The 262,115-nt window shown below is 37.8% G+C and overlaps 18 protein-coding genes and 3 long non-coding RNA genes across 34 annotated transcripts; 12 read left to right on the plus strand and 9 right to left on the minus strand.

Moving 5' to 3' along the window:
- Positions 1-5,353: 5,353 nt before the first annotated feature.
- On the minus strand, positions 5,354-18,263 carry ripk4 (receptor-interacting serine-threonine kinase 4). The gene is made up of 8 exons (XM_056239620.1): positions 17,945-18,263; positions 12,054-12,345; positions 9,527-9,675; positions 9,348-9,397; positions 8,290-8,448; positions 7,770-7,882; positions 7,044-7,287; positions 5,354-6,640 (listed from the first exon to the last, which is right to left on the minus strand). Exons 1-8 carry the CDS (start codon positions 18,124-18,126, stop codon positions 5,358-5,360), a joined length of 2,472 nt encoding a protein of 823 aa, XP_056095595.1. The 5' UTR covers positions 18,127-18,263; the 3' UTR covers positions 5,354-5,357.
- A 1,418-nt stretch (positions 18,264-19,681) lies between these two features.
- On the plus strand, positions 19,682-34,698 carry nsun5 (NOP2/Sun RNA methyltransferase 5). Its single transcript, XM_056239614.1, has 10 exons — positions 19,682-19,947; positions 20,384-20,503; positions 20,591-20,762; positions 29,661-29,769; positions 29,884-30,022; positions 30,112-30,227; positions 31,382-31,560; positions 32,007-32,208; positions 32,295-32,450; positions 34,517-34,698. The coding sequence occupies exons 1-10, from the start codon at positions 19,855-19,857 to the stop codon at positions 34,677-34,679; spliced, it is 1,449 nt and encodes a 482-aa protein (XP_056095589.1). The 5' UTR covers positions 19,682-19,854; the 3' UTR covers positions 34,680-34,698.
- A 1,979-nt stretch (positions 34,699-36,677) lies between these two features.
- pom121 (POM121 transmembrane nucleoporin) lies at positions 36,678-55,384 on the minus strand. 2 transcript variants are annotated; one of them, XM_056239607.1, is made up of 13 exons: positions 54,778-55,384; positions 53,408-53,617; positions 53,060-53,224; positions 52,802-52,882; positions 52,525-52,699; positions 48,572-48,663; positions 44,413-44,492; positions 44,118-44,242; positions 43,934-44,033; positions 43,468-43,851; positions 41,781-43,187; positions 37,425-37,526; positions 36,678-37,325 (listed from the first exon to the last, which is right to left on the minus strand). In XM_056239607.1, the coding sequence occupies exons 1-13, from the start codon at positions 55,329-55,331 to the stop codon at positions 37,231-37,233; spliced, it is 3,570 nt and encodes a 1,189-aa protein (XP_056095582.1). In that variant the 5' UTR covers positions 55,332-55,384; the 3' UTR covers positions 36,678-37,230. The 2 variants fall into 2 exon arrangements, with proteins under 2 accessions (XP_056095582.1, XP_056095583.1); XM_056239608.1 differs by lacking the exon at positions 54,778-55,384 and adding an exon at positions 54,477-54,634.
- A 5,996-nt stretch (positions 55,385-61,380) lies between these two features.
- ypel2a (yippee-like 2a) lies at positions 61,381-73,028 on the minus strand. 2 transcript variants are annotated; one of them, XM_056239660.1, is made up of 6 exons: positions 72,742-73,028; positions 71,617-71,947; positions 66,560-66,799; positions 63,571-63,614; positions 63,343-63,451; positions 61,381-62,079 (listed from the first exon to the last, which is right to left on the minus strand). In XM_056239660.1, exons 3-6 carry the CDS (start codon positions 66,665-66,667, stop codon positions 61,990-61,992), a joined length of 351 nt encoding a protein of 116 aa, XP_056095635.1. In that variant the 5' UTR covers positions 66,668-66,799; positions 71,617-71,947; positions 72,742-73,028; the 3' UTR covers positions 61,381-61,989. The 2 variants fall into 2 exon arrangements, with proteins under 2 accessions (XP_056095635.1, XP_056095634.1); XM_056239659.1 differs by lacking the exon at positions 71,617-71,947.
- Positions 73,029-73,625: 597 nt separating this feature from the next.
- smg8 (SMG8 nonsense mediated mRNA decay factor) lies at positions 73,626-77,838 on the minus strand. Its single transcript, XM_056239615.1, is given in 5 exon segments — positions 73,626-73,992; positions 74,113-74,982; positions 75,069-75,112; positions 75,115-75,201; positions 76,286-77,838. Coding segments are annotated over 5 exon segments (2,739 nt in total). The 5' UTR covers positions 77,811-77,838; the 3' UTR covers positions 73,626-73,779.
- An 898-nt stretch (positions 77,839-78,736) lies between these two features.
- Positions 78,737-82,346, minus strand: prr11 (proline rich 11). The gene is made up of 10 exons (XM_056239661.1): positions 82,215-82,346; positions 82,031-82,140; positions 81,417-81,558; positions 81,184-81,306; positions 80,897-81,100; positions 80,713-80,799; positions 80,510-80,619; positions 80,366-80,425; positions 79,261-79,357; positions 78,737-79,068 (listed from the first exon to the last, which is right to left on the minus strand). Exons 1-10 carry the CDS (start codon positions 82,227-82,229, stop codon positions 79,027-79,029), a joined length of 990 nt encoding a protein of 329 aa, XP_056095636.1. The 5' UTR covers positions 82,230-82,346; the 3' UTR covers positions 78,737-79,026.
- A 215-nt stretch (positions 82,347-82,561) lies between these two features.
- styxl1 (serine/threonine/tyrosine interacting-like 1) lies at positions 82,562-84,780 on the plus strand. The gene is made up of 8 exons (XM_056239630.1): positions 82,562-82,762; positions 82,878-82,939; positions 83,047-83,146; positions 83,236-83,369; positions 83,450-83,595; positions 83,728-83,825; positions 83,917-84,029; positions 84,494-84,780. The coding sequence occupies exons 1-8, from the start codon at positions 82,660-82,662 to the stop codon at positions 84,623-84,625; spliced, it is 888 nt and encodes a 295-aa protein (XP_056095605.1). The 5' UTR covers positions 82,562-82,659; the 3' UTR covers positions 84,626-84,780.
- Positions 84,781-85,827: 1,047 nt separating this feature from the next.
- Positions 85,828-105,437, plus strand: tmem120aa (transmembrane protein 120Aa). 2 transcript variants are annotated; one of them, XR_008804409.1, is made up of 13 exons: positions 85,828-86,004; positions 86,693-86,811; positions 86,896-87,012; positions 87,303-87,362; positions 87,532-87,627; positions 87,816-87,905; positions 88,002-88,067; positions 88,931-88,992; positions 89,082-89,174; positions 89,259-89,323; positions 89,600-89,668; positions 89,790-89,957; positions 105,428-105,437. XR_008804409.1 is itself a non-coding variant. In XM_056239628.1 (12 exons), exons 1-12 carry the CDS (start codon positions 85,927-85,929, stop codon positions 89,898-89,900), a joined length of 1,026 nt encoding a protein of 341 aa, XP_056095603.1. In that variant the 5' UTR covers positions 85,828-85,926; the 3' UTR covers positions 89,901-90,185. The 2 variants fall into 2 exon arrangements, 1 of the variants encoding a protein (XP_056095603.1); XM_056239628.1 differs by lacking the exon at positions 105,428-105,437 and having other exon boundaries at positions 89,790-90,185.
- On the plus strand, positions 91,174-105,239 carry pora (P450 (cytochrome) oxidoreductase a). 2 transcript variants are annotated; one of them, XM_056239625.1, is made up of 16 exons: positions 91,174-91,254; positions 92,632-92,829; positions 95,875-95,923; positions 96,056-96,184; positions 96,305-96,454; positions 99,480-99,604; positions 99,720-99,809; positions 100,176-100,274; positions 100,510-100,626; positions 101,920-102,038; positions 102,196-102,377; positions 102,915-103,064; positions 103,147-103,414; positions 103,499-103,644; positions 104,578-104,663; positions 104,918-105,239. In XM_056239625.1, the coding sequence occupies exons 2-16, from the start codon at positions 92,660-92,662 to the stop codon at positions 105,060-105,062; spliced, it is 2,025 nt and encodes a 674-aa protein (XP_056095600.1). In that variant the 5' UTR covers positions 91,174-91,254; positions 92,632-92,659; the 3' UTR covers positions 105,063-105,239. The 2 variants fall into 2 exon arrangements, with proteins under 2 accessions (XP_056095600.1, XP_056095601.1); XM_056239626.1 differs by lacking the exons at positions 91,174-91,254; positions 92,632-92,829 and adding an exon at positions 94,518-94,717.
- Positions 105,438-106,253: 816 nt separating the features above from the next.
- Positions 106,254-109,616, minus strand: rhbdd2 (rhomboid domain containing 2). The gene is made up of 4 exons (XM_056239627.1): positions 109,308-109,616; positions 107,871-108,275; positions 107,573-107,723; positions 106,254-106,866 (listed from the first exon to the last, which is right to left on the minus strand). Exons 1-4 carry the CDS (start codon positions 109,486-109,488, stop codon positions 106,446-106,448), a joined length of 1,158 nt encoding a protein of 385 aa, XP_056095602.1. The 5' UTR covers positions 109,489-109,616; the 3' UTR covers positions 106,254-106,445.
- Positions 109,032-113,255, plus strand: LOC130074104 (uncharacterized). The gene is made up of 4 exons (XR_008804410.1): positions 109,032-109,208; positions 110,813-110,983; positions 112,222-112,304; positions 113,209-113,255. It is a non-coding gene; the product is annotated as an uncharacterized LOC130074104 (long non-coding RNA).
- A 404-nt stretch (positions 113,256-113,659) lies between these two features.
- LOC130074123 (adhesion G-protein coupled receptor G2) lies at positions 113,660-125,360 on the plus strand. The gene is made up of 25 exons (XM_056239666.1): positions 113,660-113,702; positions 113,809-113,887; positions 113,976-114,017; positions 114,110-114,180; positions 115,171-115,260; positions 115,344-115,381; positions 115,484-115,608; positions 115,923-116,028; positions 116,178-116,279; positions 117,250-117,383; positions 117,467-117,584; positions 117,814-117,989; positions 118,249-118,468; positions 118,675-118,831; positions 119,547-119,717; positions 119,913-120,035; positions 120,628-120,673; positions 120,757-120,860; positions 120,970-121,091; positions 121,392-121,663; positions 121,778-121,877; positions 122,331-122,614; positions 124,781-124,882; positions 124,975-125,112; positions 125,227-125,360. The coding sequence occupies exons 2-25, from the start codon at positions 113,854-113,856 to the stop codon at positions 125,334-125,336; spliced, it is 2,985 nt and encodes a 994-aa protein (XP_056095641.1). The 5' UTR covers positions 113,660-113,702; positions 113,809-113,853; the 3' UTR covers positions 125,337-125,360.
- On the plus strand, positions 116,391-116,770 carry LOC130074111 (uncharacterized). The gene is made up of 3 exons (XR_008804413.1): positions 116,391-116,442; positions 116,548-116,606; positions 116,727-116,770. It is a non-coding gene; the product is annotated as an uncharacterized LOC130074111 (long non-coding RNA).
- A 482-nt stretch (positions 125,361-125,842) lies between the features above and the next one.
- Positions 125,843-126,373, plus strand: LOC130074110 (uncharacterized). Its single transcript, XR_008804412.1, has 2 exons — positions 125,843-126,100; positions 126,132-126,373. It is a non-coding gene; the product is annotated as an uncharacterized LOC130074110 (long non-coding RNA).
- A 669-nt stretch (positions 126,374-127,042) lies between these two features.
- gabrr3a (gamma-aminobutyric acid type A receptor subunit rho3a) lies at positions 127,043-159,625 on the minus strand. Its single transcript, XM_056239641.1, has 9 exons — positions 159,456-159,625; positions 158,122-158,234; positions 148,048-148,115; positions 147,270-147,493; positions 133,739-133,821; positions 131,879-132,016; positions 129,192-129,344; positions 128,350-128,543; positions 127,043-127,425 (listed from the first exon to the last, which is right to left on the minus strand). Exons 1-9 carry the CDS (start codon positions 159,596-159,598, stop codon positions 127,123-127,125), a joined length of 1,419 nt encoding a protein of 472 aa, XP_056095616.1. The 5' UTR covers positions 159,599-159,625; the 3' UTR covers positions 127,043-127,122.
- A 5,287-nt stretch (positions 159,626-164,912) lies between these two features.
- On the plus strand, positions 164,913-170,975 carry hhla2a.1 (HERV-H LTR-associating 2a, tandem duplicate 1). Its single transcript, XM_056239643.1, has 7 exons — positions 164,913-165,000; positions 167,971-168,246; positions 169,463-169,741; positions 169,867-170,193; positions 170,319-170,408; positions 170,498-170,560; positions 170,680-170,975. The coding sequence occupies exons 1-7, from the start codon at positions 164,931-164,933 to the stop codon at positions 170,745-170,747; spliced, it is 1,173 nt and encodes a 390-aa protein (XP_056095618.1). The 5' UTR covers positions 164,913-164,930; the 3' UTR covers positions 170,748-170,975.
- A 554-nt stretch (positions 170,976-171,529) lies between these two features.
- Positions 171,530-177,246, plus strand: LOC130074107 (uncharacterized). Its single transcript, XM_056239640.1, has 7 exons — positions 171,530-171,958; positions 173,493-173,801; positions 174,827-175,102; positions 175,198-175,524; positions 175,612-175,719; positions 176,571-176,633; positions 176,712-177,246. Exons 1-7 carry the CDS (start codon positions 171,811-171,813, stop codon positions 177,137-177,139), a joined length of 1,659 nt encoding a protein of 552 aa, XP_056095615.1. The 5' UTR covers positions 171,530-171,810; the 3' UTR covers positions 177,140-177,246.
- Positions 177,247-186,790: 9,544 nt separating this feature from the next.
- On the plus strand, positions 186,791-207,352 carry phldb2a (pleckstrin homology-like domain, family B, member 2a). 9 transcript variants are annotated; one of them, XM_056239631.1, is made up of 19 exons: positions 186,791-186,924; positions 190,024-190,140; positions 194,484-195,445; positions 197,193-197,525; positions 199,756-199,893; positions 200,842-200,979; positions 201,360-201,488; positions 201,595-201,621; positions 201,815-201,970; positions 202,072-202,182; positions 202,933-203,022; positions 203,130-203,306; positions 203,421-203,520; positions 204,121-204,313; positions 204,915-205,005; positions 205,118-205,234; positions 206,057-206,276; positions 207,035-207,120; positions 207,210-207,352. In XM_056239631.1, exons 2-19 carry the CDS (start codon positions 190,086-190,088, stop codon positions 207,348-207,350), a joined length of 3,264 nt encoding a protein of 1,087 aa, XP_056095606.1. In that variant the 5' UTR covers positions 186,791-186,924; positions 190,024-190,085; the 3' UTR covers positions 207,351-207,352. The 9 variants fall into 9 exon arrangements, with proteins under 9 accessions (XP_056095606.1, XP_056095610.1, XP_056095608.1 ...); XM_056239635.1 differs by having other exon boundaries at positions 203,130-203,276; XM_056239633.1 differs by having other exon boundaries at positions 199,759-199,893.
- A 6,193-nt stretch (positions 207,353-213,545) lies between these two features.
- On the minus strand, positions 213,546-216,344 carry si:ch211-244c8.4 (APC membrane recruitment protein 2). The gene has a single exon (XM_056239656.1). It carries the CDS (start codon positions 216,152-216,154, stop codon positions 213,551-213,553), a length of 2,604 nt encoding a protein of 867 aa, XP_056095631.1. The 5' UTR covers positions 216,155-216,344; the 3' UTR covers positions 213,546-213,550.
- Positions 216,345-220,450: 4,106 nt separating this feature from the next.
- Positions 220,451-237,989, plus strand: zdhhc20a (zinc finger DHHC-type palmitoyltransferase 20a). 2 transcript variants are annotated; one of them, XM_056239623.1, is made up of 14 exons: positions 220,451-220,775; positions 222,320-222,346; positions 222,582-222,676; positions 223,866-223,986; positions 229,185-229,254; positions 229,720-229,752; positions 229,855-229,975; positions 231,345-231,380; positions 231,983-232,115; positions 233,214-233,340; positions 233,530-233,613; positions 233,889-233,998; positions 234,224-234,271; positions 237,860-237,989. In XM_056239623.1, the coding sequence occupies exons 1-13, from the start codon at positions 220,658-220,660 to the stop codon at positions 234,265-234,267; spliced, it is 1,119 nt and encodes a 372-aa protein (XP_056095598.1). In that variant the 5' UTR covers positions 220,451-220,657; the 3' UTR covers positions 234,268-234,271; positions 237,860-237,989. The 2 variants fall into 2 exon arrangements, with proteins under 2 accessions (XP_056095598.1, XP_056095599.1); XM_056239624.1 differs by lacking the exon at positions 231,345-231,380 and having other exon boundaries at positions 220,454-220,775.
- A 3,143-nt stretch (positions 237,990-241,132) lies between these two features.
- smg6 (SMG6 nonsense mediated mRNA decay factor) lies at positions 241,133-262,012 on the minus strand (the record flags this gene model as incomplete). The annotated part of the gene is made up of 18 exons (XM_056239667.1): positions 241,133-241,351; positions 241,981-242,062; positions 246,334-246,551; positions 246,632-246,776; positions 246,905-247,072; positions 247,232-247,399; positions 249,628-249,844; positions 249,928-250,102; positions 250,560-250,676; positions 250,788-250,933; positions 256,281-256,342; positions 257,174-257,386; positions 257,469-257,579; positions 258,400-258,478; positions 258,734-258,840; positions 259,016-259,126; positions 259,458-259,650; positions 259,809-262,012. Coding segments are annotated over 18 exons (4,647 nt in total), but the record flags the coding sequence as incomplete, so codon positions are not given.
- Between the last annotated feature and the right edge of the window lie 103 nt (positions 262,013-262,115).

Below are 262,115 nucleotides of genomic sequence, written 5' to 3' on the forward strand. Positions count from 1 at the left end.
CCTCAGTAGCTCACTTGTCTTAAGTAAAGTCGAGGCCACGTTTTTTATTTTATTTTATTTTATTTATCACAATCTACCACATAAGAACAATCACATCGCCTCGAGCATTTGCGCACTCGGGGAATTCCAAAAGGGAATTTCTCTTTCCACAACACGTCAAAGCAACTCGCATCTATTGCTTTCGATTCTCCGTTCCACCATCCTTCCACTGTAGTCTGTGAAGTTACATCCTTACATAACTGAAATGGCACTAGAAACCAACGCGCCTTTGTGAATGCCTAATCAAGACAGTTATTCTGCTGAGGATCCCATTATCGTCACTCTATTCTGCATTGATATAAAAAGAAATGGCTTCTGCTTTCATCATGTGCCAGTTTCCATGGGCCCTCATTTGGCACTCAGCATCTGTGTCATCTTCATAGACAGATTGTCTGTGAGTGCTCGTGCCAAAATCCCCTCTTGTATTAACATTCTCTGTCCATGTGCATAACTGTCTTTAATAGAGTCATTCTGGCAAATGATCGGAATAATACAGCTATTAGAAGCACATTTAAAATATAGAGACTCGTTTCATAGATAAACATGCAGGGAAATGCTACACAACCATGTAGCACATCCTAATCTCTCACAGTTTTGATCCACTTCTTAAAGGGATAGTTCACCCAAAAATGAAAATTCTGTCATCATTTACTCACCCTCATGTTGTTCCAAACCTGTGCAGCACAGTCATTTATTTCTTCTGCTGAACACAAAAGAAGATATATTGAAGAATATGGGTAACCAAACAGTTGATGTATCCCATTGACTTCCATTATGAATAAAAAAAAAATACTATGGGGACAAGTCAACTGTTTGGTTACCCATATTCTTCAATATATTTTCTTTTGTGTTCAGCAGAATAAAGAAATGCATACAAGTTTGAAACAACTTAAATGATGACAGAATATTGATTTTTGGGTGAACTATCCCTTTAATTGTCTTTGCAGGTTTAGTAATAAAAAAAGGTGACATTTCTGATGCAATGTGTGATTTTGTATTTATTTTTTGGTAATGCTGGTGATAAGGTTTAATCTGCTTTCCTCTGCTTGTCAATGTTGTCCATTTAAAAAAAAAATTTAGTCTATTTATAATTGTATTTATTATATTCATTTATTTATTTGCTTTAGAGTGTTTGTTATTTTCTTTTCTGGTGAGTTATATTCTTTTTTATATGTGAATTTTTTTGTAGATGTACTTAAATGTTCTGCTGAAGGTGTTTGTATAGCCTCATTTCTGTTTTCTTAATAAAAAATAATAATATAGTCACTTTCTGCAGCCAGAAACAAACCATTAGCACCACCATCTGGCCAGATAAGATACTGCAACATTGACTCATAAACATTATTCACACATGTATACTGTAATCTGGCAGCCACAGCTATAACCATTAAAGACATCCATTCATATTAAGTGGTCACATAATGTATTTGATCAATTACTTTTTTTTTTTTTACACAGTATTGCATATTTGGTAACACCCTTGCATGCAACAGTAGCCTATATCCTCCAGAATTACATGGTACATTTTCTTCTCGTTTAATAATTAATATGCAAGCTATTTTTATGACTTTATTTTAGCTATATGGATTTTTTTTTTTTTTTTTTTTTTTAGTCAACAGCACCATTTAAGTGAATTGCAAAAATGGGATTAATGGTGAAAAGCTTCTGACCAGTTCTAGCACCTCAAAATTATATAAAAATACTTTCCACATAAATTAATATACATTAAAAAAAAAGACAAATTATAAAAAGCATGCCAAGTGTCCCGGGACACTGACAGTTTAAAAGTTAATATTGTGGAAAAAGTTCATATTTTAATCTGTGCAGAAATGTTATTAACAGAGGCACACACACACACACACACACACACACACACACACACACGCTTTTGGAGCAGAAACACCTTGCAATCAAATTAGTAATCAGTGATCGATCGCAACAAAATACCACTTCCTTATTTTAACAAAGAGAAATTTAAGATATGTATTTCAAAATGCATGCATAAACTAAGGAAGACAGCATGTATTTACGGAGTAGCATATATCTACTTTTATTTTTCCACAAGGTGGGGCATTGGAGTGGGAGAGATTCGTTTCATTCTGGCTGATTCATTTGTGTGTTCAAGGAAGAAGAATGCATTTCATGTCAGATCTTGCACATCTCATCTCACAGCACGATGTCCTCAAGGAAACACCTGTATGTTCAAGGCGTCACAGTGCATTACTCACCCTGACATCACCCATTTCAGAAGCTTGTTTTAACAATTTGCTTTTTATACTTGAATTCGATTTCATTGCTTCTGTTGTATATTTGATGGAAAACAATACTCTTGCATTGCTGTATTAAACGGTTTCTCATAACCCTCTGTTGAATTTCAAAGAGCAATGAAGTCTTGTTTTTTTGTAATCTTTTCCAAATGCTTAAGTATGACACCATACACTAAATCCGGTGAACCTTTCAGACTTTTCAGTTCAAGCATTCAGGCACATTTTTATGCAACAAGTGAGAACTGGGCCACAGACAGTAGCTAGCAGATTAGGGGAACAATAACTATATTCAGCTCTTTCCTGTTTGCAGAACTAGTCAATGAGTAACTTTCCATGAGATCAACAGTACAACTGTGAGTATATGCTGCACATGTCTGACACCCGCTCATAAATCAGTGAATTCATCTGCTTTCTGCAAACCCTTGTTCTCCTATACTGAGTGATGTTTGTACGTGTCCACGTGTGTATTCATGCACGTTTGAGCCTGTCGCTGGCTTTAAAACACCATCATCCCACAACCTGCCAGACGAGTCCCACCAGTTTTGTAGAAAAAGTGGAAGAGGATTCATATCGTGCATGGCCCGCCGTTGTCTTTTTAAGATAATGTGGTGGAGGTGTGTGTCATACACTTATGAACAGTAAGGTATTGTTTTAACTTTGAAAAACGTTTTCCATTCCCCTCACTATATTATGTCATTTTAGGCATTAGATACAATCGTCATGGTCCTGCATTCAAATAAATGTTACAATCACTCCACACATCATGCTTTTTTGGCAATAAAATCTCTATGAACTTGTGACAAAAAAGCATGGACTAAAAAAACATGGAAACAAAATATTTTAAAACATTTATGGTTTGACTCAAAACAAAACAAAAAGATGCCGCTCATAAATTGGCTCAATTTCAGAGGTTTCCAGCCATTGCTATGCAGTTGAATTTGTTTAAATTCATTTTTCCCACCGGGATTTTAAAAATAGTCTTTGTTAAAGGGATCTTTGTTTCTGACTGATGTTGGTTTCTGACGTCAACCCGATTTTCATTTTCAACCACAATAGCCTACGTCTGTCCAACGTTGGAGATTAGCGTCAATCTGACATTGGATTCTGACATCAACCTGATTTTCATTTTCAACGTTGGGTTTGGTCTTCTTAAAGGCTAACATATTCATCATACTAAAAGCCTAAAAACTTTAAATAGGGCACTATTTGAGGGAACAGCCATTTGGGTTATATTGAGTGCACTTATTCAATCTAACATTCAATCTGGAACTGTATTCTAGAAATAAATTTGATATTGATATGAGGCACATAGAAAAACACAGCTTTTCACCAGGAATTCCACTGTTAAATATGATTATTTTAAAATTAAGCTGAAAAAAAGGCAGACTAACGGCTTTAGCTGAAACAAATACCATTGATTAACAACCTTGCAGCCTACTGTGGGTCTATCTTTAAAGATTTATATTAGTTATAGATTTCCTGAATGGAGTTTTTACTTTCAGAACCCAAGTGTTACACTATTGCTATGCAGTTTCTAGGGTGGTCTTGGTGGTTACCAGGGTGTTGCTATGTTGTTGCTAATGTGTTCTTGGTGGCTTCTAGGGCTATGCTATGCAGCTGCTATGGTGTTCTGTGTGGTGGCCAGGGTTTCTAGGGTTTTCTGGGGTGTTGCTATGCAGTTCCTAGCATGTTCTAATTGGTTGCCACCAGCCAGGTATTGCTAGGGTGTTATGGGTGGTTGCCAGTGTGTTGCTATGCTGTTGTTAGATGTTCTGGGTAATTGCTCAAGTTTTTTTATTTTACCCGAATATTTCCCTGATTTGGGAAAAAAGTAAAGGTTAAACAGTAGTAATGGTTAAGTCTGACTAAGGTTGAAATATGCAACAACAGACAACAGATACTTTACATACATGTGATGCACTTTAATTTTTCATCAAATATAAAAGTGTGCAAATATAAAACTGTGCAAACACTATGGATAACTGAGAAATACCTTTTTTGTGTACAAAGGGGAAATGGCAAGGCAGCTTTATAAACTAGGCCAATTACAGAAGTCAAGGTGAAACCTGCAGGAGGTGTTGACAATGGATTACTACGGAAGTATGCTACGGAAGATTATTTATACAGATGCAAAAGCATGGATAACAACAACAACAACAACCACAGAATCACAGAGTTCAACAGTAGTTTAAAGACCTGGCAATTAACAGGCTTTCTGTTCCAGAAAGTGAAAGGTAATGATGGCTACACCCCCCTTTGCAAAATGCAGGGCTCGGCGCAGTGGTTTTACAGAGTGATGAAAAGATAAAGTGGTCTCAGGAATGAGCCAGTGGCCTGAACATGAGGGTACATGGGATAGAGTCCTCCCCCCATACGGTCTACCCACACCTGTGATCCCCCTGAGGGCCCGTTCCCATGGTACGAGCCAAATGGGTCTATAAATGCACAGCTCTATTTGAGTGAACCATTTTAATTATATAATTGGCCTCACAACATTGCCATTTCTCTTTAAATTATAGCCAAGATTTGAACTTAAGTGCAATATTAAGTTGATATATGATGAGCTTATTCTAATATGCTACAAAAGAAAATTCTATAATACAATTTTGGGGTTGGAGAAAGCATTGCTTGCATTGCATCCATCACCACAGTACACTGGCAACAAGAAGAAAATGGTGAAATTAAAGACATACAACAAACACAGGAATAGATAAACATTGGCATGGAAATGACAGGAAGTCCGGAAGTACAATATCGAAGCTCTATTTACAGTAGCGATATATACAAGAATGCATTTCTAGTCACAAAACAACACTATTATTAAGGAGGAAAGTCAACAAGAGACCAAACCCTGGAGAAAATACCTGTCAATATTCCGATAACTGAGTAATTACAAAATGTACATTAAATCCCAATGGATAACAAGAGTCCCTATTTTAGAGCATCTATCAGTCTTTATAAAGTAGGAGTGATAAAAATAGGGAGAAAGTGTCTGGGAGCATATTGGCAAAATTTCCTGGTGTCCATGAGGCCAAAGCCCCAGTAGGACCCTCAACAAGGCGCCGATTCACACAACGAGTCTACGGGTATCAGTGTGCCGTCAATATTTTTGTGGCTGGTGAGTTTCAGAATAACCACTTTCCTCTCCAGTTTTGTCGGGGTGAGAGGATTCGGACTCTCTGGCTCCGATTCCGATGTGTAGTCAAACGAGCGCTCTCTGGCAAACTGCGGAGACAGTGGTGCTGCGTCGGCACCACGTTCCAGCAGGACGCAGATGGCATCTTTGTGGCCACCACGTACAGCCAGGTGAAGTGGAGTGAATCCAGTTCTGTCTTGAGCATTAGCGACGTCGGGGAAGCTCTGCAGAAGCTCTCGGAGGACCTCGCAGTGGCCGTTCTCGGCAGCCAGGTGACACGCCGTGCGAAGGCCATGGTTGGAGCTCTCAGGCTCAGCACCCTCCGCCAGAAGCATTTTAACCGTCGGGAGGTGGCCTCTCTGGGATGCCAGGTGCAAGGCGGTGCAGCCGATGGCTGTCCGGCCGTGAATATCTGCGCCGTGTTTCACAAGCAGTCTTGAAGTGCTGGTGTGGCCCGTTTCCGCGGCCACGTGAAGAGGACTGTGGAGGCCGTCGGAGGTCAGGTGCACGTTAGCGCCGAGCTCCACCAGGATCCGTGCCACACGGTACTGGCCTCTTTGAGACGCCAGATGGAGCGGAGTGCGCCCGTCCGATGTCTGTCCATCAACATCGGCACCTGCCTGCTTCACCAGGAGCTTCACAATTCCCAAATGGCCTTTCCAGGCAGCCAGGTGTAGTGCCGTCCAGTCGTCTTTGCCTTTGACATGGACATCAGCACCACGACTTAGCAAGACCCTAACCACGTTCTCTTGTCCGTGGTGGCAGGCAATATGCGTCGGCGTGCGTCCCTGAGAGTCTATTTCGTTAATGGAAGCGGAACGGTCTAGGAGTAAACGTGTCAGGGCCTCGTCGCCGTTCTGGGCTGTGAAGTGCAGAGGTGTGTACTGGTCCTCGTCCTTGGCGTTGACATTTGTCGTCTTGCGGCTCAGGAGAATCTCGGACACTCCCTTCAGCCGCTTTTCGGCAGCCAGGTGGAGGGGTGTGGCTCCTTGAGTATTGGGCAAATTAGGGTTGCAGTTGCTAAGCAGCAGAAACTTAACTGCTTCCTCATTTGCCAGAATCACGGCGAAGTGGAGCAGGTTGCTGCCACCCTCCAAGAGCAAGTCAACATCTTGTGGCTGGAGGATCTTCATCAGCTTAGCGATGTCCTCTGTGCGAATGGCTTCACAAAGCTTCTTCTTCTGTAACTCACTGGATTCTAAAGTAGTACATAAATGGAGAACAATAATGAGAGGGGTTTTTTTAGGGTTTACCACATTTACGATTGTAAGATTCATCAATTTTTATCTAAATCTCTTCACATAATTTTTGTTCAACATCTTTGATAATTAATAATCTTTGCAAAAACAAAAAGAAACAAATAAAAAAATGAAACAAACAAAAAAGCCTAAACAATTCAAAACAGAAAACAACTCGGAACAAAATAAATAAAAACAAATTGAAGCAAAACAAAATCGAAGCAAAACAAAAACAAAACAATACAATTAACATAATAAAACTAAACAAAAAGCAAAATAAAACAATTTTTTTTTATAAAATAAAATAAAAAGCTTTTATGTATACTGTACAAAAACATGAGTGGTAAGCTGCTTTTCTCTTACCATTCACAGCATTTTCCTTCTCAAAGGACAATGTAATCGAGCCTTGGGATGAGAAAGCTGAGTCCACAGAGGAGATGCCTGACAGTCTCTTGCTGGTGTTGTCTTTGCTCTCAAGGGACTCCTCTTTGACATCGCTAAAACTGCGTGAGAAGCCTGAGTCGATCTGAGACAGCAACTCAGAGAGGCTGCAGTCTTTCTCAGGTAACATGGCTGACTTTGGCCTCACTGGCTTTTGGTTGCTAGTCTGTATGTGAAGAAAAGTAACAGATTGTTTTCAGATTTTAGAAATAATGGAGGGAGCCACTTGGATCATACATGAATAAGTCACTGAATCCAGATGTAAACATTTCCTTCAAAGACGTAGCATTTTGACAAATGAAGGACGGCATGTTCTTCCTAAAATAAACAGTTTTATACGCTCGTCCACAAAATGACAAAAGGGTTCTGTTGAGGCAATGCAGTTTGGTGGCATTCTCTGTCACTGATGAAAGACTGTCATCTTGGTGAAACATTTGCACTATGTACTTAGACTAAAACAAACAAATACCAAAGAGTTGCCTAATTACTGAGGGGCAGGAAGTCTAAACTACATTGCGGAGGTCAGTCTTTATGAATCATATGAACATCACTTGATGGAAACACTGCTTTACGTCACACAGGGTATGAAGGCGGAAGAGGATTTGTGAACAATCATGCATAGCACAATCATGAATAATCTGATATTACCTGTTCACTGGAGGCTGGGGCAGGGCAGGGGGAACATTCTGGTTCTGAAGAAATGGAAGCTCTGGACTCATCATGAGGTTTGGTGCACAGATCCTCAGCTTCTGAAGTGATCTCTGGAGGAGAAAGTGAACCATGTTAGACACATAAATATGCATTAACATAGAAATATGCATACATATTCATACGATCACCGCCAATTAAGACATGATCCTGGAACAACATCCGTGTCTGAAAATGTAATCCTAACCAAATCCCTACTCCTAAACCCCAGCACAGAAAGGCGTCTGGGCTTGACAGAGCATATTTAAGAAAGTCTGGTATAACCATTAATAGAAAATGCTTCCTGAAATAACAAAACGTACTCATGTTTTAAAAGTTATAAATGTACTGCAGAGCATGAATGACAACATTATCTTGTTGTCTGGCATATTCTGTCACGTCACTGTTGCAATGCAACTCTGGTTCCTTCCTGTGACTCAGCATGTTCGTTACTGGTATGATGGAACCGAGAGACACTCACCTTGAAAACTGGGTCTGGCTTCAGGAGAATGTACCCAGCACTTCTGCATAAGGGCCAGGAACCCTGAGCAGGCCTGGGGACGACTGCGGGGAATAACGCTGAGGTCTGGACGAACACCCTTCACCACCTTCACCATTATGTGCAGGATGTTATTGTCTCCTATGAAACAGACGGAGCAAATAATAACATCAGTATATTTGCCACACATCAGAATGCAGTGATATAGTTAATGTAGTTTAATTACAATACCTTAATTTAATCGAGTACATTACACAAAGTCATTTCACCCCAAAGATCAACAGGAAAAGAAAATAGATTTTGCATTACAAAAAAATAAAACTCATTTTTGTGGCACTTTTCCCTTCAATCCTCATTTCTGCTACAGATCTGAAATGGTTTACTTTTGTTTTACTCATAATTCTCAATGCTGATTCCCTTCCATAAATATTGTAAATTATTTTAATGTTTTTTCTTTTCTTCTTTTTATTAAATTATAAATGAAAGGCAAAACAACAAATTCTACACTGATGTTTAAGTACTACAATTTAAATACTAATTTAAATAATATATTTAATAATATAATGAAAATGGGGATCAACAACATCCTGAAGATATTGTGTTCATTAGACAAAAAAAAAAAAAAAAAAAAAAAAAAACACTTCTCAAAAAGCAAACGGAGGCCGCTAATTTCACGTCCTGTTATTTCAACCTTCATTGTACAGTACATCAGGATATTGTATAGGTTCCTTTTGGAAGGATTGTCTGGCAGCCAATTGCTTCCATTCACTGGTGCCAAACACAACAGTTATGCCTCTCATGACTCTTTCATTCTTTCATACTGAATTCTTGTAACTGCTAGTTACTAAAAAAAGCAGTCATATATTTTTCTTCCCTTGTACCTGGAAATCACAACCCTCACAGAGTGCCAGATAGATTGAAATGAATACAAAAAATCATCTGATGGCGCACATAATAAAGAGGAGTAATAATAAGGGTTTCCAGACACTCTGTACCAATTGAATTCAACTTTGAGAGACCGATTTTACTTCTCGTCTTACCTTGATATGGCTTCTTCTGTGTGAGAATTCCCCAGATAACAATCGAAAAACTGTGAAACAACACATACGTGTTAGTCAACATTGACATAAGCATGGAAAGGTGGTTTTGAAAAACAGAAGCTAATCTCATATTTGAGATATAATTTACACAGTGAAAACAATGCACATTGTTGGCTGACCTGTACACGTCGTGTTTAATGTCAGAGATTCTGTCTTTTTCTATAATCCTCTCTGGAGGGAGGTAAGCGATGGTGCCACAAAACCCATCACGGCTAATATCGTCATTCCTGGAAAAGCCGTTCCACCTTGCTAGGCCGAAGTCAGAAATCTAAAATGAAGACCAGAAAGAAAAGGGAAATGGTTAGGTCTTTAGATTTTATGTTATCCCTAGATTAGGATTAGGTTTTATTTAAGTGTTATTTACTGTGCTTTTTTTCCAAAAACATATTTAGAGTCACCTACAGGTGCCCTATTAGGTGGGGGAAGGCATGATTTTTCTGTAAATGTGTGCACGCATATGTAGGCGTGTGTGTGCCAACCCTTCATTAACACTGCCTAGCTTTAGCTTGTTCAGACTGGTCCAGGATACATGTTTACATCCAGCCTTTTCAATCCGACAACGATTCCCACCCATCCCTCGTGACAGCTGCTTACTCATCCATGAGAAGATTGGATATAAATGGGATAAAGCATGGGAAAGCTTTTCAACCCTCAGGAAATTTTCTGGAAAGGTATGCAGGGACCGTGAAAAGAAAATGATAGGTGTACCATCCCCCCTTCATCGCTTACGAATTTTCCCGCATAGATGATCTGACACGACTGAGATTAAAATTGTTGTTCGGTAGTCAGTAGGGTTGCCAACTTTCTGAAATGGAAATAAGGAACGGGGGGGGGGGGGGGGGGATTCATACATTTTATATCATATTATAATGCAACTTATTAGGCCTATATATTTATAGAATAGCAAAGTAGGCTTAATCAATATACAGGACTTAACCACATATATAAAGGCTATCATGATCATTTTGCCACAAATGAACCATGTATTTGTTTAGATTATAATACGTTTTATTTTTAACTTAAACAAATACAACATATAACATTCGAAACTCATCGGCTTAGACTGCATTTGAAGAAAAATAAACACAACAGTTTTCTGTATCCTTGTGCGAACTTATTCAATAGAATTAGACTTCTAGAATGTGCTTTTCGGTGCAAAAAATTTTTAAAAAATTTTTTGGGAAGTTTTTCTTATCATAGCCTACAAATGTCTTCGGAAACACATTTTACTTGATTTACTGAAGCCTGTAAAATGCATTTGCAGCTGCACAGCTTGCACATTGAGCGTCTGGCTCGCTCAGGCTGCGCTGCGGCAACTGCACATCCAATGGCGTGGGCGCCTCTGACGTGCGACCAATGAGACAACTCTACGTCATTACACGTCAGAGCCCGTCAAGGTGGCGCCAAGTCCCCGAATTTGCATGCAGCGGGTCTTCGTTCATTCATCATAGTCTGTCTGACATATATATTAGAAGCTATGCGTCTGTCATGGATTTGCACTGAATTGATTCTCAAAAATACGGAACAAAGTGCGTTCCGTATCAGTTCAATACGGAACAAGCCTTTTATGTGTCAAATACGGAACGATTCCGTATTATACGGAACGGTTGGCAACCCTAGTAGTCAGCGCTGGATTAAGATTACAATTCATCATGTTGACGGGGTGTTTTCATGAACCTGAAGCACATAATCTAGATATTTAAATCAGGATGTAGCGGTTTATTTTTTTTAACAAGTGTTATTGCACTTTCGATCCGAACATCATGATCTTTCCTTTAAAATAATTTATTACCCCTTAAACAGGGTTTCCCAAAATGGGGTTCATGAATTGATAAAAAGTTAATTTAAAAAAAATTTAATTAAAATAAAATAAATCATAGAAAAAAAATGTATAATAATAAACAATGTTTACCAGCATGTCATGTGACTATTCTATTAAACACCAGAGAACTGTGAACAATGGGTTGTTAAATTATTGAAAAATTATTCACTTAACATATCAGGGGGTACTTCAAGTAATTATTTTTGGTCAATGTGGTTCGGCTGGCAATTTTTTTTAGGAATCCCTGCCTTAAAGGACACAAAAAAGACCATTGTACGGTAACAGTTTTTGTCCATAAAATAGAAGTTAATGGGGTCCATAACAACATTGGAGATGTGAAGATGATTACTTTCAACATAAGGAGAAAGACAGAGAGAGAGAGAGAGAGAGAGAGAGAGAGAGAGAGAGAGAGAGAGAGAGAGAGAGAGAGAGAGAGAGAGAGAGAGAGAGAGAGAGAGAGAGAGAGAGAGAGAGAGAGAGAGAGAGAGAGAGAGAGAGTTTTTTTAAATATCTTATTTTGCGTTTCCACAGAAGAAAGAAAGTCATACAGGTTTGGAACAACACGAGGGAGATGATTATAAAATGAACTATCCCTTGTGAGTGATAGGCAGGTAAAGCCCTAAATAACCTGTAGGTGTTTTTCAAAAGCAGTGCAGTTTACTCGGGTAGTGATGAATCACGCACACCTAAGAGCTTTGATGCAATGAATCAACTGTGATTCCTTGGAAGGTCTAAAACATGAGCAGTTAAAGTCACTACTTCATTAGCAAAGGAGTCAAGACCTCGTGAGTCGTCATGACCAGACGTGGCTCGCTCTGTCTCACCTTGATGTGGTAGTGCGCGTCGAGCAGGATGTTAGCGGGTTTAAGGTCAAGATGAAGTAGGGGCGGGTTCATGCAATGCAGGAAGTTCATCCCCACCGCAGCCTCATGGATGATACGGAAACGCAGCTCCCAGGGCAGTGGCTCTGAGGCCAGTAGAGTTTCCAGAGAGCCTGTCTCCATGTATTCCATCACCAATCCCTGCGGGTCGCTGCAAATGCCGTACACGGGGAGGATGTAGCGGAACTTAGCCGCCTCCATCTTCTTGGCCTCCTCCAAGAGTTCGGCACGCTCCCTAAACAACAAAAAACACAATGTGTTAAAAAACGCTGTGGAATGTAAATAGCATTTATTTTGTAAGGAATGTCTTTACATGGGAGGGATACAGCTGGATTTGAGCTGGATAACTGGCAACACACCCAATTAAATAAAACGATCATAAAGAAATCACAGCAAGGCACTTTTAAAAACAACAACAAGGGAAGGTACTAAAACCTGTTGGACCTGAGCACAATGACAAAGCTGACTCACTCATATTGTCCGGAAGCGTATTGTGAACAATGACACAATGTTTTTTTAGCTATTGGCTAAATTTCCATTATGAAAAAGCCAGTGCATCTGAAATAGCTTTACCGTTTTTCCACAATGCTGTTTACAGTAGGCTATATTTATCTGACATTATCTTTTAATTACATTCCAGTCTTTAACATTGATAGATATGGGGTTGTTTGAATGGCTCTCTTGTACTTTGTTCTTACAAAACTCCTTTTATTAGTAACAAGTCAGACATGTAGGTCTTATATTTTATAACTGGACTCACAAAGGACATCTCAAAGTTTACTGTTTATCTGTTTGCTTTGCACACAGCACCAACACGTCTCTCAACCATGTAACTCAAGAAATCACAGATATTAAACAAAAAGTTTGCAATGTCTGTAAGTCTGTAAGCATTTTGCTTATCACTTTATTAGTTTACGGAGTCTTTTATTACTCATATGGCGTCAACGCTTAAGCCAAAGTGGTCACGTAGTTCTCTCCGACAATTTTAGCATTAAATAAATAAATAAATCATAAAATGTAATAAAAGAGTTTAGGAAAGGGAGGGAAAGCATAACTCCTAATGTATAAATAAATACATTTAAATGTATAAAAATGAGTGCATTTATTTTTTAATACATTTATTTTTGATATTTTCTACTGCAAGAAAACTAGCTGAGAAGCCAAGAGATATCATAATATCTCCAAACAAACAAACAAATGCAAATTATTGAAAAGTAAATAAATAATTTAGTAAATAATTAATTTTTAATACACTTAGTGTCGATATAAAACTAAATCTAAGAATGATGAGGGAAAGCAGAACACTAAACAAATATAACAAACCAATAAATACAATTTAAATGATTAAAAAATAAATAATCAATAAATAAGTAATTCGTTTATTTTTAATACTTTTAGGACTGGTTTCACAGACAGGGCTTAGATTAAGCCAGGATTAGGCCTTAGTCCAATTAGGACATTCAATTAGCTTTTATAAACATGCTTTAGAAAAAAAAATCTTACTGGTGTGAATCTTGAGACATAACAATGGCACTGACATTTAAATATATAAAATTCAGTTAAAACAGCTCAAACATGCATTTTAGTCTAGAACAGGCTCAAGCCGGGGGTTAGTGTTGATATAAAACTAGCTTTAATAATGCTGAGGGAAAGCATAACTCTTAAACTCTGGTAGAAAACAATGGTGCGATTCCCACTGGGATGGACAAATGGGAGGTAAGGAGTGAGAAGATTACAGGGAGTGTGGAGGTAAACGTTTAAAACTACCCATGCTAATGCCCCACACTGTTCTGCCACCCTTTTCAGCTCAACAAAAGCCGTTCTTTTCTTAAAAAAAAAAAAAAAAAAAAACCCGGATCCGGTTCTACCAGTTCTGCAACTCTGCTAAAGCAGAGGCCTGATGGAGCACAGGAGGACAAAGCCTGCTTTTAAACCCGTGCCCTATTTAGATGGGGGAGGCAAATTAGAATTCTTCTACCTTCAGATCTCAGGTACTGATAAACTGCTGTGTTTAGGGTCACATGGAACAGCATTTATTAGATTTCAATCAGATGCTTTTGTTTTTTTTTCCTCCTCAAGCTTGGTGATGCAAAGTGACATCCACATGAAGAGATTGAAAGCAAGTTTTGTAAGAAGACGCGCAAGAATACAGCTGTATGTCGCAGTTGATGTGACCCTCATAACCAGGCCTGAAGAAATCTTTTAACATTAAGGACCTGTTGATGTTTCCCATTGTCACACATCATTGTGCTACATATCAATAGTGCCTCTGATCTGATAAACAAAGTACAATCAGGGCCTATTCTACATAAAGTTATAGGGCAGAGCAGTTGCATAACAATACAAATAGCCTGAACCCTGGGGAAAAAGACTTAATACATGCTCCTGTATTCATGTTCATCCAAGGCTATTGAAACATTTATGCCCAAAGAAAATCACATCATATCATCATCACATGAAATTGTGTATCAAAGGTCACGCAGAAGTGCAATTCAAAAAGTCTAAGCTAGAATAATTATCACAATTTTAAATGTAAATATTGGTGATTTCACGCAGACAGTTTCAAAGAGCCAGGGGGATGCTGACGGCTCACACACACTCTCAGGAACAAGCACAGAGTAACGGCCGAGCTCAGTGTTTTGACTGAATAACATGGTTTATTTCTCGCAAAACCTCATAGTATGCATCCGCAATACTTTCTATATATGGCACATGTCTCATTATGTGATACTTTTGTATCCTTTTTGTAAAGTCTCAGCCTAGTCGCCATTCACTGCCATTATATGGCGGAGCGCGTGCAGGACATTAAAAAAATTCTCCTTTTATGGTCCGAAAAAGAAAGAAGGACATAGGCATAAAACCAGGGTGAGTAAAGGATGACTTAATTTTTATTTTAGGGTGAACTATCCCTTTAATATTGCATATGTGCCTGCTTGTTTAATGGGTTGACTAGTGGCTCAAGATCTCAGCATCGCCAGGAGACTTACACAAACATCATAAGTCATTTCAAATTAATTTAACAAACTTTAAATATAAAGTTCAATGAAGAAGACTGAAAAGGGGAATACAGGTTTCTTATGTTGTTAGGGTGAACTTAGGTGAATTTTTTTAGATCACAAAGTCAATAAGTGCAGGCCCAATGTTCGTGAATATTTAATTGTTTTTAAATACACACACATATATACAAATACACTAAGAATCCTAAAAAAAAAATTACCACAGTTTACACAAAAATATTAAGTAGCACCACTGTGATAATTCAGCATTGATAATAATAATTAAAAATGATAGAATGATTTCTGAAGGATCATGTGACACTGTAGACTGGAGTAATGATGCTGAAAATTCAGCTTTGCCATCGCAGGAATAAATTACATTTTAAAATATATTAAAATAGAAAACAGTTATTTTAAATTGCAATAATCTTTACACTGTTACTGCTTTTACTGCATTTTTGATCAAAGAAATGCAGCCTTGGTGACAATAAGAGATTTTCAAAAACTTATTGTATTTTTTTTAATCTTACCAACTCTAAACTTTTTAAAGGTAATATCAATAAAATAAGTAAATATCTCACAATAACAAAAATGTTAGGGATATCGTATACCATAATTGACTGTATAATATAACCAGAAGTAAAATGTTATGCGTGTGACTGCAACATCTGTGTGCATACCAAAGCTCTGGGTAAGATCTATGTATGGAAGGTTACTGGGAAACAGAGCTCACATACAGCCACTCCTTGTCATGTCAGGACAGAGTTAAAGTGGAAGATGGATGTAATGTAAATGTAAGTCTTTAGACAGTCACAGAGTCTTAAGAGATATTCATATTGTGCATATTTGGCGAGACTGGGGGCATAATCATAGCTCAAGGCAGTATATTAGTTTCCTGACAACATGTTGAGAGGCATCGTCTTTTTGCATGTAAGCACAATAAATGTTCATTTGAACAGAATAGAGACTTAGTAATAGCCTAGAAGTAATGAATATGAATGCTCACTAATTCACATTGGACAAAAAAAAGTTAAGGAATTCTGTATTGCATTTCTGATTGAAAACAAATAATAAGCAAACCAACAAATAGCAATTAGTATCAATACAAACTGACATGAAAGCAGAGGTGGGTAGTAACGAAGTACATTTACTTCGTTACATTTACTTGAGTATTTTTTTGGAAAATTTGTACTTTTAAGAGTAGATTTAATTGTGGGTACTTTTACTTTAACTCGAGTAGATTTCTAATGAAAAAACTGTACTTTTACTTCGTTACGTTTGGCGACGTTCCTCTCGTTACTTTATTTTAATGCAATATGTTGTTAAAAGCGTAGTTTATTCTAAGCGCGCGCTCTCTCTTTTTTCTGGGCATGAGCGATGCTCAATTCACAAATGAATCACTCTTTTGAGTCGATTCTGTTCAAAGACTTCATCAAACAAGTTGGGCAGATCTGTCTAAATCGGTTCGCGAATCAGTTTGAATGATCTGTTCAGTTTCCTGCACGCACTGAATCGTCTCGGAGTCGTAACAGGAAGATTTAAGAACATCAAGAACATTGTGTGGCGGTCCATAGTCTACAGTACAGTCTAGAAAGTAAATCTGCAAATGCATCATATTTTTTGCCAGCGATGAAGATCTTTATTAGTTGAACTTGAACATCTTCGTATACTTCGTAAGCTGTCTGTGAATGAATTATTCCACACGACGATACATTCGATTTCATTCAGGTAATACATTTTACAACCAAACACATTATTACGCCATATAGCACTACTACAAAGTATGGCATTACCCTTTTTTTGGACATATACATTACTTTATACATTAAATAAGCTATCATCGTCCAGTTTATGAATGTGTGTACACACACAATGTATTCTCGGTGTTGTAGTGTCGGTATTGCGCAGTGGCGTGCGAACTCGACTTGAAAACGAATGCCTTTGCCTGCCTTATTAGACTCAGTTAACCAGTTTAAAGATGCTTTCATAAATATAGCCTACATTTAAATACATTTTGGAGAACAGACAGAAGAAGATCCGTGCATTTGATCGTTGTTTATGTTGGGCATGACATGACTGCGAGCACATGTGCAGAGTTTTAACACTTTCTAATCTGTCAATGGTTCCCATCCCTTGACTGCAAAACTCCATAGAGTCACTTTATTCCGACATTGTCTAATAATCCAAATGTAGTTGTATAAGTTACTATACTATTATACAAACCAAAGGACAGCCAATGGTTTTCAGGCTATAGATATACAGAAATAATGTTTGTCTCTTCTGTTTTTGTTGCAAAGATAGCTTATCTAATTATGATAATAATAGTCATTTAAATGAAAAAAAAATCTAAATAATATCATGTTACATATACAGTATATATATATATATATATATATATATATATATATATATTTATATATATATATATATATATATATATATATATATGCCTATGTGTAAAGTAACTAGTAACTAACTACTTGAGTAGTTTTTTCATTGGATACTTTTTTACTCTTACTCAAGTAACTTTTAAGATTATTACTTTTACTTTTACTTTGAGTAAATATTTCTATAAGTACTTGTACTTTTACTTGAGTACAGTTTTTGGATACTCTACCCACCTCTGCATGAAAGCATATCTCCAGTATGGCATACCCAAATTATGGATTTAACATCACAAAAACAAACTTCACTTGCCCTTCAGATGACTGCGGTTTACCAATACACACACGCACGCACGCACGCACACACACACACACACACACACACACACACGCTTTAAACACTCTTCTAAAGAAGTCTCAGTGAGCTGATAGTGACAATAAAAAATGAACTCACTTGTCATCTGAATGAAGACTGGGAGGGCACTTGATCGCCAGCAATGTTTTCCATTGAATATGTCGTACTTTGTACACCTGTCCGAAGCCGCCGGAGCCAATCTTTTCCCAACTCCCAAACTCTGAAGCGTCAAAAGTTTTCAGAAGTCCCATAATCCCTGGGGAATTCTCTGGGACGTCCATTTTTCAAGCTGTTAAACAAGATCCTGTGCAATCTGGATTCTCTTTTTCATATAAAAAACGTTTTTTTGTCAAAGACAAACAGGTTGTGAACTGTTCCTTGTTTTTTTCCTGTCTGTACAGACGGCTTCTGTCTGGCCCTACCCCTGTGTTCAGGTAAGAGGGGGGAGGAGCCTAATGACATCATTTCCTAAACCAGGAACACACAGAGTGGCAAAGAGTCAATTGCCCAATCTAGTCCTATGACACATATGTCCATTTATGCTCAAGGACATTGTGACGCCCATAAAGCACTGTTTAGCCACTTTTTCAACTTCACTACATCTAATACAGCACCAGAAGTTACAAACATCTCAGATTTCTGCTCAGAAAGGCTGGGAATTGTATTCGACACGGTTATCCAAGCTTAAGGAATGCTGCTTATATCACCCAACACCTTTATAACCTGAGATCACAAGAATGTGAAGACTGTCTCTTAACCCCCTAAAGAAATATACATGTTTTCGAGGATTACTCAACAAGTGTCCTGGTTATGCGATACGGCTAAAATGAGCCGTGTGGAATGTTGAAAATCATTGAACCTAGTCATAGAAGCGTTTACATTAGCCAGAGGTTCAAGTATGCGTGAACTCAATTGAAGTTAATCTAAATAACAGTTTAGTTGTAGCTTCAGGGTAACATGAACTCATTTTACATTGACCTGATTAAGTTTACATCCACCAGACCTTGCACCACAATGTTCTCATGCAAAGCACATTAACAGTGAGTCATGTTGAATATTTTTAAGATCCATTCAATGGATTATAAGTAAGATAATTAATCTTAAAGAAATGACCAATCTTTCCCTCTGGTTTTTAATGTAGGTTGATTTCGTTGATTTTTAACCCATAGGAATGTTTGCCTTTTTAACCATACAAAGCCGCCTACAGTGACATTTGATACATACATTTCTAAGGCCATGATCAAAACTTAGCTGAAAAAACTGTTGTACACAATCTTCTATATGCCTTCTGTTGTCTGGCTGAGGTGGTATTTTTCCTCCTGGAGTATAAACTCCATATTCTCACACTATCATATGGGCCATTAAAGCCTGATATGATACTATTTCATAAGAAGGCTTTACTATGTTAAATCACTTTGCATTCAAGTGAAACTCACTAGAGATGTCCATTGCTGTTTTATTGTCTTCAGGAGGAATTAAAGTGGATCCAAAGACAGGATTATTCACATGTGAAGACAATAGTTCACAGGATGCTCGATGGGTTTCATGCATAAGCGCAATGTTCAAGGGTGTCAGTTTAGAAATTAGCAATTCAGATGTGTATGAGAGAGAACAGTGGGTGAAGAAGATGTTAATATCTCAATAAATGTAATAGGAAAACCTGCATGGTTCACATTGAAGACTTTAAAAGTTACCTCTAAGCTCATTTATTAATCACATAAATACATTAGATAAATTCTTGAAGTTTGGCAATAACTACAAGTAGTTGTTGAATTGTCTTTGGCGCACCCTAGTGGGCATTCATCAGTACTACAGTTATCGTAAGACGTTCTGTATTGTCGAAAAACGCTGCGAAAACTAACCAGGCAAATATGAAAACGTGGGTAGTGCATTTTCTCCATTACAGCAAGAGAAATTGACTGGATAAAGACACTCGATTTAGTTATATGTGAATGTATTACGTTACGTGTGTTCGGTTAACTGTATAAAGTGCTTGTGTTATTTTAATCATGGCACTTTATATGAAAGCGGCAGAGATTCTTGAGAAAGTGGAGCAGAAAAAGGGTGCTGTGAAAACTCTGGTTTATGACAGTAAATTTCAAGTAAGTGCTGATATATTTGTCTCTCGGTAATCTATTATCAAGTCACTATATGGCATAATTGGGGGTCTCAAGTAGGCTATGGGCACTTGTGACAAATATGGCTTAATTGAACAAAATTTAAGTACAATATCTGTTTTACAATTGATATTTACCTTGTTTTCTTCACATATGTCTCGTAATTTATCTCAAGCGTGCGTGTCTCCTTGGTAATCAAGTATACTTAGGTTTGATAAAGCGTATTGGGACAAAATAGTCGAGTTAAAATGACGTCACGAGTCAAGACTGACGACAAGACGGTTTTTTTTGTTTTGTTTTTACTAAACATGACATGATTATGTTTGTTTACTTTTTATGCGGACTAAAATGGTTTTAAAATTATAATAACATTGATGGATTCCCTTTAAAAAACTAAACTTTATTTTTGTCTTTTCATCAGAATATCAAGCAACTCTTTGCACTTGTGTGTGAAACACAGAAATACTCATCAGTTCTGCAGGAGATCATCAACAGCACCAAGCTTCTGAAAGAAACAAAACTCCGGATCCATTTAGCCAAAGTGAACAACTGTACTTTAATCGTCACTTGTGAAGCACATGCCTGTGTTGATCAGTGCATCACAGATGTGTCATTGTGTGTACAACAGGTGCTGGTGTATGACCTGCTCATCGGCCGTGGGGTGAAATGTGGAGGTGCCTGGAAGACCATGATGTTGAAGCATCGCTCCAGATTACAATCTGCCCTGGCAAGAATCAAAATAAAAAAGAAAGTGAGTCGAAATCAGGACCTGCTTCCCTCCGGTTTCCAGAAGGCTCAAGGTAATGTTGGCATCAATTATTTGTATGAATGTATGTCATTTGATTGAATTAGTAAAATAATGTAAAAATAATGTGATGGTCATGATAATCATGTAGAGGCTATTATATTATTTTTAATTGTGTGTATATGTATATATATGTAACCCTTTCCGTCTGTGTGCTCCCCCAAATGTCTCTGCGTTGTGTTTGGATGATGATTGAATGAGGAGGACACAGATATCGTGGTCGTCACAGTAGTGAAGCTTTATTATGCGTTCTTTATCTGCATCAGCCACTATGCAGCACACAGCAACATCTTTTCACAAGGAAAATAGAACTGTTAGTAACCAATATCAAAAATAAAAATGCATACAAAACTATAAAACGAAACCGCATAGCCTTAGCTGCAGTTATATTAACACTCAAATCACGGGGGTTCACAAAGATTGGAAAAATAACTTTCCGCATATGACAATTAATGTCAAATGTCACATACACCCAAAATACAAAGAACAAATCTCAAAATACTCCGACAAACGTTAAACACCATACAATACACAGAAATATATACTCCACCACATGGAATTTACAACCCATTAAATAATATCAGAAATACAAAACCATCCATCGCAAATAACTGCACATATATGTTAGTTAACATCTTTAACAGTAATATATTTCTTCAAATTACAGGGATGGCCAATATAATTAAAGAAATTAAATAGATGTAACAGAGAACAGTGAAAACCCTCCTTACCTTTTCACAAGGAAAATAGAACTGAATTAAAAAAACAGCTCCACCCAGTGAAGAAAGGCTCACTCACACAGTGAAACACTCACAGAACACAGCTCCCCCTAAGGCTGGGAGAAACATTTTACATCTTTCCTACATCCACCCCCTCTTTAAATGATGCCGTCCCAGTCATCACTAAAAAAAAACAAAATTAAGTCAGTTTAAATCTTAAGATTAACTTTGAAGCGTCTGTGTGGGGTGTGTATGTGTGTTTGTATTGCTAAAGTAGAGCTGCTTCTTCGCTTTAGCCTTTTCCCACACTTTCCTTCCTCTCTCTACCTTCTCCTTGTCAATCTCGCTTTGGAGGACATGTATCTCCAAGGAGAGTCTATTTGGAGGGCGCCTTTTCCGCTCAGGATATCTCCTCTCTGGCCGCTCAGGATTGGAGACTTCCAGCGACGTCTGCTCCCCATGCTCCTCCTTTTCACTCACAGTCTCTTTCAATCGACTTCCATCCTGTTCATGCTCTTCGTCCACAACATCTGGCCATTCCACACTTGTACACTGTGTAATAGTGCCACTGTCTCCACTTTCAATTGTCTCCACTACTTCCTCTTCTTCCTCCGAAACACTTGAGTCCATTCCAGACACATCCTCCATGTCAGGCTCTTCTCGTACCAGGTACTTGGAGCTCACCGGGAAAAACATGCACTGGGACAGAAGATTTCGGTGGATGACTCTTTCCCTGTCACCATCTTCTTGACGAACCACATACACTGGAATTCCTGGCTGTTTCTTCACCACAACATATGGACGTGGTTCCCACCTATCAGCTAGCTTCTGTTTCCTCTCGACATAACACACTTTCACCATCACTCTGTCACCCGGTTGGAACATGTGGCTTTTGGCTTTCTTGTCATAGTGCTTTTTCTGAAGATCCTTAGCATGCCTCGACATTCGGTCTGCCTCATCATAAGCATAGGTCAAGCACTCATGCAGAGTCTGGACATATTCACTGTACTCACATGGTTCTTTTGCTGTTGACAGGCCAAAAAGGAGATCAACAGGCAGTCGTGGATGTCTGCCATACATCAAGAAGTATGGGGAGAAACCAGTCGAATCGTGTTGAGTGCAATTGTAAGCATGTGTCAGTGCGTCAATGTATTCATGCCATTTAGGTTTTTTATCAGGATCAAGTGTGCCCAACATATTCATCAGAGTTCTGTTAAATCTCTCTGTGGTCCCATTTCCCTGGGGATGGTAGGGGCTAGTATGAGTCCTTGTAATCCCTGTCAGCTTACACAACTCCTTGACTACTGTACTCTCAAAATTTCTGCCTTGATCTGCATGGAGTCTTGCTGGGAAACCAAATCGACAGAAGAAATTCTTCCACAGCACCCTTGCCACAGTGACAGCCTTCTGGTCTTTTGTGGGGTAAGCTTGGGCGAATCTTGAGAAATGATCGGTGACCACAAGGACATTCTCTATTCCTCCCTTAGACTTCTCCAGGACAAGGAAATCCATGCAGATGAGTTCCATAGGTGCATTAGTGTGAATGCTCACCAGCGGAGCCCTATTTCCAGTGGGAGTTTTCCTCAGACAACATCTTTCACACTGCTCACACCATGACTTTATTTCACACTGCATTCTCGGCCAAAAGAATCGTTCCCGGAACAGATTCAATGTACGCTCAAATCCCAAATGACCAGAGTCGTCATGAAGACTTGTTTTAGCCAAAAGTCGCATTTTCTCTGGCAAGACCAGCTGAGCAATGGACCGTCCCTGAACATCCTTAACTTGCCTGTAAAGAATTCCATCTTTGACCACCAGCCTCCTCCACTCTTTTAAGAGAAGCCGTGCATCTTTCCCCGTTTCCAATCTTTCTCCACGTCTTGGCTTTTTGTTTAGTGTCTTGTAATGTAGGACTGGCCCAATGACAGGGTCCTCCTTTTGACATCCTCTGATCTCCAGCTTTGTCATTGCAGGCAGCGCATCAGTACCCGCTCCAACAAATGGATGGGCTAGCTCGTCAACCCGGCCCAGAAACTCTCCCTCTTTGCATGCAACAGTTCTCTCCGCTTGCTCACTAACGTCTTCCTTCCTCCCTGACTCATCCCCACAGGACTGGCCTTGCTGCGTGGAGGAAATGCACTGTGGGCAGGACTGAAGAGTTTCTATGACCTCTTGATTAGACATCCTTGAGAGTGCGTCGGCATTAGCGTTGGACTTCCCTTGCCTGTACTCAATCCCAAAGTCAAACATGGCAAGCTGTGACACCCAACGCTGACCAGTGGCGTCCAACTTCGCTGTACTCATCACATATTTAAGTGGATTGTTGTCAGTCAGCACAGAAAACTTATGCCCATAAAGGTGATCATAAAACTTATCTGTAACAGCCCACTTTAGAGCCAAAAACTCTAACTTATGTGCGGGGTAGCGGGTTTCAGGTGGTCTCAAACCTCGGCTTGCATAAGCAATTACTTTTTCCACACCATCTTGAACTTGTGCAAGGACTGCCCCAAGACCCTCACCAGAAGCATCCGTTTGCAGTACAAATGGTAAGCTGAAGTCGGGGTAGCCCAGAACTGGTGCTGTAGTTAGTCCCTCCTTCAGTGCTTCAAACGCTCTCTCACATTCATCTGTCCACTCAAACGGTTTCAGAGTTCCAGAAGTTCCTTTCACCCCTCTTTTCTTCTTCTTTGGGTCTCCAGAGGTAAGTCTATACAGAGGTGCCGCCAATGTTGCATATCCCTTGATGAACCGTCTGTAGTACCCAGCGAAACCAACGAACCCTAGCACTTCCTTCACACTCGACGGCCGCTTCCAGTCTCTGACTCTCCTTATCTTCTCAGGATCTGTATGAATACCCTCCGCAGACACCACATGGCCCAGGTACTGTACTTCTTTCCTCAGTAGACTACACTTTTGAGGCTTCAGCTTCAAACCATGTTTGCGGAGCCGGCTGAACACTACTTCTAACCGCTCAAGATGCTCTTCAAAAGTCCTAGAGAAGATAATCAAGTCGTCAAGGTAGATAAGGAGGCTCTCAAAGTTCAGATCACCAAAGCAGCAGGTCATTAATCTTTGGAAGGTTGAGGGGGCATTCTGCAGACCAAACGGCATCCTGTTGGCCTCATATAATCCCATGGGGGTACTGAAAGCAGTTTTGAGCTTGTCCTGTTCAGCCACCTCAACTTGCCAGTAACCAGATGTGAGATCAAGAGTCGAGAAGAACCTTGACTGTCCCAGCGCCTCCAATGCCTCCTCTATTCTTGGTAGCGGAAAAGCGTCTCTGGTACTGCAGGAATTCAGTTTCCTGTAGTCCACACAGATCCTCAGGGAGCCATCTTTTTTAGAAACAACAACGATGGGGGATGCAAATGGGCTTTTGCTTGGCCGAATGACTCCAGCTTCTTCCATCTCTGATATGGCCTTCCGCACTTCCTGGTACTGAGACGGGGGTATTTTGCGATAAGGGAGGCGGAAAGGTTTAGAGTCCACAAGAGGTATCTCATGTTTCACAGTGGTGGTATGTCCATAATCCATGGAGTGTTTGGAGAAGACATCAGCATTTCTCCTCAGCAAATCCTGAAGCAACGCCAACTGCTCCTCACCTTCTACTGCTGCAGCACTAAGATCAACTCCACATGTCATACCATTAATGGACTCAACACTGGTAGTCTGCTGCTGACTTTGACAAGACGCTGTCACTGAATTTTCACACTGACTCGGACACATGAACTGGTTCTGGCACAGCATTTGGCACTTTTCTTCCTCTTCAACGACATTCTGAACCAGGAAAGCGTCTGCAAGCAGGGTCCTCGGGTTGACAATAACATCCTTTCCAGACAGATTTAAGAGTCGGATGGGAACACAACCTTTTTCAACATTAGCAAGCAGCCTGGCAACCATAAGGCCTTCTGGAACTCTTTTGGAGGACTGGCTCTCCACTAGAACTGTATATTGTGTTTTCTTCGGTCCACCCACAACTCTGCCAATAACATCCTGCTCCTTACCAGCTGGTATCCTTATTCTGTGACCAGCATACTGTACTTGACCAACTTTACCTGTAGCTCCACCAGGTTCACTTTTACTCACAGCAACCATTGCAGAGTGCCACTCAGGATTGGTCAACTTCACTTTGGCCAGATATTTTCTGCCATATGATGCTTGAAGGTCATTTCTGGAAACCCTTATTACATTAGTCCCAATGAGCAATGGAACACTGGATCGGTACTCCGTCACAGGGACAACAAAAGCAGGAACATTTGAGTAGACCCTTCCCAAAAACTTAAGGTTGATGCAAAGCACACCAACATAAGATACGGGTTGACCAGCGGCACCTTCAATGGGGATGTCTGATGGCTGCAATTCCTGACCACATAGGACAGAATGTCGGCGCCAGAACTCATCAGTAATTGTAGTTACTTGAGAGCCAGAGTCAATGAGAGCTTTACACATTTCTCCATTCACTCCGACCACCCCTTCATTAGAGGGACCTACCAGCGGGGTATCAGCTGGTTTCGACCTGCCCGTTTCATGTTGCTGGGGACTCTGTTGCATGCCTGTGGTTGCCCCGGTAACCACAGGCCCTAAGCATTTAAATTCTGCCTGGTCTCTGCTCCAATCTCAGCTTGGGCTGCCTCATCAGTCATCACTGTCCGACACAGACGTGCAATGTGTCCCGGTTTTCCACAACGATAGCACACTACGCCCCTTACTGCAGTGTCACTACTCTCTTGAGGTCTCTGGGTGCGAGGAAACACCGTCTGCGGTGATGCTCCAACTTTAGCCTCAAGCTGCGTCAATCTATTAAGCTGATCCTCCTGACTGCTCACCAGTTTCTTCACCATGGCTGTGAGTTCAGTAAGATCTGTGTTTTGCCTATTTCCTTTTTCTGTTCTCGGCCTTTCGCCACTCAGGTTACCACTCACTGTCGTAAACTGAGCCTGTGCATACGTCTTTCTGGCCTTTGGCTGTGTCTGAAACTTCCTTGTCTCCCGAGCCAGGTTACGAAGTTCTGCTTGAAGTTCACGAAAACTTAGAAGTCTAGGCTTCATCGGTGCTATCCTGTGAAAAACCTCTTCGTCACTCAATCCTCTCATGAACTGACGAGTCAGTTTGCCGTCCCGGTCTGGGAAAGGCTGGCCTCCATACTGAGCATCTTCCACTGAACGTAAAGTGGCCTCCAGAGCAATGGCGTATGAACACGCTGATTCGCCAGGGCGCTGGTATCTCTCATAGAAATCAGCTAATGGGTCCAGGGATGTCTGCATATCACTATACTCAGCTCGTAGTTCTTCAAAAGCTCTGCCGGCAGTCTGCTCGTTAGGAGGGAGATTCAGAACTAGCCTCCTGGCTTCACCACTCAAATGTCGCACTACAGTAGAAAAGGACAGATTTTCGGGCATTCCTCCAGCATCAAGGAGGTACTTCATATCTCTTATCCAGTCTTCAATAAGTATCCTGCAATCAGGACCACCGCTGAACACTTGCACATTTCGAACTTGATGTGTCTGTGTAAAGCTGGGCTGTGGCGTGGTCATTCCAGCGGCAGGAATGTATACATCTTGCTGATGAGCCACATGCGGAGGAGCAGTCTGAGGTCTTTGCACTGAAACGGGTTGTTGTGCATACATATGTGAACCATGAGACACCGGTACTGTCATAGGAGCATACACAGGAGGTGAGGAGGACGACACAACTGCACAATGCGAATGTAAGGTGCGCTGTCGATCACTGTAATTTCGGTGTGTTGGAACGGAGTCTGTCTTCTGCAAAAAGTTGGTTCCAGACAAAACAGGAGGTGCAGGGGGCTGGAGTGTGTCAGGTGGTTTTGAGTACATGGCATTTGGCACACCATAACAGAAGGATGGAGGAACCTGAGAGGCCGTTGGATGACCCGGCAAGTTGGTTTGGGGTGAAACAGCCATTGCATCAGGAGAGTGCAGGCCATATGGAGAAGTGTACATATTGGGTGCCTGGATCATACCTGGACAAGTAGGAATGTAAGTTTTAGGCGGCTCAGTCATCGCTGGGGGCAGGTATGGGTCATTTGGAGAAGGGGACATGTCAGTTAGCATTCTGTTGGCCACGTTTGGTGAAGCCTGAATGGTAGTGACATTGTCATGAATGTTAGTTTGGGACAAAACAGTCGGCACATTATATGGATGTGGGCTAACTGAAGACATGGGCATGGTGGTTGGAAGTCCAAAGAATGGGTTATCTAGGCCTTGGGCATGAGCTGAGGGCTGTTGTTGCACAAAAGTGCTGGGGCAGGTGCCCAACTGGTGCCAGCTCACTGCCGAGGGGGGCACATTCTCCGTATGTGCAGCTAGCTGCCTTGTCTTTGGCCTGACAGACTGTTGGGGGTTATCATTTGGCTGGGATACAGTTTCAATACTCACATCAACGGGCATGCTTATTTCATACTGTTGGATTTTGTCCTGCTTTACTGGTAACCATGGGGTGGCCTGGAAGGGCTGCCTTAGTGGTACTTGGGGATGAGGAGGTGGTCGATGAGGGGTGGTTTCATGGAGACCCTGCATTTCTCCTCCACTTCTTTCCATTTCCTCGTCTGTGCAATACACTATGTGTATGTAGTGTGCAATACCCTGTGTGTAGTGTTTGAAAATGTAAAAATATGAAAAAATGTAGTAACGTGCAAATTAATGCTGTTAGTGAATGTGTTGTATATATCTTATGTTTCCTGTAATCAGAAAGCAAATAATCATAAATGAAGATAAATGAAAAAAAAAATATATAAAAAAATGACCCACTTCAAGAGATTTAAACACACCTGAATGCACAAAAAAAGTATATTGTTTCAAAAGACACAGCAATTCACAAATGTGTTACTCAAATTAACACTCTTATAGCACAATATCAAAAGTTCAGAGACAGGGGAAAAAAAATTCTTCTTAAGCAACACTCAGTTCAGTCCACCAATATATTTAACACTGTCACTTTAAAACAAAAGTCACTTTTTTTTTTTTTTTTTCACTCACACTTCTTATTTGTCAGATTGCTTCCGTTGACGTAGAAACCAACGATCCGGGTCACGGCACCAAAGATGTAACCCTTTCCGTCTGTGTGCTCCCCCAAATGTCTCTGCGTTGTGTTTGGATGATGATTGAATGAGGAGGACACAGATATCGTGGGCGTCACAGTAGTGAAGCTTTATTATGCGTTCTTTATCTGCATCAGCCACTATGCAGCACACAGCAACATCTTTTCACAAGGAAAATAGAACTGTTAGTAACCAATATCAAAAATAAAAATGCATACAAAACTATAAAACGAAACAGCATAGCCTTAGCTGCAGTTATATTAACACTCAAATCACGGGGGTTCACAAAGATTGGAAAAATAACTTTCCGCATATGACAATTAATGTCAAATGTCACATACACCCAAAATACAAAGAACAAATCTCAAAATACTCCGACAAACGTTAAACACCATACAATACACAGAAATATATACTCCACCACATGGAATTTACAACCCATTAAATAATATCAGAAATACAAAACCATCCATCGCAAATAACTGCACATATATGTTAGTTAACATCTTTAACAGTAATATATTTCTTCAAATTACAGGGATGGCCAATATAATTAAAGAAATTAAATAGATGTAACAGAGAACAGTGAAAACCCTCCTTACCTTTTCACAAGGAAAATAGAACTGAATTAAAAAAACAGCTCCACCCAGTGAAGAAAGGCTCACTCACACAGTGAAACACTCACAGAACACAGCTCCCCCCTAAGGCTGGGAGAAACATTTTACATCTTTCCTACATCTATATGTGTGTGTGCTGTCTAATCTAACATAAAATTTTACATAATATGTGTGTGTGTGTGTATACTAATAAATATGTGTATGTACAAAGACACAACCATACATGTGTATATGTGTGTGTGTGTGTGTGTGTGTGTGTGTATATATATATATATATATATATATATATATATATATATATATATATATATATATATATATATATATATATATATATATATATATATATAAAAGATAATATACACACATTATGTAAACAAAAACTTTTAAAACTTAAATTCTTAAAAAATACCTAAAATTATACTAACATTCCTTTGACAAAGCTATTTCTAGATTTTGGTGATACCATTAATGTTCATTAGCATGTTCTGTCTCTTTAGGTAATATAATTCCTCGCTATGTGCGAGTGAACACGCTGAAAACAACTCTTGATGACGCCATTGACTATTTAAAAAGAGAGGGATTTTCATATCAAGGAACAACAATGCGGTAAGTTTTCCTCTGCACGTCACAAACTTCTCCAGAAACCTGAACACTATTCCTAAAATAACGCATTTCAAATGAAGTATTTTTGATCTGCTATTTCGTGTTTCATCATCTCAGGCTTGAGGATCTTGATCATCTGTCTGGGAAAACATTTCTGTGTGATCTTCATCTCAAAGATCTTCTGGTTTTCAGTTCAAAAACAGACTTCCACAATCACTTCCTTTATAAGGCAGGACACATTATATTGCAGGACAAGGTAAAACGTTATACTTCACCTACATTTGTTTGCAAGATGAGTTGAACCTCATGTTATTTTGCTCTCTGTTCAAATTAAATGTTTTGCAGGCCAGCTGTCTTCCTGCTTTCCTCCTAAACCCTCCGGTTGGCAGTCACGTCATCGATGCCTGTGCAGCTCCAGGAAACAAAACCAGCCATCTAGCTGCCATAATGAAAAATAAAGGGTACAGCATCTGACTATCTAATACTGAAGTATCAAGGTCTGGACATAATCCATAATCTTTATGAAGTGGATCAAAACCTTTCATCAAAGAACAATGAACAATACCCGTTCTTGTCTTTGGACAACTTTGATGAACTTTTTTAATCCACTTCAAATGTTGACTACTTTATATAAAAATATATGAAGAGTTTGGTTCCAAAACGCAATAAATCCATTTAGATTAATTTGAGTAAAAAAGTGTTTTCTTTACCAAGAAAGTGGAAAGATGAAAACCACTATTTTCTGTTTCAAACTTTCACATAGCATTTGTAGGTCATAATAACAACAACAACAAAAAAATCCAGGTTTTGTTTTTCAAAGATTTATTATTAAAAAAACGGATTGTTTTTTTCCCCAGAATGCAATAAATCAAATTTTTTTTAAATTCAAAATGCAATTAATCCATTGAATCAATACAAAAGTTTTTTTTTCATATTGAAACTGTTGAAAATACACAACAACATACGTTTATTAGTATAATATTTTTATTAAGAACTGTAAAGAAGATTGAAAACATTTTTCCTCCTCCCGAGTGCCTCATCTTCTTAATCACCTCATGTAAATGATTCGATGCCTTACGTTTCTTACCCACCGCAGAAACAACCACAGGTTCATCAATGCCGTCAAAATTATTAATTTTTTTGTTTGTTTGTTGATCGAAAAGTACAAAATAGATAAGAAAAACTAGGAAGCCGGGTGTATTTAAGGCGCTGCCGTTACTGTTAACATTGCGTGGAATGGTGCGTTGTGATTGGTTGAGAGCGGATATATCGCATTCTGCAGAGAAGGGAGACTGGCGTTTGTCACGGTCTGGAAAGAAAGGGAGAAAACATGACAGAATAACACGGCGGATATCGCATTTTACTTAAAATTAAACATTGACTTTTCAATACCAACCAGATACAATACTGATTTTTGCAGTAACTAATAATAAAAAAAAAAGGCGTTTATCGCGTTTTGGAACCAAACTCTTCATTTATATATATAAACTTTGTTTATTTATTTATTAAAAATGAATAGAATTATAAATTAATATTTGTATATATATAGTAAAATAAATTAAATATTTACATTTTATCAATTTATATTTAAATTTATTTTCTAAATGGACAACAGGAAGTTGTTTGCCTTCGATCTTGATGCCAAACGCCTGTCCACCATGAGCACTCTTCTCCTTCGTGCTGGGGTCACATGTCATCAGCTGGCCAATCAGGATTTTCTGAAAGTAGATCCACAGAGCTCAGAGTACAAGGAAGTCAAGTACATCCTTCTGGACCCCTCCTGCAGTGGATCAGGTAATTATATTGTAGAAATGAAACAAAAATCTTGTTTAGATATTTGCCGTTTGGGCTGCATTTACACTGCAGGTCTTTGATGCCCAATTCTGATTTGTTGACCATATCCAAAAAAGAAAATTCTTTGACGACCAGCTTACATCTCCTTTTAAAAGTGACCCATATTCGATATCTGCATTTACAATATACACTTGGCGAAACAACCCAAAGTAGATGTACTGACCCGGAAAAGCTTAAGGCGAAAAGGAAGTAAAAACGATGTGATTTGCAATGTTCGGAGACAAGATGATAATACAAATCATTGATTGAAAACGATTTGAGAATATCGGAACCCATGTGCCTTTTTCCTGCTTACATGATAGGTCATATCCTGTCTGTCTGAAAAATCAGAATTGGTTCACTTGAACCATTAAATGCGGCCTCAGACTTGTGCTTGTTTGTCTCAGGGATGGTTTGTCTACGAGATGAGGTCTCCGAGCCGCAGGAGGACGGGCGTCTGCAGGCGCTGGCTGCGTTTCAGCTGCACTGTCTCAACCACGCGCTGCAGTTTCCTCAGGTACAGCGCGTCGTCTATTCCACCTGCTCCGTTCACACACAGGAGAACGAGGAGGTTGTGTCGGCCTGCTTACAGCACAACCCTGGATTCAGGTCAGAAACTCAGACCAGGACACAAAATCATTAATATGTCTTTCACAGTATGAGGACAGTTTTTGAGAGTTTTTCTTTGCTTGTAGACTTGTCCATCTTCTTCCGAACTGGCACGAGAGGGGTCACAACCCTTTCACCCAGTGCCTTCGTGCGAGCACAGCAAAAACACGGACACATGGCTTCTTTGTGGCCATGCTGGAGAGACGTCCCCTACAGACAGATGGACAGAACCTCCCAATGATGTAAGTTTAATGATGACTACTATATGTGAGGCTATTGGCTATATATCTGGAAGATTTTTTGTTTTCGTTTATTTCACCCCATAATAAAATGTAAAAAAGCTTTGCATGAAGAAAAAGCCTATTTTTGGGCCATTTAGGACTTTTGAGTTTGAAAATCTAATTGATAACCAAGTACAGTAATACAGGGACGAGAATCATGCTGTTCAGATGCAAATTGTTTTCAATTATATCAGCCTAAATTAAAGGCTGTACAGCAAATACTGTCGTGATGTATAATAAATAAATAAAAATACTACTGTTAAAGCTGCTGTCCGTAACTTTTTTAAGTTAAAAATAATCCAAATTAATTATTTAAAAAAACACATCTTCAGCCAGTGTTCAAAACTATCTGCTTGCCATAGCTAGATTCAAAACGGTTAGCTTGTAATAATGATTTTAATTCCAGTGGTACTGGTGGGTTTTCGCGGGAAATTCGAGCATGTCTTTGCGTCATGACGTCACACCCGTACACATAAAGAAGGAGTTTCGGCTAGCCGGCTATACTGCGCGTGAGGAGATGTAGAGATAGGCTTTTCTCGCAGCACTTTACATGATTAAACTTATGGCGGATCCAGAAAGATCCAAACAACAATCATCAGTGTCAACTGGAGATTAACCAGTTATAAAACCCAAAAGACTTCGTACTTCGGATTTAAGGTGGAAAGAGAAAGAAACCGTCTCATGCGAACACAAGGATACACATCGGTGGGGCTTTTGAAAGGTGCGTGAACTCCCGAAGGGGTTCGAAACCGAAGATGAGACAGCTTTTTCTGCTGAACAAGACATTTCAATAGTTCAATCGTGTAACAGTACGTTTTCTTAATTCACACAGTTATGGAGTTTTCTTTGTTGTGCCTTTCTCGTTTAACGTTAGCTATTATGGAGAATATGAATTCTGAACTACACAGGTAATCATAAAACAGATTAAATAACGTTAGTCACGCAATGCTGATGTTGTTAACATGAACAATTTGAGAACAAAGTAGGCTATGATTTGCACGGTTGCTGTAAATCGCGCTGATTAAATCTAACGAAGCTTATCATGTCGAATGCTTTTCCCCCCTTAGTTGGTCAGAACAAAAATGGATGTTACTTGTTCAGAAGACATTTTCTTATGAAAATTCTTATGTTGGTCAAGCTTTCAAAAAGTGAATCTGTGATTCTGAATGACAGTATCCACACAGCGCGGTGATTGACAGCAGCACTCGCCTCAAAACAGTGTTCATCCACGCTGTTTCATGCCGATTTACAACCCACGTAAAGATGATAATTCCGCGAATCACTGCAGTTACAGATTTCGAACAGAGATGGCGACAAAAAGGGAAAAAGCTACGGACTGCAGCTTTAATAAATGTAGGGTTGGTTAGATTTTTTAAAGTCGTCTCTCATGCGTCCTAAGGGTGCATTGATCAAAAATAGTCAAAACAGTAATATTAAAATTTAAAATAACTTTTATATTTTAATATATATATATATATATATATATATATATTCCTGTGATGGCAAAGTTGAATTTTCAGTGTCATTACTTCAGTGTCACATGATACTACAGAAATCATTCTAATATGCTGATTTGCTGCTCAAGCAACACTTTATTTTAATGTTGAAAGTCTTATTTTTGTGGAAACCGTGATACATTTTTTCCCAAATATTCTTTGATGAATATTTGTGAAAGCTGTGATAATCTTTTGATGAATAGAAAGTAAAAAAAAAAAAAAAAAAACATTTCTTTGAAATAGTTTTTTGTGACATTATAAATGTCTTTACTGTCACTTTTGGTCAATTTAGTGTAACTTTGCTGAATAAAAGTATGAACTACTTTCAAAACAAAATCTTACTGACCCCCAACCTCTCTAACTGTATGTTTATATGTATATTACAATTTAAATAACATCTTATTTTTCTCATTACAGTAATTTCTTAATTGTCATGAAAGTCACAATTATATTTTATGGTAAAATCAGACCTGAATATGTTCTTGTCAGCCTTGTTTTGGTTATATTAATGTGATTTTGTTATTGTCACAGCACAACATTGCCATTTGGTGGTGAGGAAAAGCAGAACACACCAAAATCCAGTCCATCCGACGAGGAACAAGAGACCTCGCAGATTGCAAACGAACAACCTGCAAATCCAAGCTCAAAGAAGAAAAGGAGAAACAGAAAGAAACACAAAAAGCAAGAACCCTGAAGTTAGAGGACTTTTAGTATGGTGAAAATGAAAACATTCTCTGCTCAGCTAAACTACACCTGGACACTAACCCCTGCTTTTATTGAAATGTAATAAACAATATAAAGTTCATTTCAAGTCAGATTTCAGTTTTAGATTAATTGCAAATACATTCATGTATACAGAGGTTGAATAGAAATGTGGGAATTATTGAACGGTCATGCATTGAACACAATGAGTGCAACTGAAATCCACTGCAAATCAACTTTTATCCATTTTTATTCAAAACCAGCATCTCATTATCAGAGCATTTAAGCAGACACAACACAATCCGTGTGCCGCTTCATCCAGAAATCCACTCACGCTTTGAGAGTTAGTGGGAAGGGTCATTTACACACAAACTGTGAGCATTCACTTATAGCAACATCTTAAAAACAAACAACTAGGTACAACTCCTCTCAAACATTCACAGCTTGAGATATCCAGCGCACATCTCATTTTCTCAACAGTCTACACACGTCTCACTTGTATTGGTACAGCTTTCTAATAAACAGAAAGCCTGGTCCCATGCCTCCTCGCATCAGTCTGGGCATGAGGATACTTCAAAAATGTGACTACAAATTATGTTGTTAAGACCTACATGAGGAATTGCATGCAAGGGGAACTAGGATGGCTGCACCGTTCTAAAAACTTTAGCTGTCCCCAATTAAGTGTATTTTTTGGGTCAAAGAATTTTATGGGGTGAAAAAAAATACAAAAACCCTAAAATGGTGGTTTTGTGCTTCCATATTTGTGCATTGACGTACTAATTAAATCCAGTGTTTTGTGAATATACAACATTGTATATTGACTAAAAACATCAAATCATATTACACAGCTCAATCACTTAACAGACCTGAGAATATGTTAAGATTCTGATTCAGGAACGTTCTTAAGACATGCCGTTTCAAACGCAGGTTCAATATTTGCTATATCTTGGTATTTTAAAACATCACAAGCATGCACAAACCATAGGATTCATACAAAGCCAGGAATGATTCATACAAAATTCAGTAATGGTATACATGCACATAAAAAAAAAAAGGAAAAAAGTTCAATATAAATAGCATTTAAGCCTCTCTAGGTTAAATCAGATCTGAAGGTGAATGAGCAAAACTGTTTTTAAAACATTCCGCAACGCAAACGTCACATTCTCTCCATTCCTGAAATTCACACATTTTTAGGGGCACTTTAAATTGAATTTTTTGCACTTATTTGAATTGATCACAGTCAAATGTTTCATTTCCAAAACATGTGAACAAGTTATTTTGCACACTTTCACTCAAAGCTGCTCTTCTACAGAGTTTGAAGTTGGACCAAATCTCTTTAGTCAGTAATCAAAAATAAGTGAACTTGAGATCATATTCTTTTAAATCATCTAAAACGCTCTTACACATTACGAAAAACAGGCATCCGTGTCTCAGAGTATAAATCCAACATCCATAATATGCAACCATAAGCAAAACACACTAAGGCACACAGCAATGAAAGTGTTAGAAAAGAAATTAACGGAAATGAAATGAGACCGTTATGGGAGTGCCTGACAGGCAAACACACTGATGGCAGGTGCAACAGATATAAGAACATGAGGTTTTGCCTACATGCTTGCGATAAGTGCCGAATTTAAGAGTTTAATTAACAGTAATTCGAATGAGGCAGACTGCAGTAAACCAATTCAGCTGGGACACAGATGCACGTTTAAAATGGAGAGGTAGTAAAACAGCCAATGGTGTGGCGGAGAGAGGAGCGTCACACTGAAACATTAGCTTTGGTTTTAAACAGACAGAAGTTCAACGTATGCAGGAAAACAGACAAGATCTGTGTGTAAACTGCTTCTCTTAAAGGAACGTGCAGAAAAATCAGTGTAAAATTAAATTGTTTATTATGCAGCTCACTCAGGCAAAAATTCTTTTATATTTTTAATGGAACAGGAAAAATATTCACACTTTGAAGGCTTAACAAAATTGTGAAGAATCTGCTAAGCATGATGAAAAAGCATGACAAATGTATGCTAACTGCAAAAAAAAAGAAAGAAAAAAAGGTATATGTATATATTCACTGGATTTAAAATAAAGAGCATCTGATTTCTCGACCAAAAACTAAAGTCAAAAATAAGATTCTGTTTCATCCAACAGGCCTGGACTGAAATTCATGTGAGTGTCCAGATTTGAAAGTCTCTTTTTCTTTCAAGTATAATACGCTCCAGTTCGCAATCCTTCCCCAACACCAGACGTCCTAATCAGACATTTACAGACTCCATTAGCGAGGTTGTGATGAGTCTCGGTGGGCGCACCCAACAGCAGAGATGGGGCCGCCCGGTACTCTAAAAATCTACACTCTCTGAGCCTTGATCCTACACACCTGACCAGCCCTGGCAGTCTGGAGGGTTGTAGAGATGAGGTCTGACTGACAGCCTTGTTGTGTTTGGACCAGCAGCAGTAGCAGCAGTGTCTGGGGCAGGTGGGACAGCCGGAGGAGTAGTAACAGAGTCCATTTGACAATAATGAAAGGGACAGGACTCACATCAGCCATGTTACTTCTTCCTCGGGTGCTGCCTACGGGCTTGTAATCGACGAGCCCCAGAGGACTTGGATCCCGTTCCAATAGAGAAGGTAGCTGGTGAAGCACCTAAAAGATAAAAAAAAAATTATTAAAAGAGAAAAGATAGAATAGACCCAGGTTATTATAAAATATATTTTTTAAATGTGAAAGTCATTTGTTGCTTACCAACAAAGGAGGCGCCCATTGCTCCAAATCCTGGGGTTCCAGGACTGCCAAACGGCATCTGCATTCCTGCAGGCGCCTGACCAAAAGCAGGAGTAGATGTTCCTAAGATAACAGACAGAATGTAATAAGACAAACAAGGAGAATGTAAGATGACCATTTTACTGTGATTTAGCCAAATCATTAAATACCTCAAACTTTTACCAATTCTAAACCAAAACTAACAAATACATAAATTTTTAAATTCCAGCAAATTTGTATTTCACATTGGCTGTAAATAAAGAAAGACTGTAAAAAGAAAGTTTCTCTTCTAAAATTTTTGGAAATAGCACGAAATAGTAAAATAAAATAAAAATTGATATTAGAATAGAAACAACCCTAATGTTGTTTAGGTATCAATATTCTTCTTGAACTCCACCAATGTCTATTGTAACATCCTAACTGTAAAATGATATACGCTTCACATTTCATCCTAATGAATGAGTATGTAGGTTATATATCGCCGCATTTAGGCGGAAACCCCATATCTTCAGCAGCAGCAGCTTTCTTTTCTGTTACGATCGGTAATAGTGGAGCGGCTAAGTGCTTATGTTTGGCAGAATCGTTCAGTTTATGATATAAGCGTGAAAATTGGCACGAGCAGTCTCCATGGGTCCCTTGACAAGAAAATTGTCCGAGCCAATTGAAATTAACATACAATTTCAAGATGGCGGCAATTTTTCCGGATTACTGCCGCCCGCCATGTGGATCTTTAAATGATACATTTTCTCATAGATACTTTCTGTTTGTCATGGTTCCATGGCTGTGTCAGCCAGAGTCGCTGTTGCCTCTGGATCTGTTCTTATTGACATTCAGTATTAGTCATTGCTCAATTTTTTGTTTGGTGCACTGTCCGTTCAGCACCACAACTGTGCTAATTTATTAATCTTATTTTTGTTTCCCCACCTCTCCGTGTTAATTTGACATGTTTAATAACTGTTAGTTTAAAAAAAAAAAAAAACCTAGTGAAAAAGTTTGGTACTGCGCCCAAACAAAATCTTACTGAAAGCTCATTTTTTGAGATATCAACCTACAATTTGAAACACAACTTGTTCAGATTTTTGGCTTTGATTTTTTTGCAGTTTTAGAGTCGCCCAGGTTTTGAAAATATGTATTTTATATAAAATATGAATAATTAAATTTTTTACATTATACATTTTCATAAACTCAAACTTCTATAACTTTTTTTCTGTTTTACTTTCTTAATTTATTTAACTTCTACAAAAATCTGCCAAATGTCTTCTTTAAAACAAGACCAATCTTATTCTATATTCTATAGCATTCTTGAATTACAACCATTTAAGTTCGAAATGTGCATTTTCATGTATATTCAAAAAAAGGGGGGTGACACTTAAAGGGTTAATAACTGTTAGTTTAAAAAAAAAAAAAAACTCCCTTGTGACCGTAACCTTGTCGTGGTAAGGGAGCTTGTGTACCTCAATGAACCCTGAGAGCTATGCCGGTGGGAGGCAACTCCAGGCTTTACCAAACTGGACAGGTCATGGGTCAGGAGTCAGACAAAACACAGTCAAACTAACTCTCTTGACAGAGTCTCTTGAGGAACCCAATAGATTTCTATGAGAACATGTATCATTTAAAGATCCACATGGCGGGCGGCAGTAATCCTGAAAAATTGCCACCATCTTGAAATTTTATGTTGCTGTGGGCGGTTTCTTGTCAAATGAACCTTTGAGACAGCTCATTAGGGGTGTAAATCGGACAGTTCATCACGATACGATACGATATCGATTCTCTCAGCCAGCGATACGATTATTGCCGATACCTAAAAAAATTCCGCGATACGATTACGATTCGATTCGATTCAGGGTTATCAATCGATTTATCGATATTTAGATATTATGTGCCAAGTTTACACAACCAGTTACGTTTATTAACTCACAAATGCATCCAAAAATATATGAAAGTTTAATTAAACTCTTTGAAAATTGCACACCCTCTCCCAATTGGGACATTTACAAGTTGTTTGTTACAAGTTACAAGTAAAAACAGAGTTATCTGTTTTTGCAAATGAACTAACAGAAGAGGTTGTTTTGATTAAGTAATAATAACAAAAAAAAAACCAGGTAAATTATTAAATTAAAGTGCATTGAAAGTATTTTTTTATATATAGGCTATAGCTATATATTTTTTTGTGTGTGGCAAAAGCAGATAACTCCACATTTCATGTTTCAGAGTTAAACAAAGCCTAGTAATTGCTACGATACTTAATAAAACACTTAATCTTTGTAATGTTAATCTCCTCAGCTGACATCTAGACGCCTGTCAAACTTTGTTGTTGTGAATAACGTACACGCGATACAGAGAGCTTTTCCCTCACCACTAACCTGCTGTTTTAGCAAGATTCCGTGAAAAAGTTTCAGCTCTTATTTTCCTTTTACGCCATGAAGAAGATATCACGGGTTCATCAAGCTCGTTGAAATCCATCCTCGATAACTTTTAATCAGCTTTGACGAAACTCCTCTCAGCTAGCGCGTCTTTTCAAAGTGACTAGCAGGCTTGTCACCTGACCTGAATACTGCGCACTGTTTCACAAACAAGGGTCCTTGTCGTTTCTGCTGTAAAACATGAACTCGCGATGCCTTGACAGTGGAAAATACCGGCTTTTGTGACAAAGGGTTCAGTCAATCTTGTCAGGCGTCTATTTCAGCGGAGAAAAGTTAGGTGAGGATATGGAGAGTGTCAAAATAAAGGTACCGTATAATCGATATTTTATGTGTTGCATCGATGCATCGTATCGTTAGACTTTTGATCGATGTATCGATCCATATCGATGTATTGTTACACCCCTACAGCTCATAGCAATTTTCATGCTTGTGTCACCAACTAAATGATTTCTTAAGCCTAATTGCTCCACTAAGGTGGTGGCCATCTTGAAAAATGGCCACCATCTTGAAATTTCAAGTAGCTGTGGGTGGCTTATTGTCTAGTGACCATCAGAGGCTGCTCATGCCAATTTTCATGCTTGTATCACCAAATAAACCAACTGCTCCACTAAGGTGTCGGCCATCTTGAAAAATGTCTGCCATCTTGAAATTTCAAGTGGCTCGGACAATTTTCTTGTCAAGTGACCCATGGAGACTGCTCATGCCAATTTTCACGCTTGTATCATAAACTGAACGATTATATCATTTAGCCGCTCCACTATGAGTGCGTGTTAGAAATCAGGAATGATGAGAACATAGTGCTTGGTCTGTGACCAAATGGTTGCATTTTGCGACCTTATTGCCTGCTGGTGCAAATGAAATGAAAGCGGAGCAAAACCACACTTCTCGTTTGACCTGCGCAGACTGTTTATCAGTTCAGACCAATATTAGTCAGCGCACCCCGAGCTCAGAACAGGTTTACTTTACTCGTGTGCCGATCTCAATCACGCAACACTGTTACTACACAGCGCTGGGATATCCAATGAGAAAGCGTTTGAATTTGTTGCAGTATTAATAACTAATATTATTATTAGTTATTAATAAGTATTAATAATTGCTGAATTTAAATAACTCCCACTAGATCTTGCAGCAAAGTATTATGTTATAAACCATAGATATCAGATCAAACAGCGGTGACCAGGAGAAACACTGTGCCATGAATGAACAAGTTATTTAACTTAAGGCTCTCCAGTCCACAAATCACCAACGTTCACCATGGATTCAATGTAGCAACGCTAACTGTAACCATGGTTGTCGCAGAAATAGTTGCATGTTTTTACATTATTCATTTCAGGGTTCATGCAAACTTTTGAGAGTGAAATTAAGGCACTTTTCAAGGACTTTTTAAAGTGCTTCACACTTTTTTCAGCACTTCAATATTATCCCATTTTAATGTGATGATCTGTAAAACTAAAAATGTTTAAAGATAAAGGAAATGTAACAGTTCAGTATAATGGTACATTTAATAAGAGTACCGTAGAATACTACACATTACTGTTTGTTAATAAAAGTACATTTTTATCTGTATCTGAATTCAAGCCAAGTGCTTTTGTGTCAAATTTCCAATAAATAAACATTAGTAACTGCACGTATGAATCCAAAACAATAGTAATATGATTAAACTAAGCTAGGAACTAATGCCAGAAACTGTAGTACTAAATTAGAAATGCATTTCGAAATTAATCAATACGAAAAAAATTCAAAGTGAATTTGGTTTTAAAAACATTGCTAAAAAGATAGTAACCAAAGTAACTAACAGTGCATTCTGGGTTAACAGAAAAACTACAGTTGTGTCCTGAATGAAGCACTATACACTTATACACTATGCTTATAAGACCTTCTGACCTTTGTCACTTAAAAAAAAAAAAACACTTACCAAAAGCAGGCTTGTTATCCGTGTTGTTGGCTCCAAAGGAAAACCCTGGTGTCTGAACTGCAGGCCCAGGGGTTCCAAATGGTGTTGCCGAAAGTGAGGCCCCAAAGTTAAATCCTCCAGAGGCAGGAGGCGCTGGAGTACTCGGAGCAGTGTTTTGAGTGCCTGTTGATGCACCTCCGAAGCTGAACGTAGGAGCTGGGCCAGGTTGAGAGGCCACAGTCTGTGTGGAGGCCCCAAAGACGGGAGCCGCAGAAGGGGTGGTGGTGTTTCCAAATGAGAAGCCAGATGATGCTGCCCCGAATGTAGGCTGACTGTTAGTCCCAAATGCAGGCGCTACTGTGCTGGCAGCGGCTCCAAACGCAAATGGTGCTGCGCCGCTACTTCCACCACTGGGCCCAAATGTGAAAGGTTTTGGAGCAGCAGGGGCCTGCTGTGTGGATCCTGGGAAGGTTGTAGATGCAGTGAAGGTTGAGCTCCCAAAAGTGGTTTGTGTTGTGGATGCCTCCGAGGAAGTGGTGGCACTGCTGGTCATGCCGAACCCACCAAACGGAGCAGATGTGGAGTTCTGGTTCGTGGGCAGCTGGCCAAATGCGAACGTGCTTTGAGCCTGCTGTGTGGGCGCAGGTTTTGCTCCGCCGAACTGAAAAGCAGAGGTGGTGCCACCGGCACTAGCTGTGTTGGTGTTTAACACAGGGGCGGCCGTTGTGGTCAATGGTGCTCCAAACTGGAACGTGGCGTTTGTGGCAGGAGCGGATGTGGTGGTTGCAGTCCAGCTTCCAAACAGAGATTGGGAGGGAGTCTGTGTGACCGGGGCGGCAGAAGCAGCAGTCACCATTGTTGGCTGGGTACTGGTTAGTCCACCAAATAACATCCCACTGTTCTGTGCGGCCAGAGCAGCAGGAGTTGATGTCGTCGGTGTGGCTGTCTGCCCAAAGGAACTAATGCCACTTCCTGTGGTACTGCCAAATAATGGCTTGAAGGTGGGCTGGGTGGTTTTGACCTCAGCTGTGGAAGCAGGGGTGGTGCTTGCTGCACTGAAAATGGGCTTAAAGCCAGACAACAGGGGGTTGCTAATGCTGTTGACTGATGCAACCGTGGTTGTAGGTGCAGCAACTGTAGATTTAGGAGGCTCAGATGCAGGTGTGGCCACAGGTTTGATCAAACTGAACAGGCTGCCTCCTCCGCGCAGGGATGGCGTGCTTGGTGAGGATTGAAGAGGTTGGGCCAAGATCTGAGCGAAGGCAGAGGGCATGGAGGTGGCTGGCTTGGAGGCAGGTGTTGATATGGAGGATGGGGCAGCAAATGAGTTCTGAAGAGTGGCAAGGCCCGACTCAGATTTGACAAATCCACCGCTAGAGTTTGTGGAAACAGCAGGTGTAGAAAGACTGTACACAGACACTGCTGGAGCTGCATATGGAGTGACAGACACATACCAGTTCGTGTTAAAGTACATTGATCAAAGGTGACAGTAAAGATATTTATAATGTTAATTTTAAGTAAATGCTGTTCTTTAATCATCACGGTTTCAACAAAATTATTAAGCAGCACAACTGTTTCAACATTGATAAGAAATGTTTATTGAGCAGCAAATCAGTATATTAGAATGATTTCTGAAGAATGACACTGAAGACTAAAATAATGGCTGCTAAAAAATCTGTAAAAACAATATAAAATAATTTAGACAAACCTGCAGTAGTAGTAGTACTCATCATAGTGGAAGCATTGAAAAGAGGATTATTCTTCATGTTTTTCAAGGACTCCAGCAGAGGGTTTGAAATGCTTGAAGCTGGGGGATTTGGGGTGGTAGTGATGGAGGGGGCTGAGGTGAAAGTCAGGGGTGCAGTACTGGCCATGCTGGGAACAGTGATGGTAAGGTCAATAGTTGGAGCAGGAGTTGTAGTAGTGGCTGGTGTGGTCACAGGCAAAGGTGTGGAGAGAGAAACCAGAGCGGGCACAGCGCTCACAGCAGGTGCAGTCCCGAATGAGGAGGTTGGAGTTGGGTGGGAAAACGGGGTTAAAGAGGAAACTGGAGCTGGGGTGGATTCAGATGTTGGAGGAAGGATCTCTGGCTCTGGAAAAAATAAAGATGTTGCTTCAAGTACTTCATTTTGTTGCATCTATTACAGCCACTTCAAATAGTGTAAAGAACTTACCAGGTTCCTCCAGGACTTTCTGTATCTGGCTGAGTGCTGCTTTCTTCTCCATATCTAGATCTTTTGCTGTGATCGTATATCCTAGTTCAGGAGGTGGTGGCTGCAGACACAATGTTACAATGATGAATATCCATGATGCAAATGTGTGGTGGAAATGTGAATCTACAGCAGCTTTGCAACTTACCATAGAAATCTGATCTCCTCTGTTTGTGGTGACCAGCTGGATTTTACGCTTACGTTTCCCACTGCTGCCTCCAGAGTCTGATGTTAATGTTGCAACAGGTGCCTCAGATTTTGGAGTAAGTTTAGCTGGTACAAACACACCCAAATTAAAATTGTAGCATTCTTGATAAATAAATAAAAAAGGTTAATCTCTAAATTTTAATTATATTAATAAGCAATTCTGTATTATATTGAGTTATAATTAGTTAATACATAAAGAACAACGTATTAATGAAACAGCTAACATGTTTCCTCACTTGTAGCAGGCGCATGATCAGTTGTCACCTTATCCATTTTTACAAAGGATGTGGAATTTGGTGAAGTAGCATCTTCCTCCCTACAGCACACAAAATAGTTTATAACAGTAACAATGTCTTAAGCCCTGAATAATCAGACTAGTTATGCTTTTATCTGACATTTGGCAGGTGTGTTTACACAACAGAATGGAAGTTTTTAAAAGTTTAAAGGGTTAGTTCACCCAAAAATGAAAATTATGTCATTAATGACTCACCCTCATGTCGTCCCAAGCCCGTAAGACCTCCGTTCATCTTCGGAACACAGTTTAAGGTATTTTAGATTTAGTCCGAGAGCTTTCTGTCCCTCCATTGAAAATGTATGTATGGTGTACTGTGTACTGTCCAATAAGGAAATAAAAACATCAAAGTAGTCCATGTGACATCAGTGGGTTAGTTAGAATTCTTTGAAGCAACAAATACATTTTGGTCCAAAAATAACAAAAACCACGACTTTATTCAGCATTGTATTCTCTTCCGGTTCTGTTATCAATCCGCGTTCAGTGACGCTGCTGACGTGTATCTGGTGCGTCCGTGTATTCGGGTTCAAATAAATATGGCTGGGCAAAAAAATGCAAGTCTTCCTCTGTGTGGAAATCCTTAGACATGTTTGCGAAGACTGTTTTGTTTACAGTGTGCGTCTCCCTCAGACTGTAAACGAAGCTCGGGCGCACTGCAGCGTCACTGAACACGGCTCGACAACAGAACCGGAAGACAATACAATGCTGAATAAAGTCGTAGTTTTTGTTATTTTTGGACCAAAATGTATTTTCGATGCTTCAAAACATTCTAACTAACCCACTTGATGTCACATGGACTACTTTGATGAGGTTTTACTAACCTTTCTGGACAAGGACAGTATACCGTACATACATTTTCAATGGAGGGACAGAAAACTCTCAGACTAAATATCTTAAACCGTGTTCCGAAGATGAACGGAGGTCTTACGGGCTTGGAACGACATGAGGGCGAGTCATTAATGACAATTTTCATTTTTGGGTGAACTAACCCTTTAAATGTTTGGGGTCGACAAGTTCTTTTAAAGAAATAAATACTTCTATTCAAGAGTGCATTAAATCTGCCAAATGACAGGAAAGAATTAACAAATATTTCAAATAAACGCTCTTCTTTCAAACTATTAAACAAAGAATCCACAACATTAATAAGCATATTAGACTGCTTTGCAAATTGCAATCATATATATATACAGTATCTCACAAAAGTGAGTAGACTCCTCACATTTCAGCAAACAAATAACATTTTAAAAGCACTGCCTGAATCCTCCTGGGCATGGAGTTCACCAGAGCTGCACAGGTTGTTGCCTCTTCCACTCCTCCACAATGACATCACGGAGCTGCTGGCGCTTCTCCACCTTCCGCTTGAGGATCACCACAGGCGCTCAATAGGGTTCAGGTCTGGAGAAATACTTGGCCACTCCATCTTCAGCTTCCTCAGCAAGGCGGTTGTCATCTTGGCGGTGTGTTTGGGGTCATTATCATGCCGTTCGGCCCAGTTTCTGAAGGGAGGGCATCATGTTCTGCTTCATAATGTCGGAATCCATGTTTTCCTCAATGAAGCGCAGCTCCCCAGTACCAGCAGCACTCATGCAGCCCCAGAAAATGATGCTACCACCACCATGCTTGACTGTAGGCAAGACAATTTTATTGGTACTCCTTACTAGGGATGCATCGATCCGATACTCAGTATCGGTATCGGCTCCGATACTGCCATTTTTGCCGGATCGGGTATCGGTCAGAGGAGGCCGATCCAAATCCGATATTGTGCGTATTATTCTGTGTTATTGTTAAGCCCCACAAAAGGCACAAAAACATTATCAAGTACCATAAAGTTTTCGTGCACTATCTTATAAGTGTTCTGAAGCCATTATATAGTATAATGTGAGATAAAAATTAATATTTAAGTCATTAAATTCAAGACCTCGTAAACTTTTTCCCTCCGCTGCGGCTGTCAGTCATTCTCCATTCAGCATTTAACAGCGCGTCGCGTTCTGTTACGACAGGCAACACGATGAAACTCTCCAAGATCAAGATGATTCAATGTTACTATTATTATTCTTGATCTGTAGATAAAGGTCTATGGTTTAGCATAAAACAACTTTATATTGCTGGACTTTATTGCTGTAACTAAATCATGTTACTTTCTACCGGGCGTCTGTTAGATCGCAACAGAGTAGCCTAGAGTCAGAGAGCACTATAATTGTTCTTCACGCGCACAGTAACTGAAATTTAAAACTGTTAAAAGAAAAGGCTCAATAAACGATTGCATAGATACTGTGTATAATACACTACGCATCGATATGTCTTTCCTTTGTGCTTTGAACTGTTCAATGCGGATTCGACGCGCTGCGCGCTGTGACTCCGTGTTGCTTCAAGCGCATCATTCTGCGCTCGGGATGCGCATAAGCGCTGTGTGCCGCACTGTATTGGATCCTTTCATAATCATATAATACTACTTTTGCGCAATGAAAGATTATTAATAGCCTTTCTTGTTCTGTCCTATCTATCATATGTTGCTGCCTCATTAAACAGCTGTGCTATACATTTAAAACATGTCTCAATTTTATAGTAGCCTAGCCATAGGCTAGGCCCTATATATAATAATTTATCTTTTTGATTTTTGTTATCTTGTTTTTCATGAATGTATTTTACAACAATACAAAGAGCAATGTGTAATGTTTGACCAGATTTAGTGTTACACTTATTGTCTCTTATTTGTTCCCCTAAATTTTCTTCACTAAATGTTCAGATTTTATACAATTATTGTGCACTCATGATTTTTCTAGACTAAATTGCACTGCTGAATTATCCACTAATCTAGTTTATTATAGCATTTTTGTCACAGATTATGATCATATATTTTTTGGATTTGTTGTTTTTCTTTAAAATTAAGTTGTCTGTGTTAAGTAGATTGTGTTTAACACACAAAAGAGTGATTATCAGTTCAACACACAGAGTTATAGAAATTCTACTTGATTTAAAAAAAAAACTGCACTGGTATCGGATTGGTATCGGTATCGGCCGATACTCAGAATTTTGGGATCGGATCGGTTTTGAAAAAGCGGTATCGTTGCATCCCTACTCCTTACCAGGGCATTGCCACACATGCTGGACCCCATCTGAGCCAAGCAAGTTTATCTTAGTCTCATCAGACCACAGGACATGGTTCCAGTAATGCATGCTCTTGGTTGTCTTCAGCAAACTGTTTGCAGGCTTTCTTGTGAGCCAGCTTCAAAAGAGGCTTCCTTCTGGGACGATGGCCATGCAAACTGACTTGTTGCAATGTGTGGCGTATGGTCTGAGCACTGACAAGCTGACCTTCCGCTTCTGCAACCTCTAAAGCAATGCTGGCAGGACTCATGCGTCTGTTTTTTGAAGCCAGCTTCTGCACCTGGCGCACAACACAAGGACTTAACTTCTTTGATTGACCCTTGCGAGGCCTGTTCCAAGTGGAACCCGTCTTGGAAAAACTCTGTATGACCCTGGCCTGTACTAAGTAAGTTTCAGGGTGTTACCAATCTTCTTATAGCCTAGGTCAACGTTGTGGAGAGCAACAATTCTAATTCTCAAATCCTTAGAGAGTTCTTTGCCATGAGGTGCCATGTTGAACATCCAGTGGTCAGTATGAGAGAATTGTACTCAAAGCACAAATTTTAACTGCTCTAATACAAGATACATAAATTTGTATGCTCCTGTCAAGCAGACAAAAACATGAACATGATGAATAGGACATGTGGCTTTGCATGGTTAAACGACGTACAGCTATTATCACTTAGGGTGTACTCACTTATGTTGCCAGCTATTTTGACAATAATGGCTGTATGTTGAGTTATTTTCAGAGGACAGTAAATATACACTGCTATAAAAGCAGCACATTGACTACTCTAAAATATATCCAAGTTTCATTTCTATAGTATTGTCCCTTGAGAAGATGTACTAAAATGTTTGCTGAAATGTGAGGGGTGTACTCACTTTCGTGAGATACTGTGTGTGTGTGTGTGTATATATATATATATATATATATATATATATAGAACACTTTTAACATTTTTTATCAAATAAAGACAGCCTTTGCGCATAAGAGACATTTTCTTAAATTCTTTTACCTTGCTTTCTTAGCAGCTCTCTCTGGAGTCTGACACCGAGATCCTCCTGGGCTTGTGAAAGGAGAAAGACTGAGACTGGATGCTGCTCTTCTCTGTAAATACAAAATTGAAGGGCATGAGTCAATGAATACAAAAAATTAAGGATGCACGATATATCGACCACATATCGATATCGGCCGATAAATGGTCATTTTTTTATGTTATTAATCTGATAGTAAAAGTAGGCCATTGTGTCAAAGAGCACAACTGTAAAAGCATGTTGTGAATTCTTGTGCGCCAATGTTTTAGCGCGACGAGCGCGTTGTGGTGGAAAGAGTGCGTCTACGGTTATTAAAGCCATCATGACAAGCATAGTCAAGTTCACTTTAGCATTCGCAGCCTTTTGTGCCATTGTAAAATGTTTAATTTGTGTATATTATCTCTGATTAATCTCACATAGCATGCGTTTGGTTGAGTTAATGAACGATGCAGTAAAGCGCTTAATGGACTACTTGCACAAATACTTCCGCGTTCTAGTTAGTACATATCGTGAGTTTCCGGTTAGAGCATTCAGCGCACCTACATACATGAGAATGCAGATTATCACCGTTTTATGGCTGCCACTTGATTAAAACAATGCATAATGATTTCTGTATTAATTATATTGAGCCTGCTGAAATGTTCCTATAAATATTTTCTTTCCAACTGTGCATTCTGAATAATAAATAGGCTAAAAATATTTATACACTAAGCTGCAGCAGTCCTATATGCTTGTCTTCTCATTAACAGTTTTTTTTTTCTCTTTCTGACATTTCATACCTGTTGGTTTACATTTTTAAATGAAATTGACTATTAAAAGGATTGCTTGTGTGTGCGCTGGTGTTTATTCCAGTCTTTTAAAATAGTTGAACGAATGAATGCTCGCGAGGTGCCTGTAACGATGTTAAATAGGCTAGGCTATTTAATCAATAAAGTACACAGCGTAGAGGAGAATGACAGTCAACTACTTTGAATATTATAGCATTTTGGGCATAAACATGTAAATAGTGAAAAGATTGACATTGAAAAATGACACAGAATGATTAAAATATTTAATCCAAATAAATAAATGTTCGTGGTTTGTACTTTGTACTGATTTTATTCATCTGTTCTCATACACTTCAGCGTTGCGGTCACTAGTTTAGACAAACACTGACACCCTGTGGTGAAATAATGGCGTATTTTTAACACCCTCTGCTTTCTCAGATCGGCTTGAATTAAAGGGTCACTCCACCCATTTCAACATTAATCTTTATTGAAAGTGGGTTATATATGTAGTCGAAATGTAAAAGAAATTTTAAATTTGGTGCCCTCTTGACCGAGAAAAGACAGAAAATAACTTTGGGGCGCATTTGTATGTAAGACAACAACTCCCACAATGCACCATGTTGCACAGCTCCGCAAGCCACTCCCACTAATCCAGAACAGCGCAAACATCAGAGAAATCGCTCTTCCGTCTACAAGAAGGCTAGCTGCCAAATGAGTTTAAAATTCATTTCACAAAAAATGTCTAGTTAGTTGTGGCGAGCAGGACGAGGGCGAGGGACGTGAGAGGACGACGCGAGTGATAATGAATGGCACCTGTGCAGCGGTCTCATATCTCTCACGGAGGAGCGGAAGCACAAAAGGAACAGGCCTGATTTTATGTTTTGTTTCTGTTGTGTGTGGCCAGCTGGCTTATACTTTTGTTTTGTATTTGTTTATTTTACTATTAAAACGTTTAAATGTTCGCCGGTTCCAGCCTCCTTCTTCCCACAACAACGAACCCCGTTACATTGGCAAACTCATTAGTGAATTACTCGTTTGTATTTCTTTCTATATGATGAATTATTGCATGATACCTGCATGTTCAGTCAGGCGAAACTAGGATGGTTCACATCACAACACAAACGTCCGTGTGGTCGTCTGATTCAGAGATTTCGTCCAGGAGAAACTGCCTTGTTGAAATTCTCTGCAGCAGACGGACTCTATCTGTGTCCGTAGCGCACAGCGAGAGCACAGGCACCAGCAGTCCGCCCAGCTCAAGCCAGCCCGGGCTCCTCGTCCGCGACAGGCAGCCGCCTCCTGTTCCACCATCAGCCTCAGCTGCTCTTCACTATATTGGGGCTCGTAAAGATAGCCACGAACAGCGGATTCGAGCAGCAGAATTTCAAAATCCTCTTCTTCCATATCATGTTTAGTTTCTTCCGTCATTGTCGTAACTTCCTATATCCACAGCGCTTGTTAGCTTAGCTTATAAACAAGATGGCTGATATTGCTTTCAGTATCTGCAAGTGAAGTCCCACCCACTGATCTGTGATAGCTCTGTTAGCGCATTAGGTCCAACCCCCTATGGGCGGGTTTGAAAGGGTGGGAATTTGTGCTTGTAGTCTATACAGAAATCCCCCCTTTTTACACTTCCTCCTACAATGACGTCAAATGACGATTTTTGCGTCATTGTAGGAGGAAGTGAAAAAGGTAAATAGTAGATTTCTCTCGTCTCAGGGGAAAATGAAAGAATGTTGCACGACCATTCAATAGTATGACTGGTTGTCTAACAATGGACCTCTTAATGCAAATGGGTGGAGTGACCCTTTAAAAACTTCATGTTCCGATAAGTTAGGAAAATTCTGCACACAGTAAACATCAGAATATACCTTCTCCTGTCAATAAAAATGGCCACATTTTTTAAATCTTATTGCGGACACTCATTTTAGGTGGTGTTTGTTCAACTCATTGACCACAGTACATTGAAAGTAAACATAACCGGAAATAAGTGAGACGTACTATTTCCAAACGGAAGTGCGTCACGAAGCTCAGTGTAAGTGGTCCATTGTACCGGTGATCATCTTTATCTTTAGCGTGCGCAGCTCAAACAGGCAGTGCACATTTATAACTATGATTGGGACTGTCATATACATCCCATTATAATTAGAACACTATTGTAATAAAACGTTGTGAATTCTCTGGGTTTAGTTGCCGTGTTTCACCGCGTTGTTGTGGGAATAGCGGGTCTAGAACAGGGATTACACGTTCTGACCAGTACAGTCAAGTTTGCTTGTGCATTCACACAATTTTGATATGTATATAAACAATATGGTTTGATTAAAATAATTTCCTTATTGTCCGATGTCCGTGCGGAGGCGATCCCATTTTATTTATCCATGGCACATGCATTTTGTTTCTTTATTATATGCAGCCCAATGTTATCCAATGACTTGTTTGCATTATTTAGGTATTTTATTATAATTAAATTTTTTGTTAGGCAATAGATTTTTTGGTAACACTTTACAATAAGGTCTCATTTGTCAATGCATTAACTAACATGAACTAACAGAGAGCAAGCCTTTGTTAATGTTAGTTAATACAATATTTGTGTTCATGTTAGTTCACAGTGCACAACTAAAGTTAACAGATACAACTTTGGATCTTAAAAATGTCTTAGAAAATGTCGAGCTTAACATTAACTAAGATTAATAAATGCTGTAGAAGTATTGTTCATTAATTGTTGGTTCATGTTAACCAATGCTAACAAAATGAAACCTTATTTTAAACTGTTACCATTTTTTTTATAAAGAAAGTTGGCCATAGGAGTGTAAAATTAATTTTAAAAGTTAAGGAATCTTACACTAGTTCAAACTAGGCTACTGTATTGTATACGTTTGATTTATGTTGAAGTGTTTGGGACATGGCTTTTAATGGTGAGCCTTTTGTTTTTGTATTCAGGCTATCAAAGTATATCAAAATTTGAATTTAGATTTATTGGCCAATATATTGGTTATCGGCTTTCAAATGTAAAGAATTATAGGTTATTGGCCAGAATTTTCATATCGTTGCATACCTACAAAAAAATGAAAGCAATAACCATCGATATACTCACTAAATATGATCATTTTCATTACATTTCCTCAATTTACCACACAATAAATCTTCAGAAAAATAATCAAATGAAATACCTGTGGATAACCCTGTGAGGAACTGTAGGAACTGCGAATGGGATTTCGGACAGATCCAGGGACCCCACTGGGAACAGGAGCACCACTCATGGAGCTGATGGAGGAGGTACGAGAACGCTTCATAATGGACTCTTCATTGAGAGAGGAGTTCATTCCTCTCTTCATACTGCCAGGTCTGCAGAGGGGAGGAGACATAATCAGACAAAGTAACGATGAACCTCAATGTTTATTAGATGTAGAAGTAGACTGTTACAGAGGAAAGTGAACATTCACTTACTTTGGCACAAGCTGAGACAGAGCTCCATTTGCAAGAAGTGGCTCAAACGCTGACTGAGAACTTTCACTGCTGTCATGTCGCCTGAAAAAAGCAAGACAATTATTCAGTGAGATTGCGAAAACCCACAGCAAGCCTTCTGTTCTAAATTGTTCTTATTAGCATGGAAAGCTATAAAACTAACAGATTCAAAAAGGATAAGATCATGTGATGGAGAAAGTAAGGTGACTTTCGTTTGGTTGCTTGCTTTCCTTCACATACCTCCTTTTGCTCTTCTGCCCAGAGGAAGCACTCTTCTCCTCCTCATCAACCTCTCTCTTTCTGCTCTCTCGGAGCACGCTCAGAACAGCCTCTCTGGAGCAGGGGTCTGTCTGTGCTCCAATCCCTGGGGATGTGACAGCTCCAGGTGAGGTCAGGTGATTGAAGCTAGAAACAGAATGTAGCGTTCACATATTAGCAAAGCAAATCTCTCTTGATAATGCAAAAAGCACCCCAACTTAATCTTGCCGTAATCCCAAATTGGATTTCTTAATTAGACTACAAGCAGAAACAAAAGCATTTGTAATGCTAGTGCATTTAATCGACTCAAAATAATTTGAAGTGACTCACAATGATGATCGAGTGGGGTCTGGTCTGGCGATCTTCACTGTGACCGGACTGTGAACAGTAGGCGAATTGCGCTGGGTGAGAATATTCTTCTTATGGAATCCATCCCATTTTGCAGGTGGCATCACTCCAATGGGAGACGTCCCCATCTGCTGAAGGGGGTAATGTCTGTGGGGGGTGATGGCGAATCGACTCGCAGCGCCCACAGGGTCCCTGATGATAGCGAAACTTCAATTAGTTAGTTCTTCAAAAGATCTTTAACAAAAGCATAAAGTTCTATGTATATTAGGGCTGGGTGGTATATAAATTCTGTACAATATATCAATATTTTTTATTAATGATAGCAACAATGAGGCAATACCATTTATATAAATATACAGTAGTTTGATATGAGTGCATCTTAAAAATAGCGGACAACACAATAAGCTGCTGCGTGGAACGTGCATATTCCAATTAGTACTAAACATGCTTTATTTTAAGGGCTTTAAAATAACTTGCAAGATACAGATAACACCTATAATTTAAAGCGGTCTGCCCGGTCATATGCTCTGACAGATAGCTGAGATGTTTTAATGTGTTTGAGATGTAGTGTTTTCCCTCAGACAGTGCATAACTTACATTTCACAGATATATTCTCCATCTATAAATGTTATCAAGTCATGCAAATATTTCCATTTTGCTGTAATCTTAGGCAGAATGTTATGGACTGGCAGCAACAGTAACTATTTCTTATATATCCACATACACGTATATATTTGTGTGGGTGGGTATGCGTGCCTGGTGTATGTGTGTGTGTGTATATATATATATATATATATATATACACACAGACACACATTGTATGTATCAGGGGATCACAAAATGAGAAATTGTTATTCTTGTAATACTACTATGTTAATATTCAAGACTTGAGTAAAATACAAACACAAACATATACATTGGCTAAAAAAGTAATCCATTATGTTTCTAATTCCTAGTATTAGCAGTGTTAAGGAAATCAGCGATGCAAGTGCGTTTACGAAGCTGTCAAAATGCAGTTTCATATTATGTTGGAAGCTTTATGCAACCCTACACGTGTAGTGTCAGGCGTCCAAACTGGTGTAGGAGGAGCAGTGCGCCTGACCAGCTCCAGGAACTCCCACCATTTCAAATCATGGAGGGAAAACTGGCACAACGTACATGTTAGAACAACCGAGAAAGCTAAACGTGTACAAACATTAGGCTGATAGACGCTACATGTGAACTGCTAGCAGCTATAGTGTAAACAGAAGAATCTCTGATCAACCGTAAGACTGGAGCTTAAACAGAAAGAGCAGGTATAAACTAAAGTGCCTTCTGGCTGACAAGACAAAGCATTTAGTATTTAACGTTACCCGAATGACAGTCTTCTGTTAGGGGTGTGCACAGCATGATTTGGTCGGGCGAGTCTCTCCCGGAGGTGATCTCTGGGGTGGACGAAAGCCCCCGAGCCTCCAGCGGGCCTCAAGGCGGCGGAGGGGCTTTCTTCAGCCTTGGCGAGGTAACTTCCCATGAGTATATCCCGAGGGCTGAACACCGAGTCACTGAGCGTGTGGTCTCTTCTATAAAACGAGCCTGCAAAATGTCTATCGCTGGGTGACGCAAAGGAATTTCTAGCATCACTTTTACGTATCTTGTTTTTGCCTGCGGCCGGGACTCCGCTCAAAGTCCTACCCGGTAACCAGCGCAAAAGAGCCGGCGGGACGCTCAGTCCACGGCGAGGATTGAGGCCTAGTCTCTCGAAGAGCTGCAGCTCCTCCGCTTTGTGAAAATAAACAACACAAGACACGACACAGATAAAAAGTATGTACAAATAAGCTGGTATGTAGCTCAAAACGAGTAAAAGGAGGAATAAAGAGAAGACCACAGCGGAGAAAACGACTAGCCGCCGTTTATCTTCAGGAGACATGGCGGCACCGCGCCGCCGACGGAAGATATCCCATAATTCACCGCGTCCGCGCGCGTTGTTTACGTCTCGTGGATGTTCGTGACCAAGCGTGCCGTGCACATTAGATTGATTACAGAGTTTTGCCTCCCACTGTTGTATTTTAAAGCAACACTAGTCTTTCTGTTTATATTACACATTTATTGCACAAATACTACAGTAATAGTTGTATCTTATATAACTACTCACTGTATTATAGCTTGTTTTACCAACCATTTTTTACTATGAGAATTACAAAAGAACTTAAAGGGAAATGTATGCTCTAAAAATGTAACTCAATGCTAAATAATGCTTTTTTGAGTTGTTATTTAATATTAGTTTTAATAAAATTTTCACTTACCCAACAATTTTTTTATTAATTGTAAACTTTATTGGCATCGCTGTTACTTACAATATTAACAAATCAGTAATACACACAATATAATCAGTGAGAAAATAAAATGCCATTGATGCTAATTAAATAATTATATTAATATAAAATGCGATACACAATCAACAAGACGTTAATGAACATTACAAAATACGAATAGGCTATACAAGGACAACATTTGAATACGGTAAACAAAGTTTTCTGTTTTCTGAATATGTGTAGCTTAAATGATCTTCTTCTGAAATGTTAATAAAAGTATTTCAATGTAGCCTATTACTGTTTTACTTTTATTATGAAACGCATGGCATTGAAAGAGAAAGTGTGCCTGCATGCAGTCACATAGGCTACTGTTTCTTCCTTTATAATTCAGTGGCAACTAGATGGCGCAAACCGATCATACTTAGGGCTATCCTCAGTTTAATACACGCGTTGTTCTTGGAAGCGTGTACACACACACTGCACAAACTGTGTTGCCATCCTTCCCCACAACATAGGGGATAGGGAATCTACCTGAACCACACACACAAACACACTGGGTCTTTCTATTACTGCACCATAGGGTATAGCAACATTTACTTTTCCTCTTTTAGACCAGGGTTTTTTAAATTGGGGTCCAGGGACCCCTAAGGCAAACTGTAAAATAATAATAATAATAATTCAAATAAATAAATTAGATTAAAATAAATTAACATTATAACAATGCATTACTATAGTGAGTAGAAAAAATACATAATAATGTAACTTAACAGAAAATAATTAATGTACGATATTACTTTTTTAGTGCATAATTTGGCGGTCTGTGGCATCTAAAAGATTGAAAACCCCTGCTTTAAACAACGTCTAAATAATGTTTATCTTTAACAAGAGCACATATGAGATTATTAAACATCTCGTAGATGGTAATAACCCCAAAATGCTTTACAAAATAAGCTGCAAATGTGTTGGAAAATCCTGATTAGATTCTATCAGGCACAGCATGGAAAGTATGCACCTGGCAGTGCCTTTTTCAACTCGTGGGTAATGTCTGCACCGCAGGTGGCCTGTAGTTGATATCAGCTTAGCATTTGGTTAAGCAGGACAACCGTAACCCAGCTGCTCCATCATTTTAAAAGGGCAGGTGTGTTACCCAAAGCCTAAAATGCTCATTTCCATTCAGCATGCTTCAGCCGTTTTTTTTTTCTCGGATAGTGCGTGTGGCTGTTTGCCAGGGGGAGGGTCTGATTCTTTTGCTTTGAGCACTTTCATCATGAATGCATACACGCGCAGATTGGCCAGGCTACATCCAGGCACCCCCTCAATTCTCTTCATTGGCCTTATTCTCTTATGAGCTCAGTGCAGATGGCACAGACCTTCTGCTGGTCTAATGGTTTTAACCTGGCCAGGCTCAGATTAGTGGCCCAGCTTCAACCAGGAAGTGCAGAGGCCAATTACATCCTGTAAAACATTCCTCTTCTGCAAATCTGCTTTTTAGACAGTATAGGGCTCCCCACTTTAATCTCACTGTGAGGTGCTATTTAATCAAATCATCCTCTTGATCCTCCATTGTTTTTACTCGAATCAGACGAAGAGCTTTTCACTATTTTGAGGGGAAGTCAGTGAGAAGGAGCAAAGGAAACAGTCTTTTGGTTTTCTTGTGGCCAATTTCCTGCATCAGACCAGTTTTGGCTTTGTTACTAACATTAACCTTCCTCCCATTCCCCTCCCAAACCATCTGCCGCTGTGAGGGCAGCATAATTACCTCAAACAAGCCCCTTCCCCCAGACCACAGCCTCTGGGTTTCCTGATTAGATGTACCCCACCTCATATGACTCCCCGTTACCCTCTTTTCCTCAGACAAAGAAATACAAATAGCATATTTAGTGCTGAATTATAGATTTAAAGGGCCAGGAACACAAATATGTTGCCTGACTTTCTTGATATTTGTCACGTGATGTATTGCTTCATGCATATTCACTGATGGTTCTGTATGTAAACTGACCCCGAAAACAACGAAATCCCTTACATCAGAAGAAAATGATAAAATCAAAAGGTATCTGCAAGCAATTTCTTAGACTTTTCCCTCAAAACTAGTTTTCCCTCAAGTTCACACAAATAGCCCACAAGTGTATTTCATCACATTGAACATGTTACATTAAAGGGATAGTTCACCCCAAAATGATAATCATTTACTCACCCTCAAATTGTTCCAACCCTGTATGAGTTTGTTTGTTCTGTTGAACACAAAAGAAGATATTTTGAAGAATGTCAGTAACCAAACAGTTGTGGGGCACCATTGACTTTCATAGAATTTCTTTTCCTACTATGGAAGTCAATGGTTACCAACATTCTTCAAAATATGTTTCTGTGTTCAGCAGAAGAAAGAAACTCATACAGGTTTGGATCAACTTGAGGGTGAGTAAATGATGACAGAATTTTCATTTCTGGCTGATCTATCCTATTAAGGTTTAATTACCCTTTTGATATTTGTTAGATATAACGTTTCATATCCTCTTTTTAAATGTATTGCTTGAAACATGCTATCTTTCATTAAAATAAATGACCAAACAAGTGCCAAAAAATGTTATGTTGGGCCACTGCATGTATCCCAACTAATAAAACATGCCAACTGGCACTAAAAGGATCTCAGACAAGTTTGGATTCTGTACACTCATCCCATGGTGACAAACAAATGATAAACATGTATGAAATGGTCTAAACTGTATAAAAGAGAGTGTCTCGGTTATGCTAATCACAATTTTGACTAAATGTTGAGATAAATGGAACTATAAAACTTAATATTTCTTGTCTAACAGTTCTTTTTGTTAGTTCCACAAATAGTCAAGCAGATTCACTCATGATCTCTTTATCTTGGCTTGAAAGGCTTGATAATATTGCAGCAGGCAGCATTGAGCTGTGTTTGTACACAGTTTAGAAGTAATCCATGTCCAAGAAATCACACAGATGCACACATTGGTTGTCTGAAACCAGTGCAGAGATTACAGCATCCCTAATCCAAAGACTCTTATTGGGAACATTTTCTCATATGCATCAGAGTTAAAAGAGTGTTGGAGATATGATTTGGCATCTAAAATGCATGACTGTATGATTTGGATGTATAATTTTTTTTAGTGCAACTTCATGTGACAATGTCATTTAATATCAGGGTATTGCTTTATATTGGCTTTGGTGCGTCTGTCGATGTGGTTTGCTTTGGGTTATATGTATATTTGCATCCCATCTCTCTCTATCTCAGAGACACTCACTCACTCTGTCTGGGATGGATATCACATTTATTTTTAGACATAGTGGGTTTGGCCAGCAAGAAGCTTATACATCATGTGGCTGAGGCAGGCAGCTTTCGGGAGAGAGAGGGAGAGACAGAAAGAAAGAGACCTCTACCCTATCCCAAAGTTAGATACTGCTTTAAATGTACCATTCATACAATAAACCATAAAAAAACAGTGATAATAAAATTGTAAAGTATTTATTTTTCATGGTAGTATTTGTTTTACCGCCTTTTAATTACTCACCTTTTAACTACTTGTTCAATTTACAAAAAAATTACACAAAAAATATAAAATGTCTGAATGCAATACAGTATTTGGAATCAGAATATACAGTATATACATATAATAAGTTATATACATTATATATTACAAGTCAAATTATATATATATATACATACACACACACACACACACACACACACACACACACACGTACATATATATATACACATGTATTCAATTTATGTATTTTGATTTAATTGATTTTGGTGCAAATTGTGACCTGGAACATATTCTTAACAGATTGAATGAGATTCACCCTATAACAAATGGATTGTTTAATGAATTATCTAACATCAGTTGAAAGTTATATATGTAAATTCATGACAATACTATGTTTTTGTCATGTAATGTTGAAAGAATTATACTGAATGTTTGGAAAGAAACCCTTGTATGCTTTGTAGATATCCATCTTCTTTAATAGAAAGCAGTCTCTATCATTAATGTGAAGCTGTTAAGTGCTGTAATAGATGTTACAGGGTGTTTATTTCCATCAGGAGCCTGAACAAAACAATGGATTCATGGTTTTAGTGTTGCCTGGGGGGGGGAAACAATATTTGTCACTCACATGGCTGCTCCTTGTATCATGGTTATGAGAGCCTGCCCACCATCTGCTGCTGTAAACAATGTTTCCTGGCTCTGCCACCCCCAACACTCCCTGCTCTCTCTCTCACACACACACTGCATGCAGAGAAAGTGTACAAGGTTCAGCATATACAGGCCTTAGGGAACATTTGAACTCTCCTCTCAAAATACATATCCTTAATATTTGCAGCAACCCATGATTTACATAAGGCAGAAGTTTAAAAATAAGAATGACAGATAGCAGTGTTCTTTGTTGAAATGCACACCACAGTTCAAAAGTTCGATTTGATAAAATAATTGAATACTGTTATTCAGCAAGGTTGCATTAAATTGATCAAAAGTGACAATAAAGACTTTTATAGTGATACAAAAGATTTCTATTTCAAATAAATCCTGTTCTTTTTGTACCTTCTATTCATAGAAACAAAATGTGTTATGGTTTCCACAAAAATATTAAGCAGCACAATGATAATAATAAGAAATTAATCTGCATATTAGAATTATTTCTGAAGGATCATGTGACAATGAAGACTGGAGAAAAGATGCTGAAAATTCAGCTTTGCCATCACAGGAATAAATTACATTTCAAAATGTATTCAAATAGAAAGGTTATTTTAAATTGTAATAATATTTCCCAATACTGCATTTTTGATCAAATAAATCCAGCCTTGGTGAAAATAAGAGACTTCTTCTGAGTGGTAAATAATACACTCTTTAATGAAGACCAATGGCAAAAGGACATTCGTAAAATGAGAGCTTTATTGATATCAGATTAAAATACTGATTCCAAATTGATCTCACACATACTTTTCTCCTTGAAAAAAAGAATCTGAAATTATATATATATATAAAAAAGTTGGAATTGGTGGAGTGGTCCCACAGAACGATGAATACACAGATGTAAGATTGAGTGCTAAAATAATACATGATGACTGATCATAAATACACACTCAATAAAATAAGACATTATACGTTAACTTCCACAACACCTAAATCATTGAAAATCGACTTGTTCTGCACAAGACAATACAACTGAACCAAACGACACACAACGATGTGACTAAAACAGGAAATCAAACTCAGTTTGGTCAGCGTATAGTTGATGAAAGAGTCTTTGGTTGCGCCAAGGCTTTTTATTGACGAGCCCCTGCTGGATTACCTCGTTCGATGGCCACATTTACAAGCCGTCGATCTCGTTCTTCCGCAAAACACGGGGTGAGAAAGTCTGGTTTACCACATGATTTGTGGTTTGATGGCGGGAACTAATGAGACCGAATGGGACATCACAGGCTGTAAGAACGCCTCAGTTCCCCTTTCAGAGCTGCTTTTCTCAGCTGCAGCTGGGGCTAAAGACTTGGCTCTAGCTAATGTACGCGACCTGTGCCCTATAAATGGCATACGAATGCCTCATTTACTCCATAACCACATTCAAAAGGAGACAGATGACAATCTGGAGAGGAAGTGTACGTACAAGCCTCTATCAAACGCTATACGAAGTCAAAGACCACTGTGGTTGCTACGGTTTACCATACGCGTAACGTCCCTAAAACCACGTCAAAATCAATAAATATACGTATAAATAAACAACATGCAAATGATAAAGACAAAACTGGAAGAAATAAAGACACATAAGGGAAACAAATGGATGACGCTTCCGTTTTAGTATGTTTTTGCCTCGTTTAAAACACGAATGAGTAAAAAGGTGCCGTGCTAAATGGGTTCGTCTTTCACCCTTCTTTTACCATGGATCCAGCCATTAGTTAAACCTGAGCGTGGGAAAAATTTGACCTCGGCCAACCCAGAGGAAAGCAAATGTCGATTTGTGCCTCAATTTGCACTCCCTTGAATAGAATAGGAAAATACTCACATAATATAAACACTTGGTGTCGAGCTGGCACACATTCGTCCAGTCAAACGCGTATATATATATATATATATATACACACGGGATGGGGGTAGCGCTGCTGCTGCTATGAACCTTGCACCCTCAAGGTTTAGAGGTGTGTGTCAGGTAGATAGATTTCCAGGGAGGAAGTTACAGCCAGATAATGAAACTAATTATTCATATGCTGCATGTCTCTTTCCAGCGTTATGGGCCATGAGGAGGGGGAGCTCAGGGTCTTCAGTCCCACCCGTTGTCCTTGATCATATGGGCCAGCTCGATGATGAATTTGCCCTCCTTGTACTTCTGACTACTTTCGAAGGCATGCTCCTAATGGAAAGAAGGGAGAGAGAAAAACAGAAACGGTCAAGAGAACAAGCGTGTGGTCACCTCAAAAGTCAAGATCTGTTGATCTAAAAATAATGGACAGCTGCTGGGGAGCTTTTCTGGATATGTCAATCAAATATAACACCTTTAAGTAGCAGTATTAGAAGAGATGTTTCACTATATATGTGCTGTAAAACAAGTGCCAACTTCTAAATCTATTCCGATATGCTTATTCTTTAAATTGAAATGTCAATCATGTTAATGAATTCATTTGAAAATAGCCATGTCTTGAACACCTCTTTTATAATGAATTAACATTTATTTTAATATACGTGTTCAAAAACTCATTAAAAGGCTGAACAGGCAGAATCTGAATGAATGAATAAAGCATTTATATAGTGTTTTACTATGTACTACTCTACACCCCAGGCACTTGGCAGAAAAAGAAAAAAAAATTGTTATGAAAGTTTACTTAAAGTGTAAGGAAGTCGGTAAGATTTTATTTGAATGTTTTTGACAGAAGTCTCTTATGCTCACCAAGTCTGCATTTATTTGATCAAAAATAGAGTAAAAACGGCTATATTGAGAAATGTATTACAATCTACAACCGTTTTATGTTTTAATATATTTTAAAATGTAATTTATTCCTGTGATGGCAAAGCTGAATTTTCAGAATCATTATTTCAGTCTTCAAGTCTACAAATGTTGAAAACGGCTGTGCTGCTAATATTTTTGTGGAAACTGTAATACATTTTCCCCCAAGATTATTTGATGAATAGAATCTTCAAAAGAACAGCATTTATTTGAAATAGAAATCTTTATAAACTTCTTTACTGTCACTGAATATAAAGTATTAATTTCTATATTATTGAATGTCTTACTGACCCCCAACTTTTGAACATTAGTTAAAACCTAAACCTGACATTAAATAGAATTTTTTTTTTTAAAGACAAAAAGTGTTTCACTGTTTGGCCATCTGCTAGGCTGACAAGACAATAAAATTCAAAGCCAATATATTTAAATAATACTGTTTTGTCTTGGAAAGCACAATGTACTCAAAGCTTTTCAGGAGTAGATTAGTGACGTGGGAAGCAGGCCATGAGGTTGTGGAAAAGCCACTTAAAGTATCTATCTCTCAATGAGTTGTGTCCGAGCCTCTAGCATGAGTTCACACGTGACATAAGATGAGATATCTAAACTTGTAAGTGTGCATGTCCGGTGTTGAACGATCATGAGTGTTTGTCTGAGGTGTGATCCCGAACTCACGTATTTCCAGCCCAGAGTGGTTTTACAGTTCTCACAGTAGATGTCGGCCACCGCATGGAGACCGGTCAGCAGTACCCTCTCCTCCGCTGGGCCACAGCCCACATTCACCCTGATCCATGAAAAGAAGATGTCAAGATTACAACAAAAATCATGAACATTCTGAAATGATATTTTGCTTGTTGCTTTACCACTTTGTATTGCTTGGTTAGGACAAACTACAAGACTTACACTGAGTTGAAGAGGTATGCCCTGCCTTGACTCCCTTGAAACGACTGCAAAGGAAATAAAACGGACAGAAAGATTATTGAATTGTCTGGCATATGTGTTACAAAAGTAATTTAACATCATTTACTTGTACTGTGACAGCCCAATCAGGTAATCTTTTGAAAAAATCAAATTCCCTTCGCTGCCCCATTCATGAGGATAGGATTTCCCAGGCATGATGTAAAGCAGAGCCAGGCTCATAATTATGGGTGTTTGGAAGCGGTTTGGCCATATGGGCATGGATCAAAAGATCATTAGGGCGGTTTCATTTTGGCTGTACTATACTGAACAGAATAGCAATGAAGGCTTTCTTTATCTACCTTAAGCCTAAATAACCTACCTGACTGAAACCATGGCAACAATAGGTAAACACTTGAAACATAATACATTAAACACATGAACATAATCATAAACTCTTTTAGAGTATGTTGGACTCATTTTCTGTGAATCAGTTTAAACTGGCTGATCCAATACATCAAAATTAATTAAATTCAGATTCAACAATTCAGATTCAATGATTCAACAGAATTACATGATGGTTCCTTAATTGTTAAAAACATGTTCAAACACATTTTCAGTGTTTTCAGTTTTAGAGTAACCTATTTAAAGTATTTAACCTTTAAAAAAAATTTTTATATAAGATGTATACATATAAACACAAGTATATTTTAAGTGTAAGGAAAATATTTCATAAATATATTATATAATGAAAACTAACATTTAAAGGTTTGGAGTCTGTAAGTCTCTTAAACTCACCAAGGCTGCATTTATTTTTATGTTAAAATGTTAAAATATTTTGAAATATTATTACAATCTAAAATTGTATATACAGTATTTTAAAATGTAATATATTCCTATGATGGCAAAGCTGAATTTTCAGCATCATTACTGTCACATGATCCTTCAAAAATCCTTCTAATAGGCTTATTTAGTGCTCAAGAAACATTTCTTAATTATCATCAATGTTGAAAACAGTTGCACCGTTTAATATTTTTGTGAAAACTGCCTGTTTTTTAATTTAATCGATTCAAAATGATGCATTATTATTATTCTGTAATGACTTCTTGCATGAAACATGACTGTTGGATTGAAATTATAGTGGTAGTGTTTTCAGTGTTATTTTTGAGTAAATTACCTTATTTTGTATTTAAGAGCTGTCAAAGTAACACATTAATTAATAACATTGAAATATGTATTCAGATATATTGATTACATGGCATTTTCAAATTGTACATTTTAGCAATTGTGTAAATTTTATTAAAATGAACGCTATCCAAATGCTGTATTACGTTTTCTGTGGTTCTACCTTATGGTTAAAGCAAAACATTAGCCTCCTAATGTACAAAACTCTATTAACCTACTTCAAGCTACTACATTTATTATGTCGTTCCATTCCGACATGTATTTAGTATAGAGGGATTCAAACTAATTGAAATCGAATTATCATTTCACCCTCAACTCCGCCTTCAGAACCGCCTGTAGCGCTCTCACTTCACTTGAAACACAAGTAAGCCTTGTCAGACCGGATAACACTGGGTTTATTTTGCAAACTCAGTATGTGAACAACTAATGAATGTAGCAAAAACAATCTTTTCTAATCTGTACAATCTGTAAACACACACACGGTCTATCAGACAGCCAAAACCCTGGGCGCAGAATGTAGTGCTGCATTATGGGTATATGTAGGTATTCATCTACTACAAAGACATGATTACTCTTACTCTTGTGGCACACAAAAGCCCAAACGATGACCTGCTTCCCTTTATCCTTGATTTTGTGACATGTACGTCAGGCAGCCGAGTGCCTTATCGACCCACATTCTGCCTGCACACACACTCCATGCGCAGACAAAAGGCAAACTCGCACGCACAATGTTCACATTATGAATTACAGGTGCTATTAATAATCCTTGACACCTTTAGTCTCCACCCACATACATTAATGACACACACCTCACAAACAGGCCCCATATGGTGTTTTAAAAGTGTGCACATGTGGTACAATGAATTTATAACAATGTAGCTAACTAATGTTAACAAATAAAACCTTATTGTAAAGTGTTACCAAAAATATTTACCCACCCGCTCAAAAGTTTGTGGTTAATAATATTTTTAAAATGCTTTTGAAATAACAAAATGCTCATCAAGGCTACATTTATTTGATCAAAAATACAATAAAAATAGTAATATTGTGAAATATTATTACAATTGAAAATCAATTTTCTATTTTAAAATGTAATTTATTCCTGGGATGGAAAGTTTAAGTTTCAGCATCATTACTTCAGTCTTCAGTGTCACATGATCCTTCAGAAATCATTCTAATATGCTGATTTGGTGCTCAAAAAACATTTCTTATTATTATCAATGTTGAAAACAGTAGTGCTGCCTAATATTTTTGTGTGAAAACTGTGATACATTTTTTCAGGTTTCTTTGATGAATAGAAAATTCAAAAGAAAATCATTGATTTGAGATGAAATATTTTGAAACAATGTCCTTACCATTACTTTTGATCAATTTAATGCATCCTTGCTGAACAAAATCATTAATTTCTCTAAGAAAAAAATCTTACTGACCCCAAACTTTGATGTATACAAATATATAAAGATTATAATACACTGTTTTTAAGCTCACATTACACAAATACATACAGATACATTTATATCTGTATTTTAATGCAAAAACAAATGGTCAGGCATTAGTACACAGCATTGACAATATACAAATGAGCTTTTGCATTTTTGTTATTCCATGGTATATGTTAAACATTGTCTTCGATCATGTGCAACTAATTTAAACATCCCAAAAACATGTTGTAGTGATTCATGAGCCTTTAACAGGAAGTCAAGCAGGATGTCTAAAATTGAAACACTGAATTAATTGTAACTGTCCTGATCTGATGTTACGTCGTACAGGTATGATTAAGATACATGCTAAAAGAGGCATTGCTGACTACCTTTGAGATGAGCTCATCGTGATTGGCCAGGTGCGCTCGGCAGTGAATGCAGCTGTAGGTGCGATGGCAGTTGGGCAGGTAGGCCTGAAAGGTTTTGGAGCGCGTCATGGTGACCGTGGCGGGGGAGACGGCACGGGGGCGGAGCAGGAAGGGCCGGGCAGTCCAGGACGACTCACTGGAGAAACAGTGGAGCACACAGGTGAGGGCCGTGGTGAAGCTTCAGGAGAGAGGAGAGCACACCTGTGAGGAACACACACACTTGTGAATATTATTACAATCTAAAATTCTATATATTTTAAAACGTAATTTATTCCAGTGATGGCAAAGCTGAAATTTCAGCAGCCATTACTCCAGTCTTCAGTGTCACATGATCCTTCAGAAATCATTCTAATATGCTCATTTGGTGCTCAAGAGTTATTTTTTTTCCTCAATGTTGAAAACAGTTGTGCTGCTTAGTATTTTTGTGGAAAATTCAAAAGTTAGGGGTAAGTAAGATTTAAATTAAAAAAAGAAAAGAAAATTTTATTCAGCAAAGACATTAAAATGACAGTAAAGAAATTCATAATGTTGCAATATATATATATATATATATTAAATAAATGCTCTTCTTTAGAATTTTCTATTCATCAAAGAATTTTTTTTATCATGATTTCCACAAAAAAAACCATTAAGCAGCACTGTTTCAACCTTGTTAATAGATAACCATGATTAATAATTAATGATAATTGAGCACCAAATTATTATATTAGATAGATTTCTGAAGGATCATGTGACACTGAAGACTGGAGTAATGATGGTGAAAAATATATAACTTTGCCATTACAAGAATAATTTACATTTTAAAATACATTAAAATAGTTTTTTTTTTTTAATTGTAATAATATTTCACAATATTTCTGTTTTACTGTATTTTTAATCAAATAAATGCAGCCTTGGTGAGCGGAGACTTCTTTCAAAAACATCAAAAATCGTACTTATTCCAAACTTTTGACCAGTAGTGTAGGTTCAGAAATCATCATATTTATGTCATTACTACCATAAGCATATTGACATGAACATTTACATATCAAAGCATAACATCTCACTTATTTAAGATGCAATGGCAAAAACAGCTATTTGTAAGTACCAATAAGAGGAAGGAAAATAGTTATGAAATAAACATTAGGACTGATTTTGGATAAAACCAAATGTTACAAAAACAGTAGTCCCTTTAAGAAAATGCTGTAAATAAATAATGAATAAATATTAAATGACATTCTACGGTGTATATTCACACATTTTAGGTGTCAAATGATGCAGATTGATGTCCAAAACTGAGTGTACGTCAGCAAGAGACACAGACAGTGAATGCAGCAGACGTCATTCACAGGACCGTGGTGCAAATACGCATGAATCAGAGTATCTGTGAGCTGTTGTCTGACAGCTAACTGTGATTGTGGTCCCGCGTTCATCCTGCCCTCGGGTTAGAAGGGGGCTGAGCTGTATCAGAGGCGGCTTTTTAATGCAGAGAGCTGGAGACCTGCCAATGACGTGGACTCAAACACACAGAGACAGACAGATTTCAATGCTCATCTCTGTTCAACTGTTTATTCCCTAATAAAATGTGCTTAGTTTAAATATAACAAATCCATATATTATAACCAGGGCTTGACATTAACTTTTTTGCTCACCAACCACTGTGGCTATGGTTTTCCAAAGTTACTAGCCACTCTGCATTTTCACTGGCCACAATTATGACATTGATTCCATAGGAAAAATCTGCCATATACTGTGCATATTTTAACAGTAGGTATATTAGGCTGCTGTCACTTTAAAACCTGACGCACGGATCCATTATACTGATACACGTGTTTTATTTCTCATCTGTTTACGTTCATTTAAAACATAATTGACTGTTTTTACAAGAATACACGCCATGGGCGGCATTTTGACATTATTTTGTGTGTATTTGACTGTTTAAGAGCAATAAGCAGCGAAAAAGAACTCAATTTAGTACTGAGAGGCGGCTTTATGTGCGCACACTTTGGATGGGAGCACAAAATCTGCGGGAAGGAGTAAAATTATGCACAATTCCACGCCGAAATTCAAGCCCTGTAGCACCAACAATATTCATCCAGAGAAAATGAAACGAGTGAGAGAGAGAAAGACCAGCTGGTATCGTGTATCTATTCTGCGGAAAATGAGTATTGGAAGCATTTCCGATATTTCAGTATTGATATGTATCGAAAATCTAAATTTTTCACCACTACATTGCACTTAGTTTATTATTTCAGATGCCTTTTTAAAAGACTCCAGATGAAAAATGTATATTGTATACAATTCAAAAGGTGTTTTTGTCAAGCTCTGATTAAGACGAAATGTTGCTTGGGAGGTAAAAAGGAGTAGTTGATGCACTATATTCCAAGCCATATGATCAATTTCTGTGAAAATGAGACCAAAATTAAAATTTTATTCAATTGTCCCTACATCGTCGCTCTCAAATGTCCTTTGTTGTCCTTTTTGGAGCTTGACAGCCTCTGGGTCACTATTTCCTTTCAGTGTATGGAAAAGAGCAGCGTGAACATCGTTCTAAACATCTCCTTTTCAGTCATACAGGTTTGGGATGACATGAGGGTGAGTTAATGATGACAATTGTCATTTTTGGTTCAAATAATAACTCTTCAGGGTACACAAATGTGATGTGATTTCCTAAATCCAATGAATAAGTTTGAAATCTTGACTTATTTTGTGCCCTCCTTTACGTCATTGTGGCAGGTTGGCAGCTTTTCACCTGTTGAGGCAGCAGCTTTGGACGAGATTTAAGGCAGAACTAATTACTAAAAGAATCTGCAGGCATCTCATTTAATTACCCAGAAGCGCGGACAGCTATTCGCGAGATCGAAAAAGGCCCTTGTGAGTGACATCATCAGATATTCTAATTCCAACTACATCTCAGCAAACCGACGTAATTATCACATAAACAAAAGCATTTGTTGGCTGTTGTGACTCAGGAAAGTCAGCAAAAAACCCTGCTGAGGTCATAAAGCATATATTTAGAAAAGGACAAATGTTTAAATGTCTTTTACAATGTCAATACTAATGAAAACACTTAACAATAAGGTTTCACTTGTTAACATTGACCACATAGTTAACATGAACTAATGACAAACTAATTCTACAACATTTATTAATCTTAGTTGATGTTAACTAACGCATTAACTAAAGTTAACAAATGAGACCTTATTGTAAAGTGTTACCATACAAATAAAGCCAAGTGGCTGAGCTCACTCAAGGAATAAATTCTTTTTTTAGACACCACATGAACTCAATGACTCTGTGGCAAATTAAATTAGACAACTCCACAAAAAAAGGGCTGCAAATAAGGTTTCCTGGGAAGCTATTTGCAATTCTGTGATTATATTTGCTTTGGCACAGACGCGATCAAACAGGCCTTATAAAAGTACAGCCAGAGAGTATTCTAGACAGCAGCATGAGACTTGAAATCTGACTCTCCTTGGCATAATTAAGCACCATTGTGTTTGCTCTGCCATTAGGAACTCTGTATAATTTGACCAAATGATACAGCAGCATCATTTTCGACATAATTTCCTCATGCGACTTCTAACACGATTACATAGGATCCACAAAGGATGGACGCGGTGCGGGTATAAGGCTAATTGGAGGTAAAACGATTAAGAGGTAAATTTATGGGAGATGCAGGGGCTGGAATTCATTCAGATCTCGACAGATCAGATGAAGATAAACGCCTGTCGCCAATATAATTACTGAGGTCATACTCACAGAAATGGTGCCCACTCTGTCTCTGTCTACTTTATCTGTTTACCATTCCGAATTAGTCTGGAGCAGACCAACCAAACACATATAATGAACAGATCTCATTCATCAAGTGTCCAAACATGGCTGATCTTTCTTCTACTTCTGACTACACACTCAACAAACAAATCTAATAAAGACTGCGGTTACAAATTCAAGACTGCAGTTATTGCTTGAATATGAGGGGAAATGCATCTGCCATAGTGATACACTAAAAATAAAGGTTCCAAAGGAGGGGTTTTGTATAGCGATGCAATAAAAGAACCATTTTGGATTCCCCATTAAACCTTTCAGTGAACAGTTCTTAAAAGAACATTTTAATAATCTAAAGGAACCTTTTGTGCAATGGAAAGGTTTCATGGATGTTTAATGTTCTTCATTGAACCACCAATGCCAATAAAGAGCCTTTATTTTTTACGTGTATGGTGGTTAGACCCCAAACAAACTATCAAAAATAGATAATCCTTGAGATAATGGTGTTTTTTTGTTGTCTCTTGTTTATTCATGCATACAAAAAAAAAATCTAACTGATTTCCCCCAATAACTTGGGTTGTTTTCAATTGCATAATATTATTAAATCAATATCATCTCCATCCCGACGTATTATACTAACACAAATCAAACAAATCCCTGTTTTTAATAAAAATGTCTGTTATGTAACAATAACACGTGGTGGAGCAGGTACATCAGCACAAAAATCTTCTGTTAATAAATGGCTGTTTGTTTCCTTGTTTAAACTAGAACATCATAAAACGTCTTGTGCATTTCAGGCAGTAAGAGGACATCTAAACAGACAACAAGGACCCCCGGACAGGTGGCGAATCCCCCCCTCCCCAATCTTTCACATAATACACAGCAGGCTGCTCCCACAATAGCACCTTTTTTTGCTGTCCTTTGAAATCTGTCAGCACAAATATAAAAGCCCCTGCTGCGTACACACATATGCTGTGATATTTAGCTCTGATTAAATTGTCGTTTATACATCTGATGGATTAACACTTTATTTTACAGTTTCCCTGTTAAAGTAATTACAATAATACACATACAAGCGGCTCTTCAAAATGATTTAATCCGTACTGCTTAGTAAATGCACACTCAATTATGCAAACACAGATAAAGAGAGACCTAACGTAAAATAAATGTTTCAAATGGTACTTTTTAATATGCAAGCTGCATTTGAGAGCCAAATACAGAGAAAATACAAATTACCTCTAAATTAATACATTTTATATTTAATAACATACCGGCTTTCTAAAGGCCGGTAATGCGAATTCATCCTCAAGTATAACGGCACCTATGCAAACCTCTCAAGCTCATGATCATATGCTAACAGCACGGACCTACAAGAATACCCATGAATGTGCAATGCTAGCATCAACACTGAAAGGAACAGTGTTGGTAACAGAGAGGGTCAGGTGGAGAGACGGAGTGATGGATCCAGGTCAGATGAGTGTGTATGTGGGTGTCAGTGAGCCAGCTTCTATGTAGGCCATAGTAGATGCCACCAGTCTGACGGTGCAGATGGCAGCACCAGCTCAGCACCTCTGGCAATCACTTCCTTGAAAACACCCAAAGCTAAACCAATTCAGAAAAGCCAGCTTTAAAATGACAACAAGCCTGAGTGTCACTTATGTTGTGGTAACAAAACAGTGCACAATAGTGATCTAACCATCTAAGAACAATTGCTTATGTATAAAAATAGTAGGTAACATCATGAGTGTATTTAAGTACACAATAACATTGATTAACATGAACCTAATATGCAATGATCTTGTGGAGCTGCTTGCAATGCTGTTGTAATTAAATAGTTTAATATGCAATATGTGTAGCATGAACACTTACTATTTTATAAGACCATTTTCATGCTTTTTTACATGCAAACCGCATATATTTGCAAATTAAAATGTGAATTTAGAATAAAAAGTAAAATATGAATGTACTTATTTTAAATAAGCATTGTTAAATTCATAAAATATCCTTATAAAATGCAAGCCGTGTTCATGGTGAAAGACACATGTAAACAGTTATTTTTCCTCATACTTTTGTTGGTAGTGTGGCATTAGTGCTATACTAATTATGTAATAGTCTAGATACAATGCACACTTTTGGAACACAGATGCTAGCTATAATTATTGACATTTTAACTATGCAATGATGCATTGATGTACTGTATATATTATGTCTTAAATCCAGAAGTTATTATTGTCACTACAAGTTTCACTCCAAACCGAATCAATAAGTTCACAGAATTTAAAAGGTTAAATTGTAGTGAGCTGTCACGATAACAAATAACGCACATTCCATTTTTAAAAGTCTAACTTCCTATAAAGAAGCCACTATTAAAAGCATTATGATTGTACAGATATTACCTTTGAATGGAAAAGACGCGCAGGTCGAACTCTCTCCCTCTTTAAAACGGCACCTTCATGCAAAACAGGCGATCATTCTCCACAACACAAAGTTTGCAGGTATCTTCATCAGCCACGCACCTCGATAGCAGCACTCTGTAAATACAGCACCGTTGCGCATCGGGCCTCGCATTACAAGCTCCCAGTTTGATTGACAGCCAGGCCAGCCAATAAATTACACAAAGCGGCCTAGCAACAATACTCTGATTGGCCAACCTAAAAAGTGTACGGACCAATGACCAAGCGCAGAGAATATGCGGGCGAAAAACCAAAACATTCCTTATCTTTGTGATGTGTCAGTGGTAAGCATGATAAGTAATAAATAACTAAAAGCGAAAGTAAGTCTTGATAAACTTTAAACTCAGAATATAAAGTATTTTTAAGATATTACAATTGTCAGTCTGTATATTATTCTCACGTGAGAATGTCAAAGATGTACCAAGTCAGTTGGCAGATCATAACTAAATAGCGCCTCTCTGTGTCGTGTTTTTACCTTTACGCTCTAATAATTCATATAAAATTGACGCTTTTGCACCAATAGATTCATATCGCAAAATCCTTACTTAGGAATAAGTGTTTAAGCTTTTAATGAAATCTTATTTTACTCAGGTAAAAAAATATTTATGGAATAAACCTCAAAAAGTTGCAGAAAAAGCAAAAGTTGCAGAAAATCCAGTGGACACTTTTTTGCATACACATTTAAAACTTTAGTAATTTCAGTTTCAAAAAATCGTATTGTAGTTTTGCAATGACATTGTTCACCTTCTGTTTTTTTCTCACTGCATTTTTTTATTTACTGTAAACACAAAATTCCTTAATTTGATTGCTTGTATTTACAGCCACGATTGTTTGTACAATTGTGTAAAAAAAAAAAAGAACTGCCACAAGAAAATGCAAAGAAGCATGGTGAAAACAAAATGCTTAATATCAAGAGAAAATCTTGTCCTCGTCATATGGATGTCTCAATGGTGCTTTTAAGTGCAGAATCTGTGTTTTTTGTTACTGTGGTGTTGAACTAGTAGTGTTGGCACGCAGAACACCTCTCAGCACCCTGAAGTTTGCCAGCGGCTGGTTCTCCTTCGGAGGGTAGCATGGTCCACGATCTGTCACGTAGGCATAAGGGAAGCGTAGAACCCAGAGTCCATCAGGTGGCAGCACCACCTCAGGTTGCTCCGGATGGAAGATAGGACAGGGAGGGGGACCTGGCTGGACCTAGGAGAGAAGAGAAGTACAAAATAATATACTTTAATGGAGAAAATGTGGATATTATGGGTGATATTCATTAATAATTTGAGATTCAATTCATTGGCTATGCACTTTAACATATTGTACCTGTGGGTTTAGGACAATCTCAAGAGGAGCATCAGGAATGACGACAAAAAGACGAGCCAGCTGAGCGTAGTGTGGCTTTATCCCTCGTCCTTGAGCTGGAGAGGGAATGTATAAAGGCATGTCAGAATTTAAGCATCTGGTTGCAGGTTCCTTTGGTCCACCTTGCCCAAGCACTTTGACAACTTTATCAGGGCCAGAACTAAGGAAGCGGCGCCCTCTGCTGTCCTCATACTCGAAACCAACGAAAGCACGAGCTACATCATCCCGTCTGCGCCCTCGTCCAATTCCTCCAGCACTGCCTCGCTTTCCAGCGGATGCTTTATTTGGTGCTGGCCAGGAGGCTGGGCCTCCATCTAGAGGCTCAAGCGATCCCACATCTTCCTCTGATCGGCTTCGAATGACAACATCCCAGGGCAAGAGGAAAGCGGAGCCTGGGAGGAATCCAGGTTGCTCTAAACCGGTTAGACTGTTGTAGGCCTTAGCTGGACCGATTTTAACAAGAGACCAACTCGAGAACTTGGGCAACAGTCCTTTTGGGCATCCAGAATGAAGCATGCCAGGAAGATACTCCACAGTTGAGGGCTGTCTGTCCACCAAGCTTGGCCTCTTCTCTTGTCCTTCTGCTCCATCACCATATGTTCCAAGGCTGTCCATTGACTGGCCCAAGCTAAGAGCGAGACTTAGACCTGTGCTATCACCAGGTGTGTGAGTGCTAGTCTCTTTCTCCTTTAGACGATCAGTTTCGCCCGATGGAGGTACTTCTACAGGTCTGGGCACCTCTTCACTGACAGGAGCAGGGTCAGGTGTGCTGGCTTGGAACACAGGGAAATTGATCCTCTCCAACTTTCCACAACATTTCTCCTCAAGCATCTGAAAATGAATGACAGAAAGATGAAGAACAGATTTAAAACGTATGTAATGAATATTTATGGTAGAAAAAACGTGTAGTTACTGACTTGATAGAAGTCGTAGTTGGCAGCCTGGATGTCAAATGGATCTGCTTCTTACCACAGTTACAGGAACTTGTAGATCGACCCCTACTATTGTGGTATAGAATAGGTGGGTTGTGGTCCATTTCTGGCTTCTCTCCTGCAATGTGAAGAAAATAGAGGTTTAGAGATGGATATTCCATGATACGCTGTTGATTAACACTGAAAACAGTTTAGTAATCTGAAACTCACAGTTTAGTAGTCAAGTCACCTTAATTTATATAACGCTTTTAACAATATAAATAGTTTTAAAGCAGCTTTACAGTGATAATAGGAAATTAAAGTAACAGATTGTTTTGGCTTTACAGCAGCTGTAGAATAAAGTTATTGTCTAGCTAAAGTTAGTATTGATTGATTCACTTCCATCACATAGATGATTAGTTATTAACTTAGGGCCCGCTTACAAAACACTGTTTTAACTGAAAACAGAAAACCTTTAATGTGTTCTGGCCATTCATTTGCACGACAACAGATGTTACTACAAATGGAAGTAACATAACATATTGACAGTTATGCACTTGTTTTGCACAATGAAAATCTATGGAGTGTTACATCCCATATTGTTCCAATGACTTCCATTTGACATTGGATTTCTGTCAGTCAAAGCGTTTTCTGTTAGTTTTTACAAACTGTGTTAAGAGTCAAAACTATTTTCTGTGGTAATTGACAGCATTCAACAGATAATTCCATTCATGCCTTCAGCAGACGCTTTTATCCAAAGCGACTTATATTTCATTGAAGATATACATCGGTTCTTGCATTCCTTGGGAATCAAACCCACAACCTTGGCATCGCTAACGCCATTCTCTAGCCGAAGAAACAATGTTAAATTCAGAACACTATTTTAATATAAATTTAATATCAATAATCTCAAACTAACCGTATGAAATGAGCATCAGCATTCGTTGAGGTTTAACATGTGTTGAGAATTAAGTTCTCAACATTTATTTCAAGTTTAGTTCATTGATTTTTAACCAATGTAAATATAATGCAGATTTGTAAAGTAAAGTAAGAATAATCTCAATCAGAAAGAGAATGGTGCAAGCAGCAACACCAAGGTACTGGATTTGATTCACATGGAACAAATCAACAAAAACATATAGCTTGAATGCAATTCAAGCCGCTTTGGATACGTTGCTTCGTCTACCAAATGCAACTGTGATCTATTATATGTGTATCTTCACCTGGCTTTGGCAGCAGATGAAACTTGTGTACACAGTGCTGATCCGTAAGGCTGCGCTCCTCACAGAGCTGATGCCCGTTACTCCAGAACTTGTAGCAATCCTCATGGAGCTGTAAGGCGTACCTTTGAAAGGCGACTCCCCTTGCATGCTGGCTGTACACTCGCAGGGCATGTGCCAGTTGATTCTTGTGCACTGTGGTGGTGTAATTATGAGGAAGGTTTGACTGGTACGCACTGTGAGCCAGGGGCAATGCTTTCTGACACCTGTTTTCCGAAAACTTCGCATCTGCGTCAAGGAACCCCTCCAGCACTTTCAGCTGACCCTGCACCTTGAGGGAGATCTCGGCTGCGTCATCCTCACTGCTCTCTATCATGACCTGATAAAGTCTGTTCGCAACATGCACCCATTTGGAATAAGTGGGCAGCTCAAAGTGTGATGGCTGCGGATTGCGACCTACACTGTCATCAAAACCTTTCTTGGTCAATACGAGTTCAACATGCTGAAACAGGAACTCTTTTAAAGTGCAGTCCACTAACTGCCCTCCTGAGGAAAGACTGCTTTCCACATTGAAAGAGGGCTGTCTGTTAGAGTGCCTCATCTGTTGGTACCGCCTTTGCCCGGGCACAGGTGGACCACCTTCGTTCTCTCGCAGGACACAGTTGGACCTCAGGTGCCCCAGGAGAGAGCTGATAGGGTCCTCGTCTGGTCCTGGCACTACATATACAAAAGCCTGGTTGGCAGGAACTGTAAAGAGACAATTACTACTCTGGTTGGTCAGTACACGACTTTTCCTGAATATCCTGTATATCTGATCTTCCAGAGCATGCTGTAGCCGCCTTCTAGGGGAGTGTTTTTTGGGTTTATCTCCTCCAGACCCATCAGTCCCATTCCCACCCATAACAGAAGAGCTCACTCTGAGAGCTCCGTTCATCTGGAACACGAATAGCAGGCGTGGAGGGCACGGCCGGCAGTTTAACTTCCATTCCTTTGATATGGGCGAATCTTTAATCGCGGCGCGCAGCAGGGGAAGCGCTTTCTGACGTAGCGCGTCCAAAGCGCGAAACATCTTATCGTAAGTGACGTCGAACGAACACGTGGGATGAACAAGCAGAAGAACATGGCATAGCGAGAAGAGATACAGAAGCTGCAAACAGTGATCCTTCTCTGCCGTTTTCCAAAACTCATGCGCTTCTGCATGACCCAAACCCGCCGTCAGCGACTCGCACGCGCGAATAAGCTGGCGGTTGTCTAAAACAGATGTTAATACGAGATACAGCACGCGGTTCTCCTGATTATAATACGCCTGCATCGCTGTTCCTCCGCCCGGACTGTCAGTGTCGTCGCTCCCAAAGAGAGAGAAGATGTGTTTATCTGCTAAAGTGTTTATGAGAGAGTCTTTGACTGATCCAGGTTGCATTGCGCTTTTCCCAAATATGCCCAATACGCAAACGCCCTCATCTTTGTCGCTGGTGTCTTCTATTATTTCTGACTGTAACAGCGCTCCAATATTCATGGGCACCGCCATTTTCTTCGGACAGAAACAAGTGGGCGGGGCTTGTTGAACTGAGCGCAAAATAAGAGTCCGGGTGGATACATGAACCTGCAGGTAAATGTCCGTAGATTATAATTTTACAAATAGTGTTATTGTTAGCTAAACCTACACATTAAATCATTTGCGGTAATAAAATAAAACTTACTAACTGAAATAAGTTTAAATACTAAGATTACAAACTGAAATCAAACTAAATGCTGAATAGAAAAAATACACTTTTATATAACAAAAATATAAACAATATAAAAACTAAAAAAAGCAAGCACATAACAAAACTACTAAAACCTAAACTAAAATGAAAAAATGCTTTATAAAATATAAAGGCAAATCCAGCATTAGCAAATGATAGTATAAAAATGATACTAAAACACTGTTGCATAACCCTTCATCTATTCTACAGTGAATGCACTTGCTTGTAAATCAAAAAACATACACAATTTGTGTAGGTCCAGTATTTATTAAACGTTTTGTATTATTGCAATATTTTTTACATACAAAAAGTGGCTTGAGAAAAATATTGCAAAAGACCCTTAAAATAAAACATTAAGACATGGAAACATCACTTTGCTATAACACTCAAAGACCACCTGTAAACAAACAGTAAAACATAGAAATAAAACATCCAGAGTTGTACTTCAAGTTACCACAAATATAAGACATCAATGGCATATTGAATTTATGGATCAATAACTGACTTCTCACATCTGTACAAATTTCAACACAGTATGTAGTACTATATTTTACAGCTGAGTCAGTTCACACATTCCACAAATCATATTCAGTAACAGTGACATGGAGATGCATATTTAATTACTTAGTTCTACTAATTATATAATGAATAATATCTAAAAACGTGCTCATATTGATGTACATTAAATTCTCATACAGTGTGTATTTGCTGTTCTTTATGCTTGCGAGTATGTCTTAAAAAGGGTGTTATGATATAAAAGGATCAAGGAGCATTTCACATACAACAAGTATATAAAATAACAGTAGCGAGTAACATAAAATACTGTCCTGTCACTACAACAGTTGTTATAGTACCATGACAGTATGAGAACCGGTAGAAGCTATTATCACAGTTACAGTAAACATGTAAAAAAAAACACACACACACAACACAAGACAGTTACCAAAAGGCCATGCAAAACACAATGTGCAATAACACTAAAATGGTCCATTTCTTTCTTTAGAAAGGCTTGATTGGTGATAGTCCTTTTGTTAAAGCACGCTGTAAAGTTATACACAGAATAAAATAAGATTTTTCAGATAATTAATTGTTTATATTGTTAAATAAAATTATCTTCTGGTTTCATTTTATCAAGAGACTCAGAGGGTAACCTTAAAAGAATAATAGTAAAATTAAATTAAAAAAATTAAGTACTGATACTTTGATTCATTTCATGATATAGCCATTACATACCAGGTGCTTGTTTCCTAACCCTTTGGCCATCTTTGGATCCAGGCTTAAATCCGTCACATCATTCTCTTTGTTACACAGCGGTGTGCCACCAGGACTCCTGAGAATATACCATGTGACAAGCATTAAGCTAGATGTGATTGTCTTCAGTTTTAGGCATTTCTTTGCTCCAATTCAAACAATATAGCCTGGTTTCACAGACAGGGCTTAGATTAAGCCAGGATTAGGTTTTTGTTCAATTCGGACATTTAAGTAGCTTTTATAAACATTCCTTAGAAAAATTGCTTAAATAGCAGAGTATTTAAGTGTTATTGGTTCCGCCCGGACATGGCATTCGCTGGGAGTTGCCCGGGGAAGGAAGAAACGTTAATGTCTTTTAATTGATTACTTTAGTTGTATATTTATGGTATTGACTACATTTTGCTTTCCTTATCTTTATTTACTAATATATATATATATATATATATATGACTTGATTTTGATTTATTTAAGGTTGTATGTTGAATATGTAGTTAAATTGTTTTCCCTCTTAATTTGTAATGGGCCCATCCTTTCCTTTATATGCTGTTGCTTTGTTCATTTGAGCAGGTCAGGTTTAGTTTGTTTGGTTTTTGTCTAACTGTTTTTTTCCCCCTCATTTTCTGTTTGTTTGTTTCATTTTTGTTGCAAGAAATTTTTTGGGGGGTTCAAATAAAGACCCGTTTTTCATAAAAAGCTTGTGTTCCTTGTTCCTGACTTCTCGGTCCCGAAGAACCGAAAGACAATACAATGCTGAATAAAGTCATAGTTTTTGTTATTTTTGGACCAAAATGTATTTGAGATGCTTAAAAAAATTCTAACTAACCCACTGATGTCACATGGACTACTTTGATGATGTATTTATTTCCTTTCTGGACAAGGACAGTATACCGTGTATACATTTTCAACGGAGGGACAGAAAACTCTCGGACTAAATCTAAAATATCTTAAACTGTGTTCCGAAGATGAACGGAGGTCTTACGGGCTTGGAACGACATGAGTCATTAATGACATAATTTTCATTTTTGGGTGAACTAATCCTTTAAGCCTTGTCTGTGAAACAAGGGTTATAAAGTAAAGGTGATCTTGCCTGTTCAAGTTGACTTTTCGAAGCGGTACCCGAAGACTCATGGGATTTTTGGTTGGTGTCCTACAAAGAACAACAGAAATGATGAAGCAAAAACAATTGTATAGATTTACAGCAAAATAAACATTTATTTATGCAGAAAATCACCTGCCAAGCCTTGACCTAAACTTCAAGGGGAGGTCAGAATTAGAGCGTCGTAAACGGACTTTCTGCAAGTCTGCAAGTGTGACCAGTGGTGATCTTCTCTCTGGAGACATCTTTAAAAGAATACCGTCAGAATCAGATATAGATATAGATATATACTCAGTGCAGGATACTATGGAAAATTGAGGACACAATCTTTCACTCACCTGAGTTTTTTGGCCGACAGTCACTTTTTTTAGTTGTACTGCTTGAATATCTTGAAGAGTCACAGCAACAGGGCCACTTTGCTTCTCCTATTAGTGTGGGGGGAAATTGAAAATAGTGACAACTATTTCCTCAACAAACAAAGTGAATTAAATTAGATATGACAAAGCAGTAATAAACCATTACCTTTAGAGAGCTAGTTTGTGCAGTTTTTTTGGGAATTAAGGATACTTTCGGAGCAGCAAATGTCATTGGAGGAGGTGGTGGAGGTGGAGGTGGTGGAGGTGGAGGTGGTGGAGGAGGAGGAAGGGAGAGAGGCAGAGGTGTAGAGTGCTGAACACCACCAGGCATTGCACACAGACCGCCTGCACTCTTGGCTTCTCGAGAGAGCTAAAGAAATATTTGTTATGCACATTACAAGCACTGGATTCACTGGAAAATCCTTTTGATCAGTATAGCCGAAATGTTCTAACCTTCAAAGTGGAATGCAATAGTGCCAATTCCCTTTGCAGCTCCTCTACTTTTTGGTGAAGGGATTCCACTCTTTCTGCATAGCCTCTCCAGAAGAGGAAGACATTGAGGAATCCATAACAGATCTAAAAAAATAATAAAAATAATATTAATAATAAGCAAGTCAGAAAGCTCTCGCTCTCTTGAACTTTAATAAATCAAAAAAAGAGAAAACAATATATAAATAAAATCTTACTTGATTGATTATCTTTCTGCATTTTTGCAAGAGACTTCCAACTCCAGAAAACATAGCTCTAATACTCCGTGTTGAAGACAGTTTAGTGGCTTGAACAATTGTCTCCTCAATGTCAATGTCCACCTTTGTTTTGTTGTCTGGACTGGGTGGAAGTATTACCATAAAGTAATATATATATATATACACACACACAAATATACAGTTGGTTCATGTTTACTTTAATTTTACAGGCTTACAGTATATACCCCTTTGTATAAAATCTGTAAGAAGTTGTACATTTTTTTTTTACAAGTCAATGGTCACCTTACATATTCGGAACAACATGAGGATGAGTAAATGATGACAACTGTCATTTTTGGGTGAACTATCCCTTTAATTCTTACAAATAAGGCCTTAAATGTAGTAGTGTTTTTTTCTTCAATACTGCATAACAGATTAATATTAACATACTTATTTTAGCAAGTAAAATAAGGTTATTATTTTGTCTTGTGGAATATGTAAATATCAGTTATGTAAATAGAAATTATTATTTTGTCTGCAATTTTCTAATTAACTTGTGTATAAAAAGGCAGTGTTTTTGCAGATACATAAGTTATGCAGTTAACGTTACTTACACAGGGGCCGTTGGTGTGGCAGAAGCCACAAGTGGCTTCTTGCTCTTCATGGCCCAGTATCGGCTGCTGACATTTCTCTTTTTCCGCCGATGAAAGACACAACCGAGGCCCTGGACACGAATTACACATCGCTTAATGATTCATGGTAATTAAACACCGAATTAACTAATTATTAGCAACATACCCTGAATCCACCCATATCCACAGCTGCAAACAGCTTTTGAAAATAGTTCCTTATTGTTTACCCTCCAATAGGAGCGCAGCTGAAGTGCAAGGAGGCGGGTCTTACTATTCGATTGGTTAAGGAAGACGGAAAGGGTTTGCATCTGCAGCGGAAAGCTTTCAGCCAATCACCCCGGGGGTTTGTCCGTTACTATAGCAGCAGCGTATACAATCATCAAAGAGCAATATGCTGTTTGATCGTAAGCATCAACTTAGTCTAGTTGTTGGGTTTAAGACACGTTTCGAGCAGCAATACTTCAAAACCGCAAGTAAAAAAATAATTGTAAGTCAAGGCGTGACAATTTGTAATTTTTTAGCCAAATATTTTGATGTTATTGAGATATTTTGATGTTGAGAACTTGAGAGACATACGAACAGCCACACTTTCTGTGCTCAAGCTGTAAGTAATGGCTGGAAAAGTTCTCTGTGAGGCAACAAAACTGTACAACATCCTAAATCAATACACTCATCTACCAAGCCTTGCAGAGAGTAACTACCTTTGCCTGATTGGTAAGAATTAAAAAGTTATTCTTTATATACTGACAGTACATTGTGTGTTCAATGCTAATTCAAACGCCAACAAATTAATTAATTAATAATAATAATAATAGTCTTATCTCTTCAGATGCACGTGCAGCAGAATCATATAACTTTAGCCACATCATTACTGCTAGAAATGCAAAATGGGTATGTATAGATTTTGTTTTATTCCCCCCTAAAGTTTATGTTTTGTATATCCTGTACTGTTAGACTATCAGAACATCATTGGTTTATTTTGTTTGCTAATTACAAAGGATTCTGACCGAAAGTTTATTATGCCCATGGATGTTGAGGTTGAAAGTATGAGGTACATCATTGTTTATGACAGCAATACACATTCTCTGTTAGATTCAGGTAAGACACTACCTTTTCTAACATGTTATGAAATTTCCTAAAACTGTCAGTACACTTCTGAAAACCCCCTAACTGTATTTTTGTTATAGGTCCAGCTATAGACTGTGCAGACTGCTTAGAAAAAGCAAGCCGCTTTCCTGTTCAGATTCTTAATGGGGGCTATGAGAAGTTTTCTGCACTCTATCCTTTCCTAAGAACGCAAAAGATTCTTTACAACATTAGGGTAGTATTTTAATAAATTATAAAGGAAGTTTTTGTGCTGTTTATAACCATGTTTAATGATCAAAATACCTGTATCCATAGGAATTGGAGAGCTTAAATCCCTATCCTGTGGAAATCTTACCAGGTCAGCTTTACATGGGTGATTATAGGCAGGCCACAAACCCCCAAATCCTTAAAGATCTGAAGCTGAATGCACTTGTCAATGTCTCTGATGAATGCAGTCTAATGTGAGCCAACCCACCATCTCATATTTATTTAGGCATACAATTTTTTAAAAATTCAGTTCGATCATATTACTCCCTGAATACCCTTTGTGTGGAATTTTATAATTAATATATGAACTTTACTTTGCAAACTAGGTTTAAAAAGGCAAACTGCACTGTCCTACACATCCGAATTGCAGATTCTGCAGAGGCAGATTTCACCACTTCATTTGAGAGAATGTGTGCTTTTATTGGTAAGTACTGGGATATTTTTTGTTTAGTGGATGAACAATAACTTAAATATCTAAAACAAAACTATGACAATGTGTCTTTTAAACATTTCAGGTTCTCATCTCAATACTGCTTCTCCTGTTTTGATATTCTCTACTCTTGGGATAAGCCGATGCTGTGCTGTAGCAATGGCATATCTTATGTATCACCTGAAATACACACTTAAGGTAATGATTTTACTTTTGCGTTTAGAGTTTGCATTGATGTTATTAGCAGATGCTTCCTTAAAGGGACAGTTCACCCAAAAATGAAAATTCTGTCATCATTTACTCACCATCAAGTTGTTTCAAACCAGTATGAATTTCTTTCTGAACACAAAATTATTTTTAATGCTCCCTTCATTTGTAAGTAACTTTGGATAAAAGCGTCTGCTAAATGATTAAATGTAAAAGAAGATATTTTGATATCAGTAACCAAACAGTTAATGCCCCACCCCATACTATGGAAGTCAATGGGGCCCATCAACTGTTTGGTTATCCATTCTCTTCAAAATAACTTCTTTTGTGTTCAGCAGAAGAAAAAAAATCATAGTTTTGGAACAACTTGAGGGTGAGTAAATAATGACAGAATTTTCATTTTTGGGTGAACTATCCCTTTTATATTTGTCATCTGTGATTTCTGAATATTTTAGGAGGCCTGGAATCATATTCAGCAGTGCAAAGCCAGCATGAGACCAAATCGAGGATTTGTGCAGCAACTTTCTGATTGGGAACTTCAGACTGTTGGGAAGAGAGTGACAGATATTTCAGAACCCAACTACTGACAATAACCATATGGAACCAGTGCATGACTGTGCACATTCATATTCCGTGACTTGCTACAGTCACTGATAAATCATAGATTTTTATTTACTATTAATACATCAATAAAAGTAATATTACAAAGCAATAAATAAACTACTTCCCATAAACATATTGTATAGACAATAGTAGAATGTACAAAATAGTGTTAATATATCAAATAGTGCACAGTGCATAAACAGTAGTCTGAGTGAATATGAGCAACTAAAAATATCAGTTTATGTCATAAGCAATGCATTTTCTTCTGTTTTACTATATGTTGTTTTAAAGGGGATAGTTCACCCAAAAAGTACAATTCTGTCATCATTTCCGTACCCTCGAGTTGTTCCAAACCTGTACGAGTTTCTTTCTTCTACTGAACACAAAAGAATATATTTAAAGAGTATGGGTAACCCAACATTTGATGGGCCCCATTGACTTCCATGGAAGAAGAAAAAAACTTTGGAAGTTAATGGGGCCCATAAACTTTTTGGTTACTGACATTCTTCAAAATATCTTCTTTTGAAGAAAGAATCCATACAGGTTTGGAACAACTTGAGGGTGAGTGTAATTTTTGGGTAAACTTATCCCTTTAACAGCTGAAATTTCTTGTCAAACTGTCAAAATCATTTTACTAAGTGTAACCCATTGGATTAAATTTTAAGCATTAAAAGCTAAAAGGGTCAAGATTAAATAAATTTTATCCAACCATTTTTACATTTTCAAAAAACATAATTTTGTATGATGTATAAACTGTTTTCCTCCTGGGGACCAAAAAATGTCCTCACAAGGTCAAAATGTCTGTTATTACTATCTTTGTGGGGGCATTCGGTAGGGATTACCAGGACCACACACACGAGGATTGTAATTTTAATGAAGATTTTCTAAATTTACAAACAATTCATCATTGCTATGACATAATAAGAGGTTATCTACAGTGCAAACATTGACCACAGCATTGGTCATTCACAGCTGGCATGCTCTCCCTCTACCGTCTGTGGGAAGTCAGCCAGTGGGCTAACTGCGCATTCTCAATGGTGTGTTTGTCTTGTTTTAAAAGCTCTCATTGGTCAGTTTAATAGAGGGGCGTTTCAGTATGCCGTGAAGTCTGTCTCTGATTGGCTACGCGAGTTGTGAAGCCTCGTTCACATGACAGACGTCTGTCAAGACTCAAGATAGCAAGCAAGACGCTCATTTAACGTTAACGGTAGAACAGACCGTTGTTCATCTGTTCACTCATATCTGGGAATACTAACGTTACTTTAACCAAATACACTCTCTGGAAATGCTGTTTAACCCGACTGGTTTGACCGAATGTTTACAAGAATGGGAGGATCTGGAAAAAGACTATCACCAGGTTCAGGTGAGTCTTTCTTTCTCCAGTGCTACTCCGACCGCTATTTTATTTACATCATATTTTTTCTTATTACCACATTTATTGAAATATCGCTATTCAATGCTGATTGAATAGCTACGCTTCAGCTTCAAGGACTAACGTTAGCTGCTTAGCAATTACATTTTTAACAGTACAACAGTGGTACCATAAATCAGAAAGCAGATATTTGTTGTTACTAAGATATAGTATCTCCGATTCTCACAAATATATAATTGTATTATTATGTGTTATATTAAATATTTCTAAGTTGAATGGGTAAGTGACAAAACATATGGTATCATAAAAACTGATTTTTTTTTTAATATCACATGTGCCAAGTCATAGAAATATTAGCTTAAGATTAATAATGGTTTCATACATACCAAAACATTTCTAAGGGTCAAAAGTTGTCTAATATTGGTAAGTCCTCACTGATGGTGATTTTTTTCCATTAAATAATGCTTTAATGCTTATTAAACAGAGTATATACAGTGTAAATATACAAACATTTAAGTACAGGGTAATAATAAATAACTACATGTCCTTAATATAGGATTAGCATTTGTTTTAGGGTTAGTTGCATGCAGTTATGCACATATTACTGTACGTACATGTAACAAGGGCACTGTAAAATAAAGTGTTACCTAAAATTCTAATGTCTATATGTGTTGCACAGGAGACGCATCGACTTTACAAACAGAAGCTGGAGGAGGTTTCAAAATTACAGGACAGCTGTTCCTCTTCTATAGTACGGCAGAGGAAAAAGTTAAAGGATCTCTCTGAATCCCTGGACGAGTTAGTCATAAGTTATGAACTTTTCAGTTAAAAAATTATTGTTGTTGACCTGTACCACATATTCAAACTTTTTTTCTTTCATAGATGCAGAGCCACAGTGAATCCAGAAGATGTAAATAAAATAGACAAGATCCAAGATTCTATAAAGGAAAGACCAAATGTCTTTTTTGAGATGGAGGCCTTCCTGCCAAAGAAAAATGAGTAATGCAAATGAGAGACATTTGATATCATCAGTGCCACACCCTCTTAAAATACACATTATCAGCATTTACTATTCAAAGCAGGTCATGCGACTCTGTATTTGCCTGTCCCGTTTCTAATACAATGTTGACACTATAAAGACCGTAGACTAAAGGTGTGGTAAAGAATTCAATAATAATTGAATGAGGATAGTGGTGTGTGGACTTGTAATCTACCTTGTTCAAGCACAATGATTCTTCATATACCTACTGTATGCTAACCTGAAATACTTTACCCTGTTCTTGTTCCAGGTTGTACCTCAGTCTTGTTCTTGGAAATGTAAATGTTACACTCCTTAACAAGCAGGCCAAGTAAGTTTTCAGAACCTTGAGCAGAATACTATTTATTATTAAAACATTCTAACCATGGTGTTTTAACACCACATTGTGGTGTCATGAAGTGCAGTGATGATGTTAATGAGTCATGTGATTTGTCTCTGCCTGCTTGAGAAGACTTGTTTTGTTTTTCTCCATTGTACAGGTTTGCCTATAAAGACGAGTATGAGAAGTTCAAACTATACTTGACTGTGCTGCTCTTGTTCTTCTCATTCACCTGTCGGGTTCTGGTCAGTTACAGGTACATGTTTGTTGCCACCAAATATGAAAAAGTGTGAACTGTTATTCACAATAGTGGTGTTGAGAACAAGTTATCATATAAGGATTTCATAAAATATCATATTTTTGTCCTTTTTTTTTATCATGGATTAAATGTTATGCTTCATGTCTCACTAATACATGTAAAATAATCAGTTTGTGTTTTGATAGGGCTGTAGATGCACTCTTCAATTTCCTGCTGGTGTGGTATTATTGTACATTAACAATAAGAGAGAGCATCCTCATTAATAACGGCTCAAAGTGAGAATAAACATTTGATTATGTAATACTTATTTCCTGCCAAATATTACCTCAATCCTTCAGGCTATACTGTAAAGTTTCAAAACTTTGTTTCAGGATCAAGGGCTGGTGGGTGTTTCAACACTATGTCTCAACATTTCTCTCTGGAGTAATGCTGACCTGGTATGAATGACTTGTTAACACTTGGCATGTTTGGTACGATTAAAACGAATTCTGGTGTGATTGCTCTGTTAGTGAGGCTCATTTGAATAAGTGTGAACGCCTAAAATAGTGGGTCTCGGACCACTTCCAAAAAAGCATCACGCACCAAAGACATCTAAATGAATCAAAAACAGGACATGATGTCACAAGATGCGACCCTTATAAGGAAAAAATGCTCAAGCAAGCATGCTTGTTTTTTTTTTTGTCATAGGAGCTACGTTTACCATTACAGTTCAGTACAGGTGTCAGAAACTCTGTCTCCTTGCAGCAGATCTTCGTTTGTGTGTATTCCTGGTGCTCTTTGACTCCTTTACACATTTTCTTAGCTCCATGAGTTCTCAACTAGTAAAAATACAATCATATTTACGCACATACAACGAGCCAAGTACACAGCATTGTTTTGGATGTTTGGTGAGTTCCGTTGCAAATTATAGTCATAAAAGCCTTTTTTTTGTGTGTGTGTGTCTTTAGTTTCAGTCTTAAAAATGGTGATGTGAACCAGGACTAAATGTATCATTTTCTGTTTTGGTCGGGACCAAAAGAACCAAGAGAACGAAACTACAAGTGTGAACACACCCTTGTACACTCATTAACTCTGAAATATTATTGTATTAGACAAATCAGATTAATGTGCTTTGAGTAAATACTTAAAATTAAATGTTTTGAAGCACACTTAGTAGACTCTGAGATATTATTACAGCATTACACTTTTGAAACTTTGGTACTTTAATCAATAGAATTGTGATGTGTATTAGATTAATCAGATTAATGAATATTGAATAAATGCTTAAAATTAAATAAATCTCTTCATGTGTGTCTCACAGGCCTGATGGTGAACTATACCAGATTTTCAGAAATCAGTTCCTGTCATACTCCATGTATATAAGTAAGATCAGTCTTATAGTTTTAGTAACTCTTTTATGTAATAACGATTTATTCATTGTTTTACTTAATCTTGTTTGGTTTTCCATTCAGATTTTGTTCAGTTTCTCCAGTACTACTACCAGAGTGGCTGCTTGTATAGACTTCGAGCTCTTGGAGAAAGACATAACATGGACCTCACAGTTGGTGGGTAGTTTTCTTATCCGGTTTTCCTTATTATATTGCAGATGTATCCATTAACAGATGTTTTGACATGTGCTTTATGATCAGAGGGGTTTCAGTCTTGGATGTGCAGGGGTCTGACTTTTCTCCTGCCATTCCTTTTCTTGGGCCATGTAAGTTTTATACTGCGTTTGTTATTCTTGGGTTATTTTGCAATAAATGCAATCCTCTTGTATTTGCAAACAGCTCACTTCCTGTTTTATGGGCATCATTGTGGTAAAGACTCTTTTTGGTGGCACAAAGGGCAATGTCATTTTTAAAGCTTTAGAGATGGCTTAAAAGTTTGCTTATTGCTGACATAAAATATTAACATGGGTATTCAGAAAAGTTCTGATGTAATTGTTAGTATGCTGTGGATCTAACTGTCTTATTATCTAATCTATATCCAGTTCTTCCAGCTTTATAATGGAATTACACTCTTCCAAATGGCCCAGCTTCCAGAATGTAAAGAGTGGCAGGTCAGTGTTTCAAAATAATTCAAAATGTTTACACTATGTGCATATCATTATCATTCATGTATATACTTGTTCATTTGTTTCCGTTGAAATTGTATTTGCAATATTTCCTTTTTCTTCTTAGGTTCTCATGTGTGGCTCTACTTTCCTTGTTTTGTTCATGGGAAACTTCTTCACTACTCTTGGTGTTGTTTACCACAAATACATGGATCAGGACAAAGCTAAAGCTTTATAAATGATTGGCACAAAGGCACGGAACTCTTTATCAAAGCAATTTACGTTTTATACGAATGTTTTTTTTAAATGTCAGTGTTAATGCAATTATTGTGTTAATAATGTACAATATTTTTTATGACACTGTTATTTAAATGTCAGACAGTGAAGTGTTTCTTCTGTTCATGGTTCAGTATGGCTAAGTGACAATTTTTTAAAATGTGTCAGAAAGCATAAGGAATGAAACGTCTTTCCCTCTAACCTAAAATATCAATATTTATTATTTTTTTATTATTTTTTTTAACTAAAATGACGATTTCTATCACACCATATGTCAATAAAAGTAATGACATCAGAATATCATAACAGTGTGCATGCTTTTTTTTTTTCATTTTTGAAAAATCTCTGGCCCATATTTAAAGTTAATTAGAATGCAAGTTATTGTTTGTTCAAGAGAACTCGGAAGACAGACGTTTAAATGGAAATCATTTGCTTTCAGTGGCATTGTCGCACACTCAACACATGACTTTACCATCATAGGACTATGTCAACATCTTTGTGTAAGTAAGAAGTATGTGCAATTAGCCCAATGTTAGGACATTTTTTTTCCAAAAAACAATTTGTTTTTTTTATATATTTCAAGAATTTATTGAGGAAGCCCTGTCAAACGGAAATAGGAATTGGAAATACCCTTAAGTGCTTTCAGCAGAACTTTCATAATACTCATTACTCACCCTCAAATTGTTCCAAACCTGTGAATTTCTTCTGCTGAATGTCGGTGTGGTAACCAAACCGTTGATGAGCCCCATTGACTTCCATTCCATTTTTTTCTTCCATACTATGGAAGTCAATATCATCGGTCTGGTTAACCATATTCTTTAAAATATTATCTTTTGTGTTTAGCAAAAGAAAGAAATTCATACTGGTTTGGAACAACTTGAGGGTGAGTAAATGTTGACAGAATTTTCATTTTTTCAGTTAAGAATTCGCTTCATTGAGCATAACTGCATAACTTTAAATTATCTTATTTTCTTATTTAAACTAAACTCTTTTATGCTTGCCAAATACCCCAGAATAATTAGGCTCACAGACAGGCGCCCTCAGTTCTCGCGAGTGGGAAAACAATGCTGACGACGACGTAATGGACAAATAAGTCAGAATAACACGATTTTTTTAAGAACATGCCAACGCGTATTGAACATTACAACAAAGCAAAAATGTAGAATCTGTTCAAAGTTAAACGACTAATGTTTACGTGTTAGTAACGTGGGAAATTTGAGCGAGGGATATTTGAACGTGCGACTGGCAACCCGGCGGCCGGCGTTTCAATGTGACGTATCTTGTGCTGTGCGCCGTGCTCCTCCAGCTAACCGGAGGTATGTCTTTCAGTGTTGTGTAACTGTTGAATTATAATGATATTATTGCCAATTAATATATTGTCAGTCAGTTTTTGAGGTCATAAACAAAAAGTGAACATTTTGTGTGTATACGTCTGCCCGTGCAAAAAGTACTATGGCGGTAATAGCATGGTACAGTGATAATGTCATATGCTATATATACAATGTAACTTTGCTACGTGATACTAAATGATTTACCATGTTAATATAGGCTACGTCAAAGTATTCAAACAACGCCATGTTAAATGTCCAAAAAAACGCGTTAGGACTATAGTTCTACTTTTAAGAGACGACGTGTTAAACAAGCGTTTTGTAACACTATATATATATATATATATATATATATATATATATATATATATATATATATATATATATATATATATATATATATATATATATATTTTATATATATATATATATATATATATATATATATATATATATATATATATATATATATATATATAGCTATAGCTTGAGCGATAAAAGTTGTAGGGAAACGAGGTGACGAATTTAAATTTATTAGATATTTAAGACAATGCTTCAAAGGAAAATGTGTTTTGTAACTGCTCATCATTATGTAATTACACCGAGTCTTCAAAAGAGGGCACAACATGACAAAAAGTCGCAATTGGTATTGTTTTTGACAACGTACAGTACTTATTAAAGATTATGGCACCTAGATGGCCACAAACTATGCAAATAAGAATTTTAAATAATCAGTTCATATATCATTTTATTTATTATTTTGCTAAACTGTAAATACACACTCCTGGGCAAAAATTAAATGGGCCAAGCCAAATTTGGCAAAATATTTAGTGGTCTTATAATTTTCTTAACCATTTTAATCACAAAAATATTGTCAGGAAATTGGCAAGAATTGGCCAAATACTGTAGATAAAGTAACTTAGCATGGAATAGCCTTCCCCTACTTGCAGTCAGCTTTTTACTGGAAGAACGTCCCATATTCTGCCAAAAACTTTGTTCTGTCTTTGATGTTTTTCTGAGACGGCATTGGCATTTTAAGTAGTCCATTTGCTTAAACGTAGCTAATTTCCTGACCAATAATTTGTGGTTAAGACAATTAAAACTTTGTGCTAAGCCCATTTTTTCTTTTGCCCAGGAGTATATATATTTAGATAGATAGATAGATAGATAGATAGATAGATAGATAGATAGAATGTACAGTGTAAGTGACTGTTTTATGTATGTATCTGTGTATGTGAAGTGAAGACTGTTTTTGTGTAAAGTGATATGTCTTGATGTTGTTTTTTAGAGTCAGTAAATACTTTCAGAGTTACTTCAGTCGATTATTAACTAATAGTAAGTCATGAAAGCAATCTGTTTTTGCAGACATATCTGCTTTCTGATTATTGTGAAAATGGAGGACACTGAATCCCAGCTGCTCTCCGATCAGGATCAGACTCCGGAGCCTCTCCTCAGCTCTATGGACATCTTCCTCTTCTCTCTAATCGCAGGATTGCTTATCTACTGGTTCTTCTTCCGAAGACAACCAGAGCCTGTTCCGGAGATGAGGCCATTCATTGCTGTGTAAGTGTCTGATTTTAACCCCCTCTCCCCTTCATTTGTCCTCAAGAGGGGGAAATTACTCCCACACAAATTTTTCTGCATGGCTGAAATGTTGGTCAGAGCCATGTTTTGTGAAACACAAGCACAATATCTGTGTTCCACCCCACAAAAGTATAAATGCAAACGATAAAGGAACAAAATTAGCTTTTGCTTTACAGTCCATGGCTGGAACTGTGTTATGGGACTCAAATTTATGCTAATATTTTTGTTGGACGGCCAGTTTATAGTTCTTCTCCCTGTAAACCTTTGGCCTTGTTTGAACAAAGCATCGTTTCTGCACCATGTCTCATTCCTAAAGCACTTTGTGGTTCAGTCGGTCATGGGTTCCAGCATTGCAAAGTGTTGACATCATGGGACCCAGAGTATGTGCGTGCGTTACATTCTATCTCAGCGTTATGGTCTGTAGCAACTGAGACACAGTTCATATACACCCTGGTTATGTGTCAACAGCTAGACTACTTTGTTTACGAATTTTCATAGATGCGTCAAGTTGGTAAATTAATTTCCTGTTTGGTTTTCACAATGCTGAACAGAAGCATCAGTGCCGTGGTTAACATATCAAACATTGAACTGAGCTGTGTAATAAACATAGATGGTGGTATTATATATGAGGTTGAAAATGAGCACTGTTTGTTCAGATGGAGTCACAGGATGTTATTGTTCCTGAATGCTCCCCATAATCCTTGCTAGTCAATTGTAGTGTTGTATGTTAAACTTGTGACCTATTCACCTTTGTAAACAATGAAAGCCCTGATGACTCAAGCTTTGAGGTATACTAGTACAGATTTCTGAAGGATCATGTGACACTGAAGATTCGAGTAATGGCCGCTGAAAACTCAGCTTTGCCATCACAGGAATAAATAGCATTTTATAGAAAACAGTTGTAATAATTGAAAAACTATTTCACACTGTTTATGACTGTTTTACTGTATTTTTGATCAAATAAATGCAGCCTTGGTGAAGAGACTTTTTTCAAAAGTGGTCTGTTTTAATGTTTTGGACAAACCTTCGAACGGTAGTGTACGTGGTCTTTCCTTGTATACATAAATCACTTATCACCATTTATTCATTGTCATTGCTAAAACAAGAACAGCAGCAATACATAAAGAGTAGAAAAAGAATGCAGTAGGAAATGATGTGTAACTAAAGAACTATAGTGTCAGGAAGAGATGTTTAGAGAGCAGGAAAGGATAACCACATTCAATTCTCTCTGCTTCCTGGTTCACATTACTTGTGTTGACGGATTGCTGCCAGTTTAGGCCATCTTGAATCACTCCACTACTCTTGTTCCTTTAGTTGTTCTTTTTTTTTTTTTCTTTTTTTTTTACAAAAAATGTAATCTAGAAATTTATATTGGCTTTTGTTTTAGTGCTCGTTTGTATTTTATTAGGCTGGGAAAGAGAGGGAATGAACTCCTTGTGTTTGCATTGGCAGGAACATTCAAGATTTTATGCATGTCTATTGTCTATGAGTGTTTAAGGTTAAGGGGGTTCACTAACAGCATTGTGCAGTAGAGATCCATGGGAAATGTTATATATTCATGTTGCTTTGCAACGCTGTGCTCTGGCCAGATGGCGTGAGAGAGAGAGACAGAGAATGAGCGCGTACAAGAGCCTGTGTCAGACCCCTGCCTGCCTCACGCCCCCTTTCCCTACGCTGAAGATCTATGTGTTTCCTACAGATCCTCCTAATTAACTTTTACAGACTTTCTTAGGCTGTCTGAGCTCTTGATGCAACCCTTTTAGAGAGGAAAGTGCTCTGTATGCAGAACTCTTAAGGACAGCGTCTTTTCCCCAGTCATGGGATGCATGTTCTCTTTGCCTCAGGACAGACTGGCCGCCGCAGAGAGGTTAGTCCGGGACAAAACGGATGTTTAATTTTCTCTGTTTCTTCTGAATCTGTTGTGATGGATATTTTGGGTGCCATTTATGATTTTGTGGAATTGCTTTCGCCCCTAATGATTGCTTATAGTTTTGTTTTGTCCACCTGAATTAATTGTTTAGTCTTTCGACACTGCCACAAAGTTGTTGTATCAGTGGTGTGCAATGGCAAAAAGAGGTTCTAATCTGGTGGAATGCTGCATGGATTCTGAATGAGAATGACTAAATTGTTTCTTTAATGTGGAATTATAGAGAAGTATAGGGGAGGACTCCATTGATTTGCACTGTGATTTCTTGCCAGTGCAATGATGGTTGTTTAGTAATTTGATAGTTATAGTAGTTGACTTGTTCACTTGAATGAATGGACAATACTGTTCAAAAGTTTGGGGTCAGTAAGATGTTAAAAAAAAAAACAAGGCTGCATTTAGTTGATCAAAATTATAGTTGAAACAGTAATATTGTGAAACAAGATTTTAAAATGTAATTTATTCCTGTGATGGCGAAGCTGAATTTTTTCAGTTGTTTGTCAGTTGTCTTCAGTGTCACATGATCCTTCAGAAATCATTCTAATATGCTGATTTGGTGCTCAAGAAACATTTCTTATAAATGTTGAAAACAGTAGAAACAATAGAAATTTCAAAAGAACAACATGTGTTTGAAGAAAATTCTTAAGAGTAAAAAATATTTATAAAATGTATAAAAATATATTGTGCTCATATATTAATTTTATTTAGAAAATTGTTTTCTTATTTTTATTTAAGAAATAAAAAAAAAACTTTTTTTAACAAATAAATGGCATTTTAAAAATAGCAGAAATCGTAGGATAATTGTATCAAACAATGATTTTTTTTCACTTTGTGCTCTACCTTCTGTTTTTCATCATTGAATTTGCATAAAAGTTTGTGGTTTTCATTAGTTGAACAATGACTGAAAGCAGACGTGTTCTAATACTGTGGTGCTCTCAGAGGGGTGTGAACTTCAGGAAGTTCTCCTATGTGGGAAAAAGCCAAGAAATGAAAGGCTCAATCCCCTATTCATTACCAAAAGAATTGGTCTGGCATGCTTTACAGCCTTTTCACATGTGTGTTCTTTCTTTCTCTCTCTCTCTTCCTATTTCTTTTCATAGAACGCCACAAATACGTGAAACCAGCTTTATTGAGAAAATGAAGAAAACGGTGAGATTTCCACCATAGAAATCTAGTCCAGTTCTAAAGAGTTTAAATAATTGGTTAAAAATGACCTTTCTTGAACAATGAAAGAAAGTTCATTATGTTTGATTTCTATATCTCTGTAACTTCCCATTCTAGAACCGAAACGTTGTGGTGTTTTACGGATCCCAAACGGGGACTGCTGAGGAATTTGCTAACAGACTGGCAAAAGATGCCCATCGCTATGGCATGAAAGGGATGGCCACTGACCCAGAGGAGTATGACATGGTACTTTTGGTCATTATTGTTGCCTGTTTGATAAAGACTAATGAAATCAATCAATCAAGATCAGAACGCTTCTATACTTTTTCAACTCTTTTGACTTTAGTCATTATCTCCCATTCACAGTCCGAGCTGTCTAGACTGAAAGAGATTCCTAATTCCATGGCTGTGTTCTGCATGGCAACCTATGGAGAGGGAGACCCCACAGACAACGCTCAGGAGTTCTATGATTGGATGCAAGGGACTGATGACGATCTAGAGGGGGTCAATTTTGCTGTGAGTAATAAACCAACATCAGAATAGTGCATAGGAAGCCAATGTGTCTCTTTCTTAGGTTAATAACCTGAGCTCAAGAGATTGCATAGGACAGCCTTCCATCTATGGGCACCCTCCAACATTCCTGCCCTTTTTATGGAGTGGTACCTATTTCCTGAGCAGTCAGTGAAGTTCTTAACTAGCCTGCGCCCGAGGCTGTCCCATAGTTAAGGGGCCCATGGAATTCTCATCAGTTCTCCCTCACCAAATGGAAACATCTGGCCTAGCCAAACAAAGCTAGAGCTCCATCCCAGCGGAACCTCTCTCTTAGCAGGACTATTTCAGATGGAACTGGATCATTGGATCTTCTGTTCCTTTGATTCTGGAGACAGGCTCCGCTTGAGTTGGACCTGTATTCTGGATGCAAGCCTTGTGGTTTCAGCCTGGAGTTCTCAGATTCTTTTATGTGGTTGTAGTGGGACAGCGTGATAAAACATGTGGTTGGAAACAAACATCACTGCAGTGCGTCTACAGTGCTACAAGACTGCGGGGACGGGCTAGATAGGTAGAGGAAGTTATAAGGAGCATGCGATATTTAAATTCTTTTGCATTTCAGTTAAATGTATTGAAATCAGTTTTAATCATAAATATAAACTCACCGGCCACTTTATTAGGTACACCTTGCTAGTACCGGTTTGGACCCCCTTTTGCCTTCAGAACTGCTTTAATTCTTCATGGCATAGATTCAACAAGGTGCTGGAAACATTCTTTGATTTTGGTCCATATTGACATGATAGCATCATGCAGTTGCCACAGATTTGTCGGCTGCAAATTCATGATGCGAATCTCCTGTTCCACCACATCCCAAAGGTGCTCTATTGGATTGAGATCTGGTTACTGTGAAGCTCATTTGAGTGTAGTGAACTCTGTCTTGTTCAAGAAAACAGTTTGAGATGATTTGAGCTTTGTGACATGGCACGTTATCCTGCTGGAAGAAGCCATCGGGGATGGACATGGTGGTCAGCAACTATAGAGTCGTGCAGGTATGACGTCACTTTCTAGGCCAACCGGCAGTTAGCATCACACTGGTTCCCTCGACAAAAAACCAATAGGATTTTTTCATAGGCTTTTGGATTATCGCAAGTATTATGATACTTACACATTTTGTCCATCAAGACCATTTTCACAGATGAACACAACTTTTATGAATTTTGAAACCTTAATCTTTCCGACAGCCTCTATAGTCCCATTTAGCCACTTGTTAGCAACCACCTTTTTAAAGACACGTGACAGCTTAAAAAAAGTCATGAGTGCGGTACTACCGATGTATTTTGTCACAGAATAAAACGTGAAAGTGTCTTGAGCTTGTGTTCACCACAGACCTTATTTCAGCCATTTAACCAAAACCCCATTCAAAAAAACCATTGACTTCGGGACGATGGAACCAGAATGCTAAAATGCTAACTCGCTTCCACGTTTTGGCTTACAAAGTGATGTCATACCTGTACCACTCTATACTCAGGTAGACTGTGGCGTTTAAACGATGCTCAATAGGTACTAAGGAGCCCAAGGTGTGTGCAGAAAGTATACCCCACTGCCGCTCACTGGATATTTTCTCTTTCTGACCATTCTCTGTAAACCCTAGAAATGGTTGTGCGTTAAAATCCCAGTAGATCAGTCCGTCTGGCACCAACAACCATGCCATGTTCAAAGTCACTTAAATCACTTTTCTTCCATACTCTGATCAGTTTGAACTTCAGCAGGTCGTCTTGACCATCTCTTCATGGTCTAAATGAATTGAGTTGCTGTCATGTGATTGGTTGCTGTTAACGAGCAGTTGAACAGGTGTACCTAATAAAGTGGCTGGTGAGTATATATGCCACTTATATTTTTAAGTCATTTTTGTTGTATCTCATGCTGCGTCCCAATTCGCCTACTTATACTACGCCCTAAAAGTATGCACTCTTTTTGTGAAGAAAAAGTACATACTTTTGATTGTGTAGCAAAAGAGTAGGCAAGCTTTGGGACATACTACTTCGTCATCTTTAACGGACAGCTCTGTCGCGTGCATCCTGTCACCGTAAACTGCCCTGTCAATCATCCTGTCACCGTAAACTGCCCTGTCAATCATCCTGTCACCATAAACTGCCCTGTCAATCATCCTGTCACCGTAAACTGCCATGTCAATCATCCTGTCACCGTAAACTGCCCTGTCAATCATCCTGTCACCGTAAACTGCCCTGTCAATCATCTCGTCACAGTTAAAATCCTCCATTCAATCTAATTTAATTTCTTACCGTTTCAGAGAAAAATGTTGTAGCATGTTCACCTGCCAGTCGTGGGTCTTTCGTGCGGAGACTCTCTTCATGTGTTTGCAGTTTGAATGTAACGATGCATTTAAAAGTTAATGGCTAGACGTATCTTTACATAAGATCACAATGCTGCTGCAGATGCAATATAATGTGGACAACATTGAATAAATACATTTTCGTCAGGTTAGATACTGATAAGTAATCACTCAAACCCCTTTTATCTAAACCTCTCTACACAACCGACGGACTCGCGCGTCCTCCATGTCTGTATTTTTTTTAACACTTTTCACTCGTGTTCGTAGTTCTAATCGAATCCTCGTCCAACGCGCGATGGGTTGTGGGCAATATCAGCCGTTAGAGTGCGCATCGATCTGCACTTCGGATTCTGACCGGATATAGTAGACCATCCGGGTATCTTTGGAACACTCATTTACACATACTATGATTTGGGACACACTAATTCTATTTTCGAATACTATTTAGGACGGATAGTATGCGAATTGCGATGCAGCATCAGTTTCAGTAAGAGATCTTTTTAAACTGGAGAGGAAGTTGTGAATGTTTAAGTACAACTTGATAGAGGATTAAACTTTTATTTCAAGATCAAGAAACAAAATTAGTTTAATTGATGCTTAGCCTTTAAAGTTTTGCATGTTTTGATTATTTCTTTGTGTTCTGTTTCTTATCGTCTGCTTGCAGAGACTGAATGACTTTTGCCTTTTTTTGTTTTTTAGGTGTTTGGGTTAGGTAATAAAACATATGAGCACTACAACGCCACGGGCAAGTATACAGACAAGAGGCTTGCTGAACTTGGTGGGAAAAGGGTCTTTGACCTGGGCCTCGGAGATGACGACAGCAAGTGAGTGAATAAAAACTCTGGATTGAAACAGATAAAAAGGATAAACCCATTTTGTCTGGTTTTAAGTTATTTTCATTGCCTGTCCTGATTATTTAATCCTAAATCGTTTTTGAAGCTTGGAGGAGGATTTTATCTCTTGGAAGGAACAGTTCTGGCCTGCGGTATGTGAGTTCTTCGGTGTGGAGCCCACGGGAGAAGACAGCAGGTATTATTATTTTTTATTTTTTTTAAACTGAATGTGCTGGTCTTCTACTTTGATCACCATTTTTCAACAGAATGTATTCTTGTATTGGTAGGCAATGTATGGTAGAATTTGAAAGAACAGACCAGCTGTATCAGATTATCTAGTTCAAACATGTTTATTTGATGGGTATTTTGTGGCCAAACAACACATTCAGTGTCTCATCTCCATATTAGAGGGACCAAATCCATTTATCATGTGCTTCCATTACAAAATCCTTCCCTGTCCTGCTTTGAATAGGTTTTTGCATCTTATTAAACATCATAGGTGTTTTGAATGCTTTAAAAGCAGGCTGGGATGAAATCTCCAATTCTTTTTATGTTCTTTCAGCATTCGCCAGTTTGAACTGGTGGTTCATAATGACATCAATATGAATCAAGTGTACGCCGGAGAGATGGGGAGGCTCAACAGCTTTCAGACACAGAAACCGTGAGTTCAACCCTTTCAACTAAGCGATCGGTTGACAGATCAGGCATTTTAAGAGATCCGCTGTTCATCCTTGATCAGAGATTCATTTTAATTCTTCTACTGTAGATTAGTCTGTAAAATTACCTCCTGTTTGTGTACTGTTTTGTGAATAACAAATTTCTAGGACTTTGAATTGATATGCTGAAATTTGAAAAGCTTTTTTATCTGATTGCATTATTCATTTTGATCTGTGTAGACCGTTTGATTCAAAGAATCCTTTCCTTGCACCTGTGAATGTTAATCGTAAGCTGAACAAAGGAGGAAACCGTCATCTGATGCACGTCGAGTTAGATCTCACTGACTCTAAAATCAGGTACATGTAATAACTGACTCATGAAGACATTTCCAGGTCACATATCACCCCAAAAGCAAAAAAGATATATTACATAATTATATGTGACCCTGGATCACAAAACCAGTCACAAGTAGCACGGGTATATTTGTGGCAATAGCCAACAATACATTGTATGGGTCAAAATTATCGATTTTTCTTTTGTGCCAAAAATCATTAGGATATTAAGTAAAGATCATGCTCCATGAAGATATTTTGTAAATGTCCTACCGTAAATATATAAAACATTTATTTTTGTGAGTGAATGCTTCACATTCGCGAACATAAATGGAAAACTTCAAAGGTGATTTTCTCAATGTTTCGATTTTTTTGCACCCTCAGATTCCAGATTTTCAAATAGTTGTATCTCGGCCAAATAAAATATTGTCCTATCCTAACAAACCATACATCATTATGGAAAGATTATTTATTCAGCTTTTTCGTGAAAATTTACCCTGGTTTTGTGGTCCAGGGTCACATAATATGTGTAAAGAAAATAACACTTTACAATAAGATTTCACTTGTTAACATTAGTTAATGTGTTAACTAACATGAACTAACCATGAACAATACATTTGTTATTGTGTTTGTTAGTCTTTGTTAATGTCAGTCAATAAAAAATACAGCTATTCATTGTTTGTTCATGTTACTTCACATTGTATTAACCAATGTTAACAAATACAACTTTTGATTTTAAGAATGTATTAGTAAATGTTGAAATGAACATTAACTAAGATTAAAAATTGCTGTAGAAGTGCAGTTCATTAGTTCATGTTAACTAATTAAATCTTATTGTAAAGAGTTACCATTATTTTTAATTTTTTATCATTTATTTTTATATTCCATTCCATATAATATACATACAGTTTTATTAATTTTATTAATTACAAATATTTAATTATACTTTATATTAAATATGTCTTCTTTTTTATTTTGATTAAGGGGTGAAATATATAACCCATATTCTTGATAGTGTTCATGAGATTCACACTCATATTCATACATGATATGATATTGATTTCAACAATCTGAACAATATCTCTACAATATTAGAGCATTTTAAAATGAAAATAAAACAGTTTGAAATCACTTCTACAAATAGCAATACTGTCTTGCAATACACTGTTTTGTAGAACATTCAAAAGAAAGTTTGCATGCAGACTGTACATAGTATGTTGTTCACTATTGAGTATGTACTGATGCAGTGTACAGTGTTTGTGTTTTCTTTTTTTTTGTATGTCCACATATTAATAAATTGTTTACCAAACCGGGCAGATATGATTCTGGAGACCATGTTGCTGTTTACCCCACAAATGATACGTCGGTGGTCAACAGACTAGGAGAAAGACTTGGAGTGGATCTCGATACTGTAATCTCTCTCAAAAATCTGGATGGTATATACTAATATCTGAAATTGATTAAATATTAAATAATCAGCATATGAGATGGCATGTATGATAGATAGATATTATTTTATTTATTTTATTCTCTGTTATGTAGTCATGCAATTTATAACATGCAATTGTTTCTAATAATGTTTCAATTCTGCAGAGGAGTCCAATAAAAAGCATCCGTTCCCCTGTCCAACCACATACCGCACGGCGCTGACCCATTACCTTGACATCAATAACATGCCCCGTACAAATGTGCTGTATGAGCTGGCGCAGTACGCCTCCGATCCCCAAGAACAAGAGAACATGCGCAAGATGGCGTCTGCCTCCTCTGAAGGAAAGGTTTGGATCATGTCATAATCACTGCTGTAATGTCTATAGTAAAATATTTTCATAAACATTTTCACATTTGAAATAGTTAAACCCCAGGTAAACGAATTAATATATATATATACTGTTTAATATATAAAAGCTCTAGCATTGTGGATCCTCATATTGTACACTGCTGACTGTACTATTACCTGTACTGCACTGTACCTTTTTTCCATCAAACGCTGAAACTACTGTTTATACAACGTGCGGTGTTTCTGTAAATATGAGGCACATGATTGGATATCTGTTGCTAAGCATTTAGTCCTAACATTTTAACACCACGTTTACCACTGTTAACGTATGGTGCCGCATTGCAGGGTTAACACAGCGAATGCTCCAGAGGGTTCCCTGATTAAAAGCGATGCTAACCCCGCTTTTAAATTACAAGTACGAAATGTTCTTTTACCCGGGGTTAAAAACGAGGTTTAAACCGATGATAACCCAGGGTTAAGAACAGTGTGAAAAGCCCTCACGAGATTTTTTTCACCATCTGATTGCTCATTTTAGGCTCTCTACCAGAGTTGGGTTGTGGATTCGGAGAGGAACATACTGGCTATTCTAGAGGATCTCCCTTCCCTGAACCCTCCTATAGATCACCTGTGTGAGCTGCTGCCTCGACTTCAGGCTCGATACTACTCCATCGCCTCCTCCGGCAAGGTCAAATCCGCAGTTTTTCGATATTATACCTTGAATTAGAAAAATTTGAGTTTGGCTCTAACTTTGTTCATTCTATTTTCAGGTCCATTCAAACTCTATCCACATCTGTGCTGTAGTGATAGAGTACACCACCAAGACAGGAAGAGTCTTCAAAGGTGTGGCCACTAACTGGCTCAAGAACAAAGATGTGACCGATAACGGTCACAAGCCCACCGTTCCCATGTATGTTAGGAGATCCCAGTTCCGCCTGCCTTTCAAAGCCAGTAATCCTGTAATCATGATCGGGCCTGGAACTGGCATCGCCCCCTTCATGGGCTTCATCCAGGAGAGAGCATGGCAGAAGGATCAAGGTGTGGCTTGAAACTTGCTTTGACACAACATGTGTACCATAATAAAGCAAAGGTATCTCACTCAGTTTTTGCTCTCTGTTGCAGGGAAGGATGTTGGTGAGACGATACTTTACTTTGGGTGTCGCCATAGGAACGAGGACTTCCTGTATCAGCAGGAACTGGAGGATTTTGAGAGGGCGGGTGTGCTGACACAACTTAACGTTGCTTTTTCCAGAGACCAGGAGCACAAGGTGAGTGACATGGATATGCTGAAATTAAAATCCTGCTAATAGCGATAAGTTATTGCCATGTTATGGCCGCCACAAGCGTCTGAAGTTAAAATTCTATACTATTGTCTAAAAAAACAGTTCAAAAAGTGACAATTTTAACATGCTATATAAAAATATCTAAATAGGTATTTTGAGCTAAAACTTCATATACACACTCTGGGGACATCAAATACTTATTTTACATCTTGTGATAAGGGCATCATACCACCCCTTTAACACGGTTACATTCACACACAGTTCAGTTATTTACGGGAGTGACAACTGGAGTAAATTTTAACAACAAAAACAACAGGACTCACAACTGCATTCTTGGAAAATCCCTCCTGTGTGAACAGAAAACTAGGTGTTTGTCACGTCATACAGTGTGAGAGAGATACTCTGTGCTGCACACCTGTAAGTAAATGCGGTTGCCAATCCCAAAAACTGACTGTGCGAACGTAGCCTTTTAAGTGAGCGATAGATGACCGCAAATCTGATCTAAGTCTACATTCACACTGTCAGTTTTTGGGATTGACCACCATATTTACTTACAGGTGTGAGTCTCGAAATGTCCCATTCAAACAGAAACTTACAGTAGCGTCTGCGTCTCAAATACTGTCTGTTTGAACGTGCAGCGGGAGTCAAGCCTGTATTCTCTTACCAGTAACCATAAGCGACAGTGACCAACGTAATATCAAAGATGGAGGTGTCCAGCTTCCGTTTTAAATGGAAGCTGTATTCTAGATTTATTTGCATTTAAAGGTGTACTACATATTAGTTTTCTTTTTTTCCCACTTATTAATCTTCTTAAACATGACAGGTCTTTGTTGTGGATACAGCATCTTACAGTAGTTTTCAGTTTCTTCAAAACTATTATTCTGATAAGTAATTCTGTGGACTATCCTGTTTTTGCAGATCTATGTGCAACATCTTCTGAAGAAAAACAAGGAGCAGTTGTGGAAGCTCATTCATTCAAATAATGCCCATATCTATGTTTGTGGGTAAGAACCAGAAGTTTCTGCTACCACATGTTGAATAGATGAATAACATTCTTATGAGAACAGTCCGTACTAGTTGTTAACTGGCAGGATTGAAGTGGAACTATAAACAGCTTGAAATAATTATAGTGTTACCATATAATTATATCATTTTGCTAGCATAAAGTGGTAAATAGTGCCATTCTTCAATATAATACTGCATCTCTTTCCAACGTCATAATTACATGCATATTTAATGTGAATATGTGTCCTTGCAGAGATGCACGTAACATGGCTCGGGATGTTCATGCAGCCTTCTATGAGATTGCAGAGGAGATGGGCGGCCTGACACACACTCAAGCTGTGGACTATTTCAAGAAGCTGATGACCAAGGGCCGTTACTCTCAGGACGTTTGGAGCTAAGCTTACTGATAACTCCAGATGTTTGGAGCTAAGCCACTTTACCTCAGATGATAATTTCTTCAAAAGCAAGAGCTAAAACATCCAATTTGCCTGGACTGATGTATTGCTGTCAGGTTGTTTGTCTCAGTTATACAATAGTTTTGATTAACTAACATAATGCACATGGCCGAGATCAGAGCGCTCCAACATTACACAAAAGTTTAACATTCTTCCTTTAGATGAGTTTATGATATTGAACCTACTGTAACAGGAAACTGAATTTGAACCCTAAGCGAACCGCGGTATTGGATGTTGATGTATACGCAAATGTAGGTCATGGATGCAAATTATTCCTTTGCTTCTTTTTTGAGTGAGGCCTTATTAAGAATGTTCATGTATTCTGTCATACTGATTATTTTATCTCTCTGTGAAAAGACTGCAAATATCACTTTGTGACGTACTGTAAAACTTTAGATTTTGTTTTTGTGACATTGTTAATCAAAACATACTACAATGTGTTTACCATTTTATGTCAATCGTGCTTTTTTGATATTGTGGCATTCATTAATTATAATTTTTTGTGCTGTCAAAATGTTCTGCCACTCATCTTAATTCTATGCATTATTTCACACTAGCTTTGAGTAGCAATGAATGAGCAATTATGCAATCAACATGACCTCCATTATTGGGTGAAGTGTTACATGCTGTTAGTCAATTTTTAATGTTGTCTAACAGTTTTAAGCAAACTGGTCAAGTTTTAATCTGGAGGAATATATTAAATATATGTAACAGATGCATTTATGAAAAGAAATGTAGGTTCTTCTCTCATTTTCAAAAATGTTCTCCTTTTCGGTACGAGTTTACCACAGATTTCTACAAATGGTTATGGACTCAATTCATCCCCCTGGTGAGCCAAAGCTGCAATTGCAAAAAAAGGTCAAGCATTATGGTTTTTTGTTTTTAAATGACAAGCTTGCGTTTGTTTAATTATAAACCTTAATAAAACTTGCTTGGGAAGTGAATTGTCATTGTGATATCAAATATGTTTTGTGCAGCATTGTGATTTTAATAATGCAATGTTTGAAAATAAATATAATATGCACAAACACTGGCTGGCCTAAAAATTTGTTTGTTTGAATGTGCTTAAAAATAATTACTGCAGTATAAAAAAAGCACAAAGAATTTATGCAAAACGAAAACAATATATATATATATATGTACAGGTTTTACTCATTTAATTCTTTAAAGTACAAAAAGATAAAAATGTTCTGTATCAAAACGGCAACTGTATAAAATAAAGAACAAGTTAAACATCACCCAGGTATTAAAGATGGAGGCATCTGAGTTCTGGGAACAAGACATGAGGTATCTAAAGAAGAAACCTACAGCTAAGGCATCAAAACCCTAGGATGAGAATGAGACAGAAGTTCCAAGAGGATTTGTGGGAAATCCAGGCACTCCAGACTCAGACTGCGAGACCTGAGGTGTAAACGGCACTCCTGGCTGAGGTAGTTCACTGAAACACTGCTCTGCTATATTAAACGGAGGCCTGAACTGATGCTGAGCGTATGGGGACACTGGCATCCACGGGCTGCCGGTGTGATGGCTGTGCCCATGGTGATGTCCGTGACTATGACCGTGACCATGTCCGTGATTGTGACCAGTGCCGACTCCAGTGTGAGGGGAAGGCAATGTGAACTGCTGTTGAGGGTACAGTGAAACGGGCCAACCATCGAATGTGTTGGGCAGGCTTCCTGTAGCTGGACCATTGACTGCATTTACTGGGGCGTACGCCTGGACTGGGTATGACCCTGGTGGAATGTCTCTGGAATTACAAAGATTATAAATAAGCACAGTTACCCATGTACCAGGGTATCTGCAGTGTTTTAAAATCAACTTTAAGACCTTTTCTTAAAACCTGCAAAGATAAAATGAATGTTCTGTATGTCCATACAGAATAAACCCATACAATCTCAAAATAATGTATCTTAGATAATTTGACTTGATTAAACAAGCTGTGGCACATTCAACAAGGACATCATATTAATAAATTATGCATAATATGGGATTTTTTATTTCAAACAAGCCCGAAATACACTGTTTCACTACTTCCAGTTGCTTGTTCCAAAAGATGAGGAAGATAAAATATGCATGTCATAATGTCATAATTCATCATCAATATGCAATCATTTGTTATAACTGCTGAAACTACAAGCCTGTAGAACATTCAACAGTGGCACATATTTACTGTTTTTACTCTGAAACATGCAGCGCTCTTGATTAAAGTTTAATTATCACATTAGGATGTTTTCTGATTCCGTTTTTTCCCTCCACAAATTTCCGTCTTTTTAAAATGATCATTAAGACCTTTGTTAAGACTTTTTAATGACATTATATTTGCTAAAACTGCTAAAATGTAAGACTCTTTAAGGACTAGAAGGGACCTATGTACTACAACTTATAAGACCCATGTCCTGTGTTTATTTTATTCTTTGTTAATTATTATACTATAGGTTTCAGTGATCACTCACGTGAAGTCAAGTGGCTTTTTGCGTTCTTCGGCCGATGCAGGGATGAACTGGACACCAGGTATCCGCTTTAGCAAGCGAAAAGGGAACTTCTTATCCAAGACGGAAGCTCTAGATTCTGACATCTCCAACAATGAAAACCATCCCATTCCATCTGAAAGTACTAAGTTAAGGAATAGACTAGAAATCCACGACTCTACACTGATTTAACTACATCATAGGATTGTCAGCTTTAAAATCCAGGTCTGTATTTTGAAACAAAAAGTCTTAAGTATTACATGGATTTAAGAATTAAGGATACATAAAATTCCGGTGATGATGGCCAGGACGTTACAAATAAAGGCAGTGTTTGGAAAGAACAGAGTGATAATTATTAGAATAATCCAGGGTAGAGATGCAGTAGGCACATTGACGCCCATAATATATGCCTTCTGCATGGAGGAACTGATGGTTATCATTCCCAGGACAGAGAGAGCTAATGGGGTGAACCCATTTACTGAGCTCCTACTGGACGGGGAGAACAGCAGTGACTCCAGCAACACATGGAAGAGTCCACTGATGGACGACAGCAGCAGTGACCGGTACAGGAATCTGACAGTTCCAATTCCTCTTTCCAGCCCACTGCAGGGAAACACCATCAGGATGGCACCCAGGAAGAAATGTATCATATTCTTGTGGTATAGGAAATAGGTGAAGAGTTTGTACACTGTGAAGAAAGGGGACAAAAATTAAGCAACACAAGGTGTATATATATATATATATATATATATATATATATATATATATTAAAAATATTATATATTTGTATTATATATATATATATATATATATATATATATATATATGGTGCTAATGCAGTAAATGGATTTACATATTTATATCTGAAGCTCTGTGTGATTATTGTGTAAATGTGATTATTTTAAATAATGCAGGCTGAAGGCTTCAGAAAAAGCATATCCCATCAATTAACAACCGTGTAGCTCACAGTAGCCCTGTCTTTAATGGTTTATAAGTTATCATTAAAACGATCTATTCCCTAATGGAAAATTAACAGGATCTGTACTTCTGGAACCAGTATGTTGCACACTAGTAAAACACAGCAGTTGATTTGCTTATGAATAGTTGCGTTGTTTGAATAATAATAAACTAAATGAATCTCTTTCAACAGTTTAAAAATTGCTGTAAAGGATTTATGCAGCAAGCACTCCCCCATCATTCAGCTATCCCCACCCCCAAATTCACGACATTTGTCGATGCTGCCCGAGACATACATATCTATGGCCCGAGACCCAATGCAGATTTTCTGATTGGCTAACATACGTGAAAGGGGGCGGGGCATAACTAAAGAACTCGTCTTCCTTTGTTTAAATAGCCAATAACAAGTTTCAGTCATAGAACATTCTACTTGCTAGTTACTTGTGAGTGGTATTAGTGGGCAGGGCATTCTCATTCTAGCACTTTTTATTAGACAAAAATCTGTCAACAATATTTATGGTCAGTTTCCCTGAAGAAAGACTATATTTTAAATGTACTAAAAGGGAATTTTGTCAAAGTTTAGAAGTACACTAGCATATACTTGGCACCAGAGGTAGCAGACATGGACGAAACACCACAAAACTCTCATTTTGAGTTGTTTAAGGTACGTCTGCCAAACATAACGTGATTGACACATTCATTATAAACATGAATTGTAAGTAACTTATAGTACTTGTAAGTATAAATGGTAAACAACTCTTACCATGGCCGCTGATGACAGCACTGGACTCCAGACTGAAAAAGTGCTCCGAGAGATCAAAGTAATATGGTATGAAGCTAAAAACACATGACAGCACAATCACAAATACTATCCCAAATGTTAACTCTGAATCCGGTGCAAAACCCGCAAACGTCTGCTTCCAGGTTTTCAAAGTGTTATGCATTTTCAGGTCGCAGAATGTGCACAATTTACAATACACTCTTAAAGAATAATTATTTACGTGGAGCGGACATAGACAGTAGGGGAGCGGACCCTTTTCGTGTTTTTGCTGCACTCGAACAGCAACTTCCGCGCTAGAGGAAAGGTTAATCAAGGGGATCAAAATGCGCAGCTTTTGCGCAGTTTAGTGCCAACTATATTTCAGCCTCGTGTAGTGTCATACACATATTACTTAGATTAGAACAGAGCCACAATAATAACTGTGAGTCAAATTTAAAAAGGTAGGCTAATATTTTCAGTGGCCACTTTTAATAGTAGGCCTATATGGTGTGCTTGTGTGTGTCAAATTATGAATCAGTGGTAATTAATATTGTTTATTTTCACACAGATTAGACAAGTTATTTGCATATTCAATAAAATTGTATGTACATGAATTACTCTGTAAATCTGCTGGGTGGGGAACAAATTAATGTGTTGTTGACTAATGCTTCCTGAGTCTTTTATTGGTCTCTAATATGGACTTCCTAATATTGTGGCATTGCGTAGTGTTCCATTTCGTCACAATTTTTTATCACGGTGTAATAAGCGAGTGTATAAATATAATAACAATAGAGAGAAATTACTGAAAAATGGTTACAAAAGAAATAGATATAAAACAGACACAGATTAGGCCTAAATCTGGCTCTTATCATGGAGACAAATTAACAGGTAAACAGCTGAAAACAAAGCATGAGAAGGAGAGGCCAGATGCAAACCCCACCTACTTTGTTTGAAAACACACTACTATGATGCAAGTATGGGTGGAACAACTTTTGTAAAACTCAAAGCGGTTATTCCACTGAAATAAAAGCTCTGGCTGTTAAAAGCAGCCATACCTGTTAGTCAATGGAGCTGATTTACAACAGATAAATGAAACCACAGTATCACCAAAAGATAACCATTTAAATATATATATATATATTTTTACATTCTGAAAAAAACATTGTCTCTTAAAATAGGGTTAATGAATAAGCCATTTTCTCAGTTGACAACTAAATTAAGCCATTATGCTTGAAATATGAATTAAATAAATGTGTACATAATGAAAAATATGATTATTATTATATATATATGTGTATTTAAAATACAGTTAATATGTAGCTTTGCTAGAGGGCAAGTGCACTATGTGCTTTGAAGGGAGGGTGTGTGTTGAAGTTTAGGTTCAGGTGGGTGGTGCACATAACTAAGTGTTCACTGATACACTTCACTGATACACTTCACAAGACAGCCAAACCTGACCGTGTTTGTAGTTACTTAGAGGCTTTTGTCTGTTTTACATTTTTCTGAAGTCTGAAAGGACACATTTTAGCAGGCTGATTCCAGATAGTCTGTGGGGAAACAGGCTGTCAGGTTGTCAACAGAGAAACATTTCTGTGTGAGTGAAGAATATCCATGGTTTGGTGTGTCTGTGGGGATCATGATTTGAAGCACAGCAGGTTGTCTACACAACTGTCCGGAAGGTATGTGATGAATAAATTAATTTATTTTAATTGTGAATGAATAAATCAAATATTTTGTCTTCATTTTATGATTAAAATATAGTCATGTGCTAAAAAAAAGGTTCTGACTACAAAGTTTATTTTGTTGGTTTGGTAATGTTTTATAGACTGTTGTATGTTATTTACATGAGTTTACTATTTACTATTTTGTATTGTTAATTAAAGATGTCGTATATTTGTGATTTTGTTATTAATTATAAATAAATTGTTTTATGAATAAATTGTATATTACTGTTGTATATTGTATATCATTGTTGATAAGAAGTTGAATTAAGTAGTTTCATAATCAAAAGAATCCATATTAAAAACAACAGCATAACATAAAATACTGTCAAATATAGAATACCTTATATATGCTATTTAATATACACTACTTTTTTGAAAGAAATTAATAATTTTATTCAGTAAGGACAAATTAAATTAATCATAAGTAAAGACATTTATAATGTTACAAAATATTTCTATTTAAAATAAAAGCTGTTCTTTTGAACATTCTAATGATCTATTTAAGATTCTTACAAAAAAGATTTTCAACAAAACTATTAAGCAACACAACTGCATCCAATATTGACGATACTAATAATAATAAAAGAAATCAGCTTTAACATCACAGAAATAAATAAACTGAGCAATTCCAATAGGGTCCTCTCACCATCGGTGCTCGGGCCCTAATTACATTTTTAAATATTAAATAATTTGAAAATTATTTATTTAAATAATAATTTTGAATATTTGAAAATATAAAGACGTGTAATACATTTTCTTTCATTTAAGAATGATATACATTTAAATTATGAATTTAAAAAATATTTAGCATTATTTAGAACTTATTACAGTGAGATTTAAACACTGCGCCAAAAAAAGAAGAAAAAGTTATTGATTTAGCTATTCATCAATATTCATCAATTATTTCCTCCCAATGCCTAATCACTGATAACATTCACTTTTCTTTACTGTACATTAGATCTGGTCAGTTTTATTTAACTGTACTCCCACTATTGATTTAACTTTGAAAGTTCTAGACAAACAAGGAAAAGGTTAAGCAAATGTTTGTGAAAATTCAGTTGGATTTACAAAATAAACGTAAAATTGAAAGTTCGACATTTACTACAGCTTTAAAAAAAAATTGTATTACTAGTTTCTTTTGAGTAATTTCTTTGCATCTGATGCCAGGTAAGTTTTCTTTCTGTATATTTCAGAGGGATGGCGAGCAAACGATTGAGTAGATGGAGTCATCTGGATTATGTGTTCTTCCTGGTCCTGCTCCTGGTTTGCCGTCCAGGTAAAGTCTGGTGCTTGTATAAGACACACCTGTGATCATTATACAGCTCTGCTTAATTTCAGGGACTGTCCTCCTGTTTGCTCACCAATATGCCACAATACTACCCCGCATTTGAGTTTATAGAACAAAGGTAGATGATGAAAGTAAAACGTCTATTTGCGCAATGTGGTAACATTAAACAATGGCTTGTGTGACTTCTAATGGAGATCCAGAGGTCTTCATATCCTGTATTCTGCACCTGGACATATGGGGTCCAAAAGACTGCTAGTGAAAGTACTTGTTGCATTTATCTAATTTTGTAGAAGTGTATTATTAGTTATATGACAGTGTTTGTGTAAAACCTGATGATGATCATGTGATCCTGCATGATAGTGTGTACATGATCACTGTCACAAATCTGGTTATCTGATTAGTGACCTAGAAATACAACATACTTACCCCACTTTATATTAACATATTTGCCACAGTCAATGTATTTAGGCTGTATATTACTCTATAAGCAGCAGTTTGTTCAGATTACATTTGTCTGCGTGTCTCTACTAGTGTAAAGAGAAACATCTCAGATATATTGTTCTCTGTTCCTGTAATGGGAGTGTATCTGAGTCACTTAAAATATGGGCTGTGATCACTTGTAAACACAATAGTTTAACTGAAACAACCATACAAATAAAGCTCAGTCAACCTGCTGGACATGTTTTAGTCTAGAAGAAAACAAAAGCCAATTTATGAATCAGCAAAATGAGCAGACAAAAAGAAAGAGATATAGACAGATAAAGAGTAGCCCTTCATTAAAAAAATCTATTATTAAATCTAATCTATTAAATTAGGATATTTTAACATGATGCATGTTATAACAATACATTTAATGTGATTTAATCTTTTCTGTATTTTTTATCCCCTACAGTGACGTCAAACACAACTGTCACAACAACTAGCTTTTCACGCATCACATCATTTATTCCAGCCACAAATTTGACAACAGTGACTGGAGGAACCACAGATAACATTACAACCGAAAGTCCCTCATTGACTACAAGCTCTCTTACCACGCTGACGGGAACCTCAACCACATCTTCAAACATAAGCACAACCCCAGCAATGACACTTACGACGAAATTAAACAGCACTGATCTAACTACGGAAAACACACCATACACATCCACTGCAAACACAGCCTTTTCTGAATCAACCACAGTCTCCACATCCACTGAAATCACAACTTTATCTGAATCAACCATAAACTCCACATCCACTGAAATCACAACTTTATCTGAATCAACCCCTATCTCCACATCCACTGAAATCACAACTTTATCTGAATCAACCCCTATCTCCACATCCACTGAAATCACAACTTTATCTGAATCAACCATAAACTCCACAACATTCACAGAAACAGTAAGTACTACAAATAGACCATTATTAGCACAAACGCTCCATTTCCATCCTACTGTATGTTATAAGACACCATATTAATAGACTCATTGCCAATATCATCTTCAAGCCCGAACCATCATCCTCTGCCTCTACAAATGATACAACACCACTGATGACAACCATTAACCAAACATTTACCACGACCGGTAAGACATAATGTAAAGATTTATCTCTGTGTGAACTTTCTATCTTATTTTAACCCCCTTTATCTAATATTAGGTTATTCTTGTTTAGTTACAGCATCCACACCATGTAACATTTCTCAAAGCTGTGATGGTAAATATTACAATTTCAACAAACATAATGGCACATTTTCCTGTTAAATGGAAGGAATACAATGCATAACTGACTCTTTTGGTCTTTGTTAGTATTTTACTGGATTACTACATCTGTAGAGGTAATGGGAACACCCCAAAGTGAACAAAATGTCACAACACAAGTAAGTTCAGGAATGATACTGACTCAGCTATTTTATTTTATTTTATTTATTTATGATTATTTTTTATTTATTTATTTATTTATTTTTATTTATTAATTTTATTATTATTTTTTGTTTTTAAAATTGTTAATTTTTTTATTTTTTTATTTATTTATTTTTTATCTTATTTATTTTTATTTTATTTTATTTATTTTTGGCCTGGTTTCACAAACAGGGCTTAGATTAAGCCACGATAAGGCCTTAAAAAAACATTATGGTTTGCTTCTTCAGACAAAACAATGGCACTGACATATTTTAAGATATTTCAAGTTGCTTTCAGTTAAAACACCTCAAACATGCATTTTAGTCCGAGACTAAGCTACCAGCAAGCGGGTCTAGGTAAACTATAGACCCGATATAGTCCGGCTATGAGTAACCCACTTCTATAGCCAAAATAACCTTGAATTTGGGTACATGTCGTTTTTGCCAAAATAACTTGCGAAATGTATGATATTTCATCAAGCAAGTCAACAGTGATTACAAGGTGTTTGGTTTAATTTCTTTAACATGTTATCTAATTGATGACTTATGCTTGGGCTATGGTTAGAAGTCTATAAAATTTTCACTGACAGTGACAGCCCAAATTTTGCCTCGTTTTAACCTAGACGTCAGGGCTGTGTTTGGAAGGCTATTAGACGTCTTTTAAAGGCAAAATTGCTTGCTGGACTTAAGCTTTGTCTGTGAAACCAGGGGGGCATTTCCTAGATCATTGATATTTATTATAACTGTTTAATCATATTGAAAACATATTAAAATGTACAATTTTACAATAACTATATATTGCATTTTTAAATGTAATTTAATTGAAAACTGTTAATAATGAGAGTTAACGGTTGGAGAATATATAAAGCAATTATAGTGTCTATAGGAAAATATGTAAATGCTTTACCGTTTTCTGTCATTCTTTGAAAAGCGGTAATTTAACTCGGTCATCTGCAATGTGTTTTTCAGCTAAAGGAGCTTATCGGACTCAAACTAAATGCATGTGTTAATGCAACTCAAAACTTAAGCAGTTCAGAAAAAGACCCCAGGATTTTTGAAGTAAGTGCTGAATCAGTTACCTTGGTATTTCATCAGATTTCATATAATATGAATGCACATTTACTTTTATGTTCCAATATTAGGTCATGGAGCTCACATGTGATCAAACAAATATTACAAAGTCAGTATCAAATGCTTATCTCCTCCATATCAAACATATTTAAGCAATAGATGAAATGATTTTAAGCTATAAACTTTTCTTCATCCTGGTGTTTTCTGACAGGATTGCACAATGCTTTATTCTTCTGAACTGGAGTGTTCCTGACAATGTTTGCTGCTTTAGAAATACACTGACAGGGATGCACTCGAACATCAATGTCAGTGTGGTGGGACCAATAGAAACAGTGGGTTAGTAAAATTCTTGTCTTTTAATAACACTAATAATTTTGGTTATTATACATCAAGTTTTTGCTTAATGTATTAATGTTTTATATTGTTTTTATATAAAATAAAAGTGCTATGTATAGAATTGTGTAATTTTTTTAAATGTTGACATAGACTGCGATTTCCACCAGATATAGTATGATTCTTTTAGTATAGAAATGGAAAATGTGCTTCTATTATACTGTTTTGTACTAAAATACTAATAAATTGTACTGTTTTAATATCACATAATCTAAAAGATGTGAAGATTTGAGTGAGATGGATATGTTTTTGGGCAGGTGTGTGTGCAGATAACATTACACAGATCTCAGCTGGACAATACGACAAATGTAATCAATCAATCACACTTGATGAATTTAGAGCAGCACCACCGAACATCTCATGGTAAGTTTACAATCAAACTGGAAAGGATGGGGGATCTGTATCCTGCTTATTTGAGTAGGGTACAACATATACTTTTTTATTAAACAATAATTTTGACATGCTTAGTTTTCTTTATATCCTGTCTCATTTTATTGTACTTATTTTCGTAGTGGAAACAGTCCAAATGTGATTTTTCCATTGGATACTGGTGTTCCTGTGGTCTGTCATACTCCATGTAAGGATTCCTTTATTCTCTTTCATAAACCTTCTGTGTACTTTAGATTCATTTCGTCACTCAGAAATGTGACATACTTTAAAGATCTTTATAATTAGACATTTATGATCGGTCGCGTGTCATGATTTATTTATTACGTTTTCTTTTGTTTTTCCGTAAAGTAACGCCGTGTTATTGTTCTTCATACTGCAAAAGCTCAGGTAAGACAAGTTTATCATGTAAAAGAGTCTGTAGTAGAAAGTAGTAGAATGTAAATATTAAGGTCAAAGGTTATACTTACCGGTACATTTCTTCCTCTATTTTAGATTTTTACTATTACACGAACATTTCTTTGAATTATGTAATGGACAACCCTAAAAGCCAAGTAAGTAACACGTAGTGTTGAATTCAGATGCCTGAATTTGAATTAATTAGTCTATGAGTTGCATTATGATTTGTCATAGTACTATTGATCCATATATTTATTTTTGTTATTTGTCAACAGATTGCACATTTTTTGAAAAACTCTACATGCCAAAACACGTCGTAAGTTAGACAAATCTTACTGTATCTTTATCTTTTCAAATAAAAATGTACATTTATTTGTCAGATAATGTAATTTATGATGCATTCATTTTACCATTGTGTGTGTGTTCCCTGAGTATCGAACTCACAACCTTAGCACAGTACAGCACAATACTCTACCATTTTCACTACAGGAACTATAAAAATAGCTATTGAATGTAGTACGTTAACACTCCTTTTTCTCTTCTCCATTTTAGATATGTTTGCAATGTTTCACAAACTTTCATAAGTCACCTTCAGGTAAGATATCTTCATATCAATGATAAAAGTAAGATGTTTCAGTCTTAGAATGGTTCAGATCTCCTAACTATTTGCAATTTTGATTCATGTAGGATTCAAACGTGATTTGTGACAAGTATGTTGAGTCTCATTGCAGCATTATGTTCTATTAAAGTTTGTTTTCAAGTTGCTGGGTGGTTCATGTACTGCTCCTTTTTTTCCAGGATTACCGGTAATTGTAAAATTATAGTTAAACTAGATACAGCCATGGACTTGTGTGAAATTCACGCAGCTCTAAAGGCCATCTTAGAACCACATAACGACTCTTTGAGCTTTGGCGGAGTTGTGAGCAGAATGGGTAAGTGTCTTCTGTAAACATAGTTATATATCGAATGTATATCTGAATATATCTGATGATGTGGTGGTTATGTTGATTTTCAGCAATCTGCTCTTATAATTCTACGAATCCTTTAAAAGATCTCAAATGGCAGCCATCTTTGAATACAAGTTCTGAAGTCTTCTGCAATGAGTCAAACAGAGAAAACTTTAACGGATACTGGTTAGTAGAGCTACCTCAATGCTTGTCTTTGCATATAATGTGTCATATATGTAGATATATTTTTATACATGATATTTGTTTTATACATATAATATACAGTAGTAATATACAAGTAATATACATATATGTAATATATGTGTGAATGTTAACAATGTGCAAAATTTTAAATGATTAAAAACACGCATTTAATGTTTTTAACAATGCTTTTTATTTATTATTCGTTGTACAGCTCAGAGGGCGTAAGTACAGTCATTCCCCTAAATGGCAGCTGTAATTCATCTGCAACCCTATCCCGAGACACCACCACAACTCCTCCATCTTTTACAAGTACCACGCTCTCAAACACAACATCCATCAAGCCTTCTGTGAATGTAACAACTTCACCTGCTAATGTAACAACCTCAGGTAATGTAGAACATGTACTGTATGTGTGCATTCATACACAGTCTAAATATAGAACATTAAGTAAAAACAAAATTTGTATAAAATATTATTTCATGAAGAAAAGGAAATTGTCACATTATTGTAATGACAAATAAGCAAATAAAATGTTTTTCTCGCATTACAGTAATGACAAAACTGACAGGTCTCTAGAGATTCTCCTTGTTACTGTCATAAATCGGCTGAATTTTTTTCGCTTTGTCTCCCTTTCCTCTTGGTTTAGGATCCTCGAACACATCAGGGACATTAGATGCTGATGGACTGTTGAATTTGAGTGCAAATGCTTCATCTTTAAACGCCACTCAGGTGGAGCAGCTCTTATCACAGCTTGAGATACTTTTGTCTGGGCCCAATGTCAGCCTGGCTCTGGCAAACACTTCCGTCAATATTGTCAACAACCTCCTTGATGTTCCTGTAGATGTAATAACTCCTTTCTCAAATAGGTGAGATGCCCTCTACAAAAAGATCTGTGTCATGTGCAAGAGCGCCCCATTTATTCTAACATAACAATAAAGTATTGAGTGTCTTATAATGTCAACCAAGAAAGTATATTTACCTGAACTATTCACTTTTGGTTTAGCTGTACATGGAATACACTATTAAATATAGTCTGACTGACACCCAAGCTGTTTGCCTCCGGTTACTATAGGGCCATTAGCATTGTGGACACAGTGGGTCTTAAACTGGTTGTATCAGAGACGAGTCAGTCAATACTTTCACAATCACTGGCTCTGGCAGTGAAGAAAGTTGATGGGGCCAACTTTCAGGAGACGTCCTTCTACTTAATGGATGCAGGTAACCTGCAGGTAACATCTCCTTCATAGTTTATTCTGATTCATCTTACAGACTTTAGATAATGGATATGTTGCTGTTTTGATAAATGCTGTAGAATACAAGAAAAAATACAGATAGATAAAAAATTATTATTATATTAAAGTTTATATATATATATATATATATATATATAATAATTTCAATGGGTTTACTATAAATTTTCTTCTTTTTTTAACTTCTTAATAATAGGTTTCTTTTAATTTGTAGTTTTTTAAAAGTGCTTTACTATTATTATTTATGGAAGCTTGTTTCCGCCGCAGAATAAAAAATAAAAAAGGTAATTGCGACTTTTTATCTCACAATTATGACTTTATAACACGCATGTTGCGACTTTATATCTCGCAATTCTGAGAAACAAAGTCAGAATTGAGAGATGTAAACTCGCAATTGTGAGATAAAAAGTCACAATTATCTCTTAAAATGTTTTATTCTGTAGTGGAAACAAGCTTCCATAACTACTTACTATTTGTTTACTATTAAAATTAAATTAAATTTGACCAGATTCGGACTTTACCAGATTAACTGCTTTTATTACAGGCACTTTTGACAAAAATCACTTTCTATATTATATATATCATGGCCATATATACAACACTACACAAATGAAGTGACAATAAATGGTGACGAATAAAATGTTTAGTTTTTAGTAAAGTACCTGATTTGGTTATGGTATGTTTGGCATTACAGATTCGAAGTAACCCTGGCCTGGAGACTGAAGACATTGCGTTTAGGGTTGGGTCCACTACTCTGGGTTCAGTCACCCTCCCAGCGTCCCTCACGCAGAACCTCACTGAAGACCAGAAGCAGCTCGCATCCAGAGTCCAGTTCAACTTCTTCCAGAAGAGCAGCTTCTTCCAGGTCTGGGCGGCAGGCGCATCTTCTGATACAGAGCAATGCTTTCGATTGAAATGATATGATCGATGACACAGTCTAGACATTATCTTGCTAGCACATCTCAGAACAAAATCTGCTTCTATTGCTGTACATAGGAAGCTTAAGTTTAATTCAGCTGAATCAATATCTGAACTCTTTTTGTATTTCTCTCAAATACAGGACAAATCACTGGGAGGACGTAAACTAAACAGTGGGATTTTGGGTTGCAGTGTGGCTAACCTGAGCATCTCTGGTCTACAGAAGGACGTGCTGGTAACCATACGAAACACAAAGCCCATTCCGGTAAAAATAAATAACATTAATATTATTCACAATTATTGAAACAATAATTTAACAAACACAATAGCTGCGTCCCAATTTAGAGGCTGCATCCTTCCAAGGCTGTATTTGCTGAGGCTTACAAATGCATGCTTCTTTGAATCTATCCCAAGAGTCATTGCACGCCAGATTACACTAAATTATATAAAATGCCAGATTACACTTTTAAATGTAAGAAAATCTAACAATATAAATGTTTATTTTTAAAAAATGTTTTTAATATGTTCAAATGCTGACATGAGATTTAATAGATAGTTTATACTTTACATAAATGGACCATGGTGAACATATTTAGACAGGTTGTGAACCCAGACAGTTGAATATAACTTTTTTAACGGCAGCTGTCAAAGTTGCTAAGCACAAGAACAGTCCTCCATAGGCTAGACCGTCCCATTTAACAACCGTCGGTCCGGCCTTCGCGGACATTTAAGGCGTGGCCTTTGAAGTCGCCGTCCTTCGAAGGACGCAGCCTCTGAATTGGGACACAGCTAATAACAGGTTTATACTTCAATACAATGTTGTTTTCTTGTCTTACTCTCTTTTTCTTCCTCCACAGTCTGGCTATGAAGCTTCCTGTGTATTCTGGGACTTTACCTTTAACGGTAAAAGTTGTGTTTTAATGTTCTCTTCTTTACAGAATAGACTCCAAGTCTGTGTGTTTTAAACATTGGTGGCCTGTTTGCAGGTAGCTCGGGCGGCTGGAATTCTTCTGGGTGCCGTGTGCTTAATTCTTCTGATGAAGAAACGCAGTGCGCCTGCAATCACCTTACCAGCTTCGGTATTCTGCTAGTGAGTTAACAGCACAAAGAATTTACATCCCTTGACATATCCTTGTGTAACATGACGTTTAGATTCTTTGCGATGCCATAATTGTGTTTGGTTAAATCTTGCCTGACAGGACATTTCCAAGACTCCCATCCCTCCAGAGCATCTCATCATCCTGACATACATTACAAACATAGGCTGTGGCATCTCGGCTGTTTTCCTGTCTATCACCCTGCTCACTTATCTGGCCTTTGGGTAAGGATCCTTTTGACCAATAGAGTGTCACCATTTAACTTTTAACCATCCACCATTTAACCAAGCTTGTTTAATATTGTAGTAAGAAGTCTCACTAAGTCTGCTTTTATTCGATTTTCAGAATTCTTTGATGAATAGAAAGTTCAAAAGAACAGCATTTATTTCAAATAGATTTTTTTTTGTCTTTACTGTTACTTTTGAATGCATGCTTGCTGAATTATTCATTTTGACTCTTATGAAACTTATGAATGGTAGTGTATGTTTAAAAGATAACATCTTTTTTTTTTAATCTCTCTACAGTAAACTGCGCAAAGACATCCCATCTAAGATCCTTATCCAGCTGTGTTTGGCCTTGCTGCTGCTCAACCTGGTGTTCCTATTGGACAGTTGGCTAGCTCTGTACCCAGATGCCTTGGGCCTTTGCATCTCCACTGCTTTTTTCCTGCACTATTTCCTCCTGGCGTCTTTTACCTGGATGGCACTGGAGGCCGTCCACATGTACCTGGCCATCGTGAAGGTGTTTAACACCTACATCTCCCGCTTTATGTTGAAGATCGGATTTGTTGGATGGGGTACGTGACTGATCTGTTAGTTACATTTTATCTGCACAAGTTTTGAAGGCTGCTTTGTTCAAATTATTTAGCCTGTCTTAGGGCATAAGACATCATAATTTTTTTTCTTTAAAGGCATTCCTCTCATCGTAGTCATAATCGTCATAGCCATTAACGAAAACAACTATGGCCTTGTGACATATGGAAAGTATGTAGATGGAGCAACAGATGATTTGTGAGTAACAATTCCTATATTTCTTAGGACTAAGTTGATATATATATATATATATATATATATATATTAATATGTATGTATATATATATATATATATATTGTATTTATATGAAGAGTTCAGATGCAAAATCCTCTAAGTGCCATCTGAAATTTTCTTCTAGAATGATCATTTTTATCAAGCTTGTATATTTAAGTTCAGTAATTTCACTTAAATGACAATGAAAATTATATTGTCATTTAAGTGTAATTACTGAACTTAAATATACTAGCTTGATAAAAATGATCATTCTAGAAGAAAATTTCAGATGGCACTTAGAGGAGGTTTTTGCATCTGAACTCTCTCTATATATATATATATACAATATACATATAAATACATTTATTTTAGAGTTAAACCTTAAACCTTACAGTTTTCTGTCACACTGTTATTATAAAATTAGTTTTTCCCTACAGTTGCTGGATAAAAAAAGAAGTAGTCTTCTACGTTGCTGTGGTGCCGTACTTCTGTCTCGTCTTCCTGCTGAACTTCACCATGTTTATCGTGGTGATGATCCAGCTGTGTCGCATTAAGAAGCAGAACCCTCACAATGTGCAGAATCGCAGCGGCTGGCAGGAGGTGCGCAGTGTTGCTGGACTCTCCGTGCTTCTGGGCCTCACCTGGGCCTTCGCTTTCTTCGCCTGGGGTCCTGTTAACCTGGCCTTCATGTACCTGTTTGCTATTTTTAACACTTTACAAGGTTGGTCTCAATTTGCACAGATGCTCCACCATTGAAGACTAAATGTACTCTTTTTAAGAAATCGCCTGGTATTATTGTGCACTATTCATCAGAAAGTTATTATGAAGAAAAGTAAAAAAGTGCGTTTTCAAAAACTTTTCAAAAAAAAATGTTCACACTTGAAATGACTTTTCAGCCAGTGGCTTTCAACGTGGGGCCTGAGGACCGCAAGAGGTGTCATTAGAAAATTTGAGGGGGAAAAAAGATTTGACAAATTATGTTCTTTAGGAATGTAAAAGATAAATACAATTTATTGTGAAACCACAATAGAAATAAATGAATATAAATTAATATAAATTAAGATTTTACAGATTATATTTTTATTTAATTGAATACAGTTTAAATTCATTAATTCAATTCACTTTTTGGCTTTAGTGTAGTGGCTTTAAAGGAGAACTCCGGCGCAAAATGAACCTTTGGTCTAATTACACATTGTTACCTAGTCAACCGTTATCTGAGATTTGTTTTCATGATTATCGAATGTAAATAGTTTTATCTCTAAAAACAGTTTAGCCTATAAAGCTAGTATAACGCTAGTATATTGGGCATAGATCAATTACAAATAAAAATCGCTTGTTAATACCACTAACAAGGCTCAAAATAGACCCACACTAACACGGTAGCATAATGAGGGTCCCTACCTTCAAACCGAAGCATTGAGAACTTTGTCAGTGTCCAGACAGTTTAATAAGAAGATATTTAATACATACAGTCAACTTCGCGTATACAGGCAGAAGCCATCTTTGAAATACAGCCTTTACCAATCAATCTACGAACGCCGATCCAAGCCTGCTGTTCGCGCTCACCTTATCACAACTTATAGCTCGTTCACATCTCACCAGCGCACTTGGATCGGCGTTCGTAGATCGACTGGTAAAGGCTGTATTTCAAAGATGGCTCCTGCCTGTATACGCGAAGTTGACTGTATGTTTAAAATATCTTCTTATTAAACTGTCTGGACACTGACAAAGTTCTCAATGCTTCGGTTTGAAGGTAGGGACCCTCATTATGCTACCGTGTTAGTGTGGGGCTATTTTGAGCCTTGTTAGTGGTATTAACAAGCGATTTTTATTTGTCATTGACTAGGTAACAATGTGTAATTAGACCAAAGGTTCATTTTGCGCCGGAGTTCTCCTTTAAAGCAACGTTTTTTTGGGTCATGCTACACTACCATTCAAATGTTTGGGATTTTTGTAATGTTTCTGATGCTCTTATAAATATAAGATTCAATAAGAGCTCAAATTAATATAACTGTTTTCTATTTTAATATAGTTTAAAAAGAAATGTATTCCTGTGATGGCAAAGCTACATTTTCAGCAGGCATTATACTTCAGTGTCACATGATCCTTCAGAAATCATTCTAATATGCTGATTTTGTGCTTAAAGGGATAGTTCACCCAAAAATTAAAACACCCTCATGTCGTTTCAAACCTGTAAGGCTTTCTTTCACCTTGGAAACACAAAAGAATATATTTTAATGAAATCTGAGAGCTTTCTGTCCTCCATTGACAGTCCACGCAACTACCCCTTTTACGCTTCATAAAGTTCATAAAGAGATTGTAAAACTAATCCATATGATTCGAGTGGTTTACTCCAAATTTTCTGAAGAGACTCGATCGCTTTATATGATGAACAGATTGAATTTAGGCTTTCATAAACATAAACATTCATCAACTCGCACATCAGGTTTGTTCTTGTGTCAAGCAGGTTCGGTTGAGCTTCTGTTTATGTTCGCTGATCAATATGTATATGTAAATAAAAGCGTCAAAGCGTGGTAGTTGCGTAGCTGTCAACGTAGAGACCGAAATCTCTCAGATTTCATTAAAATTTCTTTGCTGAATAAAAGCATTAAATTCTTTTGAAACAAATCTTAATGACCCCAAACTTTTGAACGGTAGTGTATCAATCGATCAATCGGTCAATCAATCATCTTAATCCAGACTAGTAAACAGTGATCATTTTTAACACTGTCCATTTTGTCAGGGTTGTTGTCTTCAGGTGCTACTTTAATCAGATAACGCAACCCACAGTGTCTTGGAATCCATCATATTATCAGGTGACACGTCAGGGTTTATTTTTAGCATTCTGATGGCATGTTGACACTAGAATACACCCTTCCCTTCACAGGATTATTCATCTTCGTATTCCATTGCGCAATGAAAGAGAACGTCAGACGACAATGGAGGACATACCTGTGTTGTGGCAGCCTGAGACTGTTAGAAAACTCAGGTACGAGGCCTTTGTAAGGTCATGCGTGTGTCTGACTTACTTTTATGTGACGTATTTCTCTAATTGCCGCCCTTTTCTCTTTGACGCAACAGAATGGAGTCGCACGGCAACTCAGAAGATAAACAAAGCCTCTAAGGAAAAGACTTCATTCCACTCATCGAATTCTAACAATTCTAGATTATCTTTCCTGAACCATGACAGTTTGGCATTTGATGTGCCTATGGGCATCGGTGAGTATTTCCTGCTAGACGGGCTGAGTTAATAATGCGTGTGAATAATCTTTCTGCATACGTTTATTACCTGAAATTCCTATTCGTGCAAAAGCTTTTTGTCTGTAATTGCAGACAACCCGATGGACAACAGGATAATAACTGCAGCAGAAGTGCCCATCTCAGGTTCTGACGTGGTATTGAATGAGATCAATGACCAGTACCGGGGTCAAAGGTCATACTGAATAAACTGACCACAGTCGGTATGAGCATAGATATCCATAATAAAGGCTAGATGTCTACGGCGGAGTCTCTATCGTCATTACCGTCGGCCATCTTGTCACAGGCAAGCTTTCTGGCGGGCTCTGTGGTACCGGATGTAAGATGAGTGATCAGCACGAACACAAATACTCTTATCTCGTTGAAATCTTGACGGATTTACAAACGGTTTGGTTTCTTACAAACGTTAGTAACGTGGCTATAATTCTGGATGATTATTTATTTATACACTTATTATTCATAAGTAAGCAGTGTCATTACTACATCTCTGACGTTTATAACAAACCAAACCGTTTCGGTAGAAAATTGAGCAAGTTATGGTTATTTAAAAAGTACATGCACCATTAAAACACAATGTTAGGAGTGAGCGAGCTGCCTGTGACAAGATGGCCGCCAGGTGCGGACGTCGACCCCCATTGGCCTGCAGCGCGGACGAGACATCTAGCCTTTATTATGGATATCTATGGGCATGAGTGTGTGTGCAGGCATGTCTAATGGTCTAACGAGAAACTGTATTTCAATTATGTTTTAAGTTTACTTAAAGTATTGCGTGTTGTATATACATCAGAAACGATATATATATTACTTCAAATGAAGCACTTTAATCAATGAAATTATTTAATGAAGCTACTACCATAACATAAAACCTTTTAATCCAACAAAAAAACATATCTGTTGGTCTAGGGTAAGTAGTTAGAATAAAAAAAGCCACGCAACTGTTATTGTTATGGTTCAATTACATTATTTTATGTATCTGTGAGTCTGCAATATGCAATTCATGTATGTTTTTTCAATTCATATAAGATTTTTTTTAAGACATTCATAGTGTTACTAAAGATTTCTATTTAAATGAAATGATTTCCACAAAACTATTAAGTAGAAAAACTGTTTTCAACATTGAAAAAAAAAAGTTTTTACCAACAAATCAGCATATTAGAATTTCTGAAGTGTGACTGAAAATTCAGCTTTACCATCGCATAAATAAATGACTTTTTAAAATATATGATAAAATAGTAAAGTTATTTTAAATTGTAATATTTCATAAAATGACTGTTTTTACTGTATTTTTGACCAAATAAATGCAGCCTTGGTGAGCATATGAGACTTTTTTCATTTAATAAATATGACCATCCCCAAACGTTTGAGCGGTAGTGTAAATGTTATGGGTCACTGTGATTGGTCCCTTTACACATCACTTCCTGTTCTACCAGAAAAACATGGCCCAAACTTTATACCGAGTCAAAAGTCTGTACTGTACAAGACTAGAACTAGAAGGGTGGTTATTTGATTTATTTTATTCACATGTTCATATAATTATTAAGCATATAAAGCAGGTTGTCTTGGTTTCCACATGGGGTGGCTTGAGAAAGAGACCCGAGTTAAATAGATAAAGCTGGGATGGTGGATGGATCTCATAAGAAAAGTTATAAGCAGCCATTTGTACAGTATATCCTTAAATGAGATGAACATGCTCCTTGAGTTTTAGAGTTCATTTATGACGAAAGACATTGCTTCAAATGGTATAAGGAATAAAAAATGTTTGAAAGGTCTCTTAAGAGAGTTTTTACACACAAACCATATCTAATGTCCACATAAATCTTTCTCCGGGGTAGCATTTTATCAACACTGTCCACTTTGTCAGGTCACTTGTGCTTATTGTAATCGTTTGTCCATTTGTCTCGTGCAATAACAGCACTGTGGCTTATCCTGGACTTATTACAGCAAATGATCAGAAAATCCCAAGCTACATAATCAAGAGTAGATACACCAGTAGATGATGTTGAAGAGAAGATATGCCACTGGAAAGAGGATTCTGGAGTACGAGTCGATCATGTAGCTGTTGCTCATTATGAATCGGATGTTTTTGCGCACTGAACGTTTCCTCCAAAGTCTCGTGCCTTCGGTGGGTGGCGGGTCAGTAGAAGAGGCCCTGGCCGGGATGGTCCGCGTGGTGCTGGGTGTGGTGGGGAGCTCGGGGAAAGGCGATACATCCATGTCATCGTGAAAGCAGCCATCATAGGCCATAGCCTGGGATGCGTTGTAAGAAACGGGAAGCTTTGGTAGGAAGCAAAAGAAAGAGAATATCTGTTATGGAGTACAAAATAACAATGATAAAAAAAATATTAATTTATTTTAAAATTGCACATTAAAGTAAACTAATGCCATTTTTAACCCATTTGATCTGAGTTGTTACTGCTGTAAAACTAATATAAATTAATATGGGGTTTCCTTCAACCACTGTCAAAATCTCTTTATAGTTTTAATTTTGTTAATAAAATTGAAAATAAAAATATACATTTGATTATTTATGAATTTATAATTGTATTATTATTATTAATAATAAATAGTATTTATATTATAATTTATTATTTATACATCATATATTATTGTTATGTGTTATCTTTTAATTTTGTTAATAAAAGGATGAATACATACATATAATATTTCTATTTAAGAATATTTTTATTGATTTTAAAATCTGTTGTTTTTATTTTTTTATCAAATAAATTATAATTTATAAATAATATAATCATATAGTATTTATCCTTTAATGATAAATAAAATAAAGATTTTTAAATCTGTTATTTTAATTTTGTTCATAAAATAACATTCACATTAAGATGTTTTAATTTTGTAAATAAAATTATAAAGAATTTTTATTTATAAATAAATAAATGGTTCATATTATATTACGAATTAGTAATTGTAACGTTTTGTTACACCAATGAAATAGTTTTAATTTGTTAACACAATTATAAACAATTTATTTATATTATATTACTTATGAATTATTATTATTATAGTATTTTGGCAGAAACTATGGTTACCATAGTAAACTTTTGTTATCCCAATGAATTTGTGTTGCCTTAAAATTACCATAGGGGGCGACGTATAACTTAAAAGTGAATATTCAGTCTTGGTCACAGTTAGCAGAGCAATATTCCCATATGTAACCTCTGATCAGTGTGTGACCCTGACCTTTCCTTTCTGAAGTTTTTTCATCTCTTCCACCGTAGTAAAGTAGTTCACGGCAGCATATTCGATGACCGACAGGAAAACAAAGAGAAAACTGGCCCAAAGGTAGATGTCCACCGCCTTCACATAAGACACCTGAGGCATTGATGCCGAGACGCCCGTTATTATAGTAGTCATGGTCAACACGGTTGTGATTCCTAGGAGATCAAAAGAGAGGGGAAGAGAAGCGCTTTTATGGGTAACAGCCATGACACGTTAAGAAGAAGTTCAAAAGTTCAAGCAAAGAATGTTTCCATTTATTACATTTCACACAAGAGCCCCCAGATTATGGATGTCAAACTGTGTGTAAAAGGAAATGAAAGTGTGAGAAATGCATGACATTCAGTACACATTTGCATCACTCACACACTGTAGGTTGCAACGATATTTCTTCTTAAGAAAACACACAGGAAGACATAGTGTGTGGGGAATTCTTCCATCCTGTCCAAAAACCACAGTATTGTGACTCTCTGTGGGCATGTGCTATGACGTCAGTGACGTGTGTGAAAAGGGCAACTTCCTGGCTGGGTGTCTAACGCCTGCTGGCCTGAGTATCAAGGTATTTTTGAGGTAATTTAATTCTGTTCTCTCTAAACCGGTTTGTGCTTGTTATAACCAGAGAGAACACAGTAAAACGCACACAGCTCATTACAAATCCACCTGGGGTGATTTAACAGAAACTGCCCGTCTCAGGCTTTACGTTGAGATCAGACCAGTTCAATAGAACAAATAAACAGAATACAGGTTTTTAAATGAAATCACCATGGTTGCTAATGGATATAGGATTCTAAAATGACGAGGTTTACCTAGAGAGACACGAGCCGGTACAGCTCTCCTGTCGATCCAGAAGGAGACCCAGGAGAGCATGACCATTAGCATTGTGGGAAAGTATGTCTGCAGCATGAAGAAAAATATGTGTCTCCTGAGGATGAAGTTTATGTACAGCCTGTTATACCAGCCTGATAGAAACAGAGAGTACAGGACATTTACAACAGATACTGAGAACAAGAAAGAAAGAGATTAAACCTACACTCTTAAAAATAACGTTTCCAAAAGGGGCTTTCACAGTGTTGGGGTGTCCATACTCGGTCCTGGACAGCCACTGTCCTGCAGAGTTTAGCCTCTACACTCCTGCCTGAAGTTTCTATATGTCCCAGTAAGAGCTCGATTAGCTGCTTCAGGTGTGTTTAACTGCGGTTGAAGCTGAACTCTGCCGGACGGTGACCCTCCAGGAGCAGGATTGGACAGCCCTGCCATAGAAGAACCTGTGCCCTTAAAAGAACCATTTATTTATTAGTATGTAGAACATTTTAATAATCAAAATAACCTTTTTCAACTATAAAGAACCTTTTGTGCAATAGAAAGATTCCATGGATGTTTAAGGTTCTTTATGGAACCATCAATGCAATAAAGAAATATTACAATATTAAAGGGGTCATGACATGAGAAACTGAATTTGCCTTGATCTTTTGGTATATAAGAGATCTATGTACTATTAAAACTTCCTGCAAGTTTCATAGCTTAAGACGTCCTCCCCATTATAAACGAAGCATTTATTTAATCAAGCTCTAAATACAGCTCGTTCTAGATCCTTTGAACTTAGTGACGTCACGGTACGAAGTGACGTACCAGTCGTTTGCATATGACCGCCTCCAGCGCAAGACAACTACGCCTCATTTCGCTCGATGGTGTTTTTAGCCCCCAATGGTTCCTTCCAGGCAGCTAACCCTAACCTCATCCCTAAACTTACCCATCCCCTCGGTGCCTGGAAGGCGCCGTTGGGGGCTAAAAACACCAAACACCCCTCAGCTCACACCATCGCATGCGTTGACGTGCAGCGAGTGGGTCTGTTTACAAGATGACTGCGATGCCACGCAGATGTGCTGTTCCTGGCTGTGGACAAACAACATGTTTGAATGCTGCCGTCGATCCGGACGTCAGGGAAAGTAGTTGGATGCAGTTTATTTGCAGCCCGCCAAAGCCTTATTTGTTCGGTGAGTGATGTAGATGAGTGTGACAGAGCGCATGTTACTGAAAGGAACGAGCAGAGAGAGAGAGAGAGAGAGAGAGAGAGAGAGAGACAGAGAGAAAGAGAGAGAGAGAGAGAGAGAGAGAGAGAGAGAGAGCCCCGGCCGCGCGCGCGCCTTCAAACTGTCATGCTCGCCCTCTCTCCCTCGCGCATATGAATCAAAATCAATTGAGAATTGACACGATGGTAAAAGATCGGAAGACCGAAGTTTCACGTGGCGGAGCATTGTGTACATGATGTGATACAAAATGATTAACGTTAATAATTTATGCATTTGCAGCACTGACGTTAGCCAATCATAACAATGGGCGTTAACACTGAACTCTTAAAGGGGAAACACCTCCAAAACAGACTGTTTGAATCAGTGGGGGAGAAACAGGGTGGGAAAAGGTCATAAATCACTACATTTTTAAAGTTTTTTTGTACAAAAAACTATATTAATACTATAATTGCACCTAAGGGAACATAATAAAACAAAACAAAAAACCATGTCATGACCCCTTTAAACCTTATTACAGGAAAAGAAAAAAGAGAGGGATCGTACTTTTAATATATTTAATAGAATAATGAACTTAGTGACATAATTTCATACATGTGAGTTGATTTAGGTAAAATAACTTTTAAAATATTAATAAATAAATGTATTTTCAGGAAAACAGGGTTGGCACAAAACAAGTTTTGAATAGAAATATCATGGGTTAAATTTTTATACATACACATACACTACTATTCAAAAGTTTGGGGACATTATTTAAATATTTTATGCTCATCAAGGGTGCATTTATTTAAAATATAGTAAAAACACTAATATTGTGAAATAGTATTACAATGTTCTATTTTAAAAATGTATTTAAAATGTAATTTATTCCTGTGATGGCAAAGCTGAATTATCAGCATCATTACTCCAGTCTTCAGTGTCACATGATCCTTCAGAAATCATTCTAATATAATGATTTTCTGCTCAGGAAATATTTCCCATTATTATCAATGCTGAGAACAGTTTTGCTGCTTAATAATTTTGTGGAAACTTTTTTGAAATAGATATTTTGTAACAATGTAAAAGTATCTACTCACTATTGGACAATTTAATGCACCCTTGCTGATTAAAAATATACAACAACCTTACCTACCCTAAACCTTTGCACAGTAGTGTATATTTGTTAACTCTGGCACATCAAAACTGAATTTAATGTTTTCTATTAAAATTTCAACATTTAAATACCAAAGTTAGTAACAACGTTTTGCATGCCTATAATCGAATATCTATTTGGGGAAACAGGTTGAGAAACCCGAGAATAACCCAAGAAATCTAAGGCAAAAGAAGGAAGAACTCTGCATATATCCAACCGTTTCAGCCAAGAATGCTGGGATATCTCATTCTCTGGACTCTATGTTGATTCGCTGTGATAAGCCACATGGTACTACGGTAATAAAAGCATGCAGGAGAAAGTGAAGCAGACATACCGGTGCTGCTGTAGAAGGCTAGCCCGTAGGAAGGGTGGAATTCTTCAATAAAAAACTGCGAGAGTGCAATCTCGTCAGTCCTTAATGAATCGTTCCCATTCTTCCAATAGAGCATGAGGTCGTTCTCATTGTACGCGTCTTCAAGAGAGCAAAGAAACGTGGGAAGGGGAGTAGGGATGTATGAGACAGCGAACTCTCTTTGAAGATACATGGGCGGCACCCCTCAGAGGAGAAAACACAGAGCATCCAAAACTATCTCCGTCGTCTCTCCCCTGAAGCTGAGGCCCATGTAATTCTGTGTGTTATGTGTGAAAGAGACAGAGATACTGTATGCAACTTTAAACCAGTTCATCTATGCAATTCTTTTATATCTGCAACAATGAATCAGATTAAATATGATTGTTAGTGAGTAAATAAAGAAGGGTAATATGATAAACCACTTGCAATCCAGAAACTTCTATAGAGTGCAACAGTGCCCTCCCACTTTTTCAGTGGCGTTGGTTCTAGAAGTATTTTTTCCCATTCATTTCTCCCATTGGGATTTTAAAAAAAGCCTTCGTTAAAGCGTTACCAAGCCAACCAGCTACGAGGTAAATCATAACATTACAAACTTTGATTTGAAGCAAAAAAGTATTTGAAAATCGGACAAAAATTCAAAGGTGCAAGACTGTGTTTATTAAGTTTATTGCAAAATATGCATATTGGAATATTTAAATATTTTGAGTGTAGGGAGACCAACTCTATTACTTCATCTGAGTGGGCGTGGCTTGCTTGTTTTGACTCTCTATGATTGGTGGAATTTTCTGTACAGCATCATGGGCTATGTCGTTTTTCACCATAAATTCCATTGTTAAACACGATTATTTGACGGCTTCAACAGAAGCAAATTCTACCGATTAACAACTTCGTTGCTCACAGTAAGGCTGTCTTTTAAGGTTTATTCAGTGTCCCTATAGAAAATGAATGGAGTTTTTACCTCCGGAACCCGACTGTTGCACTCTATTGAAGAAGTTGTTCACCCAAAAATAAAGATTATGTCATCATAATCATGTCGTTCCAAACACGTAGGACGATCTTTTGTCTATTTCACACATAAGGAAAAGTTTTCAGGAATATTTATGCTGCTCTTTTGACATATAATGAAAGAAGATTGTGACCAACCAGTAGCTGTTAAGCTACAAAAAGGTTTTTATGTTTTTGAAAGAAGTTTCTTGTGCTTAAGGCTGCGTTTCTATGGTCAAAAACACACTAAAACAGTAATATTGAGAAAAATAATTACAATTAAAATGAATAAAATGTCATTTATTCCTGTGATGGCAAAGCTGAATTATCAGCATCATTACTCCAGTCTTCAGTGTCACATGATCCTTCAGAAATCATTCTAATAGGCTAAAGATTTAGCTGAATTAAGAAACATTTCTTGTTATCAATGTTGAAAACAGTTGTGCTGCTTAATATTTTTGTGGAAACCGATAATTTTTTCATGATTCTTTGATGAATAGAAAGTTTCAAAGTTTTTACTGTCACATTTGATCAAATCAATGTGTCCTTGCTAAATAGAAGTATTCGTTTCTTAAACAAAAAAAAGATCTTTCAAAACAAAGTTTACTTTTGTACAAGCAGTGTGAACATTCCTTTGGTTTACTACAGAAGAAAGAAAATCATACAGGTTTGGAATGAAATGATGACAGAATCGTTTTTGGGTGAACTGTCTCTTTAACAAACAGTACATTTATGATATATTTACAGATATACTGAGAGCGAAGTGCTTTGACTAACTATTTCCTTGTACTTTGTTGACAGTACTTACTATTCAGTGTACATGTACACATGCGTTCAAACACAGACAGTCATACTCACAACTCTCCAGCTCTAGAGAGCAGTTCTGTGTGTCTAGAGGAAACCTGCTGAAGTCCATAGAGCAGAGAGCCGTCACAGTGATTCTGCAATTCACAATTCAGTGCAGCCTTAACAAATCACTTACAAAGAGACTGAAAATGTCCCTTTAAAATGGAGACATGTGATATTGCATTTAGCAAAACATCAAATTATAGAAACAATTGAGATGAATTGAAGTGAAAACTGATCCAGCATGCGCATGAATTGGCAAGGCAAACCTGACCATTTACACAAGCCTGCACTTGCAGTGCACGCTGATACTTCTTGGGAAAAACTACAACTATTCAGAAGTATTTAAAAGAAAACCACACCTTATTTGTCAGGTAAAGTAAACAAAGGGAATTTGGTTGCAGACAAATTAACCTGTATGCCTTTCTCCTGTGGAACAAAAAAGTATATTGTGATCAATGTTGATATGCTAACCAAATATTTTTTTGTTATTGAAATAAAGCTGTAATTAAATCAAATGTAAATATTAGATGAAAATCTTGACTAAATACTGAAATAAGTGCTAAAATTGCTAACTGAACACAAACAAACAAACAGACAGACAGAAAAACTAACAAAAATGTCAAAAGCACAAAAAATTACTAAAAATTCAACTAAAATTAAAATGATAACTGAAAATATAAAACTAAAAGCTATTTAAAATAAGAACTATAATAGTATATACAGAATAATAAAATACCATTGACATTTCAATTACATTACTATTTTCTTTCATTCAATAACAGTTCATAGATGGCAATAAAAAAAGGCCATATTCCAAATCTTCTGAAGTCATAATACAGCTTTGGTTAATGAATCGACAAAAAATTTTACTGCAACATTATCCCAAATAATTCTGTTCTCACAAAACAAAAGTGCAGCCCAATGCATGAACCAATTCAGATTCACAGGACTGAGCAAGCGACGTCTGTGGACATACAAAACAGGTTGATATCACGTCCGTCCGTCCAGGCCATAATCTGAACGTCCATTGACATCCAGAATTAGTTGATTAATGACAATGAGAAATTATGTCCAATCTGGCTATAATCTAAACGTCCACTGACAGCCAGAACTAGTTGAGAAAAGACGTTCATACTGGCTATAATCTGAACGTCCGGTGACATCCAGAATTAGTCGATGAATGACTTAAAAAAATATGTCCAATCTGGCCATAATCTAAACGTCCACTGACAGCCAGAACTAGTTGAGAAAAGACGTTCATACTGACTATAATCTGGACGTCCGTTGACATCCAGAAATAGTCCATAAATGACGTGAATAAAGATATCCAATCTGGCCATTATCTTAATGTCCACTGACAGCCAGAACTAGTTGAGAAAAGACGTTCATACTGACTATAATCTGGACGTCCGTTGACATCCAGAAATGGTCCATAAATGACGTGAATAAAGATGTCCAATCTGGCCATTATCTAAACGTCCACTGACAGCCAGAACTAGTTGAGAAAAGACATTCATACTGACTATAATCTGGACGTCCGTTGACATCCAGAAATGGTCCATAAATGACGTGAATAAAGATGTCCAATCTGGCCATTATCTAAACGTCCACTGACAGCCAGAACTAGTTGAGAAAAGACGTTCATACTGACTATAATCTGGACGTCCGTTGACATCCAGAAATAGTCCAGAAATGACGTGAATAAAGATGTCCAATCTGGCCATTATCTAAACGTCCACTGACAGCCAGAACTAGTTGAGAAAAGACATTCATACTGACTATAATCTGGACGTCCGTTGACATCCAGAAATGGTCCATAAATGACGTGAATAAAGATGTCCAATCTGGCCATTATCTAAACGTCCACTGACAGCCAGAACTAGTTGAGAAAAGACATTCATACAGACTATAATCTGGACGTCCGTTGACATCCAGAAATGGTCCATAAATGACGTGAATAAAGATGTCCAATCTGGCCATTATCTAAACGTCCACTGACAGCCAGAACTAGGTGAGAAAAGACGTTCATACTGACTATAATCTGGACGTCCGTTGACATCCAGAAATGGTCCATAAATGACGTGAATAAAGATGTCCAATCTGGCCACAATCTAAACGTCCACTGACAGCCAGAACTAGTTGAGAAAAGACGTTCATACTGACTATAATCTGGACGTCCGTTGACATCCAGAAATAGTCCATAAATGACGTGAATAAAGATGTCCAATCTGGCCATTATCTAAACGTCCACTGACAGACAGAACTAGTTGAGAAAAGACATTCATACTGACTATAATCTGGACGTCCGTTGACATCCAGAAATGGTCCATAAATGACGTGAATAAAGATGTCCAATCTGGCCATTATCTAAACGTCCACTGACAGCCAGAACTAGTTGAGAAAAGACGTTCATACTGACTATAATCTGGACGTCCGTTGACATCCAGAAACAGTCAATAAATTACGTAAATAAAAGATGTCCAATCTGGCCATTATCTAAACGTCCACTGACAGCCAGAACTAGTTCAGAACAGATGTTCATACTGCACTGTAAAAAAAATATCCTAATTTTACAGTAAATAACTTCCTATTTTCATCATTGTGGTGGCGTTCATGTGTGTTCAATTCGTAAATACGATCTTTATGACATGTCTTGAATGCATCAATAGCTCTATTTTAGGGACAATCCTTACAAACAATCATTGCTAAAATACATTACAGACTGTCACAGTGAGAAGATCTTTGTCCTTTATCAATGCTAAAGACCTAACCACTGCAGTCAACACCTTGGAGTATCCATGCTGTTAAATAAAAGTCTGTAGACAAGGGTTAAGGTTAGGGTTAACCCCTTAATTTCTAACCCCCGGTTTCACAGACAGGGTTTAGATATAAAGCCAGGATTAGGCCTTAGTTAAATTTGGGCATTCAATTATAGCTTTTAAAAATGTACCTTAGAAGAAAAAAACATTACTGGTGTGCATCTTGAGACAAAACAATGGCACTGACATAAGATATGTCAGTATAGCCTACAAGTTGCTTTCAGGTAATACAGCTCAAACGTGCATTTTAGTCTGGACTACAGGCTTAAAGGAGAACTCCGGCGCAAAATGAACCTCGGGTGTAATAACACATTGGTACAGACTAAATCGTTCCCTGAGATTTGTTTTCATGATAATCGAATGTAAAGAGTTTTATCTCTAAAAACAGTTTAGCTTATAACGCTAGTATATTGGGCATCGAGTAAGCAAAAAGAGATCGCTAGTTAATACCATTAACAAGGCTCAAATTAGCCCCACACTAACACGGCAGCATAATGAGTGTCCTTACATGCAAACCGAAGCATTGAGAACTTTGTAAGTGTATAGACAGTTTAATAAGAAGATACTTTACACAGACAGTACAGTTAGCGCATACAGACAGCAGCCATCTTGGAAAACAGTCTCGCATAAGAGAAGCACTTAACGCAACAGAGAAAATAAAAAAATAAATATAATTTATCTTATCTTCAATATCTACACGTACTGTTCGCTCACTCTCGTGGTTCGATTGGTCGAGACTGTTTTCCAAGATGGCTCCTGTCTGTATGCGCTAACTGTACTGTCTGTGTAAAGTATCTTCTTATTAAACTGTCTATACACTTACAAAGTTCTCAATGCTTCGGTTTGCATGTAAGGACACTCATTATGCACTGTTCTGATAAATTGCTGTTTATCAGAACAGTGATAAATAAATGTTATTATATATGGTATACAAGTTACTGTTTAATCTTTCATTTTTTATCTTTCATTTTTTATCTTTCATTTTTAATCATGCACTGCAATGAAAACACATTTAAACAATTGATTAAATATAACAGCCAGCCTACAAATACAACTAAATAGCACGTGTATATTTTTTTCCTATTCTTTCTTTTAAAACATTTCATATTGTCCTGTTATTGCAATGTTTTCACACTATTGGCTGTCTCTCCGAGTTGTTTTGAGCATGATTGGTTATTCTGACTGTCATCCAGGAATCTGGCCAATGACAACTATGCGCGCCTTTACCAGTCAAGTTTGAATACGTCAGTTGAAGTGAGTGGGTGTCTGTGCTCCTGCTCGGGACCTACTTCGGTTTTGTGGCTTTTACATTGTTTAAAACATGGATTATTTTACATCGGACTGCTAAATGTTTATTTTGAGCGAGTTGCGGGATGTAAATGAAGAACAAACAAGGAATATGGACAACGAACAATGGACATATTGCAATCTACGGAAGGTAACGTAAATAACTTTTTATTTTATACAAATTCTAATACATCAAAATATAGTGTATTAAATTGAGAATCTAAACGCGATTAGAGAAATATTGATATTAGTACGGTATTCCAATGTATTAGGCTAATTATGTGCTGAGCTAGCATGTGTATTGTCAGCTAACTTAGTTTATGATAAAAAAATAAAATAAAACTCAGCATTGGAGCTTTACAATGAGTGAACTGAGAACATTGTCTCTTTAGACAGAAGAACTCGAACCACACTCCTTTACTCGAGTCTAGAAGAATCTGCAAACTAGGCTTTTAAATTGTTGATCGCGGGATTTAACGTTAAAGTTAGGCCTAACGTTATTGTCTTGGAGCTGGTGAGTCAATTTTGCAAGCTTTTGTAAATGTCTCTGTTAGTAGCCTAAGTAAAAACAAATAGCTAATATTGCTGTGTGTGTTTCCTTCATGATCCAGGCATTTTGGGAGTAACGTTAAATATTATCCAGCCACACGATCTTCAGATGGTGAGTATTGTCATAAAATACACGTGAAATAGAGGCAGAACATGGACACTCTGCTCAAAGGCACACTGGTTCAAACCCTCCAGACAATGTTTTATCTTCTATCTTCTTGAGTTTATACAGGCCTAGCTGACCCAAAAATAAATGTCTAACTTACTTTTGTGAAACACAAGAATGTTGGGAATAAAACAACTGTATGAGAAAAACAAAAACAAATAAGGCATTTCTCAAGATATCTTAATTATGGTTCTACATAAGAAACTCATACAGTTTCAACATGAGGGTGAGTAGGCTAAATAATGAGAGAACTTTTCTTTTTTTTTTGGATGAGCTGTTCTTTTAAGGACATTTGCTAAATTAACCATGGTTTTTATTATAGTAAAGGTGTAGAAACCATGTTTTTTTTATGGTGGATTGATTACAATAATTTATTACCATTTGGTTAGTGTCACAAAACATTGTTAATTTTAGTAAGGGTTCTCCAGATTTATATAACACATAACCTGTATAATTTATTTAAGGAACACATTCAAAATGGTCCTATGTCACCCAGATCAATAATTTATTAACGCACTTTTTAACTTTTTTTTTTTTTTAGATCAAGCATTGGAACAATGTTTACGGAGCAGAACAGGCACCAACAGAGAAACAAGTCCATCACTAGTAAGTATCCATTGCAGTATCTAAAACCGTAGTCAATTTTAAAGGCACAGTGCACTCCAAAATAAAAAAAAATCTATTTTTTCCCGTGCCATTCCAGATGTATATTTTCCACAAAGATTTTTTGAAAAATTATCCATTATTGTAAGCCAATATAATGCAAGTGCATGCACCAGAAACTTCATACAGTACAGCCTGCTGTGTTGTTCACACAAGATGTTTTCTGCATTTATCATGTGAGCTTTACAATGCTCTTGGACTTTTTCGACCTTCCGCATTTTGGTGTCTATTCACTTGCAGTATTTAACACAAACACAAGAGATGGATAATTTTTCTAAAAGTCTAGTTTATTTTTTCTAAAATGTGTTCATCTGAAGAAAGAAAATCACATACCCTTTCGGACGGCATAAGGTAGAGAAAATAAAGGGGGTATCAGTTTACTCTCCTTTAGCTACTATTTATAAACCTTACATGTGATTTAATAAATTTACAATTAAAGAGGTGTTCCAAGCAAACAGCTATGTGTGTTTATATTAGGGGTGTACGATTCAGAAAATGTCACGATTCCGATTTTTAGGCTCAAGATTCGATTCAATAGCGATTTTCGATGCAAAAACGATTCTCGATTTAAAAAAAACGATTCACAGTATGTAAATGTAGTTACTTTTCCTATGTAGGTATTAGGGATGTGCATCTCCATAACTGAGGCCGATGCGATACGCATGTCGATGCATAGCCAACGATACGATACATTAAAGATAGGCTACATATAAGCAGCTACCGATGCAATGCAATGCGATTCACTATTATTACGATGCGGTGCGATTTGATTTCAACTCAACGCGATGCGATTCAATGTAATACGATGCAATGGAGAAAAATATGATGCTATGCAATTCAATATTCAATTATTTTATTTATTTTGTTCATATTTTGTGCCATCTGACTTTTAACGCATGGCTCTTTCACATACAAAAGATTTGGTTTTCAAAACAAAAAAAAACATAGCGTTGCGACGTTCGTCTGTTATAGGACAACTTAGTTTGAATAAACGAGCAGACACTGCTACTTGCTCTACGTTTATTTAGAATTAACAGCCAGACAACTAGCAGTGACTTGAGCTTTCCATTAAATGAATCACACACAGTAAACAAATCCTTAAAGACCCACTCCGATGAAAATAATGTTTTTCTAGGTGTTAACATGTTCTTGTGGCATTTTTCTGATGTTAGAGGACATATCTTGAGAAAAATAAGCTTGTATTTCTGAGTATTTCTACATTCAAATGGCTGTGAATCAGTAGCAGACGCTAAAATGCCGGCTAAAATAGACTGGAGTTGTGACGTAGTAACTCCACTGGGCGTCTCCACACGCGATGTCTTGGAGTGAAATAATGATTGGTGATCGGTGATAACTTTGATTAACTTCGTATAATAATAATTAACGTGTATATAATACTGTTGCCCCACCGGTATTGGGGGTGTAAGCTAGCGGGAGAGACAGAGCTCTCAGCAACGGGCAGGGGGAGGGTCGTCTCCGTGCCAACGGCACCGCCCACAACGCAGAGGCGATTTGCTAATGAGCTACTGCCGCTCTGCTGAAGCGAAGTCCCAGAATACGGCACAGGTTTTGTGATTTTGGCTAAAAATGGCATAATCATAATTTAAAGACCACTGGGAATGTTTAAAAATAGCTCAAAATATGATCGGAGTGGGACTTTAACAAAAAAAAATCAAACAGGCCTATTCTGGTGGGTGCGGTGATGCGGTGGTGTAACATGTAAGGCTGGTGCTGCCAATAAGCACCTAAAATCTGTCACAAAGAACCGGCAAAAGTAATGATTATGAATATGTAAAATATAGCAATGAGATATTTTAATTGTTTATTAATAAACAAGTGTTTTCTTTGCCAGTGTCGGCTGCAAAGATGAAGTTGACGATGCTGACTCACGATCTTCGCAGTAGTCAACGCGCCAGAGAGAAATACACAATTCATACGGATTATCTGCTTATTACATAAGCAGAGAGCAGTCTGTATTCTTACGTTTTGAATTGTTCTGTTTAAAAGTAGACCTGTCTGTGAGGCAAGTAGGCTACCTTATATGCTGAGTTTCGGTTCATTTATGAGACGAGCTCCAGTTCACACGCCGGCGCCTCCGTGTTTATCGTCTGCTATATTTACTTCTTATTTATTAAATCCAGGCAATTGGTTGATGAAACATTGATTAAAATTAAGATACAATTAATACAAAACTAAATGCACTTTAAAGAAAGGTTTTGTGCTTTCTGTTTGGTGTGTCTGTGAAATTTTTAAAGCATCTTTTAGTGCCGCGTTCAGAGCGCTCATGTCCGTAACATTGTTTTTTCCTCATAAATGCAAACCCAATTTTTTTTTTTTTACAATTTTTTTTGTTCTGTGGAGACTACAGTTAGGCCTACTCATAATTTGTATTCTGAATACGTAACGCTGGTATATGTATTCCGTTACTCCCCAACACTGATATTAGTATAACCTTATCTGCAATATATTTTAATAACACGGTTTTGGCGGTTATAGAGTTTATTGTGGCAAAAATTCATCTCAAACAAACATCACTGCGTAAGAGACACTCAGAGTCAAATTATATAAAATAGAAGTATTTATTCTTGCAAGAATAGGAGCAGTCTAATACACAGTTGTTACCCTGTGCAGAAGAGTGACACACCCCCAGACAGACTGAACTAGCTTTTATCTTAGTTTCAAGGCCTTCTTCCCCCCAGAGCCTTCCTCCCAGTAGTTTTCCATAGATGTCACTAGTTGGCCCACTAAGCTCCCCTGCACTAAGTGGCCTTCTGACATCTAGGTCAGAGGTCCTTGTTCGTCTGTTCTCTGGAGTGTCTCCCTCTTCTGCCTCCCCAGGTACATAAACAGAATCCTCTCTCACTACAAGTGAGAGACACACATGTGACATTCTTTGAATCATCTATATTTAACTAAAGATCAATGAATATCATTAAAATTGCCACCACAAGTTCTAATGACGGTGTTCAACTATAACCATCGGTCTCACGGTTATATAATAACCGTCACACCCCTAGTTTTAACATAAACAATAATAAAAATAAAAAACCTTTCACAAACAGGTCTTTGATAACTATTCAAATGTAAATAAATATATATGTTAGGGGTGTGACGGTTCACAAAATTCACGGTTCGGTACGTTTTTGATACAGCAAAAAGAAAGAAAAGCCAGAGAAATTTCCTTGATTTAATTTTTTTAATAATTTTTCATCAAAGTATGATAATTTTTTACTTTGAGCAGTGATGGAGCTACACTTGACTCTTCTTAGGAGCATATAAAACAAAAACAGCTCCTTGCTCCTTGAAAAAAATTAATTGTAATATTGTAGTAGTTATAAACAAAGGTTTATTTTATTTCAGATTAACATTTGAGGGCAGCAATTTTATTCATAATGTCGAAATAAAACCGACGTAACGTTACTTGAAAGCATTATAGCCTACTATTCCTGCCAAACTTCCATGGTTACAGTTAGTAGTGTTACTACAGTAAATCCATGGTGAATGTTGCTGATCTGTGGGCACTGGATAGTTCATTCATGGCACAATGTTTATTCCTGTTTTCCACGTCAGCGCTGTTTGATCCGTTAATAACGGAGAAATGTGAATGTTTCTCACTAGATCTCGCTGCGATATTATTACTTCAGTGGCAAATTCAACTGCTTTCTTTACTGGATCTCTTAGTGCTGTGTAGTAACAGTGTCGCTTGATCAAGACGCTGGATTGGTCCAAACTGATAAACGATCCGTCAACCACACAATAACGAGTAGCGCAGCTGCAGTTTCGTTCCGCTTACATTACGTTTGCTATTTGATGTTGGGCAATGTTGTGGTCGCGGCAGCATCTCTTACATTATGAGCACGCTTGCCACGCCCCTACATTTTAAATAACGAAATTTTGGTCAGCAGGAAAAATAGTCCAACAAACCGTTCGGTTTGTAATGCACACTGAACCGAAAGCCTCGTACCGAACGGTTCAATACGAATACGAAAATATATATGTATATGTGTGTGTGTGTATATATATATGTATGTGTGTGTGGAATGCTTTATATCAGGCTTGATGTAATTTTACTTGATTTGTGATTTAATAACTGTTTCATTTCATTGATTCGAGTACTAAAATTTTCTATGCATCTCTGCTGCAAGCTAAACCACAACAGTGGCGTTTGTATTTATTTATTTTACATGTGTATTTTTTTGCTTTGATTGTAGCTGCTGTCATGAAATGGGACCCAGCTGCAACAGAGGCCCAAATAAAGTCTGCAGCCGATCATCTGAAACATGCCCCCGGGAGAGTCGGGGCTTGCCGCTATAAATGAAGCTTGTGAAGCTTATAGCAGCCACATTTTGTTAATTGATATGTTATACTGTTTTAACAACATTTTATAGATTATTTAAAGGGAAATTGTGTTAATTTATAACTTTACTGTTCTGGCTTTTAAGTTTTGGTCCAGTAGAACAAAATAGTAATAAAATATATATTTTGAGATTTAAATAGTTGATTTCTTGGAGTGATCAGTTTGGTTTACAGGCAAATGGTAAGCAGTTTATTACAATTATATTGATAAGATATACAAATGCAAGACTTGTATATACACTACACAGTTCCCGTATTCAATTGAGTATTCAATATTATCAAAATTCTTTCAAATCTTATTTAGGTCTATGGTCTGTGTGTCTGCAGTTTCATGACACGACAACCATTAACAATCTGTAACTGGGTTTTTCTCAGTGAGAACTAACTCACTGCCACTGTTTTGAAGTAAAGATTTTTTAAAGTTGGATCCTTGCAAAATGCACAAATGGGATTTCCGTTTCAATATGGGTCTTTAACAGTCTTCTTTGACATTTATACTACAGAAAACGTGACTAATACAACTTTTATTCTGGCTGCCTTTAGATGTCTAACAATTACGTCTGTAGCATGTCTTTAATTGACGTCTAAACAATGTCCAAATTTTTTTTATAAAAAACGTTCATTCTGGCTCCTGTGAAGACGTCTTCTGGATGTCTAACAATTACGTCTGTAGCACGTCTTTAATTTACGTCTAAACAACGTCCAGAAAAGACGTATAAAAACCTTTCATTCTGGCTCCTGTGAAGACGTCTTCTGGATGTCTAACAATTACGTCTGTAGCACGTCTTTAATTTACGTCTATACAATGTCCAGAAAAGACGTATAAAAAACTTTCATTCTGGCTCCTGTAAAGACGTCTTCTGGATGTCTAACAATTACGTCTGTAGCACGTCTTTAATTTACGTCTATACAATGTCCAGAAAAGACGTATAAAAAACTTTCATTCTGGCTCCTGTAAAGACGTCTTCTGGATGTCTAACAATTACGTCTGTAGCACGTCTTTAATTTACGTCTAAACAACGTCCAGAAAAGACGTATAAAAACCTTTCATTCTGGCTCCTGTGAAGACGTCTTCTGGATGTCTAACAATTACGTCTGTAGCAAGTCTTTAATTTACGTCTATACAATGTCCAGAAAAGACGTATAAAAAACTTTCATTCTGGCTCCTGTGAGGACGTCTTCTGGATGTTTAAAAATTACGTCTGTAGCACGTCTTTAATTGACGTCTAAACAACGTCCAGAAAAGACGTATAAAAAACTTTCATTCTGGCTCCTGTGAGGACGTCTTCTGGATGTCTAACAATTACGTCTGTAGCACGTCTTTAATTTACGTCTAAACAACGTCCAGAAAAGACGTATAAAAAACTTTCATTCTGGCTCCTGTGAGGACGTCTTCTGGATGTTTAAAAATTACGTCTGTAGCACGTCTTTAATTGACGTCTAAACAACGTCCTGAAAAGACGTATAAAAAACTTTCATTCTGGCTCCTGTGAGGACGTCTTCTGGATGTCTAACAATTACGTCTTTTAGACGTATTATAGACGACTGTTTGCTCGCTGGGAACCGGTTCAAAAGAACAGTCATGAATCAGAATGATCTGAATCTTGAGTTCAACTCACTGAACAAATCATTCAGCTAAACATTTTTTTTTAATGAATCAGATCTTGAGTTCTCACTGACTGCAGTTCTCAAGTTAAAAGCTCACTGAAGGGGAAGATTATGACTGAATAATTACTGAGATCGCAGTATACAGGTCCTTCTAAAAAAATTAGCATATTGTGATAAAGTTAATTATTTTCCATAATGTAATGATAAAAATTAAACTTTCATATATTTTAGATTCATTGCACACCAACTGAAATATTTCAGGTCTTTTATTGTTTTAATACTGATGATTTGGGCATACAGCTCATGAAAAACCAAAATTTCAAAAATCTCAACAAATTAGCATATCATGAAAAGGGCCTCTAAACGAGCTATTAACCTAATCATCTGAATCAACTAATTAACTCTAAACACCTGCAAACGATTCCTAAGGCTTTTAAAAACTCCCAGCCTGTTTCATTACTCAAAACCGCAATCAAAGACTGCCGACCTGACTGCTGTCCAGAAGGCCATCATTGACACCCTCAAGCAAGAGGGTAAGACATAAAGAAATTTCTGAACATATAGGCTGTTCCCAGAGTGCTGTATCAAGGCACCTCAGTGGGAAGTCTGTGGGAAGGAAAAAGTGTGGCAAAAAACGCTGCACAACGAGAAGAGGTGACCGGACCCTGAGGAAGATTGTGGAGAAGGACCGATTCCAGAGCTTGGGGGACCTGCGGAAGCAGTGGACTGAGTCTGGAGTAGAAACATCCAGAGCCACCGTGCACAGGCGTGTGCAGGAAATGGGCTACAGGTGCCGCATTCCCCAGGTCAAGCCACTTTTGAACCAGAAACAGCGGCAGAAGCGCCTGACCTGGGCTACAGAGAAGCAGCACTGGACTGTTGCTCAGTTTTGCATGTCATTCGGAAATCAAGGTGCCAGAGTCTGGAGGAAGACTTGGGAGAAGGAAATGCCAAAATGCCTGAAGTCCAGTGTCAAGTACCAACAGTCAGTGATGGTCTGGGGTGCCATGTCAGCTGCTGGTGTTGGTGCACTGTGTTTTATCAAGGGCAGGGTCAATGCAGCTAGCTATCAGGAGATTTTGGAGCACTTCATGCTTCCATCTGCTGAAAAGCTTTATGGAGATGAAGATTTCATTTTTCAGCACGACCTGGCACCTGCTCACAGTGCCAAAACCACTGGTAAATGGTTTCCTGACCATGGTATTACTGTGCTCAATTGGCCTGCCAACTCTCCTGACCTAAACCCCATAGAGAATCTGTGGGATATTGTGAAGAGAAAGTTGAGAGACGCAAGACCCAACACTCTGGATGAGCTTAAGGCCGCTATCGAAGCATCCTGGGCCTCCATAACACCTCAGCAGTGCCACAGGCTGATTGTTTCCATGCCACGCCGCATTGAAGCAGTCATTTCTGCAAAAGGATTCCCGACCAAGTATTGACTATTGAGTGCATAACTGAACAATTATTTGAAGGTTGACTTTTTTTTTTTTTTGTATTAAAAACACTTCTTTTATGGTGGGATGAAATATGCAAATTTTTTTGAGACAGGAATTTGGGGTTTTCATGAGCTGTATGCCAAAATCATCAGTATTAAAACAATAAAAGACCTGAAATATTTCAGTTGGTGTGCAATGAATCTAAAATATATGAAAGTTTAATTTTTATCATTACATTATGGAAAATAATGAACTTTATCACAATATGCTAATTTTTTGAGAAGGACCTGTATTTCTTACACAAAGCTCTTGTATGACTTCAGAAGACTTTGTTCTTATCCTTTTTAAAGCTGAAGTTACTATGAACTGTTGTAGTACAGAAAAGACCTGAGAGAAATTCTTCAAAATATGTGTTCACCAGAAAAAATAAAGCCTTGCAAGTTTGGAATGACATGAGGGTAATTTAATGATAACAGTTTTTTCATATTTGGATAAACTATCTTTAGCTCTAAAATTGACTTCAAAGTAAAGAGCTGAACGCATCTTATTTTCTTTCTTGTGAACTCTGTAAACACAGGGAAATGACTCAGGGCAATCGCTACTTTCACAGTTCTTGTGAAAACATCTGGTTTCAGGGAAGTGGCTTCAAGTGTTACCTGACGCTGTAAAGAATGTTTCCATCTGGATAGACTCTGAGCATGATGTTTTCCATGGTGGTGTCATGAATGAAAGAACGCTTGGAGTGAACAAAAAAGACGTCTGGCACCCAGATCTTTTTCACCAGCCGAGCATCAAATGTTCGGCTTTTGTTATTGCTGGAGGGGAAGGCCAGTCTGTCGTCCTGCCAGTAATGTCTAAGGTACAAGGTCATGGTAAAGTCCTATGCCCACAAAAGACATGAAAAAGGGATTGTGTCAGTTAGCATAAGCCACTCTTTTATACGTTGAATGCCACTGTGTATATATGATTATGCCTGTTGCCAAGCATTTGTTTTCATTACATAATTCTCATACTTCCTATGTGCTATTTGCCACTTAGGAAAAATAAAATAAAGTAAAATTAAATTAAAACTTGAGTACATAAATACAAGGAATGCAAGAAGTGCTGCACGGGTTGTAACAATCCAAGGCACTCGAGTAATTCGTTTTTAGAAAAATGGCTTAGATTTTAAAAACAGGTGTTGACTTGAGTACATCAGGATATGTACCCCAAATGAACATGTCTATGGATTTAGCATGCTATTCTGGAGGTTCATAGTCTTTGTTGCGTGCGTGATGGTTTTGACATTTGCCCTCTGCCTCAGTTGTGAATCTAATCTGTTTAAATTGTCGAGGATTTAAGCTTGATGTATGACTGGCAATAGGAGTTGAGGGTGTGCAGAGCCCACCAACAGGTTAAAGGTTAAAAGTAATTTATAAAAGAGCAGACACATACCATATTGACCTCTGAAATGCTGTCAATGCTCTCCACCTGCACATCGATGCCCACTGGAATAGCAGAACCTAGGCAGATTGTCAAAAACGGAAAAGAAACAGTCAGAATTGAAGGAAGATCCCACAGAATAAAAACTAAAACTGCTCTCTTTAATATCTCAATAGCGCCTCAATTGCATGATAAATGGTGACTTTTTAGTCTTCTGCTTCTCATTTTTCTGGTTAGAAAAAAGTGTCTCAGAAGAGATCTCAACATTATCTTGTATATGTGCACATGCAGATATACTAAAGTCAGTTTGAACCCAACAATTTCTCATTTAATTCGTCCAAATCAAATGACCTGAACTTTCAGATGCACCGAAACTGATTCTTATTCAGAATCCGTTCCATAAAAAAAATACTGTAAGCGATTGAGTTTAATGTGTTGCCTGCTATTCAGTGCAAAACATACAGCATGACCAGTAAAGTCTGATTCGCGTCATTAGAGCTAATGACTCTTACGAGCTGGTTCTTTTAAGTGAATCAAAACATTCAGCATGACCAGTGAAGTCTGATTGCCGATCTGTCATCATTTATTCACCCTCATGTTGTTCCAAACCTGTAAGAGTTCCTTTCTTCTGTTGAACACAAAAGAAGATATTTGAAAGAATGTTGGTAACCAGACAGTTGACGCTAGCCATTGACTTCCATATTAGGAAAAAAACACTATGGACTATGCAACGAACGACTATGCAATTTGCATTCTCATAGCAGAGAGACATGGCAAACTTGTGTTTAACTATCATAGCTGCATCTATCGGAATTAAAGGTGACCTATAGTTCAAAATCGAATTTACCTTGGTATAGTCAAATAACAAGAGTTCAGTGCATGGACATGACATAGAGTGAATCTCAAACTGGACTGTTTTCGCGTTCTCATGTAATTCACGTTTATGAAAAACACCCCTGAAAAACGGTCGGTTCTCCACACAATACCGACTGTGACGCAATAGTCGGGATCATTAATCTCCAAATATTTGCATAATGCCAGCCCTCAATGCCAGGCGGAACTGCGCAGCCGAAGCATGGCAGTTGCTCAGTGTGGATGTACACATGAACACAAAAGTATTTTTTAGTTCCTTCATCTTGGCCTCTGAAGAAACAATGGGTTAATTTTATTTTCTCTGGAAATTTCCAAACATTTCACCGAGTGTTTCCTCAACTTGGGCCAATACAGAGCTGGCCTCGGATCGAGCTACCAAGCAACACTTTCTGATGAGTAATTGTTCAAGTTCAGACAGGTAATCTTTCTCTCAAAATCGTTCAATACTGTTTATGCATCAGTAAGTCAAGCCAGTGACTAAAATATCAGCTTCACATCGTTTCTTTTAGTAGGATGAAAATAATCGTATTTAATTTGTGAACAAATTATATACAGAAAGCGATCAAAGAACAATCTTTCCACACAGCGCGAGTTTATCTGGACACTTGCCAAACTCGTTATGAAATCAATGACGCACGTTACTGCACAACGAAGCTCTTATTGTATTTACATCATCGTGTTTGCATTGGTGAAAGCAGAGAGAGTGCAGAAACTGCTTTGCAATGATAAGATCTTCATTCTCGCGATCAGCACACAGTCATCTGCTCAATGCTCATCACGGCAACATTTTATGTGATGGGAATAGATCTAAATACTTTAAAAACATCTCACGATTCGTTAATCTCGATAGCTGTTATAGCAAAAACGTATAATAGCAGTAGTAAAAGTATTCGGGAGAGAGTTTCACATGTAATGCGTTGCTATTTCATATGCAAGCATGTCAGCCAATCACAGCAGTGGCCGCGGTTACACTGAATCCCACAGCAGACACGCCCCTTCAAACAGAGTGTTCAAATCAGAGGCTAAAAGCAGGCTAGGAAAAATGCCATTTATTTCTAAATTATGATTATTTTTTATCTAAAAAACATACTAACATTATAAGGGTAACCCAGGAAACATTATAAAATAATAAATAAAAAACATTCTAGGGCACCTTTAAAGGGATAGTTCACTTTGAAATTAATTTTTGATATGTTTTAGCTACCTCAAGGGCATCCAAGATGTAGGTGTCTTTGTTTCCGCAGTAGTTTCAATTTTGATCTTTTTAGGTCAAACCGTTCTTGTCTGTCAGTCATATAATGCATGCGGTTTGTGTGAGAAAACGAACAGTATTTATATCGTTTTTACCTCCTAACGCACAGACCGCGTGGCTGTGGTTACAAGAGGTAAAAACGATATAAATACTGTTCGTTTTCACACACAAACCGCTCGTTTCGTGTCTTAGGCCATCAATGTGTACTTACCTTTACGAGTAATTAAATCATGTTTAATTTGGACTTCTCTGTGCATACTCTTTGAGGTGGACCCCATAGGACTGCATTATATGACTGACAGACAAGAACGGTTTGACCTAAAAATATCACAATTGAAACTACTGCGGAAACAAAGATACCTTCATCTTGGATGCCCTTGAGGTAAGCTAAAACATATCAAAAATTAGTTTCAAAGTGAACTATCCCTTTAACCATTCTTAATTCAGCTGCTTTTCTTCAGAGAATTGAACATAAACACATCAATCTCTCAACTCTACATAGAGATCCAACACATCTGCACCACGTTGAACAAACACATGGAGACCAGTTGAGTCATAGAACAGAAGTATTGAAAATCAGATTTTACCACAGACCTTATTTTATTCATTAATCGAAAAGTGCTACGAGAAATTCCAGAGTGTTTATAGCTCGTAATTGCTCATTCTCTTTCTGACTACAAACTAAACAGGTCAAATAGTATAAGCTCTATATAATAACATTTCATTGACTAACTTTCAGAAATGATATATAAAGTGTCAGTTGTGTCAAATGTTAAAATGGTCGTCTCATGACTGTGTCATCAACCAAATACAATCTGAAAAGAGATGTTAAGCTTCCTACAAACAGAGACTTAACTCAGCGCACATGACTCTGTGTGATTATCAACCTCTCACTGTTTTCAGAGAACCACCAGCACGACTGATGTTCCCTAATCTGGACTAAAATAAAGCTCCATCTCAGTGTTCATATGTAGGGATTAGCACACAAAATAACAAAAAAGTATCATGGTACTACCCGTTTTTTGGACATATACCACGGTATTCTTGGAGTGCCATGTAAACACAATTGTAAATCATTCAGTACCATGCTAAACAGTATATTACATGGATTTTTTTTATCAACATCAAGATTCTAAATTGAAAAGAATATATTTGTACACTCTTTATCCATGGAACCTTTCCTGTGAACCAAAGGTTCTTTACAGTGGAAAAAGGTTCTTTAGATTATGAATATTAAATGTTCTTTACACACACAAAAAAAGGTTATTTTAAGAACGGTTCACTGAAAGGCTCTTTGGGGAACCAAAAATGGTTCTTCTATGGCATCACAGCGAAAACCTTGTTTTGGAACCTTTATTTTTAAGAGAACATGAAGTGATCATATAATCAAATACATTTCCAGAACATCACCTCAATGGACCCAAAATCACATATCGTACTATGGAGCACCTATAGGAAAATTTGGGATGGGAGAATTTCACAGAGATATTTGCGTTCTCTCGCAAAGATATTTGCGTTCTCTGGCAAAACTTTTGAGTTCTCTCGCAAAACCTTTTGTGAGCTCGGACAAACACTTCCTATTTAATGTCACACTGGCAGTATTTCAGACAGCTCCGTACCTTAAAGGGACACTTCATCTCTGGGAAGATGAATGTGTATTTAATATTGGTCATTTATATAGTAGAAATGTGAAATTATTTTTGAAATTGAAGCATTCTAGACTGAGAAAAGGCAGAAAATGTTTTTTTTATTCATGTGGCTGAAAGACAACAACTCCCAGAATGCACTTGCTTTGCTGCCCTTATGAGGCCACTCGCAAACCACGCCTACCGGTTACAGGCGGCAGAATCCTTAAAATGGATACAACCAGGCTTGCTTTGATACATCGTGAGTTATTTGATAAATTTCCATCGAAATGGTGCTAAATTGTGTTGTACCGGGATGTACTAGCCTAATGTATATAACACAACTTAGACTTTCACATTAAAAATATGATGCAAGGCAGGACCATGTCAACAGAGTAGCTTAGTAGCTCTGCATTTTCCTCCAATTGAAATCACTATTTCTCTAAGCTAATACATTATCTAGGCTAATCCATACTCTAGTAACACTAAAGGTTTATAAAAAGAACCACAACCAATGTGAGTTATACCTTTTAATTAAAAAAATTATGAATATTAACACTTTTACACTCAAAGCTCTGCGGATTCAGCGATCTCGTCCAGAAGAAAATGGCATCGCTGAGATTCGCGACAGCAATAGCACTCTATATCTGTTTCCATAGGCGCAAAGCGAGAGCACTGACACCGCCAGTCCGCCCCAGCTCGAGTCTGGCCGGGCTCAGGTCTCGCTCCGGCCGCCTCTTGTTCCTCCATCTCCCGCAACTGTTCATCGCTGTATTGCGGCTCGTACAGGTAGCCGCGAGCATCAGATTCTCGCAACAGATCTTCGAAATCCCCTTCTGCCATTTCAACTTCAAAACTACCTTCCGCCATCGTGATTAGCCTACTATACAAACTTTCTACACAGACCAAGAGGCAAGAGCCTGTTAGCTTAGCTTCTACAGAAAAATGTCTGACACTATCTTTACATTCTGTGAGTTACAGTGGTGTGAATAAGTTATTACCCCCTTGCTAAAGTTGCCTAAAAAGAGGAATAAAAAATCATCTTTTGGAAATTGATCTTAATGCCTTAATCAGAAAAATGAGGAAAAATCCAACCTTTAAGGACACCAATTTTCTTTGTGTATGAATAATGTATCATAAATAAATAAATGTTCTTCCTTAAAATACAGGGTGCATAAGTCAGGCCCCCCCCTATGTTAAATTCCCATAGAGTCAGGCAGATTTTTATTTTTAAAGGCCAGTTATTTCATGGATCCAGGATAATGCATTCCTGATAAAGTTCCCTTGGCCTTTGGAATTAAAATATCCCACATCATCACATTCCCTTCACCATACCTAGAGATTGGCATGGTGTTATTTCAGTTAGCCTAATAGCTGGTTTGATTTGCATTGAAAGATGATCTTATGGAAAGTACCCCATGCCAATCTCTAGGTATGGTGAAGGGAATGTGATGATGTGGGTCTATTTTAATTCCAAAGGCCAAGGGAACTTTATCAGGATGCATATTATCCTGGATCCATGAAATAACTGGCCTTTAAAAATAAAAATCTGCCTGACTCTATGGGAATTTAACATAGGGGGGGCCTGACTTATGCACCCTGTATTTTAAGGAAGAACATTTATTTATTTATGATACATTATTCATACACAAAGAAAATTGGTGTCCTTAAAGGTTGGATTTTTCCTCATTTTTCTAATTAAGGCATTAAGATCAATTTCCAAAAGATGATTTTTTATTCCTCTTTTTAGGCAACTTTAGCATGGGGGTAATAACTTATTCACACCACTGTAGATCCCGCCCCATATGGGTGTGGTGAAAACATGTGGAACACTGGCTGTAGTCTTTAGCCTCTGGCACAAAAATCCTCCGATGATGCAAAATGATGATTTTTGCGTCATTGGAGGATTTTTTCCAGACTAAAAATTAAGTTTTCTCTCATATCAGGGGGATATGAGGAGGGGAAGCACGGTAATTCGAAAATAATACTGGTTTTCTACTGATACAAAGCTTAATGCTAAATCCTGAAGTATCCCTTTAACAATGGAGCGGGTTTCATAGAGTTTGAACTTGGACTCAAATATAAAGAAATGCAGTCAGTGCTTAGTTCAAGGAGTTCAGTAAAGTTGGCAATATATTCACAGATTTGAACTTCCCGGATCAATAACTCGTGAGCTAAACGTTGTTAAAACACAAATGACATCTATTTCCAAACAAAGTAACGTCGGCAACAAGCTACAACCCAATTTTCCTCAAAACGAGCCTTTTAATATAAATTGGTCTCTATGAGCAGGGGGCTGAGAGACAAGTCCGATTTCAAACTCTATGAACCACTCCATTGTTAACGTACGGAGCTGTCTGAAACACTGCCAGTGGGACATTAAACAGGAAGTGTTTGTCAGAGCTCACAACAGGTTTTGCGAGAGAACACAAACGTTTTGCGAGGGAATGCAAAGTTTTGTGAGAGAACGCCAATTTTTCTCCCATCCCAAATCTCCCCCACCATGTCCCTTTAGGGGCTCCGTAATAGAACAGGGGCCTGTACCATGAAGGTAGCTGAACAAACTCGGAGTTACAGGATTAGTTTTGAGTTGACAAAACCAAACCGATGCAATCAGGCTTTATTGGTACCATGACGCAGCTCATCAACTTTCTCTGTCAACTCAGGCTTTGATCTTAAGCTATGATTACTCCACGAGCGCGTGCACATACCAAAGTGACGTTGGCACCGAACAACCAATCGCGTTCGAAATGGATAGAGCGAGAGCGATAGAGATAATCATTCAGAATTACGATGAATTTAAATATGTATTACAAGCTCGAAACAATACAGTCTCTGCTGCCAAAGCAAGAGAAGACTGTTGGAGAAAGATTGCTGATTGTGTTAATGTGTAAGCTAAATAAATACGTTCTTTATTCATGTAAAATGATGTATATATAGGCTATGAATGTATGTGTGTGTGAAATATAGCCTATATTTTTATAATATATAAAAAAAATGTGCATGTATACTAATAAAGATTAATATTCATTGATTTTTAGATGCAACTCCAAACGTTCTTGGCAGCTGATAAAGACAAAATATAAAAATATAATTCAAAGTAGCCTAGTAAGTATTTACACACAACCTTTTATTATTTTTTTATTAACACTTGTTTGAGGCAAACCGAAAAAAGAGTGACATTCAGAAAACCAGTGGAGGGCCACTCCTCCAGAATACACTGAGTTGGCTCTGATAGGAATAAGGGACGGCCGATTATGGATGGGATTACAGGTGCTGTACAATCTGACCCTGGTGCCGGCTCCTCGAAGCAAGTAACACTGGGTACGTGTGCGATACATTACTATTTTAAGTTTTAAATATGGCTGACTGTAAGTCTCTGCAGTTGAGGGAAATGCAGTGTCCCTGTTGAAGCCAGCACACACACACACAGTCTCCCACACAGAGGTCAGTATGCAGCAGACAGAACACCAGAAACATATTGGCCTACTTTTATTTATCAGGGAGGAGGAAATGATGAAGACACTCTGTCTGTGTTCTGGGACAGTTGCTCAGGTGAATGCACTGGGCTTTTTATTAAGGCAAACATTTGAATGTGTGGCATAAAACAGGGACTGGCCCAAGTTACACATCTCTTTTATTGTAGGATTTTTCACAACCTGTCCCAGAAACTGAAGCCTCTACCTCAACAGGCTTCAAAAGAAATGTGAACAAGGTAAGGATTTAAAACCCTTGACATATATATCAGGTGTTTGTCAAGGAACTTTCAAGGAACTTTTTGTGAGTTGATTAGCCTCCCAAAAACTTGTAATGATCATGTTTGTGGTGGAATTATGTTTCAGGTGGAAACAGACTCAGTCAGACTCAGGGCCCTTTACAAAAGGAGCCTATGGAGCTAGACTGCACACTAAAGGAGCCTGACTGTGAGCTGAGGAGGCTCCACATTTAAAAAATAAATGCAACAGCTAGATTAAACTGATCTCAGCATGTGAACTTATTTAACCAAGTAACACTTTAGCATGAATATTTATTAATGCAACTTTCTATTGCTTTCTTTCTCTTCATCGGGGAGAAGCTTTCTGTGGTGGTTCTGGCTCCTTTCTATGGTGGCTATATTGTGCAGAATGGCACATGCAGACACTATCTGTGATGCCCACTGTGGTGACTCTTAAGCGCCGAAGACAGTTGAAACGTGCCTTTAGGATGCCAAAGATCATCTCTAACTTTTACTAGTTTTACTGACACATGAGGGTCATGATAGGGGGTTATTGTGTAGGTCTTGCTGTCCCAATTCAAATTAACAGTGTTTTGTACTGTACCAAATTTAACTAGCTTTCCTCAAAGCGCTGACACAACATACTCACGGAAAGTAGATTGTTATCTGCTAATTTTACTATTAATTTAAAGATTCATCTCACAGAAAATAATAATTTCACATGTTCACATAATCTCTACCTGAACATTAAGGCTGTGAAAAGACTTTCTATTAACATAATCTGCCTCATGTTCTCCTAGAGAAGTGGAGATTGCAACATGTGTGCAGGCTATTGCTCCAATGACTCTATAGGGAATCCTACCATGAGATAAAAATAATGCTTAACATGTACTGTATTATATAGTACATTTGTGAAATTTGCTTTTTGAAAGAAAAAAAAACGTGATGTCACCCTATCAATATATTTTACCGGCAATTTTATAAAAACCCTCTCTTATGACATGGTCAATAAATGTCTGGGGAACACTATTAAACTATTAATGTACTCCTGCAAAGCGAGGACCACCTTGCGAATGGTTCGACAAACCGTGTTTTCCCCTAGATTCTGTGCATCACCGATCGTGCAAGTATGTAGGCTACCACTTGCAAAAAAAACGCAACGCAATACCATTTATGGTACAGTAAGTGCATGAATTCGATGTGTTAAATTATTTATGTGCGGCTCAAGAAGTTCGCAAAGATAAGATATTCCTTCTGCAGAAAATCTGTATCTTTCATACAAGTAACTATCAGGAAAGGCAAGGGGATTTTGTCCGGCTAAAAACTCTTTCTCTACGATGTGCTCGTCTAACGATTTGCGCTGAGATGTCCACAGGATTTGAAAGAAAATGTAAAGCCATTGCAACAAACACTGGGAATTAGTTACGTCACCTATATGTTTCTTTGCTCACAGCTGATTGGTCAAACTTCAGTCTGAGATCTCGAATCCAGAACTTAACCTGCCCCGGGGCAGGTTAGCCGTGCAGCGTAAGGTACCATGGCAACGAACACCGATTAAAGCCGAGCTACTTTCATAGTACCTAAAACCCAGGGTTGGCGGAAACTAAGCTGAAACATAGCTGGCTAGCCACCTAAACCGGCTTCATGGTATAGGCCCCAGATGATTATTTGATTGGAAAAACAGCACGCCACTCTTTGTTCTTTTTCTAAAGACAGCAACCTTTGGCTAGCCTGTAAGATTTAGCTACATTCTCAGGCATTCTCAGAGACCGACTGGAATAATAATCCAGATTACTGTGCATAAAACACAGCTGTCCTCAGTGTATTGTCTGCTTGGCACTACTACCAATCTGGGTCAGAGTGTTTTTTTTCTTTCTGATTTGGACATACCGCATATGACATTCTAACCTATTTTTGACAATCTCAGCGCCAGAGTCACATTCTGGTCATTTGCCCCACTGTGACTTTTAAAGCTCTTGATCTTGAGTTCAGCCAGTGTAACAGAGGCAGAACACAGTACTTAACCCCATTCTGTGAGGTATCTGTACAGCAGCAAGTATGGATGATATCTCTATCGGCATAGCATGTTTTATAGACAGTAAGCAGCTTAAAATGCATGTGAGAATGAGACATTTCCAGAGAATAGTGTTAAATATAATTCTATTTTACAAAAATGATCTATAACCAAAACAAAAACAACAACATTTTCAACAAACATCTATGGTCGTTTCCTGCTGCTTACATAAATGGCTTTCATAGTGTGGTGGAGTATGTGATTTCCATCAGAAAAACGCATCACGATTCCCATCAGCAGATTTTTGGTTAATCACATCATTGGTTTTCTTTTTTTCCTCTCACTCCCTCCTGATATTGCCCCATCTGTAGTGCCTCTCTGTGCTGTATTAGTGCTGCTGTTGTATGTTACGCTGCCATTTATTTGTGCCAACTGTGCTGAATAAGATTACATTCCCAAAATCATTCAAATAAACAATAAAGACCAAGATACACATAATGCTCAGTAAAGCAACAAGTATGTATTTTAAGAATACAACCATCAATACCAACTTTGCAAAGCCAAAAGAAATACATAAGAGCCTTTTGAAAGGACAGAATTCCCTCACCTCCAAAACCGGGCCTCATGGCGAAATCGTGATCCTCGATTCGCAAGAGCTGCTCGGATTTAATCAGCAAAGATTTGGTGCTGTCAGACTTCTTCATTTTAAAGTCTATTCGTCTGTTTGAAAGAAGACAAAATGGGGAAGGTTTATTTGTATGATGTAACAGACATAAGCAAAAACAAACCTGTACACACAAGTTCTTGGTTACATTCGGAGTAAATAATCAGCACTGACTAAAACAAGAGGTTTGGAAGAGAGGGTTGTTTAGATAAATTAATTTCACTTCAGTATGGAACAAGATCACAGATGATTTTATGCACAAAGACAGATATCTCTCTCATGAGATATAACTTATACTTTTAAATGTATTTATTTTCTAATCACAAGACAGCAAAGTTTCCAATACAAAACTTTGACTTTTAAATGCCTCTTATTAAAATATTTTGATTTGACCCTGACTGGGTTCTTTCCAGGTGCCATTTCTATCTCCATGATTTACTAATACTAATATAATAACAGTCACATTATTTGATAGATTTAGTGTGTTTAGCCTTTTTGACATCATATTTCAAAGAGTGACTTAATAGAAAAATTGCCACAAGCAGATGTAAGTTTCCCTTTAATGATATTTATTATGTTTTTGTTATGTTATATTATATTCACACTTACATTGGCCACACCAAGCTCAATAGTTCAACCTCAATATACCATATATAACCAAATATTTAGGATTTTATGAATAATATATTTAATAATAAATATACATAAATAATATCTATCTATCTATCTATCTATCTATCTATCTATCTATCTATCTATCTATCTATCTATCTATCTATCTATCTATCTATCTATCTATCTATCTATCTATCTATCTATCTATCTATCTCCCATCCATCCATCCATCTTAAAAAGCTTTCTGCCACAAATGGCACTGTTACCTGAGAATGACCTACCTCCGGATCAGTACTAAAAGACTAAATTACTACCCAGTGCTGTTTTTGTTTTTACCTCACATACCCAGCTCAACCATGAGCTCTAATTACAGAGTTCCTTTATCCACAATTAATTATACCCTCAAACGCACACACAATCCAACAACCCCAAATTGCAGGTCATAACACAGCGCTTCAAATAAACCCGTACACATCAATCCACAGGAACGAGACCACAATAAATAAGACCAAGAGTGTAAACAGACTGACACGGGTATTTAAATTAAACAGAATAGAGCTGATTGATAATATACAAAGTGAAGTTCAATCTACAACAGCATTCTGCAAACGCATTTAGGAGCTGAAGAAATGAGCGTACGAAGCTAGCAAAAGTATCCTCACCCTCCATGTTTGTGCCGTGTATTTTCACCAAGGTAGACGTCCTTGTGCCTGCGCTGGTTTTGCGTGTTGCTTCCTTTGAGCAGGGCGACGGGCCACAGCCAGGCCAGGCACATCAGCCTCAGTGTCGTGAGAGCAAAGTCCATGGCCGAGGCCTGAGGTCCAGGATCTGATGTGAGGAGAAACAGAGAGATGGTGTGGGATCAGTCTAACTCTCTGGAGTTCCTTACCCAGCATCCTTTCCATCTGGAAGTGTCGCCCATTCCGACACGGTAACGACCCTTAGATCCACACTGTGCAGCACATGTTACATGGTGCCATGTGAAATCCTCTGAGCTCCACTTTTGTGCATGCGTGTTTGTGTGTATATGCCTGGCGGTCTGCGTTTCCCACCCTGCCTAAAAGCCTGTCTGCTTTTCTGACATGGTGCTCTCCCTCCATCCCCCTCCCGCTGATTATAACCAAATATCAATTTATTTCTATAATGACAAAGGAATGACGTTAATTCCTCCCTAATCTTCTTATACGCAGCTGCTGAAATCTTTCAGTAACCTATAAACTCCATGGGGAAGGGGAGGTGCATCACAAGCAGAGTTAACTGTACCATCAGGTCGGTTAAAAAAACAACAAGCCCTCTTTTTTGAGAAAAGTACCCAATAATTTCTGACGGAAGAAATATACAAATTACTAGTCTTCTCATGTCCTTCAACATAAACCTAACATTGTTAGTAGTCTTATGTGTGTTTACAGAGTCTTTTACAAATCACTCGCATTTTGAGTAACCTCTAGCTGTAGATGAAGCATAAAGTGTCAGTATATGGTTTTTCTGTAATTGCATGTGTTTCTGGCTGTCATGCTGCTATGATGTGCAGACTCACCATCAGGCTAATCTGTGAGAAGCATCTTAACTCGCTTCGTAGAGGATTACAGTCATGGAGAAGATCAAGAGATGATGGTGAGATGAAAGGGGGGGGGGGGGGGGGGTGGGGGGGGGATAGGGGGAGACCGAACAGGGATGGGAGAGAACAAGAGAGGCTTACTTTAGGAGACAAAAGCAAGATGATGGAGGAATGCTATATATTATATAACGGCATAATATCCATCCATCTATCTATCATCTATCTATCTATGCAGTATATATATTACACACTTATTTATTTTAGTATATTTATATTGTAGCCCAAATTTTCTGAAGAGACACGATCGCTGAACCTGCTTGACGTGCGAGAACAAACCTCATTGGTTCTTGCTGAAGCTCAAACCTGCTGCGTAACACTCGAGAATGAACCTCATTGGTTCTTGCACGTCAAGCGAACATGCTTGAGCTTCCGTTTGTCATAACTGATGCGTGTGTCGATTAATGTTTATTCACGAGTTCACACTTACATAATTAGAGTGGATAAGATTGAATGTGTATTTGGTGTGCTGTATATAATATAATATTATTAAATATAAAAATATTTAAATATAAAATCGGAACTGCTTATGATTATCATATCATAATTATAAAAGATTTAGCAATTAATTAATAAATGCATGATAAAAAAAAGTATACAATAGTTGAAATGATTGTCAGCAAAAAAAAAAAAAGTTTAAATCCTTAGTTCTAATAAAAATCATTCCCTGTGACATAAAAAAGCACAAGAGAGGGGAATTGAGAAGAGACAGTCAGAGTCTGTATATAGAAAAGAATAATAAACCGTAGTCCAACCGAATATCAGATAAAACATGGTGGCACACAATCAATAATAAAATTGCAGCTAGCAGAACAGTAATCCCAGACCAGTAACATGCTCCTCTAATCCAGGATTAGAGTCCGATTGAGGGCACAGAAGAGTGGTGGCATCTAAGGGAGTCGTGCACGTGCCTCACTGCATCTAGAGGAAGCTGCTCTTTTACGCTGAACAAGGATCATCCTTCCCTATTCAGATCATTAATCAATATAAGAAGGATATAAAAAGCTGTTCCACCATCACAGCCAAAGGATAATTTCCACAACAATCACCCCTCATCTTCATACAATTTCCACAAACATCCTCTTGTGGCCATATACTGAATGACAGGAGAGCTAATACTGTTTTGTAATTTGTAATACAACATTTTGAAGTACAGTATATGAAATAGCCATGGATACATTTTGATACTTGAAAAAGTGGGAATAATATGTTTTAAAACTATTTGTGAACTGCTTGATATACAAACTCTGAACATACACTCACCGGCCACTTTATTAGGTACACCTGTCCAACTGCTTGTTAACACTTAATTTCTAAGCAGCCAATCACATGGCGGCAACTCAGTGCATTTAGGCATGTAGACATGGTCAAGACAATCTCCTGCAGTTCAAACCGAGCATCAGTATGGGGAAGAAAGTTGATTTGAGTGACTTTGAACGTGGCATGATTGTTGGTGCCAGAAGGGCTGGTCTGAGTATTTCAGAAACTGCTAATCTACTGGGATTTTCACGCACAACCATCTCTAGGGTTTACAGAGAATGGTCCGAAAAAGAAAAAACATCCAGTGAGCGGCAGTTCTGTGGGCGGAAATGCCTTGTTGATGCCAGAGGTCAGAGGAGAATGGCCAGACTGGTTCGAGCTGATAGAAGGGCAACAGTGACTGAAATAACCACTCGTTACAACCGAGGTATGCAGCAAAGCATTTGTGAAGCCACAACACGCACAACCTTGAGGCGGATGGGCTACAACAGCAGAAGACTCCACCGGGTACCACTCATCTCCACTACAAATAGGAAAAAGAGGCTACAATTTGCAAGAGCTCACCAAAATTGAACAGTTGAAGACTGGAAAAATGTTGCCTGGTCTGATGAGTCTCGATTTCTGTTGAGACATTCAGATGTTAGAGTCAGAATTTGGCGTAAACAGAATGAGAACATGGAACCATCATGCCTTGTTACCACTGTGCAGGCTGGTGGTGGTGGTGTAATGGTGTGGGGGATGTTTTCCTGGCACACTTTAGGCCCCTTAGTGCCAATTGGGCATCGTTTAAATGCCACGGCCTACCTGAGCATTGTTTCTGACCATGTCCATCCCTTTATGGCCACCATGTACCCATCCTCTGATGGCTACTTCCACCATGTCACAAAGCTCTAATCATTTCAAATTGGTTTCTTGAACATGACAATGAGTTCACTGTACTAAAATGGCCTCCACAGTCACCAGATCTCAACCCAATAGAGCATCTTTGGGATGTGGTGGAACGGGAGATTCGCATCATGGATGTGCAGCCGACAAATCTGCGGCAACTGTGTGATGCCATCATGTCAATATGGACCAAACTCCCTGAGGAATGCTTCCAGCACCTTGTTGAATCTATGCCACGAAGAATTGAGGCAGTTCTGAAGGCAAAAGGGGGTCCAACCCGTTACTAGCATGGGGTACCTAATAAAGTGGCCGGTGAGTGTACATTTTAGTGAATTATTGTTTGCACCCTAGTTTCAAAGAATCATATTTATGTTTCTGTCCACAACATAAAAAAAAAAACTTCCTAGAATATATCTAAAACACTTCTACTTATATTACCAATTCCAAGTGGTGGTCACTGCAGAGCCAAATGACATTCAGCTTCCCTTGTCTGGACATAATGGGTGGAGCTATAGACCATGGTTCTCAACCCTGTCCTGGAGTACCCCCAACACTACACGTTTTCCTTGTCTCCCTATTCAAACACACCTGATTCAACTCATCAGCTCATTATCACATGGGTTAATGAGCTGATGAGTTGAATCAGGTGTGTTTGATTAGGGAGACAAGGAAAACGTGTAGTGTTGGGGGTACGCCAGGACAGGGTTGAGAACCACTGAGCTAGACAGAGTCCAGCTCCACCTCTGTGGACCTAATGGAATATTCTCAGTGGTTGATAGAGTGGTGCAGGGATGACATATTTTTAGGCCAACCCAGAAAAAATTAGCATCACCCTGGTTCCCTCGACAAAAACCCAATAGGATTTTTTCATTGGCTTTTGGATTATTGCAAAAAACAAGGCCTGTGACCACAAAAAGCTTATGATTTTTACACGTTTTGTTCATTGTGATCATCTTCACAACTGAACACAACTTTCATGAATTTTGAAGCGTAAATACAAATCGGAAGAAGTCAAAAGCTGAACGTAGAGATAGATAGACAGACAGACAGACACACACAATAGATAAACAGATAGATAGACAGATAGACAGATAGACAGATAGATAGATAGATAGATAGATAGATAGATAGATAGATAGATAGATAGATAGATAGATAGATAGATAGATAGATAGATAGATAGATAGATAGATAGATAGATAGATAGATGGATGCGGACTGTCAATCCTAAAGATTGGATTTGAACACCAAATCGCATTTGTGTGCAGTGTGATTAAAGCCACGAGGAATGTATTTACTGGACTGCCCCTGCTGGCAGAACTGAGCCAGCACTGCCATGTCATCACACACATTGACCACACTTCTGCTACAGCCTGAGGGCATTAGATCAGCTCAGTCAACAAACGCACTTTCTCAAGCCTGTGCATTTGTTAACCTGTAAGGTTGGTATGACAACTTGCACCTGTCAAAGTCTGTAAATACTACAAGTTTGGACACATTCTATGCATTACACATCAGTCAAATGTAGCTGTGGAATGTAAAAAAAAAAAAAAAAAAAAACTGTTAAAGTTTTATTGGGCCATCTAAAGGGCTTCTTCCAGGAAGGAAACAACTGTTTGACGTCATACGAATCTTTACTAATCGTCAGGGTAACAGCAATCCACTACTAGGTACGCATGGTTAACACACTTGAGTTTGGCAAATTGGGCAAGAAGGTGACAAGGACAGTTGCAGCATGTCTAAATTTAGCAAAGGCTCAACAAAGAACAAGGTGGTGAGAAAAGACAATGAAAACAATGAACTTTAGAAAGGTTGACCGGGGGGGATGTGGGAAGGTTATCTTAAAGTCATTCGCAAGAGGACAGGGTAGGTGGTAAAATGTTTCAGCTGCCATTTAGTGATTCAGCTCATGATCTATGAAAGAGGCGTGGAAACCTGTCCTCCTACTCGCTCTCTCTCTCTCTCTCTCTCTCTCTCTCTCTCTCTCTCTCTCTCTCTCTCTCTCTCTCTCTCTCTCTCTCTCTCTCTCTCTCTCTCTCTCTCTCTCTCTCTCTCTCTCTCTCTCTCTCTCTCTCTCTCTCTCTCTCTGTCATTCAGCAAGCTCACACAGCAGAGTCAATATTCAGAAATCACCTGAGGAACTTTGTCTACTTGCATCTTGTTTGTTCACAAAGACTTCATTCAGGTGGACCCAAGGGATACTTCTTTCTTTTTGTTTTGCCTGTCTGTGCTGTTGAAGCAGTAAAGAGGAACAGGGTCTGATTTCGTTCCTGAGAGACTCTTTTGAAGAGTCATCTTCTCAGCAATTTAGTTTCTGTCAACTCAACTCTTTTAGTCCTGCACCTCTTTTTTGACCAGTACATTGTTGTGAGGGAGAATGTCAAGGACTCTCTATGGCGCTTATGTTGTTTTATGGATTTTTTCCTTAGTGGAGTGTAAGGTTCCAGGTAAGATTAACTTTTATTGTGATTTTTGACATTGTTTCTAAAAGTTGAGTAACTTTTTTCTTATTTTCCAGTATGTCGTTCATTTTTAGGTCCAAAGTTTGACCACTTTATTTATAAAGATTGCCACTTTCCTTTATGAAATGAAGCTATTCAAAGTTCTGCTCATGAATCACTACTTATTATTTTTCTTTTCGCTCTTGATCAGCTTTGATTTCTATTTGATTGCTACTTTCAGTTGGGTCACTTATGATCAATTTATGTTTGTAGTGAAGCTGAAAAGATGCCAGGAAAGACTTACGTTATGTTATTCAAGTGGATTGAATAGGGTATGAATGTTGGCAAGATCATTTAGAGACATCTGTTTTCTAGTTATTAGTTCCTCCTTAGGAATTCTTTCCAGTATCAAATTAAATGAAACCAATTTTAGATATTACCCATTGATTGCTTTTGCTGTAATAAATTATTATATAGGTTCAAAATGTATGTTATTTTAGTATTATTTATGTACTACTGTAGTATTTATTAATATCTATTATTTTATTTTTATTTAAAATGTTCTACATTTTTTTGTTGAATATTTTAATAGTGTTTAAAATATATATCTTTTTAGTTTTAATTTATTTATACTTCAGTTTTAGTCATTTTAGTACTTCAATTTGAACGTATTTCAGTTGCCAAGGAAAGATTTCCAATTTTCATTGAGGTATTTTCAGTTTAAGTTTTTCTGCTTAAGTTTTTTTAATATATAACTGCGTATTATCTGTCATCTGTATGAGTCTTCTCAAAAAAGGCTTTCAAGTAGAGACACAAAAATGCATTTTTGAGCTAATAAATTATTCATCTGAAGTGGGTGATTTATCTTTGCTTTTTCCAGTTTCATTGAGCCACTTTTTGAATGTGCATTATTCCTGCAATAGATCAACAGCCAAACTAAAAAAGATGCCAAGAAAGATGAATGATCGTTATAAATATACCTTATTATGTAATTAAAGTGGATGCTATTAGATCTCAAGTGGAGGCAGAATTTCAGCTAATGCGTTTTTGAGCCCCTCCTTGTTATAGTCTGCAAGTGAAGGAGATGAGTGAGTCTGCTAGAACTCACTCCGACCCGTCATCTGTTTGGACTAACCGTCACTGTGAATATTTAGACAAGCCAAGACCTCTCCAGGGACTCTCAATAATAGATCTAGACTAGACACATAGCAAAAAGGAAAGCGTTGCACGCATGACATCAAGATAAGATGAGAAACAGAAGTACAACTGAACAATTAGTGCAACTATTCCATATGAGATTTTATCAATATTATATAATATAATCAATGATCAATATAATCAATGCCAACTAATCTGTGGAAGAGATAGTTTGGTGCAATCTCAGTCTGCTACGCCAGTGTCACAACATAAAGGTCATACAGTCATGCACTCTGCCGCTTCTCTGTTTATTTTGTATTTATAGCCAAACAATCTTCTTGCCGATTCCGATAAGGTGAGTGTGTTGAACCCTAACAATCACAGTCATAAGTGGTCATTACTGATAAATGTCCTCTTAGCATGATGGTCTGGGTGAACACACAATTGCAATCACCCATAGAAAAGGACAGACACCAAACAGGGGCAGTTTTTCTCACTTTTTATGAGAAAAAAGGTGGCATATATATGGGTGCACTGCACATATGTATGTATTCTACACATGCACTTACCAATGAGGTTAGGAAACTGAGGGTGGAGATTTACATATACGACAAAGGCATCAATCTAGCAACGTCTTTTAAGGAAATATTAGTAAGAAATTGATGGTTTTGAAATGGCAAGTTTGCAGCCCTCTCAACATACTATGATTAATTGTATTAGATCACAAAAATGGAAATGACATAACTAAAATGATGTTGTTCTATTTGGTATTTTGTTTTATAATTCTTATATTTTTTTCAGCTTAAGTATCTAAATATCTGAAAATATGAAATCAGTTTATAACCCTGCTGAAAAACCCAGCAAAAACCTGCATTAATTCCATGTTGGTCCAGGCTGGTTTATGCTGGTTAATGCATAGCATAGCATAGTCATCTGAAATTCTGAATAAAGTAAACAAAAAAAAAAGTCAACCTGGTAAATTGTGAATCACATTTCATTCTGAAGACAAATCAGAATGTAATAATTTTGTACTTTTCTTCTGTTGCATCATTGAAAATTAAAACTTACTTTAACTTTAACTAAGACTTTCATGCACATTTGGGAACATTCATGTGTCACAATCCAGCTGGCAGTCACCAACCCCCCAAAAGTTGTAAACTTGGTAAAAGGAATAAATGTTAAAAGAACTCAGAATAATGTCATTGCAGTCAGGAGCATGACATACAGTACTACTATTGTAGACAATAGTGACAGCCTGCACTTCAACAATTGCTGAAAGTTAACCAAAGTCAAGGACCCATTTAAAGGGAACACTAATCACCATAATAGTGACAACATTCTCCAACAACATTTACACCCACCGTTTGTTGTGGTCTTGCTGGGATCATACCAACATACAAATTACAGTCCACCAGCACTTTAGTATCCCATGCTGGGGACCAGCAAACCAGCAACCCAAGCTGGTACCAGTGCGCAAAACATACCTTATGCTAGTATTCAGCACTGCTGGATTTTTCAGCAGAGAAGTTAAACGTTATACGTTGTTGAAAGATTTATTCAATATTCCCTTTAAACCAGGGATGTCCAAACTCTGTCCTGGAGGGCCACTGTCCTGCAGAGTTTAGCTCCAACTTGCCTCAACACTCCTGCCTGAAGTTTCTATATGTCCCAGTAAGAGCTCGATTAGCCGCTTCAGGTGTGTTTAACTGCGGTTGAAGCTGAACTCTGCCGGACGGTGACCCTCCAGGAGCAGGATTGGACAGCCCTGCTTTAAATGAAACTCATAATTCATTCTCGTAAATGCAGGAATATCTTAAAAGCCCTTTTCTTGTTTTGCAGCGGTTCGTGTGACCTGCATCTTCTCCGAAGACTGTATTCTTCCCTGCTCTTTCACGCCCAATAATAGTGATGTGAACATTAAGTGGTACCAGCAGGATGCGCTCATACTCAGTTTACAGCCCCGGCACAGCAATGACAAAGTGTGGCTCTTCAGCGACAACGTCTCCGAGGGCAATGCATCTCTGCTTGTGAAACAAGTAGATACAAGGAGTAAAGGACGATACAAATGTGTGGCCAACAATGTGACTCAGACATATGTTATTGCAACAGTGGAAGGTTTGATATATATTGATTTATCTTTTAAATGTATTGTCTGTGATTAGTAGTCGTTGACCAATATGGGTTTTTGAGTGGCTTAGGAATATATTCGTTGGGTAACATTAAGTGTTTCTCAACCCTGTTCCTGGAGCCACACCAACAGCGTACATTTTAGATGTATCCCTTATCTGATCCCTCTATTTCGCTTCTCTATTAATGAGCTGATGGCTTGAATCAGATGTTTGATTAGGAACAGGTAGAGTTGGAAAATGTGTTTTTAGTGTTAGTGTGCCTCCAGGAACAGGGTTGGGGAAACACTTCCATAATAACCTATCCATTTGTAGTGATGAAGATTTTGATTCATCCCAGTGACTTTATGATGTAGCCTAAATAACTTCACTAGAGATTGGTTCAGATTCATTTTATGATTTGTTAGAGTAGGTGGTGAGAAGTGAGTCTTTTTGTGTAATGAGAGTCATTGAACCAACAGATTTTTTTTTTTTTTTTCGGAAGTCTTCCCGAAACAAGTTAATTATTAACATTTGCTCAGTTTTCGTTCACAAACAAGATGTCCTAGTTCATTCAGCTGTTTACGAACACAATGCCCCATTCATACTTTTTAGCTTCTTTTATTCAGTTAGCTAGTTCTTTTTTTTGCTGTATATACAACAAATTAATGTTAAATTTTGTTCTCATAGTTAGAAGTCTTAGGGCCAGATTTACTAACAGCTACCAATGCAAACCCTTTATTGGCATTAAAAAACTACTATCAGGATTTACTTAAGACACGCAGTGAAGAATTAGCGCTGAAAAGGCGTGGACAGGGTGATTTTTTTGGCTGACCTGGTTTCATTTGCATTTGTAGGAGTTTCCTTTTCAGAAGCAAAATTAATGAGAGAAGAGTATTTAAATGAATCATGCAAGGTGATTTACTAAGGTTTGCGCTTCCTGGTATTTGCGCCATTATTTACAAATCAAAAAAAGCATGTCTTAAACCAGACACTAATTAGCGCTGCTTTTGGTAAATTGCGTTGGTCATTATGGAAATTGCGCTCTCACACTAATTTGCCCTGTTTAGTAAATCTGGCCCTTAATTTAGCTGATAAAAATAGTAATTATTATTGGCCAATTCTGTTCTGACAATGGCTGAATTTGGACTGATTATTCTAATCGACTTTTAGTATCAATATTTTTAAATGAATTGATTTTTTTATTTTTATTGAATGTCCTCCAGCTCCCATCAGTACGATCTTCATTAACACCGATCCCTCTGGGCTGATTCGGTGCTCTACTAAAGAAGTTTACCCAGCTCCGATGGTGCAGTGGAGCACAAAGCCCAGTTTACCTCCTGCTGCCCTGCAGCCCATCACCCGCATGGCTCCTGGCGGAAAGGGCCTCTTTACAGTGGAGAGCGTCCTAAAACAGCAGAACAACAGCCTTGATCATATATATGTGTGTAACATCACCTCCAAATACGGCACGCAGACATGGACAGCTTCATTAAAGCTGCAAGGTAAAACTTGTTCAAATTAGAATGTGCAAAAAAGTGATATATGCTGTAGTACCAATACAGATGTATGTTATAAATGTTATGCTTATGAAGGTGACAATACCAATGTTGTCTCATGTACAAAACAGAAATGAACAGCTCTGAAGGGCAAGACCTGATTATTCCATGTAGAGCTCCCAAGGACCTTCAGTCCTTCTCTCTCGTCTGGACTTTTACGACAGTAAACAAAACCACAGATGTCCTCGAGTATGACAGCAGGACCCATAAATCCAGCCGCTCCTGGGATCATGCAGAACTAGAAGAGGAAAATGCATTGAAAGGGGATGTTTCACTGAACCTGCAGAAACCTGTTGGCTCAAAGCACTCTGGAATCTACACATGTGCCCTCTCCGGAGCAAAGACGCGTCATGTGATCCAGACCCGTGTTGTTTTTACATCCTCCAGGCAGGGGAAAGGTATCCACTGATCCATGAACTCATCCATCCAATAATGAATCTGTCGGACCAAACCTAGAACTCATTTCCTGCTAAAACATTGTGGCAGTTTATTTTTTAAAACATCTGTCTCTCTCTCTTTGTAGATTTTCTTAAATATAATCTGTGGATGCTGGGCATCGTCGCAGGATTAATCGCTCTTCTCGCAATCACTTTGGTTATAAAAAAATACAGAGGTAATACAGTGAACAGAACTCAATCCGTAATATTTCATCTGCATAATAGTGTTTATTGTTGTGTGGTATATTCATGTTTATGTTTGCAGCAAAATTGAAAAGAAATCAAGAAAACGCTGAAGAGGATGCGGAAATGCAAAGCATGAACTCAGGTACTGTCAAGTCATAAGAAGAACTTTATAGAAGTTCCCTGCCATGTAAAGACGAAGTCAAATTTCCAAACATAGATTTTCAATTTTGCAACTGAATGTTTTTCTTTTGTCTTTCATAGCCAAAACATTGGAAGAGCCAGAAGCTGGAAGTAAACTTTTGACAGAGCCTTCGGGTTCTCACAGTTAACCATGGAAAGAAAAAAGAATATTAGAATAGAGAAGCCAGTATGAAATACAAGTTGGAAGACCAATTGATGGGACTTTATTTGCACTCTGAGGATTTGTGCGAACAAAATGTCATTCAGGAAACATTCAGAAGAAACCAAACATTTCTTGTATATTATTTTTTTGAATGCTACTTTGATTAAATATATTTTTTTAAAGATTATATTAAAAAAAGAAAATATTAAAAAATAAATACATTATTTATCAATAATTTATTATAAATTTCCCATAAATCTCACACTGGCTGTTTTTACAATATTTGTAATTACACTAAATTGTATTATTAAAAAATTAGGGCTGTCAAACGATTAATCACAATTAATCGCATCCAAAATAAAAGTTTGTGTTTACATAATATATGTGTGTGTATGGTGTATAATTATTTTGTATATAAATGCACACACGTATATATTTAAGAAAAATATGTTATTTATATATAAAATGTTTATATTTATATAAAATATATACATTATATATAGGCTACATTCAGTCTATATACAGTATATACATGCAAATATTTCTTAAATACACATGCATGTGTGGGTATTTATGTATTAAAAATAATTATACACAATACACACACATATATTATGTAAACACAAACTTTTATTTTGGATGAGCCCTATAAAAAATATATCAATATATATCGATATTTCATTAGTAATTTTCCATCCATTTTGTAATTACACTTCTGTTTAAAAGTTTGGGGCCAGCAGAATTGTTTTTGTAAAGAAATTCATACTTTTATTTAGCAAAGATACATTAAATTGATCAAAAGTGAATTTGATCAATAATCACATCATGACACATGCATGGACAGACCACACCAGTCTGCTTTGAGGTTTTAATGACCCGGCCTGTTCTTTTCTTTATCCTCTGCTTAACTGTACCCTTTACATGGCCAAACCAGTTCTGGTCACTATATGTCCACTCATGCACTCTGGTTAATCTTTTACCGGTTTAATTGATATGTCCACAAGGGTCTTTCTCTCCCCCTTTCTCACGCGCACACAATCTCAGGACACATGCACACATACAGAGAAAGATTGTGGCATCACAGTAAATTTGATCTGAACGTGTGGCATAGTCCGACAGTCATGGATCTGCTGTTTCTGTGTGTTGCATTTGTGCTTTCACTTAGGACTCGCATTTCTGGTATCATCATTACTAAAGGTAAGACCACATATACACGCATGCTCACTTTTGATACTTCTCAGTGTGAGATATAATCACCATCCATGTCTTGTAGGAAAGTTTCTTTATGCTTTTAAATGTTGTCTTCTTGAAATATATATATATATATATATATATATATATATATATATATATATATATATATAGGCCTATATATTATTTTTTTTTAAATAAAATTTTTCATTTATAATAAAAAAATATATAAAATGCAAGATCAAATATTTTGTACATGATACGTGAATAAATTGTTACTGGAATATTTATTTCATTTTATTTGAATGGTACTTGTTTTGTCATTTTTTCCCCTGCATTTTCCATCTCTGGCATTTAAGTTGTATATCATTTAGTTGTATGTCATTTAAGTAGCTGTAGTTGCTCAGTGAATGGATCAAAGCAGCACTTGTAGGAAACTCCATTAGTCTCGGATAATGACACTGGTAAACGAGAACAAGAACAAAGACTGACTTTGACGAGAATGAATATGTGATTTATTCATTCTCATAAGCAGCCTACAAGTACAAACATTTAAGCATTTACATTACAGTCTATTTGAATAAAAGAACAGGTTCATGACTAAATATTTATGTGCAAATGTGCAGTTTTGTTATTTGAGGATTTGGCATTGTTTGGCATAAAGCTATTTTAAACCAAGACAACCAGAACAGAATCTGTAGTGACCCAGCTAACAGGGAATGTTCTCTCAAAGTTATGAACAAATGTTCTTCCAGTAATGTTTAGAGAATGTTCGTTCAAAGTTATATGGAACGTTTTTCTGAAACGTTTTAGTTTGTCTAACGTTTTTAATGGTACACTACGCCCTCTAGCGGTTAAAAAACTGCGTGCATTTTACGGAAGAATATTGTTTTGGTTGTGCTGAGGCTCTGCCTGACTGTGCAAGTGAATAGCCTATACCTTTTACAACAGATAATGTTTTACAATGGACTCTGTTAGAGAGCTACATGGCAATATATGTTCAATACCTTACTCACCTATTGAGTAATAAAAACGCCATCTCTTTTACATCATGTCAAATGTTGTGGCCATCTCCAAAAAGCCAAAGCAATGTTGATTCTCGAGCTCTGTCAGTGTCACGTTCTCTTTTTGCCACCAGATATTCTGTTCTGAATTTAGCGTGCTGTCAACCTTTTTGACAACTATAACCCACACCATACCCGCGACAAAGTTTTCGGAGCAAATTTTCAATATTTACGGACATTTCTTTTCTTCTCTATTTGATAATACGACGAGGCACGCATGTGCGAGTGACGTACGAAATTACCCGCGAACACCATCATGACAGGTCTAAACCCTATGGTCTAAACCTTTCTTATACTGTCTATGGTCTAAACTATAAACACTTATAATAGGCTTACAATTTTATTTTTGGATAACTCAATGGGAACGTTAACAAAATGTCCTTAGAACAGTTTTGATGGCTGGTAAGCATTTTTGTATGCAAAGCAAAACTGAATTTAACATTGCAGTTATTTTACATGTGCTGGTCTCACTCTAGATGCACACGTAACGTGTCTGTTCTTAGAAGACTGCGTGCTACCCTGCAGTTTCAGGCCCACGGCAGCCGTGGTCATCCACTGGTACAAGCAGCAAATCCCCGTCCATAGCTACTACTACAATAAAGACCAGTACGGGCTCCAGAACAAGCATTTCAGTGGCCGGACGAACCTGTTTAATTCCCAGATTACACAGGGAAATGCCTCTCTGGTGCTGAGGAAAGTTAAAGTCCAGGATCAAGGGAGGTATAAGTGCTACACCATCACCAGGAAGGGAAACCAGGAAACCTTTGTTAACCTGGGGGTGAAAGGTCAGTAACGAGGTCATGGTCTGGTCATATTGTTTGAGTTTGCTTTGGTTATTGTCTGATGTAAAAAGCTACTTTTCACAAAGTGTAAAATTTTTTGGTCACCTACTGTAAAAGGAATTTAGTTTTCCAACTGGGGTCAAAGGACTCTCATGGGGCCACAAGAGGACGCTAGTGGGGTCTGTAGAAAACTTTTAAGAATAGTGTAAAAGTAACAAGTAACAAACAAGTAACAAATGACATTGAAATAATTAAAAAATTAATAATAATAAATTTTAATTTCAGGTAATTTATTCTTTTGACATAATACAGATTTTTTTTATTTAATTTAATAGAAATTATTTTCTTCGGATATATTATTTTCTTTTGAAAAACGTTTATTTTAATATTGAAAACACAAAAGAGTAACATACAAAAAGTAAATACTATGTTAAGATATTTTTGGTCGGAAGTAAAAAATAAAAAAACCCAAATGAGATTAATCACAAAGTATTTGTTTCTACTGACAGATAATAAAATAGTATTCATTTAATAGAAAGTAATTTTTCAGATTTTTTATTTTGAAAAAAAGGTATTTATTTTAATATTGAAAATATATATATATATATTTTTTTATATTTTTTTTCCCTCCAGGTTTGTTTCTTGTTCTTAAGCACAAAAGGGTGTTAACAATAACAAAGAATAGATAAATATTCTTTTATTTTTAAATGACAGTTTATACATGAAAATATATAGCATATAATTCCATGTATTTATTATAGCAAATGGCAGTAAATAACATTATATAATATATGGCATTAAAACGTTTGAAAACCCTTAATTTAGTAATTCACTAGATGTTTATACCAGTCATTTTCCAGAGACCATGAGATTTAATTCAGAATTAAAGATATGCTGACAAATATGTAGTCGTATTACAATGCATGCATGTAGACAAGATAACATGAAAAAGTTTAGAAGTTTGTATAGATACACAGTTCAAATAATAACTAATTGATTCATGTGGTACTTTTTCTTTTTATGTTTAGCTCTGATCCAGTTTGTGAAGCTTGAGATGGTTGAGGAAAGGGTCACATGTCTGTCCCAGAACATCTATCCAGCTCCTGAGGTCACCTGGGCCACTGATCCCCCTAGTGACATCAGAAGCCTCCAGAACTTCACTCGTAAAACCTCAGACTCCAAGGGCCTGTTCACCGTTGAGAGCGCCATCAGTGTGATGGGCAACATCTCTGACCACACTTACTTCTGCTCTGTTGTCTCCGCGGATGGAACACAGGTGTGGACCGCATCACTGCATCAGCAAGGTAACAGTTTCCATTTCTGACACTTGCTAAAACAATGTCAAGAAAGGTGTTTGTCATACCTTCAATCAGCTATTTGAATCGTTTGAATCTTTTAGATATGTTACTTGGTGAGGAGGGCTCTGGACTTATGATCCCCTGCATGATACCACAACTTCGCCACAATTTTACCCTCACTTGGACCTTCATCAGAACCACAGAATCCTCCGTCATCTTCACTTACGACAGCCGGACCCGTCGGATCGCGAACCTGTGGGAAAGCAAAGCTGAACTCGACATAGATCAGGCTCACTTAGGCAACGGGTCCCTTCATCTGCCGAATCCAGACAGCTTGGGACACAGCGGAACCTACATCTGCACATTCTACGGCTTCCAAATGAGACATCAAGTCCAAACCCATGTCAATGTTACAGTTCGCGTGACTGGTAAGATTTACTTCATGTGTTTGGAACAGGATCATTTCACTTAATGACTAAAATGTCAATACATAATACTATACTTTTTTTTCCCAGATGATGATGAGTATGACTGCAGGAGGTCATGGTGGGGAACCGCTGCGTCTGTCTTCATATTTCTCATCACTGTATCTGTAGCTCTATCACGATGTTTTAGACTGAGAGGTAAATAAAGTATTTAATATTTAAAAATATAATAATATATTTTGACATGTCGCAACAGGTTATTGAAAGTTTTATTACTCATTGTTTACACTATATAAAAGCAATTTCCTTTTAGCTTTCACTTTATTATAATAACAAATGAAAAAATTATTATATATATATATAGTAAATACACAGTTTTTACATATATAGTATGTAAAAACTGTGTATTTACTATATATATATAATAATTATATATATATATTAAACATATATTACAATATTTTATATATAATATAATACTATATTATATAAAATATTGTAATATATTTTTGTTACACAATTATTTATACAATGGACATGTAATATTTAATATATTTAGTGTAGTTTCCATTTAGCTTTAACTTTATTAAAATACATTTTTAAATATACATATTTTGACATATAGCAATATATTATTGATAATAATATATTTGTTAGATAATATTTTACACAATATACATACATTTATAATATTTATTATAGATATAGTATATGAAATATTATAATATGGTTTGTAATATTACACAATATAATATTATTCAACATTTACTTTATTATAATAACATTAAAAATAATATATATTTTTATTACACATTTTTACACACACGCACACACACACACACACACACACACACACACACACACACACACACACACACACACACACACACACACACACACACACACACACACACACATATATAAAGTTATATTAATTATATAATATATTATATAAAATATTATAATAATATATTGTGAAATATACAATATAATATATTATTAAAGCAATTACCCTTTAGCTTTTACTTTATGCACAATGTCTCTTGCAGGTGAAAATCCAGTACGTGGCCATTCAGACATCAATAAACGCATCAGATGTACCAACAAAACCGGTAAACAATGATCCTCATTCATGCATTCATACTGCTGTGAATGCAGCACTCTCTAATATCCTTTATTCATTTTGGCAGAAATCCCTCTACTTGAAAGACAAAGACCAGATGAACCCGGGAACAATGGTTTGGAATCAGTGGAGACAGAAATTCGCAGAGCACCATGCAACACAACACCTTTTGAAGCATCCAAGCCATTTAAACAAGATCCTGACTGCCTTAATAATGACGTCCTGCCACATCCACCAACAGTAATAAATACGTGCATGATTATTAGTGATTCCTCTACATCTGACACACCAGTGGAAAGACATGAATCCAGGCCGCAATCCCCTACAGGTGCTATAATAACTCTGCTCACATCTGAGATGAATACTGATGCATCTGATAATAGAGAAAATGAACTTAAATCTGAATCACACTCAGCAGATGGAGTAGAGATGGAAAGTACAATGATTCAGAGATTTGCCACACCTGAGCTCTCACAGATTAATGGCTTCAGGTGATATACATTTAATAATTTGAAATGGTGCTAGTTATAATCACTTCTGGAATGCATGACCTATTGTAAATAATAATGTGTAGTTATTTTGGACAAAATCTAACAACACAAATCACCCAGCTGAAAACTCAATATGCTCAATTAATAAAATACATTTTAATATAAAAGTGTTTTATTATTATAAGTCTTGCACATTATATCAAGTTATGTGTCTTTAAACAAGTATACAATCCTCAGACTTTTTAGGTAATCATAATTTAGATAAAGCTTATGAAATGAAAAACCCTTTTCATTTTTAATTAGTTTTATTAGTGGTTTATTTATCTCACTTTGATATAGAAAGTGACAATGTGAACAGACTATGTGACTTGTGTGAAATGCATAAATAAACAGTCTATGATTGTGAAATGTGCCAGTCTATAACCAGGAGGTGGTGATATTTCTATTTGCGTATATCAGCTTGACCTATCTGCTTTTCTTTGGGCTAAAAGCGTGCTTTTTTCTGTCAGAAAAAAGATATTGGGCAAGTGTTTTCGTAAAATTTAAGAAACAAAAAAAGAAGAACATACTTTTAATCTACTATTACTCGACCGTGAACAACTACTTGTGCAACACACAAACGCACAGAGTATATTTAAGTAATAACTTCAGGCTGCTTTTAGAGTAAATCTCTCAAGATTTTGGGGAAGGATATGTCGCCCTCTTTTTTCCAGGGCGACATATCCGTCCCTCGCGGACGTTTAAAAATTAAAGAACAGAAATGTCTCTTTCGAGCTTGTTCAGCTGTGTGTCAATCGTACTGTAAGCTATGTAACTGCATCAATGTTAATTAAATGGGGAACCAGAGATGATTAAAGCTTGAGTGGACTTTAAATATACAGGACTTTAAAGCTTACTGTATGTGATCTGACCTAATGATCCCTCCAGTCTGACATGAGCATCTCCGGGGTAAGATTATAATCAGGCTATTATTATAAACAGACTCTTGCTCACTTTTAAATAGCTCCTTAAATAGCTTATAGGATAATCATCTCACTTGTTTGCATAGTCTGTAAATCTGAATGGTCCAATGAATGTGAAACAATAAAGAAACCTAGTGAGCCATGACAACATGGTCAAGTAAACTTAGATAGTTGCACTTATAGAAAAATCGCTATTGTTACGTACCAGGGGTAAAGTTTTGTCTAGGGTACACTGTTAGACTTTTCAAGGTTTTTTACAGTAACTTACTGGCAACACTGTTGCCAGTAAGTTACTGTAATTAAGATTTACAGTACCTTAACGTATTTCAGTTTTACAGTAACATGGTACTGTAATTGTGTAATACAGTGCATTACTGTAAACATCAAGCTAATCAGTACACTAAGGGAGTAAACAGTTTTGGGGTGAGCGAGTGTGCTCGTCCTCTGCCCTGCACGACAGACACATCAAATTTCAGCTCAAAGATTTATTAACAATATATATGTAGCCAATAATTGACAAATAAAATGCAAGTAATGCGAAAAGTTTCTTTGTTAGCAATCAATGTTGTTTTACGCTTATCCAGAAAGAGTGTGACTTCTGAGGGGTTTTTATTCACAGTCACCACAGTCACTGTGGATATGGCTGATGGATTGTATGCTTTTTTGCTACAAGGTTATACCCCCCTTTTAGCTTATAAGGTGATGCAAAGTCTTCTCAATAGGTTTTCAAGATCTTTGTTATTGGGGAGAAATGGACTAGCCCAGTGACCTCACGTACAGAAACTAAGAGACAAGGGGAGTCAAGCGCTCTCAGCTGTTTCTGATCCTCACTTCCTCTCGAAGGAGCAAAAAGAAAAACCCAGAACTCCAGCCAGCTGGAGAGAACAAGGGGAATAGCCTTGTTTCATGACATATCCCAGAGCAGAACTGCTGTGCTGCTTTTTAAAGATAAAATTATTAGAAGACCTAGATAAACATACTTTTGGGGGATTCTAGATCATTTAAGATTAGCTTTGTTAATCTGGGTTAGTCAGCTCATGATTATAAACCATATGCTGGCGCACAAAGCGTCACTTGCCACTTGCATGTCATTCCAAATTAGTTTTTTACTTCAGAAGAAATATGGACCTTTTTTACTTTAATTGTGTTTCACTGGACAGCATCAGTCCTTACTCTCTTCCGTTGAAAAGAGAACAAAAGTAATAGACTACAGGAACGACGTTAGGGGGAGTAAATTATGGCAGCCTTTTCATTTTTGGGTGAACTTTCCCTTTAAATAATTAGACTGGTGTAATGGTTAGCTTGATTGTAAGGGTTTCTTTGTTTGTTCATTTTGGCTGCCAGTCATGTGCCTCCTCAAAGTACCATGGTACTTTTTCTGTTATTTATTTGTTTTTCCATCATGGCAATTTATAGTAAGCCCTTTCAGCCTGGCCTCTTTTCTTCCTTCTCCCTCTGTCCCTTTTCTGACTTGCTCCCAGAAGATCTCATGAAAACATTCCCCCACACTCTTTTCATGTCCTCCTCCTCTCATAAACTGAGACTACCCTCCTTTCTCTAAAACTTCTATTTTGTCTCTGATTATGCATATGTGTGCATCTGTAAATTAATCTCATTCTGAGCAAATGGGAGATCCGCTAAGCCCATTTTCAAACACAGTTAGTATGTGAAGGGTCTTTTTCTCAGGCTATATTAAATGGCCTATAAAAACCTGCTCCAGCAACTATGAAACTAAATCACTTCACCAGGACTTAGAGGGTTTACGATATATTTTACTGCAGCGGTGCTTGAGTAAGAGGAGTAAATCCATAATTTTATTTGCAGATTTATTTTTGCTTATCTTTGTTTAAAAGCTTAAAACATTGTCTAAGGAGGTCTACAATACCTGAAGAAAGCTGTCTGTTAGCATTCCCATTCATTTCAATAGGATATAATCGGATATAAGGATATATTAGATTGATCACTTGCTTACAAACATTCCACAAAACAATGCGTTCCTCAGAAGAGAGAAAGTTAGGTTTAGATATTCTAACATATTGTTAGTCGGTAAATGTCATAATTGGGGTGAACATCTTTAATAAGCTTTGTTGAAACTCCTGCTGTTATCCTTAGAAAACGTATTGCATTTAGTTGACAGTGGGAGTGGCCTGAAGGTGTGGTCACAGTCAGCCACACCTGATCAGTAGGTAGTGGCTTTATTACTTTGATACCTCTTGCCCAAGTATTTATTGGCTCTTTTTACTTGTTTATGCAAAAAGCATGAAAATGTTTTACTCTGCTAGGGTGTGTTATATTCTACATGGCAACCTTGCTGCTCTGAGACAATTAAAGTTTCCAGACTGTGCACAGGAAACATTCCTTCAGCTAGATTGGAATAATGTAGCCCATTAAACTGAGGTCATGATGGCTGAACTAAACTTGAGTTTGAATATTGACCCTCTCACCACCTGCTGAGTTTAATAACAGTTATTTAATGTGGGGGTTTCCAGAGCAGTGTGGTATATTCAGTATTTTAAAAGCGTACAGTAATTTGATGACATCATAAAGGCATTTTATATCAGTTCTTCTGTGAGAAGTGAAGTCCAATCAAAGTGCAATTTTAGGAGCAGTTGTTTCTGAGCCAAAATTGACTAACATCTCTCATAATAAAGTCGTCACAACATATTGTTGTCATGAATTGCGTGGAAGCAAAGGCGGTAGTCGGATCTAAATGCAGCAGTAGACTTTAATAATGCAGACTTGGGTAAACTCAGAACAGACAAGACACTCGTGGTACGTAAATCATTCATTCAATAACTGACAAAGACAGGGCAGAAACACAGGGCTTAAATAATCAGAGACACACGAGCTAGATAGGATAACAAGGGGGCGTGGTAAATGGGAAACACCTGGGAAAACTAATGACAAGACAGGGAACCACTAAACATGACAGGACACATTGACCCACATTATGACATAACCCCCCCCCTTAAGGGCGGCTCCTGACGCCCAACAAAACAAAAAAAACCCCACAAAAGTTCAGGAGGGCGGTGAAGCACAGGCGGTCTTGGGGGAGGGATGGAGGGCCAGGCCCGTGCAGGGGAACGGGACCAGGACCTACTAGGCAAGGGCCGCAGAGTGTGGGCGGAGCAGGACGAGGCGAAGGCCAGGGCGGAGCAGGACGAGGCGAAGGCCAGGGCGGAGCAGGACGAGGCGAAGGCCAGGGTGGTGAAGCCCCTGCAGACGACCATGGCGGCGCAGCCTTCATGGTCTCTTCACCGGACCCTTGGCCCCCCCCCAAAAAAATACTTGGGAAAACCTAGGGGGACAACCTCCGGGCTGGCAACGGGCTCTGGGACAGTCTCATGGAGCTTCATAGACATTGGCCGAGCGAAGAGCAGAGACGGGGCCGGCAGGGCGAGGCGCAGAGGCGGGGCCGGCAGGGCGAGGCGTCTGGGAACACCCACCGGAGCCTGGCGAACCAAACGAGTCCTCCTTCTCCTCCTGCGACGGCGAGTCACTGGGCTAGATTCACTCACTTGGTTAGAATCAGCTCTTGACTTGGCACTTGACTCTCTCGATTCACTTGACTCTCTCGATTCATTTGACTCTCTCGATTCACTTGACTCGGGACTTGACTCGGGACTTGACTCGGGACTTGACTCGGGACTTGACTCGGGACTTGACTCGGGACTTGACTCGGGACTTGACTCGGGACTTGACTCGGGACTTGACTCGGGACTTGACTCGGGACTTGACTCGGGACTTGACTCGGGACTTGACTCGGGACTTGACTCGGGACTTGACTCGGGACTTGACTCGGGACTTGACTCGGGACTTGACTCGGGACTTGACTCGGGAACCGCGGGTTCGGCTGGGCAGACGTCAGTCGCGGGCTCGGAAGACAAAAACTCAGGCATGATCGGTCTCGGCGGGAAGAAGCTCAGGCATGTTGTGAAAAGCAGGCTCGACTTGGCTCACGTGAAGCGCGGGTTCGGCTGGACAGACGTGAGTTGCAGGCTTGTGGAGCGCGGTGTCGGCAGGGCTGAAGTGAAGCGCGGGCTCGACTGGGCAGACGTGAATTGCAGGCTTGTGGAGCGCGGTGTCGGTAGTGCGGATGCGGCGAACGGGCTTTCTCAGAGCTCGGTTGGAAACTCTCTTACGTGAACTGTGCTTGGAATTACCTGGAACGGTCTTGACGGAATGCCCTGGTTTGGGAACACAGCTGATTTCCTCAGCGAGTCCTACAGTGAGTGACGAACCACACACCCACAACGCTCGGTCCAGGAACTGCACAAAAGAGAGGTGTTCCGCATCTAACAGAAGCATTGCGCCGAACGTGTCGTCCATCCCACTCCAGAAATTTTACTTGAGTGTTTCCTCACTCAAATTAGTCTCATGATAAAACTCTAGGTAAGCCCCCACGTACTCATCAAGCGACCGTCCATTCTGGGAGAATCCGTCCTCCATCATCATACCTCTTGCTTTACGGTCGGTGGTTCCCGGCTAGATCCTGGTGGTCAGTTATTCTGTCATGAATTGCGTGGAAGCAAAGGCGGTAGTCGGATCTAAATGCAGCAGTAGACTTTAATAATGCAGACTTGGGTAAACTCAGAACAGACAAGACACTCGTGGTACGTAAATACATTCATTCAATAACTGACAAAGACAGGGCAGAAACACAGGGCTTAAATAATCAGAGACACACGAGCTAGATAGGATAACAAGGGGGCGTGGTAAATGGGAAACACCTGGGAAAACTAATGACAAGACAGGGAACCACTAAACATGACAGGACACATTGACCCACATTATGACAATTGTGAATAGAGTGTCTGTGTAAGCCAAAACCCGGAAACAGGCTAGCATTTTAGCACTTCTGGTTCCATTGTCCCGAAATCAATGTTTACTTTCAGTTAAATAAGTTTGACATTTTATTCTATGTAGTAATATTATATTTTTCTTTACTTATTCAATTATTCATTCATTCATTTCTATATTTTTGTTTTTATTTATGTATCCATTCATTCCACTAATCACAGATATGCTTCTTCCACAATGAGGTTCTAATATTTATTAAGCTGATGCTAGTTGAGTTCCATGCACCGGGATAGAATCAGCAGCTTTCTCAGTCACTACTACATAAACTTTTCCCATCATAGGGGTGGGGAAACAGACTCTGACAACTGGATTGTTTGCTGTCGGTTTCTGTTCCCCCCATGTTTCTTACAAAATGAGGTTCTAATATTCACAAAATTGATGCTGGCTAGTTGTCCCTGATAGCGTAGTGGGCAACTCGCTGAAATATAGCACTGTGCTTTGGGTGATCTGAGTTCAACTCCCAGCTCGTAGCCTTTTACTGATCCTGTCCTCCCCTCTCTCCCTCCCACTTCACTTCTACATACTTTCTTTTCATGATAAAAGGCAAAAATGCAAAAAATAAATCTTTAAACTGATGCTGGTTAAGCTCCATGACCACACAGGATAGAATCAGCATCTTTAATGTCACTACATCAACGTTCCACGTTTTGGGGGTGAGGGAACGGATTCTGACAGCTGATTGTTTGCCGTCGGATTTTGTTCCCCCCATGTTTCTTACACATTTTAGTTCTAATATTTATCAAACTGGTGCTGGTTAAGCTCCATGCACACACAGTATAGAATTAGACATTTTTAAGTCACTACATCAATATCTCTCATCAAACGGCTGGAGGAACGGATTCTGACATCTGGATTGTTTGCCGTCGGATTCTGTTCCCCCCCATGTTTCTCACAAAATGAGGTTCTAATATTCACAAAACTGATGTTGGATAGTTGTCCCCTGGTTAAGCTCCTTGCACACAGAATCAGCATTTTTTAAGTCATTACATCAACATCTCTAATCATATGGGTGGGGGAATGGATTCCGACAGCTGGAGTGTTCGCTTTTGGGCAGCTCGCTGACATAGAGTACTGTTGAGCTTTTTGTGACCATATTCAAGTCCCAGCTAGTGATCCCGTCTCCCCTCACTCTCTCCCACTTCGCTTCCTATCTACTACATACTCTCTTGTCATCATAAGACAAAAATGCCAAGGAATAAATCTTTAAACTGATGCTGGTTAAGCTCCATCCACACACAAAATAGAATCAGCATCAGTTTAAAGCGTGCTGACATATAGCACCGTTGTTTTTTGGGGGAAGTCATATCCTGGGACTTTTCCTGATCCCATCCCTTTCCTCCGCCCCTTTACACCCCAATGGAAATATGTGCTGTCTTGATGGAGTTCCAGTCACCAAGCCAACAAAGCTGTCTCTAGGTTATACACAGTATTTTTAGCCTACATTCCTAACTTCAGTTAGAAATCCCTCACTTTTCTAAGCACTACTGACCACTTGCTTTTATTGCATCAATAGTGCTCCTTCATATCTGAGCCTTCCCAGAGGTCATTGTTATAAAGGGAGGTCAACTATTTAATGTGGGCATGTCTTATTCGGCCACTCAGCAGGATCTGTGGATCTAACCATGCTTGCTTGCGGCCTAAGAGAGAAATCAAAACAAACGACAGCAATGAATCACTTCCTGTCCAGTGATACCACTCATGCCTGACACACCACAGTAATAACATCTCGCACCCACTTTCTCTCTCCCTCTTGCATTCTTTGATCTTTTGATTTTCTGTCATATGTTTAGCAATAAACTCTCTTTTTTATTCTCTTTTGCCGTCTCTCTTTTTCCTCCTGCGTTTGCTGATCAGAGTGATATGAGATCACACTTTTCTGTGTGACTCCAGACTTCCAGAGAATGTTTCAGTGTTTAATAGTTGATTGGTCACACACCCCTACTCCTCCCTCTCAATCTCTTATCCTCTTCGTCAAACTTTATTTTTCTTAAGGGTCAGTAACTGTAGGACTATGTGTCCTAAAGTACTCAGGTAAGTATTTAGAGCACTCGGAGACGTCATAAGATGTAGACAAGCATAAACAGATGATGAGACACGCAAGTTTTGCAATTCCAATGCATGCATATTATACACATTAGAGACAGATAGATTAAGGCATTCCTAAACTTACTTGCTGTTTCATGCATCTCCAACAGGCCAGTGTGATATCTGTTTTAAAAAATATACAAAACTGCATCTGGTATATATCTAGCTCAACTATAAGTGTATTCAGAATGAATGTTTATAATTGCCTTTATCCGCATGCGTTCATGTGCTGTAGTATGAGTGCATGAATATGGAGATGTCTGTGTTTAAGTGTGTTGAAATGTGTAGCCGAGATCTGGAAGTAATCAGAGTTGCTGGGCAGCACTCCAGCGCCCCCTCCCCATGATGCAACTGGAGCTCTGTGAGTGATGGAGAACAGAGTGCCCGCTGGGCGGCAGGAGGAGGGGACCATCTTTCCTTCTCTTCCCCCCACCCTCCTCCCAGCTGTACACTGTTACACTGAAGGAAATTTACAATGGAAAATATGCCAATGCACTCTCTTCATGGATTTAATGCAAGGTCAAGGAGAAGATTTCCAACCAGTGAAACACACACACACACACACACACACACACACACACACAAATGCTTGTTTTGGACTGGCCAAAACTTCCCTTTTACAGAAAATGTATAGTCTTCAAATAAGGGAAATTCTACTTTGCACTTTTTTTTTACTACTTTTGGCTATAAGAACTTGAACACGTTTTAATTAGGTTTGAATACAAAGTTAATTATATATAATTATTAGACACACACACAGAGGCATGTTGTGTTTTCATGTTTTATGGGGACTTTCCATAGACATAAGGATTTTTATACTGTACAAACTGTATATTCTATCGCCTTACACTAACCCTACCCCTGAATACCATTCATCACAGAAAACTTCCTGCATTTTTACATTTTCAAAAAACATTACTTAGTATGATTTATAAGCTGTTTTCCTCAAATGTCCCCACAAGGACAAGGATTTTTGATATTGCCATCTTTGTGGGGACATTTTGTCCCCATAATTACCAGGCCACACACACACACTGTATTCCTATCATTATGAGGACATTCCATAGTCGTACTGGTTATTATTCTGAGCTAATGACATTTACTAGCTCCTAACTTTTTAGGAGCTTTTTTTCCGGGACCAACCAAATGACCCCACAAGGTAAAAAATTACTGATATTATTCTTGTAGGGACACTTGGTGTGTGTGTGTGTGTGTGTGTGTGTGTGTGTATATATATATATATATAGCCTATATGTAGGCCTATATGTGTATGTGTGTTTATGAAACCATCTGTAGGACCTAAATTACAGGGCGTGTTCAATGAAAAAAAAAAAAAGATGGTTAAAGAATCAAGTTATTTTGTTTTTGTTGGCTAGCAAATGTATAGCTCGCTGTGAACGGATTGGTATGGTAGGCTAATTGTTACCAGACCTTAAAGATCGACTCATACATTACAGTAAGCAAACAGAAAATTGAGTTACAACTGAGAATATGTTAAATTGGCATGATCAAACTTGCAAGTGAAGTATCCCATGAACTACATCAATTTGTGGTGTGTGTGACCAGGGGCGTAGCACAAGATCCCGGGCCCTATGTATAGGCAGTCCTGATGGGCCCCCGTGACTGTCTGTGAGTCACTGTCTGATCAGCCAAAAGTCAGAGTTCCATTAGAGCGCGTTCTCGATCAACCAAAAAGCCAAAGTTCTGTTGAAGCGCGTCCCCCGCTGAGAGGAGGCGTGTCCGCAGACACGGCCAAGGTCTTGCCGCACTCACTCAGCATCGCCTCTGTCCTCTTTTGTCATGCTAAACTGGTCGGGCACAGAGAGGACCGACCGCGCATCATTCTCCTCCTGATGCTTCGTCAATGGGACACTAAATAAAGGTTAGTTTTAATCCTTCAACTGTATACAGAGCTCAAGAAAAATCACTTGGAGCTTAGTGAAGAGCGTAACTGCGTTGATACGATTAAGTTAGGCGTTTTGCATAGTTACAAAAGAGTTATTGTTGGGAAATTAATTTTGTGGACCAAAGTCGGGTAGGGATTGACAGAGAAGTTCTGAGCCGTCGTGTGCTGGTTTTGTTCTGCAGTAAAGTAGGTTAAAGGCATGTTTATAGAACTTTAGACTGACAAACACGACGTGACGCCAGTGAATGGCGTTTAAACAGAGTCGCGTGTGTGGTTGTTTGCTTTGCGGCGCAAACGAGCAGATCGTTGATATTTAACTCGCTTAATCCCTGTATATTAAAGCGATTAGCGGTGAGTGCAATAGGTTGCCTCAGTGTTAGTGTTACTTAACTTGATCAGATGTGTTTTTCTCTTTCATGTGCACATTCTTTGAAACACACACACACACACACACACACACACACACACACACACACACACACACACACACACACACACACACACACACACACACACACACACACACACACACACACAGATATATCCCCTCAATGTATGGTGATAGAACTGTAGTATAGGAACTATAACTAATGCATTTGATGGAAACTATGGTTAACATTGAAATTTCTTTGGCTCAGCTGGAGGAATTTATAGACCTCTGCAGATAGTTTTAAATCAAATCTTTAAGCATGGCACTTTTTGTTGTGTTCTGTCATCACTTTGGCAGGGTCTTCGTGCTGAAAGGCTGACAAGTGCTGCAAATCATCACACAGAATGAATGTGGTTTGTACAGGGCAGACCCCAATCTGGAAATCCCAGAGTTTAGTGAAACTCAGGTTTTTGCAGTCTGTTCCCAAGATCATAAACTAAAGCAATCTGTTAAACTTTAGAGAGCAGTGATTACAGTACATATGATACCATTATGGAGACATATAGTATGTAATTGTACACTCCTTCAGTCCAAGACTATGCTGATCAAATGATGTGCTTTAGGCTGGGAGGGAAGGGAGGCTTTCAATATGTTTGAGAGTTAGTGTCAGCCGGTGATGGAGAGAGTGTGAGAGAGACATCACAACTGCAGACCTGAGAATTTGGCGCATTTGAAAGAACCTGAGCTATAACCACATATCATAACATTGCAGCCAAAGTACCTCATCACCTCGTTCCAAGTAACTGCATTGTTTCAATAACAATGAAACAACTGCCATGCAACGTTGCATTTCACATAATTATTGACAAATGGGGCAAGATGAAGAAAATTTTCCGGTGCTCTGCCTCTGTCTGGATAAGACAATCAACTTAGCCCTTTGTTGGTTTAGAGGAAAGCCAAAGCTTTCTCAGGTGGCGGGCGATGGTGAACTCAGGGTGAAGGATTGTGTCGCTGACAGCGTAAAACGATCCCCCACTTCCTGCGCAGACTTCTCATAGGCAGCCACAGACTGCAGGAGTGGGCTTCTCAGGAGAGTCTGATGGGAGTTTGAGTGTTCACGCAGTGTGTTTCAGGAAAAGCCTGTGTGCTTACAGCATGTCTTTTGCGCATTGATTATTATACATGTGGCAGAAGCTTGTCAGATGTCAAATAGACGTTTAGAAAATGTCTTTAAGATGTTTATGATTTAGAATGTAAAACTGACATCTTAAAGACGTCTATCAGATGTTAGTAAACAGCAGATGCTTTCCAGATGAAGTGATCTTTAACAGACATCTTCCAGACGTATGTGTGCTATCTTTCACATTTGCACATCATTTATTCATTCAGAATGATTTGCGAATGCGGAATGTGCACAAAAATGAGAGACGGGAATTATCTCGTGAACAGCGTAATAGGCCAATCGTACATCTTCGGAGGAAACGCCCCTGACATGTGGTTATTGGAGAGAGCTATATTCCATCCACCTATTTTTATGCGCATTTTGAGATGTTATATATAGGGGGCAGACATTATAAGTTTTTACTTCTTTCTGCTCCTTTTCATTCATGTTAAATGCTGTCGTTGCATTTGTTTTTAAATGAATGAAATAAAAATGAATGAAACGCTGAATGTAAATGCTATGATTCGCATAAATTCACAAATTACGCATAAAAAAACGTATGCGCCCAATTGAGGCCTTGATTGCGTTTCGTCGGCGCACTCTGAGGCGCAAGTCAATTATGATGTACGAAAACTTCCATTTTTATTACAGATATTTTGCACCAATTTCCCAGGAAGTGACTATTTTGTACTCTGGAACACGTGGAATGAAAACACTGCTTTATTTGCTAATGTTTTATGTGATATTTCAATTTTGAAGTTAAATTCACAACTTTGGATGGAAACATAGCTAGTGTTTGTTTGATCAGTCAGACATTTCGCAAAACACTCCCAAATCTGTGGATTTTTAAAATATTTTCTTACTTTTCACACTTCTTTTGTTTTTATGTAGGGCTAATTATAATCACTATAAACCCTACACATAATTTGCATTTTTTAAATAAGTATTTAAAAACTTTTTTGCTTTATTTATGAATAATTTTTCCAATTGGGGACATCGCCACCAGGAGGTTTTGTCAGTTTAAGCCCACTTCTGGAGATAAAATCAGTAGTAAAAAGTAAAGAGAGAGGGAAAGAAAATAAAAAGAAGGGGGGAGAGAGAGAGAGGATGTGCCCCAGACTTAAGGGGAAAATCAGTCTTGTGGATTTAAGTCTTCTGAAAGACTGTGGACTTTTCTTTAGAAGAAACTTCAAACTGGATCTGAAATCTGAGCTCTTTCTGGATCTGTTTTTTCACTTAATCAAGAGACCGTGTCTCTCTTTCTCTTTCTGTCTTATTGAGCTGAATTCATATCAAGACATGAAGAGGGGAAAGAGTTTTGTCTTCAAAATTCCATAGCTCTTTGTCATTTTATGTAACTTTATTTGGTCATCATAACTTTTAAAACTACTATGAATGTGTATCATTCTTGTGGGCTTGTACGTCTGAGGTAATGATTTATTACAGCTTAATTTCCTCGACAGTGCCTTGGACTCGAGCACAATCTTTTTATGTTAAAATGACTGTGTCATTTGTATGTGTGTGTGGTGTGGTTTCTCCTCAGGGTGTACTCTTTGTCTGGTAAATCTTTTTTTCTGTTTCAACCAACCAGAAGAGGCAAATCACATGAAGAACATGCTGCCAGAAAAGACTGCAGGACCCGCACTGTCCCTCAGCACGGGTGAGTGACATCTTCTTCCACCTTCCCCCCAAACCCCCCAACCCCCCAACCCCCCGACCCCCCGACCCCCCGATCAGCTCTTTGGCTTGGATCCAATCTGCTGTCTTTTCATAAACGGAGTCACTTGCTTGCAGCCTAATTGGTCCCCTCCATTATCATGCCGCAGACTGTTTTATACACAGGAAGAGTGCAATTCAGTGCCATCTGTTCTGCTTTTCTGCGCTATTTTGTGTTTGTTTGCTTGTTTGTTAAACATGTAAATATGCTCATCAGTCTCAATCAATGTTGTTTCCTTCTTTCCAATCACATTTAAACATTACTTGTAATTTTCCACGAATAGGATACAAAATAGGGCCTTAAAGGGATACTCCACTTTTTTTGGAAATAGGCTCATTTTACAACTCCCCCAGAGTTAAACTGTTCAGTTTTACCGTTTTTGAATCCATTCAGCCGATCTCCGGTTCTGGCGATACCACTTTTAGCATAACTTAGCATACATCATTCGAGTGGACAAGACCATTAGCATTTCTAAAAAAAAAATGACCAAAGAGTTTCGATATTTTTCCTATTTAAAACTTGACTCTTCTGTAGTTACATCGTGGACTACAGGAGCGGCGCGTGAAAATAGTTCCATTGTGTTGAAGGAAGGTGGCCTATTTTCAGGCGCTGCGTCATATCATTACGCCTGCTGCTCTCATGGTACGGCAGTAAAGTTTCTTGATTATTACGCAGGGATGAGAGTATAGTTCCTAGCCATATCAGCCTAGAAAATCGCAACTTTACATTTTCCGTCGGTCTTAGTGCACGATGTAACTACAGAAGAGTCAAGTTTTAAATAGGAAAAATATCGAAACTCTTTGGTCATTTTTTTTTGAGAAATGCTAATGGTCTTGTCCACTTCAGTGATCTATGCTAAGCTATGCTAAAAGTGGTACCGCCAGAACCGGAGATCGGCTGAATGGATTCAAAAACGGTAAAACTCAACAGTTTAACTCTGGGGGAGTTGTAAAATGAGCCTATTTCCAAAAAAAGTGGAGTATCCCTTTAAGCCGTTTAATAGTTAGGTATTTCTAAACTAAATGTCAGTAAAATGAGTTGCTTAAACTTAAACAAATATTAATAGCCAACTTCAAACTATAGATTTTTTAGTATTTAGCATTCATTTTAAATGAGGTTTGGGCTATGTCTAAATAGTTTAAAACCCAGATTTGTGTACATTTGTAATTCTAGCAATAAACACTAAATATATATTTTATTATTATATTTATAAAAATGTTGTAGTGAGTAACAAAGTTTCAAATTTCATCTAAATTTGTTCAGAAGCAGCTAAGCTAATTAAGGACTAAATAGTTATTAATGTATATTTCCCATACATTAAAGAATGCTCATTGTATTTGTTTGATCATATTCGTTTTACAATAACTTGGTGAGCTTGATAAGTGAATTAAGGAATATTTTCGGTAATAATATTAAAATGGTGTATATTAAAAAATAGTCCATTTATTACAATAAATTGAATGATTCAACAAATGATTTTGACATTGTATAACTTTAGTTGTATACATTTAAGAAGATCCAAGACTTTGGAGGTAGGACAGTCCAAAATCATTATTTAGGGGGAAATGCAGACATATTATATATTTAAAACTTGCTACATTTCATGCAGGCTTAATTTTATGTTACATAATGGTTTATCTAATGGATCTTACAAAAAAAAAAAAAGTTATGGGACCCAAAGTGTAATGTATTCATGGAAAGCGCCACCTCTGCTTTTCTTCTCTTCTTTTCTCTTTCTCTCTCTTACTCTGTGGGCTTTGTGTTGGCTGAGAGACCTTGAGTTTATACAAACACTCATCTTACCACAATGTAGCTGCAGCTGTACAAATGACCATGTTACCTTGTAAATAAATGACAACGTGAAATCCCATCCATATGGCTCCAGGTCAACCACTTAGCTAAAATGATTTACAACCCAAAACAGAGATAAACATTCTGGAGTACAGGTGGTCCACACGTATGTTGTGTGTTCCCCGACGAAGACCACCACTGCTCCACAAATCACACTCCGGTTGCGGAGGAGTTCTTACCCGGTCCCTTTCCTCTGCTTCAGTGCCAAAAAGTACAAACCCATTCTGCCTGTGGTTCTTCCATTTTTAGGCAATGCTTTCCCCCCCAAAAACCCAAGGCATCCATATTTGTGTGGGCTGAGATTTGTATGAGAAAGCTGTAGTCAGCTGAGCACATGTGCCCCTTGAACTTCAGCAAAACCTAAAAGTTAGCCAGAACACACGTCTGATTTCTCTGTTTATTTTGGCAGATTTTGCAAACTTGTTTGTGCTCGTGTCTATGACAACAACCTTTCCAAACGTTGAGCTTTTGTATCAGAACAAGAAGATCGCATCAAGGGTTTGTCATGTTACAACTCTTGATGGTTCCAGTTAAATGCATAACTGCTCTTTAATTTCCCTGATGTAATTTCAGTCTCCATTAAGATTTGCATGCCTCCAGATGATTCATGTGGCTTTGGTTTTCCACCACTTGATATAAGAGGAATTTATAGGTAAAGACTTTGTGTATATTAAACCTTAAAGGGGTCATATTATGAGGAATCGAAATTTCCTTTGTGTCTGAGAGTCTTATGAAGCCATACGATAGCTTTTTACTAACAGACTGAATTATTATAATTTTTTCTAAACTGTGTTTTTATTAAACTTACACTTCAGAGAATACACCACATACCAGTACATTATCTGCATTGTTCAAACATTATTAACATATATTAAGTCTATTTATTTCAAGCTAATTTTCAATTAATGCCCACTTCTGTCAATTTTTTTTTAAAGATTTTGATTGCAAATCTGCAGTCATCTTCTCAAATCTGTTTCAGTCTATGTGTCCATTCTGTCACAGTGGGTTCGTGCTGGAACAGACTGAAATTTAAATCATTATCTGCAGAAAATGAGCTCTCAAACCTCATTGGTCACAGAATCACTGCCATGACCAATACAATTAGGGAGTTTTAAAGGGATACTCCACTTTTTTTGGAAATAGGCTCATTTTACAACTCCCCCAGAGTTAAACTGTTGAGTTTAACCGTTTTCGAATCCATTCAGCCGATCTCCGGGTCTGACGGTACCACTTTTAGCATAGCTTAGCATAGATAATTGAATTGGACAAGACCATTAGCATCTCTCTCAAAAAAATGACCAAAGAGTTTAGATATTTTTCCTATTTAAAACTTGACTCTTCTGTAGTTACATCGTGCACTTAGACCGACGGAAAATGTAAAGTTGCGATTTTCTAGGCTGATATGGCTAGGAACTATACTCTCATTCCTGCGTAATAATCAAGAAACTTTGCTGCCGTACCATGAGTGCAGCAGGCGCAATGATATTATGCAGCGCAAACACAAACTTATATGGTCACGCAGGAAGTAACCTAGCTGGGGACTATTTTCAGGCACTGCGTCATATCATTGCGCCTGCTGCACTCATGGTACGGCAGCAAAGTTTCTTGATTATTACGCAGGAATGAGAGAATAGTTCCTAGCCATATCAGCCTAGAAAATTGCAACTTTACATTTTCCGTCGGTCTTAGTGCACGATGTAACTACAGAAGAGTCAAGTTTTAAATAGGAAAAATATTGAAACTCTTTGGTCATTTTTTTGAGAGAGATGCTAATGGTCTTGTCCACTTCAATGATCTATGCTAAGCTATGCTAAAAGTGGTACCGTCAGACCCGGAGATCGGCTGAATGGATTCAAAAACAGTAAAACTCAACTGTTTAACTCTGGGGGAGTTGTAAAATGAGCCTATTTCCAAAAAAAGTGGAGTATCCCTTTAAGATATTTGAGAGGTCAATGACAAATTAAGTTTGCCATGAATGAACGATTGAGATCTGGCTTGATCCTTCAGTAGGCACCATGTTTGAATTTGCACAGCATAGACTGTAAAAAAAGATGGACGACGCTCCTTCACTCTCCTCCATTGTAGAAAAGTCTGCGCAATAGTGAGCGTGAAGTGGATCTGTGGTATCAAGCCCCCGCCCACACTCCTGCAGAATCTGTTAGTACAGTTTACTGCAGAACAGCTCATGTCGGTGGGAAATAATCAGTTATGTAAATTTAGTTAAAGTTCCAATCTCCTCCCGAAAATCAGTGACTACTTCGCTCAGAGAAGCTATTAATCTAACATGACAGAAACCATCTTTGGAAACCATTTATTTGAAGTGTAATTTGGTCCAGCCACCTGGGGGCAATCAAAACATTTTGGCTTCACTTTTCAGGACTTGTGCAGTACACTTGGTGCACAGGCATAAATTACCTTTTTTTTTTTTTCACCAGACACAACAAAGTTTCATTCCAATGGCGGCACATTGGTTGGATCCTGTGTTCGTGGCACACGCTCCAAGGCAGAGCTTCAGGAGTTGATGGAGAGCTTGCAGCGCAGAAAGTCCGCTCTGGAGGCCAGCTTAAAGGCTACTTCAGACCGCGGTTACCTCACTTTGTCCCCCCCTCCCAGTCCCCAATCAGCTTCCTCCTATCTACAGGACCGTCCACCCCTTTCTATTCGAGTTCCCTCCCCTTACACACCCTCCAGCAGCCTGAGCATGCCACCATCACCCCACCAATCAGAGCGCCCCATAAGTCCAGTCCCAAGCCAAACCCGTGGCCGGCACCAATGGCAGGACAACCTGTTGATTTGCCACCCTTTAGAAGGACGAAATCCCAACACTGCCAGCTCACTCCTTTCTATGTGGAACGGCTCTTCTTCCTCCTACATGACTGATGCTCTTCCTTCATCCCGCCGAGGTCCAAGTGGTGCAGCCAGCATGCCCTCCAGCCCTCGCTTGGGGCGCAGACTGCTAACACGAGATGGGGAGTCCACTGTTGAACCATTGCTCCGCCAAAGGAAATACTCCACCGGCTCTCTGAATGGCCTGGGGGGACATAGTCTCTCTCTGCCCAGGTTGTATCGAGGAGACGCCCCAGTGCTTTCTTTGCCACCCCGGCGTAGCACCAAACCACGCCGCAGCCTCCCATCCTTGGAGAAACCACCAGATGTGACTGTGATAGCCAACGTGACCAGCAGTTCTCGCAGGGCCAGCCTTTGCTCTGTGGGATCTGCCCCATGTTTGGATCTAGGAGTAGGAGAAAGGCGGTTGTCATTTGGTAAAGGAGGCCTGGGGCCTGGCATGGGGCCGAGAAGGGGCAGTATCAGTTCTCTCAGTGGAAAAGAAGAGCTCAGAGATTATCATCAGAGACAAAGAGATGAGAGACTTCGAGAACAGGAAGTGGAAAGACTGGTAAGAAGACCTGCACTCATCCAAAACAAACACACCAGGGAGTCTCATCCAGGTTTCAGAATTCTCTGTTAAATCACACATGATGATATTATTATTTTTATTATTATTGGATTTATTATTTGTAATTTTATTATATTTTAAATGTCTTTTTTATTAAATATATTTTTTATGTTATATTATTTTATAATTTATATAATATATTTTATAATATAGTATATCATTAATGCCTTTTAATTACCCTTCATGTTATATTTATTTTTTTATGCTTTTTATTATGTTATATTTTATTAATATATTATATTAGCTAAAATATAATATATTTGATTAGCAACCTAACATCCTAGAATAACTAACATGGGAGAGGTGCAAACTTGTTATGTGCCTTACGTTGAGTTTACTTTTGCATCCGGCACACTTTGTAGATTACTCTTATTGCTACGGATCATTTTAAAGTTTATCAGAATAAATTCATAGTAATCAAAAAGTGAGGGACTTTATTTTGTTAATATTGTGAAATATTGTTTCAACTTTAATTCCCTATAATTCTCAGCCTTGAATCCAGCTTTTTGGTTTCAGTTTGCATCCTTTGAGAGAATGGTTAGACATGAAAGTGTCAAGAGGACTTTGATCTGTTCTTGGCCTGGAACATTATAAGTGCTATTCACTGGATTACACACACACTTTCATGTGCTAGAGACTTAATGAAATTACATTCACAGCTAAATCAAAACCTTGAGTGTGTATGAACCAGCTGGTAAACACACGTTAAATTAGTTTTTGCTTTTCACTTAGACCTTTATGAGAACTTGAAATGTTGCCTCTAGGTCACATGATAACTGAGCTAAAGCACTGCAATTGTAGTTAAACCATCTGATCTGATCACAGGCGTGTGTGGAGAGAATGTATGTGTGTTTGTTTGTCTGTGCAACTAAATTAGTTCCGTTCCACAGGGCCAAATCCCACAACCCACTGCTAAGGAGGCAGCAATGATACAAATCTAAACAGCGCATTTTATGTATAATCTAATTTTTCAAAGATTAAAGTGCCCCTATTATGTTTTTCGAATATAAGCTGTTTGTAAATATAAAAGGTCTCTGAAAAGGTTTAAAGACCAAAGTGCACAACAAATAAAGTTATTGTCTCCTAATAAAAATAATAGACTCTGAACTGCTGAAAAGAGTTGTCAGCAATTCCAGTCTCGCTTCCGTAACATACCTACGTAAGTTTGTAACAAGTTTGCATAATGCCAGCTTATGTTCTTCATCGGCTGCCATTGAACAACATCTACTGATCAATTAGAGCAGAGTAGGGGATTAGAGAGACTGAATATTCAAACGGACTGTTTTCCGATTCAGACTCTTCGAAAAATGAGTTGATGTGCAATGTATATTATGAGAAAATCAAAGTGTTTTCGACTTTTGATGCATGTAAAACTATTGTAGGAGACCTCCAAAACTAAATTAGGAATCTTTAAAACAACATAATAGGGGCACTTTAAGCTCAGTCAGTTTGTTTTATAATATAATGTATCAGGTAGTGTGTATGATCCAAAAGTCTGAGACCACTAGTAGAAAAGGCTTTTGATTTGCTTTATATTAGATTACAAATAACATAAACAGAATCTTAAATATCAATTTAGCATCGTAATGTTTTTAAGATTTCTAAAACCCCAAAACACTGTCCATTACCAGTTTCACATAAAACAAAATGAAGCCTAAGACTGTTTAATTTTTTCGTTCTACTCTAGGAGCGCCAGCGTCTTGAGACCATCCTGTCCCTGTGCTCTGAGCTGGGCCGGTCTGATCTGTGCCAGATGGAGACTGATTCGGGTGTCTCAGCTGTGTCGGACCTGCAGAAGATCAACCGAGAGCTGGAGAAGCTGCAGGTGTCTGATGATGAGTCTGTGTTCTCAGACTCTGCAGCAGTGTCTCTGGATAGTGGGTATCTGGGTAAGGGTCGGATAGAGATACTGACTCAGAGACAGCGCAGACTCAGCGGACACAGGGAGACCAGGCCCCAGTCACCCACCACTAGCCTACGAAGCTCAGCCCCCTCGCCCTCTCCACATCTCCGCAGCAAGGTGAGACACTGCACAATATGTACCTGAATACAGTATATACTTTTTTTTTCTTTTTTTTCTTTTTTTTTATACATGTTGCGTCTACATGTACCATTACTGATGTCAAACAGTGAATATCTCTTTCTGAATTTCACACAACTTATCCAAGAGCATGTCCGGGTCAACCCAAATTATTAAGAAAAAAAATCTTATTTGTTGGGCCGTTTTATTTTGCATGTGTTGTGGTATTATTTTTTAGGATAATTAAGTGTATTATGCCAATTACTAAATTCTTAAATTCTCATTACTGTAATGGGAAATAAATTAATGCTATACATTTATTTATTTAAAGTGTTTTTAATTATATTTAGGTAATAATTTGTTGTATGTGATGTACCAAATTGAATCTATGTTAAATTAATTAAAATAATATATAAATATTTAAAATGTAAATAAAAAAAGCAAGATTTTACTACCCTGTACAGTAAAGAATATTAATGTAAATGATTTAATTCTGGGATAATTGGGTAAAATAATTAAGTAAGATAATTAAGTATTTATAATGAGTATATTATCTCTTTATTACTAAATTCTCATTATGTAACACATTAATCTAATTCTCATCAGTGTAATGTGAAATAAATCGATATATTATTTAAATTGTAGTTATATATCATTGTATTTGTTGTAATTTTAGTAAATTCGGGTTTAAAAAACAATTAAAAAAACTTACTAGTAATGATTTTTTTACAGTAGCTTTTGATTTGAGGTTGAAAATGACCATTAATTTCTTCATGATATTCACTCTTCTATTAATTTAATCTCCAAATTACATATTTATTTCCATAGTGATGTTTGTTCTTACTGTATATACCATCATCGCCAGTGTGTTCAAATCTAAAGCAGCCTACCACTCTGTATTCCGTTATCCCAGATTGAACTAATGATGCAGTGGAAAGTATGCAGTCCTCTTGGATCTAAAGTATGCAAAACAGTTTGGGAATGCTGTGGAGTCTTTATACCTGACACACTGTCTGTTGATGTCTGTTTCTAAACATGCACTACGAAGTGAACTTTTAAAACGCTGACCTCACACAGTTTTAAAACAGATTCTGTCTGCATTTTAGGCACATGAGGTGCAAATTCCAGCTCAAGATGGGGATTTTGTGGAATAAGTGTTTTTCCATTGGATACCTATAATGACATAATGGTGTGTTTGAGTTTAATAGACTTTCTCAGGAGAGAGGGGCAGTTATTGCCTCTCCTGCAAGAGGAGAGGAACAGGAAATGACTCTATTCCCGGGTGGATTTGCTGTGTGTGTGTGCGTCTATGTGCTCAAGACACATGTGACAGTAATTGTTGGAAAGAAACATAGAAATGCAAGGAAAGAATGCAGATCTGCATATAATTTCTCCCACATTTCTCCTTTTCTCTCAAGCAATATTTAGACTTTATACAGGTCCTAAAAAATAATAATAATCACCCTGACACCAGTGGTCATTGCAAAAAATAACAAAAAAACAATAGTGAAGTTAGGTCTGAGAAACATCATCTTGTATTGTCTTTTTTTTGCAGATACCACTTGGTTTTATATCGAATTAAATGATTACATTTGATTACAATATTTGAATATACAAATGCTTAAGAGTTTATGATTGTTTCTAGCATGTTATATGTTTGGCAACAGTTCTAACCCTCATTGATGGAGTGTGCAGCTTTTCATTTCTTAAACAACCATGTAGGAAAATGAATGCACATCTTGAAGGAAATAACATCACAACAAGTTGTTGATCACAGTTTGCATTTAAACACTGCTGAATATTTCTGGTTAATGTCAAATGCATGGAGATCAGACGCCATTATCAGACAGAGGCGGCTCTGTAGTCTTGCATCTGTTGCTGAGCTACATTCCTCTGCAATGTCACTGAAAAAAAGTGTGGCCTCAGAAACAGCCTAGTTAACTATCCGTAAAGAGCCGTCATGAGGAGCTGGATATTCATTTCAGAGTTCAATCCCATGTCAGGTCTGAATGCCTGTATTTGTTTTTACTTTAATCCATCTTTTCAGATCTTCATGTAATTGTGGTTGTGTTTGTTATATCAGTCAAAAAAACAATGAACAATGCAGGAGTTCTGAACAAACGCTGAATTGCCCAATCATCATCCAGGACTGAAACCATTCATCTTATAAAATGCATTGTCTTTTAAAGTATACCTGATCTCTAATGTTTTTGTGTTTTCTTTTTTTAAGCAGGTATCTGAAGACAGGCAGCTGAGGCAGGAAGTGACACGTATAGAAGAGGAGAGGATTCAGGTGTTTAACAACATCGAGGAACTTGAACAGAAGATCCGAGATCTAGACACACAGATGGACGAGTCTATCAGAGAGGTGTGTGTGCTTAAATGAAAAGCTTTATGTGCTTTTAAAGTGAGGTAACATGTTTGATAAGCATTCCTGTAGCTCAAACAGTAGAGCGTGGCGCTAGCAACTCCAAACTCATGGGCTCGATTCCCAGAAATTGCAAGCCGTTTCGAATAAAAGCATTTGCCAAAAGCATTACTGTAAATGTCTCTTGCAGACTGATCTCTAGATCAAATGATTTAGTTTATTCTGCAACAGTGTTATTTTAGTTATATTTTTATATAATATTATAGTACTTATTAATATTTTGAATTAACTAACTTTTATTTTTATATTTTCAGTTTTAATTTAAATCTTAGTTTTAGTAATTTTTGATATTCTAGTGTCATTTTTAGTAAAAATTTTCTATACAGTTTAATCAAGTAATTGTAGTACTTATTTCAATAAGTTGCAATTAGACATTTGTAATTCAACTAGTATTTTAAACTTATTTCAAATAGTTGCCATGGCAACGTTTCTAATTTTAGTTTGAAGTTTAAGGTCATTTTTCATTTATTTATCAGCAAAAAGTAATGATTATGAATGTCAGAATAAATAGCAAGGAGACATTTTAATTGTTTATTAACCCTATAAACCTGAAGGGTACCGCCGGCGGTATATATGTGTATAATATGTGCCTAATAATAACACACATTTATCTAGGTTAAGCCATATATGAGGTTGATGGATGTTAGGCGAACGTTTGTATCTCCTGCCCGACATACTATAATTACAACAAGGACCCGCCGTTAATGTTGCGTCCCTCACGGACTGAGTGACGTCGCACTTCCTGTGGAGTTTTTTTTCTGCGACTAACCTAATAACATTTTGGTCGACTAACGTTTAGTCGACTATAAGGGGGCAGCCCTAGTTAACAGTAAGAACACTGTTGTTGAGGAAATGAAGTCAATAAACACTGTCTTGATCTCTTCTTAGATGGAGGTGGAGAGAGCTCTTTTAGATGGTGAGCAGGAGGCAGAGGTCACTCAGCTACAGAGCGATAAAGAAATGCTGGAGCAGCTCAACCAAAAAATGGGGAACATGGAGAAAAATGCTCAAAGAAATCATACTCGGGTAACCATCAGGTGACAATGTATTTGTACAGCTTGAAAAGATTGAAAATAGTATATCAAAACTTCAGGACGAAGTCTCCAAAAAGGCAAACAAGAGGGTCTCATTTAACTACCGTACGTAGTGTGAACGTTTTTACACAGAAATCATGATTCATGAATATATTGGCACTTAAAGTTTAAATTTAAGAAAATATGTACTCCATTATTAGTGAATTACACCCACCAATGTCACATCTACTTGCCTTTTTTTCCAGTTTACCTCTTCCTTGCTCTAACCCAACCTTGCAATTTCTCTATTTCTTTGTCCATCATATTTGTGTCGATCTCACCACTGTCTGCTCTGTATGTGTATGTCATCCATACGCGTCGCCACTGCTATAGGACAAAGCCTGGTTGGAGGCTGAGAGAGTTAAAGTAGAGAGGCTAGCTGAGCTGATTTCAGAGCAGAAGACCCAGTTGGACACCTGTCCTGAAGCACTGAAGGAGCAGCTACAGATTCAGCTATCCAGGGTCAGTCAGTTACCGTGGTCTCCCTCGTACCTGCTCTCACCTATGCGGCCAACTATTCTGTCTCTCACAAACATTTCCTGTTGTGTTTTTTTCCTCTCTGCAACAGCTCTGGAAATACCATTTTTTCTTGTTGGTAGGCCTTTCTTCTCTGTGTTTTTTTAACATACCCAAATTTCCTGAGACTTTGACCTTTAGTCACTTTTCTGTTTAGAACAATCCTGTGAATTATTGCTGAATGTTCAGTTAGTTTAGTTGTTTGGACTTACACCATGTAAAAATATGCAATATATTGCCTCATGCTAAGTGTTGTTGGCTTTTTTTGGTAGGACACTGAAGCTTTAGAAGCGGAAACAAAGCGTTTTGAAGATTTGGAGTTTCAGCAGCTGGAAAAAGAGAGCCGTCAAGATGAAGAGAAGGAGACGCAGACGCAGCAACTCCTCAGAGAGATTGCAGAATATCAGAGATCTGTTGTCACTCGCAAGGTGTGTGTAGATGATTTTAACCCTTGAGTGTTTGTGTGTGGACAAAGAGCTTTTTATAATCATATTTTTCCCTCTGTACACAAAAACTGTTTGCACTATAGGAGAGGCTACTTACCCTGAAGAAGCAGTCGACCCAGATTACCCAGCAGGCACAGCGGGAAAAGGAGAACTTCTTGAAAGAGAAGAGCAACCTCATTTATATGCTGCAAAGGGTGAGTGTATATATACACAAAAATGTTTAATATATTTACATACAATATATACAGTGATTATTATGTTTCTAGCATATGTTCTTCTAACCCTTATTAATGGAGTGTGTAGCTTTTCATTTCTTAACACAACCATGTAGGAAGACATGTCATGGCCATATTCCAGGATGACAATGTCAAGATGCATTTGGCTCAAATTGTGAAAGAATGGTTGGGAGGGAGCATGAAGAATCATTTTCACGCATGAATTGGAACTTCTGATTCCAGACCTTAAATTCATTGAAAGTCTTTGGGATGTACTGTACATTGTCAATACAAGATCTTGACCAAAAACTGAGGCACCTCTTGATGGAAAAGAATATTGTGATGTTATTTCCATCAAGAGGTGCATTCATTTTTGTCTTTCTACATGGTTGTTTAAGAAATGAAATAATAAATCATAAACTCTTATGATATATAAGCTCTATAATATAAACTCTACTTTTGCAGTGACCTTTAATCCATAATGTATAAAGTCACTTCCCATTAAGATCTCATTATAGACATGTTCCACTAATTACAAAATACCCAGATTGCTTTTTGACCTATACATGTATAGTTTATCATTTAAAACTTGAAATGTTTTCTTGAAAATTGCACTTGTGCTATCTTTCTTTAGTCAATATATGACACTTGGTTTAATATTTTGCTATCTAATGCAAGGATATTCATACATGTTTACACATTTCTTAATGGTCTCTAATTCCTCTTCAGGAACGGGAAAACCTTTCATCTTTAGAGAGGAAGTACTCTGAGCTGACAGGTGGCCAGGCATTTCCTCTTAACCCTGTGTCCATGAAGGAGGTATTGCAAACCAATTCTATGAGTAAAGAGGAAACTAAGCTCAGGAATGACAAAAAAGTTTTTTCAATATTGAAAGACTATTTTATCTGTCTGTTTGAATATTCCAGCACTTTCGCTCTCTGGAGGAGAGGAGGCGGAGTAATTGCAGTAAAGAGGGCGGAGTTCTGCTGAGTGACAGTGGAATGTCCCGTAAAAGAGAGAGGCAGAGCTCTGGAACCTTAAACTCTGCCCTTAATCGCAGTCTGTCTCCCAAGGTCAGACAACAGATACGGCACATCGGAAAAGTATTTTATACAATCTTAAAAGAGCAATTTACATTGAAAATTTCAGTGCTCATGGTTTTATGTGGAAGGGAGTTTTTAAATGGTCTCTTTTGCTCTGTATTCTTAATTCTGTAGCCCCATATGCCGCTGTCTCAAAGCTCTAGCTGTGGTAGTGTACTTCCCCGCACCCTGTCTGTCACCTCCCGTGATCTGGACACTCGCCGCCTGCTCAAGGGTAACACACTGATTCATCTCATGACATTTCTACAGGTCTAGAATTCTACAAGTTTTAAGCATATATATATATAAAAAAATATTTATGTTACTCTCCTTTTCGGTGCACATTGTGTGTATAGCGTTTTGTTATTTATAGGTATATGTATGTATTTATGTTATTATTATTAGTATTATTATTATTGATATATGTCCTGAGATGACTCCTTGAAATGTTTTCAATCAGTTTAATAAAAGGAAATATATATATTAAATATTATGTTAGTAAATGTTAAAAATATCCACCTTATTTTGCAACATGTTAACTTGTATATGACTATGAAGAAACAATAATATACTAAACATTTCAAATATATTGCTATAACTTACCACATAATGATATTAACATCAATAATACCTCAAATTGTGAAGTTTATTGACACAGCCGTTTCTTTTTGACAGTTCTAAGCATTTGACATTTAATTGGAAATTATATATTAATATTATAGATGTACCCTAACCCTGATAAATGTATAATATAGATGTGTAAATCTCAAGAGAAATAATTTTTTTCTTTTAAATTTATTATTATTTTTTATTATTTTCTCCTTTGGTCTTGAAGCAGGTCAAATGTATCTGAATGACGAGAGGCAGAGAATGAGTGAGATGTCCAATAGAACGGTTTCTGAGACAAATGTCTTCCTGGAGCCGTTCCACTACCTGGATAACGGACACAACTTTGACACAATGAGCGTGGACAGTACAGAAAGCTTGGAGACCAGCATTTCCGCCTGTTCACCAGACAACATCTCAAAGTGAGACCAAGACTTTGTTGAAGATTATTTGATGAAGATATTTAATATATAAGTCTTTTCTGACCATTCAAATCGTATTTGTTTGCACCCAGTTTTTTAGCATTTAGATGTTACAGATACTTGCTGGAAACAAACACACACCTGCCTTCATTGGTCCTCCCTAAAATAACAAACACAATATTTTGCCGCAACATTTTGCAAAATCGCTTGGTACACTCTAATCATTATTTTGTTGGCATTAACATTGTGTCAAGTAAGAAGTGTGTGTGTATCTGTATTTTGTGATCTGTGAGAGTCTAAATGTACTTATTACTGTTTATAAGGATGCTGTATAGACAGAAGTCTGCCTTTAAGTAGCCCAGATATACACACATCCTGTCTGAGGAATTTTTATTGCATTCCAAGGTCGTTCCAAGTAGCTGAACCTTAAGATGCTCTGGAACGCATTGCCAAATGAGGTTAAGGGTTTACACCTCTGATTTTATTGGACAATACATTATTTTTATACTAGATTTTTACAAGAAAAATCTGAAAAGACCTGAAAATCATCAGTTTAAAACACGTCTAACAAAAAGTGTGTGTGTGTGTGTGGTCTGTACAGCGCTAGCACAGCTAACATGGCAAAGATAGAGGAGATGGAGCGCATGCTAAGAGAAGCTCAAGCTGAGAAGAACAGACTGCTGGATCACAGGGTACATCGGTCTCTTTTTGAACTTTCTTTTCTCTGCATCTGCATGCTTATCAAAAAAATGCCAATATACATATTCATGAAATCAGAATGTGTGTTTTCTTTCTCCTCTGCAGGAGCGGGAGATGGAGTTGCGCCGACAGGCTCTTGAAGACGAGAGAAGGAGGAGGGAGGACTTGGAAAGGAGACTGCAGGAAGAGACAAACCGCCGACAGAAACTAGTGGAGAGAGAGGTGAATCTCAGGGAGAGAGACAGAGACCCAAGTGGACATGGAAGAGAGGAAGATTAATCTTTCAGCATTTAATGCAATTCAAAACTCTGATTATGGATGCACTGATTTAGAAAATAATCTATTATAATCATACAAAATGGATAAACAAGAATAAATACAAATAAATATTATAATATAACAATTTTCCTTAGTGATATTTGTACTTCTAAACCTTAAAACCTTAAATCATTTTGATAGATTCTAATTATAGATGATGCATAATAAAAGCCTCAATCTCATTTTTGTTTAGTTTTTGTTTTTTAAATCTATGACATAAGACACAGCCAGAATCCCAAATTAACTTTTTGCCATGTCATCACTATCAAAAAGACAGTATTTTACATCATAATTTGTAATGGGGTTATTTTTGTCCTAATATTTATGTCGTCCACATTTATTGATTATATTATGAGTATAAAATGCTGTAGATCCTATACAACGCAACAAATTTACCTTTATAATAATAATAATTATTATTATACATTTTATTTATTGTGTGCTTTTCAGGGTACTCAAAATGCTTTACAAGAGATACAAATAACAAAAGCCAGTAAAGCAAAAGCTTAAAAATAACAAAAGCAATATAATTAAACCAGTAACTCAACATTAATCATACATTAAAAGCTTATTGCCGATGGTTTTAATTTGATGATAATCAACCTATAAATATGGGTGGCTGATAAATGACTGGATCTCTGCCTCTGATCAAATCTGAGAGAGTGTGTGCAGACACACTCATACAGTTTTAAGACGTTGTTTAATTTTTGCCATTTGTGTCTCTAGTCTCGTCCTTTGACACGTTATCTCCCAGTGAGAAAGGATGAATTCGACCTGAGAGGTCACATCGAAGCAGCGGGTCACCATCCTGAAACTTGTTTTCACCTAGCCATCACTGAGAAGACCTGCAGGGGGTTCTTGGTCAAAATGGGTGGAAAAATCAAAACATGGAAGAAGCGCTGGTTCGTCTTTGACCGCAATCGAAGGACGTTGGCATATTATGCTGGTAATTACACTGACTTTTTAGTTGGACTTATCAAGCTTTATCAACAGTGTCTGTGGCCCGCTGTGAATTACCATAGAATATTAAATGTTTATTTGTCACTCATTTTATATTAACAGTTTTAAAATGTGCTTACAGTAATGCATTTCTAATAGAGATCTTGCAGGCAAAAGTTCTGAAGGGTAGAAATTCAGAAATTTGAAGTTTATGTTGGGTAGTGCACTTTATTTTTCAGACAAAAGGAGTGTTTGTTAAGCTGCAAACATATAAATCGTCCATTAAATTATTATAATTGTCAGCCTTTTTTTTTTTTATAACCATTTTCAGGGGTAATTATGAACAGGCCACAGATATATTGAATCCAGAATATTTCTTGAATTCCATGTTTTAATTTTGTCCATGGATGACAGTGAAATGTAAACTTAAACTATTATCTAAAGAGGACCTTAATAATAAGTGATGCAAAATAAATTTGACATGAAACTAGATTACACCACAAGGGGGCAACACTGAGCTGTGCCCTTCACAGACATCACAGGAGGCAATGGCTACGTTCAGCACTAACCTGCAAATCATTGCAGATTTATCTTACAAATATCTGTTACCCACCACTTTTATTTGACAGAGCTTTACTTGTTTAGCTTAACCTTTGTTAAATTGTATTATTAAACTGTAAAATAAAACAATTAAACAAAGGTTGAACCGCATGCTCTCTTCAAAAAAACATAGATTTATTTTTTAAACATTTTATTTTTCTCCAGATAAACATGAGACCAAAATGAAGGGTGTTATCTACTTCCAAGCCATTGAGGAAGTGTATTACGACCACCTAAAGAACGCACACAAGGTGAGCTGCAAAAATAGTGCTCGTTGCTACAATTGATATTTTTTTCATCCCATTAATCTTGTTCCATCCACACTCTTATTTTCCATCAGAGCCCAAACACCTCCCTGACGTTTAGTGTGAAGACGCATGACCGGGTTTATTACATGGTGGCTCCTTCCCCAGAAGCCATGAGAATCTGGATGGATGTTATCGTCACTGGAGCGGAGGGATATACACACTTCCTGGTGTGAGCAGGGCTCATCTGTAACGACATTTAACAAGCCCAAAGTGAACTTCACAGTTCAGCTCGGCCTGCTGAAAGGATCCGGGTAATGGGTACATTTTCCATGTCTTCCTTTCAGAAGAGGTTACATTTTTATGATTTTCTTTTATCAGTACTGATCGTGAAGAGAGGGTCGACTGTGCGTTTGCAGTCATCCATGACCTAGTTTGGAAAAACTGGTGCTTTACCCACTGCGTCCTGTCCTGAGTTTACAGAGGCAGCTTTTGGACTTCAAAGGTACCAACTCTTGAATTTTCTCCCCGTTTTGTTCACTTCAGGGGTGAGACGAAGAACAGCGCTGTAAATAAGAAATCCCTCACTGGTCTTCACACTTCACAAACGTGCCAACTCATAATGAAGCTTTGACATGGATATACCTCAAGGAAATAACTGGTCGTGCTTGTTAAAAATGAGACACCAAAGTCAAAGTGTTCCTGGTGTGCCATACAGACTCTAACAAACATCAGGGTATTGTTCAGTACTGTTTTTATATCTAACAGTACTGAACATGAATTTAGAAACGTTATTTCAAATAACATTTGGATTTTTTTTGTGTTAATTGACCTCTATATCGCTATGCAATTTATATTATTCGCTCTTTTACCAAGTGCCTTGCATTTGTCAATATCTGATGAGTATAGCTATATATTTAGCTACAAGACTTGTAGAAGGACATAAACAGACTGTTTATTATAAGTGTTTTTTTTGTACTGACCTATAGAGGGCCGCAGTAATGACATATTTTTGTAGGCCAACCCGGAAGTTAGCATCACCCTGGTTCCCTCGACAAAAACACAATAGGATTTTTATTCCATTGGCTTTTGGATTATTGCAGAAAAATAAGAGTTAAAGTTAATGATTCTTTACAGATTTTGTTCATCATGATGATCTTCACAAATGAACACAACTTTTATGAAATTTGAATCGTGAATACAATCGGCAGTAGTCAAAAGCTAAATGTAGGCTATAAACGAACTACATACAGTCACATGACTTCACCATCACTAAGCTTCCGCAAACTCTTTCAGTCTTTGTATAAAAACATTTTCCCTGTACTTTTCAGTTATAATAGTTTGCAAGAGGGCAATTATAAACACAACAAGACTATGTGAGTAGATGAGTTTACCTGTTCGGCTGATGACGTTTCATGTCACGGACAAGCACCTGCCTTTTTCAAGACTCATAAAAGCTTTAATAAAAAAGTGCATTACTGATGTGTTTTATGTTGTAGAATCAAACATGAAAAAAATCTTGTGCTTTTGTTCACCACAGACCTTATTTCAGGCATTTAACCAAAAACCCATTATAAAACCCCTACTGACTTGGGAACGATGGAACCGGAAGTGCTAAATGCCATTTCTGGGTTTTGGCCTACACAAATACGTCATCCCTGCAACACTCTTATTGTGCCTCCCTGATGCTCAGGAACATTCCAGAAGGAATAATTTAGCACCAAAGACAAGTTGAATTTGTGTTTCAGCATAATATGAATGTAATGACGTACACCCATCAGATAAGATGCCATTGACAAGGGTTTATTTAATAGATAAGGCTTTTAAATAATTGAGCACAAAATGATTATTTTCATAATCTTTATGATTGAATTCATTGATTTCTCAAAGTCATTGTGTGGTGTAAGTGATGTTGAAATAATTGCTGAATTTATTCACTGCAAGAATATCATTTGAACCCTAAGTTGAAAATTTTGATTTTTAAAAGTTTTGTTTTATTACCACTGAACAAAATCTATATGCATGTCTGAACTTATGATTGTGTATTTGATATTATTATTTTTTATGTAGGAATCAGTATTATTTCATTTAGAGTACGAGCAATACAGAAATGATATGATGTCAAGAAGAAATGCCAAGGTTGTCACATTAGGTCAAATGAAGGCACATGTGCTGTCTGAAAGCAAAACATCTAGTTCAGTGGTTCTCAAGTGGTTTTGTTTAAGAAACCAGATTTTCATACACACAGCCTTAGACATCAACAACAAAAGAAATGGGAAGTGTTTTTCTTCCTTTTTAAAATTTGATCAATTTGTTTTACCATCCAAAGGATGAATTGTTTTTTTTCTACCATGCCATCATCCAAGTTAAGAACCACTGATTTTTGAAGACCAAATTGTCTTGTCATTCTTGCAATCATGTCTGTCATTCAGCCTCATTATAACCACAGGGCATCTTTTCTGGCAAATACTTCCACATTTTCACCAACAATTTAGGCCGTGAAATGAATTAATTGCAGTTTGCCAGCCAAAAGATCAGTGTTAATGTGCACTTTGAGACTGAACAGCATTTTAGAGGTGCTTTTTCAGCTTTCACTCGGTAGACAATACAGTACATTACTGCATAAGCACACCAAAGCGTTATATAGATCACAATAACAAAAGTACTTATTCAAAATGTATCATGGTACTTTTATATTCAGCTTTTATCCGTATTTTTTTAAACCATTCATTGTTTTTTAGATAAAAGCAATATTTTTACTGTAAGCATGTTTTTTTTTAGCTCATTTAAAATGTGAACCATAATAAAATCAAATGTTCGAGTAAACCAGAAGTTTTTTCTTTCTTTCATTTGTCTGTATTTTTAAAATGATGACGATAAAGTTGGCTTTGAGCTGTATGTTTGTTTATATTTATGTGTCATTGTTATTTGTGATAAATAACTGCAGAACATGGCTACAAAATGAGACATGAAACATGAACACATTTCCATCCCGCCTCTCACACCTTCTCACGTACTGATCACCCAGAAACATGTGATTAAGTGTGATTCAAAAAATTCATTACTGCTAGAATGTTCAGTACGGCCATTCTGTCACATACACTACCAAGTTTTGTAAACATGCTACATACAATAGTTCCCTTTTAACATTTTGGATAGATAAATTGTGTTACAGATGTAACGTGAGAGTCCATTTTAGAACTCCTTGCCTCCTCACCACACCCCTCTTCTTCCCAGTACCCCATTGGCTGACCTAGTGAGGTTGCCATAGCGACGTTTTTTCAGTGGAGCATGGATAATTAGCCAAACATCTCCTAACAGAGAACATCTTTTCACTGGGGGTGTTTGTATATACACAGATAGGGAATAAGACAGATTCTGTTGTTACGACCTGTTTTAAAGTGTCAGGAGAGTTTATGATAATCCATCCAGCTCACATTACATCATTATTGTAAAAGGAATATGAAGGGTATGTAATATCAGGCAACACTGTTAGAATCTTCTGATGGTATCATATTGCTATGCATTTCCACTGGGCCTTTGCTTTGAGACGTAGGAAATGGTGTTTTCACCAAGTTTCATGTTTCAAAACAAATCTCTTAGAGAGGTTATGTCGTTAATCTCATGTTTGGATGCACATAAACTGAACACATATGCAGATAATCTTAAATCGCATTTTAATCCCATTCTTTGTGATTATGTCTTCTTGCGATTCTTTGTCTGCGTGTAATTATGAATATGGCTAGTTGTGCCATCTGCTTTAGGGGAGGATCACCTCTGGTCCTGTCTATGGCTGCATTAGCATGCCAGACTATATTCCATTAGATTTAGACCATTTCATCCTATTTTGAGCTAGGGCTCAAAATAGGACCCTCATGCCGGATTTATCTTGTACACACATCTTTTTTGCTGCCTTAGATCAGACTCCAGGCTGCGTTTGACATTTTCGCTTTACAATGATTCGCTTCAATTTTTGTAATTGAGGCTACGTGATCATCAGCATTATTCATATTCACAATCAGACCTCAGGTTTAGAAGAGTTTGGAGGAGCACATTCTGTGGTGGAAAAACAGACCATTTAGTGCGTATGCCTTTCATCATCTTCAGACCCCAGGGGGGTGTCAGATCCATAAGCAGGGGACGGTTTCCATTAACAGTGAGCTGCTCTTTGGCTAATCACCTTGTGAAGTGGTGAAGACCTCGTGTTTTTCCAGTTAAACAGTCCTACTGCCCTGGGCTCTGATTTGGACAACAGAGCCTTGTTTGTGCTGTCTCTCTCCATCCTTTGTTTTTCTTTTTCCTTATGGGAAATTTGCAAACTCTCTCTACCTCTGTTCACCCCGTGATGGAGATCAACACCCGAATCAATCTCTGTCCTTACAAATATCAATTGCTGTTGTTTGATTTCAATAGTATGAGTTTCAAAGAGCTGTAGTGTTAATATAGTATGCCTTACACTCCGCTTTTAGCATTTCTTATGTCACGACTGTCAAAAAAACACAGCTGTGATAGAACCAAAAGGCTTGCTTTTTTTCTGCCCTCCCCTTCCTTGTTCTCTCTCCCCATCTGTACCACAATCTCTCTGTCTCATTCTCGTTCTCTCTCTCTGTGCACCACTGTCCCCCCATTTCAGTGTTCATTCATTCCCACAATTAAGTTTTATAAAGGTTGAGGATCCCCTCATTTAAATAACTGTATCCCCGTTTCTCTTAGACACAGCATAACAACCCATTAGAAACATATAATTTGCATACAGCAGCTGCATGGTTGCGTGGCGGGAATTTCTATAGCGTATTGCATCTTAGCATACAGCTCACTGACCAGGAAATGCTGACATTCATGAGGTTTGCTATTCAGGTCAGTGGGTTTTTCAGCCCAGCAGCATGGCACTGCAGAGGAAGCTGGGGTGGGGGTGGTTGGCAGTGGTGGGGGTCTGGGTCTTTATAGTGGAAAGCTCTGTGGGGATCCACATCTACTGACTGTCCTCGAACCAAAGAGTAACATGGTTACATAATGTGAATACAGAGGACAATGTAATGCACCGCCAGTCTCTCACAACCTAATTCTGTCCTATGCAATCGATTCCCATACCATAAAGCACCCTGCATGACACTGAAATCGTTCTAGGTATAATCACATTTTATTGATTAAATAGGAAACAATGTGACATTAAGATAATCACACCCACTCATTCACATATACACACTCATACACACAAAAATAGTCCTCTATTAAACATGTGCATGTGATGGCAACTTTGAAAGAAAAGGATCTATTCATCCAAAACTTGACACCACTGTCATCCATGAAAGTCTTCGCTTACCTATAACACCAACTGCCTGTGAAACATCACCTCTACTGTCCTTAGACTTCTTTAATGCAGTCTCACACAAAAGTTCAGTGCAGGCAGAAAGGAAAATCCACAGAGTTAGATCCATATGCCTCATGGTTCTTCGATGACATGTTACATACACATTTGTTACAGTTGACAGGCACTGTGTGACTTAACACAGTGTTTAAAAAACAGCGAGAAAAGGACATCTGTGGGGAGAGGAAGAGGAGTGCGATGGCTCGTCTGGTTGAAAAAGTAGGGCATGCGTTCTGCTACATACATTCAAAAGATGCTGTGGAATATCCTGTCTTGGCATGAACTGTACAGGTAAGATATCCAGTTTGTTTGCATACAACACGTGGGAGCTCCAAGAAGACTAACATTGATCCACAAAATTCACTTGAAAAAGAAAAATTTGGAAAAAGACACCAGACAAGAAAATCTAAAAAAGAAGGCCAAGTAACAAATGCTACAAAGATCCCTCCATTGCTCTGTAACAAAACATTTTTTTTCTTTGTGGCAGTCCAGGAAGATAAGAAAAAAGCACCTTTGTGATGATACTGGGCCCCTCTAGTGTGTTGTAGACCTGGACAAAAACCACAAGACTCGATGTTGGATTGCTTGTTTCTTCTCTGAGGCTTTTAATCACCACAAAAGACCATTATGGATGACGGCAGAGATAATGGATGGATGCATTTATTGTTTCCTCAGAGAAGGTCTACATGGCTTTTGATTCCAGGTGAGGGTGCCTCTTGTGCTTTAGTGGCTGCCATTTAATTTGCATGTTTGGTTGCCATGGGGATCGTTTAGACAGGGCCTGTGCATGTGCATCTGTTCCTGGTGGCACACAGAGTTGAATCCAGCTTCAGTCTGTTCAAGAGTGATATGAATAGAAACACCCAGCTGATAAAAGAATTGTGTGATTAACACTGGTGTGTAAAAAAAGTTCAAATAATGATAAACAATCCAGTTGTTCCTGTGAGGATATTTGCTGCAAAAAGGCGTAAACCAGGCACAGTGATGCCTGACCGAATATATTAAAAAGTATTTCTTGAGAAAACTGTTGCGAGTGGAATGTTTCAGGGTTTTGTCATAGAATGTCAGTTACTTTCGGGTGACGGCAGCTGTAGCTGTTGGTGCAGGCTTATTGCTGGTCCGACGAATGGGCATTTTGGACACTGGTATCTTGGAGCGTGCACCTTCTGCCCTCCCCTGCACAGAATGGTAGGTTGCAGTAGATCCGTGTTTGATGGGGATCTTAGACTCCCGGGTTAAACTTGTTGCACCAGCTGCTGGATGTGTCTGGAGACTAAGTTTGCCATCAAGAATGTCCTCTTGGCTGTGGGAGAGGGTTGGGGTGACAGCCCCCGATTCTGTGGAGACATCGCTGAGGGCCTCTTTGCTGCTGCTTTCTCGTGAGAGAGTGAACGGACTTTCCTCTTCATGTACCGGTGTTGGTAGATTTGAGTGGTCATCATCTCCATTTGGCTGGGAATCTCGATGATGCAGCTTAGCAGGTCTGCCTCCACCACAAACAGGGATCTTACTTAGAGTTGAGGGCTTTGTTGCAGGGCCCCTTTTCACCGCCTTGCTGATGCTTTGAGTAGCTGATGAGTCTCTATTATCAGTTCCTTCGTGTCTTAACAGGTCCTCCCTCAAATCCATGCTGACATCATCTTCTGCTCTTTTTGACGAAATGAAGGATGGAGTAATACCTGGAGGAGACTTCAGGACAGGAATGTATGGTGTGGAAGTAACTGTGGGTGATTTCATGGTGGCAGAGGTAAGAAAAGGAGCAGGCATGGACGTAGAGTGTGACGGGTTAACAGCAGATGGAAGTTTAGCAACAGAAGCAGCCGTTTCAGAGATGGAGGCTTTTCTTACAGATGTTGTGCCAGTGTGGGTACTAGATTTTGAAGTTTGTCCCGTGGGTTGTTTTGTCTCAAGCTTGGTAATGGGAGCAGTGTTTCGGCTTGTCGATAATCCAAATGTTGTTACAAGTTTTGGTCTTGGTGTTGGTGCAGGGGCTGGGGTAGGTTTACCAAATGGTGGTGGATAAGGTGGTGGATAAGGAGTATGTTTGGTTGCAGAGGTAGACGCAGTATGTTTGGATTCTTGGGTAATGCTCAAAGTGGGTTTTGTTGCAGGGGTTGATACTTGGGCAGGTTTAGTCACAGGGGTTGGGGTAGGTTCAGTTTTGGTAACAGCAGAAGTTTCAGGGGTAGAACTAATTGAGGGGGAGGGGAAGGTTTCAGAAGTAGTGGTCGAGAGAGATAGAGGAATGAGTGTAGAGGTTGGGATAGGTTTGGTCATGGGGGTAGTTGTGGAGCTAGATCGTGTGTCAGGTTTGATTTCAGGGCTAGATTCAGGGGACAGGGCAGGTTTAGCTGGGGAAGGGATAGATTTGGTTGTAGGGCTTGATAAAGGGCCTGGGGCAAGCTGTGTAGTGGAGACAGATGTAGGGGTTGGTTTAGGTTGGATAAATGGAGTAATTGAAGTTGCAGTGGCTTGAGGTATTGGGATAGGTGTTGGTGTAGGCTGGGTTATGGGCGAAGCTGATGATGTGGGGGTGGGTTTAGCGAGAGGGCTGGATGTTGGGGTAGGGATAATAGGGCCAGTAGGCATAGACGGTGACATTTTGGTCACCGAAGAGGACGTTGAGGTGACTGCAGGTTTTGTCAAAGGGCTGGCAAAAGGTTTGGTGGTGGTGGGTGAAGGGGTGGGTTTGGTTGCTAAAGTAGGGGACGGTTTGAAAGAGGTGGTGGGGCTTAGAGTAGAAGTAGGAGAAGGACTAGGCTTTGATCTTGTAGAAGTTGTAGAAGATGAAGTCTTCTCAGAATTATCCACTTGCTGTGTGCTAGGTGCTCCCTCCATTCTACTGCTAGCTTTGACCCATTCTGCCTCAACATCTGCTACAATATCTCCACATGCCGTCAGTGAATCAAAGCTCAAAATTGATGAGATATCTCCGAGCAGTGTGCTCAAGCGTTCATTTGTTGGAGGTTTGTTCACCCCACTCACCTTTGCAGAGTCCTCAGATGACATAGGGCCCTCTTGTGGTGTAAGAAGCTTTTCCTCTGTCTCCTCCACAGAGCGAGCCGGAGGCCCAGGTGTTAATGTGAGACTCTCCTTAATAATCTCAACACTGTTGGAGCGGGAAGCAAGTAGGGGAGGGCCAGGTTGAGACTCTTCCTCCTCCTCATCCTCCTTCTCTTTACCACGCCAGCGTACTGTACCAAACAATCCCTTTAGGCCCTTCCGTTGGCGTCCAGGCCTCTGAGACTCGGTCTGAGCCTGGCGTTCTCCCGTCAATCCCCGCCGGCCTTTGCGAAGCATATTGAGGAAGCTCAAAGACTTAGCAGAGGTGAGCGAGGAGATGGAATGCCGAGTAGGGGTGGTTTCTGAATCCATGTTTCCGCTCGTGAACTCCTCCATTGGAGCTTCCTCCTGTTGACTCTCATCCTCCTGGTCAAGATCCACCTGCTCTGCCTCTGCTTCCGGGGCAGTAGGCTCTTTTAATCCATCCAGGGTTTTGCTAATTGATGGCGGTGATTTAGGGCCTTCATCTCCTTTCCCACGCATGGAGAAGATGCTAGCGACGCTGCTTCCAGGCTTCCGCTTGCCGAACAGTTTGAAGGCTTTTCTGATTTTACCTGGAGGCTGAGGGTCACATGGCGGTGGTTCACAGCTCTCAGACTGTGCATCCATATTCCAGCTCCACTGCAGTGTGTCTTTTCCTTCGTCTCGACGTCTCGGTCTACCCTCACACTTTCTCTCTTTGTAACCTCACGCTCAAATGAATGAAATATAACTGATAAGAATAAATAAATAAATGACCTTTTCCCTTTATATTTCTATAGACTGTTTTTGCTAGCAATGTGTATCTATCTCCGTCTCCACTCTCGTTCCCTCCCTCTGTCTATTGCTCTTTTTTCAAGCGCTCCCTCTTTCTCTCTCTCGTTCTGTTCCTCCCTCTCTAGCCTCCGCCCTCCCTCTCCCTCTCTTTCTCTCTGTTCCTCTCCTCTGGCTGCTCCAGCTGGTCACCATAGCAACTGAGGGTCTAAGCAGCTTTCGTCAGCAATGGAGCAGAGCCAGGGGCTGTCATCATCCTACCCTCTTTCCTTCTTTCTCTCTCTCTCCCCGTCCACTCTCTCTTTTCCTCCAAGTGTTCCCATCTCTCCCATCCCAGTTACTCATGCAGATTTATCCTTCCTATTTTTGACTGTGTTCTCTTGCTATCAGCATCACTGCTGCGTATGGGACAAAGGACAACACAGGCAGCAACTGGCTTGGTTACAGCATCCCTGCTGTGATAGATTTACAAACAAGCTGCTCAAAATATCAATCTGATCGAAATACGTTACCAATCCAAGACTGTGTATTGTACATTAGAGGGAGGACATATTGGAAGGGTGTTGAAATTTTGTAATGAATATGGCTGTGATTGGTGTGAACTGTCAAGACTTAAACATTTTCCACATAATTTCCCTCTCTTTCCCAATCTCTTGTCGTCTCAAATTCACTGTCTTTCTCTAATAACCTTCCTTCTCTTCTTATGCCCCTCCCACTCAACCACGCACAATCTCTCTCCCACACACACATAATTCTCGTAGGAATTCTCATCAGCACATGCTCTTGTAGCCCATCCTTTTGCTTGTCACACTTATTTTGCTGGGGTCTTGAGGACTCCAGTCGTTATAACTTATTTTTATTTATCACCGTTCCTCTCATCATGAGTTTGGCCCACCTCTCCTACCCAGTATCTTCATCTCTGCATCAGTGTCTTTCATGATCTTCCTATTTTTAAAGAAATTCTTTAAATCCCCCCCCCCCCCCCCCATTTACATATGAATTACACATCACACCCATCTCTCTTCTTCTGCACATCCATTTTTTATGTATATGAGCAGTGGATTTTGAATGCACTTAAAAAAATGATTAGGTAGCATGATTCTAGGTAAAAAAAAAAATTGTGTAAAATTCTGCAGCATAATATCAGATTTTGATTTTGAATATGATTGTTTTAATTTGTTTAGAAAGCCCATATATTTCAGAAAATCATAAATACATTCTTCTAATTATTTTAGAAAAGAGACATTTCTTTGAAAAAAAAACTTGTTCACTACATTTTGTAGCTGAATTATTTCAAATATGACATTGCATAATCATTATTTATTTATTTTCCTTTTTTAAATTTAATTTATGTATTTTGATTATTTTTACAATAAGTTTTAATATTTTTCTCGTACTCTCTGGACTGTTGTGTAATGTACATACCTTTTTTATTTCTTTTTACTACACTTTGTTATCGATAAAGAGTTTGGAGAAAAATTAAGTTTTTGTCTTGAGTACACCACCAAGTGACCCAGGACCGCCACTGGTGTCCCCTCTGAAGTAGGTGCATGACACCCCCTCTGCATCCATTCATGTATACATCTACTTTTCTGTCCTTATCTGCTCACTATTCTCTCTTTTAAAACAGGCCTCTTTCCTACTTCCTTCATCGCAACGAACCAATAAATTAATTCATCCCTTAAGTGGTGCTTTCATTGGGGCTCACTAAACAGGGGTGACTCGCCAGACAGAACAACACATTACTCTGTGCTGAGACTACATATCTCCAACCTATTAGAGGAGGCTCAAAAATAATTAAAGATGTGTTCTTCTGTATTGTGATGTACATCGGAGGAGTGAAACAGATTATCGAACAAAGTGTAGGGTGGGGACTTGGTTCAATCCATGGGGTGTTGATTTGTTTAAAAGTCAGGCATATGTCACCTGAGATAACTGTCAATTTATCAGAAGGCAGAGTTATATTATTTATTTTATTAAAAAAATGAAAACAAAAATGTTTTGTAAATGAAACATGCATGGATGAATAATTCACAATAAGATCAGTATCCATTTAGAAAATAGGGTGAATTTTCATTTAATGCCAACTTTAAAGACAAGTTTCTGCTGTGCTGCAAATCGTCTTTAGTATAGAGGTACTTTAGTAATTTAGTATAATTCATCAATAAAAACTACGGATAACCATATCCAAGTGTGTAGATATACAAACCACTCAGTCACATTACAGTCAATAGATGCTCAAGGCTGCTTTTAATGGTATCATCTGCAATTAATCTGCACTGAAAATAAATCACTATAAATTTAATAGGCTTACAAAAAGGACTCATTATATTTACATAAAGCGCAGAGCATTAAAGAGTGAGACCGTGTGTGTGAGAGAGAGAGAGAGTATTTGATCAAAAAACAATTCTAAATCAGGCTCAGCACAAGATCTATTTATCACACGTAAGTGCCGGAATAGACAATTTGTTCTTTGTTTTGTTGGTTCTCTGACGAACTCACTTCTGAAACCTCCCGAGGAGAACAGCAGATATGGAAAGAGAGGACCAGAGGAGTCTGTTTTCTACAGTTCAGAGAAATGAACCACATCTGGCATCAATGTTGGAATTCACCCTGCAGGACAGGGCACAGGGTGGAAAACGAATCTAATAAAACTCACAAATAAACCGTTACTATCTAGCCCACTAGCCAGAAAACTGACAATGAATCAAATTAAGCACAAATGAAAAGTACCACATTGATGAAGGTGACTCTTGGGACATCCAGTCTAACTCATTAACTAGATTACATTTAGCTGGGTGATTCAAATCCATCCAGACTGTAATATTGATTTTTGCGTCCCACGCTCAAGTCCTCTCACCTCTTCACTGTCTCAATGGGAGACCAACAGTGCTGATGCTGAAACTACTGCTCTGCTTCCCTCTGCTGACGTGATGGCGAGTTGCAGGAAAATTACAAATATATATAATTAGGCCTACTTCTTTTATACTTTTTTTTAGTTATTAACTGAAATGTCTTATTTTAAATAATAATAGTGTTTTGCTTGGACTAAGGGATTGAGTGGCAGTGGCATTGTTTGATGGTATTGGGAGAGTATTGAGTGTGTAGCCTATGTGGGCAAGTGAACTGAGGTGTTTTCTTTTTTTAGTTTTTATGCTAATTAGTTCATTGCATGGTTCTTGTAATTAATAAATATTCAGATTATTGTGATTAATGATTGACTGTATTGTCTATTTTTGTTTTTCTGTTGTTGCTGCTGTAACACCTAATTTCCCATTGAGGATTAATAAGGGAAGTCTGAAGTTTAAGTCTTAAATTTTCCCATCATTTACTCACCCTATTGTTGTTCCAAACCTATATGAGTTTCTTTCTTCTGTTGAACACAAAATAAGATATTTTGAAGAATGTTGGTAACCAGACAGTTGAAGGCACCCATTGACTTCCATAGTATTTTTTTTCTACTATGGAAGTCAATGGGTGCCATCAACTATCTACAACATGAGGGTGAGTAAACGATGACAGGATTTTTATTTATCGGTGAACTATCCCTTTATAATAATAAAGGTGACTAGTCACCATGATATCAAAATAGATAATTCTGTTTTTTTTAATGGAATATAAATTATTTATTCATACAAGATGCACATCATTATATTTTTTAATTCATGTGCCATGAGATGTGACGAATTCTCATAAAATATGAATTTAAGTAGCCTAGTGATCATAGTTGAATAAAATAACAACAATGTAACACCAATGACATGTAGGCCTAACCAAGTGAAGTGATACAAATTAATAAACGTTCAAAGTGCACATTAAACAGCCATAAGTATGTTGACTTTGAACGTAATTTTTAAGAAGGCCTATTAAGATACATATTTTAATTTGTTTTATAAAATAAAAATAAATGTAATAAATTAAATAAATATTTAATTAAAAAAAAAAACTGAATTAATCACAAATTTTTTTCCCTGAAAACACCACTGTACGTGCATTGTATATATTACACACACAGCAAAACACAATAAATAGGGGTTTAAACTCTCACGTCATTGAAAAAATAAAATAATTTAAATAAACTGCGATTAGATGTGGCAGAAAGGTGAATGCTGATTTCATTTGGGTTCCTAAGGCTCGGAATTGTCACATAATAAAACAAAACTACATATGGGAGGACAATTGAATGTTTATTGTGTTATTGATTTAAAAATGAAATACTTATCGCTTAATTGGACGATAATGGGGCATTAATGTGCTGCTGCTGGTGTTAAGCAGCTCTTTGTTTTTCTCCGAGCTCGTCGATCGGACGAGGCTCGTGCCGTGACGTCACCGACACCCTTTCCGAGGGTCGGATTAAAGATGGCGCCCTCTCAGGCGGTAAGATGCTGTCAACGGGGCTTATCCTGGATACCTGTGATTTTTATCAACCTGGTCGTGTGCTGGTCCTACTACGCTTACGTGGTGGAGCTCTGTATATGTAAGTTTCGACCCTAGTAGACTTGGTTGAATGTAACACTGTAATGTTAGATAAAAGTTGATGGCTAGTTGTTGCAGCGGTTGTCAGGGCAGGAAGTGACAGTAACTGACTGGTACCAGATATGGATCGAAATTCAGCTCGGTTTCTTTGTATAGTAATATTTATTTATGTGCATAATTCACGTCGAAAGCCATGAATGAACTGGTTTGATTTCAGTTATTGTATGCACAGTGTTAATTCAAACTCAAGCGTTAAGCCCAGGTGTTAAACTGATTGAGAGGCTTGATTTGACAAGCTGACGTGCTGAAGAGAATTGCGAATATATTATCAATTTTCAGTAACATAACGCTCACTTCAATCTCATCGAGGTATGCCTCGGAAGATTTCTGATTTATAGATTGTTTAGTTTGTCAAACAGTGACAGCAATTTCATGGTATGATTGATATGCTATACATAATAATTCCTGTCTTTGTATAATTATAGTATATGCATAATTATCGAATTACTTAAATAGACTTAAAGTTACTTACATTTTCTTTTTTTTAAAATGAAGGAAAATTCTGTAATAGTTTTTGGATTTTCAGGGTGTACTCCTTAAGTGAATATTTTTTTTTTTTTTTTAGATAAAGTGTGAAACATAAATGACTGAAAACATATATGCTGTAACTGCAGCTGTTGTTAACCACTTCACAGTGATCGCTGCACTCTCTGTAGTTCCACCCAGTTATTACTTTCCCATCAGCTTCTAAAAATACTCCCTTCATTGTGTGTTCTGGTCCATTTATTACCCTAGTAAAGTGCAGTGATATATTGTAAACCCTTCCTTATTGATTCCCCTCTCTTTTTTGCTATAAAGGTTTGTAAATCCTTTTAGAAATCTGACGGTATGACTCTATGATGGAGAGTTGCAAGTAAAATCTCAAATTAACTTTTGCTCTGTTGTTGCGTTTCTTATTTTATTTCACAAATGAAACAAGGATTGCTACACCAGTGACAAATTCACATAAAAGATGAATTGACATTCATATGATTCACATTAAATCATAGGTTAATAAAATAACAACACAATGTAACACTAGTGACGTGAGACATAAATTAACCAAGTGGGAAAAAATGGAAATGATTAAACTTTCAATATGTTGTGCACATTTAAACCTCCTACATACTTTGACATTGGAAGTACTTTTTGATTAATAAAATATTTATTGAAACACTTAGGCCTAATGAAATAAAAATACATGTATTTAATGAAAATAATTAGTTAATGAATAAAAGATTTCATCACGACATTTATCTGTCAGTCACTTGAGTCGTCATGACAACCGGGGTTCTCCATCCGTGATGGACACAAGGCTCTCTCTGACAGCACTCTGCCAGATGGCAGTACCAGTCGCCTGGCGCTCTGGCCTAACTGAAGGGAACTGGGTGGTTGGGAGCTGAGAGAGCATTAGCAGTATCCCAGCACTCAGCAGATGGCTTTGTGAATCAGGCCAGTTGTTCTTGATGGGATTGCCGATTGACCTTTGCTTCTTTCTCTCTGCAGATACAATCACTAACACAGAGGAGCAAGGTAAGAGGAACGCCAGTGAAACCAAGTGCACAATATTGCAAAAGCAGTTAACAAATTCTTCTGTTGGCTAATCTGGCCTCCTACTGTTCTTAGTCACATGTTTTGTCACACCAGAATGAACAACACATCCCATTTCTGTTATGAAGTAACAGCATTTTTTTTTTTTTGGTTTAGAAAGTAAGTATGAATTGTCGTTTGTTTTTCTAAAATTCCCCTCATTCTGTTTCTCTCGCAGTTTTTTATCTGATAGTGTTTCACCTCTGTTTCTTCATGTTCATATGGTCCTACTGGAAGACCATCATTTCCAAACCTGCCATCCCCTCAAAAGAGGTACTGTCTCTCTCTCTTTGTCTCTCTGTTCTCGTTCTCGTTACTAGTTTTGCCTCAGGGCCCAGGTCTTGCTTTAAGTTTAGAGATCAAGTGGTTGCCCAACAGTACATCATATTTAATGTTTAATGTAGTCTGCCCTGTATTTTATTTTACTTTGTGTAGTTCAGTTTCTGGATTTTGAGAATGAGGGAAAGTTGTACTGTACAACCTGTCCATGTTGCCACCTCATGTCTACTCATTCTTTCTACCAATCGACCGACAGATGAATTTGTATCAAAGTATCGTTGAAATTGGTAGCAAAATGCTTTGAGGTCAAGAACAATTTAGAACTCTGTTTAATATAATGTTTGATAGATGCGCAGCGTCTATTTATTTTTCCATTTTTATTTGGTTTTATTGGTGGTTGTTAGGCATTTTATTATTTGCTTGTAGCATTGGTTTCCCCCCCGTCTTATTTGGGACCCAATCAGAACCGATATGTTGAGAATCACTGGTCCAGTGTTGTTATTGCTTAAAAGAAAATTATAAAAATGAAATAATGCTAAAAAATAAAATTAAAATTATGTTAAAATATGTTGCCTTTGAAGGTTGAATTACTAAAATTAAATTTTAATAGTTTACTAAAATAACACTGCACTGGTCTAGATCATGTTAGTCTCAGCCTCAGACGTAGCAGCCATTGTAAGTTCACAAGACCGAAAGTGCATATAAAGCCTTATTGCCAGGCTCTCGGGTTCTCATTTCACCTGGGTCATGGGGGAGCAAAATATTTATCATACTGTAATGCGTATGTGGTTATGTTCCTCACATCTGGATGAGGAGCAGCAGCAGAGGGAGCCTTTAAACTCTGGCTGCTCTGTAGTTTTATTACCGCAAAATGTAATGACAGAGAAGAGAAGAGGAAGAAAGCCCAAAAAATGATGTTTTTGCATTTTTTACTGCCTGTGGGGTGCGTGGCGTGGTTTAGCAGTTAGCACACATGCTCTAACACACTGAGCTCATTTGGAAAGTGCAAGTCAAATAATTTCTTGTCATGTATCTATCTTGCCAATAAAGATGGCAAAAATAGTATTACGAATTTAATAATATTTAAAAGTTATTTGAAAGTTTCTGGTTGATTTTGGTTGGATATGCAGATTCATATTAGTCTATTCGCACTCACAATCTTACATTCTGTTGTCTCTCTTAGTTCTGTCTCCCTAAGGCTGAGAAAGAGCTGTATGAGAAAGAGGAGAGACCAGAGGCCCAACAGGAAATCCTGAAAAGAGTGGCCAGAGATTTACCCGTATATACACGCACAGGATCTGGGGGTGAGCTTAAAAAAAATACATCAGCATTGAAATCCCTTGTACTTCTTCTTTAAAATGTTCTGCAGTTAATTCAACTCCAAACATTGTTTTTTTTTGTTTTTATAAATGTTAACTTTAGAAATGTGTAGTTTTAAAGTTTGCTTCAACTTTTTACTCAAATTGTTATTCTGATAAAATGTGATAATTATTAAATGCTGGCTATGTCAGACTTTTGTACTCCACTGTATCTATTTGCATACTGAAGTGTGATTGGTTGTCTACACAATTGTTAAAAAATTTGGAGTCGTAAAATGTTTTTGAATGAAGTCTCTTGGGCTGCACAATATATCGCAATAATGCAAATGTAAATATCGCAATTTGTATATCGCGACGGCTTGTGATACGCTCCTTAAAAAAAGTTGCAAACATTTTTAATTTTAGGTCGACGCATATAGCAGAGAATAGACTGGGCACTGTTGTGAACCTTTCCTTCTAAAGTGTAGGAAACTCAGAAGTGAAGACCAGGGGCCTCATGTATCAACACTGCGTACGCACATAAACACGGCGTACGTCAGCTTTCACGTACTCGGCCAGATGTACTAACAGTGAAATTAACTTAAGAATGTGCGTTCCTCCAACTTCATGTCTGGCGTACGTACATTTGTCGTGATTTTTGTCCGTTATTGGCGACTCATAGAGGCAATAAAGTGAAGTGGCAAACATTACACTACGAATTGTTCTATCGCACCGCCAGCTGTCAGATATTGCTTATAATTTGTAATTGATAAATTATTTGACATATTATTGTCACACGAGTCTTATTAAAATATTCTATTATGCAATTAAGTAAGAACATATATAAAGCATTTGCAAATTGATACAACCCGTCTAGCAATGGCAGTGTTGGCTTAGGAATAAAAAATAAACTTCATTAATTCGGTCAGTAAAGATAAAAAAAAAAAGTAATATTTTTATTCAGCAAGGACATTTGTTTTTGTTTGAATTTGTTTAAAAGTGAGAGTAAATGCATTTATAATGTTACAAAAGATTATAAGTTTTCTATATCTGTTTGATTTAAGTTTTTATTCATTAAAGTATCCTGAAAATACTATATCACGGTTTCCACGAAAATATGAAGCAGAAGCACACCTGTTTTCAACACTGATAATACAAAAAAATGTTTCTTGATCATCAAATCATCATATTAGAATGATTTCTGAAGGATTATGTGACACTGAAGACTGGAGAAATGATGCTGAAAATACAGCTTTGATCACAGGAATAAATTACACTTTCACACAGAATACATTTTCAGTGAAATTTCGTTTCTTGCTTGCTTTAGCCATGTTCTTGCAGGTTTCTTTTGCCAAATTGGACTAATAATTACCATATTTAAATTAATTTAATTGGGGGAGGAGACTGGGTGGGGCGTTGTGCTCGTGCATGTGCGCTCAATTTTACGTTAATTGGGATGTACAAAGAGAATATGCGTGGGATCCTTCGTACGCAGAGATTCATACATCTGCTTTTTTTTGTGCGTACGCATATTTACAGCTTTGTCCGTACGCAATGTTTTAGTATGAATTCAACGCAAGTCTTTGTACATGAGGCCCCAGGAGACTTGGTTGTATCTTCAGCAGGATTCTTTATTGAGAACACAAGCTGTGGGTAGCTGCAGTAACGTCAAGACAAGTCTGACTAAGGGAACGTTCCCTTACAATATATATACATTTAGGGGCGGAGAGCATGTAAATGAAGTATACCAGTTCAGGAAACCTGTCCTAGACCGAGAGCGATCCCACTCCCAATCCAATCAGCATAACCATTCAAACGCTGAGACGCGAGAACGAGACTGGCAGGACTCTCTTGCTGAGACAGGAGCTCCAAGAGCCATTAGGTAATCTCAGTAATCTGACTCATTTAACTTACATTAGAGAGACCAGGATTGGCAGAATCCAGTCTACTCAACTTTCTCAGTTTATATACTATTGTACTGGAATCTAAATTAAACATTTATTACATTTTTGTAACACTACAGCACGCGACTGTTTCTTACGTGTGACTTGCTTGGCCTCAAAAAGAGTTAATAACCCACTGGGGTCTAAGGTGTTTTTGGGGTCCTTGAGATGTTTTGACATGCCCTGACATTTGTCCTTTTTCAGTTGTATATAAACATATTGGGTCTCATTCATGAAACATTCGTAAATATACGAGTAAATATGCGAGTGATTTGCGCGTAAAGAGACCTTCCCGAAAACTCTTCTCCTGATTCACAAATACTTCGTAAACGTCAGATGTGATAGTGAAATGTGTGTGTATGTTAATGAATTCTAATCAGTCGTAAATGGGATGCGCGTGCACGTTCATTCTCATTTACCATAAATCCCGGCCATTAAATCCGACTGACAACTATATATGGTCATCATATTATGACATGAATGCGAATGAAAAAAACAATTTCTCAGATGCAGAAATTGAAGTTTTATTATCAGAAGTTCATTCAAATTTTCATTTTATTTTCAAGCGTACATAGTGGCGTATCAGGTCCTAAAAAAAAGGAAGCTTGGCAGCATTACAGATGCAGTTAATGGAGTTTCATCTGTTAATCGAACATTCCCAGAAGTGAGAAGAAAATGGTTCGACATTAAGCTTGAGAGCAAAAAACGAATTAGTTCACTTCGGAAAAATAGTATTCAAACTGGAGAAGGACCACCATCGCAGATGCTATTACTGGCTCTCATAATAAGAAAAACCATATGTAATTACTATATATAATATTTTTTCAAAATGCTGTGCAAATATGTACCCGATTAAGGTGAATTAAATGCAGCCTTATTAATGAGCAAAACGTTCGGGTGTTAAGCACATTATTTACGCGTGGCTGGGAGCAGGTGTAGATTTCTTTCGTACCAACTAACATTTGGAAAATACGAACATTTTAATGAATCCGAAAATTTACGCCAGAACCACTTTACACACGATTTACACAAAAATTCGTTCTTCTCGTGTTTCATGAATGAGACCCATTAATGGCAAAGGTGTCATTACACTCTATTCAGCTCAAACAGGGCTACCATGATATGTGAGCAACATGTATGTAGATGTTTGTATTTTTGAGAGAATCATGGTTATTGAAAATTTTTTAAATTAAAGTTTCTGAAATAAGGCCACTAAATGCATACTAAATATGTGTCCGTGCGACTAATGGATGTTGTCGCCTAGAGTTTTTGCTTCAAAATGATCTGATAATCATCCTGCCTATTCATTCACATAAAACAATATATTGATTTAAATTTTGTAAGACACTTTTTGTTTGGAAAGGCAATATGCGTGGGTGCGTGAATGATCATGAATAATGCTCTGATTCACACCTGAGAAGACAATGACCTGCGTAATGAGCCGCATAATGAGCCTTTCAGTCAGGTATGTCACTGAGAGGGTACCACAAAAAAGAATACGAGGACAAAAGAAATCTAACAAATAATCCAAATATAAATGAAAGTCAAAAGCACATTTTTAGTACATAGTCATACCTGGAAACAAATCCTGTTCAAATAGGCCATTCTTGAGAACTGGTTCAAAGTTAGAGTTGGAAACATACTTTTTTTTAATTTTATTTTTTTTACAAATTTTGTATGCATGCAAATTGTATAATATCCAAGGTAAACATTTCTAGTAAATTGTGCAGTTAATTCTCATACTGTATTTTCAGAAAGTTTTGAAATATATCCTCTCCCCAAATGTGTCACTAATAAAACATAATAATAAATAATTTAATGAGAAAGCTTATATTGACCTATTAAGATTTTGTTTACAGCTACCTTGTAAATATATTTTTTGCTATTTTATTCAGTTTTCACATGTAAATCAACAACAATTACAATTTTAACAATATTTCAAGTGTAATCTTTCTTTTTAAAAAGTATACATTTTATCATACGCATTTCAAAGTTAAGGATTCATTAGTTTGAATATAGCCTACATTGGAACAAACACTATAATGACATATTAGTTGATGACTTTATTTTTTGACAAAACACACTATATTTAACATATGAGCAGAAATTGGCGAACAAAAGCTTATTTGATGTGGCAGTTAGTCTATTTTACAGTAAAAACTTTATTATCTATCCAAAACTAGTCAACGAAATGTTGTCTCTCATATTTCGTCTGTAACATATCGTTTTTATGATAGCCTATATTTGGGCATATAAATGTTAATTTGCAGTTTAATACGTTGCTTATACAAAGACATTTTATTTCAACATATTTCGGTCGATTTTTACTCATCTCTGTATAGCAATATAGTTTGGTAAAAGCTAAAGTAGTAGATGTGTTCATGTAAAAAAACATATTTACTAATGTAGGCTAAGTGCCTGTAAACAACAGCGCGCATTTGTGCCGTTCCTTCATTCACACACAGAAACCTGTCTTTTGCGGTTTACAGACACTATTCCATATCGCGATTTGAACAAAGCACTTAAGAATAAAGAACTTAAAATTCACAATCCTCTGCTGGATCCGTTGCTCCTCGAAGTGAAACTAAACCGGCACTTCTGAGGTAAATTTTTATTAAATATTAAATTATTATAACGATAGTATTATTCCTTACAGCGTCGCAAGATGACGTAAAGTACATGAATCTGATTAAACTTGATGTGTTTTTATCGAGTTGATGTGGGCGTTGACAGGTTTGCATGGATTGCCTCAGATCATTTGCATGCGCTCTCCGTGGGCGTGTTCACATTAGCAGATAATGAGTTGCCATGAGAACGACTGACATCTCTCTCTTCATACAGATTACATAAACAGAGAATATTTGTTTTCATTTTGAATTAGATAATTTAATAGTAAACACTTAAATGATTATAAAGACATATTGTTCATGCCTGGGTGAATAGTATTCGGTGAGTTTTGTTTAAGTTTAGAGACGTGCTCCAGAAAAAAAGAATTTTCTCAACTACCACCAGTTCTCTTTCACATAGTTGTGCTGGTTAATATTTTTGTGGAAACGGTTGATTCAGTTTTTACTGTCACTTTTGATCCGTTTAATGCATCATTGCTAAATAAAAGCTTTAAATAATTTCTTTAAAAATGAACTACTGACTTTACTGACCTCAAACTTTTGAATGGTTTGGTATCTATACATCTATATACTAGTGACATACAGTTCGGAGTTATGAATTGATTCTGAATTATAAATCCTCTTCCCTCCTCAGCTATCCGTTACTGTGATCGCTGTCAGCTGATCAAACCAGACAGATGTCATCACTGCTCTACCTGCGACAAGTGAGTCCATCCAAAAAACATACTCTACGTCGGAAATCACATACTGTGATTTGGCACTTAATTACTTCATGACCGCTTAAAAAAAAGTATTTTGTATGTAGTATGAATGTAATCTGGACATACTACATTCGCCATGTTGTCCTTATCACATGACCTACCAGCGTCAGTTGCATCACTTCACTGTCATTCATAAATCCTTTCCCATGGCCTCATGGGATAGTAAAGTGTCCATTGTATGCACACTTCAGAATCTTGCCAGAAGTAGTAGGTCATCCGGGTACTTTTTGGCTACTTTAAAAAAAAATGTTTTATATGAATACTGTGAATTCTAACATATTTGGTTTGGTCACATACTGTTTATCGCCTGCTATATAGTAGGGAAGTATGCCGTTTCGGATGCAGCCATAGTTATCTTGTATGTCTTGGATTTGCACATTTTATTTGGATCCTTTTTGTTTTTCCCAGATGTGTGCTGAAAATGGATCACCACTGTCCATGGTACGTGCATCTGGAGCTGCAATCAGTTTTTTACCTAAAGTTATGTTGTCACATTAGCTGTCACTGTTGTGCTTGAGGTAATGACTCTTTGCTGTCTTTCAGGGTTAATAACTGTGTTGGATTCTCCAACTACAAGTTCTTTGTGCTGTTCCTGGCATACTCTATGCTGTACTGCGTCTACATCGCCGCCACAGTTTTGCAGTACTTTATCCAGTTCTGGACAGTAAGTCCACACATTCACACAAAGACATCTGATTCCTCTCATTTCTCACACTTCTCGCTTCTCACCTTGTGCTATTTCGGAGCGCCAACCTCAGCGTGTCTCTATCTCTATCTATCTGTTTTTCTGTATGCATGAAAATTAATTGCAGATAACCTAAACAATTATGTGAAACAATCATGTACAGTCAGGTGGTAATATCACAAAGATTAATGAAGTAATTGCCCTTTTGGGGTTTATTCTATTATTTTAGATTTATTTACTTCATTAAATCCTGCTTAATTACATATCTACATGCTAAATAAATAAGTATTATTATAAATTATTTATTATAAATAAACATTGATTTGAGTTTAAGGGTGTGTTCACACTTGTAGTTCGTGTAAAACTTTTTTTTCAGTCCTGGACATTTTTTTTTTTTTTAGGTTTTAGTCCTGGTCTGCTTAGTGTCCACATTGGCATTTTAACAATGAACCTAAACGCATGAGGATATGTTCATAACCTGATTGGTCGGCTTTTATTACATATATTTCACAACGGAACTTATCGAACATCCAAAACAATGCTGTGTGCTGGGTGAAATGCGCTCGTTGTATGTGCATAGCCTACAAATGATAAATGAGAAAAAAACAGGTATACATTCTGTCCTTTTTAGGGTCGCATCTTGTGACATAATGTCCCATTTTTGGTTCGTTTACATGTCTTTGGTCCGTGTTACATTCATATTTCATTCGAACCACACCAGAGTTCGTTTGGAAGCAGACCGTGACCCATCTTTTCAGCGGTCTCGGTCTGCTTGTTTGTAGCACACCAGTTCTGGTTCACACTTATTCAAATGAACCGCACTAACAGAGCAATCGCACCAGGGTTTGTTTTAATCGAACCAAACATGCCAAGTGTGAACACTCTAAAGGTACACTGTATCTTTCGGCGCTCTAGCTGTTAAAAAACAAAACTGCATGCATTTTGCGGAAGAACATTGTTTTGGTTGATGCTTTGGATTTTAGTGACTCTGCTGATGAATATGGTTCTTTCTCATAGCTAAAAAGAGAGAGATTATCTTATTTCACAATATTGTTGTTTTAAATTACTTTTTGATCAAATAAATGCAGCCTTGCTGAGCATTACTTCTTTTAAAAACAATGTTTTTATAAACCCCAAACTTTTGAACAGTAGCATATACTATGTGTTCATTTATATGCACCAGTATAATAATATAATATATATCTTTTTTTTTTCACTAAAACTTTTTTAATATTCTTAAATGCTACGCGAGCACCTTTGTGTTAATGTTTGTTTTTGAGACACAGAAAGATGGAAGAAAATGTGTCTGCTTCTAACATTCTGTCTGTTTTTAACACTTTGTCTGAAGCTTTGCAGACGGAGGGCTATAGAGCATTGCCCGGAGGTAAACCACTCACGCGTGCTTTCCACTGTTTTGACTGTTGCCGTTTATTTTGTTGAATCATTTTGCTTTGCATTCTTTTACTGATGAAAATAACCAGTAGTGTTGCTATACAGAGTGCAGTTTCGCATATTAAATTACACAGACGCTTTTTAGAGGCACAGCAATCAGCTCTTACCAGACATGGACGTTAGTGTTGACGCAGTTAGATGAACAGGCTTTCTTGAGCTCTGCAACTACATCTAATGGCAGTAAACGATTTTGGGCATCTCACAATTTTAAAGGTGATGTGTGATTTTTTTTTTTTTTTTTTTTTGAAGGTTAAAATATTTTTTTCACAGCAACATTGGCTCAACCAGTGGTGTGAGTTTGGGGCGGGACTATATTTTCCCGAGTTTCTTTTATTTTGTTTACTTCGTTTACTGATTCTAAAAAATGTCACACTTCACATTTAAAAAAATCGTACCTTACAATGACCTGTGAGCGAGGGTCTTGCCTGAATATGCCTTTGTAGTGTAATGAAATGCTGATCTACAAACTAAATTGGGATACTTAATGTTTTTTTTTTTCTTCATTGTCTCACTTTCTACTTTCTCACTCGACAGAATCATCTGCCAGACACTCATGCAAAGTTCCATGTGTTGTTCCTGTTCTTTGTGGCGGCCATGTTCTTCATCAGTATCCTGTCACTCTTCAGCTACCATCTGTGGCTGGTGGGAAAAAACAGAACCACTATAGGTAAGATATTAGTATTGCCTGCATCTTTTTCTTCCTCTTCCTTTTTTATATATTTTTTTAATTACTTTTTCTCCTCCTCTTCCTTCATCTTCTTCCTCCCCTCCCCTTCTTCTTATTCTTCTTCTCCTCTTCTTTCCTCCTCCTGCTTCTCCTCTTCCTTCTCCTTTTTCCTGCTCTTTCTACTTCTGCTTCTCCCTCTTCTCCTCCTTCTGCTGCTTTTTCTCCTTCTTTTCTTTCTTCATCTCTTTCTTCTCCTCCTGCTTCTTTCTCTTCCTCTCCTTCTCTTCTTTTCTCCTCCTACTCCTCCTTTTCTCCCTCTCCTCATCCTGCTGCTGCTTCTCCTTCTTTTTTTCTTCTCTTCCTCCTCCTTTTTGTCCCTCTCCTTCTCCTCCTCTTCCTCCTCCTGCTGCTGCATCTTCTTCTTTCTTCTTCTTCTCCTGCTCATGCTCCTCCTTCTCCTCCTCCTTTTTCTTCCTCTCCTCCTCCTGCTTCTTAATCCTTCACATCTAAAGTTTAATTAACCTGCAACCGTTGAAATGTTATTTTTATGTCATGTTTTTTTAGTTTAGTTCATCTTTAGCTATTAAATTATTATTATTACTTGCATCTCCTTATCATAAGCTGTTTAATATTTGTTTATTACATTGCGATTGTTTTTTTCTTTCGCTTCACTGCAAACACTAAATGCAGTAAATACAGTTATTGCTTCTTTAGTTTCTAATTACTTCCTCATTGTATTCCTGTCCAGGTTCATATTTTGCTTTCCCTGTCACTCTTTGACCTGCTAGTCCTCCTATCTCTTAGTTACATATTGTGACCGATTTTGCATCATTATCTTTTACTGAGGGAAAATGTAGTCACATGTTCAGACAACAAATAAAACTTTGCTCATAAAAGTCATATGTAAATGAATGTGGGCAATTGGATTGTGAGCGTGCTTATGAAGAATGTTTAGGTAAACTTCAAGACAAAAAACCCCCCAAAACTTTTTTTTACAATGAAGTTTGATACTCCTCCCAAAGTTTGTTCAAAAGTACAGGATGTCATTTGTTGAGAACAGGAACAGACCTCATTCTAATCTCTCATCCTTTGTTTCAGAGGCGTTCAGGGCACCGGTGTTCAGAAATGGTCCAGATAAAAATGGCTTCACTCTGGGCTTCCGTAAGAATATCACCCAGGTGTTTGGGGACCAGAAGCTATGTTGGTGCATACCCATTTACAGCAGGTAACTTTTTTTTTATTAATAAAATGCACCAATAAATCATTCATAATTAGATACAGAAATGTGTATTAAGAAAGTAAATGATAATTTAAGTTTAATGTTAATTGTAAGATTATAAACACCCTCATGAGAAACCATTCAGTGTTGTGTGGCAAGTTATGGTTGCATGAGTAGCTGTTTTTTCCTCTCTAGTTTAGGCGATGGCTACACATTCCCTACTCGCCTAGTCAACGTTGACTCAGAGCAAGGCAATGTTGAACACCAGGCCATTAAATGGTAATTACAATCTACTATGTTTACAATTCCTCTAGTCATTTGAATGGCAGTATAATTCTGCAGTTCGTCATGAGAACAAATTAAACCATGATTATTTTTCCCTTTATGTGCATTCTCTTTTAATCTCAGACATTCTAGAAGTCTGTTTTCCCAGAAATGTCTTCAGAGCGGCACTGTTAATAGTAAAAATATAATCCAGGGTGAGGTTTATTTTGGAGCAGTGGAAGTCTCCATAAGTGCTTGTGACTGACATATAATGGTTGTTATGGTAACAGCACTGTTGATGGACAGACAAACCCCAGACCTCTGAGTGAGTCACAGAATCATCTCCTTGGCAACGATACGCACTCCGAGGAGCAGAAAGACGGCAGTCCTGCAAACATAGGTACGTCACGGCGAAGCTTTTACACCCTTTATATTGCTAGAGAACATTGTGAAATATGGTGGGTTTTTTATCACTAGATATTGTTAAAAGTCTAATGATTTCTCTGAAGCTTTAATGGAGACACACTGCTCCTTAATGTACACCAGTTTGCTCCCTAATGCAGTTGATAAATGTGAGGGAAATGTATGCATTTATGAAACTGATCGGTGTGGAATTGTCTTCCAGAGGTATGTCAGCCTGTTTCTGTTACCATGGAGAATGAGTCCTAATCAGGTAAGACTTTGCTTTAGGTTTTAGGTTGAATGGGGATTTTCTTTGGGGTGATGTGTTGTAGTGGTTAAGGGTACAGTTACACGAAAACAATGTTCTAAAAGCAGAAAAGGTTTTTCCTTTGCGTTTTTCATGTACAGACAACAGCATTGTTAAAATGATCCCTGTTCACATGGATCTGTGGAAACAACTAAAAACTCTATTATTAATGCCAGGCCAGTAGTTGGTGATGTCACTTTGTAAAGAAACCCTACATGCCTATAGACTGAACACACATGCGCATGACGTCACCGTTTTCACAAATTAGCGTTTTTGTAGTTTACGCTGAGATGAATACGGTATCTTTTTCAAAAACGTGCACTTTGAAACCCGTTTTAAAAAGTTAGCTTTTTTTAAGCCCAACAAAGTTTTCTGTTTTTAGTTGAAAATAATTTTTTAGTATTCGTGTACACGGGCCCCTAAGATTTGGGTAAGAGTCTTGTAGCTTTGAATCAGTGTTTTAACGCTTAACGTTATCGTTTTCTCAGAGTTTAGGCTCCTGCCTAATAGTAGCCTAGGCTATTCAGCAACTCAAACATACCAAACCAACAATTACTAAAAACACACAAAAACTGATTTTGCACGGGCATTGCACTAGTCCATCTATAAATTACAGGAACGTTTGTCTTTCTGTCTGTCTGTTATTCGAATATCTTTCGAACCGTTTGTCCGATGGATTTCAAACTTGACAGGTGTCTTGCTGCGGGCACAAGTAAGTGCAGTGCCGAGTTTGACATTGTTTGGATTAGACATGCAAAAGATATCCTTAAATATATCTGTAAAGAAGCACACATTGAAGTTCTGGTTTAAAAATAAACATTCTGACATTAGAGAGGGTTGTGGTTTAAAAATTGTGGTTTAAAAATTGTGGTTTAAAAATAAACTTTCTGTCAGCTAAACATTAAGTCAGCTACACTGTTTACTTCTGAAGTAAAAAAGTAGCGATTCTTTTAAAAGAATGTAGTGATTCTTTTCAAGGTTGTTATACATTTATTACAATGTAATTATATGTTTATTAGTGTAATTATACATTTATTACAGTGTTATTATACATTTATTACAGTGTAATGATACATTTATTACAGTGTTATTATACATTTATTACAGTGTAATTATACATTTATTACAGTGTTATTATACATTTATTACAGTGTAATTATACATTTATTACAGTGTTATTATACATTTATTACAGTGTAATGATACATTTATTACAGTGTTATTATACATTTATTACAGTGTAATTATACATTTATTACAGTGTAATGATACATTTATTACAGTGTAATGATACATTTATTACAGTGTTATTATACATTTATTACAGTGTAATTATACATTTATTACAGTGTAATGATACATTTATTACAGTGTTATTATACATTTATTACAGTGTAATTATACGTTTATTACAGTGTTATTATACATTTATTAGTGTTATTATACATTTATTACAGTGTAGTTATACGTTTATTACAGTGTAGTTATTTGTTTATTACATTGTAGTTATATGTTTATTACAGTGTAGTTATACGTTTATTACAGTGTAATTATACGTTTATTAGTGTTATTATACATTTGTTTTATTATTATACATTTGTTACATTATTATTTTGTTACATTATTATTTTTGAAAAAGTAGCGATTCTTTTTGAAAAGTGTAAAAAGTAATTATACATTGTTACTGTCTTATACATTTATTACAGCGTTATTATACATTTATTACAATGTAATAGGTTTATTACAGTGTTATTATACGTTTATTACAGTGTTATTATACGTTTATTACAGTGTTATTAAGCGTTTATTACAGTGTTATTATGTGTTTATTACAGCGTTATTATACGTTTATTAGTGTTATTATATGTTTATTACAGTGTTATTATACGTTTATTACAGTGTTATTATACGTTTATTACAGTGTTATTATACATTTGTATTATTATTATACATTTGTTACATTATTATTATTATTAAACATTTGTTACATTATTATTTTGTTACATTATTATTTTTGAAAAAGTAGCGATTCTTTTTGAAAATAGTGTAAAAAATGTAATTATACATTGTTACTGTCTTATACATTTATTACAGTGTAATTATACATTGTTACTGTCTTATACATTTATTACAGCGTTATTATACATTTATTACAATGTAATTATACGTTTATTACAATGTAATTATACGTTTATTACAATGTAATTATACGTTTATTACAATGTAATTATACATTTGTTTTATTATTATTATACATTTGTTACATTATTATTATTATTAAACATTTGTTACATTATTATTTTGTTACATTATTCTTTTTGAAAAAGTAGCGATTCTTTTTGAAAATAGTGTAAAAAATGTAACTATACATTGTTACTGTCTTATACATTTATTACAATTTAATTACACATTTATTACAGCGTTATTATACATTGTAATAAACGTATAATTACATTGTAATAAATGTATAATAACGCTGTAATAAATGTGTAATTACATTGTAATAAATGTTATTATACATTTGTTACATTATTTTGTTACATTATTCTTTTTGAAAAAACTAGTGTAAAAAATGTAATTATACATTTGTTAGTCTTATTCTACATTTATTACAATGTAATTATACATTTGTTAGTCTTATTCTACATTTATTACAATGTAATTATACATTTAATACAATGTATTTATACGTTTATTACAATGTAATTACAATTTTTTTACAATGTTACTATACATAGTTTAAAAACTATGTATAGAACAATGAAAAAGTAGCAATTTTTTTTTGAAAAAGTAGCAATTCACTTTCGAAAAAGTAGCGATTCATTTTTGAAAAAGTAGCGATTCAGTTTTGAAATAGTAGCGATTCACTTTCGAAAAAATATCGATTCACTTTCGAAAAAGTAGCGATTCATTTTTGAAAAAGTAGCGATTCACTTCAGAAAAAGTAGCGATTCTTTTTGAAAAAGTAGCGATTCACTTTCGAAAAAGTAGCGATTTAATTGAATCTGTAAGTCAGCTACACTGTTTAATTCTGAATATTATATTTTATTCTGGAGCGCTGAACGTTATCGTTTTCTCAGAGTTTAGGCTCCTGTGTAATAGTAGCCTACGAAAAAGTAGTGATTCTTTTTGAAGTAGCGATTCTTTTTTGAAAAAAGTATTGATTCTTTTTGACAAAGTAGCGATTCTTTTTCTAAAAAGTATCGATTCACTTTCGAAAAAGTGGCGAATCATTTTTGAATTTTTTTTTTCATAGCTGTAAGCCATAATCATCAAAAATATAACAAATAAAGGCTTGAAATATCTCCCTTTGCATGTAATGAGTCTATATAATATATTAGTTTCACATTTTAAGTTGAATTGCTGAAATAAAGGAACTTTTGCACGATATTCAAATTTTTCGCGTTTCACCTGTACATGTACATGATTTTTTTGATAGGTGGATCAAAGTGTTTGCCAAATGGATACTTGCGTTCCCTCTGCATATTCAGAGAATGGATATTTCCAGTGTTTGTTTATTCTTACACAAGTTTGGTTTCTCTCTCCTTACAGGACCATGGAATGGCACCAGGATTATTTTTCCTCTCTTAAGGATCCTCTTGTTCTAAGACCTCGTGTGAAAGACCGCATAGCCCTCAGATATAATGCCTTAAGGTTAGCAGCATCATCTTCTCATCTCTATGGAAATGACCAGCAGCACATCGCTGCGGTGGATTTATTTAACCTGCGTTCATATCCGCACAGACTCTCAAGTTCTTCGCACCGACTGAACTCAACGACTCTTTCACCAGGTTTTATTGCATGGTGTCTAACACATTTTCTTTCTTCTGAAATGCACATTTATTTGATCAAAACACCTTAAGATGACCTAGGGTTTTGTCTGTCCAATATATAATGTATTTATACTGGTTAATCTCTGGGATTACTACTTTTTTTTAGACCAAAAAAGTTTGGCAGGTGTTTCTACCCAAGATGCACTTTTGTCAGCTGCAGATGTTAACTGATCTGAATTAACATGTAAGTGCATTATTTGATAAGAAAGTGTTCCTCCGTTGAGTAAAATTCACTACACGGAAGCATCAACCTCAACTAATGTATGAGTTCTAGTTAAGTATTTTTTGACATAATTCAGAAGGTGCAATACTTTCCTTTTAGATCTTTACATTAATGTCCTCTATTTGTGGGAAACTTAATGTAGTATTCAGTGGTATCCAACAACTTTTAGGTCCTCTACCCATTCATTAACACTTTTTCAAACCTCAAGCCCATCAGCATTATACTATCAGCTTTGTGCCTTTGTTTGAGGGCTAGATTTTGCAGCAGATTGTGTGAATCGTGACATTAAAGCACACTTCATTTCTAGGTTGTGTAGCACATGCAGCTCAGTTGTTTATGACAGAAGGAACTCAGGCCAAGACGTTAAACATGGAAAAATGAATTCTAGCAAATAGTATCATGTGGAGTTTTGACAGGATTTCCTTAATTAAAGTTTGAAGACGGCTGAAGTTTTTACTCCACATGAATGTGTAATCTTGGTGTACAGTTTTTTGTTTGCATAGTTTTGTTTCTGCTGTTCTGTAAGTGGGAGGAGTTCAGTGAGGTCTGTTTACAGATGCACCGTCTTCATGTATTCCTGGAGAAACGTGACCTCATAAGGAAGCTCTTATGTGACTGAAATACATGCATATCTCAAGATTTGTGTTTATACTTTGAAAACAGCCCATAAAACTCATTTCAGAGTTGATGATCATGGAAGGCATTGAATCGTGTTTGTAGTGAACGGTTGCTATATTGTTTTTTTTATTATAGTTTTTCAGAATTGTTTTATTTATGTTATTGCATGTTAATATAAAAAGTATTGAAAAGCAAAGTATTGAAAACACCAATTCAATTATGACCCCTCGATAGCATTTCTGCAGAACAACGTCAAATGTAATTACTGATAGGCTGCTGCATCTGCTGGAGGTCATGTGGTATTTGAATGAGGACATGATCGTCTTTATAAACATTTTTATAGGACCAAATTATGCCAAAAATAATCATTTTAATATCAAATAACTCACTAATCAATCACTTACTCCCTCATGAATATGTAATGTATTACTGGAATTTAAAAACCAAACATATATAGGACCATTTTATTATTCTTTCCAGAAAAAACGTTGTACAGAATCTTTTTTGTACTTACTCTGCAGGCCAGTTTGGTTCATGATGTTATATTTGATGATGTTTCTGAAGTCTAAACAGTTTGCACAGATTTTCCGTCTAATTCAATTTAATGTTTGTACTTTGCAGATTTACCAAGAATTTAATGTATGCATTATGAAATTGAATTAATAAAAAAATGTTGGCACTCCATTGGCATGTGCTTGACTTTGACAGTGAAAAAGGAATGACATCGTTTTGATAACTGACACATTACATGAATGCTCACTACCTGTACTGAAAAAAAACACCTTGGAAACAATGCTCTGTGGAAATAAAGCTCTTAGAAGTCATTAAGACGTTATACCTGTAATCAGTATGAAAAAGTGACGACACAAATGATAAACGCAGAAATTTTAATTCAATCCACAACATTAAAAACAAATCAGGAAGACTTGTGGCCAGAGGTGATTAATCCAGATGCTGCTTAAAGCCAAACATGGCTTTTTGTTACCACAGAACAGAAATGCGAGTATGATATTTGACCATTAAAACAAACAGGCTCTAACAAGATGACATACCAGGTCCCATTAGAACTGTAATACTTCAGTTTTGGGAAAGAAAAATAATAACCACACTAAAACACCAGCACAGACGATCCACTCAAATACAGGCATGAAAATAATTTGCACAAAAATTTCAACAATGACAACTAAACAGCATCCATTGTGTTTTTCTTTGATGGTGGTGACAGCAGTATATAAATAACCCACTTCACAGCTCACCCAAGTTGTCCATGTATTTTCCATTTCTTTATAAGAGAGGAAACAAAACTGTGCTGTTCTGTTTTGCTCTACCTCAAAATTGTAGATTTTATGTTCCATTTATTCAGAGACAGATACACCATGTGAATAATTTTCAGCAAAGCCTAATTTTCCTCAAAAAAGTAGAATTGATTAGTTTGTATTAAAACTACTGTCATGACAGATTCATAACATCAGTATTTACTTGACATAGGAATACAGATGTCACAATCCAAAATTCAATTTCTGACTTGATGCTTCCATACAGCAACTACAGAATATCAGACAGTTACGAGTGTATTACAACAAAACCATGTGACCTAAATGAAAACAAGAACCTGACACTGTCAAAACCAAAGTCAAAAATGCAATGCAAACTTAAATACGCAAGTAAAAATCAGAATCATGCTTAGAGCAAACCAAGCATGCACCGGAGGCAAAGAAAACGCAATCAGGGCCACTTGGGCCACAGAGCAGGAACGCGAGACCGCCTCACGCCGCCCCCTACTGGAGCGCTCACCTCATCACAGGCCCTTTGAGAGAGACGGAAGCGCTGGAATGAGCTCATCCGCCTGCGTGTGACTCCACACAAACACTACAAGCTGACACTCTAAACAGCAGAGCAGCTGATGCTGGGTTCTCTTGCTCACACAGGTACACCTCGCCTGCTTCCTCTTCATACAGCATTTCATCGCTTTAATCATCAACCCCCCTGAATCAGCTAAGCTGCGTTCAACCTCTCCAACCATGTCCGAAGTAAGCGGTTGTCTATGCACGCTGCGTTTTAAGGGGGAAATCCTCCATTCTTTCTTGTTAAAGTAGCTTGATGTGTCACTCTGCTCTTTTTTTTTGTCGGTTCGACAAAAAAACTTGTATCTTTCCCCTTTATATTCATCCTCTCTCTGTGACATCATTTCCTCAGTGGAGGATGATTGGTTTGTACAGCAGTAGGTCAGGTCTGCGGTTCAGCCTACTTTAGCCCAGATCAGGAAGGCGGGGATGTCTCGGACCGGAACGTTGCGTGTGAGAGCTTTGACTCGTAGGTTGCGGTCGTCCGTGAGCAAGACCACCTCCCTGCGCAACCGCACCGGCCCATCTGGTGGAGAATACAAAACTGGTCAGCCAGGAAGAAGAAATGCAAAGAAACAAACAAATTCAAAGATCATTTGTATAGAAAGTATTCTTGCTTTTATAAACAGGATGCTTTTAAGGTGTTTATGTTTATTACATGCTCTCTGAAATGCTTAAATCTGATTGGTTAGTCGTGACATTCCGATAGGATATGTGCGATATTGAAAAAACACTTAATGTATCCTTCAAAAGGACGCGAAACGATGGCTGGCTTCAAAGGATCCTTTAAATTGAGACGTTCTTTGACGGAGCTTGATGATGTGGCAGCCGAACTGATAAGAACTTGCTAAGACCTGTACTTCGTGAAAGCTTTGTGTTTAATGAGCTAATAAAATATCAAATTAAATCAACATTTTGAGTCAATTTATTTACTTAAATGGCAGGTAGTCATGTAATAAGAAGGATAATGTGCATTCAGCTAGTTATCGCAATACGAATATGGAAGACTAACTAGGGTTGGGCCGATAGACGATGGCTGACAGACATCACGATGTTGAGCCGGCATCGCGAATTGCTGATGAGATCTAGAGGAAAATATCTAGTGGAAAATGACAATGCTAACGGCCCCTAACAAGTACAAATAAGTGAACTGACTTCTCTCCACAGGCATGAAGTCCTTGGCTTTGTCCTGACAGTAGTGGAGACAGCAGGACAGGATGACATCATCGTTGTTGCCCTGGGGAAAGATGGAAAGAAATGGACAATGAGTGGGTGGCTTTAAAATAGACTTTATAGTCCCATGTGCATTTGTGAACTTTAAAATGAACCTCTAAAGGGGTTTTTCCACACTAGAGTTGCAGGTTGACATGAAAACGTTTTCCGAACCACAGAACTGTGTCTGAATGTTACATTCCCTGAAGACCACCGTTAGACTAATTATGCAGTCTCTCCTTGTCTTGTGACTTATATGAGAGTGTTAAGACAGATTTTTTTAGGACAATCTCTTAATCAAAATGATGCTTTCCTTAACTAATAAAAAACTCAACTAAAATAAAGAGCACTGATGAGTTGACCTTCAGCATCAAAAGTAGCTATAGAGTTAAGTTCAGTTCCGTGTCTGAATCAGTTTGAACTGCGTGCTTAAATCGATTCAAAACTCTAATTCAACAATTCATTTGTCTCATCGCAGAACTCAACAAAAATGATTCTGGTAAAAATTATTACTATGTATTGTTATACTGGTGCATATACACTACAGTTCAAAAGTTTGGGGTCAGTGTTTTTCTTTAATGTTTTTGAAAGAAGTCTCTTATGCTCACCAAGACTGCATTTATTTGATCAAAATACAGTAATATTGTGAACTTAAAATAACTTTTAAAATATTTTCCCAACTGTAATAAAATAATATAAAATAAAATGCTATTTCAGAGCAAATACATATTTAAACATATAGGCTAAAAAATATATTTTTAAATTTAGCTGAACCACTACTGATGACACCTCACCTTGATGGCAAACTTACAGTGGTTTAGATGAAAATAAAACAATAAGGAAAGAAGAAATTGAATAGAACTGAGGTTTGAACCAAAGATTGTAGATTAGTAGGGGTGGGAATCTCTAGGCACCTCACGATTCGATTCGATTACGATTCAGAGGGCTCCGATTCGATGCTAAAGCGATTATCGATTATCTGAATCTTTTTGTGTGTGTGTGTGTGTGTGTGTGTGTGTGTGTGTGTGTGTGTGTGTGTGTGTGACTATAAATACTTTGCTTTAAAAGTACAAAGTAATGACCCATAAAGAATTAACATACAATATATTTTTATTAACATTGCAAAGAACCAACAGGAAAATAAATGTGTGCCTGACCTAGCAGCATACTTGTAGTAAATTAATAATATAACAACGACCGGTAGCCAGTGGCGGATTTAGCAAATTGGGGGCCCAAAGCGAAGGTACGTATGGGGGCCCCCCATCCCATCTTTATGAGAACGGAAAAAAAAAATTACCGACTGAATGTTAGGAAAAGCTAATCTACGGGGAAGTAAAGGTTGGAGAGGAGAAAAAAAAAAACCTTCCCCAACAGAGAATAAGGTTTCAGATAATACCTGTCTTTGCCAAAATGCCAGGAAACCCAGCACTGTTTATTCTTTTTTTAAGATCAAATCAATATCAATATAACCAGCAAGACACATAGTTAGGGTAAACCCCCACAAACAGCCATATTAGCAAATATTGCCAAGATGAATAATTGACTTTGTATGAGGTTGCAATTGGCATTGCACATGAGATTGACATTTAAAACATTCTACAAACAAACATTTTTATAGGTTTATATTAGTTTATATATTTTATAATGTAATAATTTCACAGTTAATCTACAAATGAATGTAGAGACAACATAAAGACAGTATATTTTAAATACTTGTTTAATGGCATCTTTTTATGAACAGCTATTGATGTCTGGGTAAAAATGATTTTTTCCCCCTAATTTTAAACATTAATTATAGCAGCCATCCAACATTACAGTTAGGGATGCACCGATCCACATTTTTTCACTTCCGATCCGATCCCGATACCTGAATTTGGATATCGGGCGATACCGATTCTATTCCGATACCAGAGCTGTTTGTTGTTGATTTTATATGATGCTGAAATAAACTCCTCTCAACAGGCAAGTATGATATGTACGTATGTATGCATGTATGTCCCAAAAGGCAACTTTAGGTAAGTATAAGGTCAGAAAAGGAAGTCAGAAAAACAGGAAATCCTGTTAACAGGAAAAATCCCATTCTGAAATCAAATATGCAACTGTAAGGGTTTCAAATTGATTGTCATGTCAATATTTATTACATTCCCAAAATGTCAAATACTTGAGTCTTGAAATATAAGAAACGTGCAAGTGTAAACATCTTACAGACACACTAACAATAAAACAGTGTGCATCTGAACAGCACAAATCAAGTACACTGGCTCTTGTAGCATCAACAAATCAAGGTTTTAAAATGTAAAATATTAGAAATATAGGAAAAGTGCAATAACTGTAAACATCTTAAGGCCCTTGCACATTGAGTCCGAAATCGTATTCGTGATTCGGTGGCTCTGAATTGTCAAAACACCATTCAAACTGCTTGCTACGGATGCGAAAAACGCAGAAAATCGAACCCGATTCAAATTTTTTTTTTTTGACGGAAGAAAGTTTCAGTGGCAGTGTGCAAGCGTGATTGACATAACGTGAGGACGTATTTATTTTTTAACGTGCGAAAATATCGGACGCGAATTTCGGACTCAGTGTGCAACACACACACACACGCACGCACTTTCTCTATCAATAAAACGGTTCCCGTTGTCTTTCTGCCCCCTGGCTAAAAAATCCTCGTGCTCTTTAACGTGGTGCTTTTTTAAATGTTTGATTGGATTCGTTGTGTTGACCGATGCGAGGGAGCTTCCACCTCTCTGAATTACGGCTTTGCAAACATTGCTTTTTTCTGTCTTGCTCCGCAGTGTTTCCAGTGTAAAGTATTTCCACAGCGGACATAATGCTGCTCAATGCTTTCCTGCTAGATGGCTGCAAACTGCGGAATGGATTTCCTGAGCAGAGGCGTGTCTCATAACTCTGTGTCTCATTGAGCCGCGCCTCCGTTCAGGAAATCCATTCCACAGTTTGCAGCCAGCTAGCAGACTAGCCGGCGGGAATCACTTTTGGAGTCATTTCAGCAGACAACGTTAAAGCGCAGACATTGGATATCTCCGCAGGTTGGATCGGGAAAATCCGATACGTGAATTACGCTGGTATCGGTCCCGATACCGATACTGGATCGGATCGGCCCCATCCCTAATTACAGTGTAATTGAAAGCCAAAAAATTTACATTTTGTTAGGCTTCAAAAAATATATAACAACTTTTAATTTACGTGAACTTAAAACAATCATCAGATAAACCCATAATAAATGTCATATTTACTTTTGCCCTTTCAGTATAACAGTAACTTTATAACTTACACGTTATCCTCAACTACTAGCGTCACTTCACAGCTGCTGCTGTAGCGGCATGTGTCCCCAACAGTAGGCGTAAAAAAGTTTGTCATTTTTGGCAGCGTTGCCAAATACATATCGGTGTCTTTTGTCTTTTTTTTCTTTTATTTGAGCCGCTTGGGTAACTTCGTTTCATTTTCACATTTAGACTCGTCTTGCTTCGTTGTGTACTTCCCAGTCCTCCAGTCATGTTTATCTTTCGCGGTTTCGCGCCGCGCGCCGTTCGGACTAGTCCATTTTATTGCGAAAGTAGGGGGTGTTATGTGTAGGGACAGATAACCATGAACTGGACATTTTAACTACTACTTTAACATTTCAACGTATTTCTTAAGAATATTAATAACATTTACTATGCCTTTGAAGCGTTCATGATGATAAGGGGCTTTTTCTTTTCTTTTATATATATATTTTTGAGGTTGGTTGGGGGGCCCCCCTACTACGACCGCTGGTAGGGGGCCCCAAGCAGCCGCCTACCTATGCCTCTATGTTAAGACCGCCACTGCCGGTAGCCTACAGCCGAGTGTTTTTCCTCCTCTGGGTGGAAATGTGTCATATGGCTTCATCATGTTTCCGAAATATTTTAGTTTTATTCTATAAAGCTTACAAATAGTGTGGCTCTTGTCCAGCTCCTTTCCCCCTTCAACTTCATAGAAGCCAAAATATGTCCACACGTCAGCTTTTAACGCGGAGGGTGTTTTGATTTCGCGCTCAGCCATCGCGTCTCTGTTATGTGCACGCCACAGACGGCACTGCACTTCCGCGCTTCAGAGTTTCGTCTTTTGCGTTCCGTCAGTATTACGTTATTATAAATATATATTACAAATGTTTTTTTTTTTTTTAAATCGATTTTTGACATTAGTGAATCGATTCAGAATCGTCCACATCTGCATCGCGATGCATCTAAGAATTGATTTTTCCCCCCACCCCTATAGATTAGCTCCACCATGCTTTCACAAAGTGGAAGAAACGCAGACCTTTTGTCCAGAGGTGTCCTCACTGCGGAAGGCGATGGACTCCAGTGTGTTTCCTCGGCTGGTGAGCGCTCTGATGCAGGGATCTTTAGACTCGAAGGCTTTCTCTAGACACATGACCGCTGCTCTGGCTCTCTCCTGCACCTGTCGGGCATGGGCACCATTACTGATCCCCTCACGACTGTCCTGCCCTTTAGCCAGACCGTCCAACTCTGTGATCACTGTCACAAAAACAGAAACATTAGACAGAAAGGAAGAGCACAACATTTCCGTGCATTTTAATGATCAAAGAGGGTCTCACCGATAAGAGGCACAACCAGAATGTACGTCCCACAGGCCAGAAGCTTCCTCAGGCCCTCCAGATGATCTATGAAGCCGTTTGTGTCAGGGACCAGATAGAATGGCCTGATCTCAATCTCCAGCTGCCCACCCATCTGCAGAACAGCCTGGAGGACAGAAACAGACAATTTGTCAGCTCTAATTCATTAGCTTGATCTATTCTGGTGCAAGAAACACTGACTAACATTAGAAGTAGACAATGTGTATATATAAAGAAGATAGCATCTTGAGATACCTGAATCTTGTCCCTGCGTTTCTGCTGTTGTGCCAGCTTGTGTGTGAGAGCGTGGCGCCGTGCCCTCAGCTCTCTGATATCATCCTCGCTTACGTCTCCTTCAATCTCTCCATCGATCTCCCCTTCTGAAGCAGAGAGAGACGATTCCTCCACAATGACATCATCCTCCTGAGAAAACAGTGGAATTAGCAGTGCTCTGTCCAGATAGTTAACCGCACACTCTGTTGGGTGGGTTACTGGAAAAAGACTGTCAATGATTCAGGGAAAAGCAAAACAAAACAATGAAATTCTCTTTCATACATCCAGGAAATGAGAGGTTTGCATTACCAGTTCTTGCGTTTGCATCTTGTTCTCGGCATTTGAGCCGGCTGTAAGAGGTGTTGCCATGGAAATGTACTTTCCTCCCTTAAAAGCCAGCAGCGGCTCTTCCTGCCCGCACAGAGCTTCCAGGAAGTATTTCAGAACGGTCACTCTCTTACAGTCAGCTGCTATAGCCTAGAATACAGAAACAATCATTCAGATGTGAGAAAACTACAGCGGCTAAAGTTACTTTATTCAATTAAAGGCACACTGCGGAACTTTTTGGCCACTAGTGGCGCTCGACCTGTAACTTTCACGTCTAGCGTCCCTAGAGGCCACAAGCTCCGCAGCACTGTCGCAAAAGTCAACCGGTCCGCCTATAGACAGTGGGTCAGCTTCCCGTGTCTTTAGATCAGTGGTTCTCAATCTTGGTCCTAGGGAGCCACTGCTCTGCACATTTTATATGTCTCCTTTATCTGACACACCCACTTCAGTTAATAAAGCTCTTTCCTAACGAGCTGATGATCTGAATCAGGTGTGTTAAATGAGGGAGACATACAAACTGTGCAGAGCAGTGGCTCCCTAGGACCAGGATTGAGAACCACTGCTTTAGATTATGTGTGCTTGCAGTGTTTGAGGCGGGCAGCCTGGCCGCGGTCGATTCCCTTATAGCAGTCTGCTGAGAGAGAGAGAGCGAGCGGGGCGAGCCCCGTGGGGCTTATGGTGTGTTCACACCGAACGCGAATAGAGCGTCAAATACGCGTCTATCGCGTCTAGTTAGACGCTTGAACATTCGCTCGAGTTCAAATATTTCAACTTGCGCGGAAGACATTCGCGGCAAACGCGTCGCCCAATTCGCGTCATTCGCAACGCCTGGCGCGAATGATGCGTCTATTCGCGTCTTTGCATTGACTTTGTATGTAATCTACTCGCGGAAATAATTAAATTCGCGTTCGGTGTGAACACACCATTAGTGCTAACATGTCTGTGAGTGAATGTGGGCGCGGGACGGCGGGCACATTTACTGCACTAAAAACACCGTCGGCCTGAGCTGACTGTAAGCTATGTGTGTTGGTTTCGTTTTACAGAAACCGTGGGACATGTTGTCTGTAGTGTTTGTGGGCACTGAGTCGTGGGAACGTTCACTACATTTAATGTAGCAGCTACATTTGACATGAGTCGATTTTATTTGTTCGAGCCCTGCACTGTGGCGGGCTGTGTTTGTGTGTAGAAATGAACAATGGGCTGTGGGCATTTTATTACACTCATAACACCATCGGCTGTGGCCGGAATACCAGACAATACTACACTGCTTATATGATTTATCTGTGTCACCTTGGAAACGGCATTTGTGTGCAGGCAAGCGTTAGCATCGGTCGGGCACCCATCCTCCTCCTGTAGCTCCATAGACGTGTAACGTTAGCTCACGCCAGCGAGCGAACGCTGGACCAATGGTGATCCTCGTCCTGGCTTTTCATTTGTCACTATGCCCTTTTCTTTTTTTTAGTGTCCTCTGACAAAACCTTTGCCTTCTTCCTTGTAGCTGTTGGTTCGGCCATGACAAAAACATACAGACGGCAATCAAACGCGAGTTGAGCACTCACGTCAGAATCTGAGGAAGTTGTGGGTGGTGGGGGAAGTGACGTATGCCGTAAAGCGGTCGAATTTTGTAGTTCTTTTTGTGCTCGGGTTCCTACCCGAACCCCGAAGTTACATAGTGCTAGTAAAAGCGATACAGACACCTTCAGGCTACGGCAGACGTGTCATTCAACCTATTGTAAGTCGATGTACCATCTCAATGGGTTTTGGTAATATATTATAAAGGTTGAAAAGTTCCACAGTGTGCCTTTAAATGTGATTAATATCATAAAACGAACAATGAATTTGCCTCAAGTAAATAATTGAGTTGTGTGATCAGAATAAGAAAGGCAGCACAGGTGTTTTCACTCACATTTATTAGTAAATGATAAGACCAGCTCATTGATTTAATAAATCAAATTTTTTTTTAGAATTCAATTATTATCGACTATTTTCTTTCCTAAAAAAAATGCATTAACAATGAATGGACTACATAATAAATATAAAATAAAAAAGGCCAATTTGATCAACTTAGAATCAAAAAAGTATTTAAGAATTAATATTATTATTATTTGAATCTACTAAGAGCACTAATTTTGATACATTCTTTCACCCAGGAGGCAGTACATTTTAGCAAATTTGAGTTTAAAATAAATAAGTAACTAATTTATTTATTAAAATAATCTACAGTACATTTTTAACTAACATTTTTTTTTTAAATTAAGGTTAAATTGCAAATTATTGTAATCTACTGAGTCCTAATTTTAGATATATTATCCACCCAAGCATGCAATTTGGCAGTGTGATGTAATGTGTTAGTATGCATAGACGTGTACATTACTGACCGCATCTGTTCCTTGGTCTATATAGCAGGCTTCCTGTGGGGCAGCGAGCAGCGGGACAAAGCCAGAGAGCATTTTGTCCTCCTCCAGTTGCAGGACTCTGAGCTCCTCGTCTCCTTCTCCATCCGCATCAGCTTTATACAGCAAAACCTCACCGTGATACACGTGTGAGAAAGAGTTGCAAAGATCTGCAAGACACTGCCACACATCTGGACTCCCCCTATAAACGCACACAGAACCATATTACTCCAGCTCAGCTTCAAATCAACACAGTCCTGTGAACGTACTGCAAGCAAGACTCACTGAATACTGCAGGGAGGAGGGTTCCACTTGTCAGGGTGTCCTAGCATCCAGTCGGACCAGACCTTCATGCTGGGCAGCAGCTCTCTCAGGTCAGGAGGGAAGGAGGACACCCGTACCATCCCCTCTTCGTCATCCATCTCATCAAACTCCCCCAGCTCTTCTGCTGGGATAGACTCTGGGGGAGACAAAAAAGAGAAAGCAAACAATCAGACAAAGCAGCATAGGGCTCACAAATACTGAGATTTTTGCCCACAATGATTTGAATTACCTCCTAAGAATGTAAAAAATGCACATTTTTTTGTTCCAAAACCTAGCTGTTGTGGTCTACATAGGCAGCTCTCTTCTAAGACAGAATCCTAACTAAGTAGATAGTAACTCATAATGTTCACTCAAACTCAGTCAGTTTACATAAAGGGAACAGTAGACCTGACTCAATTTATTCATGCCGTCATTTTAGATCATTTTCCCCCCAAAGTAATGCTGTAACGCAGTGGTATTGCAAGCTCTGTGCAGTCCAAATTTTGGCCTAAAGAAGTATCCAATCTAATTACACTGTCTACCTTTTTAGAGCGCACCTATAATGCTGTGTGTGTAGACAGCACACTAGGTTTTGAAACACATCATCTACTCACCAGCAGGCGCTTCCTTCAAGAGCTCAGTGCAACGTTGGACAAGAAGACCAAACATAGCTAAACCTAGGGATATGGTCTGCTCCTCCAATACAGACCGAGTTTCGCCCTGCCTTTCAGCTATGAGAAAGAAAGAGAGAAAAATTAAGTGGCATAGCAAAGTGGGAAGCAAGAAAGATTATTTTCAATGGACTGGAGAGGCTCTATGGCCGCTGCTAGTGTTGTATTTACCTCTAATCTGTGCGTTATGGATGATGAACATGTTAATTGTGATGATCTGCAGCATGCGTGTGCTGCCGAGGGGGGAGGGGCTGTGCTGGAGGAGAGCCCGAAACTCCTGCAACACTCGACTGGCTACAGCAGGAAAACTCTCCATCCTGAGGACCAAACACAACACATTATGCAAATGAATACACCAGAATATAAAAAAAAAAAAAAAAAAAAAGAATTTCTGTGGTATTTACCAGCATGTCACAGATTCTGTAGATATTTTATTTATTTATTATCAGGGTATCTGCACACTTTTTAAAGTCAAATTTAAGGCTTTTTAAGACCTTTTTAAGACCTGAAGAAATCAAAATTAATACCTTACATTAGGGGTGCGCAATATTGAAAAAAAAATGTCTCAATATTTTCAAAGTTTTGTTGATGATAATTAGATGATATTTTACTGATTGTGTTTGTGTACTGGTACCATGGCTGGTTTAGGCCTGTTGTTGACAGCTGACTCACGAAGATATTCATATTTTTCATATTCTATGCAGTGGTCAGTTCACAGCAGTGAAAGGAATTAACATTTTTTATTAAAGGGCAATATTTGCAACCTTAAATTGAGTTCCAGGGGCATTTTCCCCCATATATGGACTTTTTTTTATTTATTTTTTTACTTAGAGGTATGCATCACCTTTTATGTCAAATTCTAACATTCAAATTAAATTATATTAGAATAATAACACAATACCACTGTTACCAGTTAAATTAAATCATTAAATCAAAATCCATCTTTGCAGTGCAGAGGAGACACAGAAGCAGCATCAGAACTGGCATTAATATATTTATACTCCATTTACAATTGCATAAATAAAGCTATGATATATTCAATTCTTTCAATTCTTAATTCAATATTTAAATATGAACTGATTTCTAATTGTAACATTTTAATTACAGGGTACTTAAAATGTGAAACTAAACCCGCCAGTAGGTGGCGGCAAGTCACTGTCTCAGGGAGTCATTCAAACGATTTGTTCAAACGGCTGATTCATTCAGGAACTGCAAGTGATTGTTCATTGAATCGTTAAAATGATTCGTTCAAAACGCGGATTTCAGTCAAGAAATCATCGCTGTCTTTTGCATTGAGACTCTGCTACGGTTTCATTTTGAAATTCTCGTCAGCGAAATAAAGGGAAAACAAACAATATTGACAATATTTTTTATAAAATGTAACAATGTTAATTTAACTGTTATATAAAATAAATATCATATTTGCTATTGTGCACGGGAAAACAGCCCTCTTGCTGATGTAATATTGTATGATAACAACATATGATATATAAAATACAAAAACTTTATACGTCTATTAGGGAACATACCTATAACTGCACTGACACATCACGCAGTGAAAGCAAGCATGAGAGACAAATGCGATGTCAGCTCGCAGTGCGCCCTCGTAGCCTACATAGTTAACGTTAAAGTAAAACAATGATTACAATATCATAATAGACAATACACATCGCACACCACTACGCACATAAAGAATGAACTTACAATTGAACTGAAATTAACCAGCTTTCTTCTCCTCTCCTGCTGTTTCGCGTGCAGGAGACAGACGTAATGCTGGCGCGAATATGATGCGAAATGTCACGTGAACGAGCAATTCCACAAAGAACGAATAATAAATAAAAAAGTACGCTAATTAGATAGTTTTAATTTGGAAAACATTTAGATATGTCTAACTCAAATTGCCATTGAAAATTTAAGACCTTTCATAAGTCAAAATAAGACTTTTTAAGACTTTTTAAGGCCATACATTTTTAAAATCTAATTTAAGACTTTTTAAGGACCCGCGGATACCCTATTATATAAGCAGCAAAGGCTTTTTTTATGGCAAAATTAAAACATTAATAAATATTTGAAATTCTACATTTTCCCAGGACAAATCTTTTTAAAAATGTCCATTAAAAAAATTCTGAATAAAACAGTTGCCTAATATAATTTAAAGCAGGAACTTCCAATCAAATATGCTTTATAGTCAATGCTGTAGATACAGATGAACCTGTTCGGATCCCAAAAAGTTCCTCTCTGGAACTTTTAGTGGTGCACGATATATCGGCCGCCGATATAATATCGGCCGATATGGTCAATTGTTTACACATCGGTATCGTTCCGATGTCAAAATAGGGCCGATGTGAACAGGCCGATAATCATTCCTGTGTATTTAACGTGTGTGTAGATGTGAGTGTGGGGGCGGGGATGTTTGTTTTTGCACGAGCGCATACATACCAGCGGAAGTCCTGTCAGTTTAAACATCAAGCGCAAGAAGACTGGAACTTGCGCGCAGTTTTCTGTCAGCCTTACTAAGGCATATTTTTGTCCCGCCAAATCCTTATTTGACCGGTGAGTGATGTAGAATAGATGACTGACTGCTGCGCTTGTTTAACTGAGAGAACGAGCAGAGAGAGTGAAAGCCCCGGTCGCGCACGCAACGTGCACTCACTCTCGCCGTCTTCAAACTGTATTGCTCTCTCTCCCTCCCTCGCGCATATTAATGAATTGAGTTGACTGAATATCTTTGAGAATACACGATGGTAAAAGGTCGGAAGACCGAAGTTTTTTTTTCTGAACTACCGCTGGTTGTGAATTGTGCTAAAATAACGTTGCCTTCTCTGAAAAGCTTTCCACACATTAAAGGGATACCGACAGAAAATGTAAAGTTGCGATTTTCTAGGCTGATATGGCTAGGAACTATACTCGCATTCCTGCGTAATAATCAAGAAACTTCACTGCCGTACCATGAGAGCAGCAGGCGTAATGATATGACGCAGCGCCTGAAAATAGTTCCGTTGTGTTGACGGAAGGTGGCCTATTTTCAGGCCCTGCGTCATATCATTACGCCTACAGTAACTACAGAAGAGTCAAGTTTTAAATAGGAAAAATATCGAAACTCTTTGGTCATTTTTTTTTTTAGAAATGCTAATGGTCTTGTCCACTTCAATGATGTATGCTAAGCTATGCTAAAAGTGGTACTGCCAGAACCGGAGATCGGCTGAATGGATTCAAAAACGGTAAAACTGAACAGTTTAACTCTGGGGGAGTTGTAAAATGAGCCTATTTCCAAAAAAAGTGGAGTATCCCTTTAAGATGACATAAACCACACTTTCAATAAACAAAAAAAAAATCTATCTAGTGTAGAGGTGGGCGATATATCGTTTAGACGATAATATCCGAATTGTTGTCTGGACGATATGCAAAATTGGGATATCGAATATTTCATAATTTGTACAATCCGACCCCCCAAACATGAAAAGAGTTGAAGGAAGTTAAAGAGAAAACAAATAACGCACACTAACCTTCTAAACAATCATATGTAGCGATTTTAATACTGTAGGGGTTTGTTTGACTGTATTTTATTTTATTTTTTGTACAAAATCACGATCGTTCCTCAATTGCACGAGAGTAAAGCTGCTACTAATTTGCAATATACAACTACGAAGTTCTTACCTGTGTGTTATGACGTTTCTTAGGTTGAAGCAACAATCCAAAAGAGTAAAGCCGATGTACGATTAATAAAATAGCTGCTAGAAAAGGCAAAATGTGCGTTGTTTGCGGAAAAATGAAGTCTGAAGTTAAAAAGTTTTTCTTAAATGTCTGTGGCGTCCTCAAGTGGCGAGCTTCGTGATTGCATCATTAGAAAATTGCGTTGTATAATGAGTCCAAAAGATGGAATACATTTTTCCAAAGAGATCGGTTCGGTACGCATTACAAACCGAACCATTCCGGTGGTTGGACCATTTTTCCTGCCGACCAAAATCCGCGCTGGAGCGAACACCACAACGTTGCCCAACATCAAATGGCAAATGTAATGAAAGCGGAACGAAACTCATTATTTTGTGCTTCACGGACCGTTTATCAGTTCGGACGAATGTCAGTGCAGCGCGAGCCGACACCGTTACTACATAAGAGAAGCGTAAACAAAGCATTTGAATTCGCCACTTAAGTAATAACATCGCTGCGAGATCTAGTAGAAGCGTTACAATTTCTCCGTTAATAACGGATCAAACAGCACTGACGTGGAAACCAGGAGAAACATCGTTCCATGAATTAACTATAGGTTTTAAGTCCACAGATCATTCACCATGGATTTAATGTAGTAACACTATCTTGTAACCATGAAAGTTTTGCAGAAATATTAAAATGCTTACAAGTACGTCACACATCTTTTTCCAGCACTTCAAAACTCAAATGTTATATGTTATTTAAATGTTATTTTTAATGTGATGACCAGAACATTATTTGTTCATCCTTCAAAGATTACCCCTATTTATAAAACTAAAAGTTTCAAGGTGTAGGAAAACTCACACTTATTTAAAAATATATTTTTTCTTTTAATAAATATTACATTTCTATGGCATTTCTTTATTTTTTGCTGCATCGAAAACGTACCGAACCGTGACACCACTGTATCGTATCAAACCGAACCGTGAATTTTGTGAACCGTTACACCCCGATTAAAAATATAAAAGAACAATAAAGACTTTATTGAATAATATTTTATTATTTTAAAAAGTTTAGGAGTCTTTAAATCAATAATGTCTCATAGCTTTATGTACTAGTAATTCTATACAATAATAGGTCAAATCAAATGCAGCAAGTCAAAAGACCAACTGAACCTTCTTTGCCAGTTTGCACACATTTCTTTGAAGGATTGCAAAAATATCGTCTGAATATCGATATCGAGATATTGAACAAAAATATCGAGATATTCATTTTTGTCAATATCTCCCACCCCTAATCTAGTGATGAAATGTTTTCTGTGTTGAGACAAATCTTGTGCGATGTCCTAAACTGCCTGGGTAATCACACAACGTGTGCCGTGGTCCGTTAATGACACGTCCGATTCGCGAACTAATGACTCCTTTGAACCGATTCACTTTAATGAATGGTTAAAACAACTGATCTGTCCAACAATGAACTCAAGAGACACATCGGAAACACTTTACAATAAGGTTCCATTTATTAAAGTCTAGTTAACTACATTAGTTAACATTCTATTAATATTAGTTTCTATGCGGATTTACTCCATGACAAAACCACCCCAGTCATTCTAGAATGATTCATTCTTTCCAAGAGCTATTCAAGTCATCTGGTGAAATTGCGATATTTTATTTTTCTGCGATATATATTGCGATATAAAAACAATGTCATTTTTTACCAATATCGTGCAGCCCTAATCCTCGCTATGTGTTTTCTATACAGAGATATCGGCATCGGTAAATATCGGTATCGGCCATAACAGCAATATTAATATCGGTTATCGGCCACAATTTTCACATCGGTGCATCACTATTGCAAATGATACATAATCTAGGTTCTCTTAAAAAATCAGCACTCTGAAATCTCAATATGATTGGACTGAGATGACCTTCGAAGTCAAAAGTCAATTTAAAAGCATAACAACACAGTGTAAAAACTGCTGGTTACAATGAATCTGTCAACATTAAGACTTACCCTACTTTAGTGAAGAGCTTTCCATGAGTGTATAGGAAACTCAAAATAAACCTCTTATTGAGCTGTAAAGAAAAGGATAGAAAAATATAAGTAAATGCGCAATTTACCTTCAGCTAAAATGGATGAAATTATAGAGATTGTAGTAAAGAAAAAAAGTCACCAAGAGTTAATGCATAAACAAAATGATCAGAAAATTTACCAACTCGCCACAGAATGGGCAACTTGATTGGCAGATAAACCTAAAAAGCACTTATTTAATTAAATCGGAGTATTGCCCGAAGCCAGAATCAGAGGGCTTAAAACAACCAGCTAAACCTGACAAAAGAACAATGGTGGGGTGGAAAAAGGTCAAATTTCTTTTAAGTATAAGTGTCCACTTAATGCTGACGTGGGCAAATATCCAAGGTTACCGAAATGAGGGCACTATGACGCCCTTTTCTGCCACTGATGGGTGACTCATAGTCAGCCTCATCCTGTGCAACTGATAAACAATTTGACATGACCTCTTTGGCTAATGCGCACGGGTGTTTGTACGCGTGTCGTTGCGTGCGTCTGCCTGTTTGTGTCCGCTTTCTGAAAGATTTGTGGAAACATTTGTGTGCCTCAGAGGAATATTTATTGCCTAAAGTGCAACAGACTGCTAGTCTGAATCTTTCTTAATAAACATTTTTTTTTTTAAATATATAAAAATTGTATCTATTTGTCAGGACATGTATTAGCAACGGTGGCATTTTTTTGGGTAATTTCTCTGAAACTTAAGAGATCAGTGAAAGATTAGGGCAGTGACAGCAATCTAAACATTGCGGCCCTATGTAAGTATTAAATAACCTCAGATTTTTATTGTGATCAAAGTAACCCAGCACAAATAACACTATGTTTTCAAAAGCACTCACATCACTGGCACTCAAAGTTCCAAGCTCTCCATCCTGCTCAGAGTCCTTTCCAGATTCACTGCCTGTTGGACGAGAAGTGCCCGGATTCCCACTCGGACGTATCCAAATCTCCACACGGGAGGCGTCCTCGCCACGACGCCCACCCACATGACCTCTGGAACCATGGGTACCTCCATCTGAATCCTGCTTTCGTCTGCGTTCAATCTGGTCAGCCTAGGTTGGGAGAGATGAACAAATATGACACTCAGAAACCAAAAGTTTGATTCTATTGAAAGAGTGGTGTTAACATGCATACCTTGCGCTTGGCTTCCTCAAACAGACTCATCAGGCTCTCCTTGGCTGTGAGGATCGGGTTACTAGCAGCAAGACTACGCATGTAATAGTATACAGCATCCAGCTTTCGCTTCTAAAAGAGAGATGGGAGGAGAATAAATTAGTTTAACTTTCATGTTAATAATAGTCATTTAAGCCAATAACCTACAAGCAATTATTGAAGAAGAAACAAATGGTTTAAAACTGACAAGCCTACAACTTTTTTTGCCAGTCTGAGATTTGATTCAACAGGCAATTTTTAAATAAAAGTGTAAATACTTGTATATTTATATGTATTGATATAATATACACTACCGTTCAAAAGTTTGGGGTCGGTACGATTTTAAATACTTTTAAAATAATTCTCTTCTGCTAACCATGGCTGCGCTTATTTGATTAAAAATACAACAAAAATCAGTTATAGTATTAAATATTATTCCAGTGTAAATCAGCTGTTTTCTGTGTGAATATATAGTAAAGTGTAATTTATTCCTGTGATCAAAGCTGAATTTTCAGCATCACCAGTGTCAGTGTCTTCAGTGTCAAATGATCCTTCACAAATCAGTATAATATGAGGATTTGATGCTCAAGAAACATTTATTATTATTATCAATGTTGAAACAGTTGTTGGTCTGTCAGTTGTACAGTTTTTTCTTTCTTTTTTTTTAGGATTCTTTGATGAATAGGAAGTTCAAAAGAACAGCATTTGTTTGAAGTAGAAACTTTTGTAACATTATAAATGTCTTTACTGTCACTTTCGATCAAATTAAGTATTGATTTCTTTCCTCCAAAAAATAAAAATAAAATTCTCACTGACCCCAAACTTTTGAACGGTAGTGTATATCAAAGTTTTATATTAAAAAGTTAATGTACGCATTTTAACACACTGTCTAATGTTATGCGGGTGGTTTCACCGTGTACACTGCTAGAAGGGCCAGCTGGTTGTAGGGTCGTCCGTTTTTCGGAGCAATCTGCTGAGCTTTTAGATACCAACTGAACAAGAGAAAAGACAAATTGTCAACATTGAAATGTGAAAACGCAACACAACTTAACCAATGACTTCCCACAAGTAAATGAAGGGAAAAAAAGAAAGAAATGATTTATGTTGCACTAATTAAATTTATCATCAGTCAATATATCATGATATAAACAAAGGCGCATGTATGTATATCAAAATATTGTACTATGCTATAAATACACCTCTGGTTGTGAGTAACTTCAAGTTTAATGTAGCCATGACAGACTTACCTGCGGGCCTTCCCATAGTTAGCAGAGTCACTAGCCTGTTCACGATATCGTGCGATATCGCCCTGACAGATCATGCAGCGCTGGGCACTGATCAGAGCGTATTTGACCTGAAACAAGGTAAAGTGGATTCACACTCGTTGAATGTGCTTGCATAAATTTCTATTCAACGATAGCAGAACAAACTATAATTTATATATAGGCATATAGCCTGTTATAGCAAACCCCTTAAGACAAGGAAACAGCTGGGCCGATATTCCGAAGTAATTTATAGTATTTGTGTACCGTCTTGCGTAGAGGTCTTGCTCGTATAGCCATGCAGTCCATGTAGTCCTCCAGCTTGAACTGAAACACTGTCTGCAACTTCTGTAGAAGTGAATCAAAGAATACTCCCCCCTAGAGCAAAAAATAAACATTGCATCTTCACTTTCAGTCACAAATGGATTATTGTTTTGCTGAGTGATGCTATATAAAATAAAATAAAAGGTTTTTTTTATTTTTAACAAAGTAATTCACAATTTTATTTCAAAAGAACAAGTGAACAATAAATCATCCTGAATGTAAAACTTAAGTCCTTTTGAAGGTCACTCTGGATAAGAACATCTGCTAAATGCTTTACACACTACCACATTATATATGGTGGTAGTGTAAATTTGATATCAGGGAGAGAGAAAAAATGACAAGGACTTTCACAAGGGGGATATAGACAACTTTGTGCATTATCTACCTCTTCCAGAATGGTCATCAGCATGGTTTTGATCTGTGGGGCAGTGTCTGAGGTCTGGTCTTTCAGAAGCTGCCTAAACCCCTCTATCACCTGGTAAAACACATTTTTCCATAGGGCCTGATCTAGGTTTTGAGAGTCGGAAAACTCTATGTCTGTCAAAATCACCCGCTCGTATAGCGTCAGGAGTTCAGCCCTGGATAAACATCAGAAAAAAAATGCAAGGAAAAATGTAACCAGGCTGGAATAATGTCCATTATAAGACAATGACATTCAATGTATAATTGTAGAACTCTAATACAACAAATCGCATGTTTTCCTATTTAAAATTAAATTTTTACTTTCAATACACACCTGAGCTGGGCCATTCTCTCCAGTCCCTCTGGGCTCAGTCTTTCCCGGGACAGCAGGTTACTGAGTTGGAGTTCCTGACTGTCAGCCAGCCGAAGCAGCTTTCCCAGCTCTCCTCTGGTCTGCACCTCTGCCTCTTCTGGAGTGAGACTAGATCCCGCTGGAGTGGGATAACCTGGCCCACCTTGCCCATAGGGTCCATAAAAAGGTGGCATAGCAGAGGTGGGATAGATGCCATTAGAGCCAGGAATTTGATAGGGAATGTGATACGGGTATGGATAGCGTGGCGGGGTGTTTGGGGAATTGGCTGGTAACGGATAACAGTAGGGATTGTCGGAATTCTGGAATTTGTAGTAAGCCATCGCAGCAGCTTGCTGGTTTTGAAAATACTCTCCCTGGCGAACAGGAGGACTTCCTGCAGTCTCGTCATCAGTATCCAGGAAGTGCAACGGCCCACATCCACCCTGCTGCAAGTACAAAGCCTGCGGGAGAGATGCATGCTTGGACTGTTGGCTTGACACCAGCGCTGGTTTCTTATCCGGGTTATTCGGGTCCCAAAGTCGTCTTGCCCCTCCTCCACGGCCGCCTCTTCCTCGGCCCAGACCCATTCCTCCTCTCATTCCTCGAAGCTGAGGCCCAGGCCCAGGCTCAGGGGTTAAACTTAGATCAGTGTGGGCAGGAAGAACTAGGATTCCCCTCCCACGACCTCTAGGGTTTTTTCGGCTCGCTTGCTCTTCATTAGAATGCTTGTCCAAAGAAACTCTCAAAATTCCTCCTCGACCACAAGGCGCAGGCACTCTTTGGCCTCTTCCGCCCCCTTCAGGACCCCTGTGGGTGCTCTTGGCTTCATCAGCAACTCTGCCTCGTCTATCTGCTAGCTCCCACGCCTCATTTTCCTCCAGCGAATCTGTGGAGGACAAGGTCCGGGCTGTCCGTCTCCTCGGGCGGGCCAGGTTCCCTCGGACGAACTCTCTCTGTCCAGTGGTCCTCTCCACAGCGCGTGCTGACAACTGCCGACCCTCTCCTCTGAGTCTCTCAGCTTCAGCCAGACCGTCCATACTGGTCCCGCTACTGGCCGAACTCGTGCTGTATGTGCGGTTTCGAGGTCGCCGGATGTCTGACTGAGAGTATCGCTTTGAGGCAGCGTTGACTCGGTTTGAATCTGTTCTCTCACATGGTTTCCCTCTCTCTTTCGGCCTGTTCCCCATTTGTTTTTCACGGTTCATGTTCTGGTTATGGCTCACCTCCTTTGCGCCAACATTCCTCTGCCTTTTTCCTTCAGGCTGAGCTGCCTCTGTACCTTTCCCTCCTCCCTCCCCTTCCTCTTTTTTGACAAAGACCTGGTTGTTACCTTTCTCCCTTCCTGGTTTGGATTTCCCATTACCCCTCTCCTTTTTTTTGTCTTCTCCGATTCCTCCATTCTCTTCACCTGCTTGGCTTCTTCGTCCTTCCCCACTAGGTTTTCTCCGGTTTGCACCATCCTGCCCACCAACATCTCTACCTTCCTCAGACTCTACTTGGAGTTTGCTGATGTTACTAGTGATATTCTCGACATTATTCTCATTTCTGTTCGCAGAGGGGGAGTCTACACTTCCTTTGGACTCTTGCTTTTTCCTGCCATCTTTCCCACGCCTGTTTCTGCGCTTTTCCTCTTTCTCACCCTTTGTAAGTGATTCGACATATTTCCCACCCACTTCTTCCTCTTGTCTTTGATCCCCATCTAATTCTTTGCTCGCCCCGGTCTCTTTGTTTCCTTGAGACCTTCGCCCCCCTGGCTGATATATCTCACGGTCTGGCTTTCGCATCTTTCGTGACTGCTTCGGAGACCTTGGCGTACCAGCACCTTCAATGCTTTTAACAGCATTTCCATCTTGTAACACAAGCAGGTGGTTCTTGCCACCAACGTGTCCTTTAGTGTTATGATTCGTTTTAGGCTGACCATCATTTGGAAAGTCTCCACTGTCTATACCAGGGATGTGAGAGCATCCAGGACTGGTAGGTGAGCCGTCAGGCATTTTGGTGTCATTACCCAAACCACAATCATCCGGTGGGTGCACAGGGTATGAGCCAGCTCCTTCTGAGTTGTCCTTATGTTTGCGTGGATGGCCAGAACCAGGTTTGTACAACTGCAGGTCTGGACGTTTACTGTCTCGTTGTCGTTGTTTCTTACCCTCCTCTTGCAATTCTGAGAAAAAGAAAAATATATTTTATTGGCTAAAGTGTACATTAGGGCAGTGGTTCTTAGCCCTTTTGATTCCGAGGCCTCACATAGTCAATTACAATTTTCGAAGGCTGACTTATCCAGTGTTT

The sequence above is a fragment of the Rhinichthys klamathensis genome, unplaced genomic scaffold (assembly GCF_029890125.1).
Source record: "Rhinichthys klamathensis goyatoka isolate OS25496 unplaced genomic scaffold, OSU_Roscu_1.1 h1tg000569l_1, whole genome shotgun sequence".
NCBI classification, from domain to species: Eukaryota; Metazoa; Chordata; class Actinopteri; order Cypriniformes; family Leuciscidae; genus Rhinichthys; species Rhinichthys klamathensis.

Bases quoted from the DNA above. Each gene is read 5' to 3' on its own strand.
- styxl1 (XM_056239630.1), top strand. From the start codon at position 82,660: ATGGCTGGAAAAGTTCTCTGTGAGGCAACAAAACTGTACAACATCCTA. The intron at 82,940-83,046 runs GTATGTATAGAT...CTAATTACAAAG, and splicing joins CTGCTAGAAATGCAAAATGG to GATTCTGACCGAAAGTTTAT. The intron at 83,147-83,235 runs GTAAGACACTAC...TTTTTGTTATAG, and splicing joins ACATTCTCTGTTAGATTCAG to GTCCAGCTATAGACTGTGCA.
- si:ch211-244c8.4 (XM_056239656.1), bottom strand. From the start codon at position 216,154: ATGGATGCACAGTCTGAGAGCTGTGAACCACCGCCATGTGACCCTCAG.
- gabrr3a (XM_056239641.1), bottom strand. From the start codon at position 159,598: ATGGACTTTGCTCTCACGACACTGAGGCTGATGTGCCTGGCCTGGCTG. The intron at 158,235-159,455 runs GTGAGGATACTT...TCTTTCAAACAG, and splicing joins ACACGGCACAAACATGGAGG to ACGAATAGACTTTAAAATGA. The intron at 128,544-129,191 runs GTAAACCTCGTC...TTGATCTCCTAG, and splicing joins ACCGGCTCGTGTCTCTCTAG to GAATCACAACCGTGTTGACC.
- hhla2a.1 (XM_056239643.1), top strand. From the start codon at position 164,931: ATGTCAAGGACTCTCTATGGCGCTTATGTTGTTTTATGGATTTTTTCC. The intron at 169,742-169,866 runs GTAAAACTTGTT...TGTACAAAACAG, and splicing joins AGCTTCATTAAAGCTGCAAG to AAATGAACAGCTCTGAAGGG. The intron at 170,561-170,679 runs GTACTGTCAAGT...TGTCTTTCATAG, and splicing joins AATGCAAAGCATGAACTCAG to CCAAAACATTGGAAGAGCCA.
- prr11 (XM_056239661.1), bottom strand. The intron at 80,620-80,712 runs GTGAGTGAAAGA...ATTCTTTTAAAG, and splicing joins CTGTCGGCCAAAAAACTCAG to ATGTCTCCAGAGAGAAGATC. The intron at 79,069-79,260 runs GTATGTAATGGC...ATAACTTTACAG, and splicing joins GGTTAGGAAACAAGCACCTG to CGTGCTTTAACAAAAGGACT.
- LOC130074107 (XM_056239640.1), top strand. From the start codon at position 171,811: ATGCACACATACAGAGAAAGATTGTGGCATCACAGTAAATTTGATCTG. The intron at 171,959-173,492 runs GTAAGACCACAT...GTCTCACTCTAG, and splicing joins TGGTATCATCATTACTAAAG to ATGCACACGTAACGTGTCTG. The intron at 175,720-176,570 runs GTAAATAAAGTA...TGTCTCTTGCAG, and splicing joins ACGATGTTTTAGACTGAGAG to GTGAAAATCCAGTACGTGGC.
- ypel2a (XM_056239659.1), bottom strand. From the start codon at position 66,667: ATGACGCGCTCCAAAACCTTTCAGGCCTACCTGCCCAACTGCCATCGC. The intron at 63,452-63,570 runs GTAAGTCTTGTA...TTCATGGATCAG, and splicing joins GCATACCTCTTCAACTCAGT to GGTGAATGTGGGCTGTGGCC. The intron at 62,080-63,342 runs GTGAGTTCGGGA...TCTTTCCATTAG, and splicing joins CCACTCTGGGCTGGAAATAC to GAGCATGCCTTCGAAAGTAG.
- pom121 (XM_056239607.1), bottom strand. From the start codon at position 55,331: ATGTCTCCTGAAGATAAACGGCGGCTAGTCGTTTTCTCCGCTGTGGTC. The intron at 53,618-54,777 runs GTAACGTTAAAT...CGCTATCATCAG, and splicing joins AACAGAAGACTGTCATTCGG to GGACCCTGTGGGCGCTGCGA. The intron at 44,243-44,412 runs GTGAGGAAACAT...TGTTTGTACCAG, and splicing joins TGATCATGCGCCTGCTACAA to CTAAACTTACTCCAAAATCT.
- rhbdd2 (XM_056239627.1), bottom strand. From the start codon at position 109,488: ATGCATAACACTTTGAAAACCTGGAAGCAGACGTTTGCGGGTTTTGCA. The intron at 107,724-107,870 runs GTATCCTTAATT...TAGTACTTTCAG, and splicing joins CATCATCACCGGAATTTTAT to ATGGAATGGGATGGTTTTCA. The intron at 106,867-107,572 runs GTGAGTGATCAC...TTGTAATTCCAG, and splicing joins AAAAAGCCACTTGACTTCAC to AGACATTCCACCAGGGTCAT.
- ripk4 (XM_056239620.1), bottom strand. From the start codon at position 18,126: ATGGACGTCCCAGAGAATTCCCCAGGGATTATGGGACTTCTGAAAACT. The intron at 7,883-8,289 runs GTGAGTGTCTCT...TTTCTCCTCCAG, and splicing joins AGCCAGACCCAGTTTTCAAG to AGATCACTTCAGAAGCTGAG. The intron at 6,641-7,043 runs GTAAGAGAAAAG...GTACTACTTTAG, and splicing joins GAAGGAAAATGCTGTGAATG to AATCCAGTGAGTTACAGAAG.
- pora (XM_056239625.1), top strand. From the start codon at position 92,660: ATGGAGGACACTGAATCCCAGCTGCTCTCCGATCAGGATCAGACTCCG. The intron at 100,275-100,509 runs GTGAGTTCAACC...TGATCTGTGTAG, and splicing joins AGCTTTCAGACACAGAAACC to ACCGTTTGATTCAAAGAATC. The intron at 100,627-101,919 runs GTACATGTAATA...CAAACCGGGCAG, and splicing joins CTCACTGACTCTAAAATCAG to ATATGATTCTGGAGACCATG.
- zdhhc20a (XM_056239623.1), top strand. From the start codon at position 220,658: ATGGCGCCCTCTCAGGCGGTAAGATGCTGTCAACGGGGCTTATCCTGG. The intron at 223,987-229,184 runs GTGAGCTTAAAA...TTCCCTCCTCAG, and splicing joins TACACGCACAGGATCTGGGG to CTATCCGTTACTGTGATCGC. The intron at 231,381-231,982 runs GTAAACCACTCA...CTCACTCGACAG, and splicing joins CTATAGAGCATTGCCCGGAG to AATCATCTGCCAGACACTCA.
- nsun5 (XM_056239614.1), top strand. From the start codon at position 19,855: ATGGCACTTTATATGAAAGCGGCAGAGATTCTTGAGAAAGTGGAGCAG. The intron at 19,948-20,383 runs GTAAGTGCTGAT...TCTTTTCATCAG, and splicing joins TTTATGACAGTAAATTTCAA to AATATCAAGCAACTCTTTGC. The intron at 32,209-32,294 runs GTCAGAAACTCA...CTTTGCTTGTAG, and splicing joins CAGCACAACCCTGGATTCAG to ACTTGTCCATCTTCTTCCGA.
- phldb2a (XM_056239631.1), top strand. From the start codon at position 190,086: ATGAAGAACATGCTGCCAGAAAAGACTGCAGGACCCGCACTGTCCCTC. The intron at 197,526-199,755 runs GTGAGACACTGC...TCTTTTTTTAAG, and splicing joins CTCCACATCTCCGCAGCAAG to CAGGTATCTGAAGACAGGCA. The intron at 207,121-207,209 runs GTGAGCTGCAAA...ATTTTCCATCAG, and splicing joins ACCTAAAGAACGCACACAAG to AGCCCAAACACCTCCCTGAC.
- tmem120aa (XM_056239628.1), top strand. From the start codon at position 85,927: ATGCTGTTTAACCCGACTGGTTTGACCGAATGTTTACAAGAATGGGAG. The intron at 86,812-86,895 runs GTTAGTCATAAG...TTTCTTTCATAG, and splicing joins CTCTCTGAATCCCTGGACGA to ATGCAGAGCCACAGTGAATC. The intron at 89,324-89,599 runs GTAAGTTTTATA...ATCTATATCCAG, and splicing joins CATTCCTTTTCTTGGGCCAT to TTCTTCCAGCTTTATAATGG.
- LOC130074123 (XM_056239666.1), top strand. From the start codon at position 113,854: ATGACAACCATTAACCAAACATTTACCACGACCG. The intron at 118,832-119,546 runs GTAACATCTCCT...TTGGCATTACAG, and splicing joins TGGATGCAGGTAACCTGCAG to ATTCGAAGTAACCCTGGCCT. The intron at 120,036-120,627 runs GTAAAAATAAAT...CTTCCTCCACAG, and splicing joins GAAACACAAAGCCCATTCCG to TCTGGCTATGAAGCTTCCTG.